The following is a 252,775-nucleotide window of genomic DNA, read 5'->3' as shown; positions in this document are numbered from 1 at the left end:
GTTGGTTGTTCATGACTGGAAGGAAGCGCCGAAAGACAGGGACAAAAGACAAAAGGGTATTGTAGTTTTACATCTTTATAAAAAGGTGTAGGCATTATCATACGTTTTAAGAAACGTGTTTAAAAAATCACACATTTTTAAAGGTGTGAAGTTTACATTTTTTTATAAGGTCCATCGCTACACTTATTAGGGTGTTAGTTATGGGACACCCACTTTTAAAGGTGGGAAAATGTTTAATGTGTATATACCTCTAACGGAAGACAATCTCTTTCATGTGATTACATCGCGTGCCGATGAAACGATCTGTCGATGACACGTCGTTCGATGAACTGATTCGAAAGCCAATGAGTGACGACTGCCAGTAGGATTTCGGGGAAATAATTCTGCCGGCTGCCGGGAGACTCGACCCTACCCAAGAATTACCCCGGTTCTTGTTTGTTTTCCAACATTCTGAATTGTATACCAGCTTATTAGTACCTCTTCGGTTATTACAGAAAAAAATAAAATAAAAAAATGCGATGGCAGCCGCAAAAACTCTGACAGCCCGGTTCACAGTCATGTGGGAGACTGACAGGTGCTCGTCAGTCGCCACCGTGCCTTGAAAGCTACCGGTTCCGAAGAACCGGAGCGCGCAGAGAACTTGTTGTTCCACGGTCCGAGGCGGCGAACGAAGCTCGTCGCAGAGTCAACGCACGACGGCTTTCGATAGCCGGTACTGTCGCCGAAAGTCGTTGTCGGGGAGTTGAAAGGCGTCCCCAGTGGTCTCAGTAGCGACGCCGACGGTGGCGGAAGATAAGCTCGGCCGCAGCGTACGGCACCGCCATGTTGACAAAGTTTAACTTCGCCTCGATCCGAAGCGAAGATCTCGAGCTCAAACCACGGCTCTCGCAAAGTTCGGAAACGTCACTTTGACGTCAACGACAACTTCGACAAACAAGGTTTCTTTTAGAGCGCAGCTCTTAGGGGCCCGTTCCCGGCTTGAGCGGCGTCGCCGTCGCCGTCGGCGTAACCAAGGTCATCCCAAGGTCACGTGACCCCCAAGGTCACGTGACCCCTCCAGGTCACGTGACCCCTCCCAAGGTCATCTCAAGGTCACGTGACCCCACGTGACTCCCAAGGGCACGTGACCCCTCGAGGTCACGTGACCCCTCCCAAGGTCATCTCAAGGTCATGTGACCCCAAGACCCCACGTGACCCTTTGAAGGTCACGTGACCCCCAAGTCACGTGACCCCTCTGAGGTCACGTGGTCTCCTCCCCAAGGTCACGTGACCACCAAAGTCACGTGACCCCTCCCAAGGTCATCTAAAGGTCACGTGACCCCAAGGTGACCCCCACGTGACCCCCAGGTCACGTGACCCCCAGGTCACGTGACCCCTCTGAGGTCACGTGACCCCCGAAGTCACGTGACACCCCCCCCCCCCCCCCCCCGAGGTCACGTGACCGCCCCCCCGGAGCATATTAAAGAATGAGGGGAGGAGGAGGGGTCTACCCTCCCCTCAGTACCCTTCACTCCTCCTCCTCAAGAGCTGCGCTCCAATTCGGCGTTACAGGGATTTGTAAACGGCTTTCACTTTTTTTAACACAAACTTCGGAGGGATTTTGAGCTCAGCAGGTCGCCCAGGGACAATCTGCAAAGCATTAATTTTAGCTTGGCGTAGGGATGTAGGGACAAATGTGCGCTACGTCATCGGCGAAGCCGTTCAATCAGCGGGCTCCTCGCGCCCCTCACGCGCCGCACGCGCGCCTCGACGAACTTTGCTTTGAATGACTGACACCTCGCTCGGCGCGACGTCAGCGTCGCGAGAGTCCAATTAGCGCGTTCCGCAACTTTCGGACACAAAGTTGTGCTTGACGAGTTTAGCGACCCAGAGCAAGAGAACTCCAGCCCCTAGGCCACAAAGGAAGCGACGGCAAGTGACTCCTGCAGAAAGCGACAGAAAATGCCGTAGAACAGGTGAAAGATCGCCATCTCCACCGGAGAGTCCTTCCACAAGTGCCGCGGTGAGAGTCGATGAAGCAAGTGACGTTGTCGCCGGGCTCGAAGAGCTTCGTAAGCTCGCGCTTCCTTCAAAATCCTGGGCACTGCATGAATTCCCGGACTTCGTCGGTGTTTCGTACGTAGCCTGCGATCTGAACTCTCGCACAAGCGAACTTGCAATTGGAAGAGCAGTGTTCTTTCACCTCTCCAATGAAGACAGTGTGGAGTATAAAGTGTTTCTCCTGAACAAGCTGGTCGAAGCATCTCGTTTGGTGACCGTGCAAGAGGCGACAGACCTATTAAAACGAGCTGCAAGAATTCCACTTTGCTGTGGAGCGGCGGAGCCATCGTCAGTGTCGTCATCTGAGCTTACCGAAGGACTGAAGACACAGATGCAATTAAAAAGAGGAGTCTTCTTCAACGTCCACTGCATGGGGAAGTCACAAAGAGAAGGTGAGACTGAAATGAAGATTCACACTTTTTTCATTGAGTACAGATTATGCATCAGTTATATTAACAAAGCTGACGTCTTGAAGTAGATATTTAGAACTAAAATCACAGCATATATCGAGATTTCATACGAAATTTATTTGACTTTCCAAGGAAGCAGAGAGTACAAAGTGCCACACTTCAAAGTCAATTGGTTTGATTCTAAGACATAGTTTCGGTATAACGCAAAAAACGTGTAGGTTCCAATATGTTGTTTTCTCTATATATCATATTCTGGAATACAAAGCTTAGAACACTTTGTTGTGCCTCTGTTTGCATTTTAACGGTTGAATATTTTCTCTTTTGCAGGACTCCCATGCGTAAATTGCAAGTACCTCCGCAAGGCCCTGCAGACAAGGAAGTGCCGGCTCAAAAGAAGACCTGCCAAGACAACCCGCAACACAGCCCGTAGACTCCGTGCTTCAAACCGAAAGGCTAGAAGACTAGTATCTAAGGTGAAAGCGTTGAGTAACACTATCGCCAACATGAAGAGGGCGACAGCAGCCACTGCAGATAAAATTCTTCACAGCAACTGGCTGTGAAGCAGTGTTTTGAAGCTGCAAAAAGAAAAAGCACACGGGGTATGGCTTACGACAAAGAGTGGATGCTTGAGTGCATACTACTAAAAATGCGAAGTCCCAAGCTTTACGACTACATCCGAAGGCAGAGCATCCTAGTACTTCCAGGAAGAAGCACGATTCGAAAGTACATGTCGAACTACAATGGAAGTTTTGGATTTAATGACCAAATGCTGCGAACCTTGAAGAAGAAAACTTCCGTGATGAAGCCGTTCAAGTGCCATGGGGGATTGGTGATTGACGAAATGAAACTTTCCGAGCACCTCTCCGTCGACACAGCTGGAAAAGTTGCCGGCTTTGTAGACTTGGGCCCTTACACACCACAAGAAGAGGAGCGCCTGCTGTCTGACCACGGCCTTGTAGTCATGTTCGTACCTCTAGTGGGGAGCTGGACTCAAGTCTTAGGCACGTTTGCCACCAGCACGAACGTCAAAGGAGAGCTCCTTGCGAAGATAGTCCTTGAGGCTACAGTCTTAGCTGAGAAAGCTGGACTATTTGTTGACTATATCACTTGTGATGCGGCATGATGGAACCGAAAAATGTGGCGAATAATGGGTGTGAAGGCGACTTCGAAAGAGGTAGTTGGAAAAAGGCTGCACCTATCAGACAGCAAGCGGTTCCTCTACTTCTTGTCGGACTTCCCTCATCTAGTCAAAAACCTTCGCAACAGGCTCCTACAAACAAGCTTCGACACACCAGACGGAAAGGTAAATCAGTTGTTGCGTAACAGCCTGGAGCACATTTCATATATTTTAATGTTACCTTTTCTTATATCTGTTGTGGTATGTTAACTAGTTGGCTGCTAACCAGGTGTCCATAACATGCATCACAGCCTTGTGATAAATAGTGTTTTATCGATATAGTTTTATAATGCATGGCTCATATGAAGACAGGAAATATCTCTCTTTAATCACAATCTTTGCCATGATTTCTTACGTTAGCATTAAAACCCCCAATTTGCTCATGTGACCACAATGCGAGAGTCACCTTCGCGAAGGTCACATGATTATAGTGAGATCGGGTTATGTGATCATGGTGTCAGAGGAGGATACGACCACACTGGAAATAGTGCTATTTTAATGGTCACCTAACCATGATCTGTGTAATTCTAACGCATTTTCTCTGCATTGGTTAGATTCATCGCCTTTCATTTTTTTACCCTCATTTCAGGTTTCCCTGCAGCCCCTCCGAGAGGCTCTCAAGCTTGATGCGAACAACATCACAATGAAGGCAATGCCCCGACTGACCAACACACATCTTCAGCCGAACAACTTCGAAAAGATGCGAGTCACCTACGCCTTCCAGTTATTTGGCACGGAGGCCTTGAGGGGTCTTCACTTCTATAAACCACAGCTTGAACGACGCTGCGGAAGCATCGACGCAACACTGAAGTTCTTTAGGTTTGTATTTATGATATATAACAAGTATTCCACTCACTGGAATGGCAAAAGGGATTCAGCAACTCACAGTTAGTTTTGTAGTCCTCTCAGTGAGAGACATTATATATTGGCTTAAAGCTTCTATTAAGAAATATGCATGTTGTGAGGTGCCCTCTTTCAGTTTATGGACATAGAAGGTTTTGTTCCGATGAAGATGCTTGTCTTAAAAACTGTTGCTCTGCTATTCGTGCTGGCTCTATCAATTGATAAAGTGTTTACACTTGTTGCTCTGCAGGATGATGAACTCCCTCATCACTCTCATGACGTCACGCTTCCCAGCTGAAGCTTTAAGGGCTGACTCATCTCAAGTGCGAGAGCTTGCGGACTTCCTGGACTTTTTGACGAAATGGGAGAACCAGGCAGAGAAGAAGCACTTTTTGAGCGATTCAACAGCAGAAGGGTTGAGAGTCACGATTGCAAGTACTTTGGATCTCCTCAGTTACGTTCATTCGGAGTTGGGATATTCATATATAATGACATCTCGCTTGAGCCAAGACAAGATAGAGAATCTCTTTGGCATTGTAAGACAATCGTCAGGCTGCAATGCGCATCCCACCCCGCAGCAGTTCCTTACCACAGTTAACTGCCTTAGTTACTACAATCTCGCGAAGAGTGTCACTGGGTCAAATGTCCACGAGGATGTGATCAGTTCACTGCTGAGTGTCAAGGACCAGACGGCAGGATCTTACAAGCAGCAGCACCTGGTTGACAAACTTATCAACAAGAGAGATTTCGGAGAAGCGCAAGCTGCTCTTGACAGCGACAGTACGTCCACTCCAGGGCATCCCTACAACATGCAAAGGAGTGATGCAAGACTAACCTACTATGTGGCTGGCTATGCGGCAAGAAAGTGCATCTTGAAAACGAAGTGTGGCATCTGTATGGACCAGCTCCTCCTCTCTGCTTCAGAAGGAAAGAACTTGAATGCCGCAGTGTTCACCAAATCTTGTGATTTCGGTGGCCTCCTTTACCCTTCAGTGAGACTGTTTAAGTTTGTTAGTGATATTGAAGATATCTTTACGGGCTGTTTCAGCACCACAAAGCTTCATCACGACAGCATCATGGATGTGTTGGCTGTTGTTAACAGGAAAGACATGAGTGGCATTGGTTGTGACGAACACTGCAAGGTCCTAACTGCAAATTTGGTTGGGTTTTATCTTGTGACAAGGATGCACTTTTATGTCAAGGGACTGAACAGGTCTCGCGACTTCACGCGAAGAAAGGCAAAACAGCATTTAAAACAGAGTCGTGTGTGAGAGTTCACAAGTTGTATCAAATGACCGTGATTCGATTTGTTTGAATAAAATGCGCCTTTCTTCACACACGTTTCATGACAACAAGGCCTGCTAAAATTTGAAGGAAGGGCACCTACTAAATTATAAATTTGGATTGATCTAAACTGCTTTGCATATCACATTGTTATTTCAAAAGAAATTGATGTTTACATATCTAGTAGTCAATTACTTGTTAGTACCTGTGCCAGCCAATATGTTACTGGTTTGTGCAATGCCTTGTGATAATTTCTGGTTGCAGCAACATATGTTAATGTAATGACGTATTTTCCCACATCTATAAGCGCAATGAACGCAATCGCTCTCGCTGACTCCTCTGACAGTTTCACGACCTGTTTGGCACATATTTTGAGGAGGATTTTACAAACTAAATGGGAGAAAAACAGCGGCACACTCTGCTTATTTTTTAGTAGTATCACTCGATCCACAATTTTCCAAAATCACAGTTTTGGAGCATTTGGTAGTGGCGGCAAAGGCCAGCGCAACGGCGAACCAGGCCCGCCATACGCGAAAATAAATTTAGAGCCGTTATTGCAAACCTAGAAGCTGGTCGTATCGTCATTCCTTAATCCTTCAACACTTCGACCCCGACCGGCTCATCCCGCGCTCGTGCGCAGCTCAAACCGAAACTCTAAACCGGCGAGTACCTTCCAAAGCTAAGCGCTCGCTTTTGTAGTCTTTCCAGTTACTCCATGTTCAATTGAGACGAAGTATAAAAGCAACGGACCAGTGATTAAACATTCCGCGCACATGAGCACCGGTCGAAGAGAGAACGGACGCAGAGCCAGCAGGGCTACGACCGCTACGATGCGAAGAGACGCTTTCAAGTTTCAAGAGCGGTCGACTACAGCGCCGCCGCAGGTTTTCTACACTTGAAGGGCCTCCCCCAGGCTCCCAGGCGTCCCCTCGCGCCACTAGAACCCTCTAGTCCACTGTATCCCCGCCAAACGCTGAGGCAGCCCGCGTGTCCAATAAATGCTCAGTGTGCGATCAACCGATGGCGGACAGGCATTCGCGCGGACTTTTGAAAAGAAAATGTGGAGCAATTCTAATGAGATTCACGGGGATCGCCGCACCCTCATGTGCGCAGACCAGCTATGTATTCGATAACGAATCTACAGCTGCGGTATCGGCGGTCAAATGGTATGTCTGTTATTGCTTACAACTTCTGCCACGCAGATTTCGTTTCGTCGGCACCTCACGGCACCTTGACGAAAAGCTGGAATTAAAAAAAGTCATAAGGTAAGTAAAGAAATATTCTCAGAATGTCGTGTGAAACTGTGCAATTTAGTCTACCCATCCTCCGCAAGATGGCAAATATATAGTAATTCTTTTTTATTTAGTGCTTTCAAAACACTTCTCAGTCCTCGGTTCACACACAGTTCCCGCCCTTCGAAGTGTAGGAAAAAGACAACCATTCGAGAACGCGACTTAAAATCCTAAATACATATAGAAATATGGAAATATTAAATTCGGCGTGTTCTAAAGGGGCCCTGCAATCATATTTAGGCGTCTACCTTTTTTGCAGTTTCCACGTTTCTTGGGGTTCGGGCAAGCCAGCGGGCACGGAGAGAGTAACTAAATACCAGTGCGTCATACACTCATATTTTAACCGGACGACGCGGAATTAAACCTCCTCCACCTACGGGGGCGACCCGCGGTGCCGAAAACGCGCGATATGTGAAGTCTTTGGTGCTGGGCTTCCAACTGGTCAGATCCGCTAAAAGCTTATTTTAGTCGAAATACAAAATATAAGTGGCGCGAACCGTTTCAATTATTTATAAAGGTAGATTTTGTTCAGTATTTTAGATATGAAAAGGAACAAATGAAGTTTAAAAAGTTCGGAAACAAGAAATGACCCGCCGACATACACGCCAGCAAGCGGTGAAAAAGGCGGCGCACACTACCGGGTGAAACAAGGAGACGGTAGGCTCTTTAAATCGACCGGAAAATTCGGTTTCTTAACCTATCGCGCTACGACTTTGTGCAGCGTTGCCCACACATGGTGCATTTTTTTCGTCAAATTTGCAAAGAGCGGACTTACCTGAGGAAAAAGTAAAGAAAGAAAAAGGCTTAGCTCCTATGGAAACGCAACCACGCCACCGGTCTGCAATCAACACGGCGCCGTTTTGCACGGTAGACAAGAGATGGCGCAAGCGGTCGCGACGCCAACTGCCGCCAACGAACGAGCAGACGACGCCGAGAGCCGGCGTAATTAGCAGACAAGGAACTGCAGTTCCTTGCTGTTACCGCGCCTGTCTTTTTTGTTTCTGCGACTGTCGCCGCCTGCGGAACGCGCGCCGCTTTTGAGTCGAAAAGATGTCTGCTAAAGAGCCTTTGAGGAATACCTCGGCCGGCTCTCGGCGCCCGTATGCTCGTTCGTTGGCGGCGTTCGTTGCGCCATCTCTTGTCTACCGTGCAAAACGGCGCCGTGTTGATTGCAGACCGGTGGCGTCGCTGCGTTTCCATAGGAGCTAAGCCTTTTTCTTTCTTTACTTTTTCCTCGGGTAAGTTCGCTCTTTGCAAATTTTACAAAAAAAATGCACCATCTGTGGGCAACGCTGCTCAAAGTCGTAGCGCGATAGGTTAAGAAACCGAATTTTCCGGTCGATTTCAAGAGCCTACCGTCTCCTTGTTTCACCCGGTAGAAAGGTGTAGTGGGATCAGGCAGCGACGAGCGGCAAGCGTAGAAAGGTCCCGGATGTACGCGGCGGCGCTGCGGTCGTATACGGGCTTGAGGATCCGAGCGTTCCGAAGGCCTTCGGTGAGAAGGTTTGGCTTGCTGTTTGGCCGTTTGGCGGTATGGCAGCGCGAAGTGGCTCTCGTTCTGAACTGATATTTACCCCGTGTTTGCTCTTGTTTGTGGCCAATGAGGTGTCATGCCGAATTAGTGTTTAATCGCGCAGCAAATGCAATGCGAGCCGCCGTGGCTGCCCGCTTCATACAGCCTATCCAACACGTGCTTTAGTGGCGCCCTCTCGAGCCGTCGACACGGAGTGCGGCAGCCGTGTGCGCTCGATGAGCTCACTACTCCTCCTCTCAGGGGGGTAAAGGTGGGTGAGGAGGAGTGGCAAATCCCGTGCGCCGACATCCTGGGTCCCGAGTGAACGATCGCGAAAGAGAGCGACAGAACACGAGAGAAAGAAAGCAACGTTGCCATGGTAACGCGAGGAGTGAAAACTCTCAGCAATATAAACAGTGATAATTTAACGTTGTAAACTAAATTCTGAGCTATTCTAACGCTTATAAAAAGCAATAAAGTCATTACGCTGCATTAACTTCCCTTCTGTGGAAATCTCGGAAATCTGGTGGTTGCGCAGTTTCGTATTCCTCAACCACGCCCAGCCGCGCCCCACCAGCGAAGCCGGGTATATGGTTTAGTTTAGCGTTAACGCGAGGCCGTACATCTGCGCGCTATGCAAAAAGAAACCTTCGAAAGGAACGCGAGTATTTTTCCACCGGTAAGTTCGTGGATTGTTGAAGTTCACGAAACTGCTCTGATGATGTAACCGTGTTTGGGACCCAGAGGGTCTGCCTGCATGGTCCGCCGCTTGCGGCAGCCAGAATGTATGGGAAAATGGCGGACCTTTTCCTCTAGATTTAGTATATGATCTCTATGCCTCCTCTAGTTCAAGGCCACTCAAGGCAGGACCTACGACGTCATGAAGGAGGTTATTTTTTGCTTGTTTTTGTAGTTCTAATTTGCCTATAACTTTTAAAATAAAGCGAAATTTGAGAAAAGAAAAGTTGGGTTAAGTTACTACGTTCAGTACGCTCAGGTTCAGTGCAAATTAAAAACCAGTCAAAAAGTCTTAAAGTCTCCCGCAAGCTGGGGGGGGTCCCTACAAGAAGGTTGGGGGGGGGGGGGGGATGTACTAAATGCACATAAAATAAACCCCGCTGCTGACTCTACCTACTCTGCACCTGCAACCCTCAAATTGATAATCCTGAATTAAATGTTACATCCCTGAAAACAAAGCTATTTACTGAAAGATATATTTATATTTCACTGGGCTGTGGAGGGGGGTCTCAGGCCATCCTTTAAAATCAGTGGGGGTTAGGTTAGTTAGGAAAAGTTAGGAAAAAAGAACCAAAAACCTTTTTTCGCCAGAAAAAACGAAATATCAACGTTAAGTCTGGTAACCATGTATTTTTGACGAATCTTTAGAAAAGTGCGGCAAAAGTTCGGCTTCGCCGAATCCCAAGATTTGGCGCCGAACTTTCGATCGGCAAAAGTTCGGCTGACTCAGGCTGACTCCGTAAGTGTGACGTCATGGGTCCAAACAAACCGTTGCTAGGGTCGTTGTTATGGACAAATACATGTGGCTAGGTTTTGCTACGAAAACCCGACCGTTCAAAAATCGGGAATAGGATTTAAACTTCTAAAAATCACAGATATAGAAAGCTTGAATGTCATATATGTTTCGACAGAAGTGTGCCGGTAATCGCTTGTTTCTGAAATATTTACGACTGCACCTTCCGGTCCTCAAGATGCCTTCAGCAGACGACGAATGCAAGAATGCCGTCTGCCACACGCCCGCCGACCAAGCCGGCGCCGGCGTCTGAATCAGGTGAATAAAGACGATATTCTGATATTGCATTTGGTTGAAAAAGAATGAGTTTCAGACTTTTATAAGAATTCATAATGGGGTGCTATGCAAAATATGGTTTATCGAAAGTCCGGGCGTCGATCGAGATGATCGTCTGCTAAAAGATCGTAATGCACCCGTGGGAAAAGCACTTCAGGTGATCGGTAGAGATCCCAAATTTTGTTTGCGGACTCGCGCTATGGGAGGTTGCTTCGTACCTGGTTGTAACCATCGCGTGGAGAAAGATTCTTGCAGTTTCTTTAGGTTTCCGCAAAACCCCAAAACGCGAAAAAACTGAATGAAAAACATAAGGTGAGTTTATTATAGATTGTACTCTCATCGCGGGTTCGATGAAGATTTGCGATAAGGAAAGATGAACATTTAAGACAAACAGATATTAAATGTTCCTCTTTCTTTACCATCTACCTACATCGATGGAGATCTTCACCGAGAGAGCACATCCACTAAATTTAATGTAAAAAAAAGCGCAATTGCGATAGACATGCAATATTTTAATAACCTGAGAACCTCAATATTAATAATAACAAACGAATTACCTTGACGGTGTACGATTTGTTTCTCATGCTGGCCTGCACTACGCCGGTAATGCACTTCAGGTCGTCGTCGTAAATGATCTGCATGACGCGGGTTGATTTTACGGAATTTTCGCCCCTCTGAACAAAGCTGGGTTCTTCACAGAAAAAAAACGCACATTGCGAAGGCCTCTGCGGCCTTGGCGATGCACTTGAATGCAGCAAATCTATCGTGTCGTCTGCTACCGAAGCAAAGCGGAGTGGAATACTTCAGAAATGGCTTTCATCGTTGCAATACGACGCTGAGATGACAAGAACATCTTCATAATTAGATATCAAGAAGTTAGGTTGCTTACTAAAAATTATTTACTTACTTATAAGCAAAAATCTAGCCTCATGTGGAGTTTCCATGCATTAGTCCATACCAACGCCCCTAGCAACGGTTTGTTTGGACCCAGACGCCCTGTTGTGACGTCATCACTTACGGGGTCAGCCACTGGGGTCAGCATTGAAATCTCGCGCTCTTGCTGCCCAACGTTGCTTGGCTGCCTTCGCGCCGCCGCGAAACGCAACGCTGCAGTACTCCAAAGCGTAGCTTTATTTAGTGACTCTAGGCGCTGCCAGCCTCGTTATCCCACCCACAGGTCTTACCCCTCCATTCGCATCTAACTTCGTGCGTTTGTCTATTCATACTTACATCCGATTGGTTGCGTGCAGTGCGTGCGTTAGGTGCATGACGCTTTCGCCAAGAAAGCCCCACTTCGTCCAACGTACGAAGAACGCTCCGTGTTGAAGTCCTTTTTATTGAAGTACTAAGGGCGTACAGATTTCGAAACGACCACCGTGGACGTGTTCTATCAGCTAGTTTTGTGAGAGCCTGAATGCGGCAGGTTCTCGCGTAAATTTTCTTGTCACAGGGTTATTTAAAACGTCAGCATGTCTCTGGCCGAGGAGCTCTTGGCCGATCTCGAAGATGCCGGAGATTTCGAAGAAGATCAGCTTTATCAACAGGACGCCCACATCCAAGAAGTGGAAGATGTCATGCCGTTGGAGGTCGACACCAAGTCCAAGTCCGTCAGAGCCATCGCCAAACTTCGCGACTCAGAAGAGGTAACCGTGGTTGGCTCCTGTGCACCCGCTATGGATCCCGATTGTCCGCTAAAGATTTTGATTGGTCACTACAGACTGATTGGCCTCAGCGGAGGCGGCCCGAGATTCCAATTGGCCACAGCAGGTTCATCAGATATTTGATAGCAACTACTGGGGAAAGTAATAGCTGAAGGTGCACACAATTTTTGGGTACTGTTGTGCGCATTTATAAACACGTGCAGTCATGCAAAGAGTCAACTGCACCGTCTTTGAAACCACTTGTCTTACTTCTCAGCCCATTTCCTAAGCTGTGCTCTTGACAGGCTGTTATGCATGAAGCATGTTCAATGCTTCATTCAAAAGTCTCTTGTGAAGCAATTGTTGACGTCCTCTAATTCTCCCGAGTTTAGATGAAGCTCCTGAATCCCGAGAAAATCACTTTCGAAGTGAAGCTGTTAACTGTTTGCATGGCTGCACTTGTTGCAAAGCCTGTTGCCAAACGTCCAGTGCCATCCATGACACCGATATGAGTTCTGGGAGCTGGCTATATAGAACCGGCTGTAGCAGATGGAGGCAGCGTAGGCATGGGGGTGTGGGCAGGAGTGCAGCTGCCCTACCCTCTCTCAGAGGGAAGCATACAGGGTGTTCCCATAATTCTTTGCAACTGGTCAGTTGGGCTAGTTCATAGCTCATGCTCAGAATAAGCTCTTATTATCTGCCAAGAACAGCAGTTATGACATTGTGGAATGTACATTGTGGAGGCTCACCGTCTGCCCGCGCTCAGCTGGATGGATGGATGAATGTGGCTGAACCCTCTTAATCAGGTGGCGGCTTGCACCACCTAGCCAATGCTTTTGTGTGAAGAGTTGACTAATGTCCAATTAAAGGAAAAGAAAAACAGTAAACTACAGCCGTGGTGACCAGTGAATACCACCTAACTGTACCCATGGATAGGTTCCTGGGGTGATGCTGTCAAAGCTTCTGCACCTGTGCCATGGCATGGCTGAGTGACTAGTGCACACATAAACGCACACTCGTCACTTGTTCTGAATCGGCCTTTTCAGGGTTGCGCATGCATAGTTTGAACAGATGCAACCATCCCAATTTTTGGTTATTCTAAATCTGCCCTAGTGTAAACTTGCCATGAGCTAAAGTGCTTTCTCTAAAATATTCTTATTATTATTCTTTTTTTTTGCAGTTGGCTCATGTGATGAACGCTATAAAAGAGAAGAAGGAACATGGACGCAAAGAAGAAGGTAGGTCATAATTAGTCTACAGGACTCAATTGCAACGCCTCACCCAAAAAGTTTCTTTAATCCGTTTATAACCCACAAGATAAGTGGCCGGTGTGTTAGTGGGACCCTTTTCTCTTTGCAGTGATTGGGCCAGTCGAAGCCGATCCAGAGTATCAACTGATTGTCGAGGCGAACAACCTGGCCGTCGAGATCGACAACGAGATCAGTGAGTTCTCTGCCAGCTCTAGAACTGACTGGCCGTTTCGGCACCTTCTATCTCTGGATGCTTTATTTCACATCAATTTGTTCAAGGTCACTCCTCACCGTATTGACAGATATTAGTTGACCGACCGATTGGTCAATTGCCGTTTTTTCCCGCAGACATCATTCACAAGTTTACGAGGGACAACTATTCCAAACGCTTCCCCGAGTTGGAGTCGCTCGTGCCCGGAGCGCTTGACTACATGTCGACGGTCAAGGTATTTTAAAGCCACCTTTTAGCCACCTTTTAACTTTTAACCTCTAGCGAAATCGTAGTCTCTGACTTGTCTCATAATTTGTTTAACACATTATAGATGCTACTGAACTAGTAACCGAAATTGCGAGTCTCAATAATTTATTCTTTTGCAAAGTTATTGAAGTTTTAAATTTGGTCTAAGAAACTCTTCAGGCAACGCTGAAGACGTGACGTCGGATGTCGCGGTATGGGGCAGTCGGGGGCCATTACAGCTTGTTCCAGACGAGTCGCAAGAAGTTTGATGGTATGAAATGAGTGCTCGTTAAACCTATGGCAGCAAAACAAACAAAAAAAAGTCTGAAATACTGTTTTTTTAGACCGCCTGCTGGACTTGGAAGTTACACGTGTGATGATGACCGAAGTTACCCGTGTAACACGCATCATCACACGTGTTGCACGTGTGATGATGCGCGGGAAAATTTGAATTTCGGTTTTGGCTCAGCTTTGTTTGCATTTTCTCAAAAGCTATCTTGAATTTAGCGGTAACAGGTGGCATCTCGGAAAGAGCAAAAACCTGGGTGTTTCGAAAAAGTGTTCAGTTTTAGTAGTTCACGAGAACCGCCGGAGCTGTCCTTGTTAAAACATCTTTGTGGATAGAACTCTCCAGTGCTGAAAACTGGGATTCTCAGATGCCGCCTTTTCTCTCTCACTTCTTTTCTTCTTAATCACTGCTGATTTTGCCCGTTAATGACATTAGGAACTGGGCAACAGTCTGGAGAAGGCAAAGAACAACGAGATGCTCCAACAGTTCCTCACGCCAGCCACCATCATGGTTGTCAGCGTCACGGCTTCGACGACCCAGGGGTGAGGGTGCCCGTAGTTGCTGGCTTCATACGCAGCTTTTCCTTCGGTGTAAAATAACAAAATCTAAATGAAAAAAACAAAAACATTGAGGGTGCTTGAATTCTGATAAAAACTGTGAAGTGGAATTCTTTTTAGGCTTGTTGCGTTTTCATCTATTATTTCCATTTGAGTATTCTTCTCTTTTGACTCCAGCAGATGTCCGTGGCAGCACATACACACTAAATTTAGCGGAAAAAACGAAATTGCTGTATGATTAGACCAGTTCAATTTCCGCGCTAAATTTAGCGGAAAACATAGATGGGTGTATGATTATACGGCGATTCAATTTCCCGGCTAAGTTTAGCGGGCGAATTACAGGCTACAGTTCTGTTTAATTTTTGTTGCGCACATTTTGTTCTGAAACCCTAGCTCTAAACACAGTCTGTGAAAATTGTAGTAGGCTGACACTGCCGTGACAAGTCCCCCCTCATTTTTCTTCTTGCAGACAGCTACTCTCTCCAGAGGAGTTGGCAACCATCTTTGAAGCGTGTGACATGGTCAGTATTTTTTATCTACTATTTTGAGATACCTTTTTTATGTGTTTCATGCTTTGAAACTCGGGTGTGCCATATCTGGAAAAATGTATGAGCTGCTTCTCTATGCCGCTGCAATGCCAACATCATCCTTAGAATGCCTACCAGACTGCCTTAAATTTAGTATCCCCACTCGTCAGTCAAATACGTAGCTACACTAGTCCGGTTGTTGCCGGAATGCATGTACCCGCCTACACGACATATCTGGCTAACGAGTATACTTCTGCATGTCTAGTCAAGATGCATAAAGCTTGTTCCTTGACACACAAACTCACGTTACCGCTGCTGTGCATGCTTCCTGAAATCCTCCTAGATTGCACTCTTTTCAAGGACTAGAGAGCAGAGCCCTGAAGTGACATGTATGTCGTTCAAGTAAAGCAACATTGTGCCATCGTAGTAACGCCGATATCGGCTTGGGTTCTACCTTTAGATATGTCGTATGTCAGTCAGACAGCTTAACGTGCCAATGCAATGCCGGTGTCTTCCCGGAGGCTATCTTCGAATGTGTTCTGTGTCGTTCAGACATCCCTATGTTGTATCAACATAGTGATGATGTCTGCCTGTTAACTATGTTAAACTCGTCACTAATTCCGCTTTGCTGAAAGCTGCCCATTAGCTGGAGTGCATGGCCTTGAAACGGCATGCCTACCGTCGTTTAGACATGCTCAGTTGAACTTTGTGCCGGCGTAATGCCAACATCAACCCAATATCTTGCATCCAGGCACTGGACCTGAACGACTTCAAGCTGGAGATCTACTCATACGTCGAGTCACGCATGTCCTTCATTGCGCCCAACCTCTCTGCCATTGTAGGAGCGTCCGTTGCCGCCAAGCTCATGGGTATGTGTGCAAAGTTGACCGTTAATTTGGACTGTTGGCAGTAACTTTGTGGTGATGGGCCAGATTGTCTGAGCCTTTGCCAAATTTAAAAAAAAATGCGGCGAAGTATTTTTTTTAGCCTCGGAGAATTTGGCAAGGGCCATTCAAACATGGGATCGTTTGGCGCATGATTTTCTCCGACGCGTTCAATCACTCAACAACTTCTAAGCTTTTGGTGAGCCCATGTTTCATCGTGGTTTTGCCCTGCGTCGCTGCTGTTGCTCATATGATTGTACTGTGTTTCATTACAACTACATCGCAATGGTTAAACATTAAATGGTCAAGCAGGTCTCCTCAAAAATTTTATTCTTAAAGAACCCCTATTTGCCTCGAATGACAGCCAGGGGACCACTCCCAATCATGAAATTGATTCAGTAAAGCAGCGTAAAAGTTGACAGACCTTGTGTAGAGTAATTCACATGCAAAGCTGAGTTTGGCTCGAATTCCGCAACTGTGGGTGGTGTAGGCCCACTAAAAGAGAACTTAAACCGGAAAAAACGTTTAGGTTCGGGAAAAGGGACAGTTGGGGAAATTTGGTAGCACGAGGAACCCACAAGAGTACTCTGGGGGACTCCTCAGTTCCTCGGAACCGAGCTTATGAACCTACAAGTTAGCCCATCAAAATCAACATCGTCCCCACTTCGTGACAATCATAGCAATGTTGAAGCGACGCTCTTCTTTGTCGATGCCAAGCCATTTCGTCCGACCTCGTGTAACAATAACGACTGCGTCTTAAAAATGCCCTTTGGCGTTGAAACTAGGTTGTTTTACCTGTACAATCGCTCTTCCATGTTGCAGGTGTGGCGGGCGGCCTGACCAACCTCTCCAAGATGCCCGCCTGCAATGTTCTGGTGCTTGGTTCCCAGAAGCGAACCCTCTCCGGATTCTCCTCGACAGCTGTCATGCCTCACACTGGTTTCGTCTACTACACGGACATTGTGCAGAACACGCCCGCAGTACGTCCTTTGTTCTTACTGGTGCTCATAGGTCGTGGTTAGTTCTTAACTGTGGCATAAAAATCTGCATGGATGAGAGAATACAATGGCATGTAAAGAGGAAAAATGAAATACGAGTATTGTAAATAGGCGTTTTTGTGAAAACTAGTGCATGCAACCATAAAAATTGGTTCATGTTCTATGCCTCATGACTGCAAGATAGATAGATAGATAAATAATTTTATTGAAGCCTGGAGAGGTAAGCCAGATTTCATTCTCCGACTGGCTGCTCCACGGGAAAGAGTGCAGGGAATATAGACAATTAGAATAAGAGTGAAATCACGCATGCACAAGCACATAACAACATGCACCCTAAGTTGATCTTAAAGACCAGTGTCTTCGACATATTTTTGAAGCACATTAAAGACGGTACGGTAATGCCGCTGATTCTTCCTCAGGCCCGGGACTTTTGCCACAGTCAATGGTCCAGGGTCTAGTTGTTGAAGCGCCCTCTCCGTGTGTTCTCGTTGAGTTTGGTACTTAAGGGTACTCAATGAATGCAAAGTGTTTACTATTCCGAGCACTTGTTAGCCCACGGCACAGTATAAAACAAATAGGTGTGGACACCGCACGCGCATCGCAACTGCCAGACAAAGTTGTGTCCTCACTTTGGCTGCAGACGGTGCCACCAGATGGCTCCCCGACGTGCGGCTAATGGCAGCCTGTCGCTGGCCCGATTTCTTATTCTTTTCCACAAGAGACACGCTTGTTTTTATTGTCATTTTCTTGGTGTACCGTATCATGTAGAACTTACTTGTGCCATGCGTGTTGTTTAGACGCTGCTTCGTCATTGACCCTAGTTTTGTGCCTCGACGGCGGCAAGCACGGTTTTACGAATGCATTGAAGCGGAGAGATCGCCGGCACGGCATTCCAGCCAGCGTCCGTCAAGATCAGAGCAGACGTTTCGAGCAGAAAGTGCGCACGCCCAAGTGCCATAACAACACTTTTTTCTTCTTAGTTTTGCCGTCTGGTCGGCGGAGATGCCGTCTGCACGGGCTACTGGGGCGCACACTAGTAGGGCTTTATCTGGCTGATCATGTCGTAAGGCTTGCCGTGCTGTGTGTCCTCACCTAACGAGTATCTTGCACCACGGTCTACGGCGAAAGTACCGTTAAGCGGTCTCTCTAGGAGCGTTTACGGGGGGCGTTCTCTGGCAGGACCTGCGTCGCAAGGGAGCCCGCCTCCTGGCGGCCAAGTGTGTGCTGGCAGCGCGGGTGGACAGCTTCCACGAGTCTCAGGATGGGACGGTGGGGCGGTCCCTGAGAGAGGAGGTGGAGCGCAAGCTGGACAAGCTGCAGGAGCCGCCCCCGGCCAAGCAGGTCAAGCCCCTGCCCCAGCCCATCGACCAGAACCGCAAGAAGCGTGGCGGACGCAGGTGTGACGGACGGGTGGGGCGGCAACCGAACCCTTCGAATGGGGTGGTGGCTTGCGCCACCTAGAGTCACTGAATGTTTCCAGAATGTCATATCGGTAGCGGCCGCTGTGACCACGGAGCTTTGATCGGCCTTTTCGGCGCTGAAACATGAACATTGGAAGAGGTTTCAGAGATGCCAAACCCCGTCTCCCAAGCGGACGCTTCACAAATTATCACCGATGTTAGGACGCACCACCTGAGATCCTCTGTGAGACACGGTTGTATAAAAATAATATTTTTTGCGCTGCAATGCCTTGTAAACTAAAATTTTACGAAAACATCACGCTCCTACGATTCTGTGCTAATCTCCGATAAAATTTCCTACAAAAAAAGCTTTTTCCATTTGTTTTTACGCAAAAACATGCTTTCTTAACGCTCATAATGACCACAGCAAGAAAAAAAAAAAAAAAAAAAGAAAAGTGAGCTATTATCTTGGCGTTGTTGAGCCTGGGAGTTCCAGTACTCTGGGAACCTTCAGTGACTCTAGCACCACTTGTTTGGCGAAAGGTGGGGGGGCACCACACTTTGCTCTTTTTGGTGCCTGGAACTTGTCTCAGAGCAGCACGTTTGGCACGCCGTTCTGCTCGTACGTCGAAAGCGGTCCTGAACTGGCAGCAGACGACGTCGCAAAAGCCAGAGCGTTTGCCTGTTGGACGTCGTGATCCTTGGGGTTGGGCATAGAAGTTCTGTAAGAAAGCGCGAGAGTGCGAGCGTTGCCGCTGTTCTGGCGACCCAACTCCTTGTTGCCGAAGCTTGAGTAGACTGTTAAGTTGGAGGGCGACCTGCAGCACAACAGGCATCTGCCACTTCCACCACCACTGCTGTGACACGGCTAGGGTTGCAGGCGGCGAGGACGTGACACTTCTACGACGTCATCGTGTGGGAATTGGGGGGCCACTTTTTAGGGCGTGGTAAACAGACTAGTTGGCGATTCGTTCCAGGCACCATAAGGCCGGTGCCATTGAACCTTGTCGTGCCCTGCGAAAGAAGATTGTCGGGGCTTGATATTGTAAACCGACTAAGGCCGTACCATACTGATGGTGGAGGTACAGCGGGCTGTTGGCTAGGCAACCGACTAGATAAGGGGTGGCCACACGGAAGTAATAATTTTAAGTGAAGAGCTTCAGGGTATGGCAGTCTTTATTTCAGTTGACTGTTACCAAGGAGTTTGCAGAGCGATTGCTCATTATTATGTTCTTTTATTTTCTTATCTAGGGTCAATAATTCTCTTTGACTGTGGCAAAGAATCAGAGGCAGAACATTTCCCGAACTGCGAAGCAGAAGTGCATGCTTCGTCAGGCGGTCGTTGACCCGATGCCCCTTATCTGGTCGAACTGACGCACGTGCCATGGCACAAAGCTGCCGAAATGCCAGCTGTCGTTTATTTTAAGTCTCTTTCTAGAGATCCTGCAGGGGAGAGGGGGTATGGTTACCAGGAAGCCACTAGCCACACTTGAACCCGCAAAGAGCCGCAGTTTGTCCAGTTTGTCTACCCCCGGTTACGTCTAGGATCCATTAATTTCTGTGGTCACCCGATACAATGTAAAAAGTTTGAGGATCCCATCCAGTTCATTCCCACTCCTCTGGCCAGATCCAGAATTCATTTCTTCCTGTAATCACTTGACATACAAAAGAGAAAGACTGAGAATCCAATCCAGTCCCACTCTTTCCTTTTTTCCGAATTGCCACAGAAAGTCTATGCCCGAGTACATGAGAGATCCCTTGTATCGAGTACTGCCTCGGGTTTGGGAAGTTGCCATGTTTAAAGCACCATGTAAATTAATGGCATAGCACAAAAACCAGCGGTCTCATCTAGGTTCTGGTTTTAGCAGGCGGAAAAGGCACTAGCACTTAGAACAGACCGATATCTAACAGGTTTTAGTAGACCACACGTGTTCTTGTGGGACTGCAGTGGATTTCTGCAGACTTTAAAGGTTTTTGCAGTCTCTTCATAGGTCTTAGCAGACTGCAAGGAGCTTTTATAAACCAGAAAGGCTCTGTCGAGCTACAACGGCTTTTATATAACTGCAGTATTTTTATTACACCTAGATACACTGAAACACTTGGTGATACCAACATGCTTGATTCCACTCAAGTTGTAGCAGACTGCCATTTTGCAGCTCTCATGGCAGACCAAGTAATTGTTAAAGCTGTCAAAGGACAGCTTATCTGGAGGACACCCGCTGTCTTTGTCAAACGAATAGTACTTGCAGCATTGCACCTTCTGAAACAGAACGGTAAACAATGTTGCCAACTGCCGTTTCAGGGTACGGCGAATGAAAGAGCGGTTTGCCGTCACCGAACTGCGCAAGCAAGCCAACCGCATGACCTTCGGAGAGGTGAGCTTGGTTTTCAGTCGCTTAAATGGCCGTCCTTTCGTATGCGTTTTGTTTGTCTTGTTTGTGTCACCAACCCGAAAATGTGCAATTGTTTCGGCCTGCTAAAGGGCATGGTCGCTGCTTTTTCGTAGATGTAAGGACTTCGTCGTGTTGCTTTGAGGTTCACAATAAATTCCCTGATTTTTAGCAGTGTGCTGTACTTGTCAGACTTTTTAAATGTCTGCTAGATGATCTTACAATGTCACATTCTTATGTCCATGTACATGCGAGTTTGTTCTTTCAGTGGTTAATTTTTGTCGTACAGCTACGCATATTGTTTTCTGATGTGTCATGCACCCTCTTTGATCGTATTATATGCATACTGCACACTTCATAGCATTTTCATGTCCCAAGTGCACCAGGGCCATATGGTCCTCCCTGTATGCCGAAAAAAACTGGTTCTTTATTATCATTATCGCCATTTATAAAGCACCAATGTCAAAATGGCTCGGCTTGTAACAGTGTCGACTTCCCAAGATCACAAACCGTTTTTTTTTATTAACGTGAAACATTCTCCGGCTAGGCTTTCGGCATTTCGTGAAGCTTGGATAAAAGCATGGCTGCGAGGCTTGACACCGATTGGTTGAAGGGCAGCAGAGGAGGAGTGAGGTGCTTGGCGCTGAATGGTTAAGAGGGACGTCACGTGACCAGTGGGGTAGGCGAGGGGCTCGACTACCTGTTCGCACTGAGGGTGAGGAGCTTGAGAGCATACGGAAGGTTCTGGAAGATCGCCAGGCTTATTGGCCCGATTAGCAGTAGTATCGCTTCATTCTGGGAACAACTAAGTATTGAGTGTACATGTGGTACGCGTTAAACTGTCTGAAGAAGAGCGCCGTGAACGCAGGCATCTGGCGTCTGGAAACTTGGGAGTGTCGTCAGACATTTGTGATGCTAGAATGCTTCACATATGCAACACAATTGCCTATCAATTTGCCTTACAATTTCTTTTTTTATCTCGGTGCAGATTGAAGAGGATGCTTACCAGGATGACCTTGGGTTTAGCTCGGGACACATCGGCAAAGCGGGAACAGGTCGCATTCGTGCCGCGCAGGTGGATGAGAAGACCAAAGTCCGCATCTCCAAGACTCTGCAGGTGAGCGATTGCAGTGCCTGCCGTCGTTTGCGCGGGTGCGAGAACACCGTGGTCTTAATAATGAACACCCGATTTGCGGTCATCTATCCTAGTGGCCAACCTTAGCTGACAAATGTTTTTGCTGTGCCAGCACCCATTTCCTAGGCCTGTGCAAATAGTGGATAACGGGTTCGATGCAAATACTAGTGATTTTAGACGAATGCTTTCGAATTGACTGTTGAATAGTTTCAACGCAAGAAATGTGGCCGCAAGGTGGCAACGTTTTTTGTCCCATCTCTTTTTTTTTACTGTTTATGTATTTACCTGAAATTTCGTCTTATTTTGACACCTGGACCTTTAGGCTCCCAGATAACTCGGATATGTTGCCAAAGTTCTGTAAAACCAAAGTTTGGTCCGAAACATACAAGATTGCAGCATGTATCCAAAGCCAAGCATGGTAATTTTAATATTAATACGGTTTTCATTTTTTCCAAAGTAAGCAGCAATTTTGATTTTGTTGAGCAGTAAGCAGACATGCGACCACAACTCTGTTAACACCTAAGAAAGAATGGCCATTACAATTCATCTATCAAATAACATACACTAAACTACTATTAGATGATAAAAATATTTGCACAACACCACTATGTGAGTCGTGATCCAACGAAACCTAGCAATGCCCTGGGGCACGGAATAGAATGAAAAACATGTTTTCTTTTGCTTTTACAGAAAAACCTCCAAAGACAGCAGGTTTATGGTGGCAGCACGACAGTGCGAAGGCAGGTGTCCGGAACAGCATCCAGTGTCGCTTTCACACCCCTACAGGTGTGTATACGGCCGTTTGCACCGATCCCTTTGACAGAATGAGCTCTCCTAAAAGTTAGCCTTTATGCTGCTGTAAAAAGCAAGGAGCCCAGTTTGGCCCCATTTCGTTCAGATGTATGTGCTGTAATGTTCTTAATTCCATTATTTCTGCCGTGGCTTTCATTTACGAGTTGTGTGGGACGTGTGCAAGAACTTCAAAGTCATAAAAGCATGTCGTGTACCCATAAGTTCCTGGGGATTTGCGTCCGAAACACCTCGTCTTTTTTTACAGGGGTTGGAGATCGTCAATCCACATGCCGCCGAGACCAGAGCAGGCGACAGCGGTGCGAAGTACTTCTCCAACACAGCTGGCTTCCTCAAGCTACAGAAAAACTGAGAAGAAAATTCTTTACTGTACGATACAAACATATGTAAATACAAAATGGAACACAATAAATACCTCTCTTTGATGCATTCCAAGTTGTGCGAAGTATCCAGTTTGCATGCATGTTGCACATGGTGCACATCATACTCGGGATCGTCTTCATAATTGGCCATCAAGGCTATGCATGTGCATTGTTTCCTTCTGAATTGCCAAATATAGGGATAGCAGTGCAAGGTTGCATGCATAATGAGTGAAAACCTGCACTGTCGTCTGCTTTGCTTGCCACTTTTGCTCCGTATATTATGTTACCGTTATAGTTTAGTCCATTCCTGCTCAGCACGAGCTTACGATAGGCTTCCACAACGCTTCTGTAACTTGCATTGCGCACCACCAAGATTGCATAGTTCTCCTCAGGAGATAAGTGGGAGCTCGGTCTGAGCCTGCATTCATCATGGAAATTCGCTTTTCGGCCGGCAACTTTATGAATGTGTATTATTATTTGCTACAGATGTTTCATATCTGCGAAGCAAAGCACTAAAACAGCCATAGCATCTTACCTGACTGATCGGAACTGCTCTTGCGACTAGGCCAGTCGTACCTTTTGCGGTACAGCAATACAAACTTTGTGTCGCACGATGGCCATGCAGCTGATCAGAAGGGTTGCCATCATGCTTGAGCCAATAGTTTCGGTTTCACCATAGACCCCCGAAACAATGCTCTGAGGTAGGATATCTACAAAACTATGCGAGGCATCGAAAAAAAAAAAAAGCGAGACCTCGTAATCTAGAGACACTCCCTTCACGGGAAACTGCCGTAACCCAAAATATCGAGAAAATGTATGGGAGTTTTTAAATTAATGCCTCTCTGGCACTTCAGTGGCCGTAAGAATTGTGTTCCGTAGGTTTGTACTGTTTCAACTGAATGTGTGCTTTAGATGGCCAAGAATTTCAAAACATTTTGTGCACCGCGTCATTACCGCACGCGACAATGGTGAAGAGAATGAGAGCAGACCTCAAATCAAATTCTCGACTAGAAGATTTTGCACAAAACAAAAACGAATGTCAAGCCGCAAACATTTTTTTACGGGCGATCGAGTCCTCGTAGACTGCGTTTCAGCCACGACATTGGCGAACACAAATACGGCCTTTCCAGGATTTCATACCACATGTCCGTCGTGCGCAGCCCTCTCGTCTGTCGACGCAATCGAATGTAAAAACATTGCCGAAAAAAGCCAACACACCCGCTTTTACTGCCAAGGAAAGGAAGGAGTCTGTACAACTCGCCACCGACGGATCGCAACCTCCGTGAAACGAACGCGTCTTAGCGATTTGAACTCAAATTTCGACGAACGTCCCAAGCACCTCGTTGGCGTGCTTGGCGCCTTCCGCGAGGTTCTTTTTGTGGGCGACGACGCAGTTCTTGAGCGTCGACCCCGCGCCCACTTCGAGCGAGCCGCAGAGGACGCATCCCTGGATGCTTGCGCCGTCCCCTACGACGACACCGTCTAATAGCACGGAGTCCTGGACCTTGGCCTGGGCTCCGACGCGGCAGTGTTGCCCGACCACGCAGTGGCGCACCGACGCCTTCTCGCCGAACTCGACCTTGTCGGATAGGACGTTGTCGAAGCGCCCTGAAGGTATGTGCGGGAACGTGTCCCTGTCGAGCTGGTACGCCTGGAACGAGAACATGGGGCATTGACAACTTTTGTTGCGTGCTTCAGAGCCTACTTTCGTGGCTTCGTGTTTTGACCGCAAAGCGCTGTGAATGTCTGATTCGCTCGAGAAGGCTGGATAACAAGCAGCACTAATTGTTCTAATGCATTTGTCAATGCTTTATCTTAATTATTTACTTAGAATATTTTATAACAATGAAGCAAACATGTGTGGTGTGTGTACCCACGTTCCCAGCATTCTCCTTGGTGCTTTGTAATTTGCCCAAAGGTCAGTTGGCATGGTTTGGCTTATAACTTTGCTCAATGTCGGTCTCACCTGTCGGTTGGCTTCCATGAATCCGGCGACAGTATTGGCCCTTACTAGGAACGCGCCGTCGGCGACCAATCCATAACACCTGATTGGGTCTTGGCCGTCCCCAATCTCGCCGGTGAAGTGTTCGTCTCCAACCAGTATGCCTCCGGATTCTGGCGTCGGAACATACCTGATTGGGAAAGAAAATTACGTCATTGGCATTGGACTTCGAACCTTCCAACAAAATATGCATGCCCCTGACAATTAAAAAAAAGGTTACACAGGATTATCTAAAAAAACAAAACATGCCGAATTAGAGTGCAGCTCTTGAGGAGGAGGAGGGGAGGGTGAGGAGAGGAGGGTATGCCCCTTCGTACCCTCCCATCCTCCTCTCCTGCTCCCCTCCCATTTAGTGAAAAATTTTCACCAAATTTCCTCGCTAAATTTAGCGGGAAAATTGACATGCAACGTCACACGTGACGTGAAAATCAACGTTACTAGATTACCTCAGTTGTGGAACTCCCGCGGAACGGTGTAGCCCCCCTCACTCACTCCAATCTGCTTTCCGTCGTTTGAAGCACCATCTAGATTTTCGTTTTATAACTGTGTGTTCTATAGAGCAGACCTTGAACGCCATCTGACGCCCTGCTTCGAAACGTATGTATTCCATAGAATACACTGCAGTTACTACAGCAGCCGTCCGGTGCGTCGAGCGATGAAAGGAGAGTCGTGGTGAGTGAGGGGGGTACTGCTCGTGCAAGCAGCGTCTATGAGCGGTTCCGTAACTGAGCTAATCTAATAACGTTGGTGAAAATTCATGTGTGACGTCATTATGAGAACGTCTCGCTAAATTTAGTAAAAAAATTCCCCGCCAAATTTAGGAAAACTTTTTCTGCCAAGTTTAGCAGGAAATGTTTACCCTCATGACGTCACACGTGACGTCAATATGGGAAGCGACCCATAATGCAACGGGGGGGTACGCTGGCGCTGGTAGCGACGCTCAACCTGGAAACGGAAGCCTAAGAACTAAGAACTAAGAACCATCGCTACCCGGCGTTCGCCGGGTAGCGGTGGTTCTGCTAGAATGTGTCCCTTTGTGTGAGTGTCCCACAGCCAAGGTGAAGAGAGATAAGACAAGGTCTACCGAAGTGTCATTGTCCTCTTGTCATGTGTGTTTTTTTTGTTTGTTTGTTTTTTGTAGAGACGGTGTTGGAGATGGGGTATATAAAGCGTGTTTGAAATAAACTTTGCAGCTGAGTTTGAGACGTTGCCTCCTCTTTTACTACCTTCTGTTGTGTTCTCTTCCTACCCCAGTCTCAGGTTTACAATCATGTTCAACTTACACCAGCTCGCCTGCACTCTATTTTTTCTAAGAACTGCGTTCTAAAAAAATTTACGTAACAAATCTTTACGCAACGCTTCTTCAGCCAGGTCTGTTATTAAAACGTTTGTAAGAGCTCTTAAGTACCTTTTTTATAGCCTGACCGATCAAAACCAACCTGTAATAAGAAAGAGACCTAGAATTCCAAAATTTGCTAGATTTACAGGAAAATGAAAGCAATGAATAACACACTGTCGCTATGCGGAGCACAAGTTCGTCTGCCTTTTTTGCGGAGGTTGTGTGACGTCAGAACGCCGAGCTCTGATTGAAGGATAGTGGGTAGACCTCACGGCAGCTTGCTTTGAGGTCTACCCGCTATCCTTCAATCAGGGCCAATCAGAGCTCGGTGTTCTGACGTCACCACAACCCCTGCAAAAGAACCAGACAAACTTGCGCTCTGCATACTCCATTTGACGCTTAAGCTGACAGGGCGGTAGATGCTACACGTTCAATAGACCAGTCATACGTCAATCTTTCACCACGTGATCAGGTGACAAAAGGCAGGCAGTTGATTCGTCTGGTGAGAGTGTAGCCCCTCGTCAGCATAAGGGTAAATGAAGTACAGTGAATACAGTGGGTCATTTTGAACCACCGAGCAACGCACTGCGCATAATCGGAAGTGACGTCACGCCTCTTCTGCGCATGCGCGGTGCCTACCGCTTGCCCACAAGAGGTTGGCGGAACGACACTCGCCTGTAAACGTCAGTTTCGGGAATATCAACGGTCTTCTTCCGCGGGTCCGGCTTAAACTGAACCCGAGCCAGCAGAGGCACCAACTCTCCTTTGATGGTCGTCATGCCTTCGTTCTTGAACAGGAACGGCACGAGCCACTTGCTGATGAAATACGCGTGGGCGTCGATTAAATCCGACCGGACTTCGATCACGGGGTGATTCCGGAGCAAACTCCGGCGCACGCTCACCACTTCTTCAAAGTCCGCCTCCGAGTTGAACAGAAGGAGTCGATTCGTCTTGGGCTCAAGGCCCACAACGTCTTTTTCGAACTTGGCTTTGCCTCGGGTCCCGGGCACGGGTGACTCCTTCAGCGAGTCGGACATGGGCGCTAGCAGGACGGTCAGAGCTGCATCGTAGGTGCGGTGGAGGTTGGCGGCTCGGGTGAAGTCGAAGTCGGTCACCAGATCGCAGCTCACCACGAAGAGGTCTTTCTTGATTTTGCCCAGCCCGATGAGCTGTCTCAAGCTCTGCAGCGTGCCCAAATCGTCCTCGCCGGCGGCGACGAACTCGTAGTCGATCCGGAGCCCGGTCTTCTCCGCAAGCGTTTCATCGATTTTCTGTTTGCCCGAGCTGGGTGCTATCACGATGACTTCGGTGAAACCGGCCTTTTTGAGCGCGCACAGCGGGTAGTAGATCATGGGCAAGTTACCGATTGGCAAGAGGTATTTGGGGCAGTCCGGCGTTAGGAGTTCGGTGAGACGCGAACCCCGGCCGGCGGCCATCACCACGGCTTGGAAATCTATCATTTTGACGTTCGGGCTACTTTGCGTCGAATTTGCGGCGAGTTCTCCACTCAGATGCGCGTAACAGATGGGAGTTATCCGAATGAGACGAGTGAGCACATGCAGTCTTTGGATGTCAACAAATGGTGTGTTCGGCTCCGCGGTCGCTATGACCGCAGATCTTAAAACTGCTCACCTTGGGTGGCTGATATATATGTCATGTGACGCTTACATTTTGGAAAACATTAAGGCTAGTCACATTAATTGCTCAAATTGAGGTATAGTTAAAACTGGTGGGTATTATATAATTTTTTTGTACAGTATTTATATAATATATACACCAAAACTTGAAGTTTGATGCAGGATGGTAGTTGTTCGTGACGTCATTGCATCACTACATAAGCGTAGAGTTGCAGATGTGTCAGTGAAAACAAAAGGAAGATATTAAAAATAGTTTTCTTCTCCAGTCTTGCATGGCCAACTGTGTTTTTCTCTCTCGCTAATTTTAAGATAATACACGTAATAACAGCAGCAATGAGCTCTATAGGATATTTAGAATGTTATATTCTGCCAGTTGTATCGCCGAAATAGCTCAGTTGGGAGAGCGTTAGACTGAAGATCTAAAGGTCCCTGGTTCGATCCCGGGTTTCGGCAGTTTATTTTGCAAATTGTGTGAGATTATGGACAATGTTTTTCTACTTTTTAACCACTTTATTCAATCCAAAAGTGCTTTCGCCGCTTTGCAGCATTTCTTTTTAGATATTTAAAAATGTTTAATCATCCGAATAGAATTATTTATGGATCATATACTTCATATATTTCTATCCACATAGAAATATATAAAGTTTGTACTCAATAAAATAAGCCACAAGGCTAATGATAATTGCTATAAGGTATTTCTAGAGGTTCAGCCATATCCGTTAATTCATCCGGCAAGCTCCGAATCCACGAGTAGTAGACTGGCGGGCACATCTGTCAGCTTTCCTGGGAAAGTAGTGCCATTGCCTTCCCTGCCTGCTAGGACACAAACTAACACACAGACGACCAAAGCCTCTCAAGGTAATGGACCTTTTCCAAATACCGACGGCACCTGGCGGTGGCTCCACGAACTAAAAATTGAGGAAGTGACCTACCTGCGCTACCAATCGATAATGGGAGCTACGCTACCAGTTGCTTCGCTCTCTGAGCTGCGTCGCGTGCCCGACGTGACTTTAAAGAGGGAACTCCGTAGCGTCCACCCAAACGTCGTGTTTTTCTTTCCGTCCACTTTCTTTTTTTGTGTAACACAATTATATACATGCTGCAATTACGTGTTCTACTCGTCGATCTACAGCCTCATTCCGAATTTCCTCGATTTTTCGTTCCGACTTCCACCGCTTGGCATCGGGTGCTCGCGCGTGCACAGAACGCTTCTCGGAAAAGGTCCATTGGTTGCTGCTGCCATGACAACCACCATTTAGGTCCTTTCAGGTTTTGGCAGTTTCGAAAAGAACACAGTTGTTCCAAAAGCATTTCTCGCCACTATAATGAAATCGCAGCATGTCACCGCAAACTTGGATCAGCTCGCCAAGAACGAAGGGGCCAAGGGGAAACTGCTTGCTCACTTATGGACCAAGATGGCGACCATACAAGGAGCTCAGCGGTACTTTCCCAGGATCCTGACTTCAACCAAGTTGCAAAGTTCTTGGAAGGCGGACCTCTTCATTCACCGGAACAGAGCCACTGGAGCCTGGTTTCAAATACAGCGCTGCCCTTGGCAAATAGTCAGATTAATTAGTTTGTTGGCTAGTAGGCAGTAAATAATTTGTTTTGAGCCAATAAGATGGGTAGTGAAGGTTCACTTTCTAGTTTGTTCTGCGTTGCAATATGTATAGCTCAAGAGAGTGGCCGCTGTGGCAGAAATATGGTGGCATTGTGGTCGCATACATAGTCCTGTTCTGAAGTAAAAGTTGGAGCCATTTCTCCAAAGCAGGTTCCTATGGCAGTTTCCCAACCGTGTTCTTCCAATAACATTGGCTGCGTCTTAACTTTGTCCTTTAAGTGTGGTCATTAACACAGCCCCTATTCCTCCTCTTTCCACATGCCCTGCAGGAAAATAAACGTGTAGGGTGTTTCTTATCTACGAGGCTTTCTTTTTTATCTCATGAACATCGCAAATAAAATGTTTGGTGTGCGTATTCGACTCAACATTAAACTTTTTGGACACGATTCAATTCGAGTTGAAATCTCACTGTTCGCACACCTCTAGGGATATCTTAAAATAATGATGTCGTGGAAGAACAATGTAGGTAAGAATCCTGCAAAATTATTTGCAGTTCCCGGATATTTTCCAAAAAATATATGTCCATGCAAGTCTGAAAAAAAATTTCATATGGCCTCCGACCCCAGATTCACCTATTCCCCCAAAAGAGGTCAGTCAATGCATCACTGAAAAATACAATTAGCCTTTAATTCACCCAGTGACAACATTGATGCATACTCTTCCAGCACTGTAAAACACACGCAACAAAAAATATATTTTCTCGACGTGTCGGAATGCACGACAAATACAAAGACAAAGGCACATACCACTTCTGTGCTTCCACAATGTACACTCTTAGGCAGAAAGGAGAGCAAATGGAGTAAAGTGTTTTTTTAACACCATCTTGAATTGCCATCACAGAAATCACCTTCTCATGGCAGGCGTAAAAGCATATTTAACACCCTTTTTTGAGTATTCCAATCATTACGTGAATTCGGACCGACAAATGATGCGCTGCCTTTTCTTTTTTAAAGAAAATGCCCATAATTAAATACTCTGTTCATGCTATAATCTGAAATATTTCCAGCAGCATTTTATTTAATATCGCACTATGAAGGTTACTAATAATGAGTGACCGTCAGGTAGTGACCATCAAAAACCATCTCTCCTCGACAGCTCCGCAGGTTCAAAACCATAATGTGCGTACGACAAAACAAAAATATCAATGCATTTTTGGAACGAAGACCATCAAACACAAAGCTAAAAAATTTGAAAGAATAGGAACGTTTCCCGAAGGAAAGACGAAAGTATTTACAACATAAAAATTTCCATCGTTGCAACAAAAAATAAAAGAGCCCCACTGGTAGCAGCGACTGTACGTTTTTAAATGTCAGTCTTTGCCAACTTGGTTGCGCAAGTGCAAAAAAAAAGAAGAAAAACATCAGGCGAGTGCTATAAAACAAACGTCGGCTTTGGTTGCCAAATTAAAGAGAAATTGAATTCTAGCCTAGAGACACAACTTTCCAAATGATCTCTAGCATAAATAAGGTGAACAAAAACATGTTCAATAGATTAACATAGATATGTGTTTACTTTTATAGAAAATAAATTGCAGACACGAGTCCCGCATGTCATATGTGCTCTAGAGTTTTGTTAACCCTAAAGCTGTTAGTGTGTGCGCTTTCAAAAATGCACGTTGCATACTGCTGCACATTATATCCAACCAAATTCATGCTGCATCACCGAGATGTGCTTGTGCAATGGAGAAGAACTAGTGGTACAAAACTAGCATTATACCTGTGATGGTGGAGATGAAATAAGATTGCTGAGATGTCCTTGCGCACAACTTATAAGGCAGTTACCATTTCCTACAAGGACACCCAGAAGATGACCAGACGTTTTGTGCAGTGGACGCTGCTGATGCTAATCTTAATTTCTAAGTAAGCAGAACACATAAAATGATATGGATGCGACTAACATCTTACGCCCAAAAATGAAAACTGATGCAAGCTCGAATAACTCTACAGGATTTCCCTTAATAAAATATACCAGTGCCCAACAAAGTATACAAACACGAGAAAAAGAAAAGAAACTTGAAATGACCACTACTCCAAGTACAAGCTACCATCTTTCATAACTGGTACCAGTAGTGAGCAAGTAATAGGTACTGGCATAAGGTGCAGTGGTGAATTGGCCACCTAATTACTGGTGGCACAAACCCAAGCTACTACTAAAGCCAGCCAGTAGATGGTAGCAGCAGCAAGCAAACTGGTACTTGCCATATTTGATTAACCCACAGGTGGTAGGTACCAGAAAGTTATAGTACAAATGCCAAAAACTAGCACCAGTCAAAATGTATGGTGAAGTGGTGCTGAGAATACCTAATTGCAAACATAGTGAGGGCCAGATTAAAATTTAAAAAAAGCACTGACAAGGTTGTCAACACCTGGTACCAGTAGAGATCGTATGAATCCGGTATAAACTGAGAACCAGCATTAAAGGTAATCAGCACCAGTAAGCAATATTGGTAATCATTCCTACCAGTTGAAGATTAGATGTCTGGCAACTGGTAACAGCAGCAGGTGTTAGCAACCGGTACTAACTGGTACATATATACCAGCATGAACAATGCTAATCAATAGCCAGATATAGGTATGCACATAATCAGGGCCAGATAGAAATAAAGCATTAAAAAAGCTGCCAGCACCTGGTACCAGTAGAGACTGATATGAATCCAGCATAAACTTTGAGAACCAGCCTTAAAGGTAATCAGCAGCACCAGAAACATAATTGGTAGCCATTGGTATAAACTGGTACACCACCACAAAGCTAGTCAATACTGGGATATAGGTGCAGACATCCTCAGGACCAAATTGAAACATAGAGAAGCATTAAACAGGCTGCCAGCACCTGGTACCAGTAGAGCATATACGAAATCACTGCGATCAGCCTCGCTAAACACTAATGGTAACTATTCCAACCAGTTTAAGGTTAGATGGTCGGCAACTGATACAAACTGGAATACCAGTACAAGAAAGCTAATCAATATTCAGATATAGGAGCAGATAATCAGGGCCAGTTTGAAATAAAGAGAAGCAATGAACAGGTTGCCAGCACCTGGTACCAGTAAAGAATATATGAAATTACTGTAATCAGTCTCAGTGAACAAGAGTGGTAACTTCCTACCAGGCCAAGGTTAGATGGCTGGCCACTGGTACCAGCAGCAAGTTTGAGCCACTGGTATACCAGCACAAACTAAAGCATCACCTTTTGAAATAGCAACCTTGGTAACCATTCATACCAGTCCAAGGTCAGATGGCTGGCCACTGGTGCCAGCAGCAAGTGTGAGCGACTGGTACACTGGTGTGTACCAGTTCGTATAGTGAACCCGTCTCGCTCCAACGCTCCTCACTTCCAGTCGCGCCGCCATGCTTCGGTGGTGCGTGTCCTTTCGACAGTGTCCCCATCCGACAAACGTCGCGGTCGTCGTGGCGACAACGTTACGAATTTCGTCGGGCGCTTTGCGGGCGAACGCCTCCGCACGGCGTCGCGCCAGTTGTCCTGCACTGCACCGTTTTCTTCTGCGACAGCGCCGAGCTGCTTGAAATTGTCGGTGGCGCTCTCAACAGGGTCGGCACCATTCACTGCCAACAAAGAACTACGCCCGACGTGCGACGCTGTGCTCGCTTTTGCGTCGTCAACTGAGTTCGCTTCGGTCGTAATCGCCTTCTCTGCCAATGTTGAAGGCAGTGTCGCCTCGTCGACGTTTGTAGGCAGTGTCGCCTCGTCGATGTTTGCCTCTGCGCGTTGCCACTTGGCAACCGGCCGTTCGCCGACAAAGAGAAGACTTGCCAGGTCTCCCGCAGGCTTTCCGGGTGCCACGGGTTTGACCAACTTGTCCGGCAGGTCAGCCACATTCGCATCTGAAACCCGACAATCGGCAAGATGAGAGAGCTTATACGACACAATCTATAGCACAGAACCTTGCAGGGTTTTCAAGTCCCAAAAGCAAAGAAATCTACAGCTTTCAGTGAAAATAGCCAACTTCACCTCACTCAAGCATTGAATACGGCAGCCAAACTCTCGTTCTGGGCACCACACTTTAGGGGAGGGCAGGTGGAGAGTCAAGCGCTACAAAGGACTCACCATCTGCTTCCGCTTCTGGCGCTTTCCGCCGCCGCCACTTCCACGGATACGCCGGCCCCAGGACTGGAGGTGGGCTCGCGGGCCGGCACAGGTCGGCTGATCCGTCCTGTGCGTAGTAGCCCCTGAGGGTGGCCTCGGTGCGGCAACCCTGGAGCGCCAGGTAGGTGTGCAGCAGCAGCAGCGGGAAGCGGGACGTGAAGTAGCCCACGAAGGCATCAGGAAGCGATCCCAGCTCCGCCTGCAGCGCTTCGGGGAGCTCGCGGTAGTGATGCTTCTGCGGCGGTGGACGCGAGATTGTCCCGTGTCTTCTTTGTACTTGGCGTCAACTTTTACTTACAGGGAGCTCCCGAGAAAAAAGGACCGTGTTTTTCGGCCCTGGTAGATCCAATCTGCATCACAGAATGCTCAAACTCTGTGAGAAGTCAAGCTAGCTTTTGGGATAGAATGCGAAAGACTGAGAACACAACGTTACCTGGATCAAAAGATGATAGAGAAAACCATATTTCACCATAAACCGATGTTTACCTATGCCTAATTTGGTCAAAACACAAAATGGCATTGTGGGTGCCAGTAGCACAGCACCTATTTCAGTGAAACAAACTTGTCAGTGCAATAGAAAACAATATTCTGTTTCTTGCTGACAAGTGTTTTTCACTAAAACAAATCCTGCAAGCGTTCACAATAAAATTTCTTGTTTTGACATACTAGGCTGAGGTGGAGGTCGACTCGTAGAGAAATTTTGTTTTTCTAAGTTATCTTTTAATCCAGGCAACGTCGTCACCTCAAACCGTTGCGTTCTATCCCAACTACTAGCCTCACATTCTCAAGGTGTTTGAGCTTTCAACAATGCATAGTTTATTTATCATAACTGAAAAACACGTTTTTCTTTTCTTAGAAACTCCTTGTACAACGTCTTCAACACAATGGTCAAAAACAAACACAAACAACAAAATTGGGCTGTATTTCTGCAGTATTCATTTCCTATGCACCAAAAAGATAGGGCTGTATTTTGACATTTCTTTTATAAAAGAAATAAAGGGGGGGAGGCTGTCAAGGAAAACCTTATCACATTAAAAAAAAACAAAAAAACTCAAGGTTTGAGCGTCTTTTTTTAAGATTCAAGTAAGCTTAATTCGAAACCTTGTCGCTCTCTCCTTGAGCATCAAATTATTGAGTCGACTGCATTGACGTGCAAGGTTGCAAGGTGTGGGCGGTTCGGCGGCGCTTGTTTACGGCTATGTTTAAGAGGGCCACCATTCTTCGCGCGGAAGAAACAAACTGCACTCTTGGAGCGGGTGGCAATGGCACAGCATCTCTAGCTGCGACGGCAAACGAAGATGCTTCTGCACGCCACAGTCGTTGGAATGTTTTCGGGAGATAGAGGCCAAGCTTGCGACCTTTGTCGCAGAAATGCACGACCGGTCCCTGCCCGCGACGTGCGACACGATCGCCGAGCGAGCGTTGAAGAAACGGTCGACCACGAAGTGCAAGATTTCGTTGAACGATGACGGGAACCCAGTGAGGATAGCGGCACCACCAGAGGATGAATTGTAGTTTAGCGATTCATAAATGATAGCCATCGAATGCGCCCTAAAGTACAATATCCTTTTTCTTTTTCGTTCCGCGCACATAAAATGTAGGGCGGGGGGGTGACTTACAATCATGCAAATATTACGAGAAATGACTGTGTGAATAGTTGACGGTCTTTTTGCTCAAACTGTTGTCTAGGTGCAAAGGAACGCGAGTCCGAAAAACATGTCATGTGATTACCGTAACAACGATCATTCCTTGCATTTATGTGGAAGAAATACATTTACGTCAGCTTGCATCAACAAAACCTCTTTCAAGGAGAGTAACAGCACTGAAAAGTCTCAACATCTGATGCGAAGTCACTGGTACCGCAAACACAAAGGACAGCCTGCAGGGGAGAAAACTGCATTACCTTGTTGCGCATGGCCCTCAAGAGGTCCCGCACTGAGTGGCCCTTGTAGGTGCGGTACTTCCGTAAATCTGAAAGTAATAAAGTTACGCCCGTCAGCAATGCACCAAAGCATAGTGTTAGGAGAGGCATTCTATGTGACCAAAAACATGCCTTCTGTGTTCACAAAGCAAAACTACCAAGAAAAAAATCTTGACAAGCATGCGAAATAGTGTTACAGGGTGCATAAAACCCCAAAACATTGTGTAAGACACAGTCTGAACTCCGTCAAACAATATACACTACCATCTAGCAATATACAGCGCTGTTCCACCAACAACAAAATACTTAGAAAAAGAAAAAAAAAAGGCCAAACCCCTTCCTTGAGCACCTCTGTGTTACTCTAGGCGGGGGTAAAACATAATGTATTCGGACGAAAGGCGGCGCTCTGCTCCGTGAAACGAGTGCTCTGTGGACTTCCCCAGAGAAAGAGGGCAAGAGAGAGTAATGGAAAGGGAGAGGGAAAAAGAAAAAGCAAACTCCTTTGCCGCAACAGGTCGATGCAGTTTCGAGCGTTTGGTTCTATTTTGCCACGAACTGCTGCCAGGGTGCTCGGCACTGCTGCGTTCCAATTGTTCCGTTGTCCGCACGCTCCATCTACTGCGTCTCACAGTTCAACAGGCTCCGAGAAAGTCACATTTACGCCGCAACCGCAGAAGACAGCACTCGCAAGTAAGACGTCCACGGAGTGCTAGCGTGCTTACCTTACACGACGTAAAGGCCGCTCAGTGCCCTCTAGTTTTCACGTGTGTACACAGTTTCTTCACACTAAACACTAACACATCGCATTCTGCGTTACCACTGCCTTCGCCACGCCAGTACGGCAATGGGGTGACTTTTTTTCCCTTAGTTTCGGCATAGTACGCTCTTGAAAGCCTAACTTCGCCATTGAATAGCGTGGGGAAGAATTAGTTGTCTGACCCCCGACGACCACTATACTGGCACGCGTATTTGGACGACGGGCCACAAATTTCTGGTCGGAACGTGCCAGGTTAATTTCTTTCGTCGAGTCTCGCAACGGGGCGCACCTTTCTGGAGCTCCTCCGTGATGTGGTCTCGCCAGTCGCCGCGGACCACCTCGAAGCCGCCACGCTCCAGCCGCCTGACGATTGCGCTGTCGGTTGCTTCTTTCTCGATCCTGTCGCTCACGTCCTGCAACACGGTGAAACAATGTTTGTTCCCAAAGTCAAAAGAGGCGGTGCAACGATTTCAACATTGAAAGAATTTGCGGCTCGTATTTTTTACGTCGCTATCTTGGCACAAGTGAGAGAAAAAGTGCCTCCTCCTCCTCCCTCCCTCCCTCCCTCCCTCCCTCCCTCCCTCCCTCCCTCCCTCCCTCCCTCCCCTCCCATCCTTCTTTCCCCCCCCCCCCTTCCCCCCCTTCCCCCCCCCCCCCCCCCCCCCCCCCCCCCCCCCCCCCCCCCCACAAGTACTATGATCCAGCATCATTTGGAGGACACAAGTGTTCTTGGTGGCATCTACTGGAAGCAAAGAAAACCATTTCCTCTCCATTGCTACCCTCCCCATTTTTTTTGTGGTGGACTGTCTTTTGTATAGATTGCTCGAAATGCGACCTTCGACGCCCAAAGACAGAACCGAACATGGTGCTCGAACCCCAACCTTCGATTCGTTTAATTTTTTTTTAATACAAATTTAGCACGTGCAAAGAAAACATTTTCTGTTCTTCATTGTATAGGCGACATAAAATGATTCTCGCGATTATTTATCCAGAAGTCCGAAAATCGTTGCGCCGCCCCTTTGAAACTCTCGATTGTACATGTCACAAACCAGTCGGAGCAATCATACATATCGCTAAGTGACAAAACAGACGAAGATGTTGCAAGCACAAATAAGATTTCCAGCCTCACACGTTTCACCAAGAGTAACGAACGTATGGCAGCACTCGAAAGGGTCCTTGACGAGCAGCATTTTCCGTCAGAACGACGAGCAATGTGAGGCACGAGGCGAAAGAATTCCGAACGTACGAAGGACCTGTTCCTCCGCGCACCTCTTCTTTGGGTGCATCGTGTCGTCTTCTCCGAAACGCCGCCGCACGCACGATCCGGCTGCGAAATGCCTGTGCTCCTACTGGATCACTCTGCCAATACACAATCCTTACCCCACCATGCAGTCCCCGCTCCTATGCAGCGGGGGAGGGGAGGAAAAAGGCTAGTGTCAGTACGGTGTCTGGGAAGCGTCTTTGACCGGTTCGTTCACCGTCCTATCCCTATCCGAAGTGACAGCAAGCGACGCCGCAGGAACCGGAGTGTCATGCCGTTGAACATTGATCTTCGAGTGTTGGAGTAAGTGCATTGGCATTTATTGCCCCGTCTTTAGTTTGGACTGGACCGGACTGGTTTCGTGAGGCCGACGCGTGGTTCCCATCGTGCTCTTTCGCTCCGTTGGTTCCCTCGTTACATCCACTTTCCCGCTTACAAGCGGGGTAAGCCTTCTGGTACGCTTTCATTGACCTAAGCGACAACGTAAGACCGAGGCGCAGCCCCGATGCCGTTTGCACGAGACCGCCGACACCCCAGATGAAAGATTGCCTCCCCGAAGACGACGGTATGCGGACCGTTCCGAGATTGGAATTCCAGTCCTTCGCCGTGTCAGAACCCCCGCGCTAAATGCCGACGCATTTCGTTGAGAGTTGTCGTAGTGACAGCAGCAATTTCGGCATCATATTTTTTTTCCCCGCATGCATAACGTAAATTTTAGACTCGGTAACACCGTAGCACGCGCTGTGAAGAATATTCGTTTATAAACACCACACCAAAAATTGCTCGATGTCTGCGTGCCTCCCAACTACGACATATTTCTCCTATTGTACTTTCCGAGACGTGGTGGTACGTGGTGGCACCTCGACCTCCCACCCCAAGGCCACTTTTTCGAGCTGCCTCACTCGGCCTTTATCAGTGCAGAACTGTAACTTCCTTGTTCTCAAGGCTGTCGAATACAGTGTAGACCGCATATAACGTATGTCGCGGGAGTCGCGAAAATCCGCACTATAAGCGGTACCGCACTATAACCAAAACATCAATTTTTCAGGCCAAAATATAGATGCCATGAGACAACTTACCTTTGTAAAAGAATTTATTTTATGTTAGATGAAAAATAAAGCTTAGTTTGAGGAAAGTCTTTATTTCACCAGACTAGTACACTTCTCTCTCAAGTGTGTCAGAGATTTTGAAACAAATGAGCGGCTTTTGCCTGGCGCAGCCTCTTAGCGGCGTCGCGGGTTGCGGACGGATGTTGCGAGCGTTCAGGATTGCTAACCCTAATCACTTTTCTCCGGAGATGAAAACGCGTGAAAATTCGCATCCTTCATACGGTACGCGCCAGTAATACCTTGCACTTGAGCACACGCATGAAATGCGCCAAATAAGAAATCCGGGCGATGTTCGAGGACACAAATGCTTAGAAATCACCACTGTAGTCGAAGTAAACAAACACGACGACACGGGCGTTTCTGCCGTCTTGAGAGCGCCGCCACGACATCGCCGCTCGAGTAGGTGGATCTTCTCTTCTAATACGTGCCGGGTTATCATAGCGACACACGACGAAAATTCACAGTCAAGGATAGCGCTTTTACGCGGAACGATGAGATGAATGCCGTCTACGACGACGATCACAACGTTGATCACAACCGACGCCTTGTTCGCGGATAGAAGCAGCCGGCTCGCGACGGGCATGCAATGCGCGCGAACACTTCTCCTGTCGTTGCGGTTGTTGGTTTCCAACGCAGTGGAGGGACGCACGCGCGTGAACGACACGTGCGTGCGTCCGTCCATCGCTGGGGCAACTGAAGCCTCTCTCTTCGCTTCTCCCGCTTCTTCGAGCACCCTCCTTGCCCCGCGAGTGCCGCTTGCGCAACGCTTGCGGCTCGCGCCGTCAGCACCGTCAGCGCCGTTATCTAGTGTCGCACAGGCAAGCGTGCTCGCTGCTCCGGTCGTCGGCGCGGTCGGCGGGCTGTGCCAGAAACCGCACTATAACCGGTATTTCCCGTCGCGCGCCTGCGTTTTAAGCGGTATGTAATTACATGGAGTTCTATGGGAGGCGAACCGGTGGTTTAAAAAAACCGCGTTATACCCGATCCTGCACTATAAGCGGTTACGTTGTAAGTGGTCTATACTGTAATGAGTTCATTCGCAACTTCTGGGTCTCAGCTTTCGCCACAAAGTGCGAGGTTGAGCCACAAAGTGTGAGGTTGAACGACACAGATTCGCCGTTCTGTAACGACAAAGGAAACTACCGACACAAAATTCGCAATAAAAAAAATATTTACATGCCATCAAGAAGTGACGCCACGAGATAAAACGTCATTTCCATCGCTTGCTCACACATGCCGCTACATGTAAACAAGACGACAGCCCAGTCGGCAGAGGCAGGGAACAAACTGAAACAGAAACCATGCGGGTACGTGCACGAGGATACTGGGACGTGGCGCTCCGAGGGTCAAACCTCAAAGAGAAGCGTGGTTGGTCCGTACCTGGAAGAAGTCCAGCTGCTTCTTGGGCGCCCAGAACACCGGGTGTTTGGTGACCACCGCCACCGAAGGCCGCTCTGCCGGTTCCGTGCGGAGCATCTGCTCGATGAGGCACTGCGCCACCGGTCCGTGCGGTCCGACGTCCGTGAGCGTGTGTCTGCCATGCTTGATGTTGGCCTGGCGCTCCAGCGGATCCCCGAACGGGTGCCGGCCGCCGCTCAGGACGTAGTAGAAAACGCAGCCGAGGGAGAACACGTCCACCGCCTTCGTCTGCAACAGCGATGCGTCCCGACTCACATTACGACGGTCATTGTCATTTTGCGCGCCCGCAAACAACCTCTCGGTCTGCTGTGCTCATCACGTTTTGTTCAGAAGGTGGAAATTCTAACTAGAATAGGTACTCTGATTCACTGTAAGTGCGAGCGAAGCTGAAGCTAAGAGTACAGGCAAATTGTACTAGGTATGAGGCTTCCCTATCTAGTTTTTTTATTCGGGTTACCCTGCACCCAAAGGCATTATCATAGGAGAGCAGTAAAAAGTTCATCATAACTTGTTAGGAAATGTATTACACACATACACAGGAACATGCAAGCATTAATAAACATGACTAGCAGAGAAGGTCAATTCGCAACATAGACAAATACCCGAAAGCACTCGTTCTAAGGTTGAATTCTCTGGTTTTGAAAGTGTGATCCAAACTTCATGAAATGAAGATGTGGCAGACACAAATAAGCTATAGCAAAATCACACTGCACTCGCATACCACACACATTGGCCCCAAAAAAACTTTTTCGACGCATTGTCGACAAACTATACTCCGTCTTACTTTTAACGGCGAGCTCCGAGCTTTCAGCGTTTGTGCTGATTGTATACTTGTGCAATGTAAGCATCGTTCAGGTTACAAGCTTGTTCACACACTTGTGTTTGTTTAGACGGAGCTCTTGTGATGTCTTTTGACAAGAGAACACACTGGCATGTTGACGAAATCTATGAGGTGGCCCTGGAACAGCATTTCACTAGAGCGAAAGTTTTGCATTTCACTAGAGTGAGGGTGTCGTGGTATTTGAGAGATCAAATGTACCTACCATCTATGAGAAATGCATTGCCAAGAACTTTTTTAGCCAAGAAAGAACGATGCCTGAACAAAATAAGAAATATATGGAAGCTGCCAGGTGTTCCTGACAGTGTGCATTCTCTCGTCCCAAGAGATTTTGAGAGGTTTTCAGGTGAATGGTCATAAGCAGTTGCAAGCGCGTGAAGAAGCCTTAGCACGGTTGTGCTCCCAGCTTCAGTTCTGCTCACACGTAATGCGAAACAAACTACAAAAGCACAGACAGAGCGACGCACAAAGCGCGTCGGACGCGCGCACTCTCACCAATCTCTGGCGTCCCGCACTGCCCTCCGGCAGCGCGTGGCACTCTCGAGCGACTAGACTCACGGCACGTCCGTGGCCCGACAGCATCTCCGGGGCGATCCAGCCCTCGGTGCCCGTCACGCCGGACTTGCGGGAGAAGGACAGGCGCCCCTGGCTCAGCTTCTTGCACAGCCCAAAGTCCGAGATCATGGCCTTGGCCTCCCCCACCGCGTTCCGGCGGGAGATGAGCACGTTGTGCGGCTTCACGTCTCGGTGCACTGCGCGGGTCGGCACGAGCGTGCATTCACACGTGTGCGGAGGTGCGACGCAAACAATAACTAGGGTTCTGCGTTTTCCACTCTTTTTTACTTTGAATTTGGGGGTGTTTTTTGGGGGTTTATTTTTTTTTACAAATTCTAAGTTTTAACGAGGAAAGAAAACAGAAAAATGGGCATGAGTCCCGAAGTAGTAGCCTCGTGGACAGTTCAGTGTGGGCTGTGTTCTGGACGAACGCAGAATATAGAGCTGCGAACAAATATTTCTTTCTTTGAAGCTTGAGCTTTTTGGTTTTACCCAAACAAGATAAAACCGGTTTGCAAGTTAATTTTTGGGGCTTATTTTTATTTACCGAAAACACAAAACCTTGGTTCTAACCAGCACTCGTCTGCTCGTGCGCAGACCATGACATCGCTCTGGACAAACACACAATCGTGCATGTGCACAGTGCGACGCAAGGTAGCGCGAATGCGTTTTCGCATGGCGGAGCATGACGCAGGCTAGCGTGTTTGCAACTTCGCGCTGTGGAGCATGACGCAAGTTGGCACGAATGTGTGATCACCATGACCGAAGAGGCTCTCGTCACAAAAGCTTTTAGCATAGTGGGACGCGTGGGTGTGTAACACACTTGATAAATTTTCTTTCACCAATTTCGTATGCCCGAGTTACGTCCACAGAGAATGGGTAGATAAATAACGACGCGCAGGGCCTCCGATGGGCTGTCTCACCTATGTCGAGCGAATGAAGGTGGTGCAGCCCGGAGGCGGTCTGATGAAGCAGAGTCGTCGGGTCCAGGCCGCCGCGCTCAAACTCCGGGTTCTCAATGTAGTCCTGAAGCGTCGCGGCGCACAACTCCAAGGCGATGTAGTAGAACTGCCTGTCTCCCTCCTGCGAGGGAACCGAGAGGCAGAGCCACAATGCTCCTTTGAATAAAACTGGATTGGGTTAGTTGGTTTGTGATTAATGAATTAATGGCTAACAGATACATAACAAACATCTTCGTGAATAAAAGGTTATGAGTAACAAGTTATGAGTAACAGGTTTATGAGCAACAAATTTATGAGTAACAAGTTTCTTCATTACCATGTTTGTGAGCAATAGGTTTGTGGCTAACAGGTTCATGAGTAACAAGTTCATGATTAACAGGTTCATGATTAACATGTTTATAAGCAATATCTTTATGAGCAACAGGTTTGTGGTTAACAGGTTCATGAATAATAGGCTCATGGTTAACAAGCTCATGAACAGCACGAAAGATGGGGATGAAGAAAAAATACAAACACAAAACTAATCACTTGAAAGTTAGTGCCCGTCTCGACTGTTTGTGCCTTTTTTTCATCCACGTCTTCAAGCTCTTTTTAATGCCCTTTACTTTTTTAATCTTCGTCATTAACGATGTCACATATGGGGATGATACTCCAGAGTCCCTTCACTGTTTGAACCATAAAGTGAAAGAAATACAGGAGGACACTTAAGACAACTTATGTGTAGGAATGCAAATGCATTCCTACAAGCAGTGCGCCTCGCTGTCCTCCGCAGAGACCGACCAGGCGGTGCGACGTGGCTGAAGGAAAGGCATAAAACACGTGATACAGTAGTGCGCAGGCAGAGGGACCAGGAATCTCTTGCTGCTCCCCCTCCCTCCCTCTCCTTCCTCCTCCTCCTCCTCCTCCTCCTCCTCCTCCTCCTCCTCCTCCTCCCCCCCCCCCCCCCCCCCCCCTGTTCACATCTGACACGAGAGCGGCAGGCGCACGCGCGCCACCTTCCCCCTTTTACTGGCACGCGGGTCGCAGCGCTAGGAAGAGGGCTCTTCTGTGGGGTGACATTCCTTGGAACTATGACGTGTCGCAGCCAATGGCTCTTTAGGTGCCGTTTTGCTCAGCCAAAGGAAAAATGGGAATTTAGGTGCCGTTTTCCGCGGTTAATGATGCCTCCTGCTTCGCCTCCATGGGACAGTTAACGCTCTTGCTTTAAAACTTGTTTATTCCCGTCATGTGGGGAACTTTGGCTGTGCAGCCAACTTAAGTTGGTTCAACTCACAAGGATGGTTCCGTGTTCTCGGTGTATGCAAATAAGCCCCAAAAAGTAACTTATGCGAGCCAGTTTGATCAAATCTGGGGGAAGTTGAAATAACTCCAAATAGGAACGGTCCTTCAAAAAAAGAAAAAAAAGCCCAACCTTCGCGAGAAGAAATCCTTATTTACAGTTTTGTTCTCTGCAGAACTTGAAACCCGGCCCGTGCTAAACTGTCAGCGAGGTTGCTTCTTTCTCCTAGAACCATGCGTCCCGTCTCGGTTACGTCCCTCATCGGTACTGGGGCAGCTTCCAAGTAATGGGGTCATGCACATGTTCCCTGGAATCTCCTCCCCATTTTATGTGAGACACTGAACATGGACAGCAAAAATCACAGAATTCGGGGGACAAAAGGAAACCCCCCCTAGTAAACATCCCCGAATTCAGAAAAAATATACACCCTGAAAGCATGGAACCATAGTTATTACGAAGCTACCATACTACCGCAAACACCGAGAGCCGTACCATGCAGTAGTAGCGGACCACGTTGGGATGTTCGTCTGACTCCCGGAGCAGGTCCACCTCTCGGCTCGCGAGGCTGACGCAGTCCGGAAGGATGCGCTTCACAGCTACGGGCCGCTTGTCGAAGGTCCCCCTGTTTGTCGCGGATACGAGCAATCAATCGACGAGTTGATCGAACGGCAAGTGAAAAAACAAGAAACTCGGGCGTCGTTGCTTACCTGAAGACGAAAGTGCCGTTGCAGCCGTGGCCAATCACGTCCCTCGTGTGGAAGCTGATCTTTCCGATTTGACAGAAACCGTCCTCGGTGACTTCTGCGAAAGCAAAAAAGCCGACTCTTAAAGGAATGGAGACACCGAACATGTTAGTTCACAGAAAAATTGTGACGTACGAAATTACGCTCAAAAAATCGTTTGGAGGGTACTGTGTCTCCCTGCATCCAGGATTGTTTTGAAAAAACAAATACGCATCACTCACCCAGACTTTGATTGCCTCCACTGATCCTCAAGTTTCCACTGCGAGAGGTCCTTTGGTATTCCCTCGCCTGCATGGCAATTAGCCAATTAATCAACACTTTACCGATTGATTCACGCAACACAGGGGTTAGGGCCTAAGGCTCAAGTACGCCACTCAGAGCTGGGGTCCAATCCCAGCAGGACAAGGACAATGACAAAAGTGGCACTGGTGATGTCCATTGGTGACTTTTACGTTAATGGAACTGCCGACTGTGCAGTGATGGGCAGTCAGTAGTGCAGAATAGGCAGTTCTGTTTCAGCCAAAACACTTTTGTTGGGTGTCCCCACTCCCTACAGACTCCACCCAAGCTCGTAACTTAGTTTCTCTAGGTGAGGCTGCAAATAGCGCCATTGAGCTCAGCTCCTCTGTAAAGTACATTTTCATGTCAATTTTTGCTCTACCAGACATTTAATATATATTTTCTATATTCGTTCATCATGCAGCATTTCAACCCTTTCTCGGATCCAGTAGCTTTACAACAGTGTCGCCACCCCAGACCTTGACATTTGTGCATCGGCCACAAAGTTCCGCCGCCTGTCGAGTAATTCGCCCTTTACAAACTGATTTTCGTTTTCATGTTTTGTACTATTCTTGCATTAGCGTGTCTCGAGTGTGATCACGTATATTAGTGTTCCTTACTTATAGTGCTTTTGTGGAGAGCAGCAATCTAGAGACCATCGTGGTTGTTCTTGGGCCCTTCGAATAAAGATTACCGTAATATCCAGAACAAACTCCCAACTTTTCGCGCGATATAAGTAGTTGGGGAAAAAAGGCAGGTGGGTGCAAATCTTTGAGATTCGCCCACCCGCCTTTTTGAAAGAATGTTTTACTCTCGCAAAGTCCGTTGCTTGCATACAAGCAATGAACATGCCGACCAGCAATACAGCATGAATGCTTGTTTCGTGAAATCACGTTTCTAACACCGCTATGTTCTCTTCGTTAGTCAAAAAAAAAAAAAAAAAAGTCAACAAGAAAATAGAAAAGTTATCCAAGTGCAACGAGCGAGCAGGCGAGCGAAAGAAGCGACAAAGTGTCGTGCTAGGGAAGCAGTAAAGCCGGCGATTGCATTGGCAAAGAGTTTGCTGTCGGGTCAAGTCGTACGCCTTGTCAGTTGCAACGAGTGTGCTCTTGTGCAACTCTTTTATTTGGTGCATACATGCATGCAACCGGAGATTTGTAGAGGGAAAGGCCTGCCCATCTGTACCCAGTTCTCTGGAATCACTAAATTTTGAAGTGTGGACGACGTATTAGGATTTTTTTTTTACATAAATATTTTGACATGAAAAGGGGGTGGGCCAAGGTTCGAGGGTGGGCGTACGTTCAGGGTATTACGGTATTATTATTATTGCATCCGCCACCGCTTCTCTGACACCACCACACGCATTCCGGGCATTATAGCGCCATACTTTCCGGACTATGGTCTGGATTTGGCGCATAACACACAGGATTCCATTTCGGTCGAGAAAAAGCATTTTCCCAGATAGTCTGCAGCCAGTGCATAGTTTGGAAGTAAAAAAGATCCTCGTACACAGCACACCTCAACAAATGCCTGTTTCATTAGCTCACAGAGAAGCTTGTATCGCACAGACATCGTCACTAACACACTCCGTCCTTCTCGCAATCCGTACCATTGTAACGAACGGAAATCTAGGAAAACCAAGTCCTCGTACGGTCTGCACTGCGTGTAACCTTAACTTTTGGACGTGCGTGGTCTGCGAACTAGAACCGAGAAAATACATTGACCAGCTCTGTGGCGAGTGTGCGGCATCAACCGGAGTCACGTAGACCGGAGCTCGAGGAAACGGACAAACCTGCGGATAGAGGTAGGCCACCACTCCGACCATTCCTGCCAAAAGCAGCACCAGCGCCATCTGGATCCACACGAACTGGCTGGAATAAGGCACGTCCCCCGTCGCGGTCTCCGTGGCGACGTCTCTCCTCCTCCCTCTTCTCTCCCCCTCTCTCTCGAACGGGAAGAAAGGGGGAAGCCGCCGGGATGAGAAGGGCAGCGGGGACGCTGGCGTTCGCCGGTCCCCGACGTCGGGCCGACCTTCGTCCCCGGGAATCGCCTTTAAAGAGTTCAAAAGGATTGTCGACGAGAGTGTCGTTAGAAAGTTTGAGTCCGGTTACGGCAATCCTTCGAGACGACTAGAATTTTTGGCTGTCTAGAAATGTCAGTTATGTCGAGAGATTTTCATGTCGTGAAATGAACTCCCGCAGGCACAATGCATCTGCTGACCTCGGATCGCAAGATTCTCAAAGTCTTGTCGACAAAAATTACGAAAGAAAAAATCGGGCACGGCATAGTGAACTACGAACGCAGCGGCCCAAACATCGGTTGACAAAGAAACAGCCATCCAAAAATAAAAAAACAAAGAAGGCAAAGTTCCGCATCACCACATGTACAACAAAGCATAAAGAATTAATAAAAAATGCCTCGTGTTCATGTGCGCAGCAGGTGCAAAGCAGCTTGCGCCTAAAGTTTCTTGTCTTCTTTTTTTTTTTCTCTCTCTCTCTCTCCCAAACCTTGGTTTGACATTTGATGCTGCTGTTTCTTTTTTCCCTCTTGCTCAACAATATCTTCCATTCTTTTTGTCTTTTTCTTTCATTCTTCTTTTTTTTTTTATGTGCACATGGTTCTTTTAGTTCTTACTGCGTCGCCTCACAAGCGTTGCTCGTCGTTCACTTTGTTTCGGTCGTTTTGTTCTCCTCGGGGCATCCACCGCATAGAGAACTGTTGGCATGTTGGAAGGGCCCCGTTTGCACAATGCACGAATGGCGCAATCACAAATTTGATAACTTGCTTGTCTCAAAACTCTGCTCACCTTGAATTTGTTTTTTCAGTATCTATGACTTCCAGTTAACGAGGGCTCACTCTACTGCAGCAACTAAACGTAGTTACCAAAGGTTGTTTCTGTCCCCGAGGCTAGTCGTAAGACGAGATGAACAAATGACTGCATCCACGGGATGCGTTCGAATTTCAGGATTTTTTAAACAATTAATAGGATAAAATTACTTCTTGGTTGACATGCAGCTAAGACTACTACACATTGTAGATCGTATAGTGACTTCGTTACAAGAGACTTGGTTGAGTCACTGATACAGGGTCTTGAGAAGTTGCCAGGTCAGTCTGAGCACCCTCGGTCGGCCCCAACTGCAGACTTTTGCTATGCGGAGCACAAGTTCGTCTGCTTCTTTTGCGGGGGTTGTGGCGACGTCCGAACGCCCAGCTATGATGGAAGGGTAGTGGGTGGACCTCAAAGCAAGCTGCCTCGAGGTCTACCCACTATGCTTCAATCAGAGCCAATCAGAGCTCGGCATTCAGACGTCACCACAACCCCTGCAAAAAAAGCAGACGAACTTGCGCTCCGCATAAAAGAACCACCATCTAGAGAAACCTTAAAACACTATGCGAGACTTACTTTCCATATATTCACTAGTCCATTGACAGCATAAGCATGTGGTGAAATAACACCATAAGAAACCTATCTCAGCTATGCGGCGCCCCGTCCTTTGTTGTTACATTTTTGTGTTTGTTGTCGTACTTACATCTTCCTGCCCCCTCCCCTTATGTAATGCCCTGATTGTACCTTTAAAACGGAAAAGAGGTCAAAGAAAAGAAATGAAATGAAAGCGACACTTTATGAACTGTACCTTGTCGCCACTATCTCGTGGGTCGGAGCGTTGGTCCGCGTCTTCGCTTTCCACGGAGCGGAACTCCGTCCGATCCGGGGGCTCTCGCGTCTCCCGGTAGTCCAGCTGGAGTCGCGAGAACAGCACTGCCACCATGGTGTTGGGGTACTCGTAGTAACCTAGAGAGACACGGCCAGCACCACCAACTGAGACACTGAGATATATTGAGATATCGGAGTCAAGTATGCCATTCAAGACTGGTCAAAACCTAAACAGAAAAATAAATGCATTAGTAAAATGAGTCCATTGGGATTAGAGCTACGTCCGGACAAAACTGGATGCTTTGTGCTTCCATTGGTTCTAGCACGGTATTTAATCTGTGATGTTCTCAGAGTACTGCTATTTAGGTGAACCAATAGGTTACAATAACCACATTCATTATTTTATTGATAGCAAGTGATCTGAGGATAGCATCACACATCATGTCTCCAGTCTTCCTCCCTGTAGCTTAAACTCGTTACAACAGATTTGGTCACAGCAGACATTCAATTATAACAGACTGGTTGGTCTTTTCATCTATGCTATTGTGATAACTTTGCTTATTACAGATTCTGCTATAACATACATACAAATATAATGGACTATACAAGGGAGTTTGTAAGTATTTCACCATTCCATTATATACATAGTGGGCTCTTCGACGGCAGTAATTTTTTCGGACGTTATGCGGCTTTGGTTCGGTACCAGTGGCATCCATTTTGATAATTGCTCTCATCGTTGTAGGTGCCCAGCGAGCTTTGTATGACCCAAAGTACACAGTGATGACGATCATGAGTACCAGCTCAATAAAAAATTTCTACCTCCTAAAGTTCAGAAGTCTCAATAAACCAGTTCTTTTCTAGTATCCATTCCTATTTCATAACTCTCGCTAGTTAGAACAGACTCCAATCGCAATTCACCTCAAAGTCTGTAGTAAGGGTATCTACATTCTGCATACTCCTTTTACAACAAACCAAAATCTTCATCCTAATCATGGTCTGCTATAATGAGCTCATACTGTATACAGCACAGAAAGTAGCCTACTTTGAACTTTGTCGCAGCTGATCTTTCCATCTACACATTATTCTGCCCACTCATGTGCAGTTCAGTGCTAAAGCATAGCTCGGCATCACAAACTCGCTCAATCACAGTCGCAGCACAACTGCGAATGACCCTGGCCTACTTCACGAAGCCTGGCGAGTTCACAATGTGATGGTGAAGAAATTTGTGAACTCAGATACATTCGTGACGCAATGACGACCAACTTTGTGGACTTTAATGAGTTTGCAACGCAACGGTCAGTGACTTAGTGAGTCCGACGAGCTTGCAATGTGATGGGGAGCGACTCCGTAAATTCGAAGCCTGCAGTGATGCGACGAGAACAAGTTTCTGGCACAAATGAACCTCACAATCTAGGCCCGCAACTTTTTGACATCGGCATACTTCGTCGTACGAACGCGAAAGAATACAATGGTTTTCAGGTTCGGCAACGTCATGCTGAGCGAGTAGGTTCCAAGATGCAGGCCTAGAATGGTAAGCAGTGAAGCGCACCTGAAACAAAGGCACGCCTGCTTTTGCTGTGGGTCTGCTTGCCAGCGTCGTCTGCTGTTGCGTCGCCGTCCCGCCGTTCGGTCGGAGTCGGAGGACCCTCGAGGAGAGGTACCCTGCGATCCCTCGTCTGAGAGGAAAGCGAGGCTCGTCACAACAACAAACTTTGCACGCAAGATAGCTGCATTTCTCAACTCGCATACAGACGTACGAAGGCAATTAAGAAATTACCCGCACAAACGTTTGAGATACCCATCTCGCACAAACTTTTCGAAACCCAAGTCCGTCACGGATCATTGCAAAGGCGGAGCCTCGACTGATTCGCAGACAATTTGCCACATCATCCACCGTTGCTCGTCTATCCAACAGGTCGGTTCACGTGCACGCTCAATGTCACTGTCCATCAGTCATGGACGTGGATGGGGGGTCAGACCCTTCCTTCGTGGCCGACACATGCGTGCCCTTCCTGGGACTTCTGTTCGCAATCAAACACACTTTCTCGCGACAAAACACTTCCTCCTTACTGTGCACAAAATACCAGCACCAGACTCACCCTCACACTACGGAAACGTATAGCGGCGTGCAGCTCCTCTTTTGTGCGATCACAAGAGGGACAGCCATTGTTTCTTATACCGCAGTCACAGCTCAACTGACATAATACATTCAAACCTGCACAGCACTGAGTGGAGAGACCTTGTACAAAAAGTACAGAGTGTGGCCAACGGAAGTTTCAAGACAACTGGAGCGTGGAGCACCTCGAGTGATTTCCCTCGCGTATAAAAAGAAACACTCACATGGTTTTCCCTTCATGCGTCTGGGTAGCCTGCAAGTCCCATCGTGTCACAACCCTTTGCTTCATATGTTGGCTACAATTCACAAACCTTTATTAATTTTGCGGGCCTACGCATCCCTTAATGGTAAAACAGACCTTTCGCCGTGAAGCACACGCAGAGAAAATTCCCCCTTCACATGTTAGAAAAGAAATTGCAGAAGTCCTTTAATCACGCATGCAGAGAGGTATACAGTGGAATCTCGTTAATTCAAGCTAACATACAAGTCCGGTCCTATGTGTTTCTAGGAAGGAAACTCCCGTTAATTCAGACTTTGCATTATTCAAACAAATTTTTGGTCCCCCTTCGGTTCAAAATATTAAGATTCCACTACACAATCTTTTTTTTTTATGGCTTCACAATCGACTCTCGATAATTCGAAGTTCGCGCGGGGACAGCAAAACGCTTCAAATTGAGCGCCTTCGGCAGTTTCTCGGCCAAAGAAAACGCAAAACTGCATTCCGTAGTGCCACAAGGCACGGAAAGCGACACGATCGTTCCTAGGCCTAACCACGATGTCACTGTCCGGAAGCGGACTATGGATCACGGCATGTTTGTTGACATCAATGTATCTGACGCACACAACAGACAAAAGTGATAAAGCGTGCTGGGATGCGATTTAAGCTAGGTCGGCAAAATCCAAGGCTCCCTTATGCTCCCCGAATTTCCAAACTTCTGGGGCACGTAAAGAAAATCCTTCGGATTAACCAGCACAGGGCTAAAGTTCAAATTACCACGTTTTTTCCACGTAGACTCGTTGTTTCATTGCCAGGACCGCACCCCTGCTAAGGCGACTTTGAAACACCGAGAGTCGACCGTATCGGAAAAGCTTTGCATCATATCTGAACAGTGATTTTCAGATAATTTACCGTTACAGAGCTAGACAAAACGCTGTCGCAACTCATGACATTGTATAGAGGCATGTGTTGCAATCGATTCTGATAATACAGTGCAATCCACTTGTAACGATAATGAGGAAACCCTAACATTCAATCGTTATAACCGACTATCGCTGTCTCTGGAATAGAAACCGAGCGTTTCTAGTCTAGAAATCCAAGAAACTGATCGTTATATGTGGTGTCGTTACAAGTAGATAGCACTGTATGAAGTTTTCCTTCGTATCTATATGGCGACTCTCACATAATTCTTTTTTCCATACACCGATTATTGATTATCACCGGTTCGACCCTCAAATATAAAGAGGAATGGCTCTATTAGAGTATAAGCTTCTACTTAGCATACAAACACTCACAGGAAAACGTGCATTGTGTGGTTAGAACGCGGTCAATCGATAAATCGATAGTAAGGGTTCTCACCGCCATCACTGGCAAGTCTTTATCCACCAGGGCAGCAAGTGCGTAGCTCGCTTTGGCATGCTCTCCTACATAGAGCGCAGGACTGCAAATGAGAATGCAAGAAAAGGGGGTTCGCAACACTGGCTTCCCTTCCACAAAAATAGCATTTTTTGAGGAAAAAGAAGTTTTGTAGCGAGACATAATTCGGTAAAGTTGCAGCACCGCCTTACTTTTGCCCACAAGCAAATTTTTTTTCTGTTGGTTTTAAACAAACTGACGCTTCCTCGAACAAAGAGGAATCTGGCGATTGAGCGCACGGGTTCGTAGCGCACCTGTCGCAGCGCTGAGTTCTGGTGGCGGTCAGTTTTGAGATATAACATTCATAGTATAGAAAGTTCACCTTCGACAAAAGAGGAATGAATTCAAGATAATACAATTTTAAGAGATTGTGGCAGAAGCCAAAATCTATTAAATTGTGGCATTGTGGCTCATGTTATCCAAGACTGTAGCGTCCAAAAATGGGTGCTTTTGATTCGAGGTCGGCCTATGCTCGTACGTAGTCGGATGAAGTCGCAATGGTCCGGTCAAAGACTCGCAGAGCATCTCGTGGATGGGAAGGCCGTAGAGCTGGATCTTCTTCGTCACGTACCGGGGGTCAACACGGTGCACAAACTGGACACAACTGTTGCATGAGCATTCGTCTTGGACTCGCGTCCCGCAAAAGCGAACTACGGACTGCCTCGCTCAGTCTCCAACATTTAATATACAGGGTGTTCCCCCAAAAAATTTAGAGGGCTTTTCCGCCGCAAAAGTGAACTATGCATCGCCGGACGCCCATCCTCCGCCCAAATGTACTCTAGCGGCTCGAACCAGGTGCCAAAGTTTCGAAACTAACCATCATCTCATTCAAAAGTCACGAGCGGTTTTCCGTAATTTTCAATGGGAAAATGGCGACCGACGGATTTCTCGAATACGTGGAGCCGAGTGGCGCCAGTTATAGAAAACGGGCTTCCCTTTCCCAATTAAATTTTCAGAAAATCTCTTTTATAACTTCTAACCGAGACAACGGTTCGTTGTGAAACATTGGTGTCTGGTTTGGACGGAGAATGAAAGTTCGGCGATGTGTAGGTGATTTCTGTGGCGAAAAAAAAAAACACTAAGTATGGGGGGGGAGAGGAGGGGGGGGTGGATACGCTGTATATTATATTTCGTGTATTTTTGATTTAGTGCATAAGCATGTGTTACAGCATTCACTGTTTTGACAAGATCTGTGCTCACTGTGGGCAGCGCATGCTTTCTCTGATGTGTTGAGGCAATTGTTTATTTCTTTGCCCCTCCCCCCCTACAATGCACTCACGTGTGCTGTGATGTACCTAAAATAAACAAATAAGTAAATTAAACAGCGTTGAAAGACGAGTCCCAGCCGGCCGCTTACGCAGCACTCGTGTTCAATCCATGCCCCTGTTTGTTTGAAAACTATATGTTTGAAAACTAACCGCCGTAGAAAAGAAACAAAGACACTGCTCTACATTCACCACAGAAGAAAAGAAAGAAGCTGCTTAACTTTTAAATAGCCCCCCTGAAGAAGGTGCTGAGCTCACACCGAAACGTTCGGACCCTACCTTCTATTAGGGATTAGTTGGCGTTTGCCCATTATTTATAACGTTTAACCCAACCAGGCAGACGTCTGCCGAAATGTTCACCTTAAAATCTATGCCCCGTGTTGGTCTCTGGAAAGTGATGAAAAAGACCCAGCACTACACCCCCGGAAAAAAGTTTGCGCCTTTTCTTTTGTTGAAAAAATAAACTGTGCATCGCCGAAAGCGCTCAGCCTCCATCCAAGTGTAGCGCTAACGGTTCGGACCGGATGCACAAAGTCTCAGAGCCGGTCATCTACCCACTCAAAAGTCACGAGCGATTTTCGAAAATTTTCGACAGGAAAACGGCCGGTTGGCAAGGCCCACAAACACAGATGGCGTCAACCACCGGGAACGGGCCCCGTTTTCCCATCGGAAGTCGGAGAAAGCGGCTTTTGACTTTCTAAGCGGACACCGGCACATTCCGAAACCTGCCGTTGTCCGGCTCCTTGCCATCTGTTCCGCGTCGCTACGACATGCAAAACATGCGCAATTTATTTTTTCAGTAAAAAAAAAACAAAACAAATGCTGCAAATGTTCTTTTGGGAACACGTTGTAGGAGGTATTTCTGTACTCACTAGAGGGTGGTGTGCTGGGAGGGCTCGAGCAAGATTTTGTTCCAGGAGGAGCGCTTGAGCCTGCCCATGATGTCCTCGAGAGTGCGGTGGGCGACGGGCGTGAACGGAAGGCGCCGCAGGGCACCTTCCTCCCCGACCTGGTACACCGCCACCACGGGACTGCCCAGCTCATGCTCCCACAAAAAGTCCCCTGGTAGACAGAAAAAAAATGGAAACAATGACTCACTGCGAATCGAATTCTAATGTTTTACGTTCAATGCAAACCGAGCACGAATACTTTCACGAATCCTGGCTGGAATTCTTTTCCCCGAAAAAAAGGCATACCTCTGAGAAGAAACCGTTTCATTATGTGAGAAACATTTCACATACTAACACAAAAGAAACCCGACATAGCGTTTTACGTTTAACGCAAACTGAGCATCAATAATTTAATAAATAATTCTGTACCTAAAATTCTTGTCTAAAAAAAAAAAAAAACTTGTAAAAAGAATTTTTTTTATATGTGAGAAAAATTTCATTGTTGCACTAAAATAAAAGGGCACTGATATAATGTTTTACATTTAATGAAAACTGAGCATGAATACTGTAGAACTTGAGTACAAATCAAAGTGCAAACACTGTTCGCAAATTATTCTAAGTTTTGAATATCCGTGCGCCTCTATCGAAAATGCCGAATTCACCCCTCGGTGTCGGCGACAATGTTGGCAACGCGAGTCAGACATTGAGGCAGATTCAAGATGGAAGATGACTTACCGGTGTCCTTGTAGAATGTTAACACACGGCCACTCTCGCTCGACGTGAAGTGGGCCAGTTCTATGGGGGCAAGATGCAGCACGAGTCAGAGAACGTGGAACTTCATGTGCTTTGCCACGACTGATGGCGCGCGACACTTGCCACGTTCAAAGTCGTAGGTAAAGTTGCGGCTCTTCCTTGTCGTTTCGTTACAGAATTATGACGCGCAGCCCGACCCCCATTGCAGAAAACATTTGTGCACACCAAATCTGAAGTCTTCATTCAAGCCCAGAGCTTTCATCATCTCAAAACTTTCTTTCCATGGAATGTTTTCTAGCACAACTGACAACAATGCCAGTCGCCGGAGAAACTTTTTTTATCAACAGAATGCTATACGACGGGAATGTTATTGGGCAAGTGGTCACTACTGTCGAGCCCGGTTATAACGAAGTCGGTTATAACGAAATAGCGGCTACAGCGAAGCGATCACGATTTCCCATTCCCTTTTGCACTTTGTTAAGCCGAAGTCGGTTATAACGAACAGCGGATATAGTGAACTGATTTATGATTCCCGTCGACTTCGTTATAACCGGTTTCGACGGTATCACTAAATGCACCGGTCGTGAAAGCAAGACATTGCACCTAAAGCTTTCTTTGCTGTGCCACAGAGTGAATGTGAGGTGCCCTTTTCAAATACGTCCCCCACTCAGTACAGCAGCGTATGACGAATTATTTCAAGAGGGGCTACACTAATTACCTATCGAACAGGGCTGCACCGGTTTGTAACCCACATAATGAAGGGGGTTCAAACAAAAATAAACGAAAAACACACCGTATTCCTCCGCTATTTCAGGAGTGGCCTGGGCAGCATAGTCGAAGAAAGAAGCGTTCCACCTGAAAGAAGGAAAGTTTGAATATTTATATAAAAAATATAAACACGAACAGACTGCACAATGCTAATGCAGCAATTTGTTCCAAAACAAATAGAACTGTGAAAAAATTCAAAGGTGAATAAGGAAACCAAATTAAAGAAGCCGTGTCCTCGCACTCTCAGCATCATGAGGACTGCTAACAAGGCACCCATCGCCACGCAAGCGAGGCGTGTCTTTGGCAATGCGGGCATTAAGCCCGTTCGGTTTTCCTTCTGTGGTAGTAAACTGACGCGCACTAGCGGGGAAAAAAAAAAAGAGGCAGCACTGCATACTTTACGGGGCTCGAGGTCGTAGGCGATTTCGTGACACTTCGAACTAGTTGCCCCGTCTTGAACTGCAGGGACAAAGAATGAACGACAAAGGACGTACCTCTTTTCGCCCGTCTTGCTGTCGTACATCGCTATCTGGAACTCTGCAAAATTAAGCCAGGAAGACGAAATTGGTTTTCTGGGTGCACCCTCTATCCCGACCACGACGGTCGCATTCCCCAATCTTTGCCGGTCAAAGAGAGAGAGAGAGACCTGCAGCCACGTGGTCGAACACACTACAGCCCAACATATAGAGCACAGACAAGTGCTGCGACACAATCAAAATAAAATAACAAAACAATCTATGCTTCCAGTACAGCATCAAATAGAATACTGGTTGGACTTCTCTTTAATTGTTATAAACTAAATAAGCGTTGCACCAGACATTTCTGCAATCATTACGCTACAGTTCACATTAAAAGAAGAAACAAATCACTAGTGCTCCCTCTTGTTTTTTTAGAGCGAAGCTGTTTATAGCTAGGGTCCCATGGATTTTTGTGTGCAGTGACTAGAACCCTACGCTCACACCGCCGCACGCGCACACCTTCCCCGTATAAAAGATTCTAAGTAAATAACCAAAATAACGCGTTGACGAATGCGCGTGCAAGATGCGGTATGTGGAACACCATTTCCGGCGTTCTCCTTGACGCCTGGGTAATTTAGCAATAGGTCTATCCAGTAGATTAGTTATCAATAGGCACCATTTTCAAGATCAGTAAACTCTCAGCTAGGTGATAAAGGTTTCTCAAAGGTTTGCCGCTGTGCGACCCGCGTTGGCCATGCCCACGCTCGCACCGCCCTCTCTTTGACGTTGTTCCAAGCGCGTGCGCGCCTAGTTTCCTTTCCTTCCGCTCTCCCGGGGTGGTGGTCCCGACGCGCGTTTATACTTTCCGCTGGGTGGCAGTTTTGTCACGCGTGTCTAGTTTCCTCCGGCTCTTCGGGGAGGGTTTGTGTGGTGCGGCAAACAGGTTCGCTGGTTATCCACCTTCAGAGAGCGGAATCGCCCATGATTTTTATAACATAAGCCCCGATGACACCATTTTCTTTGTCCGACACTGGACGGCAAAAAACACTGCACACGTGGAAAAAAATAAAATCCCGCAAAACCCCGATCGTAACTCAGGGAGGACCAAATTGCTGCTGCACAAACAGCGATTGAGCGAATCTGACGCTTGAACCAGGGAGACGGGATTCATTGGGCTGACGTTGCCGACTTACCCGTGCGCCCGACGAAGATGGCCTTCTCGTAGGAGACGGGGCAAACCTTGTCCGACCCGTGGAAGGAGATGGTCTCGAGCTTGTCTCCCGTGAAGAAGTCGATGGCAAACCAGACGTCCAGCTTTTGGCCTACGGTCCGAGCAAGAAATGTGCCGCCTCGTTTATATGTGCCGGAACATTAAAACGAGAAGGTACGTGGTACGGCCATTGCATAATTCTTCCTCCAAATGATACAAATCATCACAGACGGCTTTTTTTTTTTGCCACATTTTTATTTCATTTAATCGTCCAGTGATAACTTAGAAAACTAAAAAATGAACTCAGCTTGGTTTTGGAGTAGATCTTGGAGTTCAAACACAAAGAGAAAAAAGTAAGAAACAAAGAGACAGTAAGAAGAAAAAAGAAAGTAAGAGAAAGTAAGCAAGTTGATAGGTCATCTAATATCTATCAACCATTTTTTTGTTAAACCAGCAAGCAAACATGATAAAAAAGTTGAAACAAAGTATAATCCTGTTTTCTGAGTGACACTGCCAGAAAAGCACCGTTTTTGATATTCCTATTCCTTTACGTTCATGGTTAATAAGAAGAAAAAAAAGAACCACATTCACATAGAAAAGTTTACAAAAGCCCCGGCATTCTATCAATTTTGATCAAAAGTTCTTAGGAAGAATCGGTACCAAATAAGTTTGAAGCATGAAACACAATACCCTTCAAATTCCACAACTTTGAAAACATATCCTCTTTTTAATCGTCATCACATCAGAGAGGCGGCATCGTGATTGCAGTATAGCCACTTTGCCGAAAAGTTCATCCCTCTAATCGCCACTCTGCCGATCACAGCGGTCCCATCACTTTATCCATTCAAAGATCGTCCACATACGGGTTCCAATCAGGGAAGGGAACCGAATTCGCCGAGACGTGCCTGCTCTCCTACCCAGTAATGCGACTGGTCCAAAATGTTTTAGAAAGGCAAGGAACAAACCTTCAGAGCACGAGCATACACTTTGTTCTCATTCAATACCCTGCGAATGCTACCATAAGATTCACATGACAGCCCATTCAACCAAAGGACAATGCTTTCTCCACCTATCCTTTCTCTGTAACCATCCCTTAGTCGACTGCACATTTAGTTTGATTCGCAGGAATGCGTAACTAATTGTTTAGCTCTTTTGAGCCAGAACAGGTCGTGACAATAGCCATTATTTTTGCTTCAGAAGGCTCATTCCAACAGCTCCATTTGAAACATATGATGATTAACGAAGGACATGAGATTGTATTTTACTCTCCTGTGTTTTCTGAATTTTTTTTATTGTATAGCAGTATTATGTCCCCCTTAAGTTTTGTATAACATTATTATCTCCCTCTTAAATTTAAGGTGTACTAATTTAGGCGTGGAATTTGAACCAAATAACTTTCCACTGAAATAATACTTGAGTAGAATCACTTTGAGTACCGGAATGAATACTTTATTCAAATTCTGGAAGGTCGCAATAAAACTACAATTCTAAATTCAGGCGAGAAAACAACATATTTTGTTATTCAGTTAAGTGGTACTCTCTACCCTTATAGTTTTTGTGCTATGAAAACCTTATATCAATAAATCACATCCCTTTGGCACTCTGAAACCCTAGTGGCATTTTTGACAACAAAAAACAATCAATCAATCAATTACATCCCTTTGTTACTCTTTAGCTGTGGTAGCCTTTGGCTCAGGAAAAGCTAATCAATCAATCAATTGACCAATTCATCAATCAATCAATTAAATTATCTGTTTGGTACTCCATAGCTTTAATAGCTTTTAGCTTTTATGCCAAGAAAATCTTAATCGATCACATCCCTTCGGCACTCTAAATCCCTTGTAGCTCTTTTGATTAAAACAGAAATCAATCAATTACATCTCTTTGGTGCTCTTTAGCATTGGTAGCTTTTGTGTCAGGGAAGCCTAATCAATCACAATTCATTGATCAATCAATTATATCACATCCCTTTGTCACTGTACTTGTCGAAGGGATGTGATTTTGCACTTAGGAAACATTACCAATCAATCAATCAATTAATCCCATTCTTGCCTACCAGTGTAGAGCACGCCATCGTTGCTGCGGCACGGTGACGCTGCCACGAGCTCTGGTATGGTGAACGGGAGTTTCTTGATGGCATCTTCCCCGGTGTCACGCCCGAAACCATAGATGTAGAGACTGCCATCCTTCGGGTCAGGCAGAAAGCTTGTCCTATCGCCCAAACGTCAAACAAAAGCAAGCTGGCATCAATCACCGCTTTTCCGATACAGTTTATGAAATATACACAAAGCTAAAATCAGAATCAATTAAGCATCACAAGGCTTAGATCGCTCTTATTGAAAGATACACACACACATTTCTTCAAGCAAATGTCTGCCCCCAGCAAATATAATTTGAGCTGTACACTAGTCTTGGCTTCAACACCAATGAATGTAAGCATTTGAAATAATACAAATGTGACCAGCTCGAATTCGTACCCATGCGGCAATAAATGAGATGACCATGTAACTTGTTTTTAACAGTTAAGGCACTAACAGACGAAATACAATTGATATTTGGTCACAAACTGAAATTTCTATCAATAGGTGAATTTGGAACTTTGTGTTTTCAATTACCAGCAAATATTTTGTAAAAACAAAGTGTTACACTGTCATGAAGCACATCTTAAGCTATGCCTGCGATTACAAACCATCATTCTAAATATATGACTAAGATCATTGTAAGTTACCTCAAGGAAAAGAGGATTTTTTCACCTTATTTAGACACTGTACATGGCAGTTATTACAAGATTTGGTTGCCAAAGGAACAACAAATACATTTTGCTTTTGAAACATGTATTATTAAAAATAATGAAATAAGGGATCTACAATGCACATACGTACAAGTATCCTAACTGACCATGTTAAGGGGAAATTAGTATTGCCATGTAAGGAGCTATACTTTTTACGACAGTTTTTAAAGTGAAAACTAGTATTGTTGGTTCTTAGGTGGACGTATGCATAAAAGCAGCATTTGACAAGAATGCTGATAACTGTCCTTAGGTGTGTAATTGAGTTTCTTTAAAAATTTGCAGAGTTGCCAGAGGAATCAGAAAGACGTTTGACTTCATCTTACCTCTACAAAATGCATCAAGGTGCACATCCTCCTTTTCACTCGAAAACAGAAAAAATTCCTCGGCAAATACGAGGCACTCCCTTACTTTAACATCACTCATTGAAACTTCTAACATATTCAGCCAATAGAAAGATAAAAAAAAAAAAATCACCTTTTGGTCAGATCAAAGGGTACCTTCAGGACAGGCTCTGTAACAACAACGACAACGACGATTAAGACAAAGGAGCAAAAACTCCAAGGTTCTTAGAGATACACCGAACACAATGCGAAAAGTCTAGCATGAGCTTGCCCTTTCGTTTCTAGATACAAAACTGATACAAAGCCTTCTACTTCGATCGAAAGTAGAGCACACCTTCGGATGGATGGATTAACGATATACTCTGTTCACTCCTAAGCCGACAGAGCAGTGGGAGGAGCTACATATTTGCTGGACCAATCAGCCACCTTCCTTTCATCACTTGGCCCCACTTTCCGCACGTGCATGAGAGCGTGATCATGTGGCAAAAGTGAGACATACTTGAACGAACACATAGTTCCCACTGCACTGTCAGCTTGGTGGTGTAAGGAACATGGTGGCTATGCTGCCTGCATCGCATCTCTGACTGGTGCGTTTAGCTTCCTATTCCAACCATGCATCGAAAATGATCTCAAAGCGGCAACAAATAACGCCATAAAAAGTCTAAGTGTCACACTGTTAAACATTGCAATACTGTGAGTCAGTTGTAGAAGCCCCGGCAAAAAGAAAGAGCAAAAATGACTGTCGCCGTCATTATGGCATTTAAACTCCTGGCTGCCAAAGCTTGCGTGGAGTTTCAATCTGGAGAGCTACCTGCAGCAGAACAGGCATCTGCTGCAGGTTCACATCCACCATCTGTGTCGTCGCAGCGATTGCAACAGGCAGGGACAAGACGGTTCTGCCATGTAATCAGGCGGAAGTCGAGGAACCTCCTTTGAGGCTGCGGCAAATGCACCGGTCGGAGGCACGTCCCGGGCACCCTAATTGTGGCCATACCCTCTGAATTGGGTGGCGGCTTGTGCCACCTGGAGAGAAAGATGTTCACCTTCTTTTCGGGACCAGCGTATGTTGCCAGACTTTTTCTCGATGGCGTACAGCGTGCCCTCCAGAGTCGAGACGAGGATGATGGGCTCGACGACCGCCAGGTGTCTCTCCGCCTGCACGAAAACAAACGTCTGCCGCATTCCACATGTCTGCGCACAAGTACGGAACTGACACCTGCCACGTTTGCCGATGGCTACAATTTGTCCAAATTTAGAACGAAAGGAAAGAGTGAAAGCGCGACTAGGAAGGAGACTTCTCAAGACATTGGAAGGTGCCACTAAAAGTCCTGGCTTCTTCTTGGCTGAGACTCTTATTCCCTTACAGCACTGTCGGACGTAAATCACTTTCATAATGAAAGAATGATGTGTAAAAAAAGAAATTACAAAATATATGTGGATCGGAAGTGTGCCTAGGCTACCAACAGGTGGCACCACTGAGCTTGCTGTCAAGCAAACAAGGGCCAGTAGAAAATCTAGAAATCCCAGACACTGGTTAATGCAAAAAAGACCATAAAATTTGCGAAGGCTACAAATGGTACGACATTTGTTTCATCTTTGCAGCATGCTTAAGCTCGCATGTTGAATGGTGTTGCCTCTTTCACTGTCCTTAAGTCCGTTTTGGCCCGAGGGATGCCACACCCCAAAAGATAGCCCACCCCTACTTTTGGCATGGTTCTTTTTCCTAAACACTGAAAGACAGCCCACTTCTAGTAATTGCAGAGCCCTGGCCAATGGTGACCTTGGCAAAAATGGTGTTACTTAACCACAGTGAGAGATAGGCGAACATTGGTGATTGGGAAGGACAGTTGTTTTTGGTTCATTTTGCGGTCCCAAGTTTCGAGGGTCACAAAATTTAAAACTAGCATTTTTTCAACTTTTTCTTATAGCACCCCAAAAGTCAGCCCACCCCTTATTTTCATCCGATTTTTTATCGATTCTAGGTGGGCTATCTCTCGGGATGTTACGGTAAACATGCCTAAATTCATTATAAAATCACGGCACCAAAAAAAAAAAAATTGATGACTCAAAAGTTTTTTATTTTTTCTGAACAGAAATTAACGATTGTCACACTATTTGAGAAGTAACAGACGTCCAAGGCATATTCATTAATAAAAATAATAGAATCCACATAAAACTTAGCAATATGACAACTGAAACAAGGAGCACACGTTGATCCAAAGAAGCTTCAAATGCATCATGATGGTGGGAGACTAAAAAATTTCGAATGATTTTTGGAGTATTTCACATGGTCATCTGGTTTCGGTTTTACTTGGTTTGTTTTCCTCAACAAGTAGGCTACTGCAGCATGAAATAATTGAGGTTTTAAGACGTAGAGACTTCCTAATCGTAAAAGGGAAGGAAAAAGTTTGTATTAGCAGTGTTTTTTACTCCTTACAGAGCAAATCACCTTTCTTCAGGCGACAGAGGAGCAAACCCCAATGGCCGCAAGGGTTGAAGGTCGGTCGTCCGCAAACTGTCGAACGACTGACCCCGCAAAGATGGGTGGTGGATATCGATTGATCATTACCCCCATTCAACCTTCTTCTGAACACTTCCTCGCAAGTGAAATGGCACCTGGAAGGCGTTCTGCTGCATAAAAATCGCATGCTATGTCGGACAATGGGGCTACAACTGCTTGGCACCGCACCACACCTTGAAAATTGTGTGCGACATTATCCTGGGCACGAGCATCAGAAAATAGCTCTGAATACTACTTTGTCTGCACAAAACAAAATGAAGATACGTGTTTCGGAGTTTAATACAGACAGCACACATATCACAAAAAAAGACAGTTAAATTGCCATGTGTATTCATTGAAAAAAGAAGAAAAAAAAACCCCAGAACATTAATCAGGTAAAAAAAGATATGCGAATAATTTTAAAGGAAAGCTGAAGAGGTTCTTGAAAAAAAAAAACGAGACAGAAATGAGCTCTTGCATATTTTTAACCCGTAAAGTCGAGCACCACAAGCATTTCAGCTGAACGCATCACTGGATGCAAGAAAAACCGAAAACTAATCGTCGGATGCGAAGTCGTACCAAGAGGTTTCAACTGCCTTGTGCGTGCCACTTGAGAGGGAATGTGTAACGCTTGCAGAAGGTGCGGGAATGTTGAGATCTCCGTATAACATAACTATTCCCTCCTCTCACCGAACGCGCCAGGAAGGAGACGGGGCTTCAGTGCTATTTTCAAAGCACTGTTGTGGCTACGTGCCACATCAGCTGAAATATTATTTTAATATTCATGATCCTGAAGGCCATATGAAGACGATTTAAGTGTTTTTTTCTCAAATACAAAACCGCTTCAGTTTCCCTTTAAAGAGATGGTGAACCGACATTTGGATTTAAAAAAAAAAAAAACAATGAGGAGATGTAGGCGGGACGCTACAATCCCTACAACACTACTCGTAAGGCAATATCTCGAATGGATGGCCGTATTTTTGAAAAAAAGAGGTTGAGATTGAGCGAGGCCGACAAGGCACGTGACGTAAACATATCTCGTTTCCTCCTCTTTTTGCTTTGCCCCCTCAAGGCAGCGAGGCGGAGAAGACGCGAGGCCGTTCCCTCTCCTTCTCGAAGAAACAAGACGTAAACATAACAGTCAAATGCGCCTCCTTTTTTAAAAAATATGATCATCCGTCCGACATATTGCTGTATGAGTGATGTTTTGGTGTTTGTAGCATCCCGTCGCACGCTTTTACTGCCGTGTTTTGTCGAATACAGATTTCGGTTCAGCATTCCTTCAATGTGAGCGCATTGGTATAGCGATAAACATAAGGACTGAACCCTGCTGATAAGGCCATCATGCTTTCAATGTATTAAATAGTGTTAGAAATCACCGCTACATATCGAATGTGTTAGTAGATTAACTTCGTATCATGTGAAAGAGCAACTGAACCACACAATTCAAGCTGTGCTGCCTTATCAGCTGTGTTGATTTTGCAATCCAGCTCGGCTGTCCCAGATCCAAGATATTTCCATCGAATTCTGTACCCAAGCTAGCAGCATGCAACTCTGAAGCCTTATCCAGTGACTGTAGCTCATACAAAAGAGCTAAGTGACTTAGTTACATGGCTACAAAATGAGAAATTAATTGAAAGATCAACTGGCCTCCTAGTCAATGTATGATGAATGATGCTATATTTATGCATAATTCAAGACAGTCCCTTTTACAAATTGGCAGAATTAAAGCAACCCTGTTTATTTTTGTTTTTCTTTAGAAACATGCACACAGATTTTAGGAGATTCTGAGTTATTAATAAATTAGACCATTCCCTGTAAAATGGATTCAGTCAAAATGACCCTTATTCCTCTACAAAGAGCACAAAAAAACTAAAGATTAGTTTGATTTGATTTGATCATGGTTGCTGAAAACAACAGCAAGAAGTGCAATCCAAATGGCAGCACAGAACAATGTGAAAATGCAAGGGGAACCAACAAAAGATGTAAAAAACACAGATCAAAACATAACAAGAGAAACGCAAAACAGACGTCAAAACTTTTTTTTTCTTTTTAGACGGTTCTCTTTACAGATAAATCTCTCCTCATCGTGCAGCCTAGCACAAAGAACATTTCTGCAGTTGCTGAGGCGAGTCGAAAGAGCAATGCATCAACCCGGAAGAACCTCTAGAAGTTCCTGCACGACTCCTTCCTCGTTAAAATACTTTGTTCATTAAATTGCAAAGCTCCAGACACTTGACGGTCTTCTACATCTTTATATTGCCCAGTTCGCCACACTCGATGAAGGGGCGCCGTTAAAGCTGCGTCTTTTCTCACACGGATCATAGTCAGGGGGACGGTATTGCCCAATTCTAAAGCATAATCTTTTCAACATATTTTATAACCCAAACAGGCTACATGTTTTTTAAATGGGCCAACTGCTTGCCCTGTCACCCATCTTATTTTCTTTCAACAACGACAAGAAAAATCAGTTTTTGCAGGGGAGGGAACCTTTCAGAGCATTCAACCAGTATTGTTCTGCCTCCACAGACACAGACGCTTCAAACATGTAACCATCTAAACTGGACAATAGCATACCCTTCTTTCAAACAAAGAAAAGTTTGAGGGAATCAAAGAGAACTGCGTGTTCAGAAGCTACACGACTTGAAAATTTACGGCGGAGACTGCATTAAATGCCAGCGGCCGACGTACCGTCTCAATATCACAAAGTAAAAACTTTACAAAAAAAAAAGAATGAGGTGCAAACATTTCTATCGGCACCTGCGGAGAGCTTTATAATTCCAGCGAGGAGGGTGTCTGTACTGACTGCTGCACACAAGGCCGTCAAGCGAAGCAACAATTGTAATGGCACAAAACGCAGATGGCACTTCTTTACTTTTCGTTTTTTATACCCCCAGCTTTGAGACGAGAAAAATTTGTACGGAGTTCTCTAACTTTTGATTGTGCTGTTCGACTGCCATAGGCAGCTGCGCTCCGCCACTCTTCGTCGAATAGCTGTCACTAGAGATCTTTGGAAACGTGCCTCGGGACTCAGAACGACGTCCACGTATATACACGCAGAAAGTCTGGCCTCAGTTGAGATTCTACAACACGCCCCTGATACAGAAGGGACGACGATGCCACTCTGCATGCCACGATAAACGAATGCGCACATTCTGCTATTCATATTCGCAAAAACAGGAAACGTATGAACAAGTATTTTTTTTAGGAAATACAAAAATATTTAACTGTTGTTAGACTACTGTCTTTTCTGGTGAGCGGCCACGGACGAAGAACTGTAGGAGCTGATGGCTTCTATAGGGGGATGTCCGTCAGTTGTCCTGCCTCTAACAATAATTGGGGTATTTTTGGCGCAAGAGCAACTTAGGCCATATTGTGGCTGCCTCTAACAAGAGCTTCTTTCAGCTTCTATAATGCTCTGCCATCTCCTGAGCTTCTAAGTGTGTGTGCAGCCAAAGCAGAAGGTAATGATTGCATGCTGGAGGCTACATGTCCAAAAAAACACCCCAACTTTCTTATTCTGTCAGTGATTATAGCAGTAATGAACTTGTCAGTGGAACATCATGACAGACATTTATACGAAAGAGGATCATACGGTTTTGCATTGTCACTGTCCATTTCGTGGTCCCCTTTACGTTGTGCAGCTTGCCAGATTTATCTGTTAATCACCAGCGGTATTGGCGAGGAGATCGAATGGTAGGGGGCACTCTATCCTACTTGTTTTAGAAGTTCCAGAAGCTTTGCCTAGGTGGTGCAAGCCGCCGCCCGATCAGAAAACCTTCAGCCATACCGACCCATCCATTCATTTCCGCAGAGCTCGGCGTTTAGCCAATCGAAAGCTGACGCAGCGTTCAGTTACGTCAGCCGAGCGCTGTGTCAGAAACGCAAAAAAGTAATTCATGTCGTTGCTGTCCCCGTCGGTTTAGTTGTCGACTTGGCCGCTAGGGCATGATGGTGGGATCTCCTCCTCAATACAGAACGCAAGTTTGTCTGCTTCTTTTGCAGTGGTTGAGGTGACGTCAGAACGCCAAACTCTGACTGGCTCTGATTGAAGGATAGTGGGTAGACCTCATGGCAGCTTTGCTTTGAGGTCTACCCACTATCCTTCAATCAGAGCCAATCAAGCTTGGCGTTCTGACGTCACCACAACCCGTGCAAAAGAAGCAGACAAACTTGCGCTCCGCATAGGTTGGCAGTAGGACGCCGGCGGTGCGTCGAAAATAAAAATAGTTTGTTCGTCTTTGTCTAGATAACGGTCAAAATAGGTTACCATAATCGGGTGGTGTTGCGTCAACCCAGAGCACGTTTGTACGGTGAAACATATGTCAAATGGCAAAACAATGAGGAGCGAAGCACTGCACAACTATTTAGACCACTTTGGGATATTCAACATGCGACCGAAGCAGTAGCAGGCGCGCAGCAGCACCTGCGCTGCAACAAGACATTTGTCGTTTCATAAGATACGTCAGACAGGATTTGATCCGATCCCCGTTTGAAATGCTCGAGAGCAGAGGTAAAAAAAGAAAGGTAAGAAAAGGGCTTTCGACACCAGGAAGCGTTTTAATTCCCAAAGCGACTTAAAGGAAATGGTCGGCATGCAATAAATGTTTTTCGTTAACAGACAGCTACGAAGAACAGGGACACATGTTGCTGCTAATGTATGTATTAACTTCCGCAGGAATTTCGACGGTCCATGCATGAATGCTCAAGACGTTGCATCAGAATTAATTGGGGGGCTAGTTGGTTGAACATCTAGACAGCGGTTTTAAAAGCGCAAAGGGCAAAGGACAAAGCTGTGAAATGGCGCTCTGTCCTGTTCCCTCCTTCTCTTCTTAGTACTTTGAGCTTTTAAAACCACGGTCTAGATGCTCAAGACGTTGATTCGACGTGCGGTTAATTCCATCAATTTGTTTCTTGGAAGATGTCCAAAACATTTTTTGTGTTCTCGTGGGAGATCCGTGTGGCACATGCTTAGAAAAGCACGCTCGATTTGAGCCAACGAAATTTCGACTTTGGCTTCATCTCTTCGAAACTTCCGACGTGGACTTGATCGAAATCGTGAACAAAAGTCAAATATAGAGAATTCGTCAACGTAACGAATGAGCAGCTGTGAAATGGCCTACTTACAGACGTAAAAGCTAGGGAGCCTACATACGTCGGCCAGTATGTAGGCTCCCTAGTAAAAGCTAGTACGGCGCGCGCGAGACACCGTCTTCGCCCAGTTGTTTGATACGGGAAAACGCTTTTGAACGCCATTGTACGCGACGTTTCAAGCCGGCGGATTGATTCGATAAAATGATGCGCTCTCCCACAACATTAGAAGCCTACCTTTTATAAGCGAGAATGCTGCCGTCGGAGCTCATAACCTTTGTGCCGCGAAGACTTCGCAAGTGTCGATACGTTGCGTAAGCCAACGTGTTTAGGGGATACATCATCATACAGCGCAGATTCGTAGCTTGCGCGTCTTGGAGCAGCTGATGTGTTAGAAACGTGTTCGGATGTTCGAAACGAAACCAAGAATACGCCAGAAATAGCGTTTTTTACCTTGGCCGAACTTTTCGCAGACGACGATTGGACCGGGACGAGCAGACAGCACAGCACGGCTGGCAAAATCCAAGGCGTCCACATGACGACTTGCGGCCTTTGAGATGGCGCGCAACCCCTACACCCATATTAATCAAACCTCCGCAGAAGTTTGCCGATAGTGTGCGTTCGTTGACACGACTACGATCATCGAAGTCACTGCCTAAATCTTGAAGCGCGATCAGACGAGGACACACACCGATCCTATGACAACAATGCGAGAAACAACAATAAGATTACAAAAACAAAAATATCAGGGATAGCGTGCGCGTTCAGTTGCTTTCACTTCGGGAGATTGTTTCCCGTCACTTCGATCGCACACTTGTTTCTCGTCATGAAGTTGCTACGGGCTATGACGTCATAAACTTTACAAATTTGCCAGCAAATGTTTTTACGTTCCTAGACAAACCGAATGCACCATTTGAAAAGCTGATCCGTAGCGCACATCCGTAGCCAGTCTTGTTTAACCACTGATTTTAACTTAGAAATTTGATTTAAGTATTTCATGTAGTTAAAGCGACTACATAGAACTTTAAAATTTATTTTAAGGTTTTTAATACAAAAAAGCGAGAATGAAAGTGTCATTATCATCAGCTGATGACACGACAACAAGCCAATATTAGCCAAGAGTAGCCGAGGAAGCCACAGCCACAGCTCTTGCGCTCTTGCTCTTGTGTGCAAGAAGTGAGCCAGTCAGTTTATGTTGATCACCCAATGTCGCCCCGGCGTTGATAATCCTTCGTCGCGTCGCGTTCCGACGTTTTAAACCGACGTAACCTCAGCGAAACGCAAAAAGTCCGCCGCCGCTCTCAGAAACGAAGCCATCTACGAGCATGAACTGGCCAAATTCCCACAACACCTGTTGCCGTGGGTGAGCCACGGACTCGAATGAACGACGCCAAGCTCTTTGCATCATCTGACATCAACGTTAAAAACGTAAGTAATTGTTTAATTTTGTTTTTAGGGCGTCCGTGTATTGTGCGGAAATGGACAAGAGGTCGGCTCGTTTAAAAGTCTCGTTCGCGCGTACGCACCTTGCCTAGAGCCCCCGTTTAACAACAAACAAAATTGCGAGCTTCCGGGTTGTCGGGCTGTGCTCGCCTGTCTGGTTCGTTTCGCTTCAGCGCAGCTGCTTATCCGATGGTGGTTCGTGACTCCACGTCTCGTTTATTTATTGGGAGTAACGTTATTAGTAAGCATAGCTCGGTTTAACCAGTAGGGTTGCTTGTATGTGGCGTGCGGATGTACGCAGCGTCGTCGCTAGCTGACTCATCGTGTTGCAAGCTTTTTCTCACATGTGCCCGCGTAGCGCTTTTGTAACATGGCAAAAAAAAAAAAAATACGCCCACACGTATATGTACGATGTTCCACGCCTCAGAAATCGCGCTGTCTTTCGTTTCTTTTTTTTTTTTTTTTTATCGGCAATAGTTTGATGTTGCGTGCATTTTGAGCGTATTGAATGAAGGCTTGTGCGCGTTTGTAATAGACTGCGCGAAGTACGTATCGTAAATGTTTTGAGAAATGAAACGTAATAGTCTAAAGGAAAACAAAATATCTTAATTTTTGTTTAACAGTCGAGGCTCCTTTGTAAATGTTGCGGTCGTTTTCATTTGGCATTTACAATGAGCGTAGTTTGCGGCGCTATTTTGGGTGTATCGCACGCACAGGCCGTTCGGATGTTGTCCTTCAGATCAGCTGCATTATCATTAAGATTCACCTAAAACTGCGTTCAAATAAGACTTTTAAACCTTCCTTGCTATGGGGAAACACACACATATATATATATATATATATATATATATATATATATATATATATATATATATATATATATATATATATATATATATAACTGAGAAGAAAAAACCCTTAGTGAAAAACAGCAACAACGGACGATTTAATCTTCGACGTTTCGGCCGGACTCCGGCCAAAACGTCGAAGATTAAATCGTCCGTTGTTGCTGTTTTCACTAAGGGTTTTTTCTTCTCAGTTATATACCCGCGCCTTCGGCCTCCCGCCACCATGCCCGTTATATATATATACCGGGTGTTTTTGCGAAGACTTTCAAAAATCCTAAAAATTAGGGCGACTGAAAAAAGAAGAAACTCTCTTCGGGAACAAACTACCAGCGACGGCGGACGTAAGGAATTGCCAAAAACCTACTAATTAGCCAGATAATTAATTAAAACTTGTTAATTAACTTTTTAATTAGTGGAAATATACATATGATTCCAATTAGAAAGTTGCTGAGCGTTATCGAAAACCACTAAATTAGTCATTTTCAGAAAGACTAAGTGCTTGGGAAGAGTAGTAGCGCACTAAAGTTACCACTCGTGGAGCAGGTACAAGGCTGGGGGTTGATAAGAGACGGAAAAATCGCGCGGACGCCTTATCGCAACCGCTAGCTTTGTACCTGCTCAAAGAGCGGTAACTTTAGTGCACTACTACAATTCTCACCCGCTCAAAGTCTTTCTGAAAACGACTGATTTAGTGGTTTTCAATAACGCTCAGCAACTTTCTAATTGGAACCATATGTCTATTTCCCCTAATTAAAAAGTTAATTAACAAGTTTTAATTAATTATCTGGCTAATTAGTAGGTTTTTGGCAATTCCTGACGTCCGCCGTGGCTGGTAGTTTGTTCCCGAAGAGAGTTTCTTCCTTGTTCAATCGCCCTAATTTTTAGGATTTTTGAAAGTCTTCGCAAAAACACCCGGTATATATATATATATATATATATATATATATATATATATATATATTATGGACAATCAAGGCACTTTACTTAGGGAGTGAAAAAAAATGGTTTTATGACATCCTTGGAATCCTCTTCAATGCTCCTGGAAACGGAGGGAACTTTAATATGTCATGTCCTCGGTGGTTCGGGCTATTGATGCGATGAGAAAACAGTGAATTTTATTTGACAAGCTAGTGCCCAGAAAAAGAAAAAAAAAAAAAAAAAAGAAATGCATGTTTATAAATCTTAAAGCAGGGCTGACACATACTAGTTTTTTGCTTTCTTCTGAAGACACATTTAGAGAATTCTTTCTTCCTCAAACATTTCTTTCTGCAGCGAACGAGCGGTCTTAGCATATACGCAATATTATTAAAAGAAACATCCTTTTGTAAAAAAACAAAAGTTTGTTAGGTGGTGCTCACTGTAGGAGAAGTAATAAAGAACTTGCTGCAGTAACCTGCAGAGCCTCCATTGCAGCAAAGTAAAAGGAAAGAAAAAGACTCGTGTTCGTTATACACAATGTGTTGAGGGAAAAATTGCAACGACTTAATCTCACGACAGCACGAGGATTTGTCACGTCACCCCATGTCCATCTTCTGTTTTGCGACTCCCTCAAAGCGCTTCGCACGTTTTGCACTCGACACAAATAGAATGCACGCAATCTTTTGCTTGCATCACTAAAGATACCTCGCGATGTATCTGCAGTGTCCAGATGGTTGACAGCCTGCTCGAGAGCAGCTTAACTTTACAGACGACGCAGCTCGGGAACCTGAGGGGCTTTCGCCGATTTCAGATGGGCATCTTTCCTGAATTCTGCACGGGGAACGTTAAAAATTTGTGTAGCGCGGCCCAAAAACGTTTTTGTGCCAAACGAAAATAGAATTTGGTCACGGGCGGAAATGCTGTACAGGGCGGGGCTTTGTCATGTTCACAATTCTTACTTCGCGATTTATTCTTTCGTGTTGTTATTACCAAACGCCACATCCTTGTTGGGCGCAGAACAAATATAAAATTTCCGGCACTCTTTGCACTTCGCGTTTCTTAAGTTGTCGGTAGCAGGTAGGCAACAATTAGTCAAAAAGTGTAGAACAGCAAAATGTCGATTTGATTATGGGAGATGCCAGTGTAAAGAAAAGATGGAAGGCCAGTGTACGTGCGTCGGCCAAGTACTATGCCCCAGATTGTGGAGATGCGGCGTCGAGTGGAACTGACGCTATCGGCTCTCCCTGAATAGCTTCCCCGGAGCTAAATGGATTGCTGCGAAAATGAGTTCGGACAATCTTCCAGATGTTCAGTCTACCATAACTGAATAACCGCTAGAGCAACCGCGAAACACTTCCCCAAAGAATGCTTCAAACTAAATGTCTATTGTGGGCCAGTTTTGTGAACACCCGTTTGTTTACGCTTGTATCACGACCAGGTTTCAAAAGGGAGTTGGAACAGAATAAACGAAACACACGGTGTGTGAAATATGAATGCATAAAAATAGAAAACCCATAAGGGCTTAGAGTGCACGCTTAATAAGGCATTTCGTTCCACTCGTACGTTAAAAAAAGAGCATATCACCCGACGGGCAAGGCACGTGTTTAATGGTTAGCATATTTTTTATTATTTTTTTGGTCAATCAATCATTTTTGTCTGTCTGTTGTCAACTTGGTTTGAGACGTAGCATTGTGCCGAGTTTGCGTGAGTCGGCAGCCATGATTGAATATTTCGACTTTGTCGTTTTGTCATTTTTTCTTGTGAGACACACCTTCGACCGGTTTTGCAACTGCTTTTAAAAGTGGCAGGCCAAAGTGACTTGTCGAACCGCAACATCGCGGTCTTGCCTAACTGCCAGGCCCCATTCACATTCACAGGAATGCATCTTCGGAAAAAATATATGTAGTACCTTTTATGCAGTGATCGAATCATGTTTGCATAGTTTGCAATCAGTAAAGCGAAAATTTGGAAGATGTCATTATTCACATTTCCGCTTTGCCACTGACCAGATGTCGCGACGCAAGTAGTTCTCTGTAGCGAGACATTGTTCTGGTTCTCTCTTTTTTACCGTTGAATGGGAGAGATCACATTGCAAGTATGCAGATTTGGAAGTAAAATAAAGAAATAAAGCTTGTGTAAAGGGTCGCTTTGACCAGTCATGGGCATGTTACCAATAAAAAACAGTGTTACAGTTACCTAGGGGAAAAAGTAACTCTCTTACAATTACAGTTACCGGCTCCAAAATGTAACATGCTACAGTTACAGTTACTGCAAAAACAGTAACACCGTTACTTTCTCGTTACAGTAAAAAAAAAAATGGACACAAGAAATCACAAACCAAAACAATATTATTTTATTTGTTACACTATAGTGAGCAGAAAGGTAAACTGAGAAATAAGACAAATTCAAACCGAAATGGTGTTTCTTTTTTGCGTCATTCGCCGTTTCAGCGTTTTGATGTGCAGAATTTATTTTCAATAATTGTTATAACTTGGAATCAACCGTTCTTCAAAATTGTCATCGGCCCGCGTCAGTGAACGTTTTGGTTTATTTTTCACTCCGAAACGAATGAGGGCACAGACGGTCACATAATTACCTTATGGGATATACTCGGAAGCAGGCCTAAACATAGCAGGTCAAACAGCTTCGAAAGGATGAAGGGGAAAATGAGACAGTTAGCTTCTGGTGCTCTACGAGTGTACGACGAGCACCGCAACGTCTGTGTCCGAAACGCCAACTGTGGAAGTCATGTTTACTCGAGCGGCTCCGAAGAGAATGAATAGGTTAAAGCGCCAGCTTTCTGCACATTATGGGGACGGCTGCCTTGAAAACTAATAGGGATGAGGAGTCTGCGAACGGCTGGGTGTAAAAACGATAGCACGGACGTATCGGAGACACAGCCCAGACGGAATACTCAAAGACATCGCACGACCACCGACACCCGCAGACGATCCCTACGAGAGAAGAGTGAGCCAAAGTCAGTGAAACAGACATTGTTTGCCGCCCCTACCACCTTTATCTCTCACGGTTTCGTGCTGACTCGTCCGTCGTCCATTCTCGATCGTGGGCTAAACCAGACAATTTCTTCTTTAATTTGTAGTCACGCTTTTTATTTTTTTTGTCAGCGAGGAGTTTGGGGCAAAATAATTTAAGATGGCAATTTCTCCTTATCCGCCGGAGTGGGTTCTAATCTATGTAGTAAAAAAAAAAAATATCCGTAACGGCCTAAACAGTTACAGTTACCCAATAAAAAAGTAACCGTGCTACAGTGACAAGTTACCAGTATTAAAGAGTAACGCGTTACAGGTAAAAGTTGCCGGGAAAAGTAACAAGTTACCGGTAACGCGTTACTAGTAACTTGTTACTGCCCAAGACTGACTTTGGGCAACCTGGAGCGATTGCAGAGCAATTTGAAGGCTGTTTTGTAGAAGCTATTTATGTGCCTTATTGGCAAGCTATCCTGGGTGTTTCAGCTAAGAAAACGCGAATGATAAGAACGTCATCTGCGTTTTTGCATTGCCAACCTTGCACTTTCTGCACGTGTGGCAACTTCGGTGCACACCCACATTTCACACATGCTTAGAGACTTAAAAATGTTAACTGTTTTAGGTGTTGTCGGCGATGCTCCGCATGTTTATAATTAAAACCATGTGTTTATCTACACTAATTAAAAAGTTTATTAATAGTAGATTTTAGTTAATTATTTAGCTAATTAGTATGCCTTTTGGAAATTTGACATCTGCAGTGGCTGGCAAGTTGTTCCCAGAAGGAATTTTTTGTTTTTTTCTATCCACCCTATTTTTAGGTTTTTTAATGTTTTTGCTGAAACACCGGGTGTATGTTACATACATGCATGCAGGGCAATTTATTCAAGACCACAACATTGTCTTCGAGGCATGGCTAAAAGCAATAGGTGCCTGACAGGGCCAAACAACCCTTTCAACTACAGCGGCCAAACAATGCATGTAAGGCAAATTAAAATGCACCGAAAAACAGATGCAAAGAACACCAGAACTGGGGATAGTTTAAGACAATAGTTGACAGTTGGTAAAGTTAAGACCCTAAATTCATGTATGAATTCTTCCAATTGTGTTTCTTTAATCAAGGCCATAATGTTTTTAACTGTATAAACTTTTAATTAATTCATTTTTTTGCCTTTCTTGTTTCTTCTGAAATGCTCCCATGACAATAAGTTTTTATCCTTTGTTTCTCTATCGCTACATGTCAGTAAATGTGTTACTATAAAGAGAGAAAACCTTGGGGCTCCCTTAGTTCATCTAGTGCCTCTATTCTTACAAGGGTCTGGAGAAAGTGTCTTCATAACAGTATGTCTCTCTGGAGACAGTCTTCAGAATTTGAGTCACGTTTCTGCGTCCGAACTGGCGTTATCTGTTGTTTCTGTCCCCGAGTGCAAGTGCGGCACGTTGTGATAACGCAGACAAGGGCAAACATCTGGATAAGAGACACAAGCTTCGATAAAGTATCTGTAATGCGCATGCGCATAATAAAATTAACCAGCTCGTTTCACTCGTGACTGTTAGGCAGGCAGACCTTGAAAACATGGTTCTGTTAAATTATGTTTTAATCAATTTTAAACACTCAAAACTGCCGTTCTGCATCCTTGAGTGGCCCTCAGTGAATGGAGATTTCTCTTTTATCCTTGCACAAAATAGGTTCTCTACAGATTGTTTTAACAAGAGCTATTTTCGTCCTTGATTCAAGGTTTAGCTGATTGGAGCATCTACTGACTTGCCAGTAATTCAGTGTGACATGTGCATCATTACAAAGTTTCCGAAGTTGTTTAGGGTTGCAAAACAATGAAATTATATTCAGTGACCTGCAATAGACCTATTACTAAATGACCCAAGCAGCACAGATTTGACCAATCTTTGGCCAATGGCTCGCAATGGTCCTTTGGCCAGTGGCCAGCCCTTGGCCGATGCCTGGCCTTTCTCTGGCCATTGGCCATCAGCTATCGGCCAACCATTGGCCAATGAATGGCCACTCTTTGGCCACTGGCCAAAAGACTATTGCCAGCCATTGGCCAATGCATGGCCAAAATCCGTGCTGCTTGGGATGCAGGGAACATAGTTACGTGTGCTGCATGTAATGACGTTGGCAGTAGCATTTTTTCGAAGCAAAAATCTAAAACAAGTGGCAGTTTGCACGTGCGTCCACGAGTGCCTTTTTGTTACGATTTCTTTAAAATCTTTAATACAGGCAAGGCGAGCGGGCACAGCGCGTGTAACCATGTTCCCTGCATGCTTCTTGATGCTTGGTTAATTTAACAACAGGTCTATTGACTTCAGTGCAACTTGTTTGGCAGTTCTGGCAAGCAGCATTGCCTCTTTACTCGGCAAGTTTTTCTTAATCACTCAGAAATTGTCTCAACGATCCCCAATCTTCAATTGCCTCGAGGATTGGCGGGCAATTACTTAATTTGTTGATCGGCAACGATGCAAGAGTCTCGGAAACTATCGACAGTTGAGTTCATTTACTGGGCGTTAAGGAATTCAATTAATCCTTGTAAACTTCGTTTATATCCAGAGACAAACCTAATGTCCGCTTGCTAAGCATCGGACCAGCCGACGTTCCTCGACACACTGTTTCGTTCCGACGGCCAGTTAACCCCGGGACACTTCCAATCCACATACAATCAGACCGAAGGTTTTTCCTCATTCACGAGATACAATCTATGCATCATTTACGAGAAAGAGTCGCTTACAACATTTTCTGAATTATTTTAAAGGGATGCTGAACCGAAATCTAGATTCCCCAAAACGCGCAGCAAAAGCGTGCAACGGGATGCTACAAACACTAAAACATCACTCATACAGCAATATCTCTAATGAATGACCGTATTTTTCAAAAAAGGGGGTGCATTTGGCAGAAATGTTGACGTCATGTTTCTCCGAGAAGGAGAGGGAACGGCCTCGCATCTTCTCTGCCTCGCCTCCTTGAGGGAGCGAAGCGAAGAGAGGAGGAAACAAGGTATTGTGACGTCACTCGCCTCGTCGGCCTGGTTCAATCTCGACCTCTTTTTCCAAAAATACGGCCGTCCATTTGAGATATCGCCTTACAAGTAGTGTTGTAGAGATTGTAGCGTCCCGCCTACATCTCCTGCATTGTTTTTTTGAAGTCCAAATTTCGGTTCACCATCCCTTTAAGGCCACAGCAAAAGAATGATACATAAAAAAGGTATGATAATGTACGTGTAGATTGGGAGTTTTCCGGGCTACTTGATAGACGGCGCCAGCGTGCACTCTTGTCTAAAGCCCCCTGACGTGTCTGTCTTACGAGCGACGTCAAATGCGCCAAAGCACGAGACTTGCGTCCAGAAGATGCAAGTCACTGCATTTAGAAAAGTGCTCTCTCTGTTTTTGCCCGGCGACGCCGTAGAAGTATCACGCCATCGCCGGGTGCTATCTTGGCAGCGTCGCAGCAGCGGTAGCAGATGTGGCAGACGCCCATCCTGCAGTCAGAGATGCGTTCCAAGCACCGTAGTCACGAGCGAGCGAGGTGCACTTGAGCACGGTCAAGTGCAAACGTCTGAAACCTGCATTGATGCGAGAGTTTTCTCTTTGCCGGCCAGGGGCGCACACTGAGGGGTTGCTGCCGGTAGCAGACGCCAGTGGCAGCGGCGTCTGCCGATGTCGCACCGGCTGAGCCTGTCCAAGCTGACGGGCAAGCAGGGCCCTCCCCCTGCGGTGCCCGTCATGTCCTTCCGCTACAATCCTTGCGAGGAAGGCATCGAGGAGCTCCAGCCACCCAGTGAACTGGCTGTCCTACCCAGGTGGGTGCCTCGGGCTTGGCTTTACTCTAGGTCGGCTTTGACTTGGCTCTAAAGGGGCATGTGATGGTGCTTTATCGGGTACCTTATTGGGCTGTGAACAGTCTGTGTATGCTCTAAATCAGTTTTTGACTGTACTGATTGTCCGGCGCAGGTTAAGGCTAGTGGGACAAGCTCCTTGTACAAAGCCCTACACTCTTTCCACTTTTGCAGAGCGAAGGCTGGAGAGGAGGAAACCGCTAATTGTGGAGGTTAGAGAGCTTTGCGGGCGGGATTTCACTGTCTTGCATTGTAACTGACTATAGTTTCTTACCTTATTAGGTTGCCCTGCCGTGGTGTATATGTCCGGCTTGACTCTGCTATAAATGTGGGTCTAGTGATGCTTATAAGCATCATTAGACCGGCATTTGGAGATTTGTGTTTGTCCTTTGTCTCTCTTGTTCCCTTCTCCAGGGATTATTTTCGTCCTAATGATGCGTTGTTGGGTACCTCATTGTTCTTTAAAGAGCATTCCTCTTTGCTTTACATCAGTGTTTTATTGTAGTACTTATAGTTTGCTACCTTATTAAGTTGCCCTGTCCTGGCGGATGCATCAGGCTAGGGTTGACTTTGACTTTGGCTCTAAGGCGGGGTACAGTGGACTTCGTTGGGCTTCTTATTGGAAGCCTGGTTCTAGATCCGGTTTTGAGTGTGTTTGGTTAGGCACCTTGAGTTTTGACTGACCTTTGCTTTTCCTCACTCTGGAGAAAGTCCCTTGTCCCCTCAATGTTTGTGTTTGTCTTGCAAGTAGTGTCAAGTGTGCCAAAGCAAAGCCAATGGCGGCATTGCACTTGCTCGATGAACGGGCTTCTGGCGTTCGCACAACGATGCCCATGTCGGTACTCGAAAGAAACGTGAAGCTTGCGACTTTTATCAAGGAGCTTTGGTCACTTCTACCAATGTGGGCCCAAAAACATTGGCAACTGCAAGCCACTACCCTAGAATATACAGTCAAACCTCATTAAATAGAGTATTGCTTATATAAAACTGTTTTTGAATTATCGTAAAAATTCCACGCATTTGAATCTTTACACAAAATAATGTATCAAACTTTGTCGGTCATAAAATGTATATAGTAGTGTTTTGTAAAAGTTTGGAACCATGGATTTGTCTCCGGTCTTGCAGGAATGAATCGGCTCCATCCGTAGTTGGATCCATTGAAGTGGACCGTGCAGGGAAGAGGGCTGGCTCCAGGGACTCCTCTACGGAGCGGGGCACCGTGAAAGAGGGGAAGGAGGATGCCGACTCGAATCGTTTCCTCTCCCTCGCCGACCGAGATCCTCTGGGTGTTTCCGACATCAGCGATGCGCCCGTACGAGTCAACTTGCTCCGGCGTCACTCCCTCGAGAATCTCGCCACCGCCGAGACGGATGCTTTGAAAGCGGTGAGGTCGCTCGCACATGCAGATGGATGATATCGAGTTTAAAGCAAATGCTGGTTATGGGAGGGCATTATTGAATTGAATATTGTCCCCAATGAAAAACAGTGTTCAAAGGGACGGGGCAAAACAATAAAAGAAATTAGTCGTTAGTTGTTTACTGAGAACACAAGTTCGTCTGTTTTTTTTTGCAGGGGTTGTGGTGATGTCGGACCGCCGAGCTGTAATTGGCTCTAATTGAAGGGTAGTGGGCAGACCTCAAAGCAAGCTGGCTTGAGGTCTACCTACTATCCTTCAATCGGAGCCAATCGAAGCTCGACGTTTTGACGTCACCAGAACCCCTGCAAAGGAAGCAGGCAAACTTGCCCTCCACATACAGTGGCAGTTTAGTCCGCCGTAGTATGGCGACGTTGTTCGCTGGAGACAAGAAATTTAGCCAGTGCAGTACGACCACTAGCCTTGGGTCTTGAACGTGCGTCGCGCAGTAGCGATGCACGACCGCACACTGGTACGACGATCGTCAAGATCGAAACGGGCGGGGTAGGGATCGAACCCAGGTCCTGCAGCACGGGCCTTCGCTACACGTGCTCCGGGCTGGGGTGCGCTAGGACACTTGGCCACCCATCCCTTGAACACAGGACAAACACACACTGACTTGCAACTGAAATACATGTTAAAAGAAAGGTCAGGAACACTTGGCAGTGAACTGAAGGAATATAAACACAAGGCATTGTGCAGAAGGGCAAAGAAATACTCAAACAAAAAGAAATGAAAAGAAAAAATGTAGGATAAGGATGACCTTTTTTGTTTGTATATATTGTTTGTTACCATTCCACACAGTGCCTTCTGTTTGTGTTCCTTTATTTTGCTGCCTGGCTCCTCTTCTTTCTCCTTCTTTAATATATATTTAGGTTCTGAGTTAGCACGCGTTTGTCTAGTCTTCCTTCCATTTGTCTGGTCCCTTTTGAGCACTGTTTTTCATTAACGATCGCTAAGTAGCCCAACTTACCACCTCACTGGCAACCACGTGTGTTAGTAATGCACGCGGCTGCCACGGCGCGGAATGTGGATCAAACCCCGTTTGCCCTAGTTCTCTTTGACCAAGCTTTGCTCAGCTGGAAAGTTCCAACCAATTCTCGGCTATCATGGTAAGTTCTGGTTCAGAACATTTCCGAATGCACCATACGTATAAAGGCAAGGCCAACTTGCCGCTTCGTTACCGTCGCCCCTTTGCCGCCGACGCAGGATTTGCAATTTTAGTTACGGGCACAGGTTTGCTCCATTAGACATTTATTTTTAGTTTTAAGTTTATCTCCTCTTTGCTTTTGTGGTGATATAGTAGGGGCTCTTAATTAGTGGTTTGAACCGAAAAGTGCAGCGTCGTTCCTAGCCTCGAAAGTGCTGAGAGCGGTTGTTGTGGCTTTTCTTTGCACTGTGAACATTTTGAATGATGCAGTGCTACTTGTGTGCTACTTGTTTCGAAGTGCCATTTTTGCATGCCCCCAGAAAAATGAAACAGTTGCTGCAGTGCAAATTACTTTGCAAAGCAGCCAGGTTGTGACGAAGAATCTTTTTTTTTTGTTGGGTTTTTCTTATTGAAGGACAGCTCCGATTTGGGATCTTCTAGTTTTCCTCAATTGTGGTAAGACCGGCTCGGGGGTTAGTTTTTGCGGTTTATCGGTATGTGCCGAAAGTGTGCAACCCTACGCATAGGTATTTCCAGGCAAGTTTGCTCATCTTCACGTGACCGAACCAAACAATATCTTTCTCATGCTCGTGACACTCGACCGTCGTGCTCAAACAACACGCTGGTCAAGGTCATGACATCAGATGACACCCCGAGTTGACATCAGATCACGTGTCATCACGGTGCAGCTTAGCGTCATGATGTCTCGCGCCTCCGACGTCATGCGACTGGTATTGTGATGTCACATGACTCTGATGTCACATGACTGATGTCCTGTGACATTAATCTGACTTGCATCGTTATGTTGTGTCATGGTGTCACATGACTGATGTCATGGGACTTTGATGTTGTCAGTGATGTGATTGCTGCGCCAAACTGTGCCAAGTGGCGAACCCTGCTACATCCTGCTACATGTTGCCAAAATATGGGTAATCTGCACCAAGCCTGTGTCAAAAAACCAATTTTGGTTGCCTTTCGAAACCGAAACTAAACTGAGTATTGTGATTGTATATACATTTGACAGCTTGAACCAGGGGAAGATATTCGCGACTCCAACTAACTATAGGTGGCGCCACTCATTTTCCAAGATGGCGGGTTTAGTGAGGGTCGGAGATGCGTGCCGCTGTTGAGCCTGTCTAGTGTGCTGGCTTCACTGAGCGACATAAATTATTTCTGGTAATTCGAGGAAGCTAATGTTTTATGAGCGTAGGTCACCTCTTTAACCTGAAAACAAGAACGGTGTTTAGCTTATTAATTACGGAAGGATGCACGTTTTAATTCTGGAGTGAAACCGAAACTTACCTCTATTTTGAATTTAATTTCTCGACAGATGTCTTAATTTCGGATTCTTTCATGACTCAAGATGTGTCTCACATCGTAATTATTTACTTAGAAAAGTTGTTCGCGGAAACTTTATTTTGTGACATACTGTTCGATCCAGGCTGATATTCGTCGTTGTTGAAAAAATCAGTGCTGATATCTGTGCGTTCTCGCTGCCTTTTTCTCGCTCAGATAATTGTCATGGGAAATAATGACAATTATCCCAGCACAAGAATAAGAGAATAATTCCAATTTTTACAATATGTCCACAAAACGCATAAACTAATAAACGCTGCTCTCACTGCAACAGCCCAAGAGTCAGGCAGCTAAAGTGTGTGTGATTTTATAGCACCGCGTGACGCATAGGACTTCATATTACATCCAGCGTTTAACTGTTTGTCTATCTTGATAACTATGTCAGAGTTTTTCATATGCTAAAAAGAAAACAGAATTATACCTTTCTGGAAAGACTATTATGGTTAAATAGAGTATTCTTGTGATCTTGGCATTAATTAGAGGCATACATTGCCGCGATTTGTATTATAATAATATTAAAATTCACTTATTTGAATAAGTAATTATTCAAGCTCTATTATAATTTTTTGCTTATGATCTAATTTAAACGCGCAAAGAAATATGACAATGAAAACTGTGCTAATTATCATCACTGGTTCCACTTGCTGCATTTTAATTGCAAACAAAATAAAAATAGTCTAAAATCAATGAAAACATTCTAGCTAATGTGAGAAATCCATGTAAAATTACATTAATTGTGGGTAAAGTATAATTGTGCTATCAAAGTTGCGACTTTTGACAATCGGCGAAACGTCCAAAGACGCCGCCAATATACTTTCAGACCAAATGCCCAAAAGTTAAAAAAAAGCCTTTTTTTAATTACAAGTTTTTTCATAACATTTATTTACTTTTGTATTTGCTCGCCGTCGTTTTGCTAATCTCAGCCTTTCCAGATCGAAGGAACGCCTACCTGCTTGCACGTCTGCTCACTGCAGCACGTTTCGTTGCCGTTGGAAGCCGGTGAAACAGTAGTGAGTTTTAATATTGCGCATACAAGCGAATTCAAGCCCTGTGTGTTTGCGTTAGCTTTGCGCGTTCCACACTGCGCGTGCGCGGAGCCTGAAATCGCGGTCTTGGATGGCGCATGACGATGAGGCGCACGCACAACGTGGGGCACGCAACTCTAACGCAAACGCACACCGCTTGCGTTTGCTTCTATGCGCAATACTAAAACTCTCCAGTAAGGTACAATCCCATACCGGCTGCAGCACTACGTTGGGACAGTGTAGAGTGTTGTTTGCATTCGGAAACGACATTTCGCGAGCCATGATCGCGAGCAGTTCCGCCATGCCCGCTGAGCAGGAGAATCGGGGGACCCTCACTAGAGCGCTTCCCGTTTCCGCCGCGGGAGGGCGAGCGTCTAGCTGGAGACGCGAATAGAGAAATTGAGACAGAGGCGGATTTGTGGTCTTAGATTCAGACGCATACGAAGAAAAAGCTTCTGCTGCAAGGGCTAAGAACTTCATTCATGTGGAAGAAAAAAGAAGCAAGAAGTCTAAACCAGCAGCCCTGAAGCTACTTGATAACAACGAGCTTAACAGCCTCAGCACAAAAATAAAGAAAACGAAGAAGGGACACCTGCAAGTTTTTTTCTCAGCAAAAACACATAAGGAAGGCATACCGTTTCGGGCCATTGTGTCAGAAAGAGGAACCTGGCAAGTCCATTTGTCGACGTTCCTGGCGAAACAGTTGTCCTTGATAGAATCCGACGATCCGTACAGAATTAAGAATTCGGAACATTTAATTGAATATCTTAAGAAGAATGGAGAAAGCGTCACATCTGGATTTTCCATCGATATCCAAGATATGTACTACTCAATCCCACACAGAAGACTCATGGCAATTCTCCGATCCACCATCGAGGAGCAGGGCTCTACAGCGTTTCAGAATACTGCTGGACTAAGTGTGAGCACCTTCTTGGAACTATTAGGTGTATGTTTGACTTCCACTGTAGTAGACTTTCAAGATCAACAGTATGTGCAAAAGAGTGGAGTGTGTATTGGGTCTCGGGGTAGCGCCGCAATTGTGTGACTTATTCCTGGGGGCATGCGGAAAGATCATCGCAAGTAATCTGACAGATACAAGGGTCACAGCCATCTTCCGATATGTGGACGATTTTTTAGTACTTTGTGCCACAGAAGGTGACGACCAGAGTGAAGAATGCAAGGATACTATTCTGCAAGTGTTTCAAGAAAGTTGCCCCGAATTGGTGTTCACACATGAATCACCTGTGGACAAAAATATTAAATTCCTAGACCTCGCGCTAATTTTCCAACAAGGGCACGTTTGCTGGAGGTTTTGAACCCCGGTCGGCAAAAGGGTTTCTGCCGTTTACCTCTGGCCACTCAAGAACTATTAAGAGAGGTATCGCCAGCACGGCGTTAGTTTCTGCCTTAAACAAATCATGTAAACACCAGATAGGGCAGAGCTTTGGAAAACAGATGTCACGATTACGGAATTCGGGATACCCAACAAGTATCTTGGTACCCGTTTGTGAGACCATCTGCAGAAACTTGAAGAGTGCAAAGTCGGGCAAAAAAGTAAACGAGGAAACCCGAAGGAAGATCGCTGTGCTACCATACGTTCACGGGATTACGCACAAATTGAAAAAGATCGCCGCGAGGAATGAGATCTAAGTAGTATGCTCCGCGCCTAACAAAGCGTACTCCATGTGCAGACGAGTTAACAACAGAACAGGCAAAGAAAAAACGTGCGACATTGCCCACAGAACACAATATGTACCATGCATGACAGGAGTGGTTTACAACATTCCCCTTTCATGCGGGAAGTGCTACATCGGCCAGACGGGCCGATGCATTATTGACAGAGCCCGCGAGCACGCAGCATCCCTTCAAGGAACGTCGGCAGGGCATCTTGCAGCTCATTGCAGGACTTGCCACTGCAGTGCAGCGTTCAAGGACATAACCATCCTAGCCAGTAATAACAATACTCATGCGCGCGAGATGCTCGAGGCACTTGCTATCGAAGAACAAGCGAGTGGGTGCGTCAGCACCCCGTCCATCACTATTCACAAAAAGGAGAGACAATATCTACGGTGCGTCACGGTCCAGAAAATGGCAGTATGAGCTTGTGGCGGGTGAATTTAAAATATTAGTTTAGGTTTAGGTAATGTGAAAATTTTGTAAACATACACATGCATTATTATATTAGTATAATAGGTTTTAATATGTAATAATTTTTGTTGGTGTCTGAAAACACGCAAGGAAAAAGAAGTTCCCACTAAATAATCGTTGGTAGTCAGCTGTCTATTCTCTCCTGTCTCAATTTCTCTATATCTTCCCCTGGTTCAAGCTGTCAAATATATATACAAGTATGTACCAACAAGCTCCACTATCAACCGTTATTGTGATTGAGCATGCGTGTGTTTCCTGGCGCAAGCGGCTGTCCGACACAAAGTACCCTGTATCACTCGTCCACCCGGTCTTGCATGGTTTTCCCGTTGTCTTGCGTTTCCCGCTCTCGTCGTTTCGCCTCATGAGTCTCGTCTCGCGTCTTCTTTAAAAATATTTTCAACAATAGACGCGGGTGTGTGCGGACGCTTCGACGCTATTATGCCAAGTACTAGCAATGCCGTCATTCTGTCAAACGAAACCACATGTTTTTGCGCAGCGGGAGTTATTTTGTGAGCTGAAGCACTCGCTTCTAAAAGCAATGGCCGTGAAAATATTTGGTCCCTACCTTCCAGTCACCGTGGTCGAACAACGTCGGGTGTTACTGTCCCAACGTTGCTGCAGATATGACACTTTCTGTTTCTATTCTCGTATAAAAACATTCCTGTTCACAAGAACATTCCTGTTCATGTGTAAATCATACGTTACTACAAAACCGCCTCTTTAACTCAAAGACTGCAGTGTCGAAGTATTGATTACTTAGGTTTCTCGCGGTGGTCTTTCTTTCGGGAGGGACCCCGGCACGTGAAAAACTTGCCGCGAAAGGAAGTTGGTGAAAAGTGAGCTAATGCAAAGAAAGCAAAGTCGGCACGCTGAACCCGCACAGTGTGCTTGTTTCTCTCGAGTTCAGTCGTTGCACAAAGCGCTCCAAGATATTTTCTACCCTGGCTCGCAATGTCTTGCATCGATGCGCTCAGGTTAATTTTTTTTTGTGTGTTTAGCTTGTGCCTTATTTGCCGGCCTGGCAAGCACGCGCAATTGGACTGCTTTTTGTTGTGTGCCCGGCAGTTACATTTTGCATACAATTTTGGGAATCAGTTGGCGACGGAGCGGAGTGGCATGGTTATGGCTTCAACCGAACAGGCCTTGTCTTCGCTCGCGCCACGAAGCACGCGCAATTGCAAGCTTGTCGAAGTTGCCCTCACATGTATGCGAACATGATTGTACGACAGAGACACTAGCCGGAATGCTTGCAATCCATTGTTTTATGCTTGCTTACTGTTAATGAAAGTCTGGTACGCTTGCAACCAGTAAAACGGTGGCAAGCGGTTTTTTGGAATTGCTCAGCAACGCCTACAGCACTGTACACTTGTGGGATATCTGATCAGTAAAAACACAGGCAGCGAATTCTGTCACAACACGTCACATCAGAACACAACACAACTCAAAGTGCCTTTGTGTTGTGTTTAAAGCAAATATGTTTATTTTTCTAAGATTATCTGCTCCAAAAGTCACTTTTGCTGCTCTGAAACAGTCTCGGCTGCTCTAAAAACTGCTTTAGCTGCTCCAAAACACTGGTTTGTTTGTTCCAAAGGCCACGTTTGCTGCTCCAAGACACTGTTTCGGCTGCTCCGAAAGGTGCTCCAAAATGGCTTAGGCCAATCACATCACGGTGTTGCGACTGACGTCATGTCACGTGACTGATGTCATGTGACATTGAGGTTGTGACTGATGTCATGTGACTAATGTTGTGATATGACTTTATGTGACTGACGCACACACAGCATGTGTCCAGCTCTTTCGTAGCGCGTTTTGCGCATCTCCGACTCTGTCAGACGAGATCGAGACGCGCCTAAGTTCCTCTGCTTCCGCAGGAGTCATCGCCCGTCAAGGAGTCCGTCAAGGAGTACCTCTCCAAATTCGGCAAGCGGTCTGCCGCAGCCACCGACACAACGGCCGCCGGCGTCCTTCTCGTAGACCCCAAGCTTGTGCGGACGACGCCGGAGCCGACGGAGAAGTGGTATTCGGGCCTGGGGCGCCTCGCCAAGCGACTCGAAGAGCGGAGGCATCCCAGCGGCCGCCCCAAGAAGGAGGACGACACTAAGCTCGCGCCGCTGGTGGGAAAAGAGGACTCTGACGATGAGGCGTCGCGGTCCGAGACGCCGGTGGAAGAGGGGCAAGACATGGCGGAGCAGACGGAGGACGTCGCGGGGACGAGGTAACGAGAGCGCAACAGTAGTGCTGCATATCGACTTCGGTTTAATCATCCTGGAAGGAACTTTGATGCTGTGCACTCTGTGGGGTGGGGATCTAGCGCAAAAAATGAACGGCGAAGGTTGCTGAATAACGGTTTGATTAATGATGAATGAGAGACATTGTACTTAAAGTACTACTTCAAGTACCGTAAAATACCGGGCAAGCACCCACTCATAATTTTGAGATAATCGTGAAAAAATGGGAGATGGGCGCTTGTCCGGTCATCAATTCTACATATAAATGCACTGTGCATATTTTCTCAGATCTTACAAATTTGGGTATGGGCACTTAATGTGGTATGGGCGGATGCACGGTATTCTACGGTAGGTTTAGAAAACTTGCACTTTTGTTAAAGTACATTTTCCGAATGTGTGCTTGTACTTCACTTAGATTTTTTTTTTTTTTTGTACTTTTTGAGGGAAGTACAACTTCCAAGTTCAAAGTACATTTCCCCAAATTTGGCCTTGTCTAATTTGTTTTGCAAAATGATGCCTTGTCAACAAATGAGTGCCTCATAACTTGATTGTGTTAAATAGTTCATCAGCGAGAGTAAAACAACTGTTATCTAATATTCGCCGTCATTTTCGAAAATAAATGATGCTCACCCAATTACCCAGTGCCAACGCATGCCACTAAAAAAAAGAAAACACTATAGGGGAATGAAAAGGCACCATGAAAGATAGTGTTAAAAGGTACTTCTACTTTACTTTAAAAGTACACTGTATTTATAGTAGTTTACTTCAAGTAAGAGTAACTAAACAGGCGAGCTGGTTGATTTTACATACAGTAAACTTTCGTTAATTCAACCTCGATGGAACCTTGAAATTTGGTTGAATTATCCGAAGGATTGAATTAAAAAAAAGGACAGAAAGACTGTTAAAATTAAACTTCCTTTTAATGTCCAAAGTACTCACAGATGGTCTGATGCCGTCTGCACTTAAAACGCGTGTCCATAAGCATGCTTAGGAGAGCAGCGTCAGCGTAACTAAACGTCACGTCCCCGGAAAATCGCCAAGCCAAAATCAGCTCAGGTACAAAAAAAAAAAAAAAAAAGGGGGAAAAGAGAATTTGCGTTTTCTGATGCGCAAGATGGACCGCACACAATGCTACAGACTACAGAGAAACGCTTTGAGAGCGCGCGCTGAGAAAGCTTCAAGCCTACTTTGGCACCGAGCGCCCAGACCGTAGGCAACAAAAAAAAAAACCAACAACGAAAAAAAGGGAAAGAGAAGTTACGCTTTTCCGTATGCAAGATGGAGCGGAGCGCACACGATGCTACAGAAAAACGCTTTGAGAGCGTGCGCTGGCTCGTGCGCGCCCGACCACGTGATATGTTCTCCACGCTCCTCCAGCCAGATTGGTGGCACTTGCTCGTGTCATTCGCTTTGCTACAGTCCATCTCAGCGGCGTAGAAGAGCAGGCGCATATTTCCGCATGTTCGGCTTTGCTGCAAAGGGCTTGTGTTTCACCGTACGGTGGTGGTTTTTCTGCCGTGGTGCCGTGCAATGTGACCCCGCGCACATTTGCTCGGGACGAATTATCTGATACGGAGTCTTCCCGAGTTCAAACTTTTGAACTTTCCCCTCATAGAAATGTATGGGCGCTCGCCGGGACTTTTGAACACGATCGAATTAAACGAAAAGTCGAATTAACCGAGGTTGAACTAACGAAAGTTTACTGTATTTGAAAAAAAACCGAAGACAAACGGACGAACAAGGTGATAAACACGAAACGTCTTAACATTTGAGACGTTTTGTGTTTGTCCCCTTCTTTGGGAGGGGGAGGGGGGAGGCGGCGGGGGGCGGGGCGGCAATTGCCCTTCAGACAGTTCAAGCATTTAATGGAGTGAATACGGGGGACGGGGCACGAAATCGCTGTTGCTACCCCCACAATAACCACCCCCATCTCCCGAATAGTTCCGACACCTCTGGCCATACACATGCAGGAGGGACCCTTGGAGGGTCCTGGGCAGCGTCTTTGGTTTGTGCCCAAGAAAAGCTGCACGGGTAACGGGAAAAAAATAATGCGCGACGGATTACGAAGAGATGCTAAAGGATTCTCTCTCTTTGGACTCGCAGGTGCACGACGCTGCCTTCGGGGAAGAGGGAGGACCATCTGGACCCTGACCTGGACACTTGGGAGTTTGTTGAACAGGTCGAGAATCCGCAGAAGTCCACAACAGTTCAGCTGGGGGATCGGCCCCCGCCCAGGTTGCCCCTCAAAATCCCCGGTCCCAATCTTGCGGCAGTCGCCAAGGTTTGTGTAGTTCGGTTTGCCGACGTTCCGTAAAATCCCGAGAGATGCCCCACCCCCGAAAAGTAACCCTGTTTTTGGCGCGATTTGCTCTTTTCTTTTGAACACCGAATGATGGCCCACTCCTTGTGATCGTTGTGTTTAGATCGATGATGACCCCGGCGGAAACGTGTCCAGTTAACTAGGGCGGGATTTAAGCAAACATTGCTGACTGAGAAGCACAGCCATCTTTACTCCACTGCCCCTGACTGCGATAACGAGTTTGGCAAAGACATATACTCTAAAAATAGCTTTTTTTTCTTTTTTTTTTGCTCGCACATTAAAAGTTGGCTTACTTATTTTCGCCAAATTTTCTCTCGAATTTAGGTGGGCTATCTCAAGGGATTTTTCGGTAGTTGGAACTTGTTTCGTTGAAGTAGATGCAATGGTTTCGTGGAAGTAGATGCAATAGGCCATATGCGAAATATAGAGCGCCATCTAGTAGCGCGCCGAGAACTACGTCCGCCATCTTGTTAGGGGCGAGAAAACGAAACCAGAGACCCGACCGGCAAAGACCCCATGTAAACAAGCGACCGCGCTTCGTGCGAGAGATGCGATGCCAACGATTGCTGCGTTCCGCTGCAAATGCACCCATAAACCTTTGATTCGTGCGTTACGTGAACGCAAACGTGAACAGGGTTCACCTTTTTTTTTTTGTTAATTGAGAAGCAGTTTTTCACAAAAACAATCAGTGACAACGCGAAGAAACATGCGGACGTTATCACGTGGCGTGAAGCCATTTCCAACTATTGAACTGGGACCTAATCTTTTCACGAAGTTGTACTAAATTTGTTTATAACTTTTTTCGTTTATGTGCGGTGTAGTGCCGGTTTGCGTTTTTCTTGATACGCCAGCAACTCAATGCATGCGGACGAGACCAAGGCTGTTAAGCGAGCAAAAAGGTGGCAGTTTTAATAATCTACTCCGCCAACCATAATTCAAGATGCGTATGGTTCACAGTGGTATGGTTAGGTTCATCGCAGTGGCTAAAACTTCGATGTCGGCGGCCGCAAAACCTTACCTTGCGGACGTCGAATAAAGCAACACGGGCGGTGCCAACTTCAATTTACAACCTCCTTTTATTTCTTTTTTTTTTCTTTTTGTCGTAGCCGAGGTAGAAATTTTGTTTTGCGCAAAGAAACTCGGGGTAGTTTTGAGAAAGTCACTGCAGTTATACCGTCAGGGTTGAACAAACCTTCACAAATAGCGCAACATCCGTCAACTGTGCTTGAAGTCAATGCTATCTGAAACCAATTTTAGCCCTTTGCAACGCTTGAAAAATATTGCCCAGGGCACAGTTTGTTTTAGAAGAACACAGAGTATTCCACCAAAAAACTTTCCGCCAGTAACAACTAAAAAAATAATAATTTTGAGTCATGTATTCGCGTGGAGCAGAATACCGCTAAACAGTACGACCTCAAGCGTATTCGCATCGAAAAAGAATGAAAGGTGTTCTCAAAGAAGAAAGGCATGACGACCTAGTCCTTTCGGAGGCCTGTGCACACGCTGGCGACAACAAGCTTCCACAGCGAAGGCTTGGTCCGCTGCTTCGACGAGGTTGTCGCCAGCGTGCACAGGCCTCCGAGAGCTTTGTCACACAGTTGCGGTAGGTTGTTTAAACTGTTCGTCCACAAAATATGGTTAGAAGGCGGAAAACAGTTGCTGCACCATCACACATTGCCCGTATGCGGCTGTCTCCGATGCCTCCACCGTGCTTCGGTCCCGACAACGCTTGCCAACATACAAATGGCGACGCTCTCAGTGTTGTCAGACCACAAAGCAATTTCGCATAAGGTCTATTGAATAGGATGCTTCCTGTAGCACCTTCCCCACAAACCAAGGGTTCTCTTTTTTTTTTTTTTTGTGATAAACTTGTATTTGCATTGACTGGCGATTAAGAAACCCCTCCCTGTATCAGCAGTGAAAAATTCTGGCAATGCAGAAATGTGGGGACCTCGGGATCAACAGTAAAGATGTTTTTTTTATGTTTGGGTATATATGTTTCGGTTATATTTATGCATCAATGGATAATCTATCCTACTGAAATAGTCGCCGACCGATTTTTCGGACGCCAAGAATTCGGCCTTGTTAGATATTGTGGATCTAAGAGAAGAACCGTGACCTGCCCGAAAGAAATAGTGCATATTCACGACCGATGTTTCGGACAGCTTGAAGTCAGAAAGTTCGATTTTTTGGACAAAACTGTTGCGAGCAATCAGCGAAAAACACCACCGAGAAGCGGCCATTTTGGATTCTATGTTGGCTGCACATGGATTGGCTTTGTTTGACAGTGCTATTTGGGTACCGCGAAGTCGTACCGCTAAGTAACACTGTACGGCTTTTTTTTCTCTAGCTGCGCATAATTATCATCATCATCATCATTGTTACCATTTTTCTTTGTTCATTTGCAATTGTAGTCGCAGACTTGCGCCTCATCTCAATCTCGATCTTGTCTCTATGAATCGTGTTTTCGGACTACGCTGGCTTGGATGTCATTGTCCTATCTGCTCCGCCACCACAATGGGTCGCTAAGAAGTGCAGAAAGTACTCGACCATAATGCTAGAAAACAAGGGGCAGTGATTGCTCTCCGGCCAAACCTGCTCACTTGCGGGCAACAGAGGAGGACCGTTTCCGAAGGACGCTCTTCCTTGGAGCTTGCCAATTCTAAAAGATCTAAGTGTGATAAGTCTATGTCAGTGTTAATGTGTGCGAGTGCTGGTGTAAGTGTAAGTGTTGGTGTGTCTTAGTGTTAGTTTGTGGGGTAGTGCTAGCGTCAACGGGATGAATGATGCTAGTTAATCCTAAAGATTTAGGTATGATCAGTGCATGTTAGTGCTAGTGTTAATGTGTGTGGGTGCTGGTGTAGGTGCAAGTGCTTTGCATCCTAGTGTAGTTTGTGTGTGTTAGTGTTAGTGCGAGTGCTACTGTGGGTTAGCGCTGGCGTCAACGGAAGAAACAACGACTGCAGGCCGTGCTGGAGAGCAATGGGATCCTCATGTCGATGGCAGTGGGGGTCTCGGCGGTCGTCCTGCCCCTGCCCTCCTTCCTGAGCGGCCTCATCGTGGGCTGCGTCGTCTCTCTCCTCGTCTTCTCCCTCGCCTGGTTCATGTACGTGCCCACCCGGAGACGGCACCTCTTCGAGATCCCGGACTACCGCAAGATGGCTCCGCTGAGGGTGCCACACCAAGTGGGGGGCGACAGTGGGCGCAACGACGTCACCTCGTACGAGGTAGGTCGCCGTCTGTTTGCTGCCATGACACTCGCCATCTGTTGGTGAGAAGGTCGGGCCATAGTGGCTACGTAAGTGGCTACATAAGAAACCCTCTACTAGCCCCAGCCGAACGGCTGGGGCTAGTGGTTAGTGACCACAACGACAATGATGCCGTGCGGAGCCGTTCGACTTTGCGCGGCATCATTGTCGTCATCCTCTTGGTCGTAGTTCTAAAGGTAGCCACTCGGAGCACAGCGGTTGAATCTCCTCCCCAATAGTCCCCGATGGGGGAAGAACGGCGGGGAAGAGCTTCGGTTGCCCTGCCTCTTGCGCGAGTTTCCTACTTTCGACGATGCTTGGACGTCTCGTGAGCCCCGAACGGCACAGTCAAAAAAGGGCAGAGTGTACCGAGTGCATGCCAAAGATCGGGCGTTCGAAAGACACAACCTGCCACCCTCACTCACTGTGTAACTACAGGCCGCTGTCTCCTGGCTCCCGAAAACCCGGAGGTAGTTTTCATCAAGATACGGAAGATCTTGGGGAGTTGTCGTAGTGGCTTGTTATACCTTCAGTCAAGGTATGGAAGATCTCTCCGAGCACTTTTGTAGCGACTTGTGCCGAGACGCTTTCTCTCGAAGAGCTGAAATTACAAAAAGATGGGAGTGTGTTAATATTCAAAATTTCTGGACGTTCCTTCTTTGCCTGATGCTTCGTTGCTTTGTTGAACATTTGACGGAAGCTGAATGTTCATAAAGTGTTGAATGGTAAATGCTCGAATAGAGTATGACTAATTTTGAAAATATTTGATTTGTATTCGAAATTTTTGAATATTCGCACACACTAATAAAAAGCTACCTAGTTACTAAAGAAATTTTTTTTTTGGGGGGGGGGGGGGGGGTTATACAAATTTTACAGCACCAAAAAAAAAAACTGATTTCATTGCCATAAAAATGTCAATGTTGCCTCAGTGACTTATATGTTTTCCTCGAAACATAGATGTTGCCATAGCAATCGGAGCATTGCCATTTCAGCATAAATGTTGCTGCAACGTAAATGTTGCTTCAAGTACATAAACATTCCCTTTATAACATGTTACCATAGCAATGTAAACATTATTGTGACGTAAACATTGCCTCAATGACATAAATCAGTTGTTCTCAACCACTGATGTTTTGGGACCCTTTCTGGATCGGCGAAAGTGATGGCGGACCATCCATAGGGGGTGGGGGTTTTATGATTGCAATGACAAAAGGGTAAATGAAGGAAATTAAATGTGTTCAAACCGACTTTGCAGCTGTGAAATATAAAATAACCAACCCTACTCACTCAGTGCACATGGTTTTGTCTGTTTAGTTTTTTAAGGCAGCCAGCATGAATAAAAGAAAAAGTTTTAGTGCTCGGCTTAGCTGATTGTCCGAGGCTTCGGGGACAAGAAGGCCTTCCAGGACCGAAAAGGGTCCGGAAGGCCTTCTCTGGAACCACTGACATAAATGTTCCCTTTGAAACGTAGACGTCGCCATAGCAGTGAAAACATTGCCATTTCGGCGCAAATGTTGCTGTAACGTAGGTGTCGCCTCAGTTACATGTTCCCCTTGCAGCATACACGTTGCCGTAGCAACGCAAGCGTTGTTGATTCAGCACAAACCTTTGCCGTAATGCAAACGTTGCCTCAACGGCCTAAACATTCCTCTCGCAACGTAAGTGTTGCCATGGCAGCGGATACCTGAACATGCCCGGTCTCGGTCGGCCGCGTTCTTGCAGGGCTGGATGTGCCAGCTCCCCTTCGAGACCGAGTACCACATCGAGACGCACCACATGAACAACACCCAGTCGGTGCACCTGGTCCTGGTGGGCTCGACGTTGCGGCTACGTCGCCCCAAGCACGCCATGCCCCGCCGGGCCATGTGGAACGAGAAGAGGCCGGAGCCCCTGTTCGTCGGCCAGCGCCACTTTAACCTCGCTGCAGCCAAAGTCATGCTCCTGCCCGAGAAGCTCTCCAAGGAAAGGTGGGTGACGCCGCAGCACCGGAACGAATTTCTCGCTGGTCCGGAAACTCCGGTAGTTTCTACCCTGCGTGAAGCGCAGGTCCGTCTGCTTCTTGCAAGGGGGTTGCGGTGACGTCGGAAAGCCGAGCTCCGATTGGCTCGATTGTAAGGATAGGTGGTAGACCTCGAGGCGGCTAGCATTGAGGTCGACCCGCCGTCCTTCCGGTCGAGTCATTCGGAGCTCGGCGCTCCGACGTCACCGCAACTCCTGCGCAAGAAGTGGACAAACTTGCGCTCTGCATACTGTCGAGACCGGTTATAACAAAGTCGGTTATAACGAAATAGCGGCTAACGCGAAGCAATCACAGTTGCCCATTCCCTTTTGCACTTCGTTATAACCAATGTTGGTTATAACGAAATAGCGGATATAGCAAAGCGATTTCTGATTCCCGTTGACTTCGTTATAACCAGTCTCGACAGTAGTATGTCCGAGCACAGCCGACGCCAAGACCCGGTGGCGCCAACAAAGCGGCGCCACGAGCGCATCGTCGAGGCGCTCATTGTTTTTGCGTGTTTGTTATTAAGCCGCTAATAACAATCGAACAGTCGCACGCTTCTTTTTGCAATAGGCAGAAAGAAGTGCACGATCACGGTACGTTCATCATGCGTGACTGGTTTAGCAGGTAATAGCACACACACATAGGTGACAAGCACCGTGATGACACACTTTTGGCGCTGCTTTATTGGCGCCACTGGAATATGGCCTTGGCCATGGCTCGGTTATTGTGTGAAACGAAGCACTGTAAACTTTGTCAGCACAAGTAACAACCATTCTAAAAAGAACATAAAAAAAAAAAAAAAATTTTATTTGAGCAGATGTAGCATTTTTTGCGTGGCGTTTCGATTACAACGAAGTAACGTGACCTCTCGGTCTCGTGTGTAGATGGCTTTTCCAATTGTCCTTCTTTTCAATGGGTCCGTGGAGTCCTACGAAAAAGCAGACGTGTCCAGCGACTTTCCCTACGGCAACTTTTCCGCACCCCTGTCCGTCCGTCGGGTTCTCCGAGCGATCCGAACGGTCGACTCCCCAAATCGGCAGCGCGCTTCTGGCACTTTAATTTGTCTCCAGGGAAGCCTCTCCCGTAGTGCCGACAAGAAGTAATCTATCGACCGTGGTGACTGTGGCGGCGAAAGCAAGGATGCTACCCCATTTTACGGTGCCTGGAATGAGTTTTCGTCCGGTGCATTTACCGTCCTATCCAACTCGTGCATTGAAAGCGGTCCCTAAGCGGCAACAGGCGACGCCCCATTCTTCCGGACTGCACCGGGCTCTAAACAACGCGCAAACGGACCACCGCGTAACGGGCCCCATTGTGTTTTCTCGTACGGGCGTGTCTGGTGACCGGCATTCGTCCGCAGGCTGTGGAACAGGAAGTACCCCATCTGCCTGCTGGTGCCGTCCGAAGAGCACTACAGCCAGCAGACGAAGGATCCCTGGGCGTCGCTCCCCGACAGCCCGTCTTGCTCGCCGGACGACGACCTGCCAAGGGAGTACCGGGACTGCGGCACCGCGGGCAGGGACGCCGCTGCCGCCAAGGACGCCTCCGCCAAGGACGGTGGCCGGGAGTCGGGCGCCAAGGACGGGCAGTCTCCGTCCGACCACGAGGTCCTTTACCTCTTTGCGCGGACGTGCCGGGAGAAAGAGGAGTGGTTTCGGCGATTCCAGCAGGCCATACGGTCTTCGAGTGAGTGAATGAGAGTTGCCGTTTTGCGGGGTTGGCTTGCAACCAGTACTGTAGATCTTTTTTAGATTTTATTTAGGTTAGACAGTACATATTACCTGCATAAAGCCAGGTCTGATGATGCCTCGATGCCGCTGTAAAACAGAAAAGTAACAATTCATCGTTGGCAGCATCCAAACAAAATGGAATGAAAAACACTGTAATGAACTACAGCATGGGCTCTCGGATGGGTTCCCAGGAACCCAAGGCCCTCAGTGCCCTCTAGTGTTCCCCAAGCATCCACTCGATCGTCCCCACCCCAGGCAAAGCATCTTTCTGGTTCAAGCGACATTTTAGCTATGAACTAATGCACTGCGGTAGAATGTTGATGATACAATCATAATTATTAGTCTTGTGCGAATAGTGGATTTTGAGTTCGAAGCGAATTCGATGCGAATAGCGGTTTTGGCCGAATATTTTCGAATCGAATATCGAATAGTTTTTCCACGCCTTTCACTACCATTGCATAATGCTTAGGCAAAAAAACCAGCTAAACTTGTGAAGGTTGTTTCACTTGTTCATTTATAAGCTAAGTTTAGTCCATCTATATTTATGAACTGTGACCTCAGAAGGTCTGATGTCTTCGGATGGCAAGTAAACGACGGATTTGACATAAAATGAATCCTGTAAAGATGGCCAACTATAACCAATGGTGTTAATTTACAAATATTGCTATATAAAATATTCTTTCTTTATTCTCGAGGTAAAAAGAATGAATCGTGCATGATGAACGCAGGTTGTGAGGGCATCTCTGCCTAACATAGAATACTCTTGCATAACAGTTTAATTTTAAACCTTTTGCTGCAATGTAGATATACACATTCACAAAGTTTTAATTTATTTTCACATACAGTCGGCACAGGTGCACCATCCTGATTTGAATGTATGCTTTACTTCCAAGCACGCAATTACGATATTCATACTTTTCCAAGTGTTTATCGCGGCGTGTTACCCCGTTGAGTGCGCTTCTTAGAAAGCACCGGTACGCTGCGGAGAAGCAATACCCGCGGAGCTCGCTTTTGCGGGTATTGCTTCTCCGCAGCGCACCGGTGCTTGGCAAGAAGCGTACTCAACGGGGCCAACCCGCCGCAGTCAACACTTCGAAAAACACGAATAGTGCAGTTCTTCTCAAAGCGAATATCGAATAGTGTATTATTCGGAACTACTATTTTAAATTTCGAATATTCGCACAACCCTAATAATTATTCAAAATTTTGGGACGAATCTTTTTTTTATAGCTCGGTTGAAAAGTTTTATTTACAATGCGTTACATTTTGGGATAGTGCAAACGCTGTCTTAGGCCGAGGCGGATGATGCGGATTAACAGCGCCGACCTTGAGGAGGTGAAGTCCCTCGATTTTTAGCAACATTGCGACACTTTCCTGCCAGTCGGGCAGCCTTAAAGGTATTTCGAGAAAGGACACCTTGATATTCCAGTCCACTAGCTCGGCTCGCACCTTGGGGCACGAACGACCCCTTTTGTGCAGGCAGCCACTGCAGGGTGAGAAATTTCCACAGGGCCACCATCGCCATGGCTAGAGAGCTACAGCTAGGGTTGGGCTGTCCTATTCTAGCCGTAGCCAAGGTTCTTCAGCCACGTGTAGGGCTGGGGCAGCGGTCCTCAAACTTTTGGCCGTCGCGAACCTCCTGACACACTCTCAGGCCGTTTGGGGACCCCCAAGGCATTCTGCGCAAGAGGTCTTCATGCAATGGCATAAAAGGGATTTTGCATTTAAATTTGTTTAGGGCTCTTTTTTTTTTTTTTGGCACAGACTTTTTTGTTTACTTTTGAGGACCTTTGGGGATCTGCAGGCTACAGTTTGAGAACCGCTGGGCTAGAGTAGAAAAAAACCAAGAAATAAAAAGAAAAGTAGATTGATCCTGGAGGCAGTGCTATACCGGCAGTATCGCACTCCCTCTGGTATCAAAGCAAGTTTCTCTAAGCCGTCTGTTCTCACTGAGAGGTGTATGTATAGTTTATTACATTTCTGAACCTGTTTTGAATTCGTATGATCCCCAAGAAATTCGCATGATCAAGATTCTACTTTACGTGCATTGTAATTCATGAAGTCTGTAGTGTTATAATGGTGGGGAGAGGATGGTTAATAGGAGTAGAAAAGGTGTGGTCGCAGCTAGGCTTGGTTCAGCGTAACTCTAGAGAAAGCAGTGGCCACGGCGAGCCAATCCAAACGTTGGATCAAGTCACTTGACAACGTACCGTGGGAGCGCTCCCCCCCGTGCCGAACTCTTGCATGCTTCATTCTGTCACCGTGATCGGCTCACGAGGTCTGTAGCTTTCGGCCTTTGCCAAATTACGCTGAAACTTGTTATAGAGCCACTGTATCTGGCAGCTCGAGTAACAACACTAGGCAACCATCCTAGATGCACGATGCCAGAAATGGTAGCGGTAGTTTCCATTTTGATTCCGCACGTCGCCATTACAACAAGGTAGCTAGTGACTGTTTTATAGGCTGGATTGACGAATATAGATAAACTCATGTTTACAAAAAAACCGGAGCGCCCGTGGCAAATGCCACCGGCGTCACGCATGTGCGAAGGAGTGTAAGCAAGGAGCTTGCTGTCATCCGTAAACAATCGACTGGAATGCACGGTTTTCAGCGTAGGGGCAAGTCCCCGTGCTCTTTTTCGCATTAGAATTGTTGATTCTACGTTTTCCTGGCGATGTCCAACTACTTCAGTGGCCTTAGGAACTGAACGGGGCTTGTTACACTGCAAAACATTGCGTGAATAATGTGACATGCGGCATTTCATTCCGCATGGATGCCGCAGAATGGACTCTAAAGCCCGATTCACATGTTGAGATTCAGCTTGCTATTTTCAGTCGTGACGTCGCTCGGGCGGCAAAAGCGTGAACCGTAGCTGAGATAGTTGACGTCGATACTGAAAATCGCGAGCAGAATAAGACCAAGTGAATCAGACATAACAACTTGGTGATGGCCTCTGGTAACAATGATCAACATCTCCTTGTATCTGCTGTTTAAACCAAGCCTACTTACCCCAACCAACCTTCAAACTTAAGTCTTTTGGGACCTGCACTTACTTCTTATCGCAATTACTGGGTTAACGTTTGGTCGGCGGCAGACAACAGTTCAAACGATCGGGCGGTCGTTTGAACTTCAGGACGCATTGAACGTAGTCCGCAGGCGGTTTTTCCAACCTGGCGGTTTTCCCGTGTTCATGTCGGAACAAAACAAATAAATCTGACGACCACATGTAACCGTGAGTTTAACCCAAAGTGCTTCCTGCACAAGCAGTCGTGGTCTGACGGCGTCTGGGTTTCTTTTTTTTTACGGCCCTTACCTATGTTCTCGGACGAATCGAGCAGGTAGAGAAAGCATAAAAACTGACCTTCAGACCTTTCCCAATTCTTTTGGTACAGCTCCAGCCAAACCATCTTCACAAGAAGGCAGGTTTTTGTCTGGTTTCTTCCAAAACAACACAGGAATGCACATCCCGCATGCTGACTTCCGCCCACAGCCCCAGACTGGAAGTGCGCTCGACGCGCCACCGCCATGCCATGACATAACAGAGCCGATATTGTGCATACTGTAAAGTACCGAGCAAGCGCCCACTCAAAATATGGAGATTATTGTGAAAATTGGGGGAATAGGCGTTCGTTAGGTCATCAATTTTACCTCTATATGTACTGTGCATATTTTTTCAGATGTTGCAAAATTTGGGGGTGGACTCTTGGTATGGAATGGGCGGATGCTCGGTATTTTACGGTAGTCACAAGCTGTATTGAATTTAGACAGAAGCAGTTTCAGGGCGAAGAAACGCAAAGTTCCGCACACCCTGCGTGTCGCAAATGCCCTCTGTCCGAGTGTCCTTGGTAACTTTGTCGTAGCAAGAGACGGCATGGTGACTGGCCAATCAGTCGTCGACCGATCAATCATGGCGACGGGTGCTTACAAGTTGCTGCCCTCCGGTCCCGCCTTAACCTCCCTTACGACGACGAACGTGGTCGTAAGGGAGGTTAAGTCCCTTATGACCACGTCCTGATCGGTTGCTTTGCGAGATCGTGCTGATCTGCGTGTTTCCGTCTGTCCGTGTCTGGTCGGCAGGTAGTATAAAGGTCCAATCACTTTACTTGCCGTCGCGTAGACCCTGACGCCAGACCAATGAGGCCCCGGTCGTCGGACGACTGCGACGACCCGCCGCTCCCGTACGACTCGTACATGATGCAGCTGACGAAAAAACACCTGGAGCAGCCGGGGTTGCAGCACCGAGGCAGCGGCGGCCGAGCCAGCATCACATCGGCGACGGGAGGCCTTTCCAGCAACGTGGCCGCGTCGTCGCTGCTCCGCACCACGACCACGGTAGGCTTTTGAAGTCGTAGGTCACGCATGCGTTTGTTATTCAGAGTACAGTTGAACCTGGATATAACGAAATTGATAAAAGTTTGCAATAATTCGTTACATGGAGGATTTTGTTACATGCAGTTTTCGCGAAAAAACTCTCGAAGGACACGTGGAAAAAAAACGAAAATTAAAAATTGACGTGGGCAAACTCTCCACGTCATTTATTTAGTGGAAAAGAAGTCTGTAAGCTCGCCTTGTGTCTTTTGCGCGAGCGAAGGCAGCACACAGCGCTCAAAGGAAACCAAAGCGTTTAGAGCGCCGTCGTCGTCCCGGGAGCTGGCGACCCGGCGTAATACATCGATGACATCCAAGACCTCCCTCGCGGTAGGCACCAAAGGCTGCTTGCCTTTGGTGGCAATTGGACAAGAATATATCTGCATTTTAGGTACAGTCGCCGACCGATTATTCGGACTTCACAGGGACCTAAGAAACGTCCGAATAATAGAGCAGTCCGAAAGACCAGCAGATTGAAAAACTTGCCTTTATTACTTCCAAGTGGGCTTAAAAAAGCTATAAACAGTGCCTTGTTTCAGGTTACCCTCCGTTTCCGTTCGGCAACTTTCTGTTAGCTTGAGAATCGCTGCCTTCTTTTCTAGCGTTATGGTCGAGTACTTTCTGCGCTTCTTAATGACACTTCGTGGCGGTAGAAGAACAGATGGGGCCGTGACGTCCAAGCCAGCGTTGTGCGAACGAGATAAGAGGCACAAAACCACGAGCGCAAAATGCGGCTGGCAACGCGAAGGTATGAAAAACAAAGCAAAATGATAATAATGATGATGATGATAACGTGCAGCTAAATGAAAAGAAAAAAAAGGGCTAGCATAGAGTCACCTAGCGGTAGGACTCGGGAGTACTCAAGTACCGCCAGTAGCGCTGCCAAACCAAGCCAATCCATTTGCAGCCAACATAGAATTCAAAATGGCTGCTTCTCGATGGTGTTTCCCGCTGATCGCTCCTGACGATTTTGTCCAAATAATCACACTTTCGGACTTCAAGCTGAAACATTGGTCGTGAATATACACTATTTCTATAAGGTAAGTCACAGTTCTGCCTTTAGGTCCGAAATATCGAACAAATCCGAATTATCGGAGTCAGAAAAAAAAAAATTGGAGATTGCAGCGGAGCGAGTTCGTTAAATCAAGGTTATCCAGTGCGAGCGCTTCGTTATATGGAGTTCACAAATACAAGCGCTTCTATGAAAATCGCGTTGGGAAATTGAAAACGTTTGTTAAATAGAGGATATCCAGGTTTAACTGTAGCATAATCTAGGTCAAGTGCTCAGTCACCGATTCCGGTAGTACTACTGTCCAGACCGGTTATGACGAAGTCGGTTATAACGAAATAGCGGCTACTGCGAAGCGATCACGATTTCCCATTCTTTTCTGCACTTCGTTATAACCAAAGCCGGTTATAACGAAATAGTAGATATAGCGAAGTGATTTCCGATTCTTGTTGACTTCGTTATACAGTTGAACCCCTCAATAACGAAAGCCCTCAAGAACGAAATTCTCGCGGCAACAAAGAAATCCGGCGGCCCCGGCGAACGTCCATAGAGTTCTGTGCATGTGTATCCTCTCAACAACGAAAAATTCTTAAAAAGCAACCCCGCATTAACGAAAGTTTGAGGTAGTGATCTGCAACATTTTTCGGGCACATGGGCCAGTTGGGAAACCAGAAGCACAAAAAGTGCTTCTGACACGGAGCACGGAACACTGAGCACGGAGCACTGGACAATTCCCCCTTACAATGCTCCGTTTGCCCCGATTGGTTGCTTCCTCCTCATCAGCCTTCGTTGTGCTAAAGTGGAAAGAGGGGAGGGCCTTAAGGGAGGAGCCCATCCCGCTTTTCTCGTTCTGCAACGCACTACAGTGCAATCCACCTATAACGATACCACATGTAATGATGTACCACTTAAAACAATCAGTTTCTAGACAAGAAATTATCAGTTTCTAGTCTACATGCAACGATAATCGGTTAGTAATAATTGAAAGTTTCGGGTTTTCTTATTATTGTTATAAGTAGATTTCAGTGTATAGTGGCAGGCTTGGGACGGGGGGTAAAGGCGGGAGCGGAAGGAAACCAATCCGGAGCGCCGACGTCGGCAGTCCAGAGAGAGAACGAAAAAAAAGAGGGACAGAAGAGCACAGAAAGAAGGCAGACAAAAAGTTGGGTGTATATGTTTTGCAGCAAACGAGTTGACGTTGCTCGATGCCTGTCAGCTTTATTTACTTCTATACAATGAACAATTTCGGTGTTTTCCTGCAAAGTAGGCTAGAAGGGAACAAGGTACAGACCTTACAGGTGATGGTTTGCTGCTGCTCTCTGCGTATTAAGGTGTCGCCAGCAATGTGGGCCCATAGAGTTATTATGATGTACGCTAGAGGTTCTACTGGCGCTAGTGTCTATGTGACTTCCGGGATGCAAATTGAAAGAGACAGCAACCAGTTTACTTTTGCGGTGCTCTTGTACATTCCTATGGGGAAACGCGCAAGCATTTTGTCTCTTTGCCGGAAAATAACATTGATCACTTTTGTTACTTCGGTCGTACCGAATAATATGTACCTTTATTATCATTGTAAGAGTGTAATTGCTCTAGTTATATTAAGCCATATTAAGTTAGAAACGCTGAAAATGGTATAAACAGCCTTTGCTGACTCCGAGCTAAACCCTGGTTTTGGTTGTTGTGAAATCTCGGCTTTCTAAGCAATTTTTACTTAAAGGGACAATGAAGGCAATTTCGGATATTTTTTTTGCGATTGAACTGGGTTCCAGGCACGTCTCGGACCATGTTGCCCAAATTTCAGCCGAAACTGGCACTTGTGTGCCGCGCAAATCAATTAAACAGTCGCGGTAGTAATAATAATAATAATATTAATAATAATAATAATAATAATAATAATGAAGTTTATTTCCCATTCGATACAGGAATGGAGGAAACAGAGGGAAAAAGCTGTTTAACAGCTTGACGAAGCCCCTTGCTCCCTTACAGTTCCACATGACAGATTAGAAATACAAAGCAACAGCAAAAATATCAACATTGTATACAAAAATAGATTATAACCTATCGCAGAAAAGTAATATATTCAATTCAAATAAGAAAATAAATCTTGCATTGTGACAGACATTATATCAATGTTTTTGTTTAAGAGGAAATTTAGTAAAGTAGGTAGCATATACTTTAGAGACTGCATGGAATAGTTTTTATGGCAAAGAGGCACAGCCCAACGTGCCGCCGAACGAGTTGGATAGGTGGTAACATGTTCCCTTAGTTTAGAAAGTTTGGCCAAAATATCCACGTTTCTTTTTTTTTTCTACTTTAAAACGGACCATAAGTTTATATGTATACATATAGAAAACACGCAACAAATTATATTTTTCAAACAAGCCCTTGGAGCTTGAAATATAAGAAACATTAGCAATGAGGCGAACAAATTTTTTTTGTAATAGATGTATTTTTTGTAGATTTGAACTGGTGGTTGTACCCCATACCAGGTGGCAGTAGTTTAAGTGGGATGCAAATAGAGTTTGATAAATAAGTAGTTTAACGTTGTTTGATAAAATAAAACGGTTTCGTGAGACTAATCCGATGACCCCGGACAATCGAGGAAGTATATAGCTTACATGGTCGTCCCAAGACAAATACTGGTTAAAAATATCGCCAAGACTTTTGAAATTTTCCACTATCTCTATAACATTTGAATTTATTACGAGACTTTTCGTTATAAAAACGCTTTTATTTTTGGTTCGAAAGAAAATTGCTTTGGTTTTACTACTATTAATTTAAGCCCGTTGTCGGGTGTCCAATTTTGCAACCCTGTTAAAGTATCATTTGCGCAGTTGATAAGTTCATCACTAGTCTTAGTTGAAAATAAAAGGGTTGTATCGCCTGCATATATAACAAATTTAGCGAGAGAATCTATGTTAACAATATCATTAATATAAATGTTAAATAGCAAAGGTCCCAAGATACTCCCCTGTGGTACACCGGAGAAAACAGACTTTGTATTAGATGAAAAGCCATTTAAATAGACAAACTGCTTACGATTACTCAAATATGACTGAAGCAACGTAAGTGCTTGGCCCCGAATTCCATAAAGATAAAGTTTTTTTAGCAATAAATTATGATTTAGATAATCAAATGCTTTCGTAAAATCAATAAATACGGCTAAAGCTATCTGGTTTGCCTCAAAACTCTCTAAAATAAATTCTTTTTGTTCTAGTAATGCTAGATCTGTCGAACGATGCTTCGTGAACCCAAATTGATCATTAGTAATTACGCGATACTTATTAAAAAAATTTGGCAGACGAATGTGAATAAGTTTTTCTAAGCCCTTAGAAAAAACCGGTAAGATAGAGATAGGTCTATAATTATTAATGTCGTTCTTGTCTCCCTTTTTATAAAGCACAGACACTCTAGCTTTTTGCTTAAGCTGTGGAAACACCCCAGTTGAAAAACATAAATTAAAAATAAGTAAGGAAGGGAGTGATCAGTGGTAAAACATATTTTACCGGCCGAAGCTGCATACCATCGGCATCACAGCTATGGCTATTTAATTCCATAAAGACAGTAGACACCTCTGTATCAGTAACTGGCAATAGAAAAATAAAATCCCTAGTTTTAAAGGTTATATTATCACATGCAGCATCTCTACAGTTAATTTGAGGCAAATCAACATACCTGTCATTAAATGTGTTTGCCAACGACTAGGGATGCCGCGAACTTTTTTCGAATCGAAGTTTCGATGATCGAACCAAGCGGTTCGAAAGGTTCGAAAGATTTCGATTTTTCGAATTGTCTACATCGTAAAATTCGACGGAAGTCGAATTTTCGAATTTGTTGAGCTAAGAAGTTCGACGCTTTTCGAACCGTCGAACTTATTATGCTAAAAAATTCTATCTTTTTCGAACTTTCAAACTTATTGCGCTGCAAAGTTCGATGCCTGTCGAACTTCCGAACTTGACTGACCAAAAAATTCGATGAATTTCGAACTTTCGAACTTATTTATCAAGAGACTTCGAAAAGTTTCGAACTTTCGAATCCTGAAGTCAGAATTTCGACGAACTTCGAACTTTTAGGGTAAAAGTTCGACGTTCGTCGAACTCCGAAAGACCAGCGGACGGTTTCATTTGATTTCAAGTAGTGAGGTACATTCGTAGTTTTTTTTTTCTCGAACTTTTACATGCGGTGCTGCATTCCTTACGAAAGACAATGGCGTTTGTTTCAATGTTCTGGCATGCCTAGTTTTAAAGAAATAAATTTCCGAAGGGGCGAGGAAGGACGACGGGTTTTTGATGATTATCGTCTGTGCCAGATTAGAAGCGCGCTGTAGCCGAAGCTATTTGTGGTAGAGATGTTATACTTTTTTAAGAATGATCTATGTATAGCCTAGGTAAGTGCTGTCTTAAGATGTGATTATTGTTATTCAACGCGAGTTTTGAAGAAATGTCCAAACATGTATCTACATGCAATTATGACTTAAACTTGATATTTATTTTTGTCTAAGTTGTTTGAGGTATCGCTTTTAAATTAACACCACAGACAGTACATATCATTGCCATCTGCAGAGTACAAAATAATGTATTGTTTTTTCACGTTATGGATTAAATTAACTCATGGCAGAAGATTTCTAATAGTGTTCAAGTTCAGCACGTCATTAAAAGAAAAAAAAAATTTTTTCGCTTCACAATTCTGGGATTTGTTTCTTTTAGCCTGTACACATTTTGGTAAAAGAAACCTGTTTCGAAGTTCTGAACCTCTGAATACGCAAGAATACAACACTTCCGGCGAATTCTTGATAGTTTTTTTTTTTCTCCAACTTTTTATCCCCGCATTTATTTATTTATTTATTTATTTTTTTTTTACTATTGGCACAGGTATTTAGGTCGAAGAGACATAACTTTGAACTTCCGAACCACTAAGCATGTAACGAGTAGTGCCTTCTGACAACGAGTTTCTAACAATGACCATCTATGCAATCTTTTATGCAGTGAAGAGCGACAGTAGCTATACATATGCATTAACAATTTCAGATTAAAATAAGCTCGACCATGCCCTCTTTCCCTGTATTGTTTTATTTAACAGTCCGAAATATCTGGAAGGGGGGAAGGGAACTAAAGCCCCTGCCCCCCCCCCCCCCTCCCCCCTCCCCCCCCCGCTACCCTCTTACCACCCGTTTTTCCTCTTCCGACGCCACTTGTATGGTAGAACGCTCCTCGACCTCGAGTTGTGTCGGCTTTTTGCGAGGCGATTCCTCCGTCCCAGAAAATAAACCTTCAGGACAATCACAAACTTAACTTACTATATGCCAGCGTCACCCGGGCGGCGTTCGATCAGATTACTACCAGCGTGCAAGGGGTGGTGAGGTAGTTTGCCAGGTCGCTTCAAGGTTTTTCTGAGCCTCAACCTCCTGACCGCCCCTGGCCGTTTCGAACTGGATGAGTCTCGTAGAACAGTGTGCTCGTGTGATCACTACTGCGTGATGCAGGTTAAAGACCCCCCCCCCCCTTCCCCACCCCGGGCTGGCGGTCACAATTACTGATCCATGGTCACACTTCACTCTGCACTGGCAAATATTCCAGCACATCCGGGACATTCGTCGCCTCATTTAATTGCGTGACCAACTTCGCATAATCTAGATATTACACCCTAACTTTTCTAAACTTGATTTTGTGAAAACCAGTGAGTCGTGAAAACATTATTTGAAACAAACTGTGGAGGAACTTGAAAACCGGACTTCGAACTTTGAAAACTTGGACTAGAAAAGAATTCAAAATCTTCAAAGTTTTTTTTTTTTTTTCGAATTTAGCGTTAAAGGAGAATCGAAACCTTCTAACTTTATGCAGAAAGAAATTCGAAATCTTCGAAATGTTCGAACTTCATGTCTATAAAAATTCGAAGCGTTCGAAGTTTTCGAATTTTATTTCCAAAGAATTTCGAAATCTTCGAATTTATCGAACCTGAAGTAAAAAAATATTCGAAATATTTGAATCCGAAATATTAGAAACCGTGAGAGCTTCGAACTTTTCGAATTCGAAACTCCACTGTGATCGAAAGTTGCGAATTTTTCGAATTCGAACCTCGGTCGGTACGAAAATATCGAAATTTTTCGAAATCGAACCTTAGTTCGCTTCGCAATTATCGAAACCTTTCGAAATCGAACTTGGGGTGGTTCGCGACATCCCTACCAACGACGCGCCAGTTAATTTCTTCCCTGCAGAAATAATGCATTCTACACAAGGGACGTTTTGCCTTCTATAACTGAATTTAAGTTCTTCCACATAAGGTCAGAACGGCCTACAGAGTTTCTAAAGGAATCATGGTGATAGCGCTCTCTTGCTTTTCTCAGGGCGTTTGTCAGTTGATTACGGTACGATTTAAAAGTCCGAAGGTCACTGGGATCTCTAGTTTTTGTGAACTTTCTGTAGAGCGCATTTTTAACATTTATGTTTTCAAGTAGATCTACAGTGGTGCCCGGATTGACTGGGCGACACCCCGAGAGTTGTGGGAGAAGCCAGGAGAAGCGGAGCTCACGTGACCGATGCGGGGCCCAGAAGCGCGACGTCACAAGAGACGCGTCAGCAAATGGTCGAAACGAGAGATGTGCCCTCGATCACTTTTTGGTTCGTAATTTTGAAGAATACTGTTCTAATTTCCGCTTGAATAGCCATGAAAAGTATAAATCGGACCGGAAATGATTACTAAACCGTAAATAAAGCAGCATAATTGTTTTTCTCTTTGCTACGCTGGACGCGAAGCGGACAACGAACAACTATGGGCAATAAAATAAAGAAAGAACACGCGGGAGACGTTTGGTTTGGGTTTCAGATGTCGGTGTCGTGTTTACTTCGGGAACACGGTACTCGAAGGATTCTGCAAAATGATAGTTATGCCAAATTTGTGCGCTGTAGATGGCTGTTCCAAGGGTCGACTGAAGACCAGTATTCGTTCGGGCGACGCTAGTTTTCACGTGTGGGTTGCTGTTAGTGTTCTTTGACGACGAAAAGAGAGGACGTCCAACTTTGGTGAAAACCAAAAATGGTGCTGTTTATTTTCTCCTTCTTGGGGAGCGTCCCCCGCGGAGGAACCGGTTCCCGGAACGGCCGGGTCTCTCCCACTTTACCCTCTGCATGTCCCCCGCGTCCCTGTCCTTCGGCAACGCGCCGCTGTCGTCTCGCCTGCACGAATGTTGCTCACTGCTTCCTGCTTGGAGCCCGCGGGCCACTTGTTGCTGGCTGGCCGGTCTCCGTCGGATGATGGAGGGGCCGCCACACACATACTCCCGTTCCGTTGGCGTTGGGTCACTGAACGGAAGCCCCGAACTCGCTCGCGAGAGCGGCGTTGTCGTCCATGTTGACAAAGCCGGTCGTGATGTTGACAGATTAGACGGAACGACCGCGCCACCGCGCTGCTATAACACGCCGCGGTAACCAGGGTATCGATCTCCTAAATACTACCGATAACGACTATTCACACTTGACATCGCTCCCTACGTCACCTCCGTTTTCGGAGGCACACTAATGAGAATGGAGATAGTTCAGTTTCGGTTTCTTAATTTTTTTTCGTAGGCACAGAAATACGTGTCACAAATGCCTGCAAAAAATTGGGCAACATGCTAGGTTTCCGAGAAGCCTAAAAACACCATATGAAAAAATTGGATGAAATCGTCTTCATTGTCCCTTTAAACAACAATCACGAGAATGATAATATCGTAAGAGATTTCTGTGCTCGGCCAGGTTGAATCGTGGATTGTGTGCACAGCATCAAAAACGCTGACATTGATGAGAAATTTTAAAAGTGATGTTGCAGGTCCTTGGACTTTACACGACGCTTGTTCAGGGTGACTCGGGATTCCACTCTAAACTGTGCAACCATCGACTTGCTCGAAATTACCGATCACTATGGAGCTGAAGGGCCGCCGTTCCCATGATTCCTCGAGTGCGGGCCGGGGCTCTTGGGGGATTTTGCATGGGGTCTATTTGCGACAGCACACCAGCACCATATGAACCTCTTGTGTACATTATGATAAGCTTATGTATGGGCCCGTCGGGACCACCAACGGGGACTGCTGGTGTCCGCGTTTGTGCCCCGCCGTTTTAAAGCAGCCCGAATGCGTAGGACCTTTCCCTCTGGATAGTTACATTAGCTCAATGGTATGAGAAGGGCTCAACGGCAGACCCAGCTCATCCGAGGAGAGAGGAGGGCACGAGGTTTGATGGGGGCCCGCTACGAATGTCTGCGCAGGCGTCTTCAAGCAGCACGCAGTGGATCAACGTGCTGGTCGGGCGTCTCTTCTACGACGTCTTCACCTGCCAGGAATGGTCCGACGTGGTCCGGCAGCGCATCCAGAGGAAGCTCAACCGCATCAAGGTCTGTCCGTCCGTTCACGACCAAAGTTCATCGTCCGTTATGAAAGGTACCTTCAGTTGAGCGTTGTGGCTCGTCGAAAAAGAAAGTATGGTAGTCGCCCTTTCCACTGTACGGATTTGTTGCGAGCAAACGAGCTCTACGCTAGTTCCCGAGCTTGGGTAATTCTTAATTTCAACGTCTTGCACTCCAATGCCACAGTTTTCAGTGAAACAGTAGTTGAGAAAAGAGTAGCTGTGCGGATATTGGAATATGTCGACGCAAGTCGAATACGGTTGGCACAAAACACTTGACCCAAAACGTCCAGATTTGATTTGTGTGAACCTGTCGCCATAGTGAAAAAATGTATGCCTCAAAGCACCCATTCTTTTAAAATGGCCATTCAGTAGCCTTTGCGCCCTAGAAAACCTGCGAGCATTTCGCCTAGACGTCCACGGGAACCTCGCATTTAGGGTCTTTTTGTTTGGCGTCCGTTCTGCAGGTTCCGTTCTTCATGGAGGAACTCACGGTGACTGAGATCCACCTGGGGTCGCAGCTTCCGTACATCCGTCGCACCTCTGAGGCTGTGGTGGACAAGCAGGGGACGTGGGTCGACCTCGACCTCACCTACAACGGGGCCTTCCAGATGACCCTGTCCACCAAACTCAACCTCATGCGCCTCAAGAAGTCTCAGCACGAGGAGATGCAGAGGCAAGCGGTGACAACTGCTCTGCGTTTCAATCTTGATCCGTCACGCTTGCCCTAACTTCTTCCGGTGCGACGGGATGAAAATTTTTGTTGGAAGGACAGTCATACCTGGCGTTTTCTTGCGCTATTGCTTCTTAATGTTCACCTCGTAAATTTTGTAAATGTCCTAACTCCCTACAGCACTATTTTACAACGGAGCTGTTAAGGGCTAGTTTCCTCATGATTGTGTCCCCCGCAAAGAAATTAAGACACCGAACTCTGGACACCTACCACCATCTATGAGCGACGGCGGCAAACCATGTGTCTGGTTGCTGCCGTCGCTCATAGATGGCGGCAGTCTTTCCACTCTGGCGTGCAGACTTGCTGCCGGCCATTACTTTCCATAGTACAGCTCTGCTGGTCTTCCTTTTTTCACCAGAGTGGAAAGGCTGAAAGTTTTTTTTTATTGTGATCTGTGCAAATATGACTACTGTATTATGCAACTTTTACTGAGATGTATACTAAATGACTACCGTATTATGCATTGCTGAAGTGAGGTATCGGAGGAAAGTGGGAAAGCCCTTTCCTCTCTTCCATACGTCGAGGGTTGGACACTTCATGGCCTCACCTTCACAAGCTTGTTTGGGAATTTGTAGTATTGCAGGCATCGTCTAGTGTGAAATAACAATAAGTGTGCTCGTGCAGCAAGTGCATTAAACAGTCTCCAATGCCATTAAAGTGACTTTAGTCAAGCACATGCTTATTGAGAGTTTCTTGAACCAACGTTGCACAAGTAAAAAAATTTTTAAATATTCAGCACGAACAATATTCTATTCATATTCGACATTTAGAATATCCGTGCAACCTTCCTTCGACGCGGAAAGCATGGCTACAGGGAGCGGGCTGCGTCTCGTTCATTACAGTAGAACGCCGGAGTCGCATCTCGATTGCGACTCCGGCGGCTTGGGGGAGAACCTCGGCACTTTTAGCCGGCGTTGTTGGCGGTCGGCGTCCGCACCGCTTTGTCGGCATACTAACCGCTCATAACAACAGCACATCCATCTGATGCTGTCACCCATTTTCCTCTCGTCATGTGCTACCACTGGCGAAAGTGGCGCAAATGCTGTCGTAACGACCAACCCAGCAACCAAAGGAGCAGCATAGAAATCGAAACCCAAATGCGGCTGTCTACCGATCGAGCTTTGCCCGTGCGAGCGCATGTTCACTTCAGTTGTCAACATTGGAGCAGTACATTCGCTTGTGGCTTTTCAAGCGTTTCCAAAGTAGACGTGCGATTATGTGTCGCTCTCGGTAACTCCAGCAAGCACTTTGAGGCGTTGTTCGGAGGGTTGAAAGCATCGATTGCAAGAGTGCGCAAGAGTAGCTCTAGACTAGGACGTACAAGGGGGTAGTAGCGGGAGTAGTAAATGAATGAATCTTGCATTTCTTTGTTTATTTCTTTGTGTTAGTTCAGCTCCGGTTGCTTTATCAAATTTTGCCGACACTTTGGCAGCCTTGGTTCTGCGTTCCGCCCGAAGCCCGTACCATCTCATTTAGCCGTTTTTCCTGACCCGTGTAGGCTCGTTTTGTTCTGCGATCGTGTCATTTCACGACGCCATTGCAGAGCTGCTTGTTTTTAAATTATTATGTTTTTTTTTGTTTTTTTTTTGGTGTGTGTTTAAAAATAGTAAGTTTGAATAGTTTGTTTTCCCGGGTAATAAGTTTTTTTCCTCGCAGTTTCTTCAAAATATATCAATGAAGCTCTACTGTAGTATGTTATTTCATTTTGTCTGGGCATGCTGGATGGTCTGGCCATGAAGGGAGGGGGGGTGCTGTCCCTTTGTCAGGCCTGTCGACAACTCTATTCCTCGACGGTTGTCTCAATAACCTTTCTATATTTTACCTTCTCTTTTTCAGTTTCACAATGAACCATGACGGATCGGAAGAGGAGAGTGCTGTGTCTTCAGAGGAGGAGGACGGGCTCGAGCGGCCAGAATCCAGCACCATTTCCAAAGACGCGTAAGTTCTTCGGCTCTTCAATCGAGCAAAGGGAAGAATGGCGACGGCGTGTGCGAGTACACTTTGATCACAGAGTCTCGCGCCCGATAAAACTTGACCTCTCGGATCCTGATCAAACTCGTTCTCGGATACTTGCTCAGTCATTTGCTGCCCTCGAAGGACCGAAGTGAAGTAGTTGTTCGAAGCCCATTGCCTTTCGTCAGGAGTGGACTTTAATGTAAAGTTTATATTTATTGCACATCTCTCCAATAGTTTTGGGCATGAGCTGCTCGTTTGGCTTTAAAGGACACGTGTGGTTTGTTACTGTGTCTAGAGGGACCCCAGCATGCTTGTACTGAATGCCACTGACCAGGAAGATCCTTTGTCATAGCGTCTTTTGTTGTGGCATAATTTTGAGGACAAAAGTTTACTTCCCCTTTCGGTCTTTCAGTCCCGTATGAACGCCCATCCAGTTGTTCTGGCTAAATGTTCGTAACAATAATATTCTGAAACATTGCCCATCATCGGACATCACGCAATGTCCAGCAGAAATCTCACAGACAGCACGATCTGCAGTGCCGGTACGTGTAAGGTGGGAATCCGCCACAAGTTCATGGCAGGTTCCTGTTTTTTGTTTGCGATCTGCGCACTCTATATTGGTTCCTGTGGCGCGCAAGTTTGCAGCAGGTTTCTGCATGTTTATCGCGTCGTAAAACGCGAATCCGCCGCATCTGAAACCTGCGGCATCTTTTTCCGTGACGCAGGAGTTTGTAGCGATTACCCGCGCTTTTATCTCGCGTTTACAGTAGTCGTGGAGTTGCATTGTTAATGTGGGGCGGCTGCAGTGAACACAGTGAAATGCTGTCGACAGTCAATGCCTCACTGTGCATTCGTGTAGTGGCTCAGATTGAATTGCCGCAATGATGGGAACAGCCAAACCGTAACAATGTCTGGAACTCAACGCGTGTACTGCACTTTGACAAACTTGGTGCGTGGCCATGACGAACGTTGGCGACTTGTAGTCGGCTCCAGGTAACGTGACTGCTTATTCTGGCCGCGAGTTGAGGGGGCTGCTCGTTTTTCTCAAATTTTTTCTGCGACTGCCATTCCGTGGAGATAGGAACTAACGCGTGTCTTATGGGATTTCGCTCTGGTCCGAATTTACTGAAAGTACGACAATCATTGCACCGCCCTTCTAAGTCTTTTCGGACCTGGTCTCGACAGTCCGGCGGGCACGGGCAAGAAGCTCCTGGACCTGGTGGACAAGATAGCGCAGTCCAAGTACTTCCAGCAGGCAACAGAGAACCGCTACATCAAGCGCAAGATGGAGGAGGTCTCCAACATGCCCCTGGTGCTCACCGTGGAAGTGAGCCACCTGGTGGGCACCCTGGCGCTCAACGTGCCCCCGCCGCCCACCGACCGCATCTGGTAAGTGCCACCAGGGTCTTCGAACAGAGACCTTGGCGGTCTCCGCCGTACATTTCAAAGACGGCCGGCGCAAAAGACGAGAACAAGTAGAGGACTGGACAGGACAAAGAAACAAAAAGCAAATTAGTCGTTTGTTGCCGAGAAGGCGGGAGTTTACCCTGCCAGAGTATGGCGACATTGTTTTTCACTGTAGTTGGGAAAACTTGGCCAGTGTAGTACTACTAGAACCGCTAATGCAACGCTCTTCACGCAGGCACGAGGATTCAGATGCAGCCATACTGGCTGCATCTGAAACCGCCGACACCTGGGAGAAGAGACTCTCTCCAAAGACGGAGAATCCCCGTGCTAATTGCCGACGCATTTCGTCGAGAATCGGTGTAGTGGTGGCGGCGATATTGGCACCATTATTTTCATGAAAGACGGCGGCTCCTTCGAACCCCCGTCCAATGGTTGGGTCCTCCAAGCAATCTGTTAGGTCGACATCCCAGCGTCGGCAACGCGACCCTGGCACCAATGCCGCCTGCCAATAGGAGATCCATGGGCCGGCACTTTGCCTCGGTACCTACCGCATTTACTCGAGTAAAAGACGCACCGTTTGTGAACAAAGCCTGCGGGTCCGCTTTCCCGTGTAGCAGCGGATAGTCGATCGCCGCGATCGACGGGACAATGGCGGCGATTTACGAGACGGAGAGAACGTCTTTGCGCTCTCTGCGATTGGCTGCATGCGCTCTCTGCAAAAACATAGATTCGAGGGCCTTGACCATAAGGTGTGCATCTATTACTATAGTCAGTTACAAGTCAAGAAGGTAGGAGAAGCTCCACCCACAAGCGTGATGCGCCCGTTTCAAATCTCTCCGCAGTCGAAAGAAGAGTTCACTGGAAACGCTCCTTGTTCCGCTTCAATGGATTCCTACTTGTCTCCGATCCCACTTTTTAAGAAAGCGACCTTTGTATTCATCGGAGAGGGAACCGAGCCCCTGAAAGCAGCCTTTGTATCCATCGGGGGGGAAGCTAATCCCCGAAAGTCGCATTTGTTTCCGTCGGTGGGGGAGAACTCTAATCTCCCTCTCGTGGCTTCCACAATGCTAAGTCAAAGTCGAAAGATAAAGCAAATATGTACAGAAAGGCAAGACCCTCCTCGCGCGTTGGCCGGGACGTCACGGAAATGGTGGGACGCTATTAGATGCGGAGGTGGCGGAGGGATATCTGATTCCCTTTGAGGGGCATTTGCCGCTACCTTCTTAACCTGTAACTGACTATAGAGTAAACACGGTATGCAATACAAACGTTCCTGCATTGTTTACATTATGAGACGTATGGTGTAAAGGGACTCTTAAAAATCACTTGCTTGGTCTTGGAATTTTGACCACAATTGTAGCCCGAAAGCTCATTTTAAGGTTAAAGGTCACTTAAAGACCGACGACCAGTTCGCGCTTTCCACTTTTCGCCCGCTTCCTCCTCTCCCTCCTACCCTTTCCACCCACGCCCGCCCCTCTTGGTCCCTTCTTTCCATCCTTCGATTCCCTCGCCCGAAGGCGTGGAGAGGAGGGTCTTCTGCCTTGCAGAATCTCGAGTCTGGTCGTCGGCCTTTAACTGCGTTACCGCGATAGTCTGTTTGTAATGATAACTCGATCTATGGGCTCCAAGCATCCTGACAAACTAAACATGACATTCGTGCTTGGCCATTTCCGTATTAAAATTGACACTAAAGATGGATTACCTCGCAATTTTCGCATTCGCCAGAGGGCGCCGTCGGACGAGGAGAAATGTTTGGTTTTTTTAAGATGCTTAGAGCGCATGGATTAAGTTATGACCATAAATAGACTATAGCAGTGAGTGGTTAGTGCTCCTTTAAGTCCGAAAATCGGCAGAAACGGGGGTTCAAAAATAACTGAATCCAGCAAGTACTGTACCTAGCGCGACAGCAATTTTACGCGGTGTTGCTTCGTCTTCACGCAGGTATGGTTTCCGCACCCTCCCCAGGATGGAGCTAGTGGCAAGGCCCAAGTTGGGCGAGAAGGAAGTCACCTTTGCAAGGGTCACCGAACGGATAGAGAAGATGCTCTTCCTCGAGTTTCAGGTGAGTGGCGCATCATGTAACTCGCTCGCGGCTCAGTCGGTGCGTCTGTCAGGGACGTAAGGAAGGGTTCCTGGTAGCTGCTCTTCGGGAGTTTTCGTGTCGAGAAAATTTGCGAAACAATGCCGGTTGATTACATGCTCTCGTCGGCTTGCGTTTCAGGTGGGTGCATCGCTGTTTCTACCGATGAATTTGTTAAGCGTACAGGTACCTATCGAAGCTGCGTGGAAGAACCTTTCTGTCCTTCTGGAGCTCCATGATCACAATTTTTAATGACTAAGAGTTTTTCTTGTCATTGTTACTTTCCTGCCTCCTTCAAATCGTTAGGGTAATTCTGGAACAAGTCGTGGAAAAGCCAGAGAAAACTTGGGGAATTTATAAACATAATTATTGTAATACCTCATTTGTAAAAAATGTAAAAGAAAGAAGAAAAAGAACAACTACTTTAATTTCTTTAACGGACTTTTTCAAACACCAAAGCCACCGAGAATTTTTGGGGATGACCTAACTTATGGGAATCTTTGCAAGCTTACTGTCATGTACTGCATGTAGCTGGCCCATTGTGATTGATTGGCAAGATGAGGGAATCGTAAGGTGCAGATTGTGTTTGCGTCCAAAGCCGAAATCTCCTTCGCTATTCCGAGCACGTCGGCGTCCTGTGCTTTGCCGATCAACTGCCACTTGCAGCGATTGGCTCTTTACATGAAAAAATTAATTTGCAGGGCTGTTTCACACTCGCTACAAACGGTATTTGTCGGCGCTCTGTTACATTGTGTTACCCTATATTTCGAGGAACTGGCAGAGTAAATTTAGAGGGCGTTTCAGGCCAACATGTTGTTGATATTTTTCCTCTCATTTTTCTTTCTTTCCGGTTTTTAGAGGATCTTGGTCATGCCCAACATGGACGATTTCATGATCCCCATCATGCACAGTTACCTCCCAGAGTGCTGAAGTCTGCCGGCAACATATGCACGTGCCGGCCATGTCCTCTGCTTGAGACTACTCCAGTTTTCAGACGTCCGAGATTACTGGGCTTTCACGGCCGAGATTATGGACTTTGTTGGTCGTTTTACTAGTTATTTTTTTCCCCCCGTTCACTCTTTTCTGGGTGTTTAGTTTTCATGTTGTACTTATTCTGTGCACTTCTTTTTACAGGTTAATGTTGCGTCAATTTGGCAGAAGCATTTGTGATGGTCTCGGTAGACTGCAACAGCCTGTGAAAGGCGTTTTTGTTTGATTTGTTTGTTCTTTTAAAATGATTTTAACAGTCAAAGTGTCGACAGCTTCGTTGGGTCAGGTTACAGCATGCAACACATCTCGACGTGAAAATTGATGCTTCATTTGGAAGGACTCAAAAGGCAGTTATGAAGCTGGTCACACAAAGTAAAAGACGAAGTGAAATATGTAATAGAACTCTTGCGTTTACAGATTTCTGGGGGAAAAAAAAAAGGGGGGAGATCAAAACTCTAGTCCTTCCTATCGACAATCGGCGGATGTGAACAGTTTCAAGTGCTCGGCCAGTTTCTTCGAACCGTTCTCCAGGTTTTAGGTCTGACAATGAACCAAGTCTTTCACATCTTAAGGCGCCCAGTCCACGGCCAGGTACTCGTAGATTTTACGGAACGCAGGAACTGCACTACAACGGCAGAAGGCCCGATTTTCCAGTCGGCGGAAGCAGGCGCGTCACGGCGACGGAAATGGGTGCCGTACTTGCGAGAAAGATTCCGTCAAGGGGACGCCCCGCTTTACGACCAGGGCAGTCGAACGGCTCTTCTACCAAAGCATTTAAAAGAAGCGAAAGGTTCGTTCGACTGGACCGGTCTCGCTTGGGCTAGTTCAAACACCTTGAAGGGCTGTTTGTGAGGTGGAAGAAAATGCAGTGTTTATATTTAATATATGAATCGTCGTTTTGTCACTCCGTGTGTGCGCCTGTACATAGCCGGTCGCTAGCTGCGTTAATTCTGCATTGTGCTCGGCGGTGAAAGGTTGCAAGCGTCGCGACGTTTGTTTCCGTGACCCCTCTCAGCGGAACGTGGTCGCACGACGAAAGTTGCCTCGTCCGGTCGTTTCCGTCCGGCACTTCGGAAGACGCATAGACTTTTGAGAAAGTTAAAGGAAACGTTGCGGGGCACCGTCTTGTGTGTTGTCTCTGAAGCATTGGTTTCTGCTAGTCCGTTACTTTGCGTGCAATGTTCAAACAAAATAAGATGGCCGCCTCTTGTTTTTTCTGGGGTTCCTCTATTTACTTTAGGTGCTTGTATATGTTAGCATTCTAGTCTGCCGGGCATGTGAACAACCATGTACGATCAATGGTGGTTGCATCATTTCAATACATTGGCCGTAGCTTCCCGAAAAAAAATGTGCAAGGGATGTGTGCTACGGTTTTTGTACGACCTGGATGTTTTAAGTGTGCTTAGAACGCTCCCTCCTCGGAAGCATGCCTAAATAATGTGTTGGTTTGCAGAGTACACCGCCAAAAGACCGACCGATTGACGCGACGCTAGTTCAGCTTGCTCCGCCCCCTTAGAGTCGCTCACCTACCAACCATTTATGCCCACCGAGAGCCACGATTCTAGGGTTGCAAGAGCTCAACACATTTTTCTCAACTTTCGAAGCGAAAGCCCTAAAGTTTGGTTTGCAATCTTGTGCACGCGACTCACCGTCGGTTTATCGACGTAGTATCAGTTGCCTTTACGCCAAACGTGCGGTATTGTAACGAACTATCGACCAAAAACGTGTGCGAGCATTGGAACTTGGTCCTAAAAGCCAACTCTGCCGAGGTTTTTCCGCGGGTTGCGTCTACCTCAAGGCTGCGTGTCGCAGGTCGCTCTTTGCGACCTCGGTACTAGATCGCTTTAGATGCTTTTATAGGGATTGCAAGCGCAAAGCCGCTAGTAACGAACTACGAAAGAAAATAGAAAAGGCCAACTTCGAAGATTTTTAAAACATTGCTCTTCCCCGCCGGCTCGTGCATATCAGGGTCCGTCTCTCCTCCTCATCGCCGCGGTTGGTTCCCCGCAGCTCGACAAACGCGAGGTGCCGCCGGTTGTGAGATTGCTCATCGCTTCGGAATAGGTCCGCTTCCTTACCCTAATGGTCACGTCGTTGAAAGTGCGCCTCGCATTTCTCGGGTTGCCGGCAATCGGCGGCGCGACGCCTCGATCGTGTCGTCCACAAGTGTCCTTCGTCTGAGCAAACGAAGCAGTTCCCGCCGCCGTTGGCGAGCGTAAAGAAGTGTCCGCCGTTTTCAATTTTTGTCTAGCTCCGGGTGTGCTCAAGTCTTTGTCCAAATGTCCAAGTTTTACTTTTTTTTTTTTTTATCGTGGGTAATATATAAACGTTGGGTCGTGCGAGAGATGCCGCAGTATTTTGTGGATGCAGCCGTGTGTTGGTACAGTAAATAAAACGAATGTCGCTTATTACGCTTGTGCGTGGTGTCCAGTCTTTTGCGTCGATTTCACCGACGCCATGAGCAGTGGCAGGCTTTATGTGCGGGTTGTATGGAAAGAAGTCTCGTATGGCATGAGGGCAGCAGACCTTTTAGCCAGCTTGCCTGGTTCGTGAAATACCAGCGCTGTAATCCGGACCCTTGGCGAAAGAGTTGCAGAGGGATTCGACTGCTGCGATTGGCCAGCGTCCAAGTTGAGCACAGCACCGGCCAATCGCGGCCGACCAGACTCTCCGCCGATTTTTTTCCCCAAGTGTCGAGACCAGCCCCTGGCCCGAGTAGACAAGTTGGGTGAACCAAGGACAACAGGCGATCCAACTCCTGTCGGTACCTGGCGTTTCCTATATTCTATGCCACCTGGAGGCTTGGATAATAGTTTACCTTTTACCACACTGATGGCGGTAAGGAACCTGTAGTACGCGGTATTTATTTTATCGGGCACCGTCGCTTTCGGAAGTCGGCAGCAGATGAGAATGTGCCTTTCATTGTGTAGATCTTTGCCCATTTTTTTAAGTTTCGATAGTGACAAAAGTAAAAGGGGTTAGGATGAAGTGCCAACTTGCATAGACACCTTGGTCAGATTCTATACTTGAAAGGTTTTTAGAGCCGATTGTGTGCCACCAACGGATTGACTGGACCCAAGTTGGATTCCTGCATCACATTGCACTAACGTCTCATGTGTAGTCCTTGCATTATCCGCCTAGGAGCATCTTCAACTTCCTTCGTCAGTAACCAGTATGGCCCTGGACAACAGGAGTGATCAAAGCGGATAGGCTTAATTTCGGAAAGGGTCTATAGAGCAAACATTGCCATTACCCCACCATCTGCAGGGCATGCAATCGCCTTTTACCCGACCCTAACCTGAAAAAGGGAAAGTGCAAAGTTCACGGCCTTAAAATGATTTGTATATTCTTGTGTTGAGTAGATATTCAAAATTGCAAATAGTAGTTTAGAATAATTCGATATTCGCTTCGAGAGGAACCGCAATCTTCGTATTTTTCGAAGTGTCGATCGTGGCGGGTTAACCCCGTTGAGCGCACTTCTTGCTTAGCACCGATGCACTGCGGAGAAGCGACACCCGCAGAAGCAAGCTCTGCAGGTGCTGCTTCTCCACGTTGCAGCTGTGCTCGGTAAGAAGCGCGTTCATTGGGGTAACCCACTGCGATCAACACTTGGGAAAAGCACTTTAAAATTGGATGGTGTACGTGCATGTTTTGTGTATTTAGAAAGAAATAAGGCTTTGTGAATGTTGATATCTACATTACAGTGAATTTTTCAAAATTAAAATAGCTGCAATGCAACAGTATGTTGGGCAAATATGCTGACAACCTGCATTCATCATTCGTGATTGGTTTTTTTTTTTTTTTTTCATATTTGACATTGAAGAAAGAGTATTTGCATGTAGCAAGATTTATAAATCCACTCAAGTAGGTATAGCTGGAATTCTGTATAGGTTTAATTTTGTCAAATCTGTTGTTCACTTGTTATTCCAGGCATAAATTTTTCCGATGTATAAATCTAGCTTATAAATGGACAAGTGTAAGTTTGGCAACAACCTTCACAAGTTTAGCTGGGTTTTCGTTAAAGCATAATGTCAGTAGTGAAATGCTTGAAGAAACTATTCCATTAAAAAAAAAAAAATTATTGGCCAAAACCTTTTATTTGCTTTTAACTCAAAATCCACTATTCGCACACGACTACCGTAAAATACCGCAGATGTTCACACTTCGTTCCAGCGCCCACCATTAGCATTTCCCAAATTTGGGAATTTTGCAAATTATACGTTAGCTGCACAATTTGCCCGGGCAAGCGCCCATGTCTGGATTAAGCCAGTTTTTAGTAAAAATGGGGAGGGTGCTTCGCCGGTATTTTACGGTAGTAGTATGTTCAGCTAGAATATAAGAACTATGGGAGATACTTATTTCAATGCCCAAGAACCAGCCTTGGGCTGGCTTTTGGCCAAAAAGGGTGCCAATGGGTGCCCTTGCAACATTTGGCAAATGGTGTACGTCGTATATGTTGAGCAACATAGTGATGAAATTGTTTGTCAAAGAGGCAGCCTCGGTGGCATGGCAGAAAAGACGGCGTCGGTGGCGTTGCGACGGGAGAATCCCGACTGATCGATAGGGTCATGGCGTTGCAGTCACATGACCTCACCCGGGAATTTCCAACAACCCGCAGCGCTCGCAGGAAACGTGACATCGCGCATGGAGTGGAAGTGAATAAAAACATGACATGTAAAGCGAAGAAGAATCTTGGGCGGGATTCAAATCCGCAACCCTTTGGTTGCGAGCCGGACACGCTAGGCCATGTCCGCCACACTTCCTGCTCACTGGCAGGAAAAGTATGAGAAGCGCATGAGAAGGCAATGCAAACAGGGCCTGATAATGCTATCGCGTTCCACTCTTAAAGACAAAGCTTAGGCATCCTCCAAGTTTTTTTTATGTTGAAACAAACTATAGTAAAAATATAGATGATGAGACAGCAGCAAGATGCCTCCAGTTGCAGTAACAAGCAGGGGTGGAAGTGCTGCGCCAGTGTGCGCCAATCCGCTATCGCTACACCATCTTGCTCCCAAGCACAAAACGTTGCACCAAAACTAATTAAAAAAAAAGTTTTTTTTTTTTATGGTTATCAAATCAGTTAATTATTTTTATGAAAACAGGCACCAAGTGTCTATTTTCATAGAACGAGAATTATCATGATTCATTTCGGACCAGGTAAATAAACAGTGTTGCGTTTCGTTTTATGGTCTTGTATTGATGAGCTGTCGAGCTCCAGCAGCACGAGAGAACCGCACGAGTTGGTTGTTTGAAGGGATACTTCAACGAAATAGACTTGTTGAGTTCAGAAAAAGGCTATGATCCACAAAATCCATAAATGACAATTGCACATTTGTATTTTGAACCTGGATGGCTGTATTTTTCATTATAAACCACGTGACGAAATGTCTTTACAGCGTGCAATTCGCGTAATGACTGTTGATGAAACGCGTGTCCATAAAAAGTTATCCATGAAACGAGTTTCGACGAAATGAGAGGGACCCTACTGGCATGTTCATTTGTCGTCTAATCTCTGGAGAAAGCGATAACTACTCTACAAAATTAAACATTTGGCATAAATTTGTTTCGTTGCTTGAGCCTTTAGGGTGTTTGCTTTTGCTCTCTATTCTAAACATAACAATAAAAGCGATAATTGGTTGCCTCTGTAAACACTTGTTATGTAGGTCTTTTGTTCTTAACAAACTCTTAAACAAGCTTTTTTTAAAATTCTATTCAGTCATGCTTGTTCTAGCAAGGGCTTAAGCACATACGTATGAGCAGGGATGATATGAAGTTTTCAATATTTTGCATTTGTACTTTTATCAGATAGAGTAGATTTCTATCCTGCTAACTTGTGTTGAAATACCTTTGTGTTTGCTAAATGGGGACTTGGAACATTTGCATTTCCCGATAATGAAAAATTTAGTCGAGAAGTATTGAGATTTATTACATACCATACTATTGCATCTCGAAATGGTTTTGTTTTCAACTCGTGGAACTTGTGATTTGGGCTGTTAGGTAGGAATGTTTTGTTTTCATGAAACTTTTGTTGCCCATGCATTCTATTGGAAATCCATAAGAGGAACCAACCCACTACCAGGGTAGTTCTCAATAGCTGCCATTGAAATAAATTGCAATTACTCTGTTTGGCTTTTTTTAGGCTATGGGCTGGATTATATTAAGGAAAGGGTATATTTGGAAATGGTTCTGGAACATTACACTGAGATGCTTTTTCATTTTGTATTTAGAAAAACACCTCCGCATTTATAGCCCCAAGTTTGACCTGGGTGACCAACTCCAAGATTTACTTATGCTGCTACGAAACTACTTTTGTGGCTCCAAAGCTGCCCAAAAGGGGCATCTTTGCTTGCTCCCAGATCTGCTACAAAGGGCTGAAACTTGCTTCCACCCCTGAAAAGAAATCTAGAGGAAAATGCCAGCTTCTCAAACAATGTATGCAGGCAATTGCAAAATCTTTCTTTATGTTCCTTCAAAAAAAAAAAAAAGAAATAAACATAGAAGCCTAATCTCCCAGACTTTGTCTAAAAAAAAACAAAATGGCTCTCGCCCCCTTTTTTTTTGTTGCTCCCCGGAATTTAGAGCAAGACACACAATATCAGAACAGAAAGTTAAAAATGTATTGGGAATTTAATTTAACTGACTTTGGTGTACAGTTTTTTTAGTTTTTTTCACACAAAGTGAGTAACAATGAACTTAACGATAATCTGGTTTCATCCTGCAGAACTCTGCGAATGCAGAGGGCATGTCCCTTAGGCACCAGGTAGTTGGATGCACGCACGAACACGCAGCAGCAACTTAGCTTGAGGTCAGTGAAGACGGCTTCTCTTCTGTGGACGTCTTGGCCTATAGAACCCCACCACAGGCTCCGGCTTGATGTCGGCAACCTTGAGGTACTGCCGAATCTGAAGCCAGTTGTCCAAGCCGACGCAATCCAATTGGGACTGGCCGTTGGGCTCGCACACCACGGCATCTCTGACAACACCGACGGCGGCCAAGAAGTTGTAGTCAAGGAAGCGCTTGCTGCTCTTCACCATCTCCTTGGCCTGTTGCTCATGTTCATTTGCAGACTTCTGAACAGCTTCCACCAGGGATGGCAAGTCGAAGATCTTCTCGAAGGCCTCGGCATACCGTTTACCGCGAGACCCCGTCACAAACTGCACCGCACGTAGCAGCATCAATGAGTTACGCTGGGTGGCTCTGTGTATCTGCAGCTGAGCCACCTTGCTGTCGTGCCAACGGTGCACATCAACCGTCACTCTGAGCAAGGATAAGTTGCTGTATATGTGCTTTGCCAGTGAGTAGGCTACCCAATTTTCTCTGCAGTTTGTAAGGTGCAGGTGCAGTTCCCTCAAGTTCCTGTTAGTTCTTACAATATCGCAGAGTCGTTGTAGATCACCTTGCTCGAAGGTCCAGTCGCAGATCCACAGCTTAGAGAGGCTCCGGTTTCGAAGGACTGCTTCCAGAAGGACTCCGCTGGACGCACCTGCTGTACGGAAGTGGAGGTAGGCTTCCTTCAGAGTCGTGGTCCTTGACAGGAAGAGAGCCAGGTCGCTGAGGCACTCGCTTTCTATTGTTTCGTAGCGGCCATAAATGCTTAGCTTCATCAGTTGATGATAGTGGATCAGTTCACTGAACGCATTGCGGGGCAAGGGGGGCCCGTCACGTTCGGGTGAATATGACATCTGCGTCAGTGCAGAGCACTTCTTCACGGCATCTGTAAGCACCTGGACATGCTCAAAGTCAGCTTGAATCTTAACCCTGCCCCGATTTCCCGTCTCCTGCACAAGTTGGCAGAGGTCTCCCAAAAAGACATCTGGGACATAGTCAAAGTCAAGCTCCTGAAGCGACAGGTTACAAGAAAGGGCCTCAAGCAACTCCCTGTAGTTGTCAATCTTCATACCAATCAGGCTCAGCTGCAGTTTCTGCAGCCTGGTGTTCTTGAGAATGGCCCCAGAAAATGCAGCAACGCACCTGGTATCACTGCCAATTAACATAAGCTCACGAAGACCAGTGTTGCGTGCTACAAGCTTGGCAAAGGAACCTCCATCTATTAACTCATCAGAACAGCCAACATCCAGGATCTTCAGGGCGCTATGGTTTGCAGCTGCTTCGACAAGCAAGTCTGTTGTGGGCTTCTCCAGGTCAAAGCCAAGCAGACGCAGTTCTTCGAGGTTGCGATTAGATGCCAATCCCTTGAGAAAGGTCTCGAGTGGCTTCATCTGAAAACATACAGCACATGTCAAGCGGAACTGCTTCAAGGCACTGCTCTCTGCAACAAACTCTGCAAGGACTGCACCCTCCCTAGGAAGAAGGAAGTAGTCTTGGACAGAAAGTTCCACAAGGCTGGGGCAGGTGGCCAGCCCGCTTAGCAGCAACTCGGCATTGTGAACGTCCATGCAGATACCATGTAAATCTAGGGATGCCAGTCCGGAAGCCTTCTGTAAAGCTGCTCCCAATGAATCTAGTGCACATTCAGGAGTCCTGAAAGAACTCATTTCTAGCCTCACGAGACTTTTCAGCGAAGTACTGACAGCTGGTATGAGAATCTTAAGTGCTTCACCATCCATCTTGCACCTCAGCACCAGTTCTTCGAGTCCACAGTTGAGGTGCAGAGCGTCGCAAAGAAGATGCAGGTACTCGGGTGCGAAAGAGTGCTCAATCCAAAGAGTCTTTATGCAGCAATGCTGCTTGAGGAGCCAGTGCAACAAAAAGTAGGACCGTCTTCTCTCGTCTGGCATGTTCCACACAGCTGCGTAATGTAGGCCAAATCTTCCAGCTTCCTTTTCTGACAGCTCCATGTTCATCTCTTGCAAGAAACTGTTCCAGAAGTCAAACCTGTCTACTAGATGACAGGGTTGCACACTGGTCTCTGTGCAGACTGCAAAGAAGTCATCCATGAAGCGAAAACTCATGTCCTTGAGCTCCAAGAAAATCTCCTTCGCTCGTGGAATTCCTGGAACCTGGCGCTCGAGGTAGGCCGCATACCGGCGAAGCCTTGCCCAGTTGTTGGCTTCCGTGCTGGCCGGACTGTGAAGAGGATTACATGCAACCAGTTGAAAACTGAGTGTTGTAAAGAAAAGTATAACATCAGTTAGCTCAACACAGACAACTCTGGAACTGACCACAATGCCCCACCTGTATCGCTGCTAGCTGCTTCGTTTACCAGTGCCAGGTTCTCTTCTGTGTGTCCTCCCATTTAATTTTTTTTTACACTGTGGAGATGGCATACTTTGAAGCAGTTGAGCAATGAATGGAAACAACCATTGGAATTAATAACTGTCAAGGCATAGCTGTCAAGGTAATCATTTCAATGGCTCAACCAGTGAAATTATTACCTTGACAGCTATGATTCCAACAGGTGTAATTTTCGATAGAACATCTATATTAGGTGGAGGCACCTATATGTTTCCAAAGATTCAATGTTTGGGATTGCACAGGTCAGGTTAGAAACAGAAGTCGTAGCCAGTGTTGCCAATTTAGTGGTTTTCCCGCTACGCTTAGCGGTTTTTGGTTTTGTTTAGTGGGATAAATTATTGTTTTGCGAGCGGCAGGATTTTTAGCTGTAATTATGTCATCTTGGTGGTTTTCTAGACACACAGAAGTTCTATATTGATTCACTGTCAACTATGCACCCGTCATACCTATAATCAACCACAGTCGTCTACTCTCAGTAATGTTCTGGTTTGTGAGAGTAACGCCTGTGACGTCATCAAAACATGAAGGCGTCGAATATCAGAACATACCTCCCTGCTTTGTGCACGCACGTATGAACAGCATGAATGTTTCAATGTTCCTTTGATGTTTTTGTCACTGCTTCGTGAAATGGGCCCGGTGAAGTACGCTCAAAAGTTTAGAAAAAACTGGCTACAAGACCCCAAACTTAAAAGGGCCCTCCGGAGCGTTCTGCGATGGTCTATTTATGGTGGTAACTCAATCTACAGGCCCTAAGGATCCTAAAAATCATAAAATTACGGTCATGCGCGGCGGATTTCCCTATTAAAATTGCTATCAAAGTCCCCGGCACGCCCCCCTTTTTGAGATGACCCCGGAAAACGGGAGGGGCATCTCTTTACGCGTCAGCCAATAGCAAGCGAAGGATTCCAGCGTCACTGCACGTCACCAACGCAGCCGACCGCCGACCTGCGGAGGAATCTCTCGAACACGTGCGGACCGTCATCAAGGAGCCCGGACTCTGTGCTCGGCAGTCGTCGTTCGTCGCATCGCGCCGTCGCGCTGCTACTGCAATACGCAGTCGCATTCCACAGATGACAAGGAAAAGTTTGACTTGTTGACGTGGAAGGATCGCAAAGCTGGCTTCGGAGTCAGGATCCACGGGAAGAAGGAACACGTGTCCCGCAAACACACGCCTGCAGACGCCCCGGGAAGCAGACGGGCCGACGCGCCGACGCATCTCCCCCTAGCAACAAGCTTGCGGGGAGAAAACATAGTTCGCTAGTTTAGGAGCGATAATTGCGGACTATGTTTCCCGCACCACAATCAGTTTACGTTTTTCTCAAACTCTAATTTACAACAAGCTTAAAAAGTGTTGCAATAATAACGTTCGCATTCACCGCGAGATGCAGCATTTCCATTGGTCAAGTTTTAGCGATGGGCAGGGAATGGGGGATTGTCTTCCAAGAGAAAATAGTCCCGATATATTTCTTCTGCCGTCTGCTTAATAACAGGTTTCGTAATCTAAAACTTTGTGTACATATTAACTTGCACCTACTACGCAATACTATAACAACATAAACAGACGATCGCAGAAAGCTCCGGAGGGCCCCTTTAAAGACTGGCTACTGGAGGTTCCTAAAGATAGCAGATAAGCCAGGTGCCGCTATTGCAGAACGGAACTATTTGCGAAGCACATGGATTTGGTCATGCGCGCTACAACGAAGAAGCATGTTTCGGCTGCTGTACCTTTCTCCTCTAGCAGGCAGACGACTGTGTCAGATTTCTAGTCAAAACAAAAGAAAAGCTTCCTTTCAAATGACATTGATGTATACTGTTATTATACTTTTGGGCACGAATTAAAGCAAAAATGAATTGTTAAAAAGTCATTTTTGCGCTGTATTTTGGATTTAGCGGTTTTCGGGATTTTGACTGCGGGTTTTCAATTTCTGAGTTGGCAACACTGGTCGTAGCACTTCCGACCAATAGCATCCTTGATCATCCGCACGTACACCGGGGTGCGCCCCTTCGTCTTCGATCAAGTGCACCGGTGTCCACCGGACGTCCTCGATCAACAGAGCGCACCCTGCCAGTGCGGCTTTTCATTGCCTCCCAACATGCAGAGAATATCGACAGTGCGCCAGGGTGCAGTCCCATCAGGCATTGCAGCCAGGAGCGGGAATAGCAGACGCGCAGTCCACCGAGGTGGCGACCTTGCGCTAACGCACCTCGCAGCGGCACTCAATGAATTCCTCAGCTTTTCTGACAGCAAAGACTAAGAGTTTCTTACCATTGCCACAATTACTGGGAATTGCTGCGTTGGCAAAAAGCACCCGAAAGCAATGAACTTTGTGGAAAGCGTTGTGAGGCGTTTCGATGGCACTAGGTATGGCTATTATCTGGTGGTACTCTTCCTTAAACCAACAATGACGGGCAAAATATACCTGTGGAATTGTCACTGGTGTACATGTGTATTTGACCACCAGGGGGCCAGCATCTTCCAGTGGACTGCCCGCGCACGAGGTGCCATTCTTCTTGTTCTATGCAACCGCCATGAGGTTCCAACTCAACGATGTAACCTAATCCGATAATAAACTAGATGCGACTACAAGATAAGTATGTTTTCCCCAACCGACACAACACTGGCGACGAAAATAAACCCACCCGTGGTGGCTGAACGAGCGAGTTACTACTACTCGGAAAACGGTGAGCATCCAGCTCCAAGCACACCATGTCGCAACTAACGTCGAGGCCGACATTTGGAACACTTGCTGCTCGTCGAATCATGGACAAATTACGCCGAAAGGCTCAAAGCATTTTTCGGGGCAAACGCCCTCATGAACAGTAAGAGGAAACGTTCAATTTTAATCACGTCGGTGGGACCCGAAACTTTTGCGTGTCTGCGAAGCCTCTTGGCACCTAAAAAGCCCAAGGACAAGGCCTATGAGGAAACTCTCAAGATCTTGGCACAGCACCTTAACGTGAAGCCCTCGGAGATCTACCGGACCTACCATTTTCAAACATGGGTTCAAGGGCCGATCAAAAAGGTGGCAGACTATGTCGCCGAGCTCCGGAAGATCGCAGACTGCAACTTCGGCGCTGCGCTCGAGCGGAACTCCCGTGATCGCTTCGTCATTGGACTGTGCGACAAAACTGTGAAGAAAGTGCTACTGGCTAAGCCGAAGACCTTGGACCTGAATGAGGCGCTCGGAATCGCAAGAGCTGCAGAGGTGGCAACGGAAAATGTCACCCAGCTGCCTAACACGGCCCAACCTTTGCCGCAAACGACTGAGGTCAGCGTTATGCAGATATGCAGACCACGGAAAGGAAAGGACGCTTTCAAAAGAAAACCCAGCTGAAGTCTCAGAAGAGCTCAGCACAACCTTGCATTCGTTGCAGTGACAGCACACACACTCCACCCAACTGTCCTCATAGATCGACAACATGTTTCAAGTGCAAGAAACAAGGACACCTGGCAAGTGCTTGCCCGGCCTACCAGCGGAAACCAGGATGACCCCAACAGTTTCACGCACACACCTTGTCGACTGGTGAAGACTATGCGGAACCAAACAATCCGTCGCAGCACCTGTGCTCGGTGAATACGGCGCCGTCAGCGGTTCAACCGATTGTCAAGCCTCTCCAGTGGGAAAAAGTGGCGTTAAACATGATCGTGGACACTGGCTCACCCATGTGTGTCATCTTTAAAGACACATATAGCAAACATGCTGCTTCATGGCCTCCACTCAGTCCAACGGACACAAGTCTATATCGCTACCTTGGAAAACTGCCAGTGGTGGGAGCCCTGCACCTACCAGTAAAAAACAGCGACAAGCAAGCAAATGGTTTCTTGCACGTGCTGGACTACCCGAGCCCAATCCTGTATGGTCACGACATGATCCAGAAGCTACAGCTTCTGTCTGCTGAACACGTCGGCAGCCTGCTGCCCTCTGACAACTGTGTGGCAATCATAGTCAAAGACTAAAAGAAGAGTTCAAAGACCTGTTCGAAGAGGGAACAGGCCTGATGAAGGGTCCCCCTGCACACCTCAACTTGCGGAAGGATGACAACCCCAAGTTCCCGAAAGCACACTCACTGCCATATGCACTGCGCGACAAGGTGGCGGCACAGCTGGACAGGTTATGCAGGAGTGGAACCTTATCACCAGTACCTCATGCCGACTGGGCTACCCCCGTGGTACCCGTCACGAAGAAAGACAGCGGAATCCGTATCTGCGGTGACAATTCTCAGCGACACTCAACGCTGCCTGTGACTTGGAGCAGTACCTGCTTCCACGAATTGAGGATATGTTTGCATCTTTGAAGGGTGGCTACTGGTTTTCCAAACTTGGCTTGCGAGAGGCATACTGTGATGTCGCCTTGGACGAGGAATCCAGAAACGCGTGCGTCATCAACACGCACAAAGGACTGTACTGCTATAATCGCCTTCCATATGGCATCGCCTCTGCACCTGCATTATTCCAGAGGAAGATGAAGAACATCCTTCAGGGGATCCCAGGGACTCAAGTCTTTTTGGACAATGTCCTAGTCGCCGAGGGACCCCACGATTTTGGAAAGACCCTCCGGAGAGTGCTCAGTAGATTCCGGGAAAATGGCATTCGCCTAAGGGAAGACAGTGTGAACTCGGTTGTGAACAAGTCATGTACCTGGGTCACCAGATCGATAGAGATAGACTTCATCCATCAGAACAAAAGCTCGAAGCCATCATGATGGTTCCAGCACCACAAAACCTACACGAGCTTCGTTCCTGCCTGGGATTTATCAGCTACTACAGAAGCTTTCTACCTCAAATGTCCCAGCTACTGGCACCACTCTACAACCTGCTCCGGCAAAATGTGAGGTGGAGGTGGGAAACCAAGGAAGATGCAGCCTTCAACAATGCAAAGCAGACACTTCTGCCATCAAGTCTCCTAGTGCACTACGACACCACTCCGGAACTGATCTTAGAATGCGACGCATCTTTGGAAGGGGTTGGAGCGGTGTTGTCGCACAACATCAATGGGGTCAACAAACCCATCGGTTTCAGGTCCAAGACACTCACCAGTGCCGACAAAAAGTACATACAAATTGAGAAAGAGGCCCTGGCACTAATTTTTGGAGTAACAAAGTTTTGTGACTACTTGATTGATAGAACTTTCACGCTTAAAACTGATCATGAACCCTTGGTAGGGCTCTTCAAAGAAACTAAAGCAATACCAACCACCGCAGCTGCCAGAATCCACACTGGGCACTCACTAAGATGGCGATTCGGGCCAGTTGGTTCATGATCGAAGATAGGCGCTGAAAAAACAAGGACAAGAAGAGACGTAAACACTGGCGCCAGTGTTTACGTATCTTTTTGTCCCTGTTTTTTCAGTGCCTATCTTCGAACTGGGCACTCACGCTTGGGGCGTAGTTACAAGATTCAATACAAGCCTGGGTAAGCAAACCAAAACGCAGATGCTTTAAGTAGTTTATTACTACAACATGACCAGCCCAGGACTGAAGACAACAGATTACAGGGAGCGCACGCCCTCGATATCTTGGAAACCGGTCCAGTCTCTTAGAAGAAGCTGGAAGATCTCACAACGAAAGATCCTGTGCTTGTGGTACTTCGAGAGATCATTAAGAAAGGTTGGCCAAGGAAACTTCAAGATCCAGTTCTTCAGCCGTTCTGGCCGCAGACACACCTTCTTGGACGGTCTTCTCATCCGTAAGGGGGAGAGAGTGGTCATCCCTGAGAAAGCATGAGACGCTCTCCTACAGGAGCTCCATGACACACACATGGGTATTAGCGCGACAAAAGTACTCGCATGGTCAATACTTTGGTGGCCAGGTATTGATCATGCAATCGAAGATGCACTGTGAGCTTGCACAGTGTGTCAACAGGCTGCACCGATGCCACCAGCAGTAGAACCACTAGCCTGGCCAGCAACCACTACACCTTGGACGAGAATTCATGTTGATTAAGCAGGACCTATCGATGGTACCATGGTGCTCACCGTAGCCGACAGCTACTCGGGCTGGACTGAAGCACTACTGACTAGCCGCAACTTCAGCAGCAACAGTTGATCATCTGAGAAGTCTTTTTGCCTGTTTTGGACTGCCTGTTTGCTTGGTGTCCGACAGTGGAACACCATTCACCAGATCAGTTTAACGAGTTCATATCCCTGAACGGTATCCGCCATTTAACGACTGCACCTTACCTTCCTCAATTGAATGGGCTTGCAGAGAGAGCGGCAAGAATGGTCAAGGATGGCTTAAAGAAACTCTCGGGAGGTTCCCTCGCTACACGTTTGGAAAGATGGCTGCTTGTGCATCGTCGCACACCATCGGGCACACAAGGCCAACCTCCAGCAAAGCTGATGCTCAGCTTCCACCCAAAAGTTTGCATGGACCTCACCACTATGACGACCAGCGAGACAAAGGACGACACGGAAGGACTCGGCAACCTCAGAGAAGGGAATTCTGTGTTCGCAAAGAACTACGGAGTTGGTGAGTGTTGAGTGCCGGGAGTCACCTTGAAGGTTTTGGGAAACCGTATGGCTATAGTGGAGACCCGCCACAGCTCAATGAGGCACCACATTGACCAGTTGCACCCATGACACCAGAACTCAATGGTTCCAGAAACTTCAGTAGATTGGCCACTAGACCCCAGCCTTTTGGACAGTATACCGGACAGCCGACCTGAAATTCGATCTGCCCCGGCCACTACGATGCTCTGTTCAAACACGCAAGGCACCAGACCGGATGGACCTATGGTGGAGTGCTGTATATGTGTATTTGACCACCAGGGGGCCAGCGTCTTCCGGTGGACTGCCCTCGCCAGTGGTGTTAACTCAGCAAGAAAGTCACTAAATTTAGAGTGTTTTCAGTCATCCTAACGACAATTTTGTGTTCTTGGAGTCTTAGCAACTTTTTTGGGGACCTTTTTTTTTGCAGTTATGTAAATTGTTTTTACTAAAACTATGTGGACGGGGGAAAATATGTCAGTCGGATAGCTCTGGTGGCTTCCAGGGGACAGCTCTGCATGTCACTCATTTTTATTCATCCTGTTGTGGGTGAGGTGACGTTGGTTGATGCAGGTTAACGCGAAAACGAAAACATTCTCCGACCCCGAACCAGTTTAGAACCACTCCATTTTTCAGGGATTATCAGGTGTCTAAAAGAATGCATTGTAACCGTAGGAGAAAAAAAAATGCATGTTGAAGTGAGAGTTTTGTTCCATAAGGATGAAGCAGAACAGCCTTCCGCTGTTTTGTTCATGGACCAGCATCTTCTCGCCAACGCCTTGAGTCACTCAAGGTGTTGGCCAATCTCTTAGGAATGGGACGGCCGACTCCGACTATTCACTAGTCTCGTCACCACAAAGAATAATTTAAAATATTAAAAAAAAAAAAAAAAAAACCTTCACGTCTTATACAATAAAAAAAAAAAACGAAAAAGGTCATTATCATTATCACCACCACCACTCGGCGACGACTGGCGACTTCGCCCCAAAAAAACTTTTAGCAACGCTGGCTCGCACACGAGGCGCCAGTCTTCTTGTTCCATGCAACCGCCATGAGGTTCTAAGTTCCAACTCAACGATGTAATCTAATCCGATTCCGATAATAAACTAGATGTGACTACGTGATAAGTACGTTTTCCCCCACCGACACAAGTCACCCGCTTCGTGACGCATCGACAATCACGTCCACGATGTCCATTTGTGTGTGACCGCTATACACCAACTCATGTTTACAAACAAACCGGAGCGCCCGGAGCGCCCCTAGCGGACGCCACCGGCGCCGCGCATGCGCGATTGGGGTGTGGGCAAAAAGCTCGCCGTCGCCCACAAACAAACCATTGAAATGCGATGTTGTCGGCGCCGGTGTGAGTCCCCGCGCTCTTTTTCGCGTTGGAACTGTTGATTATATGTCCTCCTAACGATGTCTGACTACTTGAGCAGCGTCAGCGAAATTAACGAGGCTCGTTACACCGCAAAACTTCGCGTGAATAATCTGGCATGCGGCGATTCATTCCGCGTGGACGCCGCAGAACGTACGCTAAAGCCTGATTCACATGATGAGATTTCGCTCGCAATTTTCAGTAGCGACGTCGCTCGGACTGCAAAAGCGTGAACCGTAGCTGAGATGGTCGACGTCGATACTGAACATCGCAAGCAGAATCTAACCAAGTGAATCGGGCATAACAAGTCGGTGATGGCCACTGGTAACAATGATCAACATCTCCTTGTATCTACTGTTTACGTCGAGCCTGCTTACCAACCTTCAAACTTAAGTCTTTTAAGGCCTGCACTTAATTCTTATCGCAAGTACCGGGCCCACGTTTGGTCTACGGGCCGGTGTCCTCTAAAAGAGCAGACGACAAGCAGAAACGTTTGAAAGAGCAGACGACAGTTCGAACGATCAGGCGACCGTTTGAACTTGAAGACGCACTAAACGTAGTCCGCAGGTGGTCCGTACAACTTGACGGTTTTCCGGCGTTCATTTTGGAACCAAACAAATAAATTTGATGGCCAGTAGTATCCGTGAATTTAACCCAAAATGCTTCCCGCCCAAGCAATCGTTGTCCGACGGCGTCTGGTTTTCCCTTTTCACGGCACATATCCGCGTTCACGGACGAACCGAGCGCATGAAAACTGACCTTCAAACCTTTCTCGACTCTCTTGGTACAGCCCCAGTCGCAGCATTTTGACGACAAGGCAGTTTTTTGTCTGGTTCCTTTCAAAACAACGCAGGAATACACGTCTCAAATGGGCACTTCTGCCCACCCTGCCCACAGCCCCAGACCGGAAGTGCGTCCGACGCGCCACCACCGCGCCGTGACGTAACAGAGATGAGTTGGGCTATGTTCCAAATCTTACCCGAGTAACCTGCCTCCTACGTCAGCGGGTAATACCACGTGACATCGCGAGTAAACGATCCGCGACTCGATTTTGGAACGGCCAGGATAATCACCTGGATACTACGCGGATTGGCTTCGTCTTGGGCGACGGCAAAAAGAAAACACAGCAGCGATGACAGAAAATAGCAGACGATCCTTTTGATCATGGAGAAAGCACCCGAAGAACGGTTATGTTAATGACGATGCGGTGTATTTTGAGGTGGATCCACCAGCTCCTTTTACTCACCTTCGTTTTGAGCTGTATATTGAGATCAAAATTACTTACTCCTTACAGCTAGACATGAAAAAATGGGTTTTTATTAATCAGCGCGATCGCTGCAATTCTAGTCACGGTGCCCTAAACGCATATATTCCACGCATTGTAATTTGCACCGATTATGTTTTGCAGAAATATATTCCACACGGTGTAGCGGTCCAGCGCGAGGGTGCTTTCTCCAGATTATGAAACTCACGTTCGCTTTGACGCGAATGTGATTACAGTGAAATTTTCGAAGCCTTCACTGCTTTACAAACGTTATCCTCTCATTACACACACTCTGGAGGAAACAAAAATATTACATTATCATATAACGAGTTCAAACATTTTCGGCCTTGAACGTGAGATTACGGCATCCCCCAACGCCGAGGACGAGGATGCGGAGAAGCTCCTGTTTACGCTCGCACTCAGATAATAACAAGTACACGTTCCCGGGGAAGGTGGACGGTCTGGATGTAATGCAGTCAATTCCTGCGTTGACAACAGCAAATCGCAATAACCACACATGCTGCACCTAATTCTTTGTCATTTCGAACGTCCGCCACCAAAACCAACGGAGCAAGCGAGCTTTGACGGCTGTCGGCGCAGAAAGCAGACGACGAACAGATCACGTGACGTATTTACTCGATTTGATCCGACTGTACCCCCCGATCGAGGAGGGTAGCGCGAGTAATTACTCCGGAGTGAACAACCCGCTTCTGGAACGCGAGTTCTGACGTCATCGAGTAAGCTCGAGTAAGTTTTGGAACGCCACGGTACGAAACTTTTACTCCGGAGTCGGATCGAGTAAATTTTGGAACACAGCCCAGGTGTATACACCAACTCATGTTTACAAACAAACCGGAGCGCCCCTAGCGGACGCCACCGGCGCCGCGCATGCGCGGTGGATGGTGGGCAAGAAGCCCGCCGTCGCCCATAAACAAACCATTGAATTGCGTTGTTGTCGGCGTCGGTGGGAGTCCCCGTGCTCTTTTTCGCGTTGGAATTGCTGATTCTACGTCCTCCTAACAATGTCTGACTACTCGAGCGGCTTCAGCAAAACTATCGAGGCAAAACTTTGCGTGAATAATGTGACGTGCGGCGATTCATTTCACGTGGACGCCGCAGAATGGGCGCTAAAGCCTGACTTCCAAGATGAGATTCTGCTCGCTATTTTCAGTCGTGACGTCGCTCGGACTGCAAAAGCGTAGACCATTGCTGAGATGGTGGACATCGATACTAAAAACCGCAAGTAGAATCGGGCATTACAAGTCGGTGATGGACACTGGTAACAATGATCAACTTCTTGTATCTGTTTACACTTAGCCGACTTACCCCAACTAACCTTCAAAAGTGTTTTGAGGCCTGCACTTAGTTCTTATCGCAATTACCGGGTCAACGTTTGGTTTACGGGCCGCTGTCGTTTGAACGAACTGACGACAAAAAGCAGCCAAGTTTGAAAGAGCAGACGACAGTTCGAACGCACGCGCAATGGAGTACAGGCAAGAAGCACCGCGTCCCGCGTCAACAAACCATTCGAATGTACGTTGTCGGCGTCTGTGTGAGTCTGCATACTCTTTTTCGCGTTGATTCTGCGTCCTCATCGCAATGTCTTACCACTTCAATCGCCTGAGCGAAATTATCAAGGCTCGTTACGCCGCCAAACTTTCCGTAAATAATTTGACGTGCGGCGATTCATTCGCATGAACGCTGCAGAATGGACGCCAAAACCATGATGAGATTCTTGTAGCTATTTTCGGTCGCGACATCGCTCGTGCTGCAAAAGTGTAAAAGGTAGCGGCGATGATCGACGTCGATACTGAAAATCGGAAGCGGGAACAGATTAAGCGTAACAAGTAGGTGATGGCCACCGGTACCAATAATTAACATCTTGTATCTACTGTTTACACCGAGCTTACTTAAGTCTTTTGAGGCCTGCAATTACTTCTTATTGCAATCACCGGGTCAAAGTTTGGTCTACAGGCCGCTTTTGTTTGAACGAGCAGACGACAAAAAGCAGACAACTTTGAAAGAGCAGACGAAAGTTCGAACGATCAGGCGGCCGTGTGAATTTAAAGACGCACTGAATCCGTGCGTGGTCCGGACAACTTGGGGTTTTTCTCTCGTTCATGTTGGAACAATGCAAATACATCTGACGACCACAAATTGTGGCCCGCACACGCAATCGTAGTTCGACAGCATCTGGTTTGCCCTTTTCACGGCTGCTATTCACGTTCTCGGACGAACGGAGGGTGCAAAAACACATGAAAACTGATCTTCAAACCTTTCCAGACTCTCTTGGTAAAGCCCCCATCGCAGCATTTTGACGAGAAGGCAGGTTTTTTGTCTCGTTTCTTCCAAAGGAACACAGGAATGCATGTCTGGCACGGCGACTTCTGCCCACCGCCCCAGACCGGAAGTGCGTCCGGCGCGCCACCACCGCGGCGTGACGTAGGAGAGTTGAGTTGGTGAGAAAAAACGAACAAAACACAACGTGACGCATAGCGGCGGTCGCTGCGGTGCGTCGGCGCGGCACAGTTTGCCCTCGATGTTGCACAGACTTCGCGCTGCACGACCGAGGAGCGCTGTGCACTGTCCTCGTTTCAGGATAGTTCCGGTGATCGAAGATGCTATTTAGACGTTACTGTCACTCAGCACAAGGGCCATCTCGCACCCGTTTACGCGGTTTACGTTCGCAGGAATCTGCGTCGACCGCTCATCGCTCGCTGTCTCACAAAATGAAATGGGCGTACGCACATGAATAACAAAAGGCAGCTGTGCGCTGAGCTAGGACCCCATGCCAGGTTGGTACGGCGCAGCTCGACCCCCCTTTCATGATGTAAAATTTGGACCTTGAGCAAAAGGTGAAACTAATGTTGATGGTCCGGCGAAACTCACCAGCTCTGGGGCTGCTTCTCCGGTTGCAGGAGACGCTTTCTAAGCTGCGGCGGCATTACGTAGGACTGTTGATCGTTCGGGACGAACCAGCTGAACAAAGCCAGATGCAAAATAACTTTGGTCAGATTACAGAACACCGTAGTCAGACGCTACTGTGGAGAAGTAAGCCCATCAGCTTCTTTGCAATCGACATTCCCGCCCGACTGTCGGCCGCGTTGGATGGATGGATGGACGGCTCCGCCTCACAGTGCTCTGCCTCTGCTCTGCCTCCGGACACATGTATGATATCAGTGATCTCTATGCCGGACACAGAGCGAGTTGCGCGGCCCGAACACGAACGGCGCCACTATAGAGGTGTACAGCAGCGCTCGCGTGGTCGGAGGCGCTCATTACTAAAAACCAAACAAAACAATAATGAATCAAACTTCATTCAAATGTAATTATGACCGCATATTATTTCACTAAATACATATTACGTATTCCTAAAAATATAATATATTTTTTTAAAAGTTCATGTCAACATCACACACGCAAAATTTTGCTTTTTTTCTGTTGTTGTTTTTTTGCGTTTCTAAAACGAAACCGCTGCCTGCGCGCTTGCGCTCTGCGCGTTCTCAAACCGGTGGACCGTTGTGGAGGCGTCCGTGGGTCTGCTCGGTGCTTTCGCGCTTTCGCTCGCCTTCGGTGCGTCAAGCGTCGGTCATCGCATTGCGCGAGCCTCGCACTTTCGGGCAAGTGGAAAGCTTTTCGTGTCTTTGAACCACCTCATTTGTGCGGTTACGTAAAGTCGTGCCCAAGCAGCGTCGGGAACAAGAAGCACCCGTTCGTTCGGATCCCAACTGACGACGGTGAGTTTGAAATTTTTCACCCCGATTGAAACTTTTCCTAAGCTGATCTTCCAGCCACAAATTGCACCATTTGGGGGTCTTGTACTCTTTTAGGTAATTGAATATATCATTTCATTTTTGAAATTTACAAAATGTCTCTGTGATTTCATTGCGACGCACACATTTCGGCGAGTGTTCGCACGTGGTTTTGTGGATGAAGACCGTCCTGCAAATATTTTATGATCTGTAGACTACTGTTAGCGAAATATCACCTGCTCTAACTCTCGTCAATTTCTGCACAGCAGTGTAGATCCCCGTCGAGTAAATTGTAGTCTATATACAAATATTCTCCCAGTTCTAGAATATTTCAGAGTTCATCTTATAATATCTGCCCGTTTTTATTAATTTAATTATCTCGTGTAGAATCTTTTACAGCCCTGCGACTAGTTTTGCCACGTTTTATTTCTCTCAGAAATAAATAGAAAGATGGATAGTAACATAATTTAATTTTTAAAGACACTTTTAAAATCTTGAAAGAATTACGCATAGAAGGGCGGAATGTAGACAGCAGAGCTTGATCGCGAGATGTGCTATCCGTCCTTCCATGTGTAATTCTCTCGAAAGTTTTTACACCTCCCAACGCACTCCCCTCAAAACAATTAAAACTCGCGTTAGGCTTTTTTTTTTTTTTTTTTTGTTTGTTGCACATAAAATTCCATCATTGGCATTATGTGTTCTTTTTTTGTGTATCCGTACAGATTCTCAAGGGATGAAAATCACTCCAACAAGCCTCAGGGACAGGGAACCCCAATAGACAAAAGGTAGTGTCCGTGGCAACCTTTTTGTGAAGTGCGCTTGATTGCTGGCCAACCTATCAAGCTGAATATGTAACCATCAGCATGCTAGGTTCTGTTATAGTGATCTATGCAGTCTAATCTACGATCAACTGTAATGTAAAGTGAGAGTGGCTGGGGCAAAGAGGATTATAACAAAAACAAAAAGATAGTAGGAGCAGCACTATGCAATGTTTCATAGCCCTGTTTCTCTTCTGCAAGTGTGTGTGTTGTGACGAGACAAACTAATGTATTCTTACATTGTCCTGTGCAGATCCTGAGAAAATAGAGAACACACATACAGGAAAAATGAGAAAGAACAATGAAGTGGCTGGTCCATCCCATGGGCATCATAAAATCTCGGTGGCCACACCAAGAAAACCTGGTTCAACTCGTGGTTCAACTTGACGGCGCAAGCGACAGGTATCGGAAGCTCATCAAGAGGCCAAGAGAAATGAGAAATACCATAGTGGTCTACAGAGAGCTAGGTCTACACATTATTAAGTCTCTAAAGATTTTAGTTCAGGCTTGTAAGTAAGCAACAAATAAGTTTGCCCGAATTACAATTCATTGTGTTAACTGTTTATTTACATGGAACAGTCAGAATGACACGAGCTTTCAACTAGGCATGAAATCTTTTGGCTGTGCTTCTTGAGACCCTCGAGAGACAATGCTGTCCACTGCGTCAGCAGGTTGCTCCTTGCACGATTTTTATGGAGAAAGATCATAGGCTAACATAAGCCTCTGAGCATCCACTTTGTTTAGACACGTTAGCCTGCTGGTGGCCAACAACCTCTTGGCAGTTTTTTTTTTTAGGTGGGAGGGCGAGGGAGCGGGCTAGCAGGCGCACATGCGTAAAGGTACTAACCTTTCTGTTTAGCCTTGCACGCCACTGAGTGGACAAACTTTCTCGTGCAAATAAAAATTATTATTATTATTATTATCTGTTGCTTCGAACCAGTGATTCCAGGACCCTTGGCAGCTAGAATTCAAACTACGTACTTGGAGAGTTGGAGAGTCTGAGGTGCGCCCCCTCTTAAGATCTCAAGTTTTGGTGGACAATATCTGACCCACTACAATTTTGCATTATTGTCTTATTACACAGGTTGAAGAATTGATGTTTTTATCGTAATATACGTTCAGGTTGGTATTTGAGATTCCACAAACAATAACCATTTAAATACTTCTTAGACATACCTCACCGATAGGGCTGTTTGCATACAATTCTCCGGCAAGGCTGCATATTTACTTCACACTGGGTTTGCTTCTGTGTAATACATATCAGAAATTATGATTATTGTGTTTTCATGCCACGGAAACAGACATTTCTGTTTGCTGTTACAATATTTTCTCTTTAATATGGACATTTCCAGTTTCCAAAACAATTGTCCATAATGTTGGTCATCCATAATCTTGAATCACTGCCAAGATCACAAAGAATAAACAATGAAGGTGGTATGTTGTTCATTTTTGTCATCTGCAACTGGGAAAGGGAAAGAACTGCAAGTGATTCAGTCTGGAAACCCCTGAAAATTGTAACCATTGAGTCACCATTGCCATATCTGACAATGGTGCAGCTCTGGGTAAAATCCGTAACCGAAGAGCTTTACTATTCTTTTTTGCCTCACTAATATATTCCCTCCCCCCATTTTTTTGAGTTTGTCTTTACAGAGACCATAATAAAAAGATGAAAAAAAACATGTATTTATCCATTCCGCTCTCAAGCTAGCTGTCCATAGTACGTGCTTCGGGTTTCTTTATTTAACGTGACGAGTTAGAATTGTATGGGGACACATATCAGTCCCTGAAAATATGACATTTATAGCGGCGTGGCCGAAACGATCGACCATGTTAGCGAGACATGACTATTGTGTTTTTCAATCGCGAAGACCGATATTCTCGCGCCATATCTGCGTCTGAGGTTTACGAAACTTTAAACAGTCACTTGGCGAACTTAGGCAGTAATAGGGTAATAGTTGGTGCGCGCCGATAGCCTTTCAAAGTGAAAAGGCTATGTCCTGTTCGCGCTAACAGTGCCGCACATTGTATCTTCACTGTAGCACCTCTTGCTAACGTAAATACTGCGCGCATTATTAATTTATTTTTCCGCATAGCAACGTTTGTTTAGAGTGTTTTTTCTTGTTATGCAAATGACTGAATAAATGCGTCAACGAGTGCGAAAAATGCTGTATCTGTTTCGATTCTCTGGAAGACGCCGACGACAAGTAACGGACTGTCAACTGCTGGACACAAGGTAGACAAGCAGAACTTACAATTCTTTGCCATAACAAGTGGCATGGCACGCGCGAACCGTAAATTTCCAAACAAAAACCTACCGCGGTACCGGCGGTACCGCGGTAGGGAGCAGCGGTAGGGCACGCGAGCGGCAAATGCCGCGCACCTCAGTTTTACCGCTCATGTGTTCCATGCTTTAGTCTTGGTGGTGTGCAATGCATATGTTGCAGAAGCGTTGTGGAAGCTAATCGTAAGCTCGTGCTGGGCAGGAACGGGTGGCCGTCAGTGAATGCCGCCTTCGGCACCATGACGCTCTTGAGCGAGCAGGGAGTCAATGCGGAATGCTAGAGCCACTAAATAAGCTGCGCTTAGAGTATCGGCACTCCGTTCCCCGACATTGTTGTGGGCGCCGCCATTTTGGCTCGTATGCAGAACAGACGCAACGGCCGATCGTCATGATTCAAAAGTGAGACTTCCTCAGCATTAGATTCGGTGTTAGGAAGGTCATGTAATATTGCTTTGCTCTGTCGCGATCGGTTTAAACATTTGTGGAGGGCGGAAAAGCATTTCCTGTGATTTCAGATAAAGCTTCAGATAACTGGCAACCATGATTTTAAGACACAATATGGCCAAGTGCCGTTACTCTGAAGCGTAGCTTATTTAGTGGCACTACGGAATGCAAGTTAAAGGGATACTGAACCAAAGAATTTAGTGCCCATAATAAGTGGTGCACGTTCTTTCCACGAGCCAGCAGCCGCCGGTGCGCGCGAGCACACGCAATCAAAATGACGCGGTTAAGGGGTCATGAAACGATTTTCCTACTTTTCCTCCTTAGCTTTAATCCTCAACTCAAATGCGAATTGTGAAATCACGTGGTCGTGACACTCCTTCGGCACCGGTGCGATGACTCCTAGCTTCCACCGTGCTTTTTATGCACACCATAGAACTTGTCATTCCCCAGTGACAATAAGTTCCGTCAGGGCACTCATTGGCCACGAACGCGAATCCAAATATTCGTCGACGGATTGATTGTTGACGAGCGCATACGTCCGAGTGACGCAGTTCTCGTGTCCAATGCTTGAGCTGGTCTCTGCTGACGTCAGTTTGGCGCCGGTGACGCGCTTTTGGAACCGCGGATGTATCATAGTAAAAAGGCGGAGAGCTTTCGAAGACAAGAAGGTACAAAACAGTCCGCTATATTTTCAAATGTTCGTACCGAAAAACTGGCATTTGATTTTCTAGCCTCTTTCTTTTGGCCAACTAAACGATATGCGATTAGTAAAGTCCCAATTTAAAATCATTCATCCCAACCCAAAATTCGTTTCATGGCCCTAGTGAAATGTATGCGCTTCGGGTCAAATGAGAATAAATACAAGTTGTTCATCTACACAGTGGTGTCTGGTGTAAAAGGTAAGCGATTAATTGGTCTAACAAGCACGTAGCTTTCACTTGTAGGGATAAAAAGCCTGTCTTTATTCCCCTTTGGCCCGAAGCCCATGCATTTCACTGCCCTCTTAAAGGGACGGTGCAACGATATTCAATTGGAATGTTTTTCACTTTACACGAGCTTACTGGCACTAGTGGGACTCAAGGATACTCGCACGCAACGCCACTGACCAAGAAACTCCTTTGTTGCACTGTAATTTCGAGGACAAAACCGAGCGTTTTCATTTAATCTCTCCTTCGCAAAACCTGATGACGTAGCTGGGCGGTAGCAGTACCGCCCAGTGACGATATTTTAATGCGGCTCATAGATTGGACCCGAGCATTGCGTCGGCACTCGATTTGGGCTCGTGATAATCTATAGCTCGAGAAGCATTCGGGTAGTGTCCTGTGTCCAATCGCTGCAATGACGACAACAGCCGAACCATAACAATGTCTGGAACGCAGCGCCTGTCCTGTGCCTTTTGTCTACTCTCGTCTCCAGTCACCTAATAGGCATATCCGGTATGGGCGACGAAAAAATAATCCAACGTTTCAACCTGCAAATGGTAAAAAAATAAAGGGGAGGCAAAACGACAAAGCGTGAAGTTTACGCTTATACCCTAAATGCCTTCCATTGGCGTGGCAAAGGCAAAACAATGTTCTCGTCCATACTGGAAGTGAAGTCAATTCAAGATGGCGGCGCACTTGCAGAACATCCAGATCACGCGTGGCCGCTTGTTCTGGCTGCGAGTTGAGGGGGTGAACTCTGCTTGTTTTTCTTTATTTTTTTTCTGCGACTTTGATTGCGTGGGGTGGAAAACGAATGGGTGTTTCACAGGTCATTAACGTCAGGGATCCGCTCTAAGCGGTATTTCCGCAAAATACAAAACTCGTTGCATCGCCTCTTTAAGCGCGAATGGAGGTCTTTGACGTCATTTTCGTTGCGTGTGCTCGTGCACACCCGCGGCTGCTGGCTCGTGGAAAGAACGTGCGCCACCTATTATGGACACTAAATTCTTTGGTTCAGTGAGGACAGTGAAATGCATGGGCTTCAGACAGGGTTTTAATCTCTACAAGTGAAAGCTACGTGCTTGTTAGACCAATTAATCGCTTGCCTTTTACACCAGACGCCACTGTGGAGATGAAAAACTTGTCTTTCTTCTCCTTTGGCCCGCGAGCCGTCGGCGAAACTTACTTTCGACGAGCTGTGCCCTTTTCCTGCAGCTCTGCGCGTTCGTAAAACTTTTTACGTGTTCTCAACGGCAATGTATCACGGCTCACATAGGATCTTTAGAACGTCTTCGGAGAATGACGACGAACGAGTAGAAAACGTATTGTAGCACGCTGCCGCCAGCCTCTGCAACGCTAGCAAAACGAAAAAAAGCTCCATGCAAGATGGCCGTCCGGTGGCCGCACTCGCAGAGCGGGGACAGAGCCGTAGCGGGGATGCGCGATCCAGCGATTGTCATTGATCAGTGGTGGAGAGAGAATGGGCCAAAACGACCTAGGAGAAACAGAGCCTCGAGCTTTACGGAAAGCACAATAGACAATAGTGAACCAGACCGCCGGTACAGGGGGGACAGAGCCAGCGCCCTGATTTTTCAGGCACGAACGGGACCCAGAGCCGGAGGTGTGAGCCACTGTGGTGTGAGCTGTACGAGGGCGACCCAACCTGTCGACTTTGCGGAGAAGAAGATACGATCGAGCATAGTCGTCAGTCGATGCAAACGTCTTGAACACACCAGGAAGAACTCCCCAAGCTGCTGCTTGGAACATCTCACGGATGCAGACGAAAACGGCGCGCGGAAGGAAACGGAAGACACGGAGCGCTGCCTGGTGATGTAGGAGGGACTATGCATATCCGGCAACCGGACAATTCCGAAACTATACAGAAGCGAAAGCTTGGAAAGCTTGGAAAGCCTCAACGTTAGAAAGCCTGCAAAGAATGGACGCGGACCAGACTCGTACGTAATTCAGTTGCCCTACTCTAAATACTGTACTAATTTTATTAGCTCGTAATTTTTATGTGTTTATTTCTGTACTTCGTAGTTCAACTCATATACTTTTAGAAGTAATTGCTGCAAATTGCTTCATTTGGGGAGAGGTAACGTATCAACGACTGAATTCAGTTTCTTCGAATCTATGTATTTAAATTTTGCAAGCGCATCTTTCTCAAGAAGCTACCACCACCTAATTATGTCGCATTTTCATCCACGAACAAATGCGATATGTCCCCATCCGTGTGTCGGGCGATCGTAGGAAGTCGGACGCGAAACTCGCGTTCTTATCGCCTGGGTTCTAGAAGTCAAGATAGCCTTTCAACGTCCGCGTCTGCACCAGTATCCACGTGAACTCGCCGCGTTATTTCGTCGTTGTCACAATCACTGGTATATCTTAATGTATCGGAGAACGAGCGGCGGCAATCGTACACACAGCGACGGCTTTGTCCTTATCACGATGTCTCTACTCGTCGCCGAAAATGCACCGCTCGCTTTTTCCCGGGCACGATCGTGCACGAGTGGCACAATCCTTCACACCCTCTTTCAACAACTGTTGATTACGTCCGACACGCGCGCCTCTCGCGGCGGCGTCGCGCGTACTCATCGGGAAGCGACCTCGACAGTTGCAGCTCGACTGGCTCGACTGCAGTGGTACGCCGGTGTGTTTTCCACGGTCGACATGCCTGCTTGGGCTACAGCAGGGGACTTATAAGCGGTGAAACTGGGCGCCACGCGGCGCTCTGCATGATGCACCACCTGACCAACCTGACGATACGCGGCGGCGATATTTGTGCATCAAAACACATGAACGCAAAAGCCCGTCACACGACATTGTTGCTGGGCAGCCATTGGCACCGATCGTATCGAGCGAAAACGTAAATAAAAGTACTCAGATTAAAAATGGAACCGGCGCAAACGTTCTTGTGCTACCATTATATTACTATTACAGTAATAATATCGAAGAAAACGTCAGCTCAAAACGTATATTCACAGCACTAGCAAAGCCGTGTTTGCTTTTCTTTTCTACCTAATAAAACTAAAATAAAAAAAAAAAAAAAAAACGAAAAAATGCAGGGTGTGTTTTTTTTTTTTTTTGCTGCACCAAATTTCCAAAGAAAGGGAACGTGAGATAGAGTAATTGGAGCCCTGGGGAGGTGTTTATACACTCCGTGCGGGAACTATAGGGGGCGCTTTGAAAAACGCGCGCAGCGCCGCTAGCGGAGGAGCTGGCGTTCGACTGCGAGGCGCGTTCAGCAGCCTGCGGCGCCTTTTCGCATGCCAAGCTGTGGCGGCGGAAGCGCGCACGTACGAAACCTTTGCTTTTTGAGCCCATAAGTTGAGGGTGACGTTGCATAAGTGCTGGGGCAGAAGGGCATTTTGCTGTTCTCCACTTCTTATATATTGAGTTTGGGTCGTTATTAGGGGTAATTTCTCTAGTCGCGGCGGAAAAAGAAGTTGGAGCAATTTTCCCAAAAAACAAGACGGCCGCCACCATAATTGCTCTGAGTGCGAAATTTATTTCGCTCGTCGCTGTAAACCTAGGACTGCTGGAACGATGATATTTGGAGGCGAGTGAGATGTTCACTAAGTTTGTGCACGAAGAGTGCCAAGTTTCTTTAGGACAGCAGGCGTGAAAGTTATGTTTATAACGAAAAAAGAAATAAAGCTGTACGGGATATCCAATATTGGACCCAAAATGTTGTGTTATAGCGGGCTGTGCAAAGTGCAGATTTGGGCACACAGGTGCTTGGACTTGACAGTAACATGACACAGCACTTATTATACAAAAAAAAAAAAAAAAGGTGGCATAGGGAAATCAGGTGAAAAGTTGGTTTGGGCGGCGTAACTCAAAGGGAACCGGTTTTGACCATGAAAAGGCTGTCAAGAGAATACCACTGGTCGGGGGAGGTGGAGACTTTAGAGGTAGGAAGGAACTAGTGGACTGTACTTCCAATTGAAACAACTTTACGAAAGGTGGTTTCAAAGCCGAGAAAGCAAAGTTGTCGGCCAACACACGGTTTGGCCGCCAAGGGCTTTTACGGTCAGCTGTTGTGTAATAACCTGTTGTGCGAGGGGCTGATTTTCGGCGCACAGGTACTTTGACATGACCGTCACTTGGCACAACACATGTTATAACAAAAAGAGTTGGCATAGCGAAACCAGGTGGAAATTTAGTTTGGGCGGCGTAACTAAATGGGAACTGGCTTTGACCGTCAAAGGCTGTCAGGTAATACCACTCATCGTGGGAGGTGCAGACTTTACGGGTAGGAAGGGACCGGTAGGCGGTACTTCCAGTTCGAACCACTTTGCGATAGGTGGCTCTAAAGCCGAGAATAAAAAAAATGTTGTCTACAGAACTCGGGGTGTCAGCGTTTCCACATCCAAAAGGAGGCTGATCAAGAAAGAAAGCACACCACATAAACTTCCATACTCAAACTTCGATTCTCCAGTGATTCCGAGTTTCATTGTTGTTTTCTTTAGATTTATATTTGTCACTTTTTTTAGCGTTAGAATCTTTCTTCATGAAGTACAGATTGCATGCCATACTTGTCCGGAAATATCATCGACACGTACGATGGGGACGAAACTTCTTTGGAGGGCATTCCTCCAACGAAATTGGCACTGCATACCCGCGAGTGTGGGATGGCACTTCAGTTCGTCCCATCGCCGCTGACACATGTAGGCGTCACTGATACGCAAACAAACGCAGAGCGCAAAGCGGCAGTGTAGAATATGTCAGCCGTGCCGACACAGTGGCAGCCATGATCGGGAGACCAAATTTCTCGCGTCGTACGGCACGGCTTCATCGTTGTCGCTGTCCCACAAAACATCGGCGAGGTGAAAAACTGTGAAACTTTGTCTCCACGAGATACGACGCATAACTATTGAAGCACTTAATGACGCAGCACAGGCAGCACTTCATGCTGTGAACCCAGCGCAACCGCACCGCTTCGACTTCAATGCGTACCAACGTACGCGGCGTGGTTTCGGTTTCGTTTTCTCTGGGGTTCTCACTGCCTACCTTCGGTACCGGCCGCGCGGCGGCGCGCCAGTCGCGTCGCACGGAGTGTATAGCCATGGCGACCTCTAGAAGAAAGGCGAAAATGGGTAATTAGTTAGCTAATTAACTAAAATGTTTTAACTAACTTTTTAATTTTTCACTTGAGGGCACATAATGTGTTTAGAGGATTGAATATCGACCACAATATGGTCTAGCCGTGTCGTCAAATTTGGATATTAAACAAATTCCTAGTAGGCGCTACGGGGTCGAGAAATGTCACTTTGGTAAATGGCGTCGGACCGAAACTAAACAGGAAAAAGCGCCGGTAAAGTTATCGCTTCGCGGCCGGCTCCACTTGCTTGGGCGAAGCTGGCTGCGATAACGACGATCCACGGGGGCCGGAAGGGCGGAGTGATAACTTTGCCGGCACTCTTTCTAGCTTAGTTTCGGTTTGACGCCGTGCACCAAGGCGGCATTTCTTGACGCTAGAGGTTCCAGTGGCGCTAGTGTGCTGACGCAAATTGAAGCAGACAGCAACCAGTCCAAAACAGGCTTCCGGTAATGCATTCCTATGCGAAAAAGTGAGTGCATTTTCTCTCTGCGCTCGATCATAAGAGCAAATATCCCAAATAATTCGTACGTACTAGGTAGCTTGGAACATTTTTCAGTCAGGCCGACGAAAAAATTGGTCAGTTACGGTGTTTTTCTTTCAAATTCATCGCATTAAAAACGGTGCTAAAACGGCTTGGTACGAGTATTTATGTGCACTGTCGGACACTGTTAGCGCGAACACGACGTCGGCGCTTTTCAGCATGAGGGATACACGTGCCAAACGAACGAAGAACATCTGGAAATTAAGGAAGACGGCAAGAACTACGCAGTAACACCGGATCAGTAACTACTTGTGCATGTACGATCAAAATAAATTGAACGCCACGTAATCTATTCCGATTTTAAATACGTATCCTTTATTCTTTCTACTCTGAGCGAAGATGTTTGTACTACGTTCAAAATATCACCCGCACGGTCGAAATCTTTAAGCCCAAGTGCCCGATAAAAGCTGCCCGGCAGAGAAAACAATACGAAGAGACACCTTTTATAGCCCACGGACTTCATTCTCTACGGTTTGAATGTTTTTATCCGCTAATGCACGACGGGGTCATTTTCATATAGTGACAGGACTGGCATATTATCAATATATAAGCGTCACCGGAATGCTGGTGAACCTTGAACACACTCTATATTCCATTCGATTGCAATTTTGCTTTGAGTCGTCGCTTGTTCTTACAGACCTTCTGCGGAACACTTTTTGGACTGAAATGTAGCGAAGTTAAGCATCGTTCACCGATGAAGAAAAATGCGCTAACTAAAGCAATTACACTTTTACAGTGTTAATCAAGGTGTATACTATTCGGTACGACCCAAATAACCAAAGTGTTCCGTGTTATTTTCAGGCGAAGAGACAAAATGCACGCGCGTTTTCCCATAGGAATGCACAGGAGCACCGCAAAAGTAGACTGGTTGCTGTCTGCTTCAATTTGCGTCACGGAAGTCGCATAGACACTAGCGCCAGTTGAACCTCTAGCGTACATTATAATAACTCTATGGCTCCTACTACGAATTTTATAATCAAACTTTGATGGCAGGGCTGGATCATATTGGGGTCAAGCTTCAATTCTCTAATTATATTATGTGCTCACAAGTGAAAAAAATAAAAAAAATTTTGTTAAAACATTTTAGTTAATTAGGTATTAATTACCTAATTTCTTTTGTTTTTTTAGAGGCCGCCATGGCTATTTAACACTTCCCCAGGGCTCAAATTACTCTATCTCACGTTTCCTTTTCTTTTTTTTGAAAATTTGGTAATGAATAATTGTGGAGATTGTATACACAATCATATAGAAATTCAAGTGCAGCGTGTACAACTTCGCTGAGACAACTGGCGGCGAACGGCGTGTCAGTCCTGAAGAAAACATCGCGGCACGTAAACGGACTCTGAACGCCACGTTCAGGGGTCCGAAGAGGTCCAGGTTAAACTGAAATGGCTAGCGCAAATTGCTCGCATTAGACGCGGCCATGCATTTTTCATAAAAACATAGCGCTTTCGTTAAAAAAAAAAACAAAAAAAAAAAACGGATATGTTTTATTGACTTTATGCCAAGGAAGTCTCACTGAATGCAATGATTATCGGGCGTTTTGACTGTGTCATTGAAATGAGCAGTGACAAAGAGTTATTCCCTGGCATCATAAGAAAAAAAAACAAACACACACACACTGTGCACGAGAGTCAAAAATACTAACCCAGCAGGGAAATTACGAGACACATAACACGTTTTTCCGTCTCTCGGCGGCATCGAATGGCTGGCTCTACAAACCTGACGACGCCAAAGGTCTTTCCGGCACGAAGTGGACCTTCTCGGCATCTTTTCTGCACCCCTCGTGTCAACTCCTTTGTCAGCTGTGGCAGTAACATACCGGCCAACTGATTCCCCACCTTGAACTCAAACCACCAACATCAAACCAATCTCGCTCGGAGTTATACCGCCGCTTCTCGGCACCGTCATGAGTCATGACCGTCGTTGTTGTTTGTGAAGTTGAGATAGCGATTTCACACCACCTTGCGTGTCACCCCTGGGAGTTCGAATAACTTCGAGGACGACTACAACGTTCTCACATAGCCTTTGAGACGCACACATCACCAAACCCAAACTAAAATGATGAAAACGGCTGTTTTCATTGCTCATACGTCCCTGGAAGCGCGAGACCAGCGAGAGCGGTGGCAAAACCCTGCCACTGTCCCCAGCATACCTCGGCAAACCTCACTCATGAGGGCCATGACTCACCCTCACTCACCCTGACCTTCATAGGAGAGGTGAGGTTGATTGAGTTTTTGAACCAGGAAACTCATTCACTCTTTTAGATTATCTAAGTTCTATTTAAACGAGAAGCCCGGATGCCAATCACGAGGGGAATTTAATATGTAGATGATATACCGTAATTTCTCGAGAGATGCCCCACCCCTGTTTGAAACCTAATTTGCTTCTTTTTTTTTTTTAAGGCACCGAAATACATTTTTACTAATTGCAGGTTCCTGGCCGACGGTGACCTCGGCAGAAATGGCGTTGCTTAGCCACGGCGGAAGATACGCGAACATCTCTGACTGGGAAGGACAGTCGCATTTGGTTCATCGCTCCTCCTTGCGATCATAAGTTTCGTAAATCACAGAACCTCAAACTAGTCTTTTTTTTTCAACTTCTTCATTGCACATTGGAAGTTAGCCTATTTTCACCCGGTTTGCTTTGGATTTTCAAGTTTCGAGCGATGTCACGAAGGTCACGACCTTCACTCGTAAAGGTCACGGCCTTCACGAGTGACGTCACTAGGGTCACGAGGGAGGGGGAGGAGGAGAAATGGAGGACGAGAAGATATGGAAGAAGGAGAGGGGCATACGCTCCTCTCCGTACCATTCCCTCCTCCCCCTCAAAAGCTGCGCTCTGATTCGGCATTACAGGGAGTTGTAAACATCTTTAGTTTATTTTATTCCTCTTCATACAAAAAAGAGAGGGAAGAGGAAAAGAAAAGCAGCGCCCTCTACTCCCTCAACAGCAGAAGAGGCACTGAAAACAAAACCGCTCTCAAAAGTACACAATCAGATTTCTGGCGAAACTAGTAAAGACATTAATACAAAACGAGCGTGTTGGTAACCGTAATTAAACATGAGGAGGATACATAGAAAGGGGGATGGACAACGAAGACTTCGCTGACAAACGTCCCCCCTCATGCTTAATAGTAAAGACAGCATCCGTTTGTTGGAACAGTTTTCAATGGTAAAATTCAACGTGGCTATCTCTCGGGATATTACGGTATGTCTATTTATTACAATCAGGTTCATTAGATGCCTTTAATTTAATAATATGTCCATAAAGCAAATGCACCAAGGACTGTAAATTTTGACAGGCTGCTACTACATTACTTCAAAAATTAGCAAAAGCCCTCGTTCACATAGACGCATATCTTACGGGTTTCACACCTTATCACTGATCGTTCAATTGCCCGTTAAGCAAAATGAGAACTCACATCATCTAAAACAAAATATTGCCATGTTTTAAATAAAATATCTTGTCAGTGCGTTTGGAAATTTTCGTGAATATAAAAAAAAAGTGCCAAGAATGGCAAGTGTAGTTAAGTCAAGTAAATATAATCAAGAAAATATTTGTGCTGATAATTTGCGATTTAGGAAAATTTTTGGGGAGCTGTATAAAACTAATTAAATAATTTTTCTTTAAAAAGCCCTCGTTCAGTTTTGCTCCTATAAAGACAGCATCATAGAACCCGTGTTATCTGTAACGGTCTTTTCACGAATTGGGAACTAGCGGAGCTATTGAGAGTCTGGGCCTCCCTATTCGCGACGAACATAACTTATAGCTGAGGAAACAGGATTGTATAACCTTTTAAATAAAACCAAGAAAGTATTCAGTGAGACGAATAGCAAGCGATCAAAGTGCACCTAAATTGCGGAATGCAAATTTCCTCAAGGGACTTTACAATGCAGTTCCCGAAATATTCCCGGAGGACTGCGACCCTCCACTGGACGACGAGCTGACCTGCGCCATCTGCCGTGCTTTGCTGCAAGAACCCGTGGAGTGTCGTTGCCGGCACGTCTTCTGCAAGGACTGCATCATGGTGTGGCTGCGCACGAACAGCACCTGTCCCCTGTGCCGTGTGTCTGTGCAGGCTGCCTCCCTCGTGCCCGCCCATCCACTTATCCGGAACATGCTAGGAAATGTCAAGGTGCGTGCCGAGTCTTTAACTTGTTTCTATACTGATTTTAATAAAGTAACCGTGCCATAAACTATTAGTGGTTCGATTAAGCATGGTGCATACATAAGGCAATTTGATCAATTGGTTTTGTAAACAATTTGTGAGTTTCGTGGATAAATTCGATTTTTTCGAGGACCCTCTCATCTGCCCACCGAGGAAGGCCGCCATGTTTGAAGGGTCGGTGACGTAGTCTACATCACTTCTCCATATATCGTTCCCATATCTGCCCCCTAGCGACACGCTGGCGCAACTCCGGCCATCTCTTGCATGCACTCACGACTTGGCTGCCACCGCATTCAGTCTGCTTCAGCCTCCAGTTTCCTAGTTTCCCACCCGCGTTTCGAGCCGACGGAGCCTTCGACATAGCCGACGTCATTATTGGAATCCTTCGTATCGACCGACTCTAGGAGCAAGAAGCAGGCTAGAAGGCGAGAAAATTAAAGCAGCAGCGTAGTGCGTAGCGTGCGAGAATGGCGAGCATGTATGAGCCTATGAAACATGAGCGTTCAACAATGTTGTTACGTTCACCATGGTTTACGAATGTGACGTGGCTTCTCTGGGCAAGTATGGGGCAGGTGACGTCAGAATTACATCAGGGTGGCCTGGATAGTCCAATTTGTTTACCGAAAGGGCGACTACATCTATGAAACAAACGAACAACCTGATTATGTCTCGGCGACGAAAGAAGCGCTTATACTCGTTTTCATCAGAAGGGCTGCAGTATAGAGAAACGTTAGGCTTTTGTGTTATTTTATTTAAATAAAATAACACAAAGTTATTACTATGTCCTTTATTAATCTTCATAGTTACAAAACATGCACGTCATTAAAAAAATATGTTAGCGTATTTTTTGGAAGACGGAAGAAAACCGATAAGGTGACTTTCACCGTATTCCGATTTTACAAAGATAAGCGAACGGCTGATAAGTTATAAGGTACCATCCAGATACTTTTTTTTTTTGTTCTTTTCATTCACGCTTTGTTTTATACTTAAACATGAATGCGCGGATTGCGGGTCAGTAAATGCGGATACAAGGTATGCAGATGCGGATCTGATGCGTATACAATAAGTTAAGAATATTGCGGATGCTGTTCGGTTGCCCACACAAAGTCTGCGGATGTGGATGATCACACTTTTCTTCGTGCAGGGCTCTAGCGAAGTCATCCATGGCATCCCATCGCCGACTTCTTTCTCTTGATCTCTTTAAAGCCTCGTCGTCCTTCCGGCCACAGGTGAAGTGCCGCAGCCCTGGGTGCAGTGCCAGAGTTGCCGCGAGCATTTACACGACGCACCTGGGCGAGTGCGAGTTCAAAGAGGTGCCGTGCCCTCACAACCTGTGCAAGCACCGCTGCCCTCGCCGCACCCTCGAGGACCACGTCAAGACGTGCCCGCACCGGATGTTGACCTGCAAACTGGGCTGTGGCGCGGCGGTGTCCGCGGGCGAGCTGGAAAATCACAGCTGTATGCTCAAGCTCAGACTACAAGGCAAGCAACTCTGTTCACACAGCAGGGACCCAAACCGTAGAACAAACTAAAAACCGCTAAGGAGCGCTTTTTGTTTTTTTTCGTAACCGAATTTGGAACGGAAATTATAATGGGGGTTTTAGCAGATTGTTCCAATACTCGATAATGAAACACTAGGGAGTGTTTAGTTGATCGTTTCAATCACTCCGATAACAATATCTGAACTTCGCGACGGCTCTGCGCTTGTATCGTCCAGTATTTTTTCGTTGTTATTGTTGCCGGAATTATCAAAGCGATCTACTAAAACTCCCTATTTCTTTTTACATAAACCGTAACCGTAACCTGAACCATTAAAATGAACAGAAGGCTAGTGTTTGTAGAGCATTTGTCTCACCCCGCTACGCTCTGCAACGGAGACCCCACTACAGCGCATGTTTGTCCGCAAAGTTTCGGGTCTAGTAGGTGGTTGCGGAGAGCGTTGCGTGGCAGCGAAAATGATAAACGAAAACTTCCTATGAAATGGGTTTGCCACAGTTTTCAGGAACGACTCACTGAAGCCTCGAGGCAGGATCTGGATACATAATCAGTTCACTCTTAAAAGGATTGTCCAGAGGTAACCGGAAGTTACCGAGTTTTTGCTCCGGTGACGTAGAAAGTGCCCAAATATAGTCAGATGTGATATTTATTTGATTAAAAGACCTTAAAATATTTGCTAAATCAAATATTAACAGCAGTACAAAACTTTGACTTCAACTTCGTGACGTCACATCAGGCATGGTAACGTCAGATGCGCAGGCGTTGACTTGTTCCCCGTTTTGATGAACATGGTCGATGATGCGTACAAAGATCATCGTGAAAGAATTGAGGTTCCGTCAATATCGTAAATTTTTCCATCCTTAGAGCGAATTTATTCTACTGAGACGACAGTCAAAAGCGGTCGTAACTCTTTTTCTATGATGTCACGTTGGAGCTTACGTTGCCAACGAAAACGCTGTGTTTTGCGGGTGCAATCTGAGCAGTTGGGCTCTGTTTAAAATTGAATTACTTGTGTGACGGAGGATTAAGCCTTTGGATATTGTGCTGATGATATTCCTAAAAGCAAATTTCTGAAAGACAAACTTTTACCGGACAATCGCTTTAAGCTGAGACTGCAGCTAATCACTGATCGCCCCTTGGGGGCTGGATGGTGCATTCAGCAAACAGGTATGAAGCCACAGGAAGTAAGCGGCTTGTCCCGGAAGTGAGCGCTTGGCAGGCTTTGTAACCCTTCCGAGTGTTTGTTCAAAAAGCGTCAAGGGCGCTAGAATTTCGCTTGTCACCTCAAGATGGCCTGCTTGCTGTGCAGTAAGAGCGCGTGCAGACCGTCGAAGTATCCTGGGAAGCCATTCAATGTAAACGTTTTGAGATTTTACTTGATAAAGTGTGTATATGTCCCAAGTTCAAATGCCTCATTCCCTGGATTTAATTCTAGGACATGAATATTTAAACCCACTCAAATTTGATACAGCAAAGCATGGACCAAAACATTACCTGAATGCACTAGGAAGCCCAGCAGACTTCCGGGACAAGCATCGAACTTCCGGTGGCTCACTTGCGCCCTGCTTGGAGAGCGACTATGCGCCATCCAGCCCCCTATAATGGCTATCAGTGAAGCTAATGCCAAAAGCACAAGAGCATGAGGTCGCGGTTTTGAAACATTGTTCGGCAGAGCGACCACTCGCCCGCTAGAAAGATACAGTCGTGGACAATATAAAAGCCCAGGCGAGCACGTGGCTTACTAGACCTTTCCGTGCTGGGATGAAATTTGCTCTACCATTGTCGAGACTTTAGGCAGCTGTTCAATTTTTGGCGCTACTCTCCACTTGACAAGCTGTTGCTAAGTTAGTGCTGACTTCGCCGAATATGGAGGCATCCCGCGACAAAAGGCCAAATCAAGCATGGCTGAATCAACCGGGTCTGCAGGTTGAGCGATCGGTTTTCGGGGATTTCATGATAAGTTTGTGGCATAAATGAAAATAAGCTGTTTTTATTTTATTTAATTAAGCACAGCTACTATCTGTGTTCACTGCACCATCGTTTACCGACAAAGTGGGAATGAACAACAAAAAATGAACAGCCATTGAAATGTCGCCCCTGCACACGGCAGCCTCAGTGATACCTCAGTTTTGTTTCCTTTAGATTGCATCATGGAGGTCTTCCTAGCTGATTAACACTGGAGGGTGATTATCGGCTATTCAGTCTTGGTGGACGTGGAATTGACACAATAAACCCTATTTTTCTGGGTCACTACGATGCAAGTATAAAAGAGATACATGAAATGGGCTTAGTTTCCTTTAGAGTATGAACTTGCAATAAAGTCAAGATTTTAGGCCTCCTTCGTTCTTTCCAACTGCAAGCATTTTTGACATGATGTATGAATAATTCAGGCAAATGCGAAACTACTGACAGCACTAGAAAAGTAAAGAGTGATGTGTTGAAGTATCTTTTTAAAACTGATTTTTCTGCAGAGCTTGAACTGTAATATAACGGGCCATAGCAAAACGAGATCTTAATTATGTAAAATCATGTCGGCAATCATCAGCGTAGTTCCAGGTGCGGCGCAATTCAAGTGCAAAAAAAAGATGCAGGGAAGATGTCCATTGAAGAGGAAATATTGATTTACAAAAGCAAGTGAATGTGCACCACTTTTACTCGCATAAGTAATGTAAAACCTTTCGTGTGGTTGCTAGGGTTTTTCCGATACACATATCTTCACAAAAGCAGCATTATCATAGTTTTGAAAGTCTGGACCTAAACAAAAATGACACAATATTAGAAACTCGTTCAGTGTCGTCCCTTCTGCTCACGCTGTTGCTTTAACTTCAAGTCAAGACATGATGCAGTGGCGTTGAGACAGGGAGAGGGGGGCGATTACCCCTGAGGCATTTGAGACATTCCTGGTAAAATATTTGGGGGAAATACAGGGAACTTCCCTCCCCCTTCCCCAAACACTTCTGACATCATTGATATGACCAGTGACCTGGCACGTTATGGCAAAGAGCGCTTCGATTGAGGCAGACGAGTCGAATGCACCACAACTTGTGTCATACAATCCTTACAGAAACAACAGCTAGCCTGGAGAAGTGGAAGCAAGAGGCGAGTGAACGCAGCCAGCTGGTGAAATGCCTAGAGAACACCCTCGCAGAGATGACGCTAGAGAGGGACGGCTGGAAGAACAAGGCGGAGGACGCCAGTCGCACGCTGGAAAGCATGCGTGAGAGCCTCAGAGAGATGACGGCGGACAGGGACAGCTGGAAGTTCAAGGCGGGTGACGCTGGCCGCATGCTTGAAAGCCTACTCACCCTCGCAGAAATGACGGCCGATGGAGACAGCCGGAAGCGCAAGGCGGAGGACGCTAAGAACAGGCTGGAAAATCTTCCTGATTCTCTTGCAAGGACGACGGCAAACGGGGGAAGCTGGAAGTGCAGCGTCCCATTGGAAACTTTCATTGCGGTGATTTTGGTGATTGTGGGAATCGTGGGAATTTCTGTGATAACGGTGAAGTGACAGTGACGGCGCCGACGCAGAGGACAAACAAAAAGTTTGGCAAATGGCTTGGCCGCCTTAATAAACTATACTTCCAAAAATACCTGCATGCAACACTGTGCACGTTGCATTATAATATAGCCCCCCGACACGTATCCGCTACGCCAACGGCGAAAATAGTCAACGCGTGTTCCAGTATTAATTGCGAAAGTTGTGCAATTATAATGCAGTGCAATAAGGTAGTGTATGTAAGTGTCAGACAACGCTTTCCGGAGTAAGGGGTGAAAAGAAGCGGTGAAAGGCGGCGAAAAATAAGATTACGAGGCATCCGCCAAGGTGCTGGGGGGGGGGGGGGGGGGGGGTTAGATACGAAACAACAAAACCGATATATAAAAAGTGGTTAGTTACCCCCACGTTACTAGATCGGCTCAGTTGACAAGCTCCGATTAGCCGCACTTCGGAAAGCCGGCCCCCTCCGTTCACGCGAGCGTGGTGGCGCTGTCGTCGCAGCCTGCTCGGTCCGCAAGGCCGGCCAAGTTCTGGGCAAGCTCGGCGGGACGCTGGCTTTTCATTGCGAAATCAGGGGTCATGGGCACGTCGGCAGCCCCTGCGCACATCATTTTAGGAAATGAACTCTGCAAGTAGATTCTGTTGCAGCCACATGATTGTTAATATTGCCGCGCGCCAAGTAGGCAGCGCGGCCGTGGCCTAACGGTAAATCTGGGAGGGAGGGTGAGACCGGGAACTCCTGTTCGCGTGTTTTGAAGTTTTATAAGGAAATAGCGGCAGCGATTGAGTTTTGCAAAGCAAGGTTCTCGGAGGAGTACTTGAAGAAGGTTAATAGGAAGACCTTGTACTGGGACACTCTAGACTTGCTTACGCCGCCGCCGTTATATCGCGTGGTGGATGGAAGGAATGTCGAGTCGGATGTTTTTCAACGGCTGCGGAGATAACCCGTCAAAACAAGTACCAAAAACTTCTTTTCGCGCTTTCATTTTGAAGTGTTGCCTGTCAAGACCTGGCGGGTCAAGAAGGGGTTTTATGAACCATGGTCTACAAATTGTGTATTGTATCCAACGCCGGAAACTTTACAACGTGTGTTTTTGTATTGCACCAATGCGGAACTTTTTTGGGCACAATTCCGAGCGGTCTTGAGGTTCGACTTGTATGTGGGATGGAAACGGGCAAAATTTTTGAAGTTCGGAGAGGGGCCAGAGAGCACGGCGTGGGAAGTACTAGCCCTCCTTGGCCTCCATGCAATATGGAGAGCGAGGACGGACCACTTAGAAGTAGCGGAGAGAGAAAAGCCCGCCTGGCAGCATTTCGTCGACGGGTTTAAGTACGTCTGCTCTTTGACTGAAGTAACGGAGCAACCTGGTTTAGAGTGCTGGTCGCAATTGAATGCAAGATTGCAAAATCGAGAACTCACTTCGAGAGGTGAAGATTGAAGCGCCATGACCCTCGGCGGGCGGCAGCCGCTTTTTTTTATTGTGGAACATGTGCCCTTTACCTCACTGAGGACATAAACCTATCGGGGATTGTGAGGAAGCGATAGCTCAGAGTGCTAGCCTTGTCGGATCCGAAGCCGGGAGTGCGTGCCGTTGTCCGAGCGACACTGTAACCACGCAAGACATGTTTCTCTGGTTGGAAAAAAAGCCTGTCATCCTTTTAATCATGTATATATAAAACTTAAATAAACTAAAAAAAAAAGGCCGTGGCCTAACGGTTATCGCGCTTGCCTCCCACGCGGAGAGCCAGGGCTCGATTCCCGGGAGTTACGCGTCCTTTTGTTTATTCTTGCAGTGTAATGTTCTGGTAAATTTGAGAACTCTGTTGCCTGTTTGAGGGGCGAATGTTCTAGTCGCCGAACCTTCCAGGTCGATTGTTCCAGAGGCCAACGCGTGTGCATAAAGGGGTATTCACACGAGGGAGAACTCCCGGGGATTTCTCCCCGGCACGCCGTCACGAGATGAAAACGCGAGGCTTTTGCACATCGCAAAGCCTGACGTTTTCGCCGTGGGATGCGCGTGCCGGGGAGAAATCCCCGGGATTTCTCCCTCGTGTGAATACTCCTTAAGGGGCTCCGCGTGGCGATCTGCAGTCAGTCTCGCCCCAGCGCTCGAACATGCTGTTACGCCGACTTCGACGCCCGCGACGCTTTGTTCTCATCTTCTGTTTTTCCTTTTTTTTTTTGGGCACATGTTCGCCTCATTAAACGTTTAGTTTCTTCAGTTATTCTTCGCCTCAGCTTTTGTCATTCGTGACAATATGCACTCTTATGGTTTCTACAATTTTTAGACGGTATAATGCAATGAATAGGAGCGTAGGTGCCTATAGCTTTGGGTTGCTTCCAAGTACTATTTTCTGATCGTGTTATATTCAAGTAAAAGAGGATTCATGTCATAGTTGATATCTCATATTCGTCTATGACCAGCATCCACAAGCACGGGCTCGCATCCGCTGTCAGCGCCGTATCCACTATCCAGTTTTCGATAAACACTCCCACATATATTTGTCACAGGAAAACTAACAAAATATGTTTTCTACCTTTTATTTGTTGCCGCAACAAATGTTTGACAAGGATAACATTGTAGAAGAACACTGTGAAATGTTTATTTTTCCATGAAAAAATGAAAGTCGTTTACAACCCCCTGTAACACCAAATTAGAGCGCAGCTCTTGAGGAGGAGGAGGAAAGGGTATTGGGGGCAACGTATACCCTCCTCTCTCCTCATCCTGCGTGCTACTCCTCCCTCCGAGCGGCGTCGGCGTAACCGTGAGGTCACGTGACTCCCGTGAGGTCACGTGACCCCCGTGAAGTAAGGTGACATCATCGTGATGATGACCATGACAATGAGGATGACGGCATCGTGATGACGTCATCACGATGACGTCACCAGTGATGACGTCATCAGTGACGTAATCGTGATGATGACTAGGATGACGTCATCGTGATGATGGCAATGACCAACGTTATTAGATTACCTCAGTTGTGGAACTCCCGTGGAGGGGGGTACCCCCCTCACTCACTTCAAACCGCCAAGCGTCGTTCGAAGCGCCATCTATATTTTCGTTTCATAACTATGCGTTCCAAAAAGCCCAGTTGAAGCGCCAAATGGCGATCACAACGCCGCCATTTACCCTGCAGCGGTCACTCGAGGAACTGCACCTAACATATATTTTGGCTTCAATCGGCCATTTCGGAGCCGAAACAGATACAGTGGAAAGGGCTACAGGGTTAAAGAAAAAATTATTAACACTGTAAATTGCAAGACGTAAATCACACCGGGATGCCACCCCCGTCTCCCCAGCTGACGCGCCGCGAATTTACCCCGAAGTCAAGATGAGCCTAGGTCGGGACGCGCTACCTGAAATCACCGCTGAGGCATGGTTGTATGAAAACAATATTAATTGTACCGCAAAACCTTGCAAACCAAAGATTTTAGAAAACATCACGCGCCCCTCATTTTGTACTAAACTCCAATAAAACTTACTACAAAAAGTTTTTTTTTTTTTCCGCTGGTTTTTACGTTTCTAGTAACGTTGAAACATACGTATCCTGATTCAGTTACCAAAGCAGCCGTCTGGCGGCGCGTCGAGCGACGCTTGGCGAGTCGTGGTGAGTGAGGGTGGTTCTGTGCACTGATCTCTATGACAATTGCTGGATCGCGCTTCCCCGCTTCGAGCTCATTGCGCGATTGAGGCCACCAGTCGGCCATCTTACCGGTTCCACGGAAGCGTTGTCAAGGCGGCGGTTGTCTCTGTTGTCACGTGTCCTACACACGCTAACCATGGTAACTGTCTAGGCTTGACAGCGCTAGAGCATATCTCGTAAGATGGCCGACGGTGACTTCATTTTCAGTGCGGGGAAGCGCGATCCAGCAATTGTCATAGAGATCAGTGGTACTGTCCGTGAATGCGGCGTCTATGAGCAGTTCCGTAACTGAGCTAATCTAATAACGTTGGCAATGACGACGAGGATGACGTCATTGCGATGACGTCACTGATAACGTCATCAGTGACGTCACGCGTCCGATAATGCACGGCGCGGTTATGCTGACGCCGACGGCGACGCCGCTCAAGCCGGAAACGGGCGCCTAAGAGCTGCGCTGTAAAAATCGCGACCAGTCTGCCAAACACCAAGGCCAAAAATACATGCAGTTATCGATCACAGGAGCCGGGCTTTCTTGTTTGCAACTGCCACCTCCTCCGTCATCTCTAACTTTCGATTAGTGTTTCTCGAGAGGAAGTGCATTCGTGTTACAATAAAAAAGCTGAGTAGTTGGGCAGTAAAATTTTCACATTGGCCTTTGCACCCCTGTCTTCCTATTTCGCATTCTCATGGGCTCAGCGAGTTCGCTAAAAATGTATTCATTTTGACTTGAAACAGATAACAGAAGCGTCATGAAATTAATAAGACAACATTATCGTGAATTTATTAAGCACAACTGCTACGGTAAGAAATAAGTTGTTAACATAAAGCGACTTTAAACTAACGCGCTCAACATGCTTCTTGACTAACGTTAGCAAGCATGTTGCTGTATCAGGCACTGCAGCATGCATATATGCTCACACAAATGAACTCGTTTGACATAGACAACGAGAATGTCTCACAATTTGTACACAGTTGCTGCCAAGCTGTAGCATGCAATGTAGAAATAACGGCTAATATCTACCGAACGTTCACACGGACGACACGAATCCGCGCTGATCAGCTGATCGGAAGTGATGTCTTGAAATTCTTACCCCCTATAGTTATACACGTCTCCGAAATGGCACGCTCACGCAAGGGACCTAGGTTATCACGCACTTAAAGAACGCACGAGGGAAATAATTTTTAGCCGTTTTCACCACCTCAGATGTTCTAGTAGTAGGCCTCGACGTAGCTTTCTTCAAATGACTTCTTCGTATGGCGAAGACGTCTTCATATTGGCATTCTTTCCTAGTGTGGCTTTGGAATGTATGCAGCAGTTTATGCCTGTACTTCTCGCACAAACACAACACACCAGAAAAGGGAAGTTCGCGGTATTTCAGTCCGCAAACGACTAAACCAGAGCGGTCTATGCTCCGGAAACCACGATAGACGCAGCCATTTCTCCGAGGTGCTTGCCTAGGTGCCGAATGTCGAAAACTGCCAAAACTAAGAAGACCCGGCGGGCGTGAATTTACTTCAAAATTCCCATGAAATGCTGACGCAATCCGGACATTATCACGCTGGCAACATTGTTAATAGACTCCGTGAACCTACACAAAAACGATGTGTTTCACGCGTATCCAAGCATACCGAGGCAAACCCGACGAGCGGGTCGGGTGAGCTCCGACACGAGCGCCGCTACGCGGCCAGCCGAGTTCAGCTGTAGCCTCCACCATGGTAAGGAAAAACTTGCGCCACGAGGCACTAGTGGCAGAAAGGCGAACATACGTACGGTCGGAGACTAAAAGTGGTCTCGAAAGACTGCCAGATGGCGCCACCACTGCCGTTAGCGGCAAATAGAGCTGTCTCACTATAGTCGGTTACAAGTCAAGAAGGTAGGAGAAGCTCCTCCCACAAGCGTGATGCGCCCGTTTCAAATCTCTCCGCAGTCGAAAGAAGAGTTCACTGGAAACTCTCCTTGTTCGCTTCAATGGATTCCAACTTGTCTCCGATCCCACTTTTAAGAAAGCGACCTTTGTATTCATTGGAGGGGGAACCGAGCCCCTGAAAGCAGCCTTTCATCGGACGGGGAAGCTAATCCCCGGAAGTCGTATTTGTTTCTATCGGAGGGGGCAAACTTTAATGTCCCTCTTGTGGCTTCCACAATGCTAAGTCAAAGTCGAAAGATAAAGCAATGTACAGAAAGGCAAGACCCCCCTTGCGCGTTGGCCGCGACGTCACGGAAACGATGGGACGCTATTGGATGGGGAGGTGGCGGAGCGATAAATGAGTCCCTTTGAGGGGCATTTGCCGCTACCTTCTTAACCTAGCAACTGCAACTTAACCTAGCAAACGGCCGCTGTGAGCGGCCAGCACGGCACCGGTCTAGCAGACGAGCCGCGCGCGATACACTTCACAACAACCGCTTCACAACAACTGCGCTTCACGTGACATCACCATGCAATCAAACAGAAACAGCACGTTCATTGAAATGTATTTTTTTATTGAACCCCATTCAAATAAGTTGCGGTATTTTAAACACGTATCTACAAACTCCGTTGGCAGTCCACCGCCCTCAAAGGAGAACCAAGAACTGTAGTAGGCAGTAAACACAGTAGTTGTCAAATATGTAAAACGAATTTAATTACTTTAATGTACAAACTAAGAGAAAAGCACTTATCATCGAATTATCTAAATGGCTCTATAAACAACTCCCACAAACTAAACTTCTGAATACCGAAACAAACAAATCAACCCCGAAATAAAGGAAAAGGTTTGCAGGTGAGCTGCATAAGAATAAACGATAAATAAACCATAAACAAACTCGCCAATAGGCAATGCAATTAAGAAAGAAAGAAAACAACTACTGTTTTGAAGTGACTACATCTCTGACTGTAGGTGCTTTATCGGTACTCTATCCTAACATATAAACACGAAGCTGTCAAATTAACTGAAGATTGCTCTGACAGCAACTCACCCAGAGGAGCAAGTCCTTGCAGCAACGGATTCGTAACAAGAACGGTGGGGCAAGCGTTTTTCCACAAACGAATCTTCTGAGAACTTGCAAACACGGTAGCGCCGAAGTGCTCGCTGCACAAACGACGCAGGCGCAGCTTGCTCGTCGGCAAGCCGGGCAGGCTTCCAAAGTCCTGGCGATTTGCATACGCAATCCATTTCGATGCTCTGATGGAAAAATCGAGTTTCGAACGCTGACAAAAAAAAAAATTGATTTAGAGGTTTACCTGTCGTCTGTTGGAAAGCGGAAGAATGAGCAGTCCGAGTTACTTCGCCGCGCTGTAGACTCCGTAATACGCCGTCATGAGGCACGCAAAACACTCGGCAGAATCTCTGTCAAATTAAAGACGTACATCTCTAATTATTATAAGCGCGCAGCAGCGTCGCACCGTACTGCTAATACTGCCGTAAAATCCGCACTTTAGATTTTAGCACGCGCGGAACGGTTTGAAAGCTTGGAGTGACGAGCGAGCGCAAACAAAACAAAAAAAGACAAAAAACGGTCGTTTCCCTTCGCTCTTACTGATTGGTCGGAAGAGCACAGAGTGCTTCGCGCTTCGCTTTCGGTAGCGAAGATCACATACACGTCGCCTGCGCTGAAAATCATAGCGGCGAATATGAGCATAACAGTTTGGTCGGAGTCGGCTGGGTAGACCTATGAATCTGCTCTTTGGGTGGACGTACGAGAGAGAAGCCAGCGACGCGGCGCCCCTATCGGACCAACCGGGAACTCCGGAGCTGCATTCTGCTGACGCGGCAGTGAATGGCAACGCGTCACTTTTTTCTCGGAGCTTGTCAACTTATCCGATCCAGAAACGTTGGTTACCCACCCGTCGTGAAAGGGAGCTTTTACAAACTTAAATAATTATTTGAAAACTTTTCGCTCTTTTTAAATTGTTTGGTTGCCAATGTAGTTTTGATTGTGTTAATAATATATTATGAGTTTAGTTCTGTAATGTACTTTTATTGACACAAGGCCCTCGATCACGTGGTTTGTGATTACGACAGGTTTATTCTAAAGTGGTCAAACTGTGTATGATAAACTATGCTCGGAGCACTCGGCAAGTTTGTTCGGGATCGGTTCTCCGTTACAGACTTTTGAAAAACTGGGGACGGCGGCCGAAATAGCAGACAAACACAAAACATCAAGTTGAGACGTTTTGTGTTTGTCCGCCAGCAATGGTGTGGCTGTAGTCTGGCAGCGCTTGTGAATATTTCAGGGTTGACACTCGAATGAAATAACCTTGTAGGCGTCGGCTTTCACCGGCAACTATAGAGTTCATATATACTAACTCTAGTGGAAAAGGCCCGCCATTTTCCCATGCATTCTGGCTGCCGCAAGCGGCGGAGCATGGAGTCCCACACATGGTACTGCGCCGAGAAAACGGGCGTCATCGCCGTCGGCGGTGATGTCGGGAGGAGATTCGGCTGGGATCCTAGGGAAAAACTGTCGGCGTCATTATGCTTGTGGCCAGACTTATGCACAATGGTTACGTCGAATTCTTGCAGTCGAAGACTCCAGTGAGCGAGGCGTCCTGACGGGTCCTTGAGGTTGGCGAGCTAACAGAGAGCGTGGTGGTCCGTGACAACGCGGAACGGGATCCCGTAAAAGTACGGGCGGAACTTGCTTAACGCCCAGACGACCGCAGACATTCCTTGTCGGTCGTTGAGTAATTTTGAACTGCCTTGGACAGTGCCCGGCTTGCGTAAGCGATCACCCTCTCTGCTCCGTCTTGTCTCTGGACGAGTACCGTGCCGAGTCCGGGGCTGCTGGCCTCAGTGTGAACTTCCGTTTCCGCTGATGGATCGAAGTGTCCGATGATAGGGGGCGACTGGAGGACTGGAGTCTTTCCTTCAGTTCGTTGGATGCTTGTTCTTGCTCCTTCCCCCACCGGAAGTTCACGTTGTTCTTCGTCAGATGCGTGAGCGGTGCAGAGATCTTGGCAAAATCGCGAACGAAACGTCGTAAGGCGCAGCCCAAGAAATCTTCGAACGGCTTTCTTGTCTGATGGCTTCGGAAATTCGGCGACAGCGGATGTCTTTGCAGGGCCATTGCTTACACCCTGAGCACTCACAACATTGCCCAGGAATTTTAACTTGCCGTAAACGAACCGAAATTTTGACGGTTTTAGTTTCAGTCCAGCATTCTGGATAGCCTGTAGCACGGCTCGCAGACGTCTCAGGTGCTCGTCGAAGTCGCTTGCGAATACCACGACGTTGTCGAGGTAGACGAGACAGCTTTGCCGTTTCAAGCCTGAAAGGACGGTGTCCATTAATTACATGCTGGAAGATCGCCGGTGCTGTGCACAGTCCGAACGGCATCACTTTAAATTCGTACAGTCCGTCCGGCGTGGCGAAGGCAGTCTTCTCACGATCCCGTTCGTCGACCCTCGATCTGCCACGCCCACTCTTCAAGTGCATCGACGAAAAACAACAGGTGTGGCGCAGCCGGTCCAGATCTATTTTTTGTGTTCTTTTCTTGCTTCTAAGCAATATTCCTCATGGGAGGATAAGGCAAACATAAACGTTGAAATAAAGAACAAAAAGTTTACGGCTGTCGGCGCGTTTGTTCCGTGGTGGCGAAATCTGGAGGCACGAAGAGGCGAAGCCGCGACGAGCGCGACACTCGGCGCCGGTCGCCGGAACGCCAATCTAACGCAGCTTGAAGTAACTTTGTGTGTCTGTATGTGTGTGTGTGTGCGCGTGTGACATTCAAGAGATTCAATGTTTTTATTCAGACAACTACATCAAACAGTTTTCTAGAGAGCCGTCGCAAAAGGCAATTAAAAATGCCTGACGAGGTGTTGACCCCCCTCCCCTCCCCCCCCCCCCCCCCCCCCCGCACATCGCTCAGCGTGGAACACACGAAGGCAAAGAAAGGAAAATTTGCAAAATGTAAACAACAATATGAAAAGCATTAACATAATAATGCACACGGGATAGCACTGGATAAAGGTCAAGAAAATAACAAAATGACATGCCATGATAAAAAAAGCATAAAGCATGACACAGCACATATCATAGCACTCCAAAAAGAAAAAAAAAGAAAAAAAAATTTACAAAGCAGTCACTCTTGATATAACGGAAAGTACATATTCATGTTCCTTTTTAAAGCCCTAATTGATACACTGTCTTCGGTTATAGCCATCAGATCAGGATGGTCATATAGAAGAATGGGTATTTGTTTAGATAGTTTCTGGTTTCCGTAGTCTGTGCGTACTTTTTCTCTTGTGTAGTTTGTGGATCTAAGGTTGTAAGTATGTTCTCCCCAAAGATACTGTTGAAAGAAACCTGTTGGCTCGGACTTTATTTGATTATAGATGATTAAAGATAATTTATTTTTTATGACATTTTGCAGTTTCAATAACTGGTTCTTTCTGAAAAGCCGAGCAGTATGACTCCTGTACGGTGCATTTTCTATTAAACGTGAGACTTGCTTTTACAGTGTGTATAGGCTGTCTATATTTGTTTTTGTTTTGTCCCCCCTACAAGTAGGCAGTAGTTAAAACGCAAATGAACCAAAGCGTAGTATAACTCTTTATTTGACGTGTCAGTAAATGTCTAACTCTACAGATCAGTCCAATGGAGTGCGAGATCTCGGTTCTTAGTTTGTCTACATGAAAAGACCAGCTTAAGTTTTCGTGAAACAAAACGCCAAGGAATTTGTGAGGGAACCCGTTCAATAATACCGCCGTGATATTGTATGAGGATTTCTTGCTCGACACACTTATTGCGAGGTTTAAAAACAATATACTTAGTTTTTTTTAGTATTTAATTCTAGCTTATTTGCTATGAGCCATAATGAGGCATTTCTGAGCCACGTATTGGTATGGTGCTCAATTTCTTGTAAGTTTTTCCCAGAAAAAATATATTAGTGTCGTCAGCGTAAAGATTTATATCTCCAGAGAGCGGTACGTTACGTATGTCGTTGATATACACTAAAAATAACAGCCGGTCAAGGATAAAGCCCTGCGGAATACCGTGCTTTATTTTACCCATATTTGACTTCGCGTTAATGACGTCTGTATATTGCAGGCGGATTTTTTCAGACGCTCACCAGTCACATAGCTGTGTTTGGAGATTTATGTTTGTCCTTTGTCCCTCTTGTTCCCCTTCTCCAGGGATTATTTTCGTCATTCTTGTCCAGCTCGCTTGCACCTTTGCATTTAATTGCATTATAATTATAACCTTCAATTTGCAAGGTTTCACCCTTGTTGGTGTTAGAATGGTGGTAGCTGATAAAACCCGTTTGCTTTACTGACGTCTAACCCCTGGTTAGCTCAGTTGTAGAGCGATCCACCTGTAATGGAGAGGTCCCCGGTTCGATACCCGGGCCAGGCGGATTTTTTTCAGACGCTCACCAGTCACCTAGCTGTGTTTGGAGATTTATGTTTGTCCCTTGTCCCTCTTGTTCCCCTTCTCCACTGATCATTTTCGTCATTCTTGTCCAGCTCGCTTGCACCTTTGCATTTAATTGCATTATAATAGATAAGTAACTATTTATTAGGCTAAGCGAATTCCCTCTAATCCCACATCTATGAAGTTTTCCCAATAGATTATCGTGCTTGATTGAATCGAACACTTTTTTTTAATCAATGAATACGCCTACTGTATACAGTTGGTGTTCAAGATTAGCAATTATTTTATGTTTTATGCTTAACAATGCCATTTCCGCCGACTTTTGCTTCTAAAAACCGTACTGTTGGTCTGATATAAGATCCGTCTTTTTAAAGTAGTTCAAAAATTGTTCATTGATAACTTGTTCTATACTTTTTGAAAAAAAAAAAAAAAAAACTGGTAGAAGAGAAATTGATCTATAATCGTTTAAATAATTTTTATCCCCTCCTTTATGTATTACTGCTACCCTAGCAATCTTTAATTTACTTGGGAATGCACCTGTGCCCAAGACTGGGTTACATATATGTGATAGTGGTTGGCTAATCAAGTTGGCAACTTGTTTTATAGGTCTATCTTTTACGCCATCTTCACCGTAAGCACTATCATTCTCTAGTGTTTGTATTAAGTTGTTTATTTCTAATTCCGTAGTTGGAAACATAAAAATCAAATTTTCTGCGCTAGATGTGGTATAACGTTCGTAATCAGTAATGTTTGAAGCATTTCTACTCGATGCACATTTCTGTGTATTTCTAGAAACAGCAAGTCGCACTTTTTTTTTTGTCTTTTTTTGTTTTAATCGTCACTCGACGGGACTTTGATTCCTCACCTCTGCAACTCAGTCGTTCGAGCAACTCGTTTGGGCGTGCGGTTGAATGATTGATTAGAGTTTTATGGCGAAAGAGCAACTAGGCCAAATTGCGCCTGGTGCATAAACTATTACAGGAAAAAAGGTTAAGGAAAAGACAGAGCTATATAGTAGCTGGTGATGCAATAAAAGTATGAACATGAATCGTGTAAAAAATATAAACATGAATGTCAGGTAAGTACAGAAGTTATATTCAATAAGCAATTATCTAAAAAAAAAAAAAACATTGTGTAGATAGCTTAAGAAATTCCAAAAGTTTACTGAAAGGTACAAGAGGTTCATCGCCTAGCAAAAATGTTGGATGAAATGAAAGATGGGATCCAGGAATGCTAGCAAAACATGCTCGTCGTTTTTGAGTCAAGTAACTATACAGTGCCACAGAATATGCAGGACAGTCAATTGTTTTGCCACAATGCTCACAACGCGGGGTATCGTCATTACAAATTAAATATAGATGTGTTAAACGTGTGCCTAATACGCAGGCGGCACATCAAGACCCTGTGGAAACGGTTCCTCTAATGGGAGCTCTCCCATAATCTTAAACAAGATTTGATTTTATGTAGTGCATTGTCTGTTTTTTGATTCCATTCTAACTGCCAAAGTTCATAAATTGATTTTTTTCATAACTGGTTTAAAATCCCCATGGGGTAGGCCAACCGATGTTTTTTTAGGCTATCATTAACAGAAGCAGCTTAGCTGGAATACCCACATGGCTTGGCACTCAGCATAGTTTTATATCAAGGTCAAGTAGGAGAGCGCGATTCATTTGAACACGCGCTTGTTGTACGAGGCGATTCTTTGTAACGGTAGGAGAACATACAGCAAGTTGAGCACTTTGGGAATCTACAAACAAAATAGCCTTCTTCACAACGGTGACCTAAAATGTGTTCAAGCGCCATGAGCATAGCGTAAAGCTCAGCAGAGGAAATACTTGCAATTGAGAAGCCACTCAATGCACAAAGGAGAATTAAATCAGAAATCTAAAGAGCAAAAAACAAAAATTTTGCTTACCTTACATGCTTTTTCAGGTTGGAGCTTGAGGACTTGGCACAACTTAAGAGATTCAGCTGTGACTGACACAGAGGGCACTTAAAAATTAAATTGTCATCTTTGGCTTCTGTCAGTTCGAAATATTTGTTGAGCCCTGGCCAAGGCGATGAAGCTGCACTTGCCGTAGACATCATACACGTGACGACAACTGCTTGCAAATGGCTTGTGGGGGGGGGGGGGGGGGGGTATATTCAGCTTTGACAACTGGTGCGTGACCTTGAAAATCCGCGTCCAGCACGGTTCAGGAGAAATCGCCGGAAAGCGTTTCTCTGGCGCAGAAGGATTGCTGGTTCACTCTCGCACAACGACAAGCCATAGGCTTTCTCCAAAAGGGAGAAATTAGGACAGTAGAAGAAACTGAATCCTGTCTCCTCGGGGGATTACGAGTTGACCTCGGAGGACGTCTATTCATAGGAAGTAAAGTAACGTGACCTAACTACCTTACATATTAGAGAGTTTTCGTAGATCGTTTTCGGCGTCCCGCAGCGCACTCCGCAACCCGCTACGATACACGGGACTCCACACAGTCAAGGCCATCGGCACGCAGGCGCAGTAGGGGCTTCTTCGGTGCGGATGACTTAGCGGAGGAAGAAACGCGGTCTACAAAAACCGCATATTAGCGAGTTTTAGTAGACCGTGTTTCCCGCTCTGCTAAGCCGCTCCGCTACCCGGAACTCTACAGCCAAGGCCATCGGCGCGCAGGCGCAGTGGCGGTTTCTTCGTAGCGGAGGGCTAGCGGAGCGGGAAACGCGGTCTACTAAAACTCCCTATTACTTGAAATAAATAACGTAAGTACGCTACCCGTTACTTATTTGAAAATGTAATGAGTACGTTACTACGTTACCAAAAAAGGTAACGCGCTACCGGTAACGCCGTTACTTGTAATGCGTTACCGCCAAAACTGCACAAAACGAGGGCATAGATTTGTTTTGCTGTCCTCGTTTCCGCAACCCTTCTTCTGATGACCCAATTTTTTTTTAATGCAGATGACGCAGTGTTTATCTAACCTTTTCTTCTGGAAGCAGTGAACTTTCTTGTTTTTTTAAGAACCGGTTTAACCTGGTTCGCGCTTGATCGAACTGGTAACCGAACCGTTATTTCAAGAGCGGCACTGAACCAGAACCGAACCGGAACAAAATTCAATGCAACTGAACCGGAGTCGAACAGGAAAAATGGCCGGTTTGACTCCCTGCTTTTAACCCAGCCGATATTCTATAGTGTTTGCGTGGAGCACGAATAAAAAATTGGATTTAATATGTTAAGAAATTGCAAGAATCGTACAGCAACCGTAAAAGTTGACGTTGGTTCTATAATAGGCTGCTATACTCCATTGTGCTGGCGCCGAATACCGGTTGCGTATTGTCAGCGGTTTTTTGTTCTTGCCGCAGTGCGTGGAGATTTGGCGCAGGTATACGCGGCGTCGCTTCTAACAGCGCCCTAGCGGTGCTGTTGTGCAAGCATTCGAAGCAGAGAGCAAGGTATTAGCCCCGAGAAGTTCGCATGGCGCCCCCTTACGGCGAACCGGGGTGACGTCACGGCGAGGAGAGAATTTTTCCCCGACTCGCCCCGCTCGCCCTGTGAAGGCTGCAGTGACGACGCTAGCTGCCGGCGCGCTCGTTTCTATTTAAATTTTTTTGGCGTGTTTTTCGTAGGAAGTGTAAATTTTTACATGTGCCTTTATTGAGGTATGGCCTGTAGCTACAGGCGAAACTTCAGGCAACATTTCAAGCATGGTTGACGGGGCAGGCAACGCATGAATTACAGCTGGTATATGAAAATAAAGTATGGCCACAGTTGCAGGAGCATCACTATAGATTTACGTCTCGCACAATAAATGCTGCTCGTGGTCTGAATGAATTGGCAGGTTATGTATACTATTTTTTTTTTGTATCTCTGTTGTTAAACAAGATCGCCGAAGCAGAAAAGCTGCATGCTGCGCGAGCAACATGCTAAATACAGTCTGGGCCATGGGGAGAGAATCACAAGTAAAACAGCCCAAGTGCAGGGGCAAAGTAAGAAAACAAGGAGCATTTATTATATACATTGCTCGCATTTGACCTTTGCTGGATTCGGATTGTATTTCAATGGACTACACGGGTGGTATCTGTGGACTTGTCTATATAAACCCTCAAGTAATGCATAACAAAGGTAAGCGGAGTTGTATAGCTCGTTATTAGTCCCTTAAGCCCTAAAATTTATATTTTACTTAAATCGAATTGTCCTGAAGCTAAAATACCAGTAGCTCTTCTCACGCAGACTGTCGCCCTTCACAGTTTCCACATTTTCTGCTACAGTGCTGCATCTACCACTGGACAAACGTTCGAATGCTTGCTTCTACTCCTGTTTTCCTTGTCAGAGAGTCCAGCTGTCTGGAGCTTGAAGGGTGAGGAAGCTTTTGGGGACTTGCAGCAGTGTCTCTTTTAATTGGAAATGACAATTCAGACTAAACGGTGTATTTTCCGAATACTTAAGACTGGAATAAAGAATGTCAGGAAAAAGGTATAAACATTACAATTTACGGCACTATTGCTGAGCATATTTTGGGCAGTTTAATACATATCATAGAGGCAACTGGGGGCAATTCGGCCATTTTTTCTGCTACCATACAAACCAATTTCCAGTAATTGTGCCTTTTCTAAGAAATATGCCTGCATACGTGTATAAACTATATAATTAATTTACGAAGAAACTACATTTATATAAACCAACCCTGTTCCACGAGCACTTCAAAAATAATCAGACACAGGGCCTTTAAAAAATCTGCGAACCCGCGCATGCAAAGTGTCAGCGCAGAGGCGGGGTCGCCAGCTAATTTGCCGACCACCCGAAGGCCCATGATATAAATGCTACTTCAAATGCCTTGAAAGCGGGATGCAATATCGTCCTAAATCATAAACATTCAAGGAACAGAATTCCAGCGTCTGAAACACTTGCGCCACCGCTTCACCGACCCCTCGCAAGATTGCCTTGTGCCTTGTGGACGGACGGGGAGGTTCATCGGCGGAATTGCCACCGCCGATTGCGTTCGGGATTTGTAACCCAATTTTAAAAGTAAAAGGGCAAGCAAACTTATAAAATGTACGGAAGCACGTCAATATCGGCCTAACTCAACGCCTTGTACACCGGGTAAACGAAGTCCAGCTCCTCGAAGAGCTTGCGGCACACAACGCCATACCAGGAAACAGGTGTTGGGAAGCGAGCCGATGCGAGATCGCGGAGCGGAGTACTCCCCCTGACGTCACGGTACACCTCACCCAATCAGGGCGCGGCGACCGCAGCGACGCTTGTGTTCGCTCTTGGGGCTAATACCTTCTTCTTGCACCACGGACGAACTTGACATTTTTTGAAGGCTTTATAAAACAAACAATACGCTAACCATGTATCTGAGGAGGGTATACAGTGCGTTTGCGAAGGGAATGGGTGGTTTTTAATTTTGGCGTCTGTTGCGACTAGCAATTAAGCCTTCTACGCTTAATCGCACGATACAAGTCTGCAGTGGCACCAGGTGTCACGAAGCGCCTGTGCGACCAGCCATTGGCTTAATAAAATGAATGCTTTGAGGAAGTGTTTGCATAATTTTTCAGGCGTCTCCTCATTTTATAACGTCAGCAGCTTTATGCTGCTTTTCTTCCAGTAACGCAATGTGGCTGTCAATTGCCATTTTTTTTCACATTTAGGAATTAAAGGAATGGCGTGGTGGAGTTCAGCCATTCCAGGAGCGGGAATGGGACCAGTGTTTTCATTCCAAGGAGTTGAAAGGAATAGAATTGTTGGAAGCTCGAATTCCCCGGAATGGAATTGGAATGAGGGTGCTCATTCCACAACACTGCCAGCAGCGCGACGGCCCTCCACAAAGCCGAGCAGCCACCGCACTGAACCCGAGTTTAATTCCAGGACGCGAAATGGCATTTTTGCTATAATAGGACCAGCTGAACTTAGGAAAATAGAATATAAAGAGAAATATTCTCTATATTCTCTTTTCCTAGGTTCAGCTGGCCCTATTATAGCATTACGCACCAACAAGCTCAATAACATCCCATTACTTCGCATTTTTAATTACGTAGCAGACGATGCTGCCGATATATACTCCCGTAGCCGACGAAATATGTCTCTCTTCGACTCCTCTGCACCTCTGCGCAGAGGAGTCGCGTCCATACGTCCAGTCGCGTTCAATCACTGGCGTTTGATTGGCCCAGGCCAACCGTAGCTTTGTCCACGCTCGGAGCTAAGGTGAAACCAAGTATCAACCAACACACCGTTTACAAAGAAGCTGCCCACAACGGGTGTGGGCAGTGCGCGTGTGCGGAAATGAGCCTGAGCATCTGAGCATGCGCATCGTCGACAGCGGCGCCTTCCCAGTGGCGTGACTTCGGAGAGTTGCGTAGGTCTATGCCGACGTCATTAGATTAGCTCAGTTCAGGAAATGCTCATAGACGCTGCGTGCACGAGCAGTACGTGCACTCACGACTCGCCTCCCGTCATTCGACGCGCCAGACGGTTGCTTTGGTAACTACAGTGTATTCTATGGGAAACGTATACGTTTCGAAGCGCAGCGTCTAGATGGCGTTCCGCCGTATTCTATGGTAATCTATGGAACACACAGTTATGAAACGATAATATTGATGGCGCTTCAAACGACGAGAGGCGAACTGAAGTGAGTGAGGGGGGGGGGGGGGGGGGGGAGGTACCCCCCTCCGCGGGAGTTCCACAAGCGCAAATTCGTCTGCTTCTTGTACAGGGGTTGCGATGATACCAGAACGCCGAGCTCTTATTGGGTGTCTGAAAAAAATAGTGGGTAGACCTCAGGGCACATAGCATTGAGTTTACTTTCAATCAGAGCCAATCAGAGCTCGGCCTCATTTTGACGTCACCGAAACTCCTGTACAAGGATCAGACGACTTGCTCTCCATACAGCTGGGCTTTGCTTGTGCACCAAGTTGAGAGAATCGCAGGCGGGTTTTGCGAGTCCCTTTTTTCGCGGCCTAAACGCGTGACGCGTGAGAACATCCCCAAGAAAAACCTTAAAGGGCATCTCCGCCGTAATTTTGATGGCCACCGATTTCTATAAAATTTTCACCATGTATCTTGATGCCCTTCCTGAGCATGTGTACAAAATATCTCGGAAAAATATTAATTTTTTTAGAAGAAAATGAATTTTGAAATTTACATGTACACACCCAAATCACTTGCTGCAGCCCTACTGGCAACACTGAGCAAGAGCGGCACACGAAGGCTGCCATGATGGCGCTGACGTTGCTGTGACGTCACATGTTGGTCAGGGTGCTTGCTTTGTAGCTAGTTGGTGCTAGCGACTGTCTGCTTTTTGCTTATGTTATCGGTTTATACAGTTATGTAAGAGCGCGTAATGGCGACTGGAGGAAATTGGTGTTGCGTGTCGAAGCGTCGCTTGAAAACACGGTCTACTAAAACCGTCTATTGTCAGACCCCAAGATATAACAAAAAGTGCCTCCAATTAAAAGGCATAACGTCGATCAGTTTTTCTTGGCGTGCTAGCAACAAAGGTTGCCTTACCATTCCGCTTCGGAAGCGGCATCTGGGTCCACATGGTGGCGGATCACGAATGCAGCCGCCGCTGGCGGTTTTCTCGGAGGCGATGCCGGCGGATCGTATGAGAACGGGTTATCGTCATCGTCCTCAACATCTAGCAGCATATCCTCATCGTTGCTCGATTCAGACGAGCCTGATGAGTCCATTTTTATCCGCGGCACGAACACAAAACAGTGACCTGCTGCCAGGCTGGCCAGGCTCAAACTGCACACGTGCGAGTGTTTATACCATATGTGACGTCACGTCAAAATGGCGGACCAGTCGAGTGGCAAGGTAGTTTCGGTATCGGTTTCAGCGTATTTTAACGATTATAAATTATGTAAATAGTTTTTTCATGATTTAACCGGTGCTATAGGCTAAATTTTTAGTACCCTTTCCGAAAATATGTTTTGATAAAAACGCTCAAATTGACGGCGGAGATGCCCTTAAGTACCAAAATCGATAACTTTTAACTTTGGATCGTGGATTCACTGCGTGGATTAAACTGAATTTCGGATTGTAAAACAAAATGGCCACAAGATCATACGCAGGGGTGGAAGCAAGCTTCAGTCTTTTGTAGCAGGTCTGGGACCAGCAAAGAAGCTCCTTTGGAGCAGCTTTGGAGCAGTAAAAACTCTGCTTTGTAGCAGCTCAGGAGCCACAAAAGTCGAGTTTCGTAGCGGCATAGCAAAATCTTGGAGCTATATATATACAAAAATGTCAACAAAAAAGCATCTTCATGTAATGTTCCAGAACCATTTCCAAACATACAATTTCTTTAAATATCACCCGGCCCATTGCATAGAGAAGAAAACGGTGTAATTGCAATTTATCTGAATGGCAGCTATAAAGAACAGTCCTGGTAGTAGGTTGGACCTTCCTATTGATTGCCAATAGAAGGCATAGTCAACAAAATAAGCACAACTTAGGCCTCATGAAAACAAAATGTTGCACCTATTTAGGAACTCAAATCACAAGTTCCATACGTTGAAAACAAAACCATTTCAAGATAAAAAAAAATGGAATGCAGTAAAGCCCAATACTTACTGATTACAGTTTTCATTTTAAGAAAATACAAATGTACGTTCCAAGCCCATGTTTAGCTAACATAAGTGGATTCCAATATTCGAGTTAACAAAGTGCAAATCTACACTGTCTAATAAAAGTACAAATGCAAAATATTGAAAACTTCATTATATCATCCTTACTAGAACCAGCATGACTGAATAATAATAAAAAAAACTTGTTTAGCAGTTTGTTAAAAAGAAAAAGTGACTGACAAAACTAGCAAGTAAGACCATAAAACGGAAGGTTTTCTACACAACGGTTTAGGGTTAGCGTCGCTCAGCAGGCCATTCCCACTGTTATCCTTGTCCTCCTGCCGGTTTGCTGTTTGTGTGCCAGCGCGTGTATTTGCCATAGTATACGTGTTTAGTGGTGTTCACAGATTTGTTTACGGAAAGTTTACAAATGAAGCAACCAATTATCGCATTTATTGTTACATTTACGCCACGAATAAAGAGCGCGGAGCGGTTTCGGCAAAAGCAAACACACTCAACACGCAAACAACAAAATTATGTTAAATGTTTTTTTTGTGAAACATTTATTGCTTTTTCCGGAAATTATATAATAGTTGAACAGATACCAACAGGCTCCTACGTTTATATACCGTAAAGTTAAAGAAAAAACGACCAGACAAATTTAAAAGATAAATGGTGAAAAATACGGGGTAATGTTCGGGGATGCGACAGCAACATTTTATTTAAAAATTGGTGATAAGCACGGGTGCGATAAGCATGAGAATTCGCTGAGGTCCCCTGTAACGGATACGGCAGCAGAACGTGGACGCAGCACATTTGCGCTTCGCAGTGCGATGTGTACGCAAGAACTCGCTACAAGCTCGGGTGTCATGGGAACAAATATCCCACGCGCAAATCGCGGGGGGAAAAAACAAACAAACGCGGGAACAAGTTAGGAGTTTGAATTTCAGGGAACGCACATCGTAGATTGCGGGTGGAAACCGTGCAACGGAGTTTTTCCTGACAGGTAGCGCCATCTGGCGCGCAACTTTAGCAACAATGGGAGTCCGGTTTGTCATTTGAGCCGTTAAAGATGCTGTTGTTTTTTATAATAGCGAACAACAGCAAAGACATACCTCTCTCTCTCTCTTCTTTACAATACTCGAATAAACCTGTACCGTGTGTCATTTTAACGTGTAAAACAGCGAAGGCAACAAGCGCGAGGTCCTTGCTTTTCGTATCGTGGGGGGGGGCACGTGGTAACAATATTGTTTGGAGACGTTTCACTTATTTTTTCTATTTCTCGAGTTCTAGCGATCACTTAAGCTATACTGTGTTTTAGTGATTGATTTGTTGTCTGCATTCGTGTCTGTTTTCTTTAATGAGAGAACTAAAGCCTCAGCCGCATGTCAGGTTCTGGCGTGCGACTGGCGGAAGAAATGGGTAAGGTGGCGGGTACATTTTCGCCTTTCATTTATTCGGAATACGAAAATAGCATTCTGACTCGGCTGTCTTTGTGGCGGTTGATAATGTTATTTGACAAAGAGTTGCAGAGTGTTATTCGCAGATATGCCGAGTTGTTTTTTGTTGTTTGACCGACGCTGACAACTAATTTGTTAAACAACTCGAAGGGCTTTCCTAATTAATCTAATTTGAAACAGAGACACTGTGACATTATTGTATGTATACTTATCTAAGTGGTACGTGAAATACGTAGTTCAAGTGCTGCCATACATATAGACAACACTTCTGTCTGTTAAAAAAAATATGTAAATGTCTTGAAACATAAATAATGCGCGTTTTAAATACACCGCCAACTTCTGGTCAGCGGGCAACAGGTTTCTTATTTTTTTTTTCGTAACACTGTCTTTAACTTTGTGGTCAGGTTGCGATGCGACAACTTGGCATTCTAACTGTCTTCTACTTCTGTCGAAACAAATCAGCATTCTTTAAACCAGCCATATATCACGGTGATTTAAAGCCTGCGAATCGTAAACAATCCCAAAAAGGTAGGCTATGCAAATATATAAGTCACATAGGAAATCAACTAAAAATGAAACAAGCTTCTTGCAAATGTTCACTAAACCATAAAATAACTATGTAAATACAATTAATTTTACCTCAAACGCATTTTGGAGTGGCCGCGAAATAAAATATTTTGTCTACATATACAAATAAAAATAAATAAGGGCAGACATTATCTAGTGAATGCTAGTCACAATGATTAGGACACCGGGACAATGGTCAACTCGATGCCTTGTCACGTGAGTGCCTTCTCTGTCAGACTGCATTCAATTTATTATCTATGATATGCCCGGAGCATTATGTCCACAATACCAAAAGAGAAGCTCAGTTCTACCTCAGACAGACCAGTCACTACTAGGGAGCCTTCATGTGCGCTTTGCTAGGGTGATGCCACCCTTTGTAATACCACTTGCCGACAAACCAGCAGCCATTTTGGTTCGCGGCGATAATCCGTGGGGCTTATAACCCTCCCGGAAACAAGCCCGTTATCTCGCAAGTTCGGAGCAGCGTTGTGGAACCCACGGAGGGAGGATAAGGATATTCGCCCTCGGATGCAAGGACCGATGGACTTGACAAAGGCCACTTTCCGGCGCACGGGGAAACAATGAGAGGAACAAAACGGCGGTGGAAGAAGGTGTGGGAAAGGGAAACAGGCAGTTGGCATCACTCTATGCGAAGCGCACATGACATGTGCACATGAAGGCACTCTAGTCACTACGTTTTCAATATATACGAGGACGTACGCAGTTAAACAAGTCAGGGCCGCGTGTGGAAGTTAGCAACGAGGAAGGGTGCAGGAGAAGTAGACGACGCGCCGGCGACTGCCCATCGTTGTGCTTCTTTGCCGGTGGGGGCGCTGACTATCGCCCGACTGCGGCGCCTCCTAGACATGTGCTCTGGGGCTGACTTTACGGTGTACGCGATTTAATGTGTGCTGTATTTCGAATACACGCGGCCATGCTCAGCGGCTTTGTGCCCCAAGAAGAAATTCAACAATGAATTGATGCTTTCATACTTCTGACAAAGCCACCTATGCACAGACTTGTACACGTTACTGAAAAATAGTAAGGAATTACATTTACAACTACCCGAGGCTAAACTGTAATTTATTACAATTACAATTACCCGCCCATAAAAGTAAGTGACCGTTACCCCGAAAAGTAATCCGTTACTTTCGTGGCGTTACTTTCAGCATTACTGTCTTCAATTAAGAAACAAAGGGAATAGGGTTATTCAAGTTCTTAATGTTGCAACCAGTTCCATTTAATGACCTTGAGTATTTTTAGCAACAGCTGACTCTCGTAAGTCTCGTCGGACATTTTGCGTTATTTCTTACTCAATATCGACTGCTACGCTCAACACCCTTTGAACTGAGGCACTGGATGGGAGTGCCATATTGTGCCTCACGAATGTTTCATGCTCTGCATTGATCTTTTTCAGCGAAGCAATGAAAGCACTATATTTACCTCGAAAATAGAGCAAAGCTTTCTGGTTGCAGCCGTTGCCTGATATTCAAGAGTTTTAGTAGATCGTTTCGATACTTCTGATGCCCCCGATAACGATATGATGAATGCGCAAAAGCGGCGGTGGAGTATTGGGTATCGTTATCGGAGTCATCGGACCAATCTACTAAAATTCTCCATTGTCGAAATCGGGAACCTGTAGAAGTCATCATACATGTAGCCAAAACTAGAATACAAATTGATTTATGTCCATCTTAATATACCGGCATATATTGCCAGACAATAGCAAAACATAGTTGTAACAGTAAGGTGATAATTAAATAATAAATAAGGTTTGCCTCGATGTTCTTCTTCCTTTGTTTTTGAACAGGCCGAGCCTCGGATGAAACATTGGTGAATAAAAAAAAAGGTCCTAGTCTATAAATCTAAGTTACAAAAAAAATGACACTCATAACAACAATTAATTAGAACGTTGGTTAAAACAAGGAAATGTAAACGCACGTTTGTCGTGTGTACCTTTCTTGGTGTCGTTCAAAAACACACGGAGCACGAACCGACTGCAGTTTACTTCGGTGTTCTTCATATAGACAGACGTCCGCTGATGCCACGTGCACCGAAGGGCAGAGTACTAAGTAAGCTGCGCTATGAATATGAACTTCATGAATTTCACTCATGAATTTCACTCTCCCCTCAAGCCCAGAATATCAATTCTACGTCAGCCACCATCATGTTTATTTGTAAAAGTATCTGCTTGAGATAGGATGCGTCCTGCTGGGGTAATAACAAGAAGAAGAAAGTAAGACTATTACCATTTTCGAAGTGCTCGCAAAAAGCTGACTCACAAAAAGGGTGACTCAGACGCAGATAACCTGGCTGGGATTTACAAATAAAATGGGCCAACCCTAGAAGTTGGACTACAAAATAATAAGTAGCTTTCAAAACAGGGTCAAATGGGTGAAAGAAACAGAAAAAAAAATACATCCGGCTTTTCTAAGAGAAGATGATAAGTGTGCAGCAACGAACGAGGATGCTTGTGGCAACAAGACCTTCACATATGATTGTATCGTTCTATTACGAGCGCCTACGGATGATGGACTGTACGCCAGGATGAGATAGGAACGACTGGCTCGTCGTCGTCTTTTATTCCCGCACCGCGAGGCTATGCTCGTGGTACATCCTCTTTTCTCTGCATTTAAAAAAAAAGTGCAAAATTAAGATGACACAAAGACGCTAGTCAAAAATAAAAAAAAAACAGGGACAAGAGAGAGAAACAAAGAGAAGAAAGAAAAAAAAAAAACTACGGCATTTGCTGGAACGACTCATCATAACTTAGTCTCCGTGGAGGCTGTCTGCTTCTGCCCGATCGGCGTGATGAGGGCCCCTGCTGCGTCTGAGCTTGCGGTGCTTCCTGGTCCTCTGTCTCTTCATCTGTACCGTCTGGTCCAGGCGACTGCGGTCCCCCATCGTCTTCCGATTCCGAGTCGTCGTTTTCTTCTGTTGTCCTTGAATCATATTCTTCGTCAACTTTCAGGAGATGTTGCCTGTTGCGACGGAACGTCCTGCCATCTTCTGTGACGACGCTGTACGATCTAGGAGCGACGTAGGACTCGACAGTTGCTTTCGTAGCCCATTTTCCATCGTTTAGGATACGGACGGTGTCTCCTGGCTGCAGCGGCTCTAGATGTCGTCCTTTTTTGAGGTTCTGGGTGTGCTTTTGAACAGGCGGTGCTGGATCCGAAGAGAAGTCTGGAAGCAGGCTTCGAATACCACGACCCATCAAAAGCTCCGATGGAGAGCGACCGCCTTCCAGCGGAGCCGTACGGTAGCTAAGCAAGCCGAGCCAGAAGTCCTCTTTTGTTGATTGTGCTTTTCGGAGTAGCCGCTTCACCACCTGGACGCCTTTCTCCGCGAGGCCATTGGAGCGGGGATACCCAGGGCTTGACACTGTATGAATAAAATCATACCGCGTTGAGAAGTCTTTGAATTCTTTTGCAGAAAACTGTGGCCCTCCGTCTGTGCAAACTTCTAATGGTATTCCATGACGTGCAAATATTTCTGACAGTTTGGAGATCACACCATTAGCAGTTGTGTCACGAAGCTCCTCCACTTCGGGATAATTTGAGTACGCGTCATACACCACTAGGTAATGTTTACGACCAAGTTCGAACAAGTCAGCCCCAACCCGACCCCAAGGATGACCAGGCACCTCACGTGTATGCAGAGGCTCATCCTGGTGTCTGTAGGTGAAAATTTGGCATGTCTCGCATTTTCTGACTAATGCAGTAATATCCGCATTCATACCTGGCCAGTAGACTAAGTTCCTTGCTCTTGATTTACATTTGTTGAGGCCTAGGTGACCCTGGTGTATTCTTGTAAGTATTTCTTTGCGCATTGCTGCTGGTATTACAACTTTGTTTCCTTTCAACAAGACTCCATTGATGACCGAAAGCTCTGTCATAACGGACTTCAGCTCACCCCGAACTGGAGTTCCAGCTTCTAAACTGGCAATTGCCTCCTGCAGGACGGGATCGCCTGCTGTGGCTGCCTGCAGGCTGCCCAGGGTCCGGCTGCCTACCAGTGTTGAAAACACTGCATTTGCATGTATTTCGACGTCGGTCGTGTCGTCTTCTGCTTGGGAACCACCGGAGATTCGGGAGAGTGTGTCCGCGATCACCAGCTTCTTTCCAGGGACAAACTGTAAATCAAATTCGAACTTAAGCAAACGAAGAAATAGTCGTTGCAACCTTGGTGGCAGGTCGCCTAAGTTTTTCTTTGCAAGGGCGATCAAGGGTTGATGGTCAGATTCAACGAATATTTTTCTTCCGAGTATGAATTCGGTAAATCTTTCGCACCCAAATACAATTCCCAGAGCCTCCTTTTCGATCTGAGCATATCTACGCTCTGTGTCTGTGAGTACTCGTGATGAGTACGCCACCACTTTCCAATCTTTTCCATCATGCTGGAACAAGGCAGCACCGAGAGCAAATGCAGAGGCATCTGTTGAGACTTTGGTGGGTCGAGAGGGATCAAAAATTGCCAGGACCGGTGCCTCAGTGAGCAATTTTCGCAGTTGTTGCCACTCAGTTTCATGAACCTTCTGCCATTCAAAAATAGTGTCTTGTCGAATAAGTTGACGCAACGACTCTGTCTGCGTTGACAGGTTTGGCAAGTACTTTCCAAAGTAGTTAACAGCTCCTAGCAACTGCTGAACCTCTTTCTTACTCGTTGGAGTTGGTAGGGCTGCAACACATTTCACAAGTTCTGGATTTGGCTCAATGTCAGCTGCGCTTATTTTATCTCCTAAGTAGGTGATTTCTGTGACCCCGAAGATGCACTTCTCCAAGTTAAGAGTTAACCCTTCTGTTTGTAGAGCATGAAGCACAGCACGCAATCGTTGGTCATGTTCTTCCCGTGTTTCGCCCCAAATCAGGACATCATCAATATACACCCGCACACCTGGAAGTCCATCCAAAAGGTAACTCATAGTGCGCTGAAACACCTCGGGGGCTGAAGCGATTCCAAAGGGTAGTCTGAGAAACCTGTAGCGACCAAAAGGAGTGCTGAAGGTGCATATTCGAGATGTACTGTCATCCAACGGTATTTGATGGAAACCGCTGTTGGCGTCGAGCCGGCTAAAGTATGCGGCATGTGCCAAGTCTGCTTCAATTTCCTCTCTCCGAGGCAGCTGAAAATGCTCTCGCTTGAGTGCTTTGTTTACGTGACGGGGATCCATGCATAATCTTAAGTTGTTGTTTTTCTTTCGTACTATAACCAAGGGGCTCACCCAGTCGGACGGTTCTGGTGCCTTCGCGATGACACCTGCTGTCTCCATTCGGTCGAGCTCTGCCTTCAGAGGCGCACGTAGCGCGTGCGCCACCCGGCGTGCTGGCTGGATCACCGGTGTGGAGTTGTCGCGAAGAACCATCTTGTAGGCTCTCTTTGTGCAACCGAGACCACGAAAGAGACCGGGGAACTCGCGCTCTACTTGTTGGCGCTGCTGGTTCTCGTGCTCTACAGTGTTGACCCGGTTGACGAGGCCAAAGTGCTCGCATGCTTTCAGGCCCATGATGGCTTGCCTGCCCTTCTTTACTATAAAGAAATCGATGAAACCTTGTTTTCTGCCGACAGATACCGACAGGCGGACTTTTCCCAGATGTTGTATGATGCCACCTCCGTAGCTATGCAGAGTTGCAGTCGTGTGTTGAGGCCGCTGCTTTTGTTTGATCTTCATAAACAATGTTCGAGGGAGCAGATTGGCCTGTGCACCGGTGTCCAATTTAAGCTCTACCTGCTTCCCTTCTATGGTAGTATTCACGGTCCAGTCACGGTTGCCGACCGAATGCACGCTGCTGGTTGACAAAATCTCAAGCACATCAAAATCGCTGCTTGCCTCACTGGTTTCTTCAACGTCATGTACGCCAGACTGCTTAGTCTTGCAACATACTGCAAAATGATTTTTCTTCCTGCATTTTGAGCATGTCTTTCTGTAGGCTGGACATTGCCTTGGCGCGTGAGCTTGGTTGCAGAAGCGACATCTCGACTTGTCTTTCTGCTGCTGCTTGACTGTCTTAACGATTTCCACCTTGGCCGCTGCTTCACTTGACCCTTTAACTGCCGCGTCATTCCATGTTTTGTTGTGGACATTGGCTGTTTCTTCGGCCTTGCAGCATTCAACTGCTATTTCTAAAGTCAAATCCTTTTTCCGCAGGAGTTTCTCTCGAATCTTCTTGCTTGACGTTCCATACACGATCTGGTCTCGTAGCATGGAGTCCTTTAGGTCGCCAAATCCACAGGTCGCTGCTTTCAGCTGAATATCGCGGTAGAAATGTTCAAAAGCTTCTCCTTCCTCTTGTCGCCTCGTTCGGAACACATAGCGTTCGAACGTCTCATTGCATCTCGGAAGGCAGTAGGCTTCGAACCTCCGTACCAGGACATCGTAATCTTGGGCTTCTTCAGCTGACAAACCAAACGTGTTAAATACCTCAATGGCTTCTTGCCCAGCGACGTGCAGAAAGATAGCGGCTTTTTGTTGCTGGTTGCGACCTTCCTTGGGCTCTCTAGCCAGAAGAAAGAGTTCCATCCGCTGCTTGAATTTTTTCCAATTCTCTGCAGCGTGCTCTCCCAGCCGCAGCGGTTCTGGTGGCGGAAGATCAGTCATGGTGCGTGGAGACTGAAGATCACTTCTGACACCATGTATCGTTCTATTACGAGCGCCTACGGATGATGGACTGTACGCCAGGATGAGATAGGAACGACTGGCTCGTCGTCGTCTTTTATTCCCGCACCGCGAGGCTATGCTCGTGGTGACTCAGACGCAGATAACCTGGCTGGGATTTACAAATAAAATGGGCCAACCCTAGAAGTTGGACTACAAAATAATAAGTAGCTTTCAAAACAGGGTCAAATGGGTGAAAGAAACAGAAAAAAAAAATACATCCGGCTTTTCTAAGAGAAGATGATAAGTGTGCAGCAACGAACGAGGATGCTTGTGGCAACAAGACCTTCACATATGATCACACCTCTTTTAGTGGTTTTTAGGGTAGAAGGAGCGTTGTCTCGTGTTGTGACATTAAAAAAATGGTCGTAGTCACTATAACCGAGAAGGACATTGTTAATTCTTGTCTGTGCACTTACCGCCTCGAGCTTCTCGAAGAGGCACACAATCACTTGGTGTCCTCCTCTTTCCGTCTTCGATTGCAAAGAAAAACAAGGAACTAAAAAAAGCGGAGATAACTTGCTCCCCCCCCCCTCCCCCCCGCCCTCCCTTTATTTTTTTGTAGAAATGCCAATTTGGATTTTTTGACTGTTGTTAGTGTCTAAAAAAAAAAATAGATTCAAGGGCTTGGTGTTGCAAAAAAAGGCTTTAATTTAATGGATTACTAGGAATCCGTTACGTCAAAATTGTAAAGGAATTACTTTAAAATTACTTTAGAAAATATGTGAATATTCCGGTACTAAATTACCGATAAATGTAAAGGATTACAAGTAATTTCGTTATTTGTAACGGATCACGTTGAAGTCAACAGGCAATGCATATCCTGTTTTCGGAGATCAGACACCTACACGCCGTTTGTTGGCCTACATGTGGCACTGAGTGCACAAAGCAACGTGCCCAAGTGTACACTTCGAAGGCACTGGTACGGGGAACGGAAATAAACACACGACTTTTATAGTATACTCGTTCATATTTGTCCATATACGGTATACCTTTACCCGCGTTCGAAAAGGACGACTTAAACAATTAACTCGCGTGGTTCTCCCTCGCGCTGCTGGCGCTTGACAGCTCATCAACATGAGACGCATGAAACTAAACGGCACACTGTCTATTTATCTGGTCCGGAATCAATCATAATCTTTCTCGTTAGACGAAAATAGACACTTGGCGTCTGTTTTCATCAAACGAAATTCAACTGCCTTAACAACTTAAAAAAAAAAAAAAAAAAAAAAAAAAAAAAAAACTTGTTTGGTTAGTTTTGGTGCAACATTTGAGTTCGGAGCAGGATGGCACAGCGAAAGTGGATTGGCGCACAATGGTGCAGCGCCTCCACCCCTGCACACCTGATCGCCGAGAAACCGAAAACCGCCTCTCGATTTTTCTGAGGGGGTCGCGCGCGCGAACTGCTTCCGCAACCGCAGCTCAACAGCCAGTGTGAGTCCCTGCGGCCGCTGAAGGTCCGTGTCTCACCCAGGGCTCTCACGAAGATGCTTATAAGTGCAATGCGAGCGAGTGCTGACTTTATTTTCATGCAGGGCTGAAGTGCACTACTTCGTCAATGCAGCGATCCAAATCGAAACCATGCCACTCCTGTCCATGTCTAAAGAGGTCCTATATCTAGACGTGCACAGTGTTGCATGCAGATTTTCGGAAGTACAGTTCATACAGGCGCCCGAGCCACCTGCCAATTTTTTTCTAATTGTCTTCTCTCTCGGTGCCGTCACTGTCACTTCACCGTTATTACAGAAATTCCCACTATTCCCACAATCACCAAAATCACCGCAATGCAATTTTCTAATAGGACACTGCACTTCCAGCTTTCCCCGTCTGCCGTCGTCCTTGGAAGAGAGTCAGGTAGACTTTCCAGCGTGCTTTTAGCGTCCTCCGCCTTGCGCTTCCAGCTGTCTCTATCGGCCGTCATTTCTCTTTGCGAGCGGATGGCCATGAGCGCCCTACGTTTCCAGTTTTCCCGGTTTTCTGTCGTCTCTGCAAGGCTTTCACGTAGGGTTTCCAGCTTGCAGCTGGCGTCTTCTGCCTTTAACTTCCAGCTGTCCCTGTCCGCCGTCGTCTCTGTGAGGCTCTCATGTAGGATTTCCAGCTTGCGGTTAGCGTCGTCCGCCTTGAGCTTCCAGCTGTCCCCGTACGCTGTCTTCTCTGTGAGGCTTTGACGTAGGCTCTCCAGCATGCGGCCACAGTCACCCGCCTTGTACTTCCAGCTGTCCCTGTCCGCTGTCATCTGTGTGAGACTCTCACGTAGGGTTTCCAGCTTGCGGCTGGTGTCACCCGCCTTAAACTTCCAACTGTCCCTGTTTGCCGCCGTCTTTGCGAGAACGTCACGCAGCTCTTCCAGGTTGAGGTTGGCGTTGCCCGCCGTGAACTTCCAATTGTCCCTGTCTGCCGTCATTTGTGCAAGGTCGTTGCGTACGCTTTTCAGCATGCGAATGGCGTCCTCTGCCTTGAGCTTCCAACTGTCCCTGTCCGCCATCGTCTTTCCAAGGTCGTTGCATAAGCCTTCCAGCGTGCGACTGGCATCCTCCGCCTTGAGCTTCCAGCCGTCCCTCTCCAGCTTAATCTCTGCGAGGGTGTTATCTAGGCATTTCACCAGCTCGCTGCGTTCACTCGCCTCTTGCTGCCACTTCTCCAGGCTAGCTGTTGTTTCTGTAAAGATTGGGAGACACGAATAGACACTTTGCAAATTTCCCAAGCGCCCCGGCCCGCGCGCGAGCAATTATGGGAGAGACTGTCCCTCGCCTGGCCGCTCTGCCTTGAGATCGCAATGCCTTGTCGCTTGTCTCCTCTTAATCCTCTGGTTTTCGATTCCATTACCTATTTTTTATCTATTCCAGTGTATTTTTTATTGCTTCAAAGTGTTTCAATTTTCTTCTGCGCCCGATATTTCTTGCATTATACGAGGTGTGATCAGAAAGTTCCGGGACTGATTTTGTAGCGTAAAAAGAGAGGGCAGCACATTGATGCGCGCGCAGCCGTCGGAGGAAGGAACCTTCGTGCCTCACTACTATACAAAAGGGCGTCGCTCTGTGAACATGTGGAACTGCGCTACATGGGTTTCTGTGACCACGTGCACGGGCACAACGGCGATCTCACCATAGACTGCAAACTAGAATGAGAGCGAAGATCAGTTTTACGTTAAACTTGGTAAATATAAAACAGAAACCTTTGAAATGATTTAGCAGGATTAAGTCTAAGAGCGGTGAATTTTGTAAAGTGTTTTAAGGGGCACTCGCGCTTCAGGAACGACGGAATATCGCTGGAAGACGAAGAGCCGTAAGGCGACCTTATCCGACCTCTCCTTGACTACAGTGACGCTATGCCATTCTACAGCCGCAAGTGCCACTCAAAACACCTCGCGCACCTCACTGCTTTTTGACATAAACTTTCTTAATAATTTCAGAGGTCTGTTTTAAATTTGCCGAGCTTGACGTAAATTTGATGTTCGGTCTCGCTTTAGTTTGCAGTTTATGGAGAGATCGCCATTATGCTCGTGCATGTGGTCAAACAAACTCGTGTAGCGCAGCTCCAAATGTCCATAAAGCGACGCCCTTTAATATAACGAGACAAGGAGGTCCCTTTCTTCGACTGCTGCGCGCGCATCACTGTGGTGCCCTCTTTTTTTAAGCTGAAAAATAAGTTCCTGAACTTTTTGATCACACCTCGTATATAGCATTTGTGTCTTTATTTTGCCTTTATCGACAGGAGTGCCGACGAACAACACGCCGCTTCGCGTGTCGTCCTCGGAATAAGTACTACCGTTGCTACCAATTCCTATCGCGCTGTTAGCTGTTCATATTGATTCGATTGAACCGCGTGCCGTCGAGAGGAGCCGCTTATGAACACACGCGCACATGTCATAGACAGAGCTGTCGGGCACATGTCATGTCATAGGCAGAGCTCTGAAGACTGAATCAACAATCGTGACGCGAGAGCCGAGTGGCCGAGTGCGGTGCGATTAAGCCGCCCGCGCTTGCTTCGTTGACTCGCACTGTAGCGTGTCTTCGAGTGCCGCTTACTTGACTAAGATACAGCTTGCCGCTTTGCCGTCGCGAATCATTTGTTCGAATGCCTGCCGTTCGGATATACCGTTCGGCATATCCAACGCTGCGGCGCGTGACAACGGCACGCAGTTGTCTTCACCCAAACGCTTCGCAGGACGCTGTCTTTTGGAAAGCGGTGCCAGGAAACATATGCTGTGCGCTGGCAGTATTCTTTGCACAGCCTGGCACACAGCAAACTGTATCATGCGGGCATGTTGCTGCTGAAGGTGACCTAAAGAAATAAAATACCTTGAGCTGACATCTTGACTCGAGAAATAAAATTATCGAAGGAACTACGAGTTTCAAGATGACTGCCTTGGTGACAGCACATCTCTGTACTTAAAAAAGGGTGTTTGCAACTGACAATCACTTAGCAGATAGATTTAGAAGGAATACTATAAGCGCATACAATTGCGCGACTTTGGGCATCCGGAGCTTGCGAAGGGCTCGCGTGGCTGCGCGCAGTTTGTCAGGCACCGCAGCGTTGGATATGACGAACGGTGTTACGGCTTCGCAGGCATTCGGACAAATGATTCGCGGCAACACATATTTGGACTTGAAAAAGGGCGTTGGAAACTGACAACCGCTTAGCAGATAGATTACGAAGGCATGTCACAGGCGCATTCAAACCGCGACATTGAGTAGTCGGCGTTTGCGAAGAGATCGCGCCGCAGCGTGCAGTTGTCAGGCGCCGCAGCGTTACGTATGCCTCAGCTTCGCAAACATTCGGACAAATGGTTCGCGGTGACAAAGCGGCGTGCTGTACCTTCGTCAAGTAAGCGGCAATCGAAGGCATACGCTACAGTGCGAGTCAACGGAGCGAGCGCGGGCGGCCAAATCACAGCGCACTCGGCTCTCGCGTCGCGATTGTTGATTCCGAGCTCTGCATACGCCTGTGACATGTGCGCGGGTGTTCATAAACGGCTCTTCATGACTGAACGCGGGTCAAATGAACCAAAATGAACAGCTAGCAGCGAAATAGGAATCAGTAGCAACGGTAGTTCTCACCCAGGGAACGACGCGCGAATTTTCGTGTTGTCCGTGCACTCCCGTAGAAATAGGCAAAATAAAGACACAAATACTATACTCGTATATGCAAGAAATATCACGCGCAGAAGAGAATAGAAACAGTTAGAAGCAATAAGAAAATACACTGGAATAGATAAAAATAGGTAATGGAATCGAAAAACACAGGATTAAGAGGAGGCAAGCGACAAGGCATTGCGATCTCAAGGCAGAGCGGCCAGGCGAGGGACAGTCACTCCCACAATTCCTCGCGCCACTCTTTGCCACTCTTTGCCATAGCCTGTCAAGTGTTCGGGAAAAGGGGGGGGGGGGGGGGGGGATTTCCACGTATTCCCCCGGTGATCGCCCCCCCCCCCCCCCTCCCTGTCTCAACGCCACTGCATTATGGTAGTGCGTGAAGTTAAAACAACAGCGCGAACAGAAGGTACGACACTGGACGTGTTTCTAATATTGTGTCATGTTTTCTTTTTTTAGGTCCATGACTCTCAAAACTTTATGATAATGCTGCTTTTGTGAGGATATGTGTATCGGGAAAACGCTAGCAACCACACGAAATGTTTTACATCACTTATGCGAGTAAAAGTAGTGCACATTTACTCGCTTTTGTAAATCGATATTTCCTCTTTTAGGGACATCTTCACTACAAATTTTTTGCACTTTAATTGAGCCCTATCTGAAACTACACTGATGATTGCCGACTTGATTTTGCATAATTAAGATATCATTTTGCTATGGCCTTTTATATTACAGTTCAAGCTCTGCAGAAAAATCAATTTTAAAAAAGATACTTCAACATATCACTCTCTACTATTCTAGTAGGAATCGATGCCAGGTATCGATATAGACCTGTAAGTAGGTTTGCATTTACCTGAATTCTTCATACTTCTAGTAAAAAATGTTGGCAGTTGGATAGAACGAAGAAGGCCTAAAATCTTGAAATTGTAACAAGTTCGCACTCCGAAGGAAATGAAGCCCATTTCATGTATCTTTTTTATTTTTGCATCTGAGTGAACAAGAAAAATAGGGTTTATTGTGTCAATTCCCCGCCCACCAAGACTGAACAGCCGATTATTACCCCTTATAGTGTTAATCGGTTAGGAAAACCTCCATGATGCTATCTAACGGAAAAAATCTGAGCTATCACTGAGGCTACTGTGTGCATGAGCGGCATTTTCATGGCTGTTCGATTTTTGTAGTTCATTCCCACTTGGTCGGTAAACGATGGCGGAGTCAACACCGGATGTAGTCGTGCTTGGTTAGATAGAAAAAAAAAACGATTATTATCATTTATGCCACAAACTTACCATGAAATTCCCGAAAACCGATTGCTCAAGCTGCCGACCCGGTTAATTCAGCCACGCTTGATTTGGCGGCATTAACTGAGCAACAGCTTGTCAAGTTGACAGTAATGCAATCAATTTAACAGCCGCTAAAGTCTCTAAAATGGATGAGCAAAATTGATCCGAGAACGGGAAGGCCTATTAAGCCATATTCTCACCTTTGCTCTTATATTGTCCTCGACTGTACCTTTCTAGCGCGCGAGCGCTCGCTCTGCGGAAGAATGTTTCAAAGCCGCAACCTCGTGCTCTTGTGCTTGTGGCATTATTTAGCTGCACTGTCGGTTTAAGATCATTATCCGGTAAACTTTTGTCTTTCATAAAACAAATAAATCATATTGGTACTGATTTTGGAAATACCATGCACACAATATCAATATTTTTAATCCTCCGCCGCACAGGTAGTTCAATTTTAAACAGAGCCCAACTGCTCAAATCGAGCCCGCAAAACACAGAGTGTTTCCGTTGGCAACAAGGAAACTTCAACGTAACATTATAAATAAAAGCTAGGGCAGCTCTCGACTGCTGTCTCAGTAAAATAAATTAATTCTAAGAAAGACAAGATTCAAGGCATTCAGGGAAGTTCAAGTCATCGACGATGATCTTTGTACGCATCATCGACCATGTTGATCAAAACCGAAAACAAGTCAACGCCCGCGCCTCGGACGTCACCATGCCTGATGTGACGTCACGATACGACCAGCCATGCATACTAGCGAAATTTGGCGTGAAGTTTCGTATTCTTGTCAATACTTTAATTTAACAAATATTGGAGAGTCTTTTGATCAAATAAATATCACATCTGACTATATGTGGGCCCTCTCTACGTTACCAGCGCAAGAACTCGTTAACTTCCGGTTATCTCTGGACAATCCCTTTAAAGGCCGACCAACAAGCAGAAAGAAGGAAACTCTCCCTCAATTCCTCCGTTCCATTTGAGAAAGAGGAAGACCCGCCTCCTCTCTACCGGGACCATTTCAGAGATCTGCTCCTGTGTGGAGAGGAGGGGAAAAGTGAGCGAGTGGGAATGGAGAGAAGGAAACTGGGAACCGGTTTTTTCCCCGGTAGAAGACGATTTTGTAGGTCGGACTTTAAGAGTGAACTGAGTATGCATTCCAGGATCCTGCCTCGAGGCTTCAGTGTGTCGTTCCTGAAAACTGTGGCAAACCCATTTTATAAGACGGTTTCATTTATCGTTTTTGCCGCCACGCAACGCTCTCTGCAACCAGCGACTAGATCCGGAACTTTGCAGACAAGCACACAGCGTAGCGGAGCGAGAAAAAAACGTTCTACAAAAACTACCCTTCAGTTCATTTGAATGATTAAGGTTCCGGTTATGGTTCATATCAGAAGAAATAGAGTTTTTTAGTAGATCGTTTTTATACCTCCGGCCCCGATAACAATGCCCAATAACTACCATTTAAGCGCAAAGGCGTCGGTGAAGTTCAGATACCGTTATCGGAGTGATTGAAACGATTTACTAAAAACTCCCTGGTGTGCCGTTATCGGGTATTGTTACCAAAACTATTGGAACAATCTGCTAAAACTTTATAATTTCCGTTCTAAATCCGGTAAAGAAAAAAAAAACGCTCCCCAAAGGTTTTTTATTTGGGCTACGGTTTGAGTCCCTGCTGTGGGAACAGAGTTTCTTGCCTTGTAGTCTGAGCTTGAGCATACAGCTGTGATTTTCCAGCTGGACCGCGGACACCGCCGCGCCGCAGCCCAGTTCGCAGGTCAGCATCCGGTGCGGGCACGTCTTGACGTGGTCCTCGAGGGTGCGGCGAGGACAGCGGTGCTCGCACAGGTCATGAGGGCACGGCACCTCTTTGAACTCGCACTCGCCCAGGTGCGTCGTGTAAACGCTCACGGCAACTCTGGCACTGCACCCAGGACTGCGGCATTTCACCTGTGGCCGGAAGGACGACGAGGTTTTGAAGTGATCACGAGAAAGAAGACTAGAGCCCTGCACGGAAAAAAGTTTGGTCATCCGCATATCCTATCAGCATCCGCAGACTTTGTATCCGCATTTACTGACCCGCAATCCGCGCATTCATGTTTAAGTATAAAACAAAGCGTGAATGAAAAAAAAAGTATCTGGATGGTACCTTATAACTTATCAGCCGTTTGCTTATCTTTGTAGAAAAGAATACGGTGAAAGTCATCTTATCGGTTTTCTTCCATGTTCCAAAAAATGCGCTAAACATTTTTTTTATTCTAACGTGCATATTTTATAACTATGAAAATTAATAGAGAACATAGTAGTAACGGTTCTATTTTATTTAAATCAAATAATAAAAAAGAGGGATTTAAATCAAATAATAAAAAACCTTACCCCTTTGTTCTTTACTTGTGGAAAAAAAACGAGTACATGCGCTTCTTTCGTCGCCGAGACATATTCGGGTTGTTCATTTGTTTTGTAAACGTAGTCGCCTCTTCGGTAAACCAATTGGACTATCCAGGCAATTCTGATCGAATTCTAAAGATTCACCTCAGGGAGATGGAACAAAAGGTTGGAGCAGTGCAACCTAGGTTTCGACCTGGCTTACACAGAGGAAAGACGAAAAGTAAGTCAGGTATTGCCACGGTTAATGTATGCAGACAATGTATGCCCGCCCGCCCGCCCGCCCGCCCGCCCGCCCGCCAACCCGCCAACCCGCCAACCCGCCAACCCGCCAACCCGCCAACCCGCCCGCCCGCCCGCCAACCCGCCCGCCCGCCCGCCCGCCAACCCGCCCGCCCGCCAACCCGCCCGCCCGCCAACCCGCCAGCCCGCCAACCCGCCAGCCCGCCAACCCGCCAACCCGCCCGCCCGCCAACCCGCCAACCCGCCAACCCGCCCGCCCGCCAACCCGCCAGCCCGCCAGCCCGCCAGCCCGCCAGCCCGCCAGCCCGCCAGCCCGCCAGCCCGCCCGCCCGCCCATCCATCCATCCATCCATCCATCTATCCATCCATCCATCCATCCATCCATCCATCCATCCATCCATCCATCCACCTACCTACCTACCTACCTATCCATCATCCATCCACCCATCCACCCATCCACTCTCCCACCCACTCCTCCACCCACTCCCCCATCCATCCATCCATCCCTGCCCAGAGAAGCCACGTCACATTCGTGAATCACGTGAACGTAATAACACTGTTGAACGCTGATATTCTATAGGCTCACACATGCTCGCCATTCTCGCACGCTACGCACTACGCCGCTGGTCTCATTTTCTCGCCTTCTAGCCTGCTTCTTGCTCCTATATTCTGACGAAACAAAGGATTCCATTAATTACGTCGGCGATGTTGAAGGCACCGTCGGCTCGAAAAGCGGGTGGAAAATGAGAAAACTGAAGGCTGAAGCAGACTGGACGCGGTGGGAGCCAAGTCGTCAGTGCATACAGAAGATTGTCGGAGCGGCGCCTCCATGCTAGGGGCACTGGCGGATATGTGAACGATATATGGAGAAGCGATGCAGACCACGTCACCGACCCTTCAGACATGGCGGCCTTACTCGGTGGGCAGATCCCACGGTCCCGCAAATTGATAAATTTGCCTTATGTATGCAACATGCTTACTCTAACCACTGATAGTTTATGGCACGGTTACTTTATTAAATTCAGTATAGCAACATTGAAAGTTAAAGACTCGGCACACACCTTGACATTTCCAACCATGTTCTGGATAAGTGGATGGGCGGGCACGAGGGAGGTACCCTGCAGAGACACTCGGCACAGGGGACAGGTGCTGTTCGTACGCAGCCACAGCATGATGCAGCCCTTGCAGAAGACGTGGCGGCAGCGGCACTCCACCGGTTCTCGCAGCAAGCAATGGCAGATGGCGCAGGTCAGCTCCTCGTCCAGTGGAGGGTCGCAGTCCTCCGGGCATATTTCGAGAACTGTATTGTTAAGTCCCTTGAGAAAACTCGCATTCCGCAATTTAGGTGCACTTTGACCGCTCGCTATTCGTCTCACTGTGAATACTTTCTTGAGTTATTGGTTTTATTTTAAAAGTAATACAATTCTCATTCCTCTGCTATAACTCGTGTTTTATTTTGTTCGTGGTTAATTATAACGTCGCTAGTGGGAAGGCGCAAACTCCCACTTGCTCCGCTAGTTCCCATTTTGTGAAAAGGCCATTATAGATAACACGAGTTCTATGATGCTGTCTTGTTAAGAAGATTTACGGGCAGAAATGGACGAGGGCGATTTTTAGAAAGTTTGTTTCACTTCTTTTTGTACAGGTTCCCAAATATTTTCCTAAATCACAAATTTTTAGCACGAATCTTTTTTTATTATATCTACTAGACTTAGCTACACTTTAGTTTTGGCACTTTCTTTATTCATTAAAATTTTCAAACGCAGGTTTAATGTTGCTGACACGATATTTTATTTAAAACATGGCAATATTTTATGCTTTAGAATTTAGATGATGGGAGTTCTTATTTTGCTTAGCGGGCAATTGAACGAAGTGACGAGGTGTGAAGTCTCTAAGATATGCGAATATGTGAACGAGGGCTTTTGTTAATTCTTGAAGTAACATTGTAGCAGCCTGTCAAACTTTACAGTACTTGATGAATTTGCTTTGTGAAAATACTATAAAATTAATGGCATCTAATGAAGCTGGTTGTAATAAATAAATATACCTTAATATTCCAAGAGATAGCCCACCTAAAATGGAAAACAAATCAGGTGAAAACAAGGAGCAAGCTAACTTTCGGTGTGCGATGAGGAAGTTAGGAAAAAAAAAACTAGTTTTAGATTGTGATATCTACGGAACTTGTGATCGGAGGGAGAGCTAATGAATTACAAACGACTGTCCTTCCAACTCATCAATGTTCGCGTAAATCCCGTCGTGGCTAAGCAACACATTTCTGCTGAGGTCACCAATGGCCAAGGACCTGCAATTACTAAGGAGACTTTCGGTGTCTGTAAGAAACGAACAAACAAATCTAGCCAAAAATAGGGGTAAGGTGTCTCTCGAGAATTCACTGTATATTACTATACACTAGATTTCCCCCGTGATGGGCATCCGCGTTTCTTGTTTAAATATAACTTGGGGGTGGCGCTGACGCCTCTATTATCATCATTGTCAACGTTTTTTTAGCTCTGCAAGCCGAAAATGCTTTCACGGTTTATTGATAAAAGAATGATCCAGGTAACACATCCGATTAATAAATTGCATGTTTTTGTGTTAGCTTTTATCGGTGGTACTGATCATAGCTCCCTGGAAAAGGGACAAAAGAGATTGCATTTTAGTTTATTAAAAACATTACAAGGGCGTCAACCTGCACTGATCACGATCACGCTCGTGAGCAGATAGCACGAGGGGCACTCGAGAGTCTTGTCGCGTCGTCGGCTTCATTTCTTGGGAGCAGGAGTGTATCTGGAATTTGTCTAGCCATCAACTCAGCCAACTCTTCGAATGCGCTTTATAGGTTTATTATGGTAGGCAAGAAAGGGGAGGTGTGGTGATAGCTTGCAAGTGGCACGTCCCAGTGACCGAGAACCGTCTGACACTTCATGCCGCATGTGTCACTGTTACCATGGTACTGATGATGATGATTAATGTTTTAGTGGCGCATCGACAAAAGTCAAATTTGGGGGCTTTACGTGCCAAACCAACGACGGGCATCTGACACACCCCAGCGGAGGACTGAGGATTAATTGCACGTTTTTATGCACGTTTTTATGTCTATGTCTTGCCGGTTCCACCCCATGAGCTGCATGCATCAATGAGTGCTTGTCGAACGACGACCAACTGTGTCAGGCGGCGTTTTCTGTTACTCAGAAATTACGCGTTTTACTTTTTGCTTTTACTTCTTTGCGGCGATATTGAATATATAGGAACTGCTGGATGGGCAGCAGCGTCTAATGGCCAAATTAAATCAAATCGAAGCAAACCAGGCATCGGCCGATTCCAGACTGAATGACGTGTGTAACCGTATAGGATCAGTGGAAGCGAAAATTGATAAACTTGACAATATACAGACAGTTCTTCAAGAGTATAAAGAAAAATGTGACGCACAACTTACGCAGATACAAGCTCTGTCATCCCGGGTAGAAACTCTCGAAAATCGTAGCCGCCGCAGTAATCTGATTTTTTATGGATTCCCGGAATCAAATGCGAAAGAAACCGCCGCTGCTTGTGAAGAACTTGTTACGAACCTGTGCCACACTCGTTTAGGCGTAGATGATATTCTTATCGAAAAGGTATACCGGCTAGGCAAGCAGTCTACTGATCGTAACCGACCAATCTTTGCAAGTTTTCGTTTTCTGAAAGATAAGGAAAGAATCATGTTTAATGCTCGCAAACTAAAAGGTACAAATTTAAGCATCTCAGAAGACCTCTCCGAATCTGTTCGTGTTGTAAGAAAGCAATTATGGGAATACGCGAAGGCTCACCGTCGAACGGATAGCAAAGTTGTGCTAAAACATGACTGCTTGCTCCTAGACGGGGTCAAATTCACTTGGGATGATGAGGCAAAGCTGGTGATTCAGCATTGACTACCTAATAACCGCAAAGAATGTCCAATAAACATAACCCTTGTCAACTGTAGAAGTGTGAAAAATAAAGTAGATGAGCTACGGCAGCTTGTAAACATGACTCAGTCACAGGTTGTGATCGGGACGGAGTCGTGGCTGGACGAAAACGTTCTCGATCGAGAGGTTTTCCCTGACAATTACTTGTGTTATAGAAAAGATAGAAATTCCCGCGGAGGGGGTGTTTTTATTCTTGTTCATGAAAGTATTGTTTCCAAAGAAATGCCGATTGAAACTGAAAACGTTGAAAACGTTTGGTGCGAACTTTCCTTGGGTAATGGTGAACGGCTGGCCGTCGGTGCCTTTTACAGGCCACCAGGTACACAGCCGAGCGTTTTAAGTTCACTGTCTGAAATTGTTTCTACTATTAGATGCGCTAAAATTATAATTGGAGGTGACTTTAATCTACCTGCAATTAACTGGAAGGCGAATAATCACAGGACTGGTGCAGGAGGAGAGTTATACAACGAGTTTTTCAGTCTTATGGACCTGTGTTCACTTGAACAGCACGTTCTTGAGCCAACGCGAGACGATAAAACGGGCCACATTCTAGATTTACTTTTATCCAATACGCCAGACATGATCTCAAATACGCAAGTCATCACTGGCATCAGCGATCATAAAGTAGTTGTGGCAGATGTTAACCTTGCAAATACCAATGTCGGTCGGTCAAAACCGCGGAAGGTGTTTTTATACAACAAAGCAGATTATGATAGCATGTCAGCTGCACTTGATTCGTATTTTCCAACCTTTGAAACGTTGGCTGAGGAACTGAGTATCGAGGATCTCTGGCGTGTTTTTAAGAAGAAAATAACTGAATTAACGAACTGCTTTGTTCCTTCTGCTATGCTTACTTCGAAGCGTGCACGTGACAAACCTTGGGTATCTCGCCAGCTCCGTAGCCTTATTCAAAAGAAGCGAAGGGCGTTCCTCAAGTACCGTAGCACTCAACTTGCAGCCCATCTTGCCAAGCTGAGCGAACTAACTGCACACGTAAAAACCAGCATTCATACAGCCAAACAACAATATTTCCAGGCATTTGAAGAGAGGGTGAAGAATAATCCAAAGGAGTTCTGGAGATACGTGCGCAGCAATGCCAAAAGTGATATCTCCGTTCCGCCGCTTAATCACGATGACAGTGTTGTACAAAGTGATACCGATAAGGCCCAGCTTTTGAATTCATTTTTTTATTCCGTGTTTAACCCGCCTGCACAGCGGGATGTTTCTTTCGATGCGCCCTTTGTGACTAATGAGATGCCTCCGATCACACTCCAAGTGGAAGGGATTAGAAAGCTTATAAATGAACTTGATGTAAGCAAGGCAACAGGCCCCGACAACATTTCTCCTTGTATTCTGAGGTCATGCTCTGGTGTAGTCTGCCTGTATTTTTATGTTCTTTTTGAAAAAAAATTAGATACATCATCATTGCCGTCAGATTGGAAGCTTGGTCGGGTGGTCCCGATACACAAGGGTGGCCCAAGGAACGTGGTCACAAATTACCGTCCGATTTCACTAACTAGCATCGCTTGTAAGGTAATTGAGCACGTTTTATATACAGGCATAATCCATCATGTAGATGCCTCGGGAATACTACATTCCTCCCAGCACGGCTTCGTCAAGGATACTCGTGTGTGACACAGCTAACAGAGTTTGTACATGAATTGGCAGGTGCTCTTGATGGCCGTGATAGCGTTGACTGCATTTTTCTTGATTTCAGCAAGGCGTTTGATGTTGTCTCCTATAACTTGTTAATTGCGAAACTTCACGGTTATAAAATTGATAAGAAAGTGGTATATTAAATACGCGAATATTTGTCTCTCCGTAAACAATATGTTGTGCTAAATGGTTGCCAGTCCGAATTTGCTGACGTGACATCAGGAGTCCCGCAAGGGTCCGTCCTTGGGCCGCTGTTGTTTATGCTGTGCTTGAATGATATCGTGGGTGTTGTGTCATCACCAATGCGTCTCTTTGCAGACGATTGTGTTGTTTATCGAAAAATACGAGCGAGTGATGACGTCGACATTCTACAGGCAGACATAAATGCAATTACCGATTGGTGCAAACTGTGGGAAATGAATATTAATTTTAAGAAAACTGTCCACATCCCATTTACGAGACGGCGTGTTCCGTCCCTCAGTACTTATACCATTAATGACGAGCCACTCACTGTTGCCTACGAATACAAATATCTTGGTGTATTCCTAACCTCGACCCTAAGTTGGAGTAAGCACATTGACTATACTGTCTTTAAAGCCTCGAGAAGGCTTGGCTTTCTCGCTCGTAATTTTAAGCCTGTACCACGTTCCTTGAAAGAAAGACTTTATTTTTCGCATGTCCGCTCAATTTTAGAATATGCCTGCACTATATGGGATCCTCACACTGCTGTCCAGATAATCAAACTTGAAAAAGTACAAAACCGGGCTGCCCGTTTTGTTTTAAACAATTACGACAGGTGACTTAGTATGACTCGTGCGAAACAGAGCCTAGGATGGAAGGAGTTAAGCTTTAGAAGGAAGAACCTTCGACTGAAATTTTTTAATAACATATTTCACTGTAGGACTGGGATAGATAGAAATGCCTACCTTCACCCGCCAGATTACATCGCAACGAAAGGATCATGTGTATAAGGTCAAGAAATTCCGCTGTAAAAGTGACGTCTATATGAACTCTTTTTTTCCTAAAACAATACGGGATTGGAACGGTTTGCCAGCCTCGGTGGTCAACATTGTTCCTAACGATATGTTTTATTCAACACTAACCTCGTAGTGTCTAGTTAGTAGTTGAGTAACGTTCGTAGTGTTTAGTAGACCGCATTTTTATTTTTTATGTAGCCTGCACTTTGTTGTGATACTGAAAGATTTATGGCTTGTGAATATTGGTCTTTTAACTTTTGTATAACTATTCGTGTTCTTCATTTCCAACTTCTCCCCCCCCCCCCCCCCCCCCCTTCCTACTGTAATGCCCCATGGCGCTGTAGGTATCTGAATAAATAAAAAATAAATAATTTCAATCACCTGGGGTTCTTTTGACGTGCAACTGAAAGCTCGGTTACACGGCGCCTTCTCCGCAATAAGCCTCCGTCAGATTGCGGGCACCTCGGCCGGGATTCGAATTCGCCACATGGGGATCCGTAGGCCGGCGCTCTCACCTCGGAGCCACCGTGGCGGCTGGCGCATCGACAACGGAGGCTATATTGCGCCAATTTAATGTTTTTTAGCTTGCACTAAAGAAAACGGTTTAAGATAACTAGTATAAAAAAAATACAACAGCTGTATGAATCCAGTTTTCTTTAGGCAGTCGAGAACACGGTGAAGAGGCACCAAAGGGCAGTCACCAAGTAAAAACATTGGATGAAAGGAAAGAGAACCTCTAAAAAGTTCAAGGAAGCTCGACCGGCGCAATTCATGGTGAAATGGGCAACGCCATGATCTGTGTAACACTGTAAGTCCTTTCCCACAATGGGCACAGAGCTTTACAGTTTCGTCACGAAGAAGGTGCAAGTGCGTCAAGCGTGTGTGGCCAATCCTCAGGCGGCAGAGCAGAACCTCTACACATCATTCCCTGCGAAATGAGCTCTCGCACAGTGCCAAAACGGGCTTAATGACATGAAGCTTCTTGTTACATTTTCTGTCTCACTGCAACTGCCATGATATCAAGAGTGATTTCTTCAAAAGCGGTTTCAAATCCTGATGGGGTAAGCCACAAGTTGCTGTTAAATCCTTGGCAGATGCAGCCAACCTATCGGCTTTCTCATTCCCTGGAATCCGGACATGACTGAGTCGGTACCCAACAAAATTTCATGTCATGTCCGAGTTGGAAAGTTCCATATAATTTACCTCGTACTTGTAGAGTGAGAAGATTTTTTTGTAGGGAGCACTCAGGACACAGCCAGTAACGCGCTTTGAGAATCATCAAAGAGAATAGCTTTCCTTATATTGTTTTTTAGTATGTGATCAACAGATAGTAAAATGCCATACAGCTCTGCAGTAAAGATGCTTGCTACACAGTTAAGCTGAAGAGATTTCATGAAGGAACCAGAATTTACGGCACAGCCTACAAAAAACGAGGATTTCGACCCATCGGTATAGAATTCAGTGTAACCTCTATATGCCTCCTGCAATGAAGTCCCAATCGTTTGCGACTGACACTTACAAAATACAGTAAGCGGGTTACCTCCCGACAATTTCTCCAGCAGGAGGATTTCCTGCTGGAGAACTTGTGGGGAGGTAACCCTCTTACTGTATTTTGTAAGTGTCCAGTCGCAAACGATTGGGACTTCGTCCCGAGGAGCAACTCTGCCTCTGTAATTTAGCACGTCAACATCATGAGGTGGGGCATGAAAGGAGGCACCGAAATTTCGAATGCGAAAGTTGAGTGGCCGTACAATGCTTGGCTTTCGTTCAAAAAGTCAAGAGAAACGACAGGTATAAATGGCACTGTAAGCTGGGTGTTGTGGATTATAATAGACCCGATAAGCATAACAAAGACTCAGGTACTGCCTGCGTTTCTCAGGCGACATCTGGTGCGTATTAGCATATAGGCTTAACACAGGTAATGGGCGAAATGCACCGGAGGCAAGTCTGAGCTCTAAATGGTGAACTGGATCTAGCATCTTCAAAGTAGAGGATCGTGCCGAATCATACACAACTGCACCGTAGTCAAGGCGAGACCGAACTAGGGAGTTGTAAAATCGTAAGAGGCGTCGCCAGTTCGATCTTCATGAAATGTGGGACACCTTGAGAACGTTTGAAGAACTTATTTGCGCTTCAACTCCCTCAAATGTGGCACCAAAGTGAGCTTCCTGTCAAGCATTACACCTCGAAATTTGTGTTCCTGTTGAAAAGATATGTCTATGCTATTGAGATGCAAAGTGAGGTCCAAAGACGGATCCCCGGCGCAATGAAAAAGCAACACCAAGTTTTTTCGGTAAAAAACTTGAAACCGTTTTCATGCGCCCATTTGCTCATCCTGTTGATAGTGAGTTGTAGTTGCCGTTCACAACTCGAGAGGTTACATGAAGAGATCTGCACGTCGTCTAGATAAAGAGAATAAGATACCGATGGTCGTATCACCCTTGCAGGACTGTTGATTTTAACAGCAAAAAGGGTAACGCTTAAGACTCCTCCTTGAGAGATCTTATTTTATTTACAAAAGACATCTGACAGTGTGCCACCTAAGCGGACCTGAAAGGTTAGCTCAGCGAGTTTTGTATGCATTGAAGCAAACGGCCAGGCACACCGCAGTTGTACAGATCTCTAAGAATTTGATACCTCCATGCGTTATCTTATGCTTTTTGCAGATCAAAAAATACCGAAACAAAGTGTTGTCGGTGCACAAATGCCTCACGAATAGGGGTATCTAAACGAACCAAGTGATCTGTGGTTGGTCGTTCCTCTCGAAATCCACACTGGTTAATATCAAAAAGTTCTTAGCCTCCAAAAAATAAAGAAGACGTCGATTGATGAGCCTTTCATATGTCTTCCCCAGGCAACTAGTCAGTGCGATGGGACGGTAGCTTGGGATGGAGGGATCTTTGCCATGTTTCAAGAGAGGTATAAAATGAGCACATTTCCAGCAACGAGGAAATGCAGCTTGTTTCCACAAGTGATTAAAAAACGTCATCAAATGGCAAAGTGATTCAGGGGACAGGTGTCTAAGCATTTCATAAAGAATTTTGTCTGGGCCTGGTGCAGCCTGCTTTTTTGTAGAAAGTGCCAATTTGAGTTCACGCATAGTGAATGGTTTGTTGTATAAAAAAGTTGCAGACCTTAACATAGAGATTGACCGCTTTTCAACCGTTGACTGGAATTTTTTGAACTTTGCACTGAAATTAGAGTAACTGTTAATTAGATCATTATTTTTTTTTGTTTGCCAATGTTCGCCAAGGACATTTACTTCATCCTTGAGCGATGCAGAGGAGGAGGAAAAAAATGAAAGACGTTTACCATCCCCTCTTACGCCGAATTATTTTATTTCTTTTATTCTTATTGTTTCCTTTTCCAGTGTTATAGATGTTTATTAATTTTCTCGTATGTTGCAAATATTTTCAGCCATTTTGAACCCTGCATTTGCTAACCACTTTAGAATTTAAATAAAATGGTCAGAGCACATAATGTTTATTGCCGATGTGAAAGGTATAAAACATATTTTTGCAGTTGTGCACTGGGGCCATTTTGACTGGATATACCTGAACATATTTTTTAACATTTTATATCCTTAAAGTGTTAACACACTTGTTATCTTAAACTGATGACCTGTAAGCAGAATCCCAACTTCCTTCGCAGCATTGAAGCTAAACTAAATATTTGCAGCTTAGCTGCCTTCTAAATTAGGCATCCCATGCTCGTTAGGTTTGCGAAACCTATTCTCTGGATATGCCCCTTGCACTGTTCATGATCTTTCGGGGACCAACATTTCTTAGTGCCCAGTCGTCCTAATGAATAGCGTATGGTACGGCGCCTGGAATACGTCTTTGACTGGTGTGTCTTGGCATTCTATACTGCTTTTGCATCGAACGTGGTCCCAAAGTGGTTACAAAGTATGTCGCAGGAGCTGGCATGTCATGCATCGGAGGTCGCAAATCTGCTGGTTTGTCCTTTGCGTTTCAAAAAAGAAGACGAAATGCAAGTGTCGCTTTCGTCACAGCGTCCCAACTCCTCGCCACTAATGCTTTACTGAACTGTAAAACTGATAGCGACCCGTACCAGAAAAGGGGGTCTCCTTCTTCCAGCTCCACTGCTGCGCCATGACCAAGATCGTGGCAGGGTACGGCACGCCACAACTAGGACGTCATCGAACGGAAATCGAGGAACCATAAATGAAGACATAACCAGCACGCGAGTCGGAGGCCTGTTCCAATAAAGGCCTATTGGTGTATTGGGACATTTCAATGGACCAATTCACCAATAGGCCTCTATATGAACAATACACCAACGGGCGTCAATTGGACCAATTCACCGATAGGCCTCAATTGAACCAATATGCCAATAGGATTTTAATGGACCACTAGGTTCCACCTATGGGTTACGAAAGGATTCTATTCGTCTATAGGTTTACTGGACCATAATCTTATACACATAGGATCCTCTATTGAAATTTTTGCTAGGGATTGTTTCGTGTTTTTCGAGCACGGGAGAGCGTGCGTTAGAACAGCATCACTTCATCAACTGTGCGGCGTCGCCGTCGGGAGTGTTTCGAGCTGGCCAAAGGGAAACCATACGCTGCGCCTGTCGGACGCAGTTGAAGGAGGGTGCGAAGAATTGGGCCACTCGTGCTCGATGGTGAACGGGAAAAAGCGACCGGTGCATTTTCGACGACGAGTAAAGACATCGTGATCGGGACAAATCCGTCTGTGTGTACGATTGCGTCGCTCGTTTTCCGAAAAAATCGAGCGGCCTTTTTTCAAAGACGAGTGGAGATATCGTGATAGTGACAACGTCGACCTACCGCGACCCAGGCGATAAGATAAGAAAACGAGCTTCGCGTCCGACTTCCTACGGTTGAGCGACACTCGCATCGGGACATATCGCATTTGTTCGTGGATGAAAATGTGAAATATAATTAGGTGGTGGTAGCTTCTCGAGAAAGGTGCGTTTGCAAAATTTAAATACATGAACAAACTGCAGGGTTTTTATGCATCCGGTGTTACGACGTGGGGAAAGTCGTAAAGGTTTCAAGCAGGAAGATTAGAAGAAAGTGAACTCACTTGTTGATATGTTACCTCTTCCTCTCTGAAGCAATTTGTAACAGTTACTTCGAAAAGTATATAAGTTGAACCACAAAGTACAGAAATAAACACATAAAATTACGCGCTAAAAAAAGAGTTCAGGATTTGGAGTAGAGCATTTGAATTACGTACGGGTCTGCTCCGTGTCCATTCTTTGCAGGCTTCCTCGTCCGGTTGCCGGCGGGGGTAAAAGTGGGTGAGGAGGAGTAGCAGATTCTGTGCGCCGACACCTCCCCCGCGTGAAAGATCGCGAAAGACGGCGACAGAAGACGAGAGAAAGAAACCAATGTTGTCAGCTGAAGGACGACAGTAGCAATGGTTGTCGCGAAAACTGAAAACTCTCAGCAAAATAGACAGTGATTATTTAACGTTGTAAACTAAATTCTGAGTTATTTTAACGCCTATAAAAAGCAATATACTAATTACGCTGCATTAACTTCCTTTCTGTCGAAATGTCGGGAATGTGGTGGTTACGCGGTTTCGTTTCCCGGGGCGCGCTTATCAAAACCATAGCTGCGAAGCTGCTTCTCTGGTTTAGTTTTGCGTTGACGCGACGCCGTACACCCGCGAGTTATGCAAAAAGTAATTAAGCTTCTGAAGGAACGTCAATATCTTTCCACCGGTAAGTACGTGGATTGTTCGTTGGGGCACAAATGAGCAGCACGTTAATGTCACTTGATACTCGGAATGTGAGGATGTCCGGTTTGATTACATGGCGGGCGTGATCGCTTGCTTTCTGACGCGGCGCGGTAGTTCTTTATCGTTCTTTCTCCGGTGGCACAACTCACGCGACCGAAAGAGGTGTAAGAACCCATCCATATCCACTAGAAAGACAACTTGGGAGGGAAAAGAGGAATGGAAGAGCGCAGTGGCCTGATTGAACCACTTATCAGGTGCTTTCACGACGAATCGTGTATTTTGTATTATGTTTTGATTTTATGTGCACGTGTCTGTTTCGTCCTCCGTGCGAATTCCACTGACAGGACTCGACGCCAACGATAATACGATAACTCGCAATAGTCTTTGCCCCGCACCTGAATTCCTTTCTCCGTGTCATCCGTGTCATCCGTGTCACCTGTCGTGCTGCAAAGTTGAAATAACGAGCAGAACTTTCTATGTCGTCTGAAACGAAAGGACGCTCTTGTGTCTGCTCAACAAATCGGGTCCCAAGGATCCCATGTTCGAGCGAGTCTTGCCTTTCTTACGGTACAGTAGCCGCGGCGGAGTGTTGTGGTCGAAAAAAAGAAATTAACTTATGCTGAATGTATGACTATTTCGCCGTAGACGGCCCTGGGAATGTTTCGTTTTTTTAATAAAACGGGTTTTGCTGATTGTTAACGCTCAGTACTACGAGTGTTAATTATTCTGGACGGCTTATGGCCAGGGCGAAATGTCATGTCACGTCCTAAAACACTGGCTGTGATCCTAGCGTGTGTTGTGTTTTATTGACGGTAATTATATCTGGACCACAAAAAGTTTTTTTTTTTTTCGCAGGACATGCTTTTAATCAAGTGATTTGTCAGTTTAAATGCACGCTCTTAATAAAATGACCCATCCATTCAGATAATTTGACAAATCTAGTAGCACCTTGCCTTTGTTTCATTTTTAATATTTTAATTGAGTAAAACGATTTCGTACTTTCTGTTGTTGTTTCTTAAATTCGAGTTCGGCCTTTAAATTGTATGCCTCTTCAGAATGCAACATTTCTTTTAGCATTAACTCTGTGAAGACTCATTGTCATCCACACTTTATATGCTAGGAGCATTCACTTCTTCACTGTAATTACCAAAATAATAAACGTGGTGCTGCTGATGATTTTAATAAGCTTGGCAAAGCCCAGGTTGTATATAAAAGAAAATGGGTGCAGGACTGCCCTTGCTTTTTTTTTTTTTAATATGAAACAAAGATCAGACAAAGAAAACTTGTAAGTTTATTTCGAGGGAGAAAATAAGGACAGCAATGAAACCATTGATCGTTCTCCAATGAAATGAGACAAGGAAGTATTTTTAAGCTGTCAATTAAAGTTTGAATATAATACGTAAATTTAAAATATTAGTGATAAAAATAACACTCTAGTTAGCAGCATTGAAGCTTGGGTTGAAAAAGTCAAATCTGGTGGTTTTTTCGTGCCAAACCAACGACAGGCATCTGGTACGCCCCAGCGGAGGACTGAGGATTAATTTGGACCACTTGGGGATCTTTTGACGTGCAACTGAAACCTCGGTTACACGGCGCCTTCTGCGCAATAAGTAGTACTCCGTGTTTTCGGAGTTTATTTTTCGTCAAATTCGGAGGGTGTTTTTCGGAGTTTATTTTTTGCCGAAGATTCGGAGTTTATCGGAGTTTATATTTTTTGGATTCCCAATTCTCCGAAATCGGAGTTTAATTTCGCTGTGTTTCCTATTAAAATAAATATATAAATAAATAATAACCGAATGTAAACGTATGCCAGATAAAAAAAGAAGACGCGCTTGTATCAATTGATATATTTTCAGTTGAATTTGGCGTTGGTGCCATTGCCATTGGCAATACTAATTTATCCATCGGATTTAGAAACAGCGCGAAAAGGCGAGGATCAGACAAAGAAGTGACACGGACGTAGTGCTGTTTATCCTCGACAAAAGTCACACACGAGTGGCACTTCGATAAAGGCCGATACCTTAAAATCAATAAACTCCCGGAGGTAGTTGCTAGGAAGCTCGTAGTCATCCCATCCTATTTCATCAATCAAGCCCGCGGCCGCGTGAAGTGGAGTACCACCCCCCCCCCCCCCCCCCCCCTAGCAAACGGCGTTCGGAAAATCGGCGTTCGTTGCCATGGTGACGGCAGTGAAAGCAGAGGGCTTTTATGGTGCGGAAGAACACTGCGGCCCAGCAATACGAGGTGCGTGCTGAGGCCCTTCCCGCATACTTTTCAAAGGGCGGAAGCGAACAAAATGAGTTGAACTCTGCAGATAAGGATTTATCCGAAAACACGGAGCCCTAGCAATAAGCCTCCTTCATATAGGGGGCACCTCGGCCGGGATTCGAACTAACCACCTGGGGATCGAAGACAATGCCACACACAGTATTTGTAATCGTCCGCACAAATAAGAAAAAAAAAAAGAAACATCGTATAGAAAATAAAAAAAAAAGACAAAATGAAAAGTTTCTAGTGAGACAGCCTAGCTGAACAAAAGCCCATTCAGCTTTGAAGCGACGTCGGGAGCGTCGGCAGTCCTCACTTTGGGTTGTGCCGGGCTCCGGCTAGATGGCGACACCGAAACGTTCGGACGCAAATAAGACGCAAAGCTAGTTGGTAACCATCTGTAGGACTCCAAAGGTAGTTCTCGCGTAGCTGTTTGATCGACTGAGCACGAACTTTGGTTTTACTTTTGTTCCAACGCGCTAAAGAGGACCGTCACTATTAAGGCACAAGTGTAGGTTTTCATAATATTTGTGGGTGGGTACTTTTGCTGTATATAATATTAAAGTATTGAGCTGGGTAGGTCCTTAAAACTTGTTCGTGTGTGTGTGCGGGGGGGTGGGGGTTGCATTTTTATTGATGGACATACTTTAACGGATATGCTGCTTTTTGCAATAATTTCACAGAAATTATATTTACAGGCTAAATACACTACCAGGTGTAAAGCTGAGAGGGGAGAGAGGTTCTGTGTGCCTTTCTCGCCCTAACTATTTTTATTACAAAGGTAATAAGCAATATTATTCGGTATCAAAAAAAAAAAAAGAAACTCTCAATCATTATCATAGATGAACTTATTTAGCCACGCAATCACGTTTTCATTTTGGGGTGATGCCCTAAGAGATGTTGGCATCTGCTTCAAAAGCGTCGGTGAATGCTCCAAACCAGTATTTTTCCTTCTACAGAGTCTGCTACAAAAGGTCAGATGCCGCTTCCATGACTGTAGAGTGACCACCCGCAAATTTCGATCGGAGTTTTGTAGTTCGCTTCTGTCTTGAGTTGACACACCACAAGTAAATAGTTAAACGTTTTTATACCCATCGTCCCTCATTCTATCTTGCTCGTAGCATATCGCTATACCTGTGAATGAGAACCATCCCATATCCAATTGTGCCCACTGATTCAGTATTTTGCCACGTGCTTCAAGAGCTAGCCCACCTAGCCCGCACTGCTTTGCTTCAAGCCCCATTTGAACATTAGGTTTAAACACCAGAACTGCATTTCCAAAAGTTAAACCTGACATCATAACTCTCTTCCAGATCTCCCTCACCACTTTGTACCTGTTAACTTCACAATGTTCTCTTCTTTATTACAGTTGTATTTTTGTTGCCCTTACCATATATATATATATATATATATATATATATATATATATGTCCACTGGGTATTGTGTACTTTCCTGAGTACTGTGGTCGGTTTGCCTTGCTGCAAACCCGACCCGGAGGAATAACACGGAGCCAACGGTTTCAACAACAAGAAACTACCTTTAATAGGACATGGACGAGGCGATTAACATGGTTACCAGCGGTGCCGGAGTCCAGGCAGCGACTCCCTGTGCGCCGCCTCTGATGCGCCTTATCAAGGCGGCGCACGCGATGTGCGCGTGGCTGGCGTGACGTCGCCGCCACGCGGGAAAAGTTCGGCACTTTTGCCTCGCAGTCGGGCAACTGGGCTGGGAAGCCGCCAGGGTGCCCACATTACATATCCTTAAATACCTATTAACCATTAAATTGTTATTCGGAAAGTTTAAATGTTTGAAGTTACAAAAAGGCACTTCGAACCTTAACAAAGTCAAAAGCTTCTTTTTATCATAAAATGTTAGGCTTTCCCTAATTCCTCCTTTACAATAAAAATATAAGATGTGGAACAATATCGGCGGTGTTGAAAAATTATCTTAGCTGCTGGAATTTAATGTTAGCGAAAATAATAATATAATTTTTTTTCTATCTATGAGATTGCAAGTATTGAACCATGAAACGAACACACATACGCATCAGTGAACACTCCTCCCTTTATTAATGCGAACAAAACATTAAAAGTGGAAGGGAAGGGAGATATAAGGTATATTCTTTAACAGGTGTGTTTATAACAAAGCAGTTACCAAATAAAAAAAAAAAAATGTCGCGAAAACTATAGCAATGGGTTGCCAGTCTTCAAAAATGCTTCATGTGTTACCATCTGCTTACCGCGAAATGGTAACTTTATCATTGTCACGCATAGTGACCGAAAATATTTTAAGAGTCATGCACACAAAGAAAAACTAAAACAAAGAGCGTTCCGAAGTTACACTTCACCTGCTTATAAGGAGGACAACTTGTTACAGCTTCTTGATCAATGCAGAACACCCACCCAACACAGACGGTGCTAGCCGCGACCATTCAAGCCTCCACAGATATGCACCAGACGTCACAATCCTAAGCGTCGTCATTTTATTTCTTTTCAATTTGCCGGCGCAAACAAAATTCGATAGGGCGGAATGACGTCACTTTTAAAGTAGGTGTACCGTGTACAAAAATTTTTCCGAGGTCCTTCCCACACATGATAGAAGCTGGGATCAACATGCTATGCGAATGAGCTCGACTATTCATTGGTTATAGCCTATAGTAGCTAAAGGAAGACTGATGGTAAAAGTCTTTTGCGAGTTTCCTTGAATGTAAGATTATCGTATTTTTATCGTGTACCCTTTTACGGCTGCCCTTCGTGTCCCGCCGTTCTCCCTCAGACTGAAAATACGAAGAAATCCTTATATCTCAACAATATCTACTGCTCCGGGTTTGGGGAAACGTGACTTCTAAAAATGCCACATCCTCATATTGGCTTCCGACAACAATTTCTATGGTAAGGCGTGATCGCTCAAGGTAAATTAAGTGACCACAGGCAAGCTGTACAAGCCCTCGACGTCTCGCTTGCCCTGAGTAGCGACCCTCGGGTGACGAGAGTCAAGTCGACGAACGCCGCCAAAGTCACTCACCTCCACGCACCCAATTCTCGTCCGCTTAGAGTGGCGACCCTCGGAAGAGCAGCCAGGCTCGAGTCACAAGTAGGGCGCAAGTGACTTGACCCCTTCTTACTGGCAGGAGTCCCTGACACCCTTCATGCAACGTTCGATAGACTCCTTGTAGACCTGCGCCGTCGGCCAGTGATGCACGTACCCTCTCAGTCCGTTGGTGGCCTTCGAGTTGGGCGCGCAGACAACAAACTTGCTGCAGCTATACAGGTGCACGAATGCTCCTCATGTCTGACAGTCCACAGTATCTTCGTCAATCACGATAAGAGGCGGCGCGAACGGGTCCGGCGGCAACGATGGCACCGGGGCCACCACGATTGGTCTTCTGTAGGCAGCCGCCGATCTTCTGTGCGGCCTCCTGCTCGGCCGCCTTGTAGTGGTTGTCGTCATAGTGGTAGTCATGCGTGGCGTCGTTGACGTCGGCTGCTTGAACCTGGGCGGCGGAGGCTCCGTCTCGTCCTCGTACTCGTACTCACCGTCGTACTGCAGCGTCGTAGTTTTCCTTCCTGTCGTAGGCCGCGGAGTCGTCGTCGCGGTCGTCGCGGTGGTAGGTGGTGGAGGCAGTTGCATAAATTCCGCTGGGATCTCGGCCAGCGGTTGAAACTGTTGCTGGACCGGACGTCTTCTGATGGCGATCCTGCGCTGGACAGGGTGGACATCGGCCGGTTCGTCTCCCTGAGGTTGTGGCGCGGGTCTCACCCCGATTTCTTGCCCCTGCATCCGGCGGGTGGAGGTGGAGGGTGGTCACCGTTGGCTGGACTGTTCACCCTCACCACCTTGTTGATTTTGAGCGAACCTCTTTCGTTTCTTAGAGGCACCGGCAGGACTCAGTCGTCCACGAACGCCGGCTGCTGTCGCCGGGGTGGCGGTATCATTACGATCTGAACTACCAACATCATGTGGCTCTCTCCAGCCGTCTTCTACATAAAATATGTTTTTTTTAATTTTATTTATTTACAAGATACTGCAGGCCAGTGATGCGGCCCAAGCAGGAGTGGATGCAGTTTTTCTTCACACGATACCTAGAATTTATACATCAAAGGAAAAGGAGAGGCGATTGAAAACACATAAACCAGATAAAACACAAACTACACTTCAAAAAGGTGTTCAATTGATCGTAAAACATTGTCCGAAGTAAAAACATGGGGAGGCAAGGAGTACCGATCTATTACACTTCTGGGTAAAAAGGAGTGTTTAAAAGAATTTGTGCGAGCAAATATGGGAGTTATTTTTTGTGTATGGTCATGTCGAGTCTGTCTATAAAAGATGATGGCTGAATGTAGGATGAAGACTCAAGGCGAAGTTTGTGATACCAAAACTGAAAATTGAATCTTAATCTAGCCAGCTTCCAGCTATCTTCTAGAAGAATGATGTTGTTAGTTCTAATTAATTGGGTAGGAAAGTCATGCCGCGGCCATAACGACTATATATAAAAGAAACTGCTAGTCTCCAGACCTGCTCAAGCCTGTTAATATCCTTGTTCGAAATGGATCCCATACAGTGCAAGCGTACTCCAATCGAGACCTCATTAGTGTGCTATAAGCTAGAAGTTTGACATGAGAGGGCACATATTTAACCTTTTGTCTCACTAAGCCTAGTTTACGACGTGCAGATGGACAGATGCATTCAATGTGTGAGGAGCAAAAGAGGTTGTTAGTAATCGTAACGCCAAGGCACTTAAAACCAGAGGTCGGCATTTTAGGTCGCCCTCACTCACCCTCACCCTCACAGCCACACTCACCTGAACCCCTCACTCACCCTCACCCTCACAGCTACACTCACCTTCAGCCCCTCACTCACCCTCACCCTCACAGTCACACTCACCTTCAGCCCTTCACTCACCCTCACCGAACCTCACGGCCCTCACGCACTCACCGCCCTCACGGCCCTCACGCCCCTCACTCACTCATGGCCCTCACGCCACTCACCGCCCTCACGGCCCTCACCGCCCTCACGGCCCTCACGCACTCATAGCCCTCACGCCCTCACCGCCCTCACGGCCCTCACGGCCCTCACGGCCCTCACCGCCCTCACGGCCCTCACGGCCCTCACGCCACTCACCGCCTTCACGCCACTCACCGCCCTCACGCCACTCACGCGCCTCACCGCCCTCGCGGCCCTCACACCCCTCGCGGCCCTCACACCCCTCACGCCCCTCACGCACTGATGGCCCTCACGCCACTCAGGCCAGCTTCAGATGGGGCAATTTCGCCCAGAAACTTTACGTCGCAACACCAGCAACACGGGCCGCCCGCGATCACACGCAGCAACCAATTGCTGCAATTTGCCATCGTCATCATAAAATTTTATTTTTCTTGCACTATTTAGACACAATTACGCGTTATAAACGTGTTTTTATGCATTTAAAACTCGTTAAGAATACAAATGCACCTTTCTGAAACAGTTTATTTCCAAAAAAAGACGATCGATTTCAAACCACAACCAAGTCTTTCGGTGTCATCATCACCGGCACGAGGTATCACGTGAAAATTTTGCGTCCCTGATTGGATGCAGCCGCTTCAAACGCGTTCGAATTGCTCCGAGTTGCCTGCTTATTTCGAGCCGGACCCGATCTCAGCAATTCGTGTCGATCTAGGGAAAGCTAGAGAACAACCCACCATTACCATCAAAATTGCTGAGAAAGATGCTCGATCTGAAGGGAGCCTCACGCACTCACCACCCTCACGCACTCATGGCCCTCACACCACCTCATGTACTCACCGCCCTCACGGCCCTCACGCCTCTCATGCCACTCACTGCCCTCACGCACTCATGGCCCTCACACCCCTCACGCACTCATCGCCCTCACACCACTCACGCACTCATGGCCCTCACGCCACTCACCGCCCTCACGCCCCTCACGCCCTCATGGCCCTCATACCCTTCACCGCCCTCATGCAACACCTCCTAGAGAAGAAGGCCAGAGCGCTCTGAGAGGTTACGTCACAATGGCGGAGGAAGGAAGTGCATGGCGGAACTACGTGAGAATACGCTATCGACGTGAAAAAAATGTACCTCGGCACGGTGGTGTTCATGCGCGTTTATCCTGCATTAATATACGTTTTAAAGGCGCAGTCTTGTACAATTTATTAGATATATAATATAAACGTAATATACAACGCGTTACCAAGGTTGAGAGTACCAAATTTATATTTATGAGTATCCCCGTAACCGCGGGACTACGTGCAGTTCCGCAGCACCCCACACTTTTCGAAAGGACCGGCTGCGATGCTGCCGATGCCACATGGCTCCGATTCTGGTAAATTTACGTTGTGTGTGAGCTGCTGACTGTCTGAAAAGGAACGCTGAGACATCTCAGAAGGGAAGGAAACCGAAAAGAAATCCAGTCATTGTCGCAGGGAGCGCACACGAGCAAGAGATGGGTCGACAACGTCAAGCCTTTCGTCGCCGCTGCTCTCGTGTGTGGTACTTTTGAGACTTGTTTCCCGTCGTATTTCTGTCATCACCGTAGTCTCGGGTAGTTTTTTTTTGTGTTCGCTTGATACTACGGCATTTACGTGGATTCGTGGAACAAGTCCTGCTTCGGTTTGAGTGACATGTGTAACAACTAGCCAACGAAGACTGGTCGATTAATCGATAGACCTCTCTCGACAGAGAGAGGCTTCTTGGAGTTCGTGTTCAAATGTGTACATCACGGATATTGTGGGACGTATAGATACGATCGACAGGTGAGAAACAACTTATTTACGGGCTTTCTTGGTCATGTAGGACGCAAGTAAGATGCTGCAATCGTTTTTTTTTAATCGCATGATAGATTGCAATTTTGTTCTTTGTCATGATTCGCGTGCAGTTGCGTCGACGGTTTGTAAATATGCGCGCTAATCTAGTTTTCACTGGAAGGTGAAAAACAAGTTTGTGTGATTATTGAAAGTGCGTTTTTCGTGGTTCTGTGTTTATTTATACTAAAGTTAGTTTATTGCCTTTTCCGCGTTTATACTAGAATCTTAACTGTATTAAGGTAAAATTATTATCATATACAAAATAAGTTATGTGTTGTTCTAAGGCAGCTTGAGCCCCATAGGGAGAAGTAAATTAGTAGACTAAGTAGTACGTTTAGTACTCCTGCCACACGGAAAAGTTAATATATTTTCATTCAGTGATATAGGATTTATTCAGCTCGCGGTCTTGAGTGGTTATACGAGCGCCGCAAGCGGATTTGTCGGCCCCACAATGTCATTCGATCGAAACATCGTTAATTTTGCCATGTGGCCAGGGTATGATGCAAGAATTCAGTGACTGCACGCAATAACGTCGCTTACATGATCGTGAGAAACACTTGTCTCGCCTTGTCCGCCTTGACTACGTCTACCTGATTTTTAACTGTTCTGTTTTGCTGTTTCCAAGTCACTGCGTGTCTCGCCATTTAGTCGAAGTATTTCTGTATAAAATATGCATTCCTCCAACAATAATTGCATGACTCAATGTTTTCGACTTAAAACAATCACATTTTTCTATAGACGTCTTGTACGCATACCTCGTGCCATTTCGTACCGATTATTTAGCGGTGTAATATTTTGTCGTGTAATAAAATGTTTTCTAGACCTGTTGCTATGTGCAGCTTTCATTTTAGCTAATATGACACGCGTATGTGACTAAAAACGCGTTACGACGGTCGATCCACGCGCGTTGCATTCGCTTCGACGCGCGCCCCCGATGGCCTTCCTTTGCGACGTCACGAGGAGAGCGCTACGGCCTTGTCTTCTAGGAGGTGTTGCCTCATGGCCCTCACGGCCCTTACGGCCCTCACCGCCCTCACGGCCCTCACCGCCCTCACAGCCCTCACGGCCCTCACCGCCCTCACAGCCCTCACGGCCCTCACTCAGCCTCACACTCATGAATTTTCCTGGTTCAGATACTCACTCACTCTCACTTCACCTGTGAAGATGAGGGTGAGTGAGGGTGAGTGAGGGCCCTCGTGAGTGAGGTTTGCCGAGGTATGCTTAAAACTGCCCGTTTGAGAAATGATTGTATTGCCAATGGAGTAATCAAACACATGGGGGTACTTCTTGTTTGTGATACGCATAAACAGATATTTGTCTTAAGTTTCATTTCCCAGAGATCGCACCAATTAGAAATTGCGTTCAGACTCTCATTCAGCAAGACCTGGTCGCTAATAGAGTTAATAGCCTTGAACAGTAAGCAGTCATCTGTAAATAAACGAATACTCACGCTCTTGTGGATGCATGATGTTAAATCATTGATATAGATTGAGAAAAATAGCGGACCAAGGACACTTCCTTGCGGGACACCAGAATTTACGGAAAGGGGATCTGAATGATGACCGTCTACATCGACAAATTGTTTGCGAATTTCTAGACAAGAGGAATTCCATTTTACATCCATACGGGGAAAGCCAAGTTTGTTAAGTTTGAGTAAAATACCGGAATGGACAGACCCTATCAAATGTTTTGCTCAAGTTGAGAAAGATTACGTCGACTTGGCCGGGTTTGTCGACTATTGAAACGAAAGAATGAATAGTAGAAATTTTGTGGTAGTGAAAAGGCCTTTACGGAAGCCATACTGAAAAGGCGAGGTGATATCATGCTCATCTTAGAATTCAGTCATGTAATTAGAAATTATTTGTTTTAAGAGCTTACATGATGTGCTGGTAAGCGATATGGGACGGTCATTAGTTAACAGTGAACAATGTCCCCTTTTAAAAACAGGTACAACCCGTGCAATACGCCAATTGAAGGGAAGAACACCACATGAAAACGACGAACGAAAAACGACAACAAGGCAAGTTATTCAGCGTAACGACGAAGGAAGGCGTTGGGAATGTTATCAGGGCCACATGATGATTTCGGCTTAAGATTAAACAACATGGAAAAAAGGTCTTCAAATGTTATGAGCTCTGGACTAATCTGGTTGAATTATCGAAGAAAGTTTGTCGCGGGCTGGGATGTGAAAACAGATTAAATTCAGTGGCTACTTTCTGTTTGTCGTGACTCATGGTTCCTCCCATTTTAACGGAATCGACGGTTGCCTGTCCATTTGCAGTGCAAATGCGCCAATGATTTTGTCGCGTGTTAGAACAGTAAAACTTTCTACAACTCCTACCTGCACGAATTTTCGTCGTAAGTGTTTGCTTTAAATTTCGAATAGTGGAACTGTCAGACCAAAGCTTTCCATTACGTTTTATTTTCCGTGTCAGATGAATTATGTCTCGGATGATCCAGGGGTTCTTACGGTGTACGTTTTTCGTTCTTTTGGGTGTATCAAGGAGTGGCCAGCACCAGACCGCGAAGTTCTTCCTAGACACGCTAACAAACATTGATTGATTCATTATTATTGTTATTACTTATCAGTTTCTGTAGCTGGTTTTATGTGCTCGAGCAATAAGCATTATTATTATTATTATTATTATTATTATTATCATTAATATTATTATAGCGCATTCGGCACATAATTCAAAAACAATTTTGATGTTAGTGATTCAAAATACTAGATCAAAACAATGCCAGTGTTTCCTCTCAAATACAGAATCACTTCAGCTACACTTTAAAGAATGCATTTTTTTAATTTTTTTTATCATTTCTGATTACATTACCTTTCTTTGGATTAATATGATTTCCTCCAATTTCGTTCCATTTCCTGCAGAAGCGGTCAAATACACATCACGGATACTGTTTTGGTGAACTCGGGCTACTGTGCGACCTCCATGGGACAAGCTGAAAACTGACAGCTTAGAGGATCGCTTCGGAATGTATAGGCAACTGGCTTGCTTCTAATATCACGCGTCTGCAAAGCACATTTACGAATGCGAAAACAAGACACTGCTGAGGAGCACGCTGTCAACGATCACTGAAGCCAGCAAGGATGGAAACTGGGATGATCTTCACAAGCGAACGGATACTTGACGCCCTACTTGCAACGTGGTATACCTGCAGTGGGGACCTGGGCTGTAAAAACATAAGACACAGCCTTCCGGCCCTGGGTTATGTGGCCAGCCGTTCAGTCTACACCACCTTACAAAACCTGAGGGGTAAAAAATGCAAGGCGGCATCGACAGCACGAAACAAGTTGGTTATAGTTTGCTCGCACAGGATGTCTATGCTCTCGCAATGAACCTCGTTATAGAAGAGCTTGTTTTTGTCTGGTGTAAATTCTGTAGAACACAACTATGTTGTTCACCAATTGGTGATGCCGAGCCAGCGCCGACTTGTTACATATCTAATACTGGAACTACTAACCAAAAAAGAGACTTCCGACTTCGACGCCTGTGAAAATTAAAAGGTAATTGCAAAGAAAACTTTGCAGTTACGCGCTTATTAAAACAATACACCAACATATACCTTTGATTAAAACAGTTCCTCGCTACCTCCGCTCGGGGATTCTTTCAGGCTTCTGGTTGGCCAAGGGAACATGTCAAGTCCACTTTCTGAGTCTGGTGCATGCCCTGGCTCTGCCTGCGCCTCCCATTGACCAAACTCTCTGTATACATGGCTCTGGTTCATACCACTGATCTCTATAAGGATTGATGGATCGCGCTTCCCCGCTTGGTCGCTGCAGCGCGAGTGCGACCACCGGACAGCCATCTTGCATGCTGCGAAACAGCGTTTTCGCTAGCGTTGCAGAGGCTGACGGCAGCGTGCTGAAGACATGTTTTCTATTCGTTCGTCGTCATTCGCCGAAGAAATTTTTGAAAACACTGTAAGCGGTGAGACTTGCCGCTGAGTACACCTGAAAAGTTTTTCGAAAGCAAGCGTCGCCGGGCTCGCGGCGTGATCACAGATTATTTGGCACCAGTGGCATATCAACAAGGGAAAAGGGGGGAGGGGGGGGGGGGAGGGGTCGAGGCTCCTTGGGCACCGGGTACCAGGCGTCCCAGTCACGAGGGGGGGGGGTGTTCCACTTCTGGAGGCCTCCCCCCCTGCTTTAGCTTTACTAGTTGCGATATCGGGGAGTGAATGGAAGGGCCGGGGGGGGGGGGGGATGCCACCTCTGACGCCATCCACCCCCCCCCCCTTTTCTAGTTGCGTTCTAGGGGAGTGAATGGAAAAACGGGAGTGCTACGAAAGACCTAAGGGCACCGGGCGCCGGATGGCATAGCTACACCACTGCTTCGCACGCCGAAGTGCTGCGTCTTTGTGCCTTCGCACGCTTGGATACAAACCATGAATCAACGCCGTGTGGACATGTTTTCCGAGTGCAATGTGTGCGAAGCAGTATGTGCCTCTGGAGTAGCGTTTTACTTTATTCTGACGACTGTATAGGTGACTTGCGGCACTCGTGGTCCAGAAACCAGCTTGATCCAGTGTCCAGTGGCGACGGAAGAGGGTGGGGGGGGGGGGGATGAGAGGGGAAGGGGAAGAGGAAGACGCGTATGGCAATCAATTCAGTAGAACAAATATCTTTATTTTTGTGCACCCCCCTTTCCAATCAAACACATCAACAGATTGCACACCACCATATGGGCCGCGCTTCAAAAATTTTCAATCTAGCCATCATGTGCTTTTGCCTCCCAAAACCTTCCTTGCTCCACAGCGTTGCTCTATTTGTGCTGCAATGGGATCTATTTGAGTATCGCTGTTTTCCTGGGACCCTTTGCCTTGAGCTCTCAGCTTACCCTGCCCGCTGTAGTCTTTGCAAGCTCGTTGTGGACGCTTTTCAGCGTGCGACTGGCGTCGACCGCTTAGAGCTTCCAGCTGTCTCTGTCCACTGTCGTCTTTTCAAGGTCGTTGCGTACGCTTTTCAGCGTGCAGCTGGCATCCTCCACCTTGAGCTTCCAGCTATCTCTGTCCGCCGTCGCCTTTCCAAGGTGGTTGCGTACGCTTTCCAGCGTGCGGCTGGCATCCACCGCCTTGAGCTTCCAGCTCCCCCTGTCTGCCGTCGTCTTTCCAAGGTGGATGCACACGATTTTCAGCGCGTCGCTGGCATCCTCCGCCTTGAGCTTCCAGCTGTTTCTGTCCGCCGTCATCTTTTCAAGGTCGTTGCGAACGCTTTCCAGCGTTCGGCTGGCATCCACCGCCTTGAGCTTCCAGCTCCCCGTCTGCCGTCGTCTTTCCAAGGTCGATGAACACGATTTTCAGCGCGTCGCTGGCATCCTCCGCCTTGAGCTTTCAGCTATCTCTGTCCGCCGTCGTCTTTTCAAGGTCGTTGCGTTCGCTTTCCAGCGTGCGGCTGGCATCCTCCGCCTTGAGCTTCCAGTTCCCCCTGTCTGCTGTCGTCTTTCCAAGGTCGATGCACACGATTTTCAGCGCATCGCTGGCATCCTCTGCCTTGAGCTTCAAGCTGTCTCTGTACGCCGTCGCCTTTCCAAGGTCGCTGCGTACGCTTTCCAGCGTGCGGCTGGCATCCTCCGCCTTGAGATTCCAGCTACCTCTGTCCGCCGTCGCCTTTCCAAGGTCGCTGCGTACGCTTTCCAGCGTGCGGCTGGCATCCACCGCCTTGAGCTTCCAGTTCCCCCTGTCTGCTGTCGTCTTTCCAAGGTCGATGCACACGATTTTCAGCGCATCGCTGGCATCCTCTGCCTTGAGCTTCAAGCTGTCTCTGTCCGCCGTCGCCTTTCCAAGGTCGCTGCGTACGCTTTCCAGCGTGCGGCTGGCATCCACCGCCTTGAACTCCCAGCTCCCCCTGTCTGCTGTCGTCTTTCTAAGGTAGATGCACACGATTTTCAGCGCATCGGTGGCATCCTCTGCCTTGAGCTTCAAGCTGTCTCTGTACGCCGTCGCCTTTCCAAGGTCGCTGCGTACGCTTTCCAGCGTGCGGCTGGCATCCTCCGCCTTGAGATTCCAGCTATCTCTGTCCGCCGTCGCCTTTCCAAGGTCGCTGCGTACGCTTTCCAGCGTGCGGCTGGCATCCACCGCCTTGAACTCCCAGCTCCCCCTGTCTGCTGTCGTCTTTCTAAGGTAGATGCACACGATTTTCAGCGCATCGGTGGCATCCTCTGCCTTGAGCTTCAAGCTGTCTCTGTACGCCGTCGCCTTTCCAAGGTCGCTGCGTACGCTTTCCAGCGTGCGGCTGGCAGCCACCGCCTTGAGCTTCCAGTTCCCCCTGTCTGCTGTCGTCTTTCCAAGGTCGATGCACACGATTTTCAGCGCATCGCTGGCATCCTCTGCCTTGAGCTTCAAGCTGTCTCTGTCCGCCGTCGCCTTTCCAAGGTCGCTGCGTACGCTTTTCAGCGTGCGGCTGGCAGCCACCGCCTTGAGCTTCCAGTTCCCCCTGTCTGCTGTCGTCTTTCCAAGGTCGATGCACACGATTTTCAGCGCATCGCTGGCATCCTCTGCCTTGAGCTTCAAGCTGTCTCTGTCCGCCGTCGCCTTTCCAAGGTCGCTGCGTACGCTTTCCAGCGTGCGGCTGGCATCCACCGCCTTGAACTCCCAGCTCCCCCTGTCTGCTGTCGTCTTTCCAAGGTCGATGCACACGATTTTCAGCGCATCGCTGGCATCCTCTGCCTTGAGCTTCAAGCTATCTCTGTCCGCCGTCGCCTTTCCAAGGTCGCTGCGTACGCTTCCCAGCGTGCGGCTGGCATCCACCGCCTTGAACTCCCAGCTCCCCCTGTCTGCCGTCGTCTTTCTAAGGTCGATGCACACGATTTTCAGCGCATCGGTGGCATCCTCTGCCTTGAGCTTCAAGCTGTCTCTGTCCGCCGTCCTCTTTTCAAGGTCGTTGCGTACGTTTCCCAGCGTGCGGCTGGCATCCACCGCCTTGAGCTCCCAGCTCCCCCTGTCTGCCGTCGTCTTTCTAAGGTCGATGCACACGATTTTCAGCGCATCGGTGGCATCCTCTGCCTTGAGCTTCAAGCTGTCTCTGTCCGCCGTCATCTTTTCAAGGTCGTTGCGTACGCTTCCCAGCGTGCGGCTGGCATCCACCGCCTTGAGCTCCCAGCTCCCCCTGTCTGCCGTCGTCTTTCTAAGGTCGATGCACACGATTTTCAGCGCATCGGTGGCATCCTCTGCCTTGAGCTTCAAGCTGTCTCTGTCCGCCGTCCTCTTTTCAAGGTCGTTGCGTACGCTTCCCAGCGTGCGGCTGGCATCCACCGCCTTGAACTCCCAGCTCCCCCTGTCTGCCGTCGTCTTTCTAAGGTCGATGCACACAATTTTCAGCGCATCGGTGGCATCCTCTGCCTTGAGCTTCAAGCTGTCTCTGTCCGCCGTCCTCTTTTCAAGGTCGTTGCGTACGCTTCCCAGCCTGCGGCTGGCATCCACCGCCTTGAGCTCCCAGCTCCCCCTGTCTGCCGTCGTCTTTCTAAGGTCGATGCACACGATTTTCAGCGCATCGGTGGCATCCTCTGCCTTGAGCTTCAAGCTGTCTCTGTCCGCCGTCCTCTTTTCAAGGTCGTTGCGTACGCTTCCCAGCGTGCGGCTGGCATCCACCGCCTTGAGCTCCCAGCTCCCCCTGTCTGCCGTCGTCTTTCTAAGGTCGATGCACACGATTTTCAGCGCATCGGTGGCATCCTCTGCCTTGAGCTTCAAGCTGTCTCTGTCCGCCGTCATCTTTTCAAGGTCGTTGCGTACGCTTCCCAGCGTGCGGCTGGCATCCACCGCCTTGAGCTCCCAGCTCCCCCTGTCTGCCGTCGTCTTTCTAAGGTCGATGCACACGATTTTCAGCGCATCGGTGGCATCCTCTGCCTTGAGCTTCAAGCTGTCTCTGTCCGCCGTCCTCTTTTCAAGGTCGTTGCGTACGCTTCCCAGCGTGCGGCTGGCATCCACCGCCTTGAGCTCCCAGCTCCCCCTGTCTGCCGTCGTCTTTCTAAGGTCGATGCACACGATTTTCAGCGCATCGGTGGCATCCTCTGCCTTGAGCTTCAAGCTGTCTCTGTCCGCCGTCCTCTTTTCAAGGTCGTTGCGTACGCTTCCCAGCGTGCGGCTGGCATCCACCGCCTTGAGCTCCCAGCTCCCCCTGTCTGCCGTCGTCTTTCTAAGGTCGATGCACACAATTTTCAGCGCATCGGTGGCATCCTCTGCCTTGAGCTTCAAGCTGTCTCTGTCCGCCGTCATCTTTTCAAGGTCGTTGCGTACGCTTCCCAGCGTGCGGCTGGCATCCACCGCCTTGAACTCCCAGCTCCCCCTGTCTGCCGTCGTCTTTCTAAGGTCGATGCACACAATTTTCAGCGCATCGGTGGCATCCTCTGCCTTGAGCTTCAAGCTGTCTCTGTCCGCCGTCCTCTTTTCAAGGTCGTTGCGTACGCTTCCCAGCGTGCGGCTGGCATCCACCGCCTTGAACTCCCAGCTCCCCCTGTCTGCCGTCGTCTTTCTAAGGTCGATGCACACAATTTTCAGCGCATCGGTGGCATCCTCTGCCTTGAGCTTCAAGCTGTCTCTGTCCGCCGTCCTCTTTTCAAGGTCGTTGCGTACGCTTCCCAGCGTGCGGCTGGCATCCACCGCCTTGAGCTCCCAGCTCCCCCTGTCTGCCGTCGTCTTTCTAAGGTCGATGCACACGATTTTCAGCGCATCGGTGGCATCCTCTGCCTTGAGCTTCAAGCTGTCTCTGTCCGCCGTCATCTTTTCAAGGTCGTTGCGTACGCTTCCCAGCGTGCGGCTGGCATCCACCGCCTTGAGCTCCCAGCTCCCCCTGTCTGCCGTCGTCTTTCTAAGGTCGATGCACACAATTTTCAGCGCATCGGTGGCATCCTCTGCCTTGAGCTTCAAGCTGTCTCTGTCCGCCGTCATCTTTTCAAGGTCGTTGCGTACGCTTCCCAGCGTGCGGCTGGCATCCACCGCCTTGAACTCCCAGCTCCCCCTGTCTGCCGTCGTCTTTCTAAGGTCGATGCACACAATTTTCAGCGCATCGGTGGCATCCTCTGCCTTGAGCTTCAAGCTGTCTCTGTCCGCCGTCCTCTTTTCAAGGTCGTTGCGTACGCTTCCCAGCGTGCGGCTGGCATCCACCGCCTTGAGCTCCCAGCTCCCCCTGTCTGCCGTCGTCTTTCTAAGGTCGATGCACACGATTTTCAGCGCATCGGTGGCATCCTCTGCCTTGAGCTTCAAGCTGTCTCTGTCCGCCGTCATCTTTTCAAGGTCGTTGCGTACGCTTCCCAGCGTGCGGCTGGCATCCACCGCCTTGAGCTCCCAGCTCCCCCTGTCTGCCGTCGTCTTTCTAAGGTCGATGCACACGATTTTCAGCGCATCGGTGGCATCCTCTGCCTTGAGCTTCAAGCTGTCTCTGTCCGCCGTCATCTTTTCAAGGTCGTTGCGTACGCTTCCCAGCGTGCGGCTGGCATCCACCGCCTTGAACTCCCAGCTCCCCCTGTCTGCCGTCGTCTTTCTAAGGTCGATGCACACAATTTTCAGCGCATCGGTGGCATCCTCTGCCTTGAGCTTCAAGCTGTCTCTGTCCGCCGTCCTCTTTTCAAGGTCGTTGCGTACGCTTCCCAGCGTGCGGCTGGCATCCACCGCCTTGAGCTCCCAGCTCCCCCTGTCTGCCGTCGTCTTTCTAAGGTCGATGCACACGATTTTCAGCGCATCGGTGGCATCCTCTGCCTTGAGCTTCAAGCTGTCTCTGTCCGCCGTCATCTTTTCAAGGTCGTTGCGTACGCTTCCCAGCGTGCGGCTGGCATCCACCGCCTTGAGCTCCCAGCTCCCCCTGTCTGCCGTCGTCTTTCTAAGGTCGATGCACACGATTTTCAGCGCATCGGTGGCATCCTCTGCCTTGAGCTTCAAGCTGTCTCTGTCCGCCGTCCTCTTTTCAAGGTCGTTGCGTACGCTTCCCAGCGTGCGGCTGGCATCCACCGCCTTGAGCTCCCAGCTCCCCCTGTCTGCCGTCGTCTTTCTAAGGTCGATGCACACGATTTTCAGCGCATCGGTGGCATCCTCTGCCTTGAGCTTCAAGCTGTCTCTGTCCGCCGTCCTCTTTTCAAGGTCGTTGCGTACGCTTCCCAGCGTGCGGCTGGCATCCACCGCCTTGAGCTCCCAGTTCCCCCTGTCTGCCGTCGTCTTTCTAAGGTCGATGCACACAATTTTCAGCGCATCGGTGGCATCCTCTGCCTTGAGCTTCAAGCTGTCTCTGTCCGCCGTCCTCTTTTCAAGGTCGTTGCGTACGCTTCCCAGCGTGCGGCTGGCATCCACCGCCTTGAGCTCCCAGCTCCCCCTGTCTGCCGTCGTCTTTCTAAGGTCGATGCACACGATTTTCAGCGCATCGGTGGCATCCTCTGCCTTGAGCTTCAAGCTGTCTCTGTCCGCCGTCCTCTTTTCAAGGTCGTTGCGTACGCTTCCCAGCGTGCGGCTGGCATCCACCGCCCTGAACTCCCAGCTCCCCCTGTCTGCCGTCGTCTTTCTAAGGTCGATGCACACGATTTTCAGCGCATTGGTGGCATCCTCTGCCTTGAGCTTCAAGCTGTCTCTGTCCGCCGTCATCTTTTCAAGGTCGTTGCGTACGCTTCCCAGCGTGCGGCTGGCATCCACCGCCTTGAACTCCCAGCTCCCCCTGTCTGCCGTCGTCTTTCTAAGGTCGATGCATACAATTTTCAGCGCATTGGTGGCATCCTCTGCCTTGAGCTTCAAGCTGTCTCTGTCCGCCGTCATCTTTTCAAGGTCGTTGCGTACGCTTCCCAGCGTGCGGCTGGCATCCACCGCCTTGAACTCCCAGCTCCCCCTGTCTGCCGTCGTCTTTCTAAGGTCGATGCATACAATTTTCAGCGCATTGGTGGCATCCTCTGCCTTGAGCTTCAAGCTGTCTCTGTCCGCCGTCATCTTTTCAAGGTCGTTGCGTACGCTTCCCAGCGTGCGGCTGGCATCCACCGCCTTGAACTCCCAGCTCCCCCTGTCTGCCGTCGTCTTTCTAAGGTCGATGCATACAATTTTCAGCGCATTGGTGGCATCCTCTGCCTTGAGCTTCAAGCTGTCTCTGTCCGCCGTCATCTTTTCAAGGTCGTTGCGTACGCTTCCCAGCGTGCGGCTGGCATCCACCGCCCTGAACTCCCAGCTCCCCCTGTCTGCCGTCGTCTTTCTAAGGTCGATGCACACGATTTTCAGCGCATTGGTGGCATCCTCTGCCTTGAGCTTCAAGCTGTCTCTGTCCGCCGTCATCTTTTCAAGGTCGTTGCGTACGCTTCCCAGCGTGCGGCTGGCATCCACCGCCCTGAACTCCCAGCTCCCCCTGTCTGCCGTCGTCTTTCTAAGGTCGATGCACACGATTTTCAGCGCATTGGTGGCATCCTCTGCCTTGAGATTCAAGCTGTCTCTGTCCGCCGTCATCTTTTCAAGGTCGTTGCGTACGCTTCCCAGCGTGCGGCTGGCATCCCCCGCCTTGAACTCCCAGCTCCCCCTGTCTGCCGTCGTCTTTCTAAGGTCGATGCATACAATTTTCAGCGCATTGGTGGCATCCTCTGCCTTGAGCTTCAAGCTGTCTCTGTCCGCCGTCATCTTTTCAAGGTCGTTGCGTACGCTTCCCAGCGTGCGGCTGGCATCCACCGCCTTGAACTCCCAGCTCCCCCTGTCTGCCGTCGTCTTTCTAAGGTCGATGCATACAATTTTCAGCGCATTGGTGGCATCCTCTGCCTTGAGCTTCAAGCTGTCTCTGTCCGCCGTCATCTTTTCAAGGTCGTTGCGTACGCTTCCCAGCGTGCGGCTGGCATCCACCGCCTTGAACTCCCAGCTCCCCCTGTCTGCCGTCGTCTTTCTAAGGTCGATGCATACAATTTTCAGCGCATCGGTGGCATCCTCTGCCTTGAACTCCCAGCTCCCCCTGTCTGCCGTCGTCTTTCTAAGGTCGATGCACACGATTTTCAGCGCATTGGTGGCATCCTCTGCCTTGAGCTTCAAGCTGTCTCTGTCCGCCGTCATCTTTTCAAGGTCGTTGCGTACGCTTCCCAGCGTGCGGCTGGCATCCACCGCCCTGAACTCCCAGCTCCCCCTGTCTGCCGTCGTCTTTCTAAGGTCGTTGCACACGATTTTCAGCGCATTGGTGGCATCCTCTGCCTTGAGCTTCAAGCTGTCTCTGTCCGCCGTCCTCTTTTCAAGGTCGTTGCGTACGCTTCCCAGCGTGCGGCTGGCATCAACCGCCCTGAACTCCCAGCTCCCCCTGTCTGCCGTCGTCTTTCTAAGGTCGATGCACACGATTTTCAGCGCATCGCTGGCATCCTCTGCCTTGAGCTCCAAGCTGTCTCTGCCCGCAGTCCTCTTTTCAAGGTCGTTCCGTACGCTTCCCAGCGTGCGGCTGGCATCCACCGCCTTGAACTCCCAGCTCCCCCTGTCTGCCGTCGTCTTTCTAAGGTCGATGCACACGATTTTCAGCGCATCGCTGGCATCCTCTGCCTTGAGCTTCAAGCTGTCTCTGTCCGCCGTCATCTTTTCAAGGTCGTTGCGTACGCTTCCCAGCGTGCGGCTGGCATCCACCGCCCTGAACTCCCAGCTCCCCCTGTCTGCCGTCGTCTTTCTAAGGTCGATGCACACGATTTTCAGCGCATCGGTGGCATCCTCTGCCTTGAGCTTCAAGCTGTCTCTGTCCGCCGTCCTCTTTTCAAGGTCGTTGCGTACGCTTCCCAGCGTGCGGCTGGCATCAACCGCCCTGAACTCCCAGCTCCCCCTGTCTGCCGTCGTCTTTCTAAGGTCGATGCACACGATTTTCAGCGCATCGCTGGCATCCTCTGCCTTGAGCTCCAAGCTGTCTCTGCCCGCAGTCCTCTTTTCAAGGTCGTTGCGTACGCTTCCCAGCGTGCGGCTGGCATCCACCGCCTTGAACTCCCAGCTCCCCCTGTCTGCCGTCGTCTTTCTAAGGTCGATGCACACGATTTTCAGCGCATCGCTGGCATCCTCTGCCTTGAGCTCCAAGCTGTCTCTGCCCGCAGTCCTCTTTTCAAGGTCGTTGCGTACGCTTCCCAGCGTGCGGCTGGCATCCACCGCCTTGAACTCCCAGCTCCCCCTGTCTGCCGTCGTCTTTCTAAGGTCGATGCACACGATTTTCAGCGCATCGGTGGCATCCTCTGCCTTGAGCTTCAAGCTGTCTCTGTCCGCCGTCATCTTTTCAAGGTCGTTGCGTACGCTTCCCAGCGTGCGGCTGGCATCCACCGCCTTGAACTCCCAGCTCCCCCTGTCTGCCGTCGTCTTTCTAAGGTCGATGCACACGATTTTCAGCGCATCGGTGGCATCCTCTGCCTTGAGCTTCAAGCTGTCTCTGTCCGCCGTCATCTTTTCAAGGTCGTTGCGTACGCTTCCCAGCGTGCGGCTGGCATCCACCGCCCTGAACTCCCAGCTCCCCCTGTCTGCCGTCGTCTTTCTAAGGTCGATGCACACGATTTTCAGCGCATCGGTGGCATCCTCTGCCTTGAGCTTCAAGCTGTCTCTGTCCGCCGTCATCTTTTCAAGGTCGTTGCGTACGCTTCCCAGCGTGCGGCTGGCATCCACCGCCTTGAGCTCCCAGCTCCCCCTGTCTGCCGTCGTCTTTCTAAGGTCGATGCACACGATTTTCAGCGCATCGGTGGCATCCTCTGCCTTGAGCTTCAAGCTGTCTCTGTCCGCCGTCATCTCTTCAAGGTCGTTGCGTACGCTTCCCAGCGTGCGGCTGGCATCCACCGCCTTGAACTCCCAGCTCCCCCTGTCTGCCGTCGTCTTTCTAAGGTCGATGCACACGATTTTCAGCGCATCGGTGGCATCCTCTGCCTTGAGCTTCAAGCTGTCTCTGTCCGCCGTCATCTTTTCAAGGTCGTTGCGTACGCTTCCCAGCGTGCGGCTGGCATCCACCGCCTTGAGCTCCCAGCTCCCCCTGTCTGCCGTCGTCTTTCTAAGGTCGATGCACACAATTTTCAGCGCATCGGTGGCATCCTCTGCCTTGAGCTTCAAGCTGTCTCTGTCCGCCGTCCTCTTTTCAAGGTCGTTGCGTACGCTTCCCAGCGTGCGGCTGGCATCCACCGCCTTGAACTCCCAGCTCCCCCTGTCTGCCGTCGTCTTTCTAAGGTCGATGCACACGATTTTCAGCGCATCGGTGGCATCCTCTGCCTTGAGCTTCAAGCTGTCTCTGTCCGCCGTCCTCTTTTCAAGGTCGTTGCGTACGCTTCCCAGCGTGCGGCTGGCATCCACCGCCTTGAACTCCCAGCTCCCCCTGTCTGCCGTCGTCTTTCTAAGGTCGATGCATACAATTTTCAGCGCATCGGTGGCATCCTCTGCCTTGAACTCCCAGCTCCCCCTGTCTGCCGTCGTCTTTCTAAGGTCGATGCACACGATTTTCAGCGCATTGGTGGCATCCTCTGCCTTGAGCTTCAAGCTGTCTCTGTCCGCCGTCATCTTTTCAAGGTCGTTGCGTACGCTTCCCAGCGTGCGGCTGGCATCCACCGCCCTGAACTCCCAGCTCCCCCTGTCTGCCGTCGTCTTTCTAAGGTCGTTGCACACGATTTTCAGCGCATTGGTGGCATCCTCTGCCTTGAGCTTCAAGCTGTCTCTGTCCGCCGTCCTCTTTTCAAGGTCGTTGCGTACGCTTCCCAGCGTGCGGCTGGCATCAACCGCCCTGAACTCCCAGCTCCCCCTGTCTGCCGTCGTCTTTCTAAGGTCGATGCACACGATTTTCAGCGCATCGCTGGCATCCTCTGCCTTGAGCTCCAAGCTGTCTCTGCCCGCAGTCCTCTTTTCAAGGTCGTTCCGTACGCTTCCCAGCGTGCGGCTGGCATCCACCGCCTTGAACTCCCAGCTCCCCCTGTCTGCCGTCGTCTTTCTAAGGTCGATGCACACGATTTTCAGCGCATCGCTGGCATCCTCTGCCTTGAGCTTCAAGCTGTCTCTGTCCGCCGTCATCTTTTCAAGGTCGTTGCGTACGCTTCCCAGCGTGCGGCTGGCATCCACCGCCCTGAACTCCCAGCTCCCCCTGTCTGCCGTCGTCTTTCTAAGGTCGATGCACACGATTTTCAGCGCATCGGTGGCATCCTCTGCCTTGAGCTTCAAGCTGTCTCTGTCCGCCGTCCTCTTTTCAAGGTCGTTGCGTACGCTTCCCAGCGTGCGGCTGGCATCAACCGCCCTGAACTCCCAGCTCCCCCTGTCTGCCGTCGTCTTTCTAAGGTCGATGCACACGATTTTCAGCGCATCGCTGGCATCCTCTGCCTTGAGCTCCAAGCTGTCTCTGCCCGCAGTCCTCTTTTCAAGGTCGTTGCGTACGCTTCCCAGCGTGCGGCTGGCATCCACCGCCTTGAACTCCCAGCTCCCCCTGTCTGCCGTCGTCTTTCTAAGGTCGATGCACACGATTTTCAGCGCATCGCTGGCATCCTCTGCCTTGAGCTCCAAGCTGTCTCTGCCCGCAGTCCTCTTTTCAAGGTCGTTGCGTACGCTTCCCAGCGTGCGGCTGGCATCCACCGCCTTGAACTCCCAGCTCCCCCTGTCTGCCGTCGTCTTTCTAAGGTCGATGCACACGATTTTCAGCGCATCGGTGGCATCCTCTGCCTTGAGCTTCAAGCTGTCTCTGTCCGCCGTCATCTTTTCAAGGTCGTTGCGTACGCTTCCCAGCGTGCGGCTGGCATCCACCGCCTTGAACTCCCAGCTCCCCCTGTCTGCCGTCGTCTTTCTAAGGTCGATGCACACGATTTTCAGCGCATCGGTGGCATCCTCTGCCTTGAGCTTCAAGCTGTCTCTGTCCGCCGTCATCTTTTCAAGGTCGTTGCGTACGCTTCCCAGCGTGCGGCTGGCATCCACCGCCCTGAACTCCCAGCTCCCCCTGTCTGCCGTCGTCTTTCTAAGGTCGATGCACACGATTTTCAGCGCATCGGTGGCATCCTCTGCCTTGAGCTTCAAGCTGTCTCTGTCCGCCGTCATCTTTTCAAGGTCGTTGCGTACGCTTCCCAGCGTGCGGCTGGCATCCACCGCCTTGAGCTCCCAGCTCCCCCTGTCTGCCGTCGTCTTTCTAAGGTCGATGCACACGATTTTCAGCGCATCGGTGGCATCCTCTGCCTTGAGCTTCAAGCTGTCTCTGTCCGCCGTCATCTCTTCAAGGTCGTTGCGTACGCTTCCCAGCGTGCGGCTGGCATCCACCACCTTGAACTCCCAGCTCCCCCTGTCTGCCGTCGTCTTTCTAAGGTCGATGCACACGATTTTCAGCGCATCGGTGGCATCCTCTGCCTTGAGCTTCAAGCTGTCTCTGTCCGCCGTCATCTTTTCAAGGTCGTTGCGTACGCTTCCCAGCGTGCGGCTGGCATCCACCGCCTTGAGCTCCCAGCTCCCCCTGTCTGCCGTCGTCTTTCTAAGGTCGATGCACACAATTTTCAGCGCATCGGTGGCATCCTCTGCCTTGAGCTTCAAGCTGTCTCTGTCCGCCGTCCTCTTTTCAAGGTCGTTGCGTACGCTTCCCAGCGTGCGGCTGGCATCCACCGCCTTGAACTCCCAGCTCCCCCTGTCTGCCGTCGTCTTTCTAAGGTCGATGCACACGATTTTCAGCGCATCGGTGGCATCCTCTGCCTTGAGCTTCAAGCTGTCTCTGTCCGCCGTCCTCTTTTCAAGGTCGTTGCGTACGCTTCCCAGCGTGCGGCTGGCATCCACCGCCTTGAACTCCCAGCTCCCCCTGTCTGCCGTCGTCTTTCTAAGGTCGATGCACACGATTTTCAGCGCATCGGTGGCATCCTCTGCCTTGAGCTTCAAGCTGTCTCTGTCCGCCGTCCTCTTTTCAAGGTCGTTGCGTACGCTTCCCAGCGTGCGGCTGGCATCCACCGCCTTGAACTCCCAGCTCCCCCTGTCTGCCGTCGTCTTTCTAAGGTCGATGCACACGATTTTCAGCGCATCGGTGGCATCCTCTGCCTTGAGCTTCAAGCTGTCTCTGTCCGCCGTCCTCTTTTCAAGGTCGTTGCGTACGCTTCCCACCGTGCGGCTGGCATCCACCGCCTTGAACTCCCAGCTCCCCCTGTCTGCCGTCGTCTTTCTAAGGTCGATGCACACGATTTTCAGCGCATCGGTGGCATCCTCTGCCTTGAGCTTCAAGCTGTCTCTGTCCGCCGTCATCTTTTCAAGGTCGTTGCGTACGCTTCCCAGCGTGCGGCTGGCATCCACCGCCTTGAACTCCCAGCTCCCCCTGTCTGAAGTCGTCTTTCTAAGGTCGATGCACACAATTTTCAGCGCATCGGTGGCATCCTCTGCCTTGAGCTTCAAGCTGTCTCTGTCCGCCGTCCTCTTTTCAAGGTCGTTGCGTACGCTTCCCAGCGTGATGCTGGCATCCACCGCCTTGAACTCCCAGCTCCCCCTGTCTGCCGTCGTCTTTCTAAGGTCGATGCACACGATTTTCAGCGCATCGGTGGCATCCTCTGCCTTGAGCTTCAAGCTGTCTCTGTCCGCCGTCAACTTTTCAAGGTCGTTGCGTACGCTTCCCAGCGTGCGGCTGGCATCAACCGCCTTGAACTCCCAGCTCCCCCTGTCTGCCGTCGTCTTTCTAAGGTCGATGCACACGATTTTCAGCGCATCGCTGGCATCCTCTGCCTTGAGCTCCAAGCTGTCTCTGTCCGCAGTCCTCTTTTCAAGGTCGTTGCGTACGCTTCCCAGCGTGCGGCTGGCATCCACCGCCTTGAACTCCCAGCTCCCCCTGTCTGCCGTCGTCTTTCTAAGGTCGATGCACACGATTTTCAGCGCATCGGTGGCATCCTCTGCCTTGAGCTTCAAGCTGTCTCTGTCCGCCGTCATCTTTTCAAGGTCGTTGCGTACGCTTCCCAGCGTGCGGCTAGCATCCACCGCCTTGAACTCCCAGCTCCCCCTGTCTGCCGTCGTCTTTCTAAGGTCGATGCACACGATTTTCAGCGCATCGCTGGCATCCTCTGCCTTGAGCTCCAAGCTGTCTCTGTCCGCAGTCCTCTTTTCAAGGTCGTTGCGTACGCTTCCCAGCGTGCGGCTGGCATCCACCGCCTTGAGCTCCCAGCTCCCCCTGTCTGCCGTCGTCTTTCTAAGGTCGATGCACACAATTTTCAGCGCATCGGTGGCATCCTCTGCCTTGAGCTTCAAGCTGTCTCTGTCCGCCGTCATCTTTTCAAGGTCGTTGCGTACGCTTCCCAGCGTGCGGCTGGCATCCACCGCCTTGAACTCCCAGCTCCCCCTGTCTGCCGTCGTCTTTCTAAGGTCGATGCACACGATTTTCAGCGCATCGGTGGCATCCTCTGCCTTGAGCTTCAAGCTGTCTCTGTCCGCCGTCCTCTTTTCAATGTCGTTGCGTACGCTTCCCAGCGTGCGGCTGGCATCCACCGCCTTGAACTCCCAGCTCCGCCTGTCTGCCGTCGTCTTTCTAAGGTCGATGCACACGATTTTTAGCGCATCGGTGGCATCCTCTGCCTTGAGCTTCAAGCTGTCTCTGTCCGCCGTCATCTTTTCAAGGTCGTTGCGTACGCTTCCCAGCGTGCGGGTGGCATCCACCGCCTTGAATTCCCAGCTCCCCCTGTCTGCCGTCGTCTTTCTAAGGTCGATGCACACGATTTTCAGCGCATCGCTGGCATCCTCTGCCTTGAGCTTCAAGCTGTCTCTGTCCGCCGTCATCTTTTCAAGGTCGTTGCGTACGCTTCCCAGCGTGCGGCTGGCATCCACCGCCTTGAACTCCCAGCTCCCCCTGTCTGCCGTCGTCTTTCTAAGGTCGATGCACACAATTTTCAGCGCATCGGTGGCATCCTCTGCCTTGAGCTTCAAGCTGTCTCTGTCCGCCGTCATCTTTTCAAGGTCGTTGCGTACGCTTCCCAGCGTGCGGCTGGCATCCACCGCCTTGAGCTCCCAGCTCCCCCTGTCTGCCGTCGTCTTTCTAAGGTCGATGCACACAATTTTCAGCGCATCGGTGGCATCCTCTGCCTTGAGCTTCAAGCTGTCTCTGTCCGCCGTCATCTTTTCAAGGTCGTTGCGTACGCTTCCCAGCGTGCGGCTGGCATCCACCGCCTTGAACTCCCAGCTCCCCCTGTCTGCCGTCGTCTTTCTAAGGTCGATGCACACAATTTTCAGCGCATCGGTGGCGTCCTCTGCCTTGAGCTTCAAGCTGTCTCTGTCCGCCGTCATCTTTTCAAGGTCGTTGCGTACGCTTCCCAGCGTGCGGCTGGCATCCACCGCCTTGAACTCCCAGCTCCCCCTGTCTGCCGTCGTCTTTCTAAGGTCGATGCACACAATTTTCAGCGCATCGGTGGCATCCTCTGCCTTGAGCTTCAAGCTGTCTCTGTCCGCCGTCATCTTTTCAAGGTCGTTGCGTACGCTTCCCAGCGTGCGGCTGGCATCCACCGCCTTGAGCTCCCAGCTCCCCCTGTCTGCCGTCGTCTTTCTAAGGTCGATGCACACGATTTTCAGCGCATCGGTGGCATCCTCTGCCTTGAGCTTCAAGCTGTCTCTGTCCGCCGTCATCTTTTCAAGGTCGTTGCGTACGCTTCCCAGCGTGCGGCTGGCATCCACCGCCTTGAACTCCCAGCTCCCCCTGTCTGCCGTCGTCTTTCTAAGGTCGATGCACACAATTTTCAGCGCATCGGTGGCATCCTCTGCCTTGAGCTTCAAGCTGTCTCTGTCCGCCGTCATCTTTTCAAGGTCGTTGCGTACGCTTCCCAGCGTGCGGCTGGCATCCACCGCCTTGAGCTCCCAGCTCCCCCTGTCTGCCGTCGTCTTTCTAAGGTCGATGCACACAATTTTCAGCGCATCGGTGGCATCCTCTGCCTTGAGCTTCAAGCTGTCTCTGTCCGCCGTCATCTTTTCAAGGTCGTTGCGTACGCTTCCCAGCGTGCGGCTGGCATCCACCGCCTTGAACTCCCAGCTCCCCCTGTCTGCCGTCGTCTTTCTAAGGTCGATGCACACGATTTTCAGCGCATCGGTGGCATCCTCTGCCTTGAGCTTCAAGCTGTCTCTGTCCGCCGTCCTCTTTTCAATGTCGTTGCGTACGCTTCCCAGCGTGCGGCTGGCATCCACCGCCTTGAACTCCCAGCTCCCCCTGTCTGCCGTCGTCTTTCTAAGGTCGATGCACACAATTTTCAGCGCATCGGTGGCATCCTCTGCCTTGAGCTTCAAGCTGTCTCTGTCCGCCGTCATCTTTTCAAGGTCGTTGCGTACGCTTCCCAGCGTGCGGCTGGCATCCACCGCCTTGAACTCCCAGCTCCCCCTGTCTGCCGTCGTCTTTCTAAGGTCGATGCACACGATTTTCAGCGCATCGGTGGCATCCTCTGCCTTGAGCTTCAAGCTGTCTCTGTCCGCCGTCCTCTTTTCAATGTCGTTGCGTACGCTTCCCAGCGTGCGGCTGGCATCCACCGCCTTGAACTCCCAGCTCCCCCTGTCTGCCGTCGTCTTTCTAAGGTCGATGCACACAATTTTCAGCGCATCGGTGGCATCCTCTGCCTTGAGCTTCAAGCTGTCTCTGTCCGCCGTCCTCTTTTCAAGGTCGTTGCGTACGCTTCCCAGCGTGCGGCTGGCATCCACCGCCTTGAACTCCCAGCTCCCCCTGTCTGCCGTCGTCTTTCTAAGGTCGATGCACACAATTTTCAGCGCATCGGTGGCATCCTCTGCCTTGAGCTTCAAGCTGTCTCTGTCCGCCGTCCTCTTTTCAAGGTCGTTGCGTACGCTTCCCAGCGTGCGGCTGGCATCCACCGCCTTGAACTCCCAGCTCCCCCTGTCTGCCGTCGTCTTTCTAAGGTCGATGCACACAATTTTCAGCGCATCGGTGGCATCCTCTGCCTTGAGCTTCAAGCTGTCTCTGTCCGCCGTCCTCTTTTCAAGGTCGTTGCGTACGCTTCCCAGCGTGCGGCTGGCATCCACCGCCTTGAACTCCCAGCTCCCCCTGTCTGCCGTCGTCTTTCTAAGGTCGATGCACACGATTTTCAGCGCATCGGTGGCATCCTCTGCCTTGAGCTTCAAGCTGTCTCTGTCCGCCGTCCTCTTTTCAAGGTCGTTGCGTACGCTTCCCAGCGTGCGGCTGGCATCCACCGCCTTGAACTCCCAGCTCCCCCTGTCTGCCGTCGTCTTTCTAAGGTCGATGCACACGATTTTCAGCGCATCGGTGGCATCCTCTGCCTTGAGCTTCAAGCTGTCTCTGTCCGCCGTCATCTTTTCAAGGTCGTTGCGTACGCTTCCCAGCGTGCGGCTGGCATCCACCGCCTTGAGCTCCCAGCTCCCCCTGTCTGCCGTCGTCTTTCTAAGGTCGATGCACACAATTTTCAGCGCATCGGTGGCATCCTCTGCCTTGAGCTTCAAGCTGTCTCTGTCCGCCGTCATCTTTTCAAGGTCGTTGCGTACGCTTCCCAGCGTGCGGCTGGCATCCACCGCCTTGAACTCCCAGCTCCCCCTGTCTGCCGTCGTCTTTCTAAGGTCGATGCACACGATTTTCAGCGCATCGGTGGCATCCTCTGCCTTGAGCTTCAAGCTGTCTCTGTCCGCCGTCCTCTTTTCAATGTCGTTGCGTACGCTTCCCAGCGTGCGGCTGGCATCCACCCCCTTGAACTCCCAGCTCCCCCTGTCTGCCGTCGTCTTTCTAAGGTCGATGCACACAATTTTCAGCGCATCGGTGGCATCCTCTGCCTTGAGCTTCAAGCTGTCTCTGTCCGCCGTCATCTTTTCAAGGTCGTTGCGTACGCTTCCCAGCGTGCGGCTGGCATCCACCGCCTTGAACTCCCAGCTCCCCCTGTCTGCCGTCGTCTTTCTAAGGTCGATGCACACAATTTTCAGCGCATCGGTGGCATCCTCTGCCTTGAGCTTCAAGCTGTCTCTGTCCGCCGTCATCTTTTCAAGGTCGTTGCGTACGCTTCCCAGCGTGCGGCTGGCATCCACCGCCTTGAACTCCCAGCTCCCCCTGTCTGCCGTCGTCTTTCTAAGGTCGATGCACACAATTTTCAGCGCATCGGTGGCATCCTCTGCCTTGAGCTTCAAGCTGTCTCTGTCCGCCGTCCTCTTTTCAAGGTCGTTGCGTACGCTTCCCAGCGTGCGGCTGGCATCCACCGCCTTGAACTCCCAGCTCCCCCTGTCTGCCGTCGTCTTTCTAAGGTCGATGCACACAATTTTCAGCGCATCGGTGGCATCCTCTGCCTTGAGCTTCAAGCTGTCTCTGTCCGCCGTCCTCTTTTCAAGGTCGTTGCGTACGCTTCCCAGCGTGCGGCTGGCATCCACCGCCTTGAACTCCCAGCTCCCCCTGTCTGCCGTCGTCTTTCTAAGGTCGATGCACACAATTTTCAGCGCATCGGTGGCATCCTCTGCCTTGAGCTTCAAGCTGTCTCTGTCCGCCGTCCTCTTTTCAAGGTCGTTGCGTACGCTTCCCAGCGTGCGGCTGGCATCCACCGCCTTGAACTCCCAGCTCCCCCTGTCTGCCGTCGTCTTTCTAAGGTCGATGCACACAATTTTCAGCGCATCGGTGGCATCCTCTGCCTTGAGCTTCAAGCTGTCTCTGTCCGCCGTCAACTTTTCAAGGTCGTTGCGTACGCTTCCCAGCGTGCGGCTGGCATCCACCGCCTTGAACTCCCAGCTCCCCCTGTCTGCCGTCGTCTTTCTAAGGTCGATGCACACAATTTTCAGCGCATCGGTGGCATCCTCTGCCTTGAGCTTCAAGCTGTCTCTGTCCGCCGTCCTCTTTTCAAGGTCGTTGCGTACGCTTCCCAGCGTGCGGCTGGCATCCACCGCCTTGAACTCCCAGCTCCCCCTGTCTGCCGTCGTCTTTCTAAGGTCGATGCACACAATTTTCAGCGCATCGGTGGCATCCTCTGCCTTGAGCTTCAAGCTGTCTCTGTCCGCCGTCCTCTTTTCAAGGTCGTTGCGTACGCTTCCCAGCGTGCGGCTGGCATCCACCGCCTTGAACTCCCAGCTCCCCCTGTCTGCCGTCGTCTTTCTAAGGTCGATGCACACGATTTTCAGCGCATCGGTGGCATCCTCTGCCTTGAGCTTCAAGCTGTCTCTGTCCGCCGTCCTCTTTTCAATGTCGTTGCGTACGCTTCCCAGCGTGCGGCTGGCATCCACCGCCTTGAACTCCCAGCTCCCCCTGTCTGCCGTCGTCTTTCTAAGGTCGATGCACACAATTTTCAGCGCATCGGTGGCATCCTCTGCCTTGAGCTTCAAGCTGTCTCTGTCCGCCGTCATCTTTTCAAGGTCGTTGCGTACGCTTCCCAGCGTGCGGCTGGCATCCACCGCCTTGAACTCCCAGCTCCCCCTGTCTGCCGTCGTCTTTCTAAGGTCGATGCACACAATTTTCAGCGCATCGGTGGCATCCTCTGCCTTGAGCTTCAAGCTGTCTCTGTCCGCCGTCCTCTTTTCAAGGTCGTTGCGTACGCTTCCCAGCGTGCGGCTGGCATCCACCGCCTTGAACTCCCAGCTCCCCCTGTCTGCCGTCGTCTTTCTAAGGTCGATGCACACAATTTTCAGCGCATCGGTGGCATCCTCTGCCTTGAGCTTCAAGCTGTCTCTGTCCGCCGTCCTCTTTTCAAGGTCGTTGCGTACGCTTCCCAGCGTGCGGCTGGCATCCACCGCCTTGAACTCCCAGCTCCCCCTGTCTGCCGTCGTCTTTCTAAGGTCGATGCACACAATTTTCAGCGCATCGGTGGCATCCTCTGCCTTGAGCTTCAAGCTGTCTCTGTCCGCCGTCCTCTTTTCAAGGTCGTTGCGTACGCTTCCCAGCGTGCGGCTGGCATCCACCGCCTTGAACTCCCAGCTCCCCCTGTCTGCCGTCGTCTTTCTAAGGTCGATGCACACAATTTTCAGCGCATCGGTGGCATCCTCTGCCTTGAGCTTCAAGCTGTCTCTGTCCGCCGTCAACTTTTCAAGGTCGTTGCGTACGCTTCCCAGCGTGCGGCTGGCATCCACCGCCTTGAACTCCCAGCTCCCCCTGTCTGCCGTCGTCTTTCTAAGGTCGATGCACACAATTTTCAGCGCATCGGTGGCATCCTCTGCCTTGAGCTTCAAGCTGTCTCTGTCCGCCGTCCTCTTTTCAAGGTCGTTGCGTACGCTTCCCAGCGTGCGGCTGGCATCCACCGCCTTGAACTCCCAGCTCCCCCTGTCTGCCGTCGTCTTTCTAAGGTCGATGCACACAATTTTCAGCGCATCGGTGGCATCCTCTGCCTTGAGCTTCAAGCTGTCTCTGTCCGCCGTCCTCTTTTCAAGGTCGTTGCGTACGCTTCCCAGCGTGCGGCTGGCATCCACCGCCTTGAACTCCCAGCTCCCCCTGTCTGCCGTCGTCTTTCTAAGGTCGATGCACACAATTTTCAGCGCATCGGTGGCATCCTCTGCCTTGAGCTTCAAGCTGTCTCTGTCCGCCGTCCTCTTTTCAAGGTCGTTGCGTACGCTTCCCAGCGTGCGGCTGGCATCCACCGCCTTGAACTCCCAGCTCCCCCTGTCTGCCGTCGTCTTTCTGAGGTCGATGCACACAATTTTCAGCGCATCGGTGGCATCCTCTGCCTTGAGCTTCAAGCTGTCTCTGTCCGCCGTCCTCTTTTCAAGGTCGTTGCGTACGCTTCCCAGCGTGCGGCTGGCATCCACCGCCTTGAACTCCCAGCTCCCCCTGTCTGCCGTCGTCTTTCTAAGGTCGATGCACACAATTTTCAGCGCATCGGTGGCATCCTCTGCCTTGAGCTTCAAGCTGTCTCTGTCCGCCGTCAACTTTTCAAGGTCGTTGCGTACGCTTCCCAGCCTGCGGCTGGCATCCACCGCCTTGAACTCCCAGCTCCCCCTGTCTGCCGTCGTCTTTCTAAGGTCGATGCACACAATTTTCAGCGCATCGGTGGCATCCTCTGCCTTGAGCTCCAAGCTGTCTCTGTCCGCCGTCAACTTTTCAAGGTCGTTGCGTACGCTTCCCAGCGTGCGGCTGGCATCCACCGCCTTGAACTCCCACTCCCCCTGTCTGCCGTCGTCTTTCTAAGGTCGATGCACACAATTTTCAGCGCATCGGTGGCATCCTCTGCCTTGAGCTTCAAGCTGTCTCTGTCCGCCGTCAACTTTTCAAGGTCGTTGCGTACGCTTCCCAGCGTGCGGCTGGCATCCACCGCCTTGAACTCCCAGCTCCCCCTGTCTGCCGTCGTCTTTCTAAGGTCGATGCACACGATTTTCAGCGCATCGGTGGCATCCTCTGCCTTGAGCTTCAAGCTGTCTCTGTCCGCCGTCATCTTTTCAAGGTCGTTGCGTACGCTTCCCAGCGTGCGGCTGGCATCCACCGCCTTGAACTCCCAGCTCCCCCTGTCTGCCGTCGTCTTTCTAAGGTCGATGCACACAATTTTCAGCGCATCGGTGGCATCCTCTGCCTTGAGCTTCAAGCTGTCTCTGTCCGCCGTCAACTTTTCAAGGTCGTTGCGTACGCTTCCCAGCGTGCGGCTGGCATCCACCGCCTTGAACTCCCAGCTCCCCCTGTCTGCCGTCGTCTTTCTAAGGTCGATGCACACAATTTTCAGCGCATCGGTGGCATCCTCTGCCTTGAGCTTCAAGCTGTCTCTGTCCGCCGTCATCTTTTCAAGGTCGTTGCGTACGCTTCCCAGCGTGCGGCTGGCATCCACCGCCTTGAACTCCCAGCTCCCCATGTCTGCCGTCGTCTTTCTAAGGTCGATGCACACAATTTTCAGCGCATCGGTGGCATCCTCTGCCTTGAGCTTCAAGCTGTCTCTGTCCGCCGTCAACTTTTCAAGGTCGTTGCGTACGCTTCCCAGCGTGCGGCTGGCATCCACCGCCTTGAACTCCCAGCTCCCCCTGTCTGCCGTCGTCTTTCTAAGGTCGATGCACACAATTTTCAGCGCATCGGTGGCATCCTCTGCCTTGAGCTTCAAGCTGTCTCTGTCCGCCGTCAACTTTTCAAGGTCGTTGCGTACGCTTCCCAGCGTGCGGCTGGCATCCACCGCCTTGAACTCCCAGCTCCCCCTGTCTGCCGTCGTCTTTCTAAGGTCGATGCACACAATTTTCAGCGCATCGGTGGCATCCTCTGCCTTGAGCTTCAAGCTGTCTCTGTCCGCCGTCAACTTTTCAAGGTCGTTGCGTACGCTTCCCAGCGTGCGGCTGGCATCCACCGCCTTGAACTCCCAGCTCCCCCTGTCTGCCGTCGTCTTTCTAAGGTCGATGCACACAATTTTCAGCGCATCGGTGGCATCCTCTGCCTTGAGCTTCAAGCTGTCTCTGTCCGCCGTCAACTTTTCAAGGTCGTTGCGTACGCTTCCCAGCGTGCGGCTGGCATCCACCGCCTTGAACTCCCAGCTCCCCCTGTCTGCCGTCGTCTTTCTAAGGTCGATGCACACAATTTTCAGCGCATCGGTGGCATCCTCTGCCTTGAGCTTCAAGCTGTCTCTGTCCGCCGTCATCTTTTCAAGGTCGTTGCGTACGCTTCCCAGCGTGCGGCTGGCATCCACCGCCTTGAACTCCCAGCTCCCCCTGTCTGCCGTCGTCTTTCTAAGGTCGATGCACACAATTTTCAGCGCATCGGTGGCATCCTCTGCCTTGAGCTTCAAGCTGTCTCTGTCCGCCGTCATCTTTTCAAGGTCGTTGCGTACGCTTCCCAGCGTGCGGCTGGCATCCACCGCCTTGAACTCCCAGCTCCCCCTGTCTGCCGTCGTCTTTCTAAGGTCGATGCACACAATTTTCAGCGCATCGGTGGCATCCTCTGCCTTGAGCTTCAAGCTGTCTCTGTCCGCCGTCAACTTTTCAAGGTCGTTGCGTACGCTTCCCAGCGTGCGGCTGGCATCCACCGCCTTGAACTCCCAGCTCCCCCTGTCTGCCGTCGTCTTTCTAAGGTCGATGCACACAATTTTCAGCGCATCGGTGGCATCCTCTGCCTTGAGCTTCAAGCTGTCTCTGTCCGCCGTCATCTTTTCAAGGTCGTTGCGTACGCTTCCCAGCGTGCGGCTGGCATCCACCGCCTTGAACTCCCAGCTCCCCCTGTCTGCCGTCGTCTTTCTAAGGTCGATGCACACAATTTTCAGCGCATCGGTGGCATCCTCTGCCTTGAGCTTCAAGCTGTCTCTGTCCGCCGTCAACTTTTCAAGGTCGTTGCGTACGCTTCCCAGCGTGCGGCTGGCATCCACCGCCTTGAACTCCCAGCTCCCCCTGTCTGCCGTCGTCTTTCTAAGGTCGATGCACACAATTTTCAGCGCATCGGTGGCATCCTCTGCCTTGAGCTTCAAGCTGTCTCTGTCCGCCGTCATCTTTTCAAGGTCGTTGCGTACGCTTCCCAGCGTGCGGCTGGCATCCACCGCCTTGAACTCCCAGCTCCCCCTGTCTGCCGTCGTCTTTCTAAGGTCGATGCACACAATTTTCAGCGCATCGGTGGCATCCTCTGCCTTGAGCTTCAAGCTGTCTCTGTCCGCCGTCAACTTTTCAAGGTCGTTGCGTACGCTTCCCAGCGTGCGGCTGGCATCCACCGCCTTGAACTCCCAGCTCCCCCTGTCTGCCGTCGTCTTTCTAAGGTCGATGCACACAATTTTCAGCGCATCGGTGGCATCCTCTGCCTTGAGCTTCAAGCTGTCTCTGTCCGCCGTCATCTTTTCAAGGTCGTTGCGTACGCTTCCCAGCGTGCGGCTGGCATCCACCGCCTTGAACTCCCAGCTCCCCCTGTCTGCCGTCGTCTTTCTAAGGTCGATGCACACAATTTTCAGCGCATCGGTGGCATCCTCTGCCTTGAGCTTCAAGCTGTCTCTGTCCGCCGTCATCTTTTCAAGGTCGTTGCGTACGCTTCCCAGCGTGCGGCTGGCATCCACCGCCTTGAACTCCCAGCTCCCCCTGTCTGCCGTCGTCTTTCTAAGGTCGATGCACACAATTTTCAGCGCATCGGTGGCATCCTCTGCCTTGAGCTTCAAGCTGTCTCTGTCCGCCGTCAACTTTTCAAGGTCGTTGCGTACGCTTCCCAGCGTGCGGCTGGCATCCACCGCCTTGAACTCCCAGCTCCCCCTGTCTGCCGTCGTCTTTCTAAGGTCGATGCACACAATTTTCAGCGCATCGGTGGCATCCTCTGCCTTGAGCTTCAAGCTGTCTCTGTCCGCCGTCATCTTTTCAAGGTCGTTGCGTACGCTTCCCAGCGTGCGGCTGGCATCCACCGCCTTGAACTCCCAGCTCCCCCTGTCTGCCGTCGTCTTTCTAAGGTCGATGCACACAATTTTCAGCGCATCGGTGGCATCCTCTGCCTTGAGCTTCAAGCTGTCTCTGTCCGCCGTCAACTTTTCAAGGTCGTTGCGTACGCTTCCCAGCGTGCGGCTGGCATCCACCGCCTTGAACTCCCAGCTCCCCCTGTCTGCCGTCGTCTTTCTAAGGTCGATGCACACAATTTTCAGCGCATCGGTGGCATCCTCTGCCTTGAGCTTCAAGCTGTCTCTGTCCGCCGTCATCTTTTCAAGGTCGTTGCGTACGCTTCCCAGCGTGCGGCTGGCATCCACCGCCTTGAACTCCCAGCTCCCCCTGTCTGCCGTCGTCTTTCTAAGGTCGATGCACACAATTTTCAGCGCATCGGTGGCATCCTCTGCCTTGAGCTTCAAGCTGTCTCTGTCCGCCGTCCTCTTTTCAAGGTCGTTGCGTACGCTTCCCAGCGTGCGGCTGGCATCCACCGCCTTGAACTCCCAGCTCCCCCTGTCTGCCGTCGTCTTTCTAAGGTCGATGCACACAATTTTCAGCGCATCGGTGGCATCCTCTGCCTTGAGCTTCAAGCTGTCTCTGTCCGCCGTCCTCTTTTCAAGGTCGTTGCGTACGCTTCCCAGCGTGCGGCTGGCATCCACCGCCTTGAACTCCCAGCTCCCCCTGTCTGCCGTCGTCTTTCTAAGGTCGATGCACACGATTTTCAGCGCATCGGTGGCATCCTCTGCCTTGAGCTTCAAGCTGTCTCTGTCCGCCGTCCTCTTTTCAATGTCGTTGCGTACGCTTCCCAGCGTGCGGCTGGCATCCACCGCCTTGAACTCCCAGCTCCCCCTGTCTGCCGTCGTCTTTCTAAGGTCGATGCACACAATTTTCAGCGCATCGGTGGCATCCTCTGCCTTGAGCTTCAAGCTGTCTCTGTCCGCCGTCATCTTTTCAAGGTCGTTGCGTACGCTTCCCAGCGTGCGGCTGGCATCCACCGCCTTGAACTCCCAGCTCCCCCTGTCTGCCGTCGTCTTTCTAAGGTCGATGCACACAATTTTCAGCGCATCGGTGGCATCCTCTGCCTTGAGCTTCAAGCTGTCTCTGTCCGCCGTCCTCTTTTCAAGGTCGTTGCGTACGCTTCCCAGCGTGCGGCTGGCATCCACCGCCTTGAACTCCCAGCTCCCCCTGTCTGCCGTCGTCTTTCTAAGGTCGATGCACACAATTTTCAGCGCATCGGTGGCATCCTCTGCCTTGAGCTTCAAGCTGTCTCTGTCCGCCGTCCTCTTTTCAAGGTCGTTGCGTACGCTTCCCAGCGTGCGGCTGGCATCCACCGCCTTGAACTCCCAGCTCCCCCTGTCTGCCGTCGTCTTTCTAAGGTCGATGCACACAATTTTCAGCGCATCGGTGGCATCCTCTGCCTTGAGCTTCAAGCTGTCTCTGTCCGCCGTCCTCTTTTCAAGGTCGTTGCGTACGCTTCCCAGCGTGCGGCTGGCATCCACCGCCTTGAACTCCCAGCTCCCCCTGTCTGCCGTCGTCTTTCTAAGGTCGATGCACACAATTTTCAGCGCATCGGTGGCATCCTCTGCCTTGAGCTTCAAGCTGTCTCTGTCCGCCGTCAACTTTTCAAGGTCGTTGCGTACGCTTCCCAGCGTGCGGCTGGCATACACCGCCTTGAACTCCCAGCTCCCCCTGTCTGCCGTCGTCTTTCTAAGGTCGATGCACACAATTTTCAGCGCATCGGTGGCATCCTCTGCCTTGAGCTTCAAGCTGTCTCTGTCCGCCGTCCTCTTTTCAAGGTCGTTGCGTACGCTTCCCAGCGTGCGGCTGGCATCCACCGCCTTGAACTCCCAGCTCCCCCTGTCTGCCGTCGTCTTTCTAAGGTCGATGCACACAATTTTCAGCGCATCGGTGGCATCCTCTGCCTTGAGCTTCAAGCTGTCTCTGTCCGCCGTCCTCTTTTCAAGGTCGTTGCGTACGCTTCCCAGCGTGCGGCTGGCATCCACCGCCTTGAACTCCCAGCTCCCCCTGTCTGCCGTCGTCTTTCTAAGGTCGATGCACACAATTTTCAGCGCATCGGTGGCATCCTCTGCCTTGAGCTTCAAGCTGTCTCTGTCCGCCGTCCTCTTTTCAAGGTCGTTGCGTACGCTTCCCAGCGTGCGGCTGGCATCCACCGCCTTGAACTCCCAGCTCCCCCTGTCTGCCGTCGTCTTTCTAAGGTCGATGCACACAATTTTCAGCGCATCGGTGGCATCCTCTGCCTTGAGCTTCAAGCTGTCTCTGTCCGCCGTCCTCTTTTCAAGGTCGTTGCGTACGCTTCCCAGCGTGCGGCTGGCATCCACCGCCTTGAACTCCCAGCTCCCCCTGTCTGCCGTCGTCTTTCTAAGGTCGATGCACACAATTTTCAGCGCATCGGTGGCATCCTCTGCCTTGAGCTTCAAGCTGTCTCTGTCCGCCGTCAACTTTTCAAGGTCGTTGCGTACGCTTCCCAGCCTGCGGCTGGCATCCACCGCCTTGAACTCCCAGCTCCCCCTGTCTGCCGTCGTCTTTCTAAGGTCGATGCACACAATTTTCAGCGCATCGGTGGCATCCTCTGCCTTGAGCTCCAAGCTGTCTCTGTCCGCCGTCAACTTTTCAAGGTCGTTGCGTACGCTTCCCAGCGTGCGGCTGGCATCCACCGCCTTGAACTCCCACTCCCCCTGTCTGCCGTCGTCTTTCTAAGGTCGATGCACACAATTTTCAGCGCATCGGTGGCATCCTCTGCCTTGAGCTTCAAGCTGTCTCTGTCCGCCGTCAACTTTTCAAGGTCGTTGCGTACGCTTCCCAGCGTGCGGCTGGCATCCACCGCCTTGAACTCCCAGCTCCCCCTGTCTGCCGTCGTCTTTCTAAGGTCGATGCACACGATTTTCAGCGCATCGGTGGCATCCTCTGCCTTGAGCTTCAAGCTGTCTCTGTCCGCCGTCATCTTTTCAAGGTCGTTGCGTACGCTTCCCAGCGTGCGGCTGGCATCCACCGCCTTGAACTCCCAGCTCCCCCTGTCTGCCGTCGTCTTTCTAAGGTCGATGCACACAATTTTCAGCGCATCGGTGGCATCCTCTGCCTTGAGCTTCAAGCTGTCTCTGTCCGCCGTCAACTTTTCAAGGTCGTTGCGTACGCTTCCCAGCGTGCGGCTGGCATCCACCGCCTTGAACTCCCAGCTCCCCCTGTCTGCCGTCGTCTTTCTAAGGTCGATGCACACAATTTTCAGCGCATCGGTGGCATCCTCTGCCTTGAGCTTCAAGCTGTCTCTGTCCGCCGTCATCTTTTCAAGGTCGTTGCGTACGCTTCCCAGCGTGCGGCTGGCATCCACCGCCTTGAACTCCCAGCTCCCCCTGTCTGCCGTCGTCTTTCTAAGGTCGATGCACACAATTTTCAGCGCATCGGTGGCATCCTCTGCCTTGAGCTTCAAGCTGTCTCTGTCCGCCGTCAACTTTTCAAGGTCGTTGCGTACGCTTCCCAGCGTGCGGCTGGCATCCACCGCCTTGAACTCCCAGCTCCCCCTGTCTGCCGTCGTCTTTCTAAGGTCGATGCACACAATTTTCAGCGCATCGGTGGCATCCTCTGCCTTGAGCTTCAAGCTGTCTCTGTCCGCCGTCAACTTTTCAAGGTCGTTGCGTACGCTTCCCAGCGTGCGGCTGGCATCCACCGCCTTGAACTCCCAGCTCCCCCTGTCTGCCGTCGTCTTTCTAAGGTCGATGCACACAATTTTCAGCGCATCGGTGGCATCCTCTGCCTTGAGCTTCAAGCTGTCTCTGTCCGCCGTCAACTTTTCAAGGTCGTTGCGTACGCTTCCCAGCGTGCGGCTGGCATCCACCGCCTTGAACTCCCAGCTCCCCCTGTCTGCCGTCGTCTTTCTAAGGTCGATGCACACAATTTTCAGCGCATCGGTGGCATCCTCTGCCTTGAGCTTCAAGCTGTCTCTGTCCGCCGTCAACTTTTCAAGGTCGTTGCGTACGCTTCCCAGCGTGCGGCTGGCATCCACCGCCTTGAACTCCCAGCTCCCCCTGTCTGCCGTCGTCTTTCTAAGGTCGATGCACACAATTTTCAGCGCATCGGTGGCATCCTCTGCCTTGAGCTTCAAGCTGTCTCTGTCCGCCGTCATCTTTTCAAGGTCGTTGCGTACGCTTCCCAGCGTGCGGCTGGCATCCACCGCCTTGAACTCCCAGCTCCCCCTGTCTGCCGTCGTCTTTCTAAGGTCGATGCACACAATTTTCAGCGCATCGGTGGCATCCTCTGCCTTGAGCTTCAAGCTGTCTCTGTCCGCCGTCAACTTTTCAAGGTCGTTGCGTACGCTTCCCAGCGTGCGGCTGGCATCCACCGCCTTGAACTCCCAGCTCCCCCTGTCTGCCGTCGTCTTTCTAAGGTCGATGCACACAATTTTCAGCGCATCGGTGGCATCCTCTGCCTTGAGCTTCAAGCTGTCTCTGTCCGCCGTCAACTTTTCAAGGTCGTTGCGTACGCTTCCCAGCGTGCGGCTGGCATCCACCGCCTTGAACTCCCAGCTCCCCCTGTCTGCCGTCGTCTTTCTAAGGTCGATGCACACAATTTTCAGCGCATCGGTGGCATCCTCTGCCTTGAGCTTCAAGCTGTCTCTGTCCGCCGTCATCTTTTCAAGGTCGTTGCGTACGCTTCCCAGCGTGCGGCTGGCATCCACCGCCTTGAACTCCCAGCTCCCCCTGTCTGCCGTCGTCTTTCTAAGGTCGATGCACACAATTTTCAGCGCATCGGTGGCATCCTCTGCCTTGAGCTTCAAGCTGTCTCTGTCCGCCGTCAACTTTTCAAGGTCGTTGCGTACGCTTCCCAGCGTGCGGCTGGCATCCACCGCCTTGAACTCCCAGCTCCCCCTGTCTGCCGTCGTCTTTCTAAGGTCGATGCACACAATTTTCAGCGCATCGGTGGCATCCTCTGCCTTGAGCTTCAAGCTGTCTCTGTCCGCCGTCATCTTTTCAAGGTCGTTGCGTACGCTTCCCAGCGTGCGGCTGGCATCCACCGCCTTGAACTCCCAGCTCCCCCTGTCTGCCGTCGTCTTTCTAAGGTCGATGCACACAATTTTCAGCGCATCGGTGGCATCCTCTGCCTTGAGCTTCAAGCTGTCTCTGTCCGCCGTCAACTTTTCAAGGTCGTTGCGTACGCTTCCCAGCGTGCGGCTGGCATCCACCGCCTTGAACTCCCAGCTCCCCCTGTCTGCCGTCGTCTTTCTAAGGTCGATGCACACAATTTTCAGCGCATCGGTGGCATCCTCTGCCTTGAGCTTCAAGCTGTCTCTGTCCGCCGTCATCTTTTCAAGGTCGTTGCGTACGCTTCCCAGCGTGCGGCTGGCATCCACCGCCTTGAACTCCCAGCTCCCCCTGTCTGCCGTCGTCTTTCTAAGGTCGATGCACACAATTTTCAGCGCATCGGTGGCATCCTCTGCCTTGAGCTTCAAGCTGTCTCTGTCCGCCGTCATCTTTTCAAGGTCGTTGCGTACGCTTCCCAGCGTGCGGCTGGCATCCACCGCCTTGAACTCCCAGCTCCCCCTGTCTGCCGTCGTCTTTCTAAGGTCGATGCACACAATTTTCAGCGCATCGGTGGCATCCTCTGCCTTGAGCTTCAAGCTGTCTCTGTCCGCCGTCAACTTTTCAAGGTCGTTGCGTACGCTTCCCAGCGTGCGGCTGGCATCCACCGCCTTGAACTCCCAGCTCCCCCTGTCTGCCGTCGTCTTTCTAAGGTCGATGCACACAATTTTCAGCGCATCGGTGGCATCCTCTGCCTTGAGCTTCAAGCTGTCTCTGTCCGCCGTCATCTTTTCAAGGTCGTTGCGTACGCTTCCCAGCGTGCGGCTGGCATCCACCGCCTTGAACTCCCAGCTCCCCCTGTCTGCCGTCGTCTTTCTAAGGTCGATGCACACAATTTTCAGCGCATCGGTGGCATCCTCTGCCTTGAGCTTCAAGCTGTCTCTGTCCGCCGTCAACTTTTCAAGGTCGTTGCGTACGCTTCCCAGCGTGCGGCTGGCATCCACCGCCTTGAACTCCCAGCTCCCCCTGTCTGCCGTCGTCTTTCTAAGGTCGATGCACACAATTTTCAGCGCATCGGTGGCATCCTCTGCCTTGAGCTTCAAGCTGTCTCTGTCCGCCGTCATCTTTTCAAGGTCGTTGCGTACGCTTCCCAGCGTGCGGCTGGCATCCACCGCCTTGAACTCCCAGCTCCCCCTGTCTGCCGTCGTCTTTCTAAGGTCGATGCACACAATTTTCAGCGCATCGGTGGCATCCTCTGCCTTGAGCTTCAAGCTGTCTCTGTCCGCCGTCAACTTTTCAAGGTCGTTGCGTACGCTTCCCAGCGTGCGGCTGGCATCCACCGCCTTGAACTCCCAGCTCCCCCTGTCTGCCGTCGTCTTTCTAAGGTCGATGCACACAATTTTCAGCGCATCGGTGGCATCCTCTGCCTTGAGCTTCAAGCTGTCTCTGTCCGCCGTCAACTTTTCAAGGTCGTTGCGTACGCTTCCCAGCGTGCGGCTGGCATCCACCGCCTTGAACTCCCAGCTCCCCCTGTCTGCCGTCGTCTTTCTAAGGTCGATGCACACAATTTTCAGCGCATCGGTGGCATCCTCTGCCTTGAGCTTCAAGCTGTCTCTGTCCGCCGTCATCTTTTCAAGGTCGTTGCGTACGCTTCCCAGCGTGCGGCTGGCATCCACCGCCTTGAACTCCCAGCTCCCCCTGTCTGCCGTCGTCTTTCTAAGGTCGATGCACACAATTTTCAGCGCATC

General features: G+C 47.5%; 9 protein-coding genes, 1 non-coding gene and 2 pseudogenes across 15 annotated transcripts; 5 read left to right on the top strand and 7 right to left on the bottom strand.

Moving 5' to 3' along the window:
• Positions 1-11,403: 11,403 nt before the first annotated feature.
• Positions 11,404-23,132, top strand: LOC8040581 (U4/U6 small nuclear ribonucleoprotein Prp31). The gene is made up of 13 exons (XM_029972191.4): positions 11,404-12,009; positions 13,187-13,244; positions 13,366-13,449; positions 13,605-13,702; positions 14,438-14,544; positions 15,029-15,080; positions 15,838-15,955; positions 16,793-16,950; positions 18,148-18,365; positions 20,671-20,743; positions 21,747-21,875; positions 22,584-22,679; positions 22,951-23,132. The coding sequence occupies exons 1-13, from the start codon at positions 11,836-11,838 to the stop codon at positions 23,053-23,055; spliced, it is 1,470 nt and encodes a 489-aa protein (XP_029828051.1). The 5' UTR covers positions 11,404-11,835; the 3' UTR covers positions 23,056-23,132.
• A 1,137-nt stretch (positions 23,133-24,269) lies between these two features.
• LOC8040579 (translation initiation factor eIF-2B subunit gamma) lies at positions 24,270-28,020 on the bottom strand. The gene is made up of 3 exons (XM_029972193.4): positions 27,082-28,020; positions 25,032-25,197; positions 24,270-24,716 (listed from the first exon to the last, which is right to left on the bottom strand). The coding sequence occupies exons 1-3, from the start codon at positions 27,864-27,866 to the stop codon at positions 24,378-24,380; spliced, it is 1,290 nt and encodes a 429-aa protein (XP_029828053.2). The 5' UTR covers positions 27,867-28,020; the 3' UTR covers positions 24,270-24,377.
• Positions 28,021-28,423: 403 nt separating this feature from the next.
• On the top strand, positions 28,424-28,496 carry Trnaf-gaa. Its single transcript has one exon. It is a non-coding gene; the product is annotated as a tRNA-Phe (tRNA).
• A 1,774-nt stretch (positions 28,497-30,270) lies between these two features.
• LOC8040576 (serine/threonine-protein kinase/endoribonuclease IRE1) lies at positions 30,271-69,089 on the bottom strand. The gene is made up of 23 exons (XM_029972190.4): positions 68,816-69,089; positions 61,815-61,926; positions 60,905-60,941; positions 59,696-59,850; positions 57,623-57,751; positions 56,466-56,508; positions 55,997-56,058; positions 55,186-55,245; positions 54,433-54,622; positions 52,239-52,320; positions 50,096-50,222; positions 48,527-48,684; positions 46,684-46,941; positions 44,834-44,900; positions 44,577-44,670; positions 44,362-44,491; positions 42,552-42,711; positions 41,632-41,825; positions 40,197-40,463; positions 36,736-36,859; positions 35,672-35,739; positions 33,730-34,003; positions 30,271-33,506 (listed from the first exon to the last, which is right to left on the bottom strand). Exons 1-23 carry the CDS (start codon positions 68,897-68,899, stop codon positions 32,992-32,994), a joined length of 3,390 nt encoding a protein of 1,129 aa, XP_029828050.2. The 5' UTR covers positions 68,900-69,089; the 3' UTR covers positions 30,271-32,991.
• A 49-nt stretch (positions 69,090-69,138) lies between these two features.
• Positions 69,139-120,353, top strand: LOC8040577 (testis-expressed protein 2). The gene is made up of 15 exons (XM_002414327.5): positions 69,139-69,790; positions 78,164-78,364; positions 79,526-79,784; positions 87,365-87,708; positions 89,825-90,002; positions 93,008-93,268; positions 95,012-95,256; positions 96,655-96,980; positions 101,142-101,356; positions 110,640-110,765; positions 111,244-111,452; positions 113,346-113,447; positions 114,651-114,854; positions 116,814-116,934; positions 117,811-120,353. Exons 2-15 carry the CDS (start codon positions 78,222-78,224, stop codon positions 117,880-117,882), a joined length of 2,805 nt encoding a protein of 934 aa, XP_002414372.3. The 5' UTR covers positions 69,139-69,790; positions 78,164-78,221; the 3' UTR covers positions 117,883-120,353.
• Positions 120,354-124,550: 4,197 nt separating this feature from the next.
• LOC8040582 lies at positions 124,551-139,444 on the bottom strand. The gene is made up of 2 exons (XM_029972197.3): positions 139,153-139,444; positions 124,551-126,969 (listed from the first exon to the last, which is right to left on the bottom strand). The coding sequence occupies exons 1-2, from the start codon at positions 139,206-139,208 to the stop codon at positions 124,749-124,751; spliced, it is 2,277 nt and encodes a 758-aa protein (XP_029828057.2). The 5' UTR covers positions 139,209-139,444; the 3' UTR covers positions 124,551-124,748.
• Positions 139,445-141,218: 1,774 nt separating this feature from the next.
• LOC115313247 (RING finger protein 151) lies at positions 141,219-159,386 on the top strand. Of its 4 annotated transcripts, none has more exons than XM_042294506.1 (5): positions 141,219-141,235; positions 152,561-152,682; positions 154,026-154,264; positions 155,527-155,779; positions 158,859-159,386. In XM_042294506.1, exons 3-5 carry the CDS (start codon positions 154,154-154,156, stop codon positions 159,302-159,304), a joined length of 810 nt encoding a protein of 269 aa, XP_042150440.1. In that variant the 5' UTR covers positions 141,219-141,235; positions 152,561-152,682; positions 154,026-154,153; the 3' UTR covers positions 159,305-159,386. The 4 variants fall into 4 exon arrangements, with proteins under 4 accessions (XP_042150440.1, XP_029828045.2, XP_042150439.1 ...); XM_042294505.1 differs by lacking the exon at positions 141,219-141,235 and adding an exon at positions 146,366-146,436; XM_029972185.4 differs by lacking the exons at positions 141,219-141,235; positions 152,561-152,682 and adding an exon at positions 146,015-146,436.
• Positions 159,387-159,391: 5 nt separating this feature from the next.
• Positions 159,392-160,753, top strand: LOC120840807 (annotated as a pseudogene).
• Positions 160,754-183,595: 22,842 nt separating this feature from the next.
• Positions 183,596-186,281, bottom strand: LOC120840808. Its single transcript, XM_040211530.3, has 3 exons — positions 186,083-186,281; positions 184,774-184,993; positions 183,596-184,242 (listed from the first exon to the last, which is right to left on the bottom strand). The coding sequence occupies exons 1-3, from the start codon at positions 186,221-186,223 to the stop codon at positions 183,596-183,598; spliced, it is 1,008 nt and encodes a 335-aa protein (XP_040067464.3). The 5' UTR covers positions 186,224-186,281.
• Positions 186,282-189,011: 2,730 nt separating this feature from the next.
• Positions 189,012-208,499, bottom strand: LOC115313250 (TNF receptor-associated factor 3). 3 transcript variants are annotated; one of them, XM_029972196.3, is made up of 4 exons: positions 208,315-208,499; positions 197,574-197,812; positions 195,582-195,834; positions 189,012-190,171 (listed from the first exon to the last, which is right to left on the bottom strand). In XM_029972196.3, exons 1-4 carry the CDS (start codon positions 208,331-208,333, stop codon positions 189,240-189,242), a joined length of 1,443 nt encoding a protein of 480 aa, XP_029828056.2. In that variant the 5' UTR covers positions 208,334-208,499; the 3' UTR covers positions 189,012-189,239. The 3 variants fall into 3 exon arrangements, with proteins under 3 accessions (XP_029828056.2, XP_040067459.1, XP_040357277.1); XM_040211525.1 differs by having other exon boundaries at positions 197,574-197,828; positions 208,315-208,476; XM_040501343.2 differs by lacking the exon at positions 208,315-208,499 and adding an exon at positions 199,949-199,982.
• A 14,344-nt stretch (positions 208,500-222,843) lies between these two features.
• Positions 222,844-223,889, bottom strand: LOC120836161 (annotated as a pseudogene).
• LOC115313263 lies at positions 223,888-232,263 on the bottom strand (the record flags this gene model as incomplete). Its single annotated transcript, XM_042294439.1, has 3 exons — positions 223,888-224,013; positions 224,434-224,484; positions 231,709-232,263. Coding segments are annotated over 3 exons (732 nt in total), but the record flags the coding sequence as incomplete, so codon positions are not given.
• Positions 232,264-252,775: the final 20,512 nt, after the last annotated feature.

This window comes from Ixodes scapularis, unplaced genomic scaffold (genome assembly GCF_016920785.2).
Source record: "Ixodes scapularis isolate PalLabHiFi unplaced genomic scaffold, ASM1692078v2 PGA_scaffold6__148_contigs__length_123643588, whole genome shotgun sequence".
NCBI classification, from domain to species: Eukaryota; Metazoa; Arthropoda; class Arachnida; order Ixodida; family Ixodidae; genus Ixodes; species Ixodes scapularis.
Note: the sequence above shows the minus strand (reverse complement) of the source record. Positions and strands in the feature narration are given on the sequence as shown.

Excerpts from the sequence above, each read along its gene's own strand:
- LOC8040577 (XM_002414327.5), top strand. The coding sequence starts at position 78,222 with ATGTCGCACCGGCTGAGCCTGTCCAAGCTGACGGGCAAGCAGGGCCCT. Across the intron at positions 111,453-113,345 it reads CAGCACGAGGAGATGCAGAG|TTTCACAATGAACCATGACG; the intron begins GCAAGCGGTGAC and ends TCTCTTTTTCAG. Across the intron at positions 113,448-114,650 it reads AGCACCATTTCCAAAGACGC|TCCGGCGGGCACGGGCAAGA; the intron begins GTAAGTTCTTCG and ends TGGTCTCGACAG.
- LOC120840808 (XM_040211530.3), bottom strand. The coding sequence starts at position 186,223 with ATGGTTCTTCGCGACAACTCCACACCGGTGATCCAGCCAGCACGCCGG. Across the intron at positions 184,994-186,082 it reads CACCAGAACCGTCCGACTGG|TTTGTCCCTGGAAAGAAGCT; the intron begins GTGAGCCCCTTG and ends TTTGATTTACAG. Across the intron at positions 184,243-184,773 it reads AGCTGGAACTCCAGTTCGGG|TGTCAAGCCCTGGGTATCCC; the intron begins GTGAGCTGAAGT and ends TTATTCATACAG.
- LOC8040579 (XM_029972193.4), bottom strand. The coding sequence starts at position 27,866 with ATGATAGATTTCCAAGCCGTGGTGATGGCCGCCGGCCGGGGTTCGCGT. Across the intron at positions 25,198-27,081 it reads CCCGAAACTGACGTTTACAG|GTATGTTCCGACGCCAGAAT; the intron begins GCGAGTGTCGTT and ends TTTCCCAATCAG. Across the intron at positions 24,717-25,031 it reads TCATGGAAGCCAACCGACAG|GCGTACCAGCTCGACAGGGA; the intron begins GTGAGACCGACA and ends TTCTCGTTCCAG.
- LOC8040581 (XM_029972191.4), top strand. The coding sequence starts at position 11,836 with ATGTCTCTGGCCGAGGAGCTCTTGGCCGATCTCGAAGATGCCGGAGAT. Across the intron at positions 12,010-13,186 it reads AACTTCGCGACTCAGAAGAG|TTGGCTCATGTGATGAACGC; the intron begins GTAACCGTGGTT and ends TTTTTTTTGCAG. Across the intron at positions 14,545-15,028 it reads ACGGCTTCGACGACCCAGGG|ACAGCTACTCTCTCCAGAGG; the intron begins GTGAGGGTGCCC and ends TTCTTCTTGCAG.
- LOC8040576 (XM_029972190.4), bottom strand. The coding sequence starts at position 68,899 with ATGTGGACGCCTTGGATTTTGCCAGCCGTGCTGTGCTGTCTGCTCGTC. Across the intron at positions 61,927-68,815 it reads CTGCGAAAAGTTCGGCCAAG|GCGGAGAGACACCTGGCGGT; the intron begins GTAAAAAACGCT and ends GTTTTCGTGCAG. Across the intron at positions 40,464-41,631 it reads TGTCGGGCCACGGACGTGCC|ACGAAGGCGGTGGACGTGTT; the intron begins GTGAGTCTAGTC and ends TCGCTGTTGCAG.
- LOC115313247 (XM_029972185.4), top strand. Across the intron at positions 154,265-155,526 it reads ACATGCTAGGAAATGTCAAG|GTGAAGTGCCGCAGCCCTGG; the intron begins GTGCGTGCCGAG and ends TTCCGGCCACAG. Across the intron at positions 155,780-158,858 it reads GCTCAAGCTCAGACTACAAG|AAACAACAGCTAGCCTGGAG; the intron begins GCAAGCAACTCT and ends CAATCCTTACAG.
- LOC115313250 (XM_029972196.3), bottom strand. Across the intron at positions 195,835-197,573 it reads ACATGGTTGGAAATGTCAAG|GTGAAATGCCGCAGTCCTGG; the intron begins GTGTGTGCCGAG and ends TTCCGGCCACAG. Across the intron at positions 190,172-195,581 it reads GCTCAAGCTCAGACTACAAG|AAACAACAGCTAGCCTGGAG; the intron begins GCAAGAAACTCT and ends CAATCTTTACAG.
- LOC8040582 (XM_029972197.3), bottom strand. The coding sequence starts at position 139,208 with ATGCCGCCGCAGCTTAGAAAGCGTCTCCTGCAACCGGAGAAGCAGCCC. Across the intron at positions 126,970-139,152 it reads GAGAAGCAGCCCCAGAGCTG|TCCGGCCAGCACGGAAGCCA; the intron begins GTGAGTTTCGCC and ends TCCTCTTCACAG.